The 223,441-nt window shown below is 40.0% G+C and overlaps 8 protein-coding genes and 1 long non-coding RNA gene across 13 annotated transcripts; 4 read left to right on the top strand and 5 right to left on the bottom strand.

Moving 5' to 3' along the window:
• Positions 1-1,443: 1,443 nt before the first annotated feature.
• TRIM65 (tripartite motif containing 65) lies at positions 1,444-19,420 on the bottom strand. The gene is made up of 6 exons (XM_014051584.2): positions 18,929-19,420; positions 16,114-16,209; positions 15,628-15,861; positions 10,255-10,420; positions 8,720-8,803; positions 1,444-2,286 (listed from the first exon to the last, which is right to left on the bottom strand). Exons 1-6 carry the CDS (start codon positions 19,382-19,384, stop codon positions 1,712-1,714), a joined length of 1,611 nt encoding a protein of 536 aa, XP_013907059.2. The 5' UTR covers positions 19,385-19,420; the 3' UTR covers positions 1,444-1,711.
• A 3,543-nt stretch (positions 19,421-22,963) lies between these two features.
• MRPL38 (mitochondrial ribosomal protein L38) lies at positions 22,964-43,008 on the bottom strand. Its single transcript, XM_014051578.2, has 9 exons — positions 42,894-43,008; positions 33,014-33,193; positions 32,343-32,477; positions 32,048-32,256; positions 30,342-30,414; positions 29,068-29,113; positions 26,962-27,120; positions 25,844-25,980; positions 22,964-23,601 (listed from the first exon to the last, which is right to left on the bottom strand). The coding sequence occupies exons 1-9, from the start codon at positions 42,958-42,960 to the stop codon at positions 23,465-23,467; spliced, it is 1,143 nt and encodes a 380-aa protein (XP_013907053.1). The 5' UTR covers positions 42,961-43,008; the 3' UTR covers positions 22,964-23,464.
• Positions 43,009-45,854: 2,846 nt separating this feature from the next.
• On the bottom strand, positions 45,855-96,913 carry FBF1 (Fas binding factor 1). Of its 3 annotated transcripts, none has more exons than XM_087709907.1 (30): positions 96,592-96,913; positions 93,574-93,680; positions 90,307-90,334; positions 85,890-85,931; positions 83,259-83,346; positions 82,874-82,934; positions 82,414-82,464; positions 81,462-81,585; positions 80,210-80,293; positions 78,724-78,840; positions 78,500-78,635; positions 71,407-71,540; positions 69,530-69,629; positions 69,021-69,443; positions 68,366-68,443; positions 67,264-67,361; positions 63,501-63,559; positions 60,288-60,443; positions 58,803-58,903; positions 57,597-57,803; positions 57,269-57,376; positions 56,217-56,356; positions 54,917-55,035; positions 53,727-53,849; positions 52,669-52,854; positions 52,198-52,374; positions 49,358-49,495; positions 47,007-47,145; positions 46,444-46,541; positions 45,855-46,088 (listed from the first exon to the last, which is right to left on the bottom strand). In XM_087709907.1, the coding sequence occupies exons 2-30, from the start codon at positions 93,574-93,576 to the stop codon at positions 46,005-46,007; spliced, it is 3,402 nt and encodes a 1,133-aa protein (XP_087566033.1). In that variant the 5' UTR covers positions 93,577-93,680; positions 96,592-96,913; the 3' UTR covers positions 45,855-46,004. The 3 variants fall into 3 exon arrangements, with proteins under 3 accessions (XP_087566033.1, XP_087566035.1, XP_087566034.1); XM_087709909.1 differs by having other exon boundaries at positions 96,608-96,913; XM_087709908.1 differs by lacking the exon at positions 96,592-96,913 and adding an exon at positions 96,140-96,491.
• LOC148048157 (uncharacterized) lies at positions 53,783-73,271 on the top strand. Its single transcript, XR_015696004.1, has 4 exons — positions 53,783-53,907; positions 57,124-57,222; positions 68,592-68,638; positions 73,088-73,271. It is a non-coding gene; the product is annotated as an uncharacterized LOC148048157 (long non-coding RNA).
• Positions 77,217-78,499, top strand: LOC148048156 (uncharacterized). The gene has a single exon (XM_087709910.1). The coding sequence runs from the start codon at positions 77,449-77,451 to the stop codon at positions 78,331-78,333; it is 885 nt and encodes a 294-aa protein (XP_087566036.1). The 5' UTR covers positions 77,217-77,448; the 3' UTR covers positions 78,334-78,499.
• An 831-nt stretch (positions 96,914-97,744) lies between the features above and the next one.
• On the bottom strand, positions 97,745-125,825 carry ACOX1 (acyl-CoA oxidase 1). Of its 3 annotated transcripts, none has more exons than XM_014070448.2 (14): positions 125,642-125,825; positions 124,325-124,484; positions 117,633-117,793; positions 111,147-111,254; positions 110,534-110,653; positions 109,141-109,256; positions 108,524-108,693; positions 107,316-107,478; positions 105,333-105,523; positions 103,883-104,062; positions 102,552-102,657; positions 102,313-102,456; positions 101,365-101,571; positions 97,745-99,270 (listed from the first exon to the last, which is right to left on the bottom strand). In XM_014070448.2, the coding sequence occupies exons 1-14, from the start codon at positions 125,748-125,750 to the stop codon at positions 99,220-99,222; spliced, it is 1,986 nt and encodes a 661-aa protein (XP_013925923.2). In that variant the 5' UTR covers positions 125,751-125,825; the 3' UTR covers positions 97,745-99,219. The 3 variants fall into 3 exon arrangements, with proteins under 3 accessions (XP_013925923.2, XP_013925922.2, XP_013925924.2); XM_014070447.2 differs by lacking the exon at positions 117,633-117,793 and adding an exon at positions 112,976-113,136 and having other exon boundaries at positions 125,642-125,824; XM_014070449.2 differs by lacking the exon at positions 125,642-125,825 and adding an exon at positions 112,976-113,136 and having other exon boundaries at positions 124,325-124,443.
• Positions 125,826-126,025: 200 nt separating this feature from the next.
• On the top strand, positions 126,026-139,785 carry TEN1 (TEN1 subunit of CST complex). Its single transcript, XM_014070455.2, has 4 exons — positions 126,026-126,156; positions 126,954-127,070; positions 131,758-131,915; positions 136,763-139,785. The coding sequence occupies exons 1-4, from the start codon at positions 126,062-126,064 to the stop codon at positions 136,894-136,896; spliced, it is 504 nt and encodes a 167-aa protein (XP_013925930.1). The 5' UTR covers positions 126,026-126,061; the 3' UTR covers positions 136,897-139,785.
• A 6,074-nt stretch (positions 139,786-145,859) lies between these two features.
• CDK3 (cyclin dependent kinase 3) lies at positions 145,860-158,037 on the top strand. The gene is made up of 7 exons (XM_014059673.2): positions 145,860-146,801; positions 147,952-148,029; positions 148,614-148,734; positions 150,540-150,710; positions 153,372-153,473; positions 155,775-155,978; positions 156,314-158,037. Exons 1-7 carry the CDS (start codon positions 146,674-146,676, stop codon positions 156,431-156,433), a joined length of 924 nt encoding a protein of 307 aa, XP_013915148.2. The 5' UTR covers positions 145,860-146,673; the 3' UTR covers positions 156,434-158,037.
• Positions 158,038-158,750: 713 nt separating this feature from the next.
• EVPL (envoplakin) lies at positions 158,751-206,193 on the bottom strand. The gene is made up of 22 exons (XM_087709906.1): positions 206,001-206,193; positions 194,535-194,637; positions 189,568-189,722; positions 189,292-189,415; positions 188,100-188,225; positions 186,643-186,681; positions 181,259-181,420; positions 180,385-180,492; positions 177,063-177,158; positions 175,819-175,944; positions 174,378-174,524; positions 173,210-173,364; positions 171,160-171,257; positions 170,286-170,467; positions 169,325-169,503; positions 169,003-169,141; positions 166,591-166,784; positions 165,923-166,073; positions 165,139-165,222; positions 164,927-165,037; positions 164,030-164,122; positions 158,751-162,729 (listed from the first exon to the last, which is right to left on the bottom strand). The coding sequence occupies exons 1-22, from the start codon at positions 206,072-206,074 to the stop codon at positions 159,304-159,306; spliced, it is 6,072 nt and encodes a 2,023-aa protein (XP_087566032.1). The 5' UTR covers positions 206,075-206,193; the 3' UTR covers positions 158,751-159,303.
• Positions 206,194-223,441: the final 17,248 nt, after the last annotated feature.

Genomic DNA, 223,441 nt, shown 5'->3' with positions numbered 1-223,441 from the left:
GGCAACATAGTGTAGGTGGAAGGTACCTCTTCTATGCTAATGAATGGAAAGATGGCTTCATTACTTGAGAGGTAGCAAGTAGCAGGAGGCATGATTTAAAGAGTATATCCTGAAAAGTGTTATGATTAAATCAGTGACAGATAACACTTTGGGTCAAAAATTCAGAAAATGTCCAACTTGACTGCTGGTGTGTCACAACACCCACCCATCCCCAATAAAAGAGAAACAATATTTTCATAATTTTATTTTTTTTAAATGCAGACCAATTGTCTCTGATCCCAAGGATTTGCCATATGCCAGAGCATCAGGCAATGCTCTCTTTCTGTTAACAGGTCCCTGCAGCTTATTTGTTACATGAGGCCTTCGTTTTTTGAAGTGACTTCAAAGAATGCTCTTCCATGGTCTCCACAGTCTCCAAAATTGTGCAGGAATGGAATGTACTTTTGAGAATAGTTGGGGAATGTTGGGGAATGCTGGTGTGCATGATCCAAAAGGTCATGGCCTGTCACCTTTGACATGTGTGTCATAGGTTTGTCATCTCTGGATTAGATGGACCCCTATTTGATATTATGGATCCCTAAACTTTACTCTTCTTGAGAAATTATGACCTTGGAAGATTATGAGCATAGTCCAATTCATAGACAGAAAAGGAAAACATAATACAAGAATTTAACAATTAAAAAAAAAAGTTGAAAACTTTCCTAGATCTTTTCCTCAACAACCTCAACAGCCAGATCTGACTCATTTTCAACTTCGATCTTTTTCCAGCTTCTCTTCAGTCCTCTTCCCCCACCCCCAAACCAATGGAAAATATGGTCCTGTTCAGTTCAATTTTCTAAGAGATGTCTTGCTAATGGGCAGTTCTGAGAATCTTTAGATAATATTATTCCAACTTTCCTTTTGAATGAACAGAATAAAAAAGATAATAAACATGACAAGAATCTGTAATGCTAGTTTTAAATATGTTATAATTTTCTCTATAGAAAAATAAGCTTTCTTTCCCTGCGAATTTTCAAACTTGCGAAAACAAAATAAAACCTGCTCTAGATCTATATTTTCTTTTAAACTGCTTTTAAAAAAATAAAACATTAATGCTTGTATTTTTTATAATTGTTTTTAACAAATATTTATTAATATTGATCTTTTAAAAACTGGTTTAATTCTTTTGTAAAATACTCTAGTATAGTCTCTTCTAATAGAAAAAGGGTACAAAAATAAAATTTAAAAGTTGGTTTCCAGAATATGAATTCTTAAGAATTTGTTAGTATCCAGTCATCCATATGAGAAACTATATATGTACTTAACTGTTTCACAGCATACCTTCACAATGAAGTGGCTGCAGAGTGTATGTGAACAGTCCAGGGTAAACATTACTGTGCATTTCCTTTCTGTCCAACTTGATTCTTTTATTGGCTGTGGCAATTTCCCAATTAAAAATTATCCTTTTGTTTACACTATTTCTTTATTGATATTCATTTCTTAATTTTTGTAGTTTTCCAAAAAGCTTTATACAGTCCCAAAAACATGTGCATCAGATTCTGTGCTGCATAAGCATCTAACTGCATCTTTATCTGGAAAGGCAAGGTGGGCTTACAATTCATAGGAGAGCTATAAAAAAACAGAATTGCCGGTACAGCCAAGTAGCCATTTTTTCTCCAATGTTCCAGAGTTATTTGTTTGCTCAGAGTTTTTCCGTAGGGGCAGTCTTTGCCTATACCTGTAAATCAGGTGATCTTTCATCAGTTATAATCTGGCTGGGTGGCCTTTGGCAAAGTGTCACAGCTGTACCTTCGCAAAGCCAGAAAATTGGGACCAGAGGCTCTGTAAAGGTGGTGTGAAAAACATGGAGGCATTTCATATTATTGTCTATGCTGTAAAATGATATCGTTCCTTGATCACAGTCCAATAGAACTGCAATGAATTTGCACAGGGGTTCTTTGATCTTTGTAGACTTGCCATTGTACCAAGCCACGTAGCTGTCCTCTTGGATATGCAGGCCCCAGGAGAGTTTATCCAACCCAATGGTGAACTTCTGATGAGACTGCTTCAATCTGGTGAATGTTTTGCATGCTACGCCAACAATGACAGAATGGTTGGATAACTCTACTTCCCAGTAGTGGCTGCCTTGGCTGAAGTTCTGAGTACACATGACTTGCCATGGCTCAAACCTTTGAGGGTCATTTGGCTTTGGTTTTTGAAAAACTTGATGAGTTGCTTTCTGATTATTATCAAATATCTGCAGATATTTGTTGGCTGTGACTGGATCAAATGTCAAATTCTGCTGATCTATGGGAGTGACAATGATAACATATTAGGAAAAAGCAAAAGAATCTTTAAGATCAGCAATTTACCTCCTCCGTGGAATATTTTCTATTCTGCATATTCATTGAAGCAGGATGATATTATTAAAGTATTAGTGTAATTTAAAAAGTTAGGAGTGGTGTTATTGAACAGATCCTTTTTTGTTATTTATTTTCCAATCTCTAATTTAATGTAATTTTGCTATAATTTTGCTTCTTGTTTGTTAGTGTCACAAGTCAGCATTATTTTTAGAGATGTGGAGTCTTTAACGTGGAGTCTGACAGTATGTATTTATGTCAGATACATAATGAAAAATTACTTTTTTAGGGTTGGAAAATACTAAATCATAGTAGTGTAATAAGTAGGAAAAACAACAACAACAACAACAACAACAAGTTTGATGCCTTCAAGTCAGTCGATTCCTGAATGAGTCCCTGCTGTTTCCTTGGCAACATTTTCAGACGTAATTTGGCCCTTCTACTTCCCTAGGGCTAAGAGAAAGTGATTGGCCCAAGATCACCCAGCTGACTGTGCCTAAGGCAGGAGTAGAACTCAAGAGTCTCCTAGTTTCTATCTTGGCTCCCATGATATAGTTGATGAAAACTATATTCAGGGCCAAGGATTACTACTAGCTGAACAGCTCACAATAGTCTTTTTGAAATATATGCCAAGATAAAAGAGTGCCTGTTCTTACTGGCAATTCAGGAATCCTTTGCTTAGCATTCTGCCTAAGTATGTTTAATGAGATAATTTCCCCCCCCCCCAGAGATACAAACAGAAGCCAAACACAGGAAGTAGATAGATGTGTATATACATCACAGATGATCTTGTATTTATTGTTGTTAGTTACTGAAAACAAACAGCTCTATGAGAAACATCTGTGGTTTTCCACTTTGATTAGTTTTCATCTTTGCCAAAGAAGAGAAATGACTGCATCTATATTTATGGAAAATTAGATGCAACTTATACATTTATGAGACCCAATTAACTGATTCCCCATGTATTAATCTGCATACAAAGTCTGTTTAAAAGCAGGAGCCTTAAAAAAGAAAAAGAGAAAATAACTGATGTCACAATTGTCTCTAGAAATCAGGAGATAGACTGAGAGGCATATAAATTGAGCCTTATCAACCAGATGCACTAGAAACAATCAAGAGTGATGAGTTCGTGCAATCAACAGTCATAAAATAACTTTGGCTGGATGTTCCACAGACGACATCATCGTAGGGCACGCTATTTACTGGGTTATGTAGTGTGTACACACCTCTGCAGTCATGAAGGTACAACTACATGTTTTGTTTTTTTTCCTTATGAGACAGACACTTAATTTTTTTAAAAAAAGGGAATAAATTAACTGTAAAGAAATCTGGAAAGCATGATGCAGCATTGTTCCTTCAAGGCCACTGTGTCCGCTACCTGCACACCAAGAACTTCCCATTCAGTTTCAAAGGATAGGAAGTGACTTATTTTCATCTTTGCAATAAACATCAAGCTCAGAAGCAGCTATATTGAATTAAGTTCCTTGCTGACGTTTTTCTTAGAGCAGTTCTTTGCTTCCTCCAGGGCCAGCTTCACTCCGAGGATGGCAGAAGCTTAGCCACTCAACTTCACCCTGGACCTGAGGGGCTGAACTGTTAAGTTCCAAAGAATCATTTCTGTTTTTCTCCTTGTTAACCCAAAGGTGTAGGGACTGATTGTTCATAATTGCAATCTCTTCTGCTACAGGGGGTCACGGATACTATAAGTAGCCCAAATGGAGGACAAGACTAGGGCCATCCACTGAATGCATTTCCCCCTGTAACAGCAGCCTAAGTATTATTTCTGGCCTAGGGTTTTCCTTAGTAGGCCCAAATGCACCAATCTTAATTTGAGACAGCATTCTTTTCCCTCTATGTTGCCAGGGATTTGTTCAACTAGTAGTGCACAATGGTCTGTTCTATACCAACTAAGTTTGTTAGAGGAAAGTGAAGCAATGGATTTGTTCTTGATTGGGGCAATGGCCAAGGTCTTCCAAGGCTTAACATTGGACACTTGGTAATAACTCTTTTACTCACCAACCTACCTCCTGAATGAGGTGTTCTACAAGACAAGGAATATGACAAGTTGTCACTCACATGTGAACAATGGCCTTGTGAAATAACCCATCTTCCTTAAGACACATCTTTCTTGGTAGTATTTCTCTGAGGGACACGTGAGGGAGGTGAAGGTTTATTTATCTCTTTGTTTTGTTCTCCAGGACACTGGCACTTACCACCAAAATTCAATCAACAGTGAGGAGAGCTATTCCTATATACATAGGATTAAATAGTATATTTTGGATGTTCAGAAGTAGTAAATAAATAGACAGATATATTGTATCTCTTTGAGGCGAGGAGAGGCCAGGCAAAGCGCTCCTCGGCATGAGTGACGTCAAGTTGGCCACGCCCACCCAATCATATGACCAACCAGCTATGCCCACCCAATCACATGACCATGAAGCTATGTTGCCCAGTCACATGACTAACAAGCCACACCCACCAAACAAGCCACGCCCACAGAACTGGTAGTAAAAAATTTTGAAACCCACCCCTGCTGAGATGCCATTTCCACCAAGTCATACTCTGAGCCAGTCAGTCGCTCAATGAAGCACGTTTTTGGATTCATGCATGGATGAGTTCCACATATGGTTCAACTGGCTCATTTCTGATCAGCTACTGAATGGGACAACACCAGAAGAGACTCTGCATGTCTTTTTCAGTCTCTGGATAACATCACCGAGACTCACATTGGTGGAATTTCCATGTGTGTTTATTTAGTTCCTACATTTCTCCCATGTTTACGGAGGTTCTCAGTCACCCATATGATTGTCCCAGAGTTGGTTTTCAAACGGCAACAGGATTTTCTTGCTTTTTACCCCTTGAAAATGTTTTGCTTCTCATCCAAGAAGCTTCTTCAATTCTGACTGAATGGGAGGATTAAAAGAATTTAAATCTTTTTATATCTTGAATGAGAAGCAAATCATTTTCATGGGGAAAAAAAACAAAGTCCAGTTGCCTTTTAAAAAGCAATTTTGGGACAACTCTCCCATAGTTCCTTCTCTTCCCTTAAACCCATTGCCCTAGCCAACAAACCTTCATGTGTGTGGCATTTGGTATTGCATTTATTTCTATAAAATTTGTTAAGATACATTTTTAAAATGCATCTGTAGCTCTTTAAGTTTAAAATGAAGAATTGTTTTGTTGATCAAGGTGTGTGCATGATTCATAAGCAATTTTTTGTTTTGTGCACTAGTGGATACAGTATTACAAATGTAACATGGATAGTAAGGCAGGGGGCAATTTTTTACATTTCCTAAGATGGTGTCCGTCTTCTGTCCTGTCCTGTCAGGATGTCCTCCTATACCACAGAAAATAATTGACTGAAGGGTTTGTGTTTGCTGTGGGAGGTTAACTCAAACAGCATGAAGCGTTATTTAGTATATTTCTAAGGCAAATTTCAGGGAACATTAAGACCAAGACTACAAGATCTGGATTGCAAAACCCTGCATTAACAACTAGATGGCAGCAACATTTTGAAGTTTATTGTGCTTTCTGCTGCCATCTAGTCCTGACTTTTATAGACAAGAAAATTTGTCCTGGACCCTTCTTTTTCCTATGTCCAGAACATTTAAAACTATTACATCTTTCATTTCATCCAAGATCAGGAAAATTAAATTTCCAAATATTGTTTCATCTTCAAAATGGGGGCAACATAAGCTTACAGATTGCAGTTTTTTTTTCATGTCCCTACTAACTGAATTTAAAAACAAAACAAAACATCAGACCCACAAGAATATTGTGATTGAAAAATGCATAAATTAAAGATTAGAGCTTGGATCATAAAATGCCCACTGATAAAAGGGAAGAATTCCTGCCCTGCACTAGTTTTCAGAAACTTGCTTTCAGACAAATGTGGGGCCCTCCAGAAATTTTTAGAGCAAACACTAGTTCTCCATTCTAGGTGGAGGTAGCATCCAGAATGGGTTGACCTCATCTGCTAGCTGATTGGACAGAGTCTGCCAAAGCTGTTGTTTAGACACGCTCTTGTTGCTAGCCTCTTCCAGCTTTTTGACTCAGTCAACTCAGCAGGACGGTCATGTTATCCTTCTCTAGACATTTAGCATTATTTGGATTTATTTGGGCTGCTAATTCATAGTTTACAGAATTCAGTAATTTTTTAAAATTAACCTAACTGCATGGGAGTACCCAACACAGTAAGCCATAAACTGAACATGCTATCTGGGTTTTATACCACATGCTGCACTAACTGGCCAAATATCTCAGAATATTGCATTTTTTTTACAGCTTTTCAGTTCCCTACTGCTATTCTGCAGTTTTTCCTGTTTCTCCTGTCGCCTGTGGTGCTTTCTGAAACACTTGCTGACTCACATCCTCTCTTCATTTCTGAAACATATTTATATGAAACGTGTATCCTAAAAATCTGTATATTGTACAATACTGCATCCAGAGGAATTATGCAATTGGCAATTCACACAAATTTAATTATACTGACTGATAAAAGTAGATAGAGCAAATAGGTTTTCTTCATGTGGAATTTGGGTAACAAACAGTCTCAGTAACATACTGTATTGGGCAACAAGACTCAGCTCTGGTTCTTTCCTTCTTAATAAGTGAAAGATAAAGAGATAAAATTGTGTCCTTTTGATAAAGACGAGGATGTCATTCAGAAATCTGAAACATCCCTTATCAAGCCTAGGAAATTTATCCCAAACATTCATTTCTATCACATTCTTCACTCTGCAGGCCAAATACTTACTGGGAAGTCCCACTGAATTCATCAGAACGTATGAACAGGTAGTCCTTGACATATGATTGGTTGCTTGACAGCCATTAGAAGTTCTGATGAACCCCAAAAATGGTACTATGACCTGGATTTGAAGTTCCTGTGGATGTCCCCACCCATCCATGGTCATGACTGCATTTTGGGCACTCAACAGTGAGCCCACATTTATGGCTGTTTGCAGCTTTCTGCAGTCACCTGACTGCTACGTACATACAATGTTTACTTCCAGTTTCCAGCAAATATGCCCATTACGGACCATTGGTTTGTTGAATGACTGCCACATGACCTGCTTAATGACTGGTACTACTTACAACCATAATTCTGGGCTCAATTATAAGTATAATCTTTATTGTCATTGTACTTAAATACAACGAAATTAGATCAAGGATTGCCTGTATAGGATCCAGATACCAAAGAAATAAGTGATTTTCCATTTTTCAAATTTGGAGAAAAATATCCAACCCTCAAACAGTGTCCATAAGCAGGAAAGTGTTGTTGACAGAGGGAAGAGAGAAACCCACAGATATATGTTTAGTTATACCTGGACTGTTCAGTAAAGTTAGACTCCTAGTCTAGCAATTTTATTTATTTGGTTATTTATATCCCCCTTTATTATTTTTACAAATAACTCAAAGCAGCAAACATGTCCAACACACCCTCATCCTATTTTTCCCACAACAACCATCCTGTGAGGTAGGTTCGGATGAGAGAGAGTAACTGGCCCAAAGTCACCCAGCTGGCTCTCATGGCTAAGGGCTGTGTAGGTTACAAACTCGTACATCCAGAAGGGAGCAGGGAGAGCTGCAAAAGTGTCCATTATGGTACTTGTCCCATCCCTCTTAAGCACCTTTGAACTTTTACCTGGAATTACTATTAAGGCAACAGATCCAGATAATGCTTAGGCAAAAGAGAGTTTACAGGGAAATCTGGCAATTTATTTTACACTCAGGCAAAAAGATATATAGAGCATGCAGAATATATTCAAAGAGTGAAGCCAAGGGAAAACGGAATGGGGAACATAAAAACCCCTGAGGGTTACTAATGGGCACTTGACCTGCTGTTGTGAAAACATTTTTTTTTCCTCCTCTGGGTTACTGTTTGTCATCTCCTATTTTGTGTGGCCTCATTATCACTGAGACAAGCAGCTGTTTGTATTGGGGGAGCAGGTTTTCTGAGATCTTTCTTAGAATTACCAAACACAAGGATCAACATGCTTTACACATACAAAGAAAGGCCTCCTCGCACAAGTAACTTCTTACATCAACAGGGAGCAGCAAATTCAGCCAATGCAGTCCCCATTCTACAACATGGAGTAAATAAGGAGTTTGTTTTTTCTTCTTTTAATGGAGAAGGAGCTGTAACTTGTAGAACTTTGTATTGCTGTCCCACTCTTAGTCTTTGGGGAACTATAAATTTCTTTTAGGATTGCAACTAAAATAGCTGACAAAACAAAATCAGTGGGAGATATCTTTATGTATCTTTATATCTTAGTAAGCTGCATTGAGTAGTCATGTGCAAGCAGGTGGCAATATAAATTTTCTAAATAAAAATAAAATATTAAAGAATGAGACCCCACTTATCAACCCAATTTTCTTACCCTTTAGAAGCTTTGTCCTTAGTTCATTCTCTGAAAGACAAGGTTCAGGCATCCTCTTCACAAATACCTTTGGCTCAAGTCTGACTGCACAATGCAATAGGGAAGAAAAATTCAACAGCAGGAAGAAAGCAAACATCAAAAAATTCCAAATGGTAATAGAATATAGCTATTAAAAATAACAGGAGAGTTTGGTCTTGTAGTTAAGGCACCAGACTAGACATCAGGAGACTGTGAGTTTAAGTGCTACATTAGACATGAAAGCTAGCTGGGTTAGTCATTCTCTTCTTAGCCCATAATATCATGTTCAGGCAACTAGTTGGTCAATTTCTATTGCAACCATTGGAACAATATTGGTTGATTCGGGGGGGGGGGAGTCCCTGGAATGTGGAAACGTGAGGAATTTTTTAAAAAGTTTTGAATGATTAAATAACACTTGTAAAAGTTTTTCAATGCACATACGTGTTTATAGCTTTGAACAAGAACAAACTTGAAATCAACAAAATCCGCAATTTTGGAAGAATCCCATCCTTGATTATATTAATCACTTAGGAAAAAGAACAGAAACGTGACCTATTTCATATGGCAAATGAAAAAGAGGCAATAAATATATGAATATGAAAGTTACTAAACATTTTTTAAAGTGACAAATCTTGGTGAGTTGCTATCTCTACATTTTTTTTGTAAAAAATTGCATTTTTTAAAAATTTCAAAAATTGCTTAGGTGATCTGGACTTTGCAGACTAGTGGGCATCAATTTGAATACTCTTACTATACAAATCAAGTTTCGAGAAGTTAATCAAAACAGTTTTTCTATTATTTTTAACAGCACTGCCTAACACAAAAATTTATATTCAAAATTATTTTTTTCACAGCTGTGGCAGGCAGTTAACATTAGTGCATGTATGTAGCTCTCCTGATGCTTCTTTTGCAGCCTCCTGAACAGACCTAAATGAGCAGAGCTAAAATTCGTATTCTGTTCTTGTGGGGTGAGGACATAAAGGGTTTAGTGTTGAAGTACTCATTTCTCTCTTTTACCAATCCAAACATTTCAAAGTGTCCAATGCTTTCTTTTTCCCGTGAGACTTAAGGGGAAAAATGCTTAAGTCACTGTAAAGCACAGATTCCACTCCTTAAATTCACTCAGCCTCTTTACAAAGGAAACAACTAGAGCCAAAGAAGTTGGCTCTGGCCTTGATGACACAAAGGCCATTACAAAAAGTGTGGCCTCTACCATCAACAAAGCTGCCAATCCCTACTTTGTTGTAATATACTTTTTCATGCACCTGCCAGACATTGGAGGAAAGCCATGTTTGTCTAAGGTAGCACAAAATAAGGAGAAATCTGGTAGCTCCTTTTCCAACTAACAAATTTTATTCAGAGGCATGAACTTTTCTGAGCTGCAACTCACTTCATTGGATGTGGCTAGATTGAGATTTTTAAAAATGTGCAATCAGATTCTTATAGATAGGCCAGGAAATTGACCTGTCAAGTGTGACCCAATTTTCTCATTGCCCATAAAACAGCCTGATAATTACTTTTTCTGCCACCTGCTTGTGGATTCAAAAGATTTGACTGAAGTGCCTCAAAAAGCCTGGAGAATTCGGTGAAGAACTTGGCGACAGTATTTGCATTCTTATCCAAGTCAAGTTGAATGACTGGAGGAACTTCCAGTTTAGTAGGTGGAGAAAGGAGATGTTGCTCCTGCAAAAAAATAGGAAATAATTATTCCACTAGAGCAAAGATGGATAATCTAAAATATCGAAAGAGCACAGTGAAGAACATGCATCAAAGCTACACCATGAAGGTTTACTGAATACCAAAGAAACCAAACTGATTTATAAGAAAGACAAAATAAAGAACAGAAAAGAGTATTACACAGACGGTACATAAAAAACAACAACAACAACTAGCAGTCAAAGCAGAGAAAACAAGACTTGGTAATGGCTAGAGGCAGGAAATTTGAAGAAAAAAAATGAGAGTCTACACAAGATCAAACCTTAAGAACTGTAGGAAGTTAGTACCCACCCCTCTCCTAGAAAAATGAGATATTTTAGGAAATATTAAAAGGGCAGAATATTTCCCCTAAAAGGGAGGCTGTTAGGTAAGCTTCCCATTGGGAGAGTGAGCACGTTCAGTGAAGCGTTGTGAGAGTTGTGTTGGAGAACACACAAACCAGCATACAGAGACACTGCAGTTTAAATAGGCTTTTACTTTCGTGGAAATAGAGGTATCAGAGTCCATCAAACAGTCCAAGTCATACATGGATAAGACAGTCAGTCATCAATGTCTTTCAGTTAAGGGATAATCCAAATAACATAGTCCAGTATCATATAATCAGTCCAGTAATCAAAGTTTGCTAACAGTTGCAAAACTTACAATAGCTCACGAACTCAGATCAGATCAGCCCAGCATCTAATGAACAGAGAGCTAACAGTCGTTCTGGCTCCCTCTTATGGCCGATTGAGGAAAAACAGCAACCAATCACATTTTACAGTATGTTTAAAAAAACAGGTATAGCATTGTTACATGATTTATACATTGCCAATCCAACTGTTAGAATTATATTCCTAACAGAGGCAGGAACTCAGAACTCAGGATCCTAATCCTAACCCTCACACACCTTTGTCAATGGGCCATTAAGACCTGAGCCAGTCTACTCTACATAGCAAAGATCTACCTCCTTCAGGCACAGACATAGTAGGAATTGCCCATAGCCCTCTATCCATCTCACCACATGGTACCTGGGAAGATTACATTATCCAGCAAGGCTCAACCAAGCTTGGGACTCAGGACAGCATACAGAGTTGCCCCTGCATGGCCCCATGTAGTCTGATAACCAATCAGAATACAAGCTCAAATTCAAAAGCCCAGAGAGGGCATAAAATGAGGGCACTCTTGAGCATCTCTTCCCTTTTCCCCCAAGACCTCAAACCATGTGGTCCTGCCCATCATCAATAAACCTTCTTTCCAAGCAACTTCCATGAATTCAGTGTCTTTTTCCACACTTAGAACTGAACCCAGAAGGACATTTCTTCCAACAGAACAAATGCATATGAAACCAGAATTGAGAAGGCAGAACAGACAGCAAATGCCAAATCTGCAAAGACATTGAATAAACCATGGACCACCTGGTTAGCAGCTGCAAGAGGATCTCACAGATTGACTACAAAACACAGCACAAAAATATAGCAACAATGGTGCATTGGAATACCTGCAAAAAATATCATTGCATTTTGCACCTTCCTTCTCCATCCTGCTTAATTTCATTTTAATTCAATTAAAAAATTAAAACCTTTATTTATTGGCTTAATGTTTCATTGTGAATTTTATCCATGTTTGTAAGTTGCCTCTGGCAAGGGGGGCAGCATATAAGTTTAATAAATAAAATAAATTTGCCTGTAAGTAAGAACTGGTGGGGTTATTAAACAGACAAAGTAACAGAAAATGAAGAAGCCCTGTACGTCTCCTTTGGACCATTGCTGGGTTTCAATCATTTTAATCATCTTAAACGTTAAGAACTACTTGCACTACCTGAACTTGCACATTTCTTAACAGCTGCGCAATCTTCCTTTTCTTCTTTTCTTCTTCTTTTCTTTCTTTCTTTCGTATGGGATATGTATGTGGTATGTATGTGATGTATGTTTGATGTTTGTGCCCACTTTATCTTTTATTGTCATTGTATTTTATAATTTTTAACTGACTTGTGGGGACTGGATGAGTGAGTGACTGTGTATGAATGAGGGGACTGGGAGAGCAACCGGGTGCGTCCTCCACTGAGTGCCGCTCTTACTGCATCCGCTGAATCGCGCCCAGCCGCCTTGTTTAGAATAACCCGCTCCCTCTTGAAAGGGAGGGACACGAATGACCCTTTGCAAGGTAGAGCTGAGGAATTTGTTCAGTTTCTAACGGATAAAGTCGCTCGGATTCGGACAGACCTGGACTCCAATTGCACGGTGCCAGCCGAGGTACCAGGGGAAGGTCTTGAGCGGAGTTTATGGAGCGAGTTTCAACTTGTCGCTCCTGAGGAAGTGGACAAGGCCATGGGAGCGGTGAGTGCCTCCACTTGTATACTGGACCTGGGCCCCTCCTGGCTGGTCTCGACCAGCAGGGAGGTGACACGTGGCTGGATCCAGACGATAATTAACACCTCTCTTCGGGAGGGATCCTTTCCACTCCTCCTAAAGGATGAGGTGGTGAGACCCCTCCTGAAGAAACCTTCTCTGGATCCAGCCATCTTGAGTAACTATCGCCCAGTCTCCAACCTCCCCTTTGTTGGGAAGGTTGTTGAGAAAGTGGTGGCCTTTCAACTCCGACGGTCCTTGGATGAAACCGATTAGCTGGATCCCTTTCAGTCCGGTTTCAGGCCTGGCTACAGCACGGAAACTGCTTTGGTCGCGCTGATCGATGATCTCTGGCTAGCCAGGGATAGTGGTCACTCCTCTATCCTGGTGCTTCTTGACCTCTCAGCGGCCTTCGATACCATCAACCATGGTATCCTTCTGCAATGGTTGCAGGAGGTGGGAGTGGGAGGCACCGTCCTTTGGTGGTTCTCCTACCTCTTGGACAGGTCGCAGTCGGTGTTGGTCGGAGGGCAAAGATCGACCCCTAGGCCCCTCAAGTATGGGGTGCCGCAGGGTTCGGTCCTGTCCCCCCTCCTATTTAACATCTACATGAAGCTGCTGGGTGAGATCATACGTCGACATGGGACTAAATACCACCAATATGCGGATGGTACACAGTTGTATCTGTCCGCCCCGTGCCAACTCAGTGAAGCGGTTGAAGTAATGTGCCAGTGCCTGGAGGCTGTCAGGGTCTGGATGGGGGCGAACAAGCTTGCACTCAATCCCGACAAGACCGAGTGGCTATTGATGCTCCCTCCCAAAGATTGGCTACCTACTCCATCTCTCAGGCTGGGGGGTGAAATTATACGCCCCTCAGACAGGGTTCGCAATTTGGGAGTCCTCCTGGACCCACAGCTGACCTTAGAACACCATTTGTTGGCTGTGACCAGGGGGACCTTTGCCCAGGTCCGCCTGGTGCACCAATTGCGACCCTACCTGGACCGGGAGGACCTCCGAATAGTTACTCATGCCCTCGTGACCTCAAGACTGGACTACTGTAACATGCTCTACATGGAGCTGCCCTTGAAGAGTATTCGGAGACTTCAGCTTGTCCAGAACGCAGCCGCACGAGCGATTGTGGGTGCACCTCGGTACACCCACGTTACACCTATCCTCCGCGAGCTGCACTGGCTGCCCATTGGTCTCCGGACACGCTTCAAGGTGCTAGTCGTTACTTTTAAAGCCCTACATGGTATCGGATCTGGGTACTTGAGAGACCGCCTCCTGCCAGTTACCTCCCAAAGACCTATTAGATCCCACAGACTAGGCCTCCTCCGAATTCCATCTGCCGGCCAATGTCGGCTGGCGACCCCTCGGGGGAGGGCCTTCTCTGTGGCTGCTCCGGCCCTCTGGAACGATCTCCCCGTGGAGATCCGGACCCTTACTACCCTTCCGGCCTTCTGCAAAGCGGTTAAGACCTGGCTGTTCCGGCAGGCCTGGGGCTGTTGAACTATCCAGCCCCATTCGAGGTTACGGCTGTTGCAGAATTTTAAATTGTTGTTTTTATTTTATTTTTTGTATCCCCTCCCTTTTTTATTGTGAGCCGCCCTGAGTCTCTTGGGAATAGGGCGGCATACAAGCTCAATAAAACTAAGCAAACTAAACTAAACTAAAGTGCTCTGAGATTTTAGAATTAAGATAAAGACACATTTGTCACACAACACCCCAGTCTTAACAATTGTTGATAAGGAACACAAAGGAATTTGGATAGTGGATATTTAAATACCTGGAGACAGCAGAAGAGAAGAGAAAGATAACAAAATATAAAGGCTGCAAATATAATAACTGTGGCAAAAGAAAGCAAAATAATACTAATAGGAATAGACAATTTGGGGTCAATTCTTAAGCATTTGGAACACCACTGGAACGCTATCAGCACTGACAAATCACATCAGTCAATTGCAAAAGGCAGCTTTACTTAAAACAGCTTACATCCTGTGATGACGCTTATAACATCATTAAACAACAAATCTTCCTATCCCTGATCATTGAGAAGAACTCAATAGATGGACAAAATTGCTAAATCCAATGTAAACATCCATAATATAGTGTAAAAAGAACACACAAGCTGATTATAAACAACAGCATAATGCAATCACCAAAATGATTCACTGAAACATCTGTAAAAGTTATCACTTGCCAGCAATAAAAAAATGTTAGGAGCACATAGTTGAAAAAAATAGTTGGAAATGAGCAGGTTAAAACATTGTGGGACTTCTAAATACAAACTGATAAAAGTCTTGGTGCATAACACATTAGATTTAACTGTGGTTGAAAAGAAGAAATATGTGGATAATTGATGTGGCAATACCAGGGGATAGAAGAATAGAAGGCAAAGAATTGGGGAAGATCACTGAGTTATCATAATCTAAAAATCGAAGTTGAAAGAATATTGCATACCAGCAGGGATGGTCCCAATGGAAAAGGAAGGAAGGAAGGAAGGAAGGAAGGAAGGAAGGAAGGAAGGAAGGAAGGAAGATATCCTAAGAAATGTCCTGAGACCAGAGGGGAAAAAAGGAAATAAATTCACCGATTCATCCTCTAGTAACTACATTCCTATCGTGGCAGCTACTTTTAAGCTATTTGTGCTAGTGCTCATAACATGCTCTCAGCATTCCAAATGCACGTACAGAGTAAAAAACAAACAAAACACCAAACTGGAGGCTTCTGAAGTTTCTGGCTTTTGATACCCTGATCTCAATTGTACATTTTGGCAAGAAATAGTATTAAGCGTTCAATGACAGCAAAGTTCTCCCAATGCACAGAGCTCACATATTTTTTACCCACTTCAAGAAACTCGACATCATCTGCAGAGCTCAGGAGCTCTTCCGCTGTCCTGTTGTATTGTGTGACAGTCTCCAAATGATGCTGTAGGCAGTTCTGGTTCTCCTGCATTTGCTTTAGCCAAGCAGCATGCTCACTTGTAACCATCTCTGACACCTTCTTCTGACATTCTTTTAGGGTTTCCATGAGATGATCAAATTTTTGCAAAATTCCTGATTTGAACTTCGTTGAGAAAACCTGTAGAAAGCCAACATTCAAAGCATCAAGTTATCCTCATGGCAGCTAACGTCTGTCCACTTTTCTTAAGGCATCATATGGCAGGAAAATAAAATGCAGAGGAAAGACAATGGAAGGGATACTGTCTTTTACCCTGTGGACACAAGCTAGTAATGGGGAGGAAATGAACAACCTCTTTACTTATTCAGCAGCTACCATAAGAGCGATTAAAATGTGCACTGGCGAAGCACAAACTATTTCCACAGGACTCACTGTAACGTGGTTCATCTGCTGCTCCAGTTTCTGGATTTCTGCCGCAATTCTTTCCGCCTCTTTTCGTTTTTCTTCCAAGGTTTCCTTGATTGACCCCTGTCAAAGCAGACTTGAAGTTCAAATGTGCAATTGTTTCATGCTTTTCCTTTCCAGCCCTATAGAGAATACTTCACTTGGCATATTCACGTTGGTCTATTCACATTGGAAGAAACATCTAAGGAGACATACCAAAGCACTATTACCCATGTAATCTTTTGCAGAGGTCCCACAGCTCTGGTAATATCACCTTGCTGCCATTTGTGCTGTATTGAAACAAGATGACCAAGATCCTGGAATTGCTATCTGCTATAGAAAGGGCTCAGGAAAAACTTAATGGTATACAGGCCAATTGGGTTCACTCACATTCATACTGAACAATGGTAATAGTTTGGATTTAGCAAGACCTTCAGGCAGGAGTGAAATTCAGCAGGTTCTGTCTGACAGGTTCTGGAGAACTAGTAGCAGAGATTTTGAGTAGTTTGGAGAACCGGCAAATACCACCTCTGGCTGGCCCCGAAGTGGGGTGGGAATGGGGATTTTGCAATATCCTTCCTCTGCCATGCCCACAAAACCGGTAGTTTTGAATTTGAAAATTGAATTTTACCACTGCCTTCAGATCTGGACATACATTCAGGATGATATCCCTTGTGAGAGAGCATCAAAGCAAAATCATTACCATTTCAAATTGTGCATGGTTTGTGGAGCAGACAACAGGCCTCTTCTGGATAGCCTTCCTCAGAGGCCCAAGAGCCCTTTTATTCAGTCTCAGAAAATAACTACTATAAATCTGCACAGTACTATTCCAATTTGCCTTTGGCCTGAGTTGATTATAGGCAATGATCACAGATTTGGCTGTTGTATTATATATTTTTCTTATTCTTATATTTTGATTTTTAATCCTATTTTGGGGTTAGATCACAAGAGTGTCTGGGGGCTAGACTAAATCATCAATACTTTGAAGTAAATACATAAATATAGTAAATATAATTTCATTACATATTGGACCTTTCCTAAGATACTTTAAAGCACATCAGAAAACTATTAACTGTTAAGCTAATTAATTATATTACATTGGGATATAATTGCCTGGTTGCATTTGAGACAAATGTGGCATTAGCAGGGACATCGTTTTCTTTACTATGAGGTCCCAACCTTTACCATAAGTTCCCAATATGGGTGGAAAAGAATGGAAATCAGAAGTGGTATTCAGCGGGTTCTGACCAGTTCTGGCGGAAATTTTGAGTAGTTGGGAGAACTGGTAAATACCACCTCTGACTGGCCCCACCCCCATCTGTTCTCTGCCTCTCGAGTCCCAGCTGATGGGGAGGGAATGGGGATTTTATAGTATCCTTCCCCTGCCACGCCCACCAAGCCACACCATGCTCACAGAACCGGTAGTAAAATTTTTTGAATCCCACCACTGTTGGAAACCGATACCTAAGAAAACCAACACATATTCTTACCACAGTGGGATCTATGGACACATCCCAGTCTACAGATCTTAATTGGAGTTGCAATAGATGACTATAGTAGTTGAAAATCAGAGCAATGCCAACATGCTTTGGTTTATACAGCATATACTGTACATACTATATAGATAGTCCTCGATTTATGTCATATGAGTACATTGCTTAGCAACAGCAATGCTGGCAATCTCTGTTGCCAAATTCCATTGGTTGTTAACCAAGGACCCACCCCAATCCAAGCCATTCAGTGTTTGGTCTTTCCCAGCTCTGATACTGGGTTTTTTCAAGATAAGGGACTGCCTCCCCTTAAACTACCCCATCTATCTATCCTCCCACATCTCTGCCCTTGTGGTTGCTCTTGTGGTTGCAAGGCAGCACAACACTAGAACCAATCAGGCTGCAGTGCTGTGGCTTCCTGCAGCTCATGAGCCACAGTGCAGTGGGAACCTGAGTCCCAGTGCAGCACAAATCCTTTTGCAGCATGAAGCCCAGCTCAAGCCCATGTCACATGGTACACTCCGCTGACCCATTGGCCTTCCCATTATCTTGCTCCTGATGCTGACAAGAATCACACTGGCCGTTCACCACTGCCACGTGAGGCCAAATTCCCCAGTTCTTGGGAGAAAACCACTGTGCTCATTCCCCAGCTGAATTGCAAAAGGGCCAGGCTGGGCACACTTGCTCAGCAGCACAACCAAAAAGATGGTGAAAGTCAGCTAAGGCAGCAGGGGCCATGGAGTACAGGAAGCAAAAAAAGCATGTTGGGTGGGGGGGAAGTTGTTCCCCTGTGGTTGTAAATGTGGGCAAGCTGGCAAGCACCCAATTTTTGATCATGTGACTTTTGGGCACTGTACTTTAGCCACCAGTCATTACGTCCCTTCGTTCTGCGTGCCTTAACATGTATGGTTGCTGAACAAATGATTGTAATTTGAGGACTACCTGTACCAGGGGTGGGTTCCGGCAGTCACTACTGCCAGTTCGCTTGTGGGTGCTTTGCGTGCATGCGCAGTACAATAAAGATTGTTTTGCGCATGCACAGAAACAAAAAACAAGATGGTGGCGCCCATGGTGCTGCCTGGAGAATCGTTTCAGGGGCATGGCAGGCCTGGGTCGCTGCTGCTTCCAGCAACCCAGGCTGCCAAACTACTACTGGCTCAGCCGGACTGCTCTGAACCGGTAGGAACCCACCACTGACCTGTACAGAGAAAACCACAGCCTAGTCCCATTTAGCATTAGACAAGTCTCAGCCTCTCTTAAGGTGAATCCTGTTAACCCACTAGCTACTAGCCTTGACTCTACCACCTGCTTACTTCTTGAGCTTTCCGTCCCTCTTCAAAGAGAGCCCTCTGGTGCTTTTGGCAGCTTCTCACGGTACACACACAGCAGATGCAGCGTTTCTCTGTTACACAGTAAAGCTCCAAGGGCCGGCCATGATTTGGGCATTGCCTTGCCTGAGAACCAGCTGCCTTCTTCATCTCTCCTTCTGAGACACCTGGGCAGACTTCTTCCTGTTTCAGCAGCTCTACCAGGTTTTCAAGCTGGACAGTTTTGCTAAGTTTGGGTCTCTCTGGAAAGCATTTTCGGCATTCAGGGCAACTGCAGGTCTCCTGGCGATTGGGTGCTTGTTCCTCTTTGTCCCAGTGGCTGTTGATGCACTTCTCACAAAAACTGTGTCCACAAGGCACAGTTACAGGGGTGGTAAACCTCTCCAGACAAATGCAGCATATTAATTTCTCTTCCAGCTTCTGTGATCCAGAGGAAGCCATTTCCCCAGTGGAAGCAAAGTAAAGAGAAAGAGAAAATAGCACATACCAAACCTCCAAGGGGAGGTCCTGAATGTAGGAGTGAGCCTTAAAGGGACAGAAGCTATCTGTAGTTTGCACAATACAGCACAGCATTTAAGGTCATCTCAGATCCCCTGATATTAAATGCATTGTCCTTTTTGTAAGTGGGAAAAAACCTCAAAATTTTGGGTTTGAATTTTCTCTCCTTATTTCAAACAATATTTAGACCAGTGCTATCTATTTCAATGTTTAATCAGTTAACTTGAGTTTTATTATTTCCTCTGAAGATGCACCATCTGATGTCACCTACAGCTCCTAAAGGATTGGCTGAGCTCATGAGGCTTCTAAAAGTTGGTAACAAATTGTAATCTTTAATGGTCATAAGAGGAAACACATGGTTGGAGCATAATATTAACTATATTTATTTTAACCAAGCCTAAATGAAACACCAACTCTAGCTATTACCCAGGCCTTCTTATTGCTTTTTATAATATAAGTAACCTTGATCTGAAAATTAAAACAAAGCTATGCTTCCTTTAGAACCAAAGATGGCTTAGGATCAGCATCTTTCAAGGTTTTTTCAAAAGCAAATTGGTGCAAGATGTGTACTCATCTGGGGGGGGGGAGGAAAAAAATCCAGCCTCCTTCTAATTAAACCTCAGTAGGCACTGAGTAGGCACTGAGAATGAGGGACGTGGTGGCTCAGTGTCTAAGGCACTGAGCTTATCAATCAGAAAAGTTGGCAGTTCAGTGTTTGAATCCCTAGTGCCGCTTGTCCCAACTTCTGCCAACCTAGCAGTTCAAAAGCACGTAAAAACGCAAGTAGAAAAATAGGAACCACCTTTGGTGGGCAGGTAACAGTGTTCTGTGCCCCTTCGGCATTTAGTCATGCCGGCCACATGACCACAGACACATCTTTGGACAGCACTGGCTCTTCAGCTTTGAAACGGAGATGAGCACCGCCCCCTAGAGTTGGGAATGACTAGTGCATATGTGCAAGGGGAACCTTTATCTTTAGGCACTGAAGGTTGGCAGACTCAGTGCCTACTGAGCATAAAGGCCACTCTGATGAAGCAGAACATGTAGAGGAGTTGGAAAATGTAGATGCCCATGTTTTGCAGGCATTTGATAGATTATCCTCTTCAGGTTGACACACAAAAACTCTTGTTACATTGCTTGCCTTCCCAGAGAAAAGAGCCAGTGCTTCAAGCTGCAGTCAGGAGGGGCAAAAGGGAACCAAAGCTTAGCCAAGGAAGGTGTTACTAGAGAGAAAACAGAGAGCGCTCAGGAGCCTGGCATTACATTTTGAATGTTTCTCTGGCCGGCTAAATCTCCAAAGAGTCAGATATTGTTTGCCAATTTTGTTCTGCTGAAGAGGAGAATAAACTTTAGAAACATTTCTACGTCTCTGGAGCCATGCCAACATGCTTTGGTTTATACAGCATATTTTGTACATACTATATAAGATAGTCCTTGATTTATCTCATGTGAGTACATTGCTTAGCAACAGCAATGCTGGCAATCTCTGTTGCCAAATTCCATTGGTTGTTAACCAAGGACCCACCCCAATCCAAGCCATTCAGGATCTGGTCTTTCCCAGCTCTTTGAAGATAAGGGACCTTGGTTAAGGTCTATATAGTATGTACAGTATATGCTGTATAAACCAAAGCATGTTGGCATGGCTCTGATTTTCAACTACTATAATCATCTATTGCACTTCCAATTAAGATCTGTAGACTGGGATGTGTCCATAGATCCCACTGGTAAGATCCATAGTGATCATTTGGACTAGTCTCCATGAAGTAAAACAGTAAGTTTGCTGGAGATGTCTGGTTTAAGTCTTTCCTGGAACTGAGCTGACTTCAATGCTACAAATGGTCACTAGAACATATAAAAAAGAGAAAGGAGTAACATAATCAATCTTATTTTGTAAACTACTAGGAGACTAATAAAACTAGTAAGGACTTTTTAAAAAGTATAAATATTTCAATGTAAAATTTTACAAACTCAGGTTGTGTAAATAATGGAATATATCTTCCTCCAAATATTGCCATATATTTTCTTTAAATTGCTGTGTAAAGCTGTTCTTGCTATATGTCTCATCCTTAATTAAATTGTGATGGTATGATTTAAAATAAGTTTCAAACAGCACAAACATTCAGACAAATGTTTGCAGTTATTGGCAATGGCTTTAAATTAAAACAAAACCAAGAGAAGGCTTTACTGTAAACCCATAATGCTAGGCTGGATACGCTCATTTTTGAAGAATGGTTGAATTCTTCAGTGGCTTTATTCTTAATTGCTCCAAAAGAATGTGCTTACATAATCAGGTGCTTGGCAAAAATATAAATCTGAGCCTTGATCTAAGTATTCTAACAGTAAAAATAGTTATGGCTATGAGACCTATTTTAGTATGTAAAAGTGGAACAGATACAAAAATGATAAACAAATGTTTTCAGCATGTTTCAAAAAATTCAACAACTGACATCATTTTTGGATTCCTAGATTTCCCGTATTGACAAATTGATTTCATTGAACATAAAATTGCTTGGTTGGTGATCATGTCTGCTATGGTAAATCTTTCACTTGTCAATCTTTATAGCTAGTGGGACATATCCATTGTACTTCAATGTTTTGAACTTGAGAATGCTATTTATTTATTTACTTATAATTATATGGCTGCCCAACTCACTCTTGGTGACTCCAGGTGGTTACAAAAATAAAAACCCACTATAAAAACAATCCAAAACAATAACTCCCCACCTCGGAAGATTGCCTAAAGAATTACCAATTGTAATGATAGTTGGGCCCTGAGGGACAGTCTAGTATGGTGGTTAAGGCATTGGGCTAGAAACCTGGAGACTGTGAATTTTAGTCCTGTCTTAGGCGCAGTTAGTTAGGCCACCCTCAGCACCAGGAAAAAGGCAATGTGTCAGGCCTGCAGTTATATCCCTTTTAGGATCTTTGGCCTGCCACACTCTCTTATTTCATTATGCTGTTTCATTAGTGTAGTACAGTGGTTCCCAAACTTGGCAACTTTAAGACTTGTGGACTTCAACTCCCAGCTGGAGAATTCTGGGAGTTGAAGTCCACAAGTCTTAAAGTTGCCAAGTTTGGGAACCACTGGTGTAGTAGTTGGGAGGGGGGAATAGAAAGAGTAGAATTGTGGAATGTGTTGTTGTCATTCTTTTCTAGAAGCCAAGGCCATCTTTTGTCTCTGCACCTCTGCACCTGACCGGAACCAGCTGGGTGGAGATGTCAGCTTGGAAGAAGAAGATTGGACCATGTGATGGATTTGTGGGTGTGGGGACAAGATCATGAACTTTCAACTGGGTGGGAATCTTAGGTAACTTCCAGAATTGGGATTCCACAGGTGTGCCAAGATGCCTGACTTATTAAATTGGAACTTTAAGGATCGTTTTGCCTTGGACTCTGATTTAATTCTGCATGATACTTTGAATGCTGACACAATGGTAAACCAATTCTGAAACTCTTCCCAAGGAAACTGCAGCGACTTGTTTATACAGTCATCAGCAGACAAGACTGGCTCAGAGGAAAACATTCCCATACAATCTTATTTGGAGGCTTTAATGCAGGTACATTGGAACTACACTGGAACTACAGCCCACACCTATGCCACTCAGTCCCAGCAACCTATGCCTGCAAAGAATTCCATGTGCTTCTTTCCAGGAAACTGTTTTCAAATATTTTGAAATCATGCTTTTCCTTCTCTTTTAATATGAAAGATAATGCATACTCCAGCTTCTGTAGCAATCGATCACTTTTTGTAACATGTAATGTATTGTCTGATTTTATTCAAATAAAAATATTTTATTCTTCAAGTTTTCTTGATCAAATACTGGAAAAAAATTAGCAACACATCTGAGACCATATACACAAGAGATGGAAACTGGATTTTCTTCCAAGTGGGTGGTAAACTGGATCACTTTCAATGATATTTTATAGACTTCTGTTCTTTTTTACGGGGTGGGTGGGGGGTGGGAGCCAAACACACAAATTACTCTGTTCAGATCTCCTATGGAAATAAGTATGTTCGTCTGCTCAGTAAATGCCATAGGTGGGTTCATCACTGTCCCTGTACCTGTCTAGGTACCTCAGGGGCTGACGGTGTGGATATTTCTTCTGGGGAGGATGATATTTGGGTGGCTGAACAAAGTCAAACACTGGTTCCTTCATGTCTATAAAAGGAAGAGAGAATGTTAGCACTTCTCAACAATTACAACCTCTGACCTTAAGATTCTTATCTCAATGGTTGACCAATTAATGGCTCATTGGTTTTCTATCTTTTAACTGTTATGATCTGCAGTATTTTCACTGTGCCCTGAAAAAGCATATGCTTCCTTCTCTTCTAATAAAGTGCCTCTATGTTTCTTGCAGCGTAGAGGCCGTCCAGGCCAAAAATGGAGTGTGGGGGTGTCTCGTGTGGGCCCCCCCGTGCCCCGTTTTGGCTGGTGGAGTACTGCAGGAGGCGTCTGTCCCGTTTCCCCTCTCCCCCCTGGCCAGTCCATGGAGAACTACAATGCTGATCCGGCCCGCAAAGAAATCCAGTTTGACACCCCTCCTCTAAATAAAACCACTGGGGGCCTGGAAGCTGCACCAACCAACAGTATATGACTTAAAATATTAAGACTATTGAGTAGTACAACACTCAATAGTCTTAGTATTTCAAAAAGCAAAATAGTTTCAAGCTAAAGTTACGGCTGGAACTTTGAAACAGAATAGGAAGAGTATTAAACTTTTCAACTTTGGTGTTGGAGAAGACTCCTAAGTACACTGTGGACAGGCAAAAAAACAAACAAATGGGTTGTCAAAAAATTAATCCAGGGTTCCCACTTGAGCCACAAATGACCAGGTTCAAATTATCCTATTTCAGACACATTATGTGGAGACTTAACACTCTGCAGAAGGTGTTAATGCTGGGAAAGGAGGAAGGAAAAAGAAGAGGAAAACAACCAGCAATAAAATAAACTGTTCAGTTACAGTTGTGATGTTTGCATTATTGGAGGACTTGAAAGACAGATCATCAGGGAGAATATTGATGTGTGTGGTTACTAACCTGATGGCACATAATAAATCAATCATTACTACTAAAAACCTGATGGCACATAATAAATCAATCATTACTACTAAAAACCTGTAATACATACAGGGGGACTTTCTTTATAATTTCATAGGATCTGCCACTGAAATAGCAATAGATATCCCTCAAATTTACCATGCAACTAACAAGGGAATAAAGGGAACTTAATCCAGTGTGATTGCTTAGACTTAAAGGATTTGTCCGTGATGTTTTCTTGCTAGGTGTAAGGACATGATTTACCATTGCCTTTCCAGGGATGTTTCCTTCCAACTTTCTAATCTGATCTACAGGCTCAGAAATTCCCTGGTGATTTTCTGTCCAAATATAAGCCCGTTACGGCCCTGCTTAACATTTGAGCATTGATAGAATGAGTCTCATGCTGAATCTGGAAAGATTTTTACACTGGAGCTCTGTTGTGGTCCAGCAGGAGCCATTGGAGCTGCAAACAGACTCTGTCAGCGAGGGGCCTTATGAGTTGGCTCTGGAAGAGGTGGAGGACCCTAGACAGGGTTCCGACTCCGAGCAGGGCGCAGAGAGGCTGATTGGCCACCAGGAGGCGCCTGAGGCATGGAGCAACGGTGAAAGCCGAAGTGAGTGTGCTCCTGACGTCATGCCTTGGAATAGTGATGAGGAGACAAGGGAGATGGTCCTGGATGCCAGGCAACGATCGACGGAGAGACAGCTACGCAGTTACAAAAGATAATTGGACCCAGGTAGTTGTAATTAGGCTCCTCTCAAGATTGTATTTAAGGAGAGACTCTGGGAGGAGTCTGGTTTGCAGGATTCAACTTCATTCTTAACGCTGGAGAAACTGTTATCTGTCTCTGTCGAAGTCTGAGTTGCTGCCAAGGTTCTTAACTGTTTGTTATGCTTGTGCTTTCAGCCATCGAGATTTATGTTTCCTGCTAATAAAGTGCTGTGGAATTCCAGCTAAGCTTGTCTCGGCATTCGTTACTGGATGGAGGAGGGGGTCAAAACAAGCTCCTAGAAGTCTTAGGAATAAGATGCTCAACGACTCCCCCCAGCACCCCATTAAACATGGCTCCTATTCCATGCATATTTACCACATGCTAAATTATGAGTACATTTGCAAGTTCTCTGCCATACTATTTCAGTGCCAATTACACAAAACAGGCTCTATAAAAGAGTGACAGATCAAGGGATTTTTTTTTGAAGAGGAAGCTTCCAGTTTCTATCAATTTTGGGTTTAAACTACAGCTTCCACCCCACTCCCACCCAATTATATGGGTTTTTTTGGGGGGATAACAAAAGTCCCATTTCCTTTCAACCCTAAATAAAATGCAAAATTGACGATATTTTACATGTGATCCATTACTTACTAAGAAGCTCATAAAAGATGTTTGTAACAGACGTATCCCACTCGCACTGAAAAAACGCCAGTCCTGCTGGTGTCATGTCACTCTGATGCTTCTTGTAGAAGTCAAATGTTTTGAAGGTTCTCATTCTGAGGCTGTGACTGAAGAAATGAAAATACAAATGCAATGGGTTTTTGTTTTGTAATCTCTTCATCTATTACTAGCCCCCTGTTCAAACATCAATTTTTGAACTCTTAAATTGAAAATATAGAAGTGCTATGTGTTGAGCACTGTTTCCCGCCCTAGAAATCATATTTTAAGGAGAGTGAAAGTGAGAAAAAAACAATTCAAAACTGATTTAAATTTTAAACAGGTATAAACATGAGGTTCCTGGAATGAGAGAATTATATCCAATTCTCCTCTAACAGCTTCTTATAAGCAGTTTTATCTTGACTTTGTTCCCTCTGCCTTCCATTGTACATTCATTGTACAGCCATTTAAAAAACAGAGCTTAGTGAGCATCAACACCTGTATCCCACTCTATCTGTGGGCATCACACTGGGAGACCCCAGAGTTACTTAATATAACTACAGGCCATATGCTGATTTCTACCCAAAAAATCAGCCTAAAGTGTTGTGTATACATACTACTGTCCAATAAGAAGGTTTCAACATTTAAAGCCATTTGGCTAGTTGTTCTTGTTTTCAAGTTGTGCTATGTCTGGTTTTTTGTTTTTCTGCTGAACTGAACTGTTTTAAATTCTTAATATTAAATGTCTCTGGAGATTCAGTCATGCAGGTAATGGCTGTCCCAAAGATGCTTTTTCAAGAGGCAATTGGACGTCCTGATTTTTCTTTGAAGACATTTCGTTTCTCATCCAAGAAGCTTCTTCAGCTCTGACTGAATGGCTCTGACACCATCCAGTCAGAGTTGAAGAAGCTTCTTGGATGAGAAGCGAAACATTTTCAAAGAAAAAAACAGAAAGTCCAGTTGCCTCTTGAAAAAGCACCTTTGGTTCTTAATATTTAAAAAAATCTTAAACTGATCAGTTTTCCTTCCTACACCTGTCACCTCCTGAGATAAGATGTAACATTCCAATACAAATTTTCTTTCATCATCATATGGATAACGTGAAGAGTTACCATGGCATTGGCCGCACATCTTCAGTAAAATCAATTGGCTGGTCCTGTTTGAATAGAAGGAAAACATAGCGATGGTATCCTGTTCCTCTGGCTGGAAATGCAGGGAAATAATGGCAGATTTCTTGCCCTGCCTCTATTTGGTTGCCTGGAATGTTTCCCCTGTTGATATAAAACAGGATCCAAACATGTTGGCCTGACATCATTCCCCTGAACAAACAAAGAATTCATTCTACAGCCACCAAAGGATAGAATTACAGTTTATCTCGGGGAAGTTGGAGCTATTCCAATGAGGATAATAATAATAAAGGTTAGCAAGATCCCTTGCAAAACTGTTTTGCTGCTTGGCAAAAGCTGCTAGCAATTTAACTGGGTAGTGTACAGTGCTGGGGAAACTCTGAGCTCAGGGTCTAAAAGATCCCTCAGAGTCTTGGATCCCTCAGGGTCTTTTAAGTTTACTAGGTGGAGTGCTGTTGGATTCCAAGGATCTCATCTCTGTTCTAACCAGTATTACATTATATGGCATGTCTCAGAAATCAATGCAATCCTCAGGGTTCTGTCAACTTCACAAGAATTCCTGATTAGCCAATTCAAAGCTGTAAAGTTTATTGAAGGTCAGACAGCTTTCCGCCAATTTTAAGATGTATGGATTTTAAATTCCCCAGATTCTCAGCTGTGGCCACACAGAGAATTCTAAGACTTGGAAACCTCACATTCAGAAGGCATCCTCTCTGGGGAAGGTTGAGGTTAAGAATTTGGAAGGCCCTTCCAAATTCTTCCTTCTAATATTTTTCTTCCTTTTTTTTTTGCAATACAGACCATCTTGTTAGGGTCTCTAGTTCCATATATTTTCCCCCCCTTTTTGTCTTATGAGGGAAAATAAATCTCTCATATATAATCTTTGGCAGAGTAATACACAGGTTAAAATGGCCTTATATTAGATATAATATTTTTGGATAGATATTAATAGATGAAAGAGCCAACGTGGGATAATAATTAAAGAGCATGACTGGGATAAGGGAGATCCAGATCAGTGGTGGGTTTCAAAACTTTTTAGAACCTCTTCTGTAGAGGTGGCCTGCTTTGTGGGAATGGCTTGCCGGCCATGTGATCAGGTGGGAGTGGCTTGCTGGCCATGTGACTGGGTGGGAGTGGCTTGGCAGTCATGTGGCTAGGTGGGTGTGACCAATTTGTAAAATGTGGTGAAATTCACCTAACAATGCTCTTGCTTAACAACCAAAATGTTGGCTCAGAAACTCTGGCATTTGAAGCACTCAAGTCTTAAAGCTGTCAAGTTACAAGACCCTTGCACCCCTAACCCTTTAGAAAAAAAAACCCAGGGGTGTTCAAACTTGACAGCTTTAAGACTTGTGGACTTCAACTCCCAGAATTCCTCCTCTCACTCTTCATCTTGATGATGTGCGGATGGGTGGGGGGAGGGAGCTGGAACCGGTACTAAAGGGCACTGTAGATTTGTGGAACCTCTTCCATAGAAGAGGTTAGAACTGGCAGGAACCCACCCCTGATCCAGATTCAAGTCCTCATTCATCTATAGAGGAAATTCTTTATGCAAAGGTAATATGACAAACTATTCCATGCATACCATCACAATCTCCTTAGAGGAAAGGTAGAATGCACATGTAAGAAGTATGCATCAAGACTAATATGGGGAGAACCTCTCACCTTCCAGATACTGCTGATTATCAAGGGCACACTTCTAACAGTATATGCTGCTCCATCAACAGAAGCCAATGGAGTCTGCTGATTTGAAGGCCATTGTTGGACTTGCCATAATACTGGTAGATTGTACACTGAACAGTGGAATAGGCTAGACCAGTGTTTCTCAACCTTAGCTTCTTTAGGTTTTGTGGACTTCAACTCCCAGAATTCCCCAGTCACCATGCTAACAGATACATTTTGATTCTATAATAATGGGTGGATTGGGGGAAATTAGCATGATAGTACATTTGGAAACTAAATTTTGAGATTCTGTTCCATATTCCCTTTGAATATGAAAATGATGCCCTCAGTGCAGGAGTTTGGACTAGAAGACCTCCAAGGTACCTTTCAGCTCTATTATTCTGTATTCTATACAGTTCTAATACTCACACCAACCAATGGACATACTCCGAATTGCCATCAGACAGGTGCCCATCTGTACACACAAGATATACAAAACCCCAGTAAATATACAACTTATCTTACAAAATATCTCTTTATTATACTATTTTGGCTGTAGCATATTCAGTTTTTTCTTTTTTACTACAACAGTTCATTTTTCATGCTAGTATAAAAGCTTCACAATGGCTTTTTAAAAAACTGAATGACAAAGGTTGCACAATATTATATAAAGAAACATTTGACAAAATAACTCCCCCCTCCCAGTTCTGATACATCTGTGCCACATATTAATCCTTAGTCATCCATCAGTTTTCTTCCCAGAACCATCACTAGGATAGTGAGATGGCTGATATATAGATTAATTAAATAAATGAATACAGCTATTTACTAAGAGTATTTTAATTTTAATCTATGACTCATGCAGGTTTCCAGATCTGGCAGACAATATTTTAGCAAAAGCCTGCAATGTGCCTGGACAGACAAAGCAGTAAGTGAGTTTGGATAATGGTACAATTTGATCAGCTTTGGGGGGGAAATGCAGCCTTCTTTTATGTTGCTCACAACTTTTACAAGCTTTAAAAAGTCTAGATGGATTTAAAAAAAAACCCATCTAGAACTTGCAAAATCTTCCTTTAAAATGCCCAGTCCCACCTTACAAAAGCAAGAATTATCTAAATTAAATTGAACAACTATCTAGGCCAGGGATCCCCAAACTCTATATCTCATAGTGTTTTGGTCTGTGACCGTAAATAAAGTATTATTATTATTATTCTATATCTCATCAACTCTTCCTCCATTTCAAATTGTTTATCGATTCCAAACATTATATGAAAACAATTTAATGGGTATTTTAATACTACAAACAACCTTTAACATCATCAAACATCCTCTGCCTATCTCAGATCCTTGGGAAGGTCTCAATAGGTGGATAAAAATACCAAATCCTGTCTAAACTGACTATGCAACGAACCATTATGAGAGACAACTCAAGGTTACTCCAGCCATTTATCAACTCATTGAATGGTCCCACTGACTCTGGGGGTCAATATTAACCACTTTGAGGAACCCCGATCTAGGCAGTTTTTCTTAATTATATGATTTCTGGGTTTTTTTTTCCACTCTATAGACTTTTGCAGTTTAAAAGTGTCTGTTTCGGGTGCAGTAACTGGATTTTAATCAGAAGCGCCATCAAAATATGCAATGGAAAATCTGTTAAGAAATTCTATCATGTAAGAAAGTATTCCTAACATAATGGCACTTACCTAGATTAGTGAGCAACAATGTCCAAAGTGTTCCTTCCTCTGCTTCAAATGAAACTTCAGGATGATTAAAAGCCTAAACAGGAAAATATGACAATGAGTATTAAATAGCTATTCCTCACCCCTGCCCCACCATGGTCCTGAATAAAGAATTCCAACTTTAATTGTAAGCAGTCCCGAGTCACTGATGTAGTTGAGTGGTCTTAGTCGAAATAACAATAATTTGTGTTCTTAAACTTGCTCTCTTAGCTGGTCACAACTTTTACATCAGTCAACAGACATCGATATCATTTCTTAATAACTGCAGCATGGAGAATCAAAACTAATATTCTCAAGGGAGTTGGGAGTTAAAAAGGAAGATGCGGTAGAGAAAAGGTTGGGGGTAGGAACTAATTTTTGGAGCCATGGATTGCAAAAGGAAAGGTAGTAACCTCCCACCCTCACTCAAGTGAACAGAAAGTATAGTTCAAAATGTTTGGGGAATTTGGGAGGGGATTATTTTCAATCAGCATATGTACAATAACAATCTTGATGATTTTCACACCCCTTTTCTTCCATTTTAGGTTACAAATAAGAGAAAATAACTGGTCCAAATACAAATTTCCTTACTGCATGAATTTGGGAGATTCTGTGGACAATAAAAAAGGTCATACTGCTGTTATTGATAACAGAAATCTCACCCAAACACCAATAGTATTGCAAAAAGCTATCTAATTCTGTAAGATTATTCCAGACCACACAGAATTTACAAGTAAGGTTGAGTGTCAGTAATTGAAGCACCTCTTGTCATGATTATGTGATAGGTTAAGAATGTCTCATGGTCCCAGACATTTAATAGATGGTGGTAGTTTCTGCTTTACTGGTGCAACTAATAATTTTTTTCTTCACAAAAAACAATTCATTGCTTATTTTTAGCATTTGTCTGCATGTAGTTGAAAACTGCTCTAGGCATTGTACTAGAAAAATAGTACACAGACATTTAATAAGTGGAAGTTAAAGTTATATTCACTTTACAGGTAATCCTCACCGATGCAATTGAGACTGGAAATTGCATTGCTAAGTGACCCAGTCGTAAAATAAAACATCACTGATATCAGTTCCCGTTGTGATCATTAAGCAAATAACCATACATTGTTAAGCACAATGTTATGTTGATCAAATGGTGGGGAAGGTCACAAAAGGTGATCACATGACTGCAGGAAAATGACCATTGTAAATCCATGCTGGTTGCCAAATACCCAAATTGCGATTATGTAATTGTGACAGCCACATCCTCTAGGATCAATCATGGCCCCTTTCTCAGCATTATTGTAACTTTGAACAGCTGCTGAACAAGTGGTCAGTAAGTAAGGATTAGCTGTAGTTAATCTGACAAAGAGAGCACTACAGGTATCTTGGATTATAATTATTCCTATTTACTAGGTGTTACATCGTAGAATTAATTTATAGTGAATCTGATTTCATGCATCTTAACGCTAACAATTGTAACCCTGCAAGGTGGGAATTCCACTGGCAGAGCACTATATTAGTACATAGAGAACATATAACTATTAAAGTGTTTAGAGTAATGACATATTCATCAGGCACAATTTTGTAAAATGTTACAGGAAATTTACTTTAGTGTCTTATACGTAATACATGATCAGCAGACAAACCAAAACCAAAAAAAGGATGTACATTATCTCAAAGCTCCTACTCTTGTATAATACCTCTGTGGGAGTAACCACATTTCCATAATAAACTGGCATAACATAATTCTCATCCTGGTTATATTCCACTTTTAGAAGCACTCTGGGAACAAACATAGCATTATCAAACAAATCCCGGTACAGTCCATGGTGTTCTGCTAATCGTTGCTTGTGATATGGGCCACTGGTTCTTTCCCATTCAGCTTTGACATCATCTAGTGGAATCTGCACTGCAAGCAGAAACAAAATAAGCAAAATGGATGAATGCTTGCGAATGCAAAAGAAATAAATGTTGGGAGAGTGGTTACTAACATACATGTTTTGAGCCAGGATGCCTTTTCCAGTTCTGGATTAGATAAATTTTGTTTCCGAAAAGCCTTTCTCTCTTTATATATATTTTTCCGTGATAGTGGAAGACTGGGCAGACCAATGTCGATCTTTGCCTCTTCATCTAAGATTTAAAAGAAAAGAGATTATGCAAAATAAATCTTGTAGCTTTCTATACAATATACTGATGGACAACCCATAACTATTTGTTTAAATAACATGTGTTAAAGGTGAAAATAACAATTTATTTTCTATCTTAGAATATGTAGAAAGTGCCTGTTGTAGACTTAGAATCTCTGATTTCTAGAACTCTTAAGGTTGCAGAATTTATTACAAGTTAAAGGGAGAAGAAATCAGTGCATTTTTCTAATAAAGATGCCTTGCTTTTTGAACAGAAACAATTGTTCTGTTTCACTTTCAAGATATAATTATAAAAGCCAAATCTTCAACTTTATTTTTATACTTTCCTGTTCACTTTCTCAACAGCATTGTACATTATAATTTTATGTTTATTCAAAAATATGTTCTATCATGGTCAATAAAATGTATAAGTATATAAAATGCATGATGCCTTTGGGAAAAATATTAAACTATTTGATCAAAGCTACTGGAAGGGGAAGAAACTTGGGCTGGGATTTTGTGCCCTTTGATGGTCAATACCTTCCTCTGGAGTGATGAATTTCTTATACGTTCGCCACCAAGGAGTTTTTTTACTTTCTTTTTCTGCTACCTTAAAATAGCGAGTAAAAACACGATATTTTTCCAGTGCTTCCAAATTACTAACATCAATGTCTTCATTAGGCATTGGTCCCAGAGGTACACCCAGTTTGCAGAGGACAGCTAAAACAAAAACATAAAACAAAATAATTTGTATTTATGTAACAAATTATCCAATCGGATCAAAAACACAGTAGGCTAGCTCTTCATTTGGGCTTCTCCTACTCAAATGTAACCATCCCACAATGGACACAGGAGCAAAATGAAGAAAAAAGACTGCAAAAGCAGATCATTATATTAAAATGTACATTTAATTTACATGTTTAAATTGTTAGACCTAAATGCAGTATGGAAAAAGGTGAAAGAATCAAACATTTCATTTCTACATTTATCTGTTAACTGTATGAAATATAATATAGCACCAAAACATACCATCATTTTTTTCTGTCTCTCCATTTGCAAAAGTACAAAAACTATTTCCAAGATGGTTTTTTTTTAAAAAAGTAGTTAGTAACTGTACTCTTCTTCTAAAATGAAAATTAGATATTTCTATTTCTATTTCTTAAATTTATAGGCCGCCCAATCCCGGGGGACTCCGGGAGTCACATAAGTCAAATAAGACATAGCAGATTAAAAGAAACACAACATGCACCCAGTATAAGCGGGGCTGGACCTCAGTCAAGGGGTCAACAGCCCCAGGCCTGCCGGAATAGCAAGGTTTTGATAGCTTTTTGGAAGGCCATGAGAGTGGGTAGGGTCCGGATCTCTGGGGGTAGCTCATTTCATAGGGCCGGAGCGGCAACAGAGAAGGCCCTACTCCGAGACGTCGCCAGCCGACATTGTCCAGCTGATGGCACCTGGAGAAGGCCCATCCTGTGCGATCTTATCGGTCTTAGGGAGGTGTGTGGCAGAAGACGGTCTCGTAGATATCCGGGTCCTAGGCCATGTAGGGCTTTAAAGGTAATAACCAGCACCTTGAATTGTGCTCGGAGACCAATAGGGAGCCAGTGCAACTCGCGGAGGATAGGTGTAGTGTGGGTGGGTGCTCGCACGGCTGCATTCTGGACTAATTGTACTCTCCGAACACTTTTCAGGGGCAGCCCCATGTAGAGCGCATTACAGTAATCCAATATTGAGGTGACGAGGGCGTGAGTGACTGTTCGCAGTGCCTCCCGGTCCAAATAGGGCCGCAACTGGTGCACCAGGCGAACCTGGGCAAAGGCCCTCCTGGTCACAGCCGACAGGTGATGTTCCAACGTCAGCTGCGGATCCAGGAGGACCCCCAAGTTGCGGACCCTCTCTGAGGGGAGCAAATTTTCTCCTCCCAGGCTTAAGGACGGACTAGCTAGACTGTCCTTAGGGGGCAACATCCACAGCCACTCGGTCTTGTCAGGATTGAGTGCAAGTTTGTTCACTACCATCCAGACCCTAACAGCTTCCAGGCACTGGCACATCACTTCCACCGCTACGCTGAGTTGGCACGGAGCGGACAGATACAACTGTGTGACGTCCGCGTACTGGTGGTATTTAATCCCGTGCCGGCGAATGATCTCACCCAGTGGCTTCATGTAGATATTAAATAGGAGGGGGGACAGGACCGACCCCTACGGCACCCCATAATTAAGGGGCCTAGGAGTCGACCTCTGCCCTCCAACCAACGACGACTGCGACCTGTCGGAGAGGTAAGAGGAGAACCACCGTATAATGGTGCCGCCCACTCCCACCACATCCAGCCGTCGCAGAAGGATACCATGGTTGATGGTATCGAAAGCCGCTGAGAGGTCAAGGAGCACTAGGATAGAGGAATGTCCTCTATCCCTGGCCCGCCAGAGATCATTGGTCAGTGCGACCAAAGCGGTTTCGGTGCAGTAACCAGGCCTGAATAGCAGTTAGCAATAGCAGTTAGACTTATATACCGCTTCATAGGGCTTTCAGCCCTCTCTAAGCGGTTTTACAGAGTCAGCATATTGCCCCCAACGACAATCCGGGTCCTCATTTTACCCACCTAAGAAGGATGGAAGGCTGAGTCAAGCCTGAGCCGGTGAGATTTGAACAGCCGAACTGCAGAACTGCAGTCAGCTGAAGTAGCCTGCAGTGCTGCATTTAACCACTGCGCCACCTCGGCTCTCTGAAACCAGACTGAAAAGGGTCTAGATAATCTGCTTCATCCAAGGTCCGTTGGAGTTGGAGGGCCACCACCTTCTCAACAACCTTCCCTAAAAAAGGGAGGTTGGAGACTGGACAATAGTTTTTAAGAATAGGTGGGTCCAGAGAAGGCTTCTTGTGGAGGGGTCTTACCACCGCCTCCTTCAGAGGTTGTGGAAAAGATCCCTCCCGCAAGGAGGGGTAGTTCTCTGGAGCCAGCCTTGTGTTACCTCCCTGCTGGTCGAAACCAGCCAAGAGGGACACAGATCCAGTAAACAGGTGGAGGCACTCATCACTCCCATGGCCTTGTCCACTTCATCAGGGGTGGCAAGCTGAAACTCATTCCAGGAAGTCTGAGCAAGACCCTCCCTCGGCATCTCCACTGGTTCTGTCAAAATGGAGTCAAGGTCTGTCCGAATCTGAGCGATTTTGTCCGACAGAAACTGAGCAAACTCCTCAGCATGTCCCTGTAAGGCATCCCTCATTTCCCCCCCTTTCAGGAGGGAATGGGTTATCCTAAACAGGGCGGCTGGGCGAGATTCTGCGGACGCAATAAGAGCGGAAAAATGTGCACATTTTGCTGCCCGTATCGCCACTAAATAAGTCCTAATAAAGGCTCTTAGTAGTGTTCGGTCGGATTCGGAGTTGCTAGCCCTCCAGCGTCGCTCTAAGCGTCTTTTTTGGCGCTTCATCTCCCGGAGTTCCTCGGTAAACCAAGGTGCCCTCCTGGATCCACTGCCACGGAGAGGCCGCAAAGGCGCAATCCAGTCTAGCGCCTCAGTCGCCGCTGTATTCCAGGCGGCAACCAAGGACTCTGTTGGATTGTGGGCAAGAGAGTCAGGTATCTCCCCAAGCTCCTTCTGAAATCCCAGCGGGTCCATCAGGTGCCTGGGGCGGAACCACTTAATCGGTTCCACCTCCCTGCAGTGGGGGAGTAGCTTCCGAAAATCAAGCCTCAACAGGAAGTAATCTGACCATGACAAGGGCGAGATCTCTATTCCCCTTAACTCAAGATCACGTCTCCACTGCCCCGAGAGAAACACTAGGTCGAGTGTGTGTCGCGAGTCGGACCCTGAATTACCTGGGTCAAGTCCATGGTTGTCATGGAAGCCATGAACTCCTGGGCCCCATCAGATTGTTCGCCTAGGGACGGCAGGTTGAAGTCCCCCAGTACTATCAGTCTGGGGAACTCAACCGCCAACCCGGCTACTGACTCCAGGAGCGCAGGCAGGGCTGTTGTGACGCAGCTGGGAGGTAGGTACGTCAAAAGCAAGCCCACTTGAACCCCTAGGTCCAACTTCAAGAGAGGGGACTCACACCCCACAGTCTCCGGAGCAGGGATCCTGAGAGGAACTAATGATCCTCGGATAATAATTGCCACTCCCCCACCCCTTATCTGATGTCGTGGTTGGTGGAGCACCTGAAACCCTTCCGGGCACATTTCTGAGAGGGGGACTCCTCCCTCATGGCCCAGCCAGGTTTCAGTAATACATGCCAGGTCTGCCCCCTCGTCAAGTATTAAGTCCCGGACGAGGGGAGCTTTATGAATCACAGACCTGGCATTTAGCAGCAACAAGCTGAGACCAGGGCCCTGGCTTCTCTTGCCACCAGGTCCTTGAGTTGAGCTTGCAGGGCCAGAACAAGGGATCGCTGTGATGTAGCGAGCCCTCCTTCCCCGGTAATGGCTACCCTGTAGCTCCCATTATACCTGCCCCTCCCCATCATGACCGGGATGCTCCGGCCCGCCCCCATCCCTGTAGACTCCCCCTCCCATGGCCCCCGCTTTTCCCGGCAGGCCGCATCTATCATTCATACTAGGACGAGAGGTAGGCCTGGGCCCCCTACCACTTCTGCTTATGCACTCAGTGGAGGGGGCACCAGGCTGCGCCCTCGGTCCTCTCATGTATACCCACAGTCACTCTCTCATACATACCCCACTATGGTCAATTAAAAACGTACAAAAATACAATAGCAAAATAATATAAAATTAGTTAAAATTAAGTGGGTTCATTCATCAACAATCACACCATACACACTCCATCCACAGAAAATTGCGCAGATCTTAAAATTCCACTCAAGCGGGTTCATGCAGATATGGAGGTCAGAACCAATGATGATGAAAGGAGGAGAGTTCCTCAGTCCCTCTCCCCTCTTGTAAGTCCGGAAAATGCAAAAGGGGGGCCAAGGGCCCAGAGTCTAAGATGGCTGGAGTGGTTGCAGGGGGGGGGAATAGGCGCCAGTTTGAAACAGATGGCAAGTTCACGGCCTTGTCCCTCCCGCTTCTCGTCGTTGACCCAAAAGAGGCGCTGTCGAAGATGGTCCCCCTGAGGGAGCAGCAGATAGCGCTGGCCGCACTGACCGTAGTGAAGAGTGAACAATGTACCAGGCAGCAGAGAACCAGGCAGCGCGAACGCCCCGCAGCGGCAACAACCAAGTAAAAGAAGGCCGCACCAAGAGAGAAGGAGGGGGGGAGGCCTAGAAGAACTGCGGCAGCAGCAAAGACCAGCTGCCCAGTCCTGGCCCAAATTGCTGCAGCGACTCACCACCCCCTCCTCTTGGACTTAATCTTCGTAAATGTCAACGTCCATAAGGCAGTGACCGTTGCATTGTGAAGGCCAGGGGCAGGACGTCACGGATTACAGCACGCCATTGATTCCGATTTAGGGCGGCTTGTTGGGCATCGGTTATCGAGAAATGGAGTGGTTGAAGATCGTGAGCCACTTGGGATATCCACGTTTTCTTTGGGGCATTTCGTGCGATTTTCCACCCATCCGGTCGCAGCGAGTTAATCGATCGGTAAGGTAATCGGCTATTGTCCATACGGCAAACGTGTCCAAACCATCTAAGTCGTTGTCTTCTTAGGTAAAGTTCGATTATAGTTTGGTTTTTACACAGCTGCAATACCGTTTCGTTTTTCCATTGGTCCCGTAGAGTTATGTGCAGAATGTTGCGCAGGCATCTTAGCTGGAATCGTTCTAATAGGTTCAGGTCGCTTTTAAGTAAAGTCCACGATTCCGAGCCGTACAGTAAGATTGTGCGGATGGAAGCATTAAATATCCTCATCTTGGTTGCAATCGTCACGTCATTTTGGCTCCACAGGCACTTCCTTAAAGAGGCGAATGCGGCTGTAGCATTGCCAATGCGGCTTTTGATGTCATTTGTAGCCACTACACGTTGGCTGTCGATGATCGACCCCAAATATTTAAACGTGTCTACTCTTTCGATAGGGTTGCCTTCGAGGTGCAGTTGAGCTGGTTGAGTGCCGGTGAAAATGAATTTGGTTTTTGCACCATTTATCACCAGGCCGAGTTTGTTAGCATTTGCTTGTAATACATCCAGGGTATTTTGGGCGGTTTGGGCTGTTTCAGCAAAGAAGACGATGTCACCAGCATACACCAAGTCCGTGAGAGACAGCTGAGCCCCGATTTGAACGCCTGGTGTGTCTTTAAAAGTTTGTCTGAGGATCCAATCCATGGTTATATTGAAGAGCATTGGTGAAATAATACAGCCTTGTTTGATGCCGGTAGTTATTGAGAATGGTGGGGACACATTTCCCAGGTATTTTGTCCGGCTCATTCCACCTTTGTAAAAAGCTTTAAGCACGTTGAGTGTAGCATAGGGGATTGATTCAGCTTTAAAGGCGCACCACAACGATGAATGATCTATGCTATCGAAGGCGCATGAAAAATCCACAAATACTAAAAAAGTGTCCTTTTTGTAACGCAGGCGTGATTCGGCTAGTTGTCTCAGGGTAAATATTTGGTCTGTGCAACCTCTTCCTGGTCTGAAACCGGCTTGCTCTTCCCTGCAATTAGTTTCTCTGACTTTCAGTAGTCTGGATCGGATTATAGAGGTTAAGAGCTTGCCGGATGTTGATAGCAAACTTATTCCTCTATAGTTTTTGCAATCGGCTGGGTCTCCCTTTTTGTGGATTGGTACAATAATCGAGTCTTTGAAGTCTTGAGGCACGACTCTTTGGTCCCAGATGGCAGAGTATATACATTTCAATTGTTTTACTATTGGTTCTCCTCCCGCTTTCAAAGCTTCAGCAGGGATATTGTCTACCCTAGATGCCTTCCGGTTCTTAAGTCTTTTAATTGCAGCACGGATTTCCTCCTCTGTCGGAGGGTGGTCGTTAATTGCGCTTGGTAATTGTAAGTCCGCATTCTCCATCAGACGTTGGTCTAGGCTGGTGGGGTGGGGGCGATTCAGTAATTGGCTAAAGTGTTCTTTCCACCTATCCAGTTTACCCATTAGTGATTTTATGGGGTTTCCGAGATGATCTTTGAGGTTTGAGCTCGTTGCTTTAAATTTTCCATTGCAGCTTCGCAGGATGCTGTAGAGTAAGCGTGAGTCGTGGTTTTTGCTGGCCAGTTCCATTTCTTGGGCTTTTGCGTTCCACCAGGCCTCCTTATCCGCCTTAAGCTGCCTTTTAATTTGCCTGTTAAGGTAAAGGTATAGTTTGTGGTCAATGTTCTTTATTTTTGCGCGTTGTTCGACAAGATTTAGGGTATTAGTCGAAATCCAAGGTTTTATTTTCCGTCGTTTTTTTGGGCAGATTTCATTAAGTGAATTAATGATGGAGTTTTTTTTGCTGAGTTTCAGTTTTCGTCAATGTTGTCCGCTAACAGAGGAGAAAATCTGTTCTGTAGCAAAAGTTGGCTTGGCTGTTGGGGTCGGATAAATTTGCGTAGTCGAGGGTAGCTGTGGGCTGAGTAGTATTGGGTGCCTTTAGGTGCAGTCGGAATTTTGCCCTGACCAGATGGTGATCCGATCCGATAGAGGCTCCACGCATTGCTCAAACATCATGAGTAGCGCTCTGGAATCGTTTATGCACTAGGAAATAGTCCAGCATACTTTTGTCTCTGCCATTATTTGAAAACCAAGTGTGCCTGTGATGTGCACACAGGCACACCCCCTCCTCGGGGCGAGGTGCAGACCACCACTCTGACAACGCCCAGCCCAGGTCCAGCAGGCCCAGCACAGGTCAAAAACCTGTCTCCAGCAGCACAACCGAAAGCACAGCCGAAAGGCACTCGCCGCCCGAGCACCGCCACCGTCGCCGCCAGTCACCAAGGAGGTATAAAAGCACAGGAACGCCGTCCAGAGGCCGCCCGAAAGCGACCCCCTCCAGATAATTGCTTCCCTGGCTTGTCAGGTGGTCAATCTCTTGCAGGGACTCCTCTTTTTTAAAATCCGGAACTCAGTCCCGAGAATTTGTTTGTCCTTTGCTCCTCGCAAGTCCGAGCGTTTAGGTCGGGCAGCCATTTTCCCTTTATCTTTATATCTGTATCTACATTTAGTTTATTGGAAATATAGATATACAATGAGTGATCTCAGAATACCTAATTCTAGGTAAAAATAATAATAGACTGTTAACATTAGAGGGCCATGACGTACATTTAGGATGGCACACATTCCTGTGGTACAGGAAAGAGGTAACACATCAATATTTTCAGAGGCACTTTATGACAGGTGTTATTAGAAATATGGAATAAATTCAAGAGGAAAATTTACAGCAAGGTTCTGATTTGGCTATCAACATTAGAAGCGTTAGTGCGCCCAAATCTTATTAATCAGGGAAAACAGCTCACCTATAAAGATATAATAGACAAAAAAGGAGATTAAGATCGAGGTAGGAGCTAAAAGAGTAAAGAGTTAGAATTGGAATGGTGGTCCTATTTTCAAATCCAACCACGTTACTCGAAAGTTATGAAAGAATGGGGCATTAATAGGGAGTTGATAGCAATAGATAAGATCCTTTTGGGGACAAATGATAAATTGATAAAGACTTACAAATTTTTTATTGGAATATAAAATGGAAGAAAAGCAGATTAAGGAGACAATGGTAGCATGGGCGATAAACTTTGGCTACAATATACATCTAGAAAAATGGCAAGAACTATGGGAAAGGAATAGGAAAATAACATTGGCAATACCTTATAAAGAAAACATATATAACATGTTTTATAGGTGGCATCTCCCACCTGCGAGAATAGCCAAAATGTTAAGAAATTTAGCGCAAAATTGTTGGAAATGTGATTATTAATCAGGCATGTACTACCATATGTGGTGGTCGTGCCAAAAAACAAAAAAATATTGGTGGAAAATTCAAAGGTGGCTGATAAGAGATAATCAAAGAGGAAATAGAATTCAAACCAAAACTATTTCTTTGGGGAATCATAAATGATAAACATAACAAAGGGGTAATCTACTTAATAATGCCTATTATTATGGCAGCAAGAATGGTCTTTACCCAAAACTGGAAAAACAGGGAAATTTCACAAGAAAAGGAAGTAATTAGGAAAATTCTGATTTGTGCTGAAATGGATAAATTGATGTGGGAATTGAAGAACAAAGACGAATCAGAATATTATAAGATCGGTATACCATCGCTAAATTTTATCGATGATTGGAACAAAAAAGGAAAGATCCAAAATAAGCAATGACTAAGATTTATAGAATTGAGATTAGAATTATGTATGAAATCATAACAGTGAAAATGTATAAGACAAGAACAAAGCAACATGGATGAAAATACGATATCCTTATATTTGTAAATACTGAATTGACCAACTGTAAAGAAGCATGGTGGTTATATTTAACTTTATATTCTAGTATGTATGGCAAAGACATTGCCAGGATGGTTATACTATGTCCAATGTTTTAATGTCTTAATAAAAAACTTTTAAATAAAAAACACCTAACCATTAAAACAATATATTTTAGCTGCAATCAAAATCAATACAATGTTTATACACATAAAAAGGCACCAATACTACTAGTCACTTTTAATAATCTGTTTTATGTTAGCATCCAAAACAAATACAGAGTTATTAATGGCATAACTACTGTTCTATTCAAACTGGGATCAATCCTTCCTGGGCATTGTTGAGAAACATTTTACAGAATGAAAAAACGATATATCCATAGCCAATCTCTTCATACAAGTTGAGAGCAATGTCTTCATTTCAAAAGTGATTTTGAAGAAATGCCTTGGCCCGCATGCATCCAACACCTTTCTAGCCTTTATTAAAATGACTGCATTAAAAAAATGCTTTACAGATCCACCTTTCAGAGCAAATTTCTTGCACAGAAGCATTAAAAAACCCAACAAATTAACAGCAGAGATGTGCACCACTGGTGCAAGGTTTAAACCACAGCTACCAAAATATTTTCAATCTTGGTGGCCTATTATTGTATGATTGTCCGAGTATCTGCAGTTCAGAGAGCATAAACCTAGCAGAACCTTACAAGTTAAGATGCATACTATGCTTGCAGAAAAACCTAAATCCATCCAACTCTAAATGAAGAGACCACTATTCCTGGGGTGTTTCAACAAAGCCCATAAAGGTGATATCAACATTCCAGACACAGGGATGCACTGGAATATAAGAGCTGAAAAAGCTTCTTGGATGAGAAGCGAAACGTCTTCAAAGAAAAACAAGACAGTCCAGTTGCCTCTTGAAAAAAGCATCTTTTGGGACAACCATGAGAGCTGGATGACTGAGAATCTCCATCTGCGCTGGAATATAATGGAACAAAATTTAACAGGAGGAATGGTCAGAGGTGGACTTCTAAAGTGCAAAATGAACGTGGGGAAGCCAGTTTCAGGAAGCGCTAAAAGATCACCGGGGAAAAATACCCCAATTTTCTCTCCCATTCTAGCATCACTCACCAGTAGTACTAAAACTTCTGCTCTTCCGGAATCCGCGCAGGGCGACGTTTAGAACGGGCGCCGCCATTTTTTGCAGGTTCTTAGGTTCCCTCTCTTGGAAAGGGTCCTTCAGCGCGCTATTGGCGCATAGGAGTGACGTCACACCGAAGTCGTTCCCGGAGTGCCCGCAAAGGTTTTTTTAAAAAAAAATTTAATTCTTTTAATAATTCTTCTAAGCGTCCGCTTCATCTGCCGATTCGTAAAGTCGTATGCTATAACAAGCAGCGTGTTTCTTTTAAAATTAGCTGACTTTCCACTGAGGCTATTGTACAGCAAATGTAGTTAATTAAAATGAGGATTGTCAGTCAAGAGCAAAATGAAAAAATGTATAAACACACACAGAAAACTCCCTGTAATAATTAGTTTTATTGTTTTAGAATTTTCATATGACAACTTTGCTACTTTGTTGGGGAGATAAGGATCACTTTACAGTATAAATTTTACAAATATTATCTAATGAACAAGTCAAGCGGATGCCCTTGGTGGCACTTAACAAAATAGTTAAATATCCATGGTCTTCTTTCATTCTGATCAAATTGTAGGCTCAAGTCTACTGGTTCCCCCCCCCCCCATACCTGCCTTCTTAAGGTAATTCAGCAGGTCTGAAATAAGAATAGTGGAAACTGATCCTTAATTGACATATAGTTAAGGAGTCTATGTATAACCAGGAGCTGGTCTCAAAAGATTTTTTTTGGGGGGGGGGAGACAAAAAAAAAGTGTTTTGGGCACTTGCTCTGATATGCTCTACAGTTCCACAGATAGCACCTGATTCAAAGATCTGTACTTTAGGGATGCAAGCCTTAGCTAGGTGTCCTGGGGCTTTACAGCAGAAACACAAACCAAGGTTGTCTGTTTCTTTGGTGCAGACAGGGATCTCTTTTCCCATTTGCATGGTTCTTCAGTCTTGAGGTCCAAGGAGGACATAATACAGTAGGGGTAAAAAGTGGTAAATTTCCCCCCTTATTTCCCCTCACATCTCAACTCCCACAATTACCCACTGATTGACACATATTAGAACAGTTCTTCCATATCTTGTTTCAATAATTCATCACTCAGTTCATCAGCAAATACTTATTGAAACTGGTTAGAATAAGATCATTCCATCCCATATTTCTGGCATAGAAACTGAACTGAAAATACAACGTAGATTCATGAAGTCAGCCCTGCTTCAGTTTGTGCATCTCTTCATTTGCTATTGCTATACTGATCAGATTGTGAGATGCAGCTCAATCTTTGCATGACATTCTGATAATTATCCAGCAAATTTCAGGAGACTCGGAACAAAGGTTACCCTGGAGTGATCTATAGGAAATTCTGTTGATCTTCCATAAGCAATTCTATCTAGGCTTTTCAGCTTCAGCAAATGCCATGAGTGAAGAAATATCGGTTGGACTGAACTTCTTTTGACTGAAATAAGCAATGTCACAAAAATGCCAATTAAACCATGGCATTGTTCAGAATTATTTGTATATTCATTTATTAATGTAATCGTGTTTGGTGCTCTCTGAGCTTGGTTGTTTTCTTGAAGAAGTTTCATTACCCAAACTAGGTAACATCATCAGTGCTGGTCAAAATGGGTAATGAAACATTTGTAAGAAAACCAAACCAACCAAGCTCAGAGAGCACCAAGGACTTCTCATTTTAACCTTGAGCTACAAATTTTCTTTTATTGGTTGTAACAGTGCTTCAGCAAGTTATTCTTTAGATAAATGGGTGCCCTGAGAATTCCACACCACAATCCAAGACAAAGTTTGATGTTTCTCTGGACGTGTGGGGAAGCTTTGAAAAATGATGTCAGCCCCTCAAGATAGGCCAAGTGAAGAAACAGATATCACAAGGACTATTAGAATTCTATTGTTGTAGGGCAGTGAATCTTTTTGCCTTGGTTTCTAAAAGCATATGTGTGCAACCCCATAATTTAATGCCCCCCTGCCGCATGCCCCCTGCACATGTGCGTGACCCTGCCCTGCACATGGTTTTCTTGGAGGGCGAAAATGGCTTTCCCTGCTTCCCCAAACGCCCTCCAGAGGCTGAAAACAGCCTGTTTTCTGACTTCTGGTGGGCCTGGTAGATCTGTTTTTTGCCCTTCCCAGGCTCTGGGGGCTTTCTAGGAGCCTGGGGAGGGCGAAAAATGGTCCAACACACAAACCAGAAGTTTGGGGACGGACTTCCGGGTTGCTAGTTGGGTCATTTTTCTCCCTCTGGAGGCTTCAGGAGGCTTCGCTGAAGCCTCTGGAGTGCGAAAAACAGTCCAAATGCGAAGAAACAGTTGAAAATCAAGGTCGAAAATCAGCTGGCACATGCGTACTGGAGCTGATAGGGCAACACCTCGCATGCCTCAGAAATGGCCCTGCATTTTCCATCACAGTTGTAAGGTATAACAAGAGAATGTCAAAAGCTTGTGTTTCCCACTACTTTGTCTAATAGTAAAGAGAATCAAGGCAGAGTTATTTACCAGTTCTTTCCAAGTTTCTCTTCTTCTTAGGCTAAATATTTAAATAAACATTCTTGCATTCCTCCTTTACGGTTAAACTCCATAAATCTCTATACTCTGGATTGCCTACTCTACTTGAATCAGCTTTACCTGTTAGATCACGTATGAAGGAAATCCTTGTAGTCTCATGATTCTGGGATAGAAGGGGGACTGAAACTAGGATAAACTGCTTCTCAGCGGTAATTGTAATATTTTGGATGAATCTCGGTGTCTTATGTGAGCTGCTGAAAGGCATCAAATTGTGGCAGGATGTATGCGCAATAAATAAATTAAAATATTACAAGAGACAAAGGTGATGTGAAAATACATTTGGGGATATGCAATATGATCAAAGGCAGATCACTGTTCTGAAGGACCATTCTTCAAAGTCAGCTAATAGGCAAAGAGTTTCAGCAAAACACAAAAGTGTTGATTTGCCAACAGTAGTGTAAGGAAACATTTAAAAATATTTATTTTACAAAATGTAACTTCTTATTTATGTGCTGGATTTCATGTTAACCATTCAAAGTGATGACATCTTTTTTTTATTTGGAGGAAATGTGAATCTTGGCACAGCTATCTTTAGGACTCATCCTCTCTCATGCTGATTGGAAGGAAGTCTTATAGGAAGTTCTCTTCAAGGTTTCTAAAAAGAACTGCTCTTCTTCCAAGAAATCATGATCCTATTATAAAAAAACAAAAACAGAATGAAAATGGCAAAAGAGCTCAAAAGTGAACCAAAAACATGTAACTTTCATGACCAAGTATCAGAATTTCACTATCCTTCCCATTTCCTTAACTTGGTGTTTCATGCAAAGTTTGAATTAAACTGAGCTCTTTTTCAGATAATAATTTTACTTGAAAGAGAGTTAAATAAAATTAGATGAAATTAAAGTTAAATAGAACAGTATTGTTGCGTCACTGGGTTGCATATAAATTTGAAAAAATAAAATAAAAACAGCTGTAAATTATAACCTCAGGACAGATGTTAATGTTCTCAATTCATAGTAGACCAAAAGCTGGACAATGTAATCTTACCCGTTCAGCTGTAATTTTATGCAACACCAATTTGGCACATAAATCTGCTGGATCTGGTCTTGGAAGTCCTTGAGAAGCTCTGATGTTTCCAGGGTTGACTTTAAGTGGAACAGTAATTGGAAGAGGCAAATATGGGAAGAAAAACAAGTTAGATATTGTATATAGTCATCTGTGTCATCCATACAGATACTTGTATAGATCAAAGGGGCTATGGAACAATGAAACAAGTTGTGGAACTCTCTTTTTAGTTTGTTCTTTGATTACTTGTTTAAAAATGTAATGAAGCAACGTTTAACTAAATTTTCCCTATTAGCTTATTGTCAGACACTCCTCTGTATTTTGAGGGTCAGCGTTATGGAGTGCCAGGACCACTTTGTGCGGAAGAAACTGAAATCTGTGCTCCAAGGCCCACTATTTTAAATAATGAATGAATTAGTCCTCTGCCCTTCAGTGAAAATCATTTACATATAAAAGCCCTTGAAAATACATAGAAAGGAATGTTACCCTCTTCCTTTATTTTGGCTATCAAGAATGCCCACCCAAATGGCTGTGCAGGTACTTACAATGCACATTGGAAATTAATTTGTCAGGAGTTCCCGATAACGGCACCTGAGGCATGTTCTGAAATACCAGTGGGTTGCTTGGAAGTTCCATCCGTAGCTGTTCAAGCTGCCTCCTCTGGTGTGACAAACTGAGTCGCTCCTGGACTCATGGCAAAGGAAGAAAAATGTTGTATCATACTCCACCATCTCATGCTAAGCAGCCTATTTTTAAATTTGCTATAATTTCCTAGATTATCAGAACAAACTGATAATTTTCCAATTTAGGAAGAGCTCTGGAACCTGTTTTTGCTTAAGAACAATTTTTTCAGATGTGCAAGCCGTGGTCCATTTTGGAAAGCTGCAGTATGATCAGCATCATCTAGGCTTCTGAAATTTCAAGCCCCTTTTGGTGAGGTTATGATATAGACCAGTGGTCCCCAACCCCCGGTCCGTGGACCGGTGCCGGGCCGTGGAGTACCTGGCACCGGGAGGCGCAGCGGCCAGGGGCCATGCAACGGCCGACTCTTCACTCATGCAGCGCCGTCGCCGGAGGGGGGGAGCTGCGCGGAAGCACAGGAGCAAGTGAGGCGAGGAGGAAGAATCCCCCGCTACTACACCACCCCCTCCCCGAGTCAGCCGTCCCCTCAGTGAACGCCTCTGCCTCTTTCTCCTTTCTCGCCTCAGTCGGCTCGCCTGGAAGCAAGGCGAGGAGGGGGCGGACCATGCGCTGGAAGCGGAGCCCTTGGAGGCCCTGGCGGCTTCTCCGGCGGTCGTTGCTGGCCGCTCTTTTCTTTTTCTCGCTGTCCTCCTCGGCTCAGTCGTCTCCGAGTTGCCCAGGGAGGGGCGGCGCGCCCGGGACGGAGACGGCGCTTCCCCGCCCGGCCTTGGCTTGTGAGAAGGAACGGCGGGAAAGGTAGAGAGAGAGAGAGAGAGAGAGAGAACGTCGGGCAGCCGAGGGCGGGGGGGGGGGTCTTTTGAGGGGAGATCCAAAATTTCGCCAACGGGCATCGGTGAAGCGCGCTCTTTCTCTTCCTCACAAAACACATTTCCTTTCCCCCCACGTGTAGTTATTGGCGATATGGACTCTTGGACTCTTACCCAGCCAGATCAGTATCAAACATTTCCCTGACCTCAGCAGAAGCGAGGTTTTTTCTTCTCCTTTCTCTCCTTAATACTGTATTCTTTTTACATTGCTATCCTCTGGCTTATTTAATTTTGCCCTTGCTCTTTTTATCTTTGACCTTGATTAATTCAGCTGTTTATTCCTTAAAATCTACATACAAAATGGAAGGTGGGATATGATTCAGGTGTTGAATTGGGAAGGTGGATTTAAAACAACCCCACCCCCACCCCTGCGCGCGCTCAGCGGGCCACGGTAAAATTATCAAAGGCTGACTGGTCCGCGGCGATAAAAAGGTTGGGGACCACTGATATAGACTGTGAACCAGAAGTTATTAGAAGCAACAGCTCTTTGCGCTGATGAACTATTCACGTTCTAGGCAGTTTAAGAGGCTGGTATCAACTATTAAAACCCATCATAACTTGAGACTAGGTAGCTATGGTGTCTTCTGTTTGTTATTCATCACTTCTAATTTTGGGAGGAAGCTTTCTGATCTCTCTCGGCTTGTCTATCTAAGCATTCAGAGTTCCACAGAACATTATTATGTGATTTACTCGTAATAGTTCATGTACACATTTTTTTAATAAAAGCTTTTGAAGGTGCTCAACTCCATTCTGATGATAGCAACCTGTATAATCTAGAGACAAATTAATCTGTACAGTAAGAAAAGGATTTTTTTAAAAAAAATAGTGTGCATATGTATCTCTTAAATCTAGGCATGCTGTTGCTTACCTTGATTTCATGCAGGCTGCAATTTTTCAATGAGCTGATCAGTTTTACTGTTATTTTATTAAATCAATTTATAGAGTTATGCAATTAAAGTGCAACACAAATCAAAACAGCATGAACTATTTTCATTCAAAACAGGATTTTCTGATTTTTGTATTCTGAGGCATATATGTCAATATTTGGATATCCCATACTTTCAAACATTGATTTAATGGTATTTGTAATTCTGTTTTTAAGTATTTGGTCATTTAAAGGAAGCCTTAATAAAGGTTTCCCTACTTTAAAAATTGCTTCTTTTAGATGACAAGATAAGTAATAACAGAATTAAAAATAAAAAACAAACATTAATAAACAGTAACAATAGTAGTCCCAAAGGTGCTTTTTCAAGAGGCAACAGGACTTCCTTGTTATTTAAGGGAGGGGGGGTTGTATGTTTAAAATTGTATTTGTATTTGTATGTTTTACTCTTAAAAAAATGTATAACTAATAAAGATTACTTTTTTTTAAAAAAAGAAGAGATTACCTGATGCAAATGTTCCTCCTGCTGTCTGAGCCATTCCATTTGTTGCTGCAGAGTCTGGAGTCTGGCCTGATGTTCAGATTCCACCTTCTTAGCCTTCGCCAGGGCTTTCTCTCCTTCTTCATACTTGTGAGAGGATTGCTTTAGGGCACAAGGAGGAAGAGCCAGGCTTTGATCTGAGCTATAGTCTTAAACCTGTTTTTGCCTTAGGATTTTACCTAATATAATGGCATTCATGCAGCATGCTAAATAATGGATTGTTTGTGGTTTAGTGTGTGCTATATAGCCACACAAGAGTTGCTTAACTGAATATGAACCTGTCCCTTACGTATTAGTCTACAAAACTATCTATATCTATCTATATACAGTATGTAAAAACGTGTGTGTGTGTGTGTGTGTGTGTGTGTTCCAGCATAACTTTGGACCGGCTTGAGCAATTTCAACCAAACTTGGTACACAGATGACTTACCCTCTGGAAACAAATACTGTGGGGGTAAGACACTCCTAAAAACCCTCAGGTTGTGTGTTCTTTTAAGATACAGCCTGTTGTGCCTTAAAATGGCTTCTACTGTGTAGCGCAGTACAGTTGCCATGGTAACAGCTTCACAGTACTCCACAAGGGGGCTCCCTCTGGTAAGGGGGGAAATCCAATATTAGAAACTATGTTTGGTCCGGACATTTCCCCCTCTATATATTCCCAGGCAATGCCAGGTTATCTGTTAGTTATTGTTAAAAATAGAGATGGAACGTAAGAAACCAGCAGCAAGTTGTGACTGCCTTTATATTATAGAGCAGTGATGGCAAACCTTTTTCTTACGGCGTGCCAAAATTGTCCGCACGCACCCACTCAATCTCCCCACCCAACTGCGCATGCACGCACGACATCCCCCCCATTCATGCACGCCCGTCCCCGGCCTCTGGAGGCTTTTCTGAAACCTGGGGAGGGTGAAAACGGCCTCCCCAGGCCTTCCAGAAATGTGAAAAATCAGCTGGCTGGTGCACCGGAGTTTATAGCTGGCATGCCACAAAATATGGCTCCACCTGCTACCTGTGGCACGCCTGCTACAGGTTTGCCATCACGGTTATAGAGCATGTTTTTTCTCTTAATGGTGTGTGATGTGTAGCATATTTATCTTCTAGTGCATATTTTTCATGATGAATGTATTTGTAAAAAAAATCGGCTAATTTGGACTATAACATCTGGTTTAAATGACATCATTTTTGTTCAATAACCCACAGGCTATTAGTGTTAGGTGTCCTTCCTTCACATGCCTGCTTTCAACAAATATCCTAGTTCATTAATTTGAAATTTCCCCACATCTCAAAGGTGTAGTTTAAGGCTTTCTCTTGAGAGGTGATAAAACCTGTAGACGCAGATAGAGCTGGATTTCTCCCTTCCCCTTTCTTAGGAAGCCATATTATGTAATTATGCCGTTTGTGGAAAGCATGGCCTTGATTACATACTTAAGGTTCTCTTATAAAAGGAACCAGGACAGAACAGTTTATTTTTAAATAATTGACTTCCAGCATTACAACCAAGGGTTACTGTGAGGTTTTTCTCTCTTTTCAAAATAGTTAATTGGGGAAAATCAAAAGTGCAAGATAGCATTGCATTTGGAATCAGTAATTTAAAAGCTTATTCCCTAGCTGTCAGGCGTGGAAGCCATCTTTTGCTTTGGGCCTTCAGGCCTGCCACATTTATTGCTGTGGGAAACTGGGAGGGGGGATTATATGGAGCGGGGTAGCTACTGTATAGTCAAAATAACATTCCTTTCTCAGAGAGTCAAGGACATTGTCCAGAATTGTTAGGAATATATTCTAACGGTTGGGTTAGCAATATATAAATCATGTAACAATGCTGTACCTGTTTCTTTAAATCATACTGTAAAATGTGATTGTTTGCTGTTTTCCTCAATCAGCCATAAGAGGGAGCCAGAATGACTGTTAGCTCTGTTTGTTAGATGCTGGACTGATCTGATCTGAGTGTTTTTGGAAGCTGGCTGTTAGAAAGTGCCGTGAATTAAAGGGACAAAGATTGTAGCCCTTTACCTTTGCAAGACTCATGATGGCCCCTTCTCTCTGAGAGTCAATTTGCAGAGCTCGGTAAGTTTTGCAACTGCTAGCAAACTTTGAGTATCGGACTGTTTGTATGATTATGGACTGTTATTTGCATTATCCCTTAACTGAAAGACACTGATGACTGACTGTCTTATCTGTGTATGACTTGAACTGTTTGATGGACTCTGCTACCTCTATTTCCACGAAAGTAAAAGCCTATTTAAACTGCAGTGTCTCTGTATGCTGGTTTGTGTGTTCTCCAACACAACTCTCACAACGCTTCTCTGAACACACTCGCTCTCCCAACGGGGAGCTTACCTAAGAGACATCTTGCCTTACACCTGGAATGGTGTGACTGGGAGGCATCTCCAGTTGAGACAGTGCCTGATTGGATCGTGTGATGGACATGTGAGTGCTGGGTAGGAACTTGAACTTTCTTTTGGGTGGGAAAGACTTGGAAAGCTTCAGGTTTACTCAGATGTGACAATATGACATCTCTAATAAAATGGAACTTTGAGGAACTTCAAGCCTCAGAGTCTTCTTTCATTGGGGGTGTTACTTGGAACCCCGATACTAGCTTTCAAAGGAACATATTACAGATTTTTTAAAAGACTGTTTGCTGGCCAAGGGCTTTTTTGGCCTCTGTGGTACAGTCCAGCCTTCTTTTATCTGATATGTCCGGAAGTGCCAGAATATGCAATTTCCAGAATGTGTAACCTAGCTGTTTTTGAGTCATATCAGCTTTTCTAGCTTGAATAGTGGATGTCGAAAGGCAGTTTCTTTACCTTGCTCATGCTATTGATTTCATCTGCCCTCTGCTTGACATGCAAAGCTGCTGCATTAACTCTTTCTTTCTCCAGTCTCAGCTCCTGTTTCTCTTGCTCTAGAAGCTCTCGATCCCTCACCAGCTGCTCTTCCCTTGATCTCAACTCGCTGGATTTGATCTTCAGGTCTGCTTGTTCCTAAGAGGAAGAGGGGGGGTTGGGGGAATAGCCTTAGAACTTTGCTATTCTATATTTCTGTTTTATACTGAATTTAATCCACTTACATCATAGTTTTTTTTTAAAAAAACACTTGAAAAAAGACCTTTTACGCAATCCTTTGTATTTCCGTTTCCATGTCAATACAAATGATAAATGGTTATAATTGCAATCTAACGACTGCTTCAGTGCCAAAATATTCTTCTGGACTCTGCCCAGATTGTCCAGTAAAAAGACGGTCCAAAAATTAAAGGGACAAAGATTGTAGCCCTTTACCTTTGCAAGACTCATGATGGCCCCTTCTCTCTGAGAGTCAATTTGCAGAGCTCGGTCAACCTCCCGCTCTGAGCGTTCTTTGCTCAGCCTCTGCTGGATGTGCAGCTCTGACCACTCTGCCGCCACTTTACGGCGCTCCTCAGCACATTTCTGCATGACTGCTTTCTGTTCCTCAAGCAAAGAATTCTGGGAACAAGGAACAGGAGAAGGACCGGGAAATCAGCACCACAAAAAGTGAATCAAAGCAAAAAATCATAGACTCATCTGAAGGCTGAAATGGACATTGGAGATCTTCTAGTCCAACCCCCCTTCCCAAAGCAGAAGTCCTTACTCCATCTTGGACAAATCATTGTGCAGTTTTCCCAAGAACTCACAGCGATGGAGCATTACTCCAGGAAGCAAGTTGTTCTATTGACTAATAGTTCCCCTTGTCAGGAAATTTCTCCTCAGTTACAGGTTGGATTTCCCTCTGACTAGCTTTCATCCATTGCTTCTTATCCTGCCTCAGGTACTTTAGAGAATAAATCAAGCCCCTCTTCCCTGTGACAACTCACCCCATAAGGTTGTTATAGATACTTTAAAAAGGCTGCTACAACTTTACTTGGGTTTAATTTAATTTTCCTCATAGTGAAAAAGTTCTTTTTCTCCTTGAAACAGAATATGAATTCTATTTTAAATCGTCTCTGCTTCTATTATAAATTGTCTCTAAAAGCTGGGAATAGCTAAAATATAAATGGAAGTACAAGGAAACACAGATATTGCTCTTGATTTTTTTGAGCTTCTATACAGAATATGTGCAATATGGTTCCAGATGGATGGATTCTAGTATTATAAAGCATTATTTAAAAAATACTGTGGAATTAGTCAGTTTTTCCATATGCTGTAAAAGCAATTTAAAAAATCAGAAAAGCAGTGAGGAAAATACGGGAGAATAAGTGGATGAGGATATCAGATTCCTCCTTTTAGTAAAATTCAGTAAATAGCATATACCCAGTTGCATTTAGTCCTCATTTTACAACATGCTGATTAATCACACAAACAACAGGAACACTTCTAACCTTTGCCCTCTCTAACTCTTCCCTCTCCATAGTTAGTTGCTGGGTCATGACTCTTCTCTGTTCCTCGAGGGAACGCTGCAAAGATTCCACTTTGGCTTGTTCAGTGGTGACCCTCCAACGTTCCTAAGGAAGAACAACACACTCATCAGTTCTCCAAAGGCTTAATCCACCTTCAAGCAAGGTATCTTGTGAAACAAGCAGGAAAGGCAACTATAATTAGGCTAAGCCACCCCAAATCCCAACTGGGATTTCCTTTCGAAGCCCGTCTGTATCGCAGAGGCAGTACTTATCCAAAAGGAAAGTATTTCCTATGTGTCTTAATTAATTGCTAATGGAAACACCATTTAAAACTGCAGGATATACCGATTAAACTCAGCAAGTGCAATTGAGAAAATCTATTTATATGGATGTTAGGAGTCAAAAACAACTTGATGACATGTAGTACTATGTTTTCCTGAAAATAAGACAGGGTCCTATTTTCTTTTGACCCCTGAAATAAGCACTTGGCCTTATTTTTGGGGAGGTCTTATTATTTTTGCGATGCAGGAGGCGGTAACCATGGTCAGTTCATGGCTGCTGCTGTGTTGCAATATTTTCAGGAAGGGCTTATTTTTTTGGGAGGACTTATTTTAGCGCATGTGTTCCAAAGCCCAACTGGGTTTATTATATGGAGAAGTCTTATTTTCAGGGAAATAGAGTAATAATAATAATATAAAACCTTGCCCATTATGTAATACTAAGAAGATAGTTTAGAATAGATTATAAACTCACAAGTGCTTTCCTTACAAATGCTCAGTCTGTCAAATGTAACATTAGCTTGCACATTCTGTGAAGATCTGCAAACCCCACTCTTCCCAATACACCACACTTAGCTGTATGGCATCTGTCATTTTCCTACATTGATTTTCCCAGGAAATATTCAGACTTCCTGATGAGGAAGAGTCAGGGGAAGGACTGGGCCTGCCAGTCCTTAGAAAATTCAATTCACCTAACACCATTCTGACTCTTACCTTGAAGGGACAGTGATTGGATATGGCAATCACTCAATATAGAAGTTCATTAAGATCTCTGTCACAGTAAACATTAAAAAAAAATTTAATGCTAAATCTGAGTAGCTCTAAAGTTGCCTTCAATTCTCACATTGCTGCCATCACCGATACCAACCAGGAGCCAGTTTAGCATGAGCTCACCTGTTCCAGAAGGCGGGTTTGCTCGTTTAGTCTGGCCTCCATCTTAGAAATAACCTCTTGTAGCCGGCCTCGTTCATCTTCCATGTCTCTCTGTTGCCAATTCAAACGGTCTTGCAAAACTTTCAGATTGGGACAAAGAAAGAATTAGCATCTTTTTGTAGCCACCAGGGTGGTAGGCAGAACCTTGGGGGGGGGGGGAGTCAAACTCAAAATCCTCAAATTCTTGAACTAGAGCATCTGCATTGATCGTCAAAAAAGTTATCATGATCATCTATGGAGATAGGATAGAAGAGGCATTTCTAGAGGAGCACTTACCCTCCCCCTCCCCTCCCTAATACTCCTACACTACTCAGACATGTGATCCACTAGGGAAGCAGCAGCACACCCGCCCCGGATGGGGGAACAGAATGGAACATTATTAGAAAGGTGGCCTTATCCCTTCATAGGAAGAATGGCTGATTAAGTGGTGGAAAGATGCTTCAATGTCTGGAATAACTTCATAGCTTAAAAGCAAATCCGACACAGGTTTCAACTCGGACTAGACACCATTCTTAAACTACAATCTAATACATGAATTGGCACCCCATCTAAAATTTGAGTTCGTCTATGCATTGTATCAATATTTCAGTTTTACAAGGCACTTAAATCAGAGTAGATTATTAGTAATATGAACTGTATTTACAGCACCATCTAATTCCATCTGATGCTCCACTTCTTGCTATTTTTGTATCCTAGATTTAAAACTATTTACAATTAAGTAAATGTAGTGACATATTAAAACACAATATCCTGTATGACACTCGAAAATCCATTTATTTATCAACGATACAGATGGTAAGATTCTTTTATGCTTTTTTCACGTTCTCTTTTGTATTGCAATAACAAAGTTAAACACTCAAAGAGCCATTTGGACCCGTTTCCCACAGAAAAGAAAACACCGGGAGCCACAAAGATCCTAACCAGAAGCCCCCTGTTCAATTATGGAGCTGGCCAGAAGTTCAGTTCCCCCACCATAGAGTCTCCTCCTAGCGCGGCATACTTTTTCCTCTACCTGTCACAACCGAAAGTCCTATCAATTGTGGAGACAACTGGAAAACCCTCCCCTTGCCATACAGTCTTCTCCTGGCGCACTGTGCTTCTTCTCCCCCCCCCCGAAGCTCCTCTCAAAATTGTGCCGCTGACCAGTGACAGAGCCACAGCAGAGGAAGGAAAGAGCCACATGTGGCTCCAGAGCCGCAGTTTGCTGACCCCTGCCCTAGAGCAAGTTATCTTCAGGTTCCAATCATCAAAAGGCACATACGCCTAAGCTGCTTATCTCTTTGGTGAGCTCCCATCTCAAGGCCTTGGTGGGTAGTATGGTGAGTGGCCTCCACCTTACTGGCAAGATCATTCAGGTTGCTGGAGAACTTCTCCATTTGATCTATAACGCCATTCAGAGACCTGCAGGAGACAAGCAGAGCATCACATTCCCTAGCCATTTCCATGTTTCTTACTGATTTCTCATAAGAAAAGAATAGAAATCAAAAGCTACATTCAATTAATGTATACATTATTTTGTTCCCTTGGATACAAACCAAAACACTTCTGGGGATCTGGGCTCATACATTATCCTGTTTTTGAGCTGTAGGCTTTTGCAACTTAGTGATTGATCTCAGGGGTGGGATTTAAAATTTTTAGCTACTGGTTCTCTGCCCCGTTACTGGGTGGACATGGCCTACTCAGCCTCCTGCACCATGGCTCCAGAGGATTTTCTCAAGCCTCTGGGAGGGTGAAAAGTGCCTCCCCTGAGCTCTGGAAACAGGTCCATTTCCGGACCTCTGAGAGACCCGTTTTTCACCCTCCCAGAGCCTCTGCACAAGCCCTGCATTTAGCTGGCATCCAAAACGGGCCGAGTAGAGACTCGTGGGAGGGGTGGAGCGGGGTGGGCAAGGCGGGGCCAGCAAGTCCTTTCAACTACCAGTTCCGCAAACCAGATGCAAAATTAGCATCCAGTTCGCCCAAACCAATCCAAACTGGCTAAATCCCACCCCTGATTGATATTCTAGGTTTCTGTATCCAAATTGCCCATATGGTATTTCTGGCCAGCGTTGTCAGAATTATTCATTTGAATCCCTTTTAATACAGCCTTAAAACTCTTGGTATTTTGCTCAGGCTTCTAATATGGACTGCACATGCCCATGAATGGAGTCATCCTTTTTCTTTCATAGGAGCACTGTGAACCAGAGAAGCGAACTGTGGAATTGATTCCACTTGCCAAATGTGCATTGACTACCGGATACAACTATTTATGCCCCTTACAACTGAGTGTAAGTACCAATGCTGTAATTCTTTAGGCTAATGAGCTCCTGCTACCTGGTGTAAGAAGTGGCACTGGTCACTGCATCAATCTCCTGACTCTTCAGTTGTTTCAACCGTTGTAATTGCTCTTCATGATCCTTGCGCATTTCCAGGATGGACATACTGCAAGAGTCAAAAGGGCCATAAACAAACAAACAAACACTGCTTTTCAATTTATTTCAGTGTATACATAAAACTTGGCTAAATACCATGTAGAGATTCAGATTCAGATTTGTCAAACAAAACAAGCTTACATGTTTGACTTATGCTTCTGTAAAGCACACCATAACCGTCCGTTCAAAGCCTAAGAAAATGTCTTTCATCATCGCCCCCACAATGTTACCGCTGAAGCTCCTGTAGGCGATCAATTTCCTTGGCCTTTTCCTGCTCTAGCTCAGTCAGTCGACGCTGATGCTGGGCTAATATCTCCGATTTCGCCTGCTCTGCGCTCTGACAGCGAGAAAGGTATTGGCCAACCAACTCCTGATTTTCTTGTCGGAGACGATCCTCACGCTGACGATACGAGTCCTCAATCACCTTCACACGGTTCCTAGCTCCCCAGTTGGCAGTGTTAGGGAGAGGGAAAGAATGCAACATATTTTTGTGCAGCCGGGGATATTTTCTAATGATCAAGTCTACATTTAAAAGGAGCTGGCATGATTTTGGAGCTGGTTCCATGTTTGAAAACTGTGCTCCTCATGTCAGTTTATACCGGAGGTGGTATTCAGTTTTATAAACTTTCATGTTAGGTTTTCCACTTGCTCCAAAATATTTATGCTTTGTTTGGAAACGACAATGAATTACAGTGAAAAGATATAATTAAAGCATTTCAATAAAGAGCCCTGGTCTTAGGAAATAAGACACAGACAGAATTCCCTAAAATATCCCTGAGAATTTGAAAGCAGGAATCTAAATCAATATAACCTTAGCTCTGAGTAGGATAATACTAAAATTGGGAGTATTTGATAAATATGCATTCTTACTAGAATACAATCTCAACCTCAATCTCAAGGATGGGACCTCTTCTAAATAAAAAAAAAATCTATCTCAATTCTAAATTATGAGAAGATTCTACAAAACTAGCTTTTGTAACAACAGCCCACAAACCCCTGCATGTTACCTCGAAAATAAGACAGGGTCTTATTTTCTTTTGACCCCCGAAATAAGCACTTTGCCTTATTTTTGGGAGGTCTTATTATTTTTGGGGTATAGGGGTTGGCAAGCATGGTCACCTGATGGCTGCTGCTGTGTTGTAATATTTTCAGGGAGGGCTTATTTTTGGAGGAGGGCTTATTTCAGCGCATGCACTGAATCAGAAGCCCGGTTGGGTTTATTATCCAGGGAGGTCTTATTTTCAGGGAAACGGTAGAAACCGCAAGAGTTCCTGCTTATGGGGCTTCCAGTGGTGAGGGGATTAGTATTTATATTTAAGCATTGCCTTCCAGTTCTCCGTGTGGTTCCCACTCCATAATTTTTTCCCTTTGTATATGTAGTACTATAGATACTTAAATAACCTTGAATAACCTCAAGTGGCTTCCCCCATTTCTACCTGTGTGCATTCTCAATAAGTTCCAAATCCTCTTGGTGACGTCGTTGCAGACTTTCCAGCAAGAGTTTCTGCTGGTTCTTCTCCAGTTCAAGTCGCCTTACCTGAAATGATTTTTAATAATTATTTTTAAAGCATGTTTAGGAAGGGAGGGTGGGAGGGAGAGAGGGAAGGAAGGAAAAAGGAAGGAGAGGGAGAAGATCACAATATAAAATAAACATCTCTAATATAACACACTGTATTTTTTGGGCTATAAGACACATCAGAGTATAAGACGCACCATGATTTTGAAGAAGTAATTTTTTTTAAAAAAGGGTTTACACTCTGCAGGTCTACTAAACCCTCTGCACGCCTCGTTTTTTTGCAAAAAAGAAAAAGGGCATGTAGAGGCTTTGGGAGGCTTGTAGAGTGCTCCTGGGGGCTGGGGGGGGGGAGGAAAGCAAGCAAAAATGGCTCAAGTTTTGCTAGTTTTTGATCTCCCCAGCCCCCAGGAGCACTTTGCAAGCCTCCCAAAGCCTCTGCACATTCATTTTTGCAAAGGGGGCGGGGTTTCGGTAGGCCAAAAGTGCTGTATTCAGTGTATAAGACATATCCAGATTTTCACCCTCTTTTTTGGGGGGGAAAGGTGTGTCTTATACTCTGAAAATTATGGTAATCTTGAAAAGAACAGTGAAAAGAAGAGGCGGCAAAACCTGCCCCCTACCTAATCATTCTGAGGGAGGCAAGTAAAATCTCTTCTTGCAGAGAATTGTGAGATAGGTAGATGTGTAGATACTTGAAAAGAGAATAAGTATATAGTTGTGACCATGCATAGCATTATGGTTATGGAGACGTATGTGAGAATGGACATCTGGTTGTAGGAACAATTACAAGAATGTGCTATGTGTACATGAAAGTCCCTGACCTTGCTCTCTATTACTCTAACTATTGGACCAGCTCCTCAATTGTAAGAGTAGCCCTTTTTCAAATAAAATAAAATAAAAATAAAATTCTTGCAAGTCTTTGATATATAAACCAGTGCTTTTGTATTAAAAGAAGACTTCTACCTAACTTTTTATTTCTAAGAAGATCCATTTCTATCTAAATCATATGAAGAAAGATGCAGAAATTGGTTATGTTTACTTAAAAGAAGGACCAGGGGAGACATGATAGCAGCGTTCCAATATCGGAGGGGCTGTCACAAAGAAGAGGGAGTCAAACTATTCTCCAAGGCACCAGAGGGCAAGACAAGAAACAATGGATGGAAATTAATCAAGGAGAGAACCAGCTTAGAACTAAGGATTTTCCGATAGTGAGAACAATTAACCAGTGGAACAACTTGACTCCAGAAGTTGTGGGGTGCTCCAACACTGGAGGATTTTAAAAATAGATTTGACAACCATTAGTCTGAAATGGTATGGGGTTTCCTGCTTGAGTAGGGGGTTGGACTAGAAGACCTCCAAGGTCCCTTCCAACGCTGATATTCTGTTATTTGCACAATGCCCTTACCTGAACCTCAAGCTCAGTGAGGCGAGTCTGGGCGCTCAAAATCTCGGCCTGATAGGTTCCCAGGGTTTCTCGGAACTGCACCTGCACTCCTGCCATTCTTTTTTCATAGTCAGCATCATTAGATGAGCTCAGGAGATGGGGTTCCGAGATCAGAGCCTAAGAAGGAACGAAAAATGTCATAGCTTTAAGTATCCAGCATACTTTTAAAAAGATATACATCCTTCTCTATTCCACTTTATCGATTATCAATTTCATAAAGGTTTCTGGAAAACCAGAAAACCTGTGCAAAGTTTTGTACTCATTTCACTAGTTTTAATAAAGGGAAGTTGGGTGTGGAGTCTTTCCTAAGTATCAAGAGCTATGAAACCATTTTATAAGCAATATAAATAAGTGCTTCAAGACATAAACTGAAGCGCTGTGTAGTGTGTTTTTCTTTCTGCTTCTCTAAGTTTCACAAGCAAAAAAGTGAACATGTCTGCAGCTCCTTAAAACCTAGTGCGCCTTTCTCCAAACCTGAGCTATAGCTACGAAGGGCAGATGTGCAAGCCTGGGAAAAGATGGAGATGCTGGCTTGATGTGAGTGCCTGCCATTCCAAAGCACCTTTCTCCCTGCAAATCCACAGAGCCATAAAACTAGTCAAGGAGTGAATTATACAAGAAAAAAGAAAACAGGAATTCCTTTTCCTGGATGTTTACTTAACCACAATAGGTACAGCTGGGTGAAAAAGTCCTGCACGCTTTATGGTTTATGGCATTTTTTGGATAGGCCATTGATTTTATGATATTTTATGCTAACTGCTATGCAAATATTGTTATATTTAAATAAATATTGGTGGTTTTTAAGTGAAAAGCATAAGCTTTTTGCAATTTGGTGCTGTTTGGATGGGGATTGTGAACTTTCTTGCATGCTTACAATGCATGTTTACAATGACTATGAAAACAGATTACTGATGCATATCCAGTGACATACGTGTTGCAATTACTAAGGCCGATGCTAGTGTTTTGTTAATATTTTTATTGTTTGCAGCCCTGAAAAGGACCGTTTAGGTAACCAAACCAAACCAAACATGGTTACTGATATGAAATTGGCCAGCCCTTATTGCTTATCACCAGGTGGCATCGCTTCGGCATAGACTGTATAAGCCTTTGCACGTGATCTTTGGTGACAATGTGGTGCCAGGCTGCAATAATGGATTCAATCAGCTCCTGCTTGGTCTTCAGATGCTTCTTGCTTATTTCATAACCAATCTTGGCCCACAAGTTCTCAATTGGGTTCAAATCCGGGCTCTGAGCTGGCCAATCCAGGAGTCGAACATGACAAGGAGCGTTGTCATCCTGGAAGTAAAAATCCTGAGCTGAAGGAAGCATGGTCGTTTCCAGGACTTCAACATACTGCTTGGAATTCATGATTCCCTGCACGATTTGTATCGACCAATACCAGAAGCAGCGATACAACCCCAGATCATCACATGCAACAGATGCTTCACAGTTAGATTCAGGCAGTACGGCCTAAATTCTTCTGGCATACTTATTGCACTGATTCCCAGTCAAGTAGAAATTGCTCTCATCACTGAAGGTGACCTTGGCCCACTATTCGTTGGTCCACTTGGCATACTTCTTGGCCCACGCACGTCAACGAGAGCGGTGAGCGTCTGTGATCAAAAGTTTATTTTGATCCCTGCAGCCTTTGAGCCTCTGGCAAGCAGTCTGCGATGCACTGTGGTTGTGCACACTTGTATATCACATGTTTCACCCCAAATTCTTGTAATCTGAGGTGAGGTGAGCTTCCTGTCAGCCATCAAAATGCGTTGCAGAGCCCGATCTTGCCGTTTTGTCGACTTTTTTGGTCTTCCAGAGCGGAGCCTATCATCAACTGAACCAGTTATTTGGTATTTTTCAACCACTCTGCTCATTGTGGTGTGATGGCATTTCACTCTCTTGGCTATTTCTGTACAGGAGTAACCCTCTTCATGAAGCACAATGATGTGATGCCACTGCTCAGTACTGGTGAAAGCAAAGGCCTTCACCCTTGCCCGCAGCCAGAGCTAAATTAAATTTCTCTATGCTTTTCATGCCTATTTATAGTCAGAGTATGACAACATTGATTGGCTCATAGATTTAGCCTCTGTGTATTTTGATTGGTCAGTCAAAGCTCGCTCCTGATTGGCTACTTTCGATACTAACATTCTCAAAAATTCAAGTTGTGTTTGTTTTAGCACATAAACTCACTCAAAATCTTAAAAAGAGTTTGGTTATATTAATAAAAATTATGCATCTCAATCCGACTACAGAAATTTTCATCAAAGTACTAATTTTGCGTGGTTTCTATGAGTGAAAAGTTGATTAAACATGTAAATACAGCTTAAAACTGTAAGCGTGCAGGACTTTTTCACACAGCTGTAGGTTATTATTTGAAATTATTTAAATCAGAATGCTATAGCACAGTGGCTAACCTTTTATGTCACTGCATGCAGACCTGTATGCTGTAAATGGCACACAAAACCATCCTGCCTGGAATCCACGTCCTTGCTGGTCTTTGCGCATGCGGAAGCGCCAAAACCCAGAAGAGCAGTGTTCCATCAGGCATGCGCATGCTGACACACAAAGTTCCAGTTTCTGGTGCATGTGCGTGCCTGACAAACAGCTAGTCGTTGCACATGTGTGCACCAGAAACCCAGAAGTTCGAATGCTGACATGTGAATGCATGATGGAATGCTGCTGTTCCGGGTTTCAGTGCTCCCACGTATGCGAAGACTGGCTGGCTGGCACTCATGTGGGCACGGGAACGCAGAAGAGGAGCCAGTGAGGCCACACATCCCGTGTAGGATGGCCCTGTGTGCCACTTTTGGCACACGTTTCATAGGTTCGCCAATTCAGCTATAGAAGTTCCCTCTGGGCTAGGAAAAAAACAGAGAGCATTTATTTATGTGAATATATGCTTCAACTGATTCTTGTAAGTGGAAGGGAAAGAAACCCATCTATATTATTATTTGGCCTTTTTATGTAGCTACTCCAGAACTCAAGGCACTCTGATCATTGGACAGTGCAATCTTCTGGACAAATGTTTTTTAACATAGGCAAAAAAAAGGAATAAATTCACAAAGTCCAGGAAGCACAAAGACCAGGATGCTACAGATAACCTGAAGAGATATACTAATTTATCATTCCTGCTGATATTCATTATTTAAAATGAGTGCTTTACTCCACACCTACCTGGGAATTAACAGGAACCTTAGCAATTTCTTGATGTCCTTGCCAAAAAGTTGCAGATGCTGAAATCCAAGCCACAAAAAAAATCAGATGTAGTAAGCAATTTAGGTTTCCCATTTCAGAGAAACTGAACTACAGAGAGAAAATATTGCTATTAAGGGTACATAATGCCCACTGTTATTTCTCAGATTTAAGAACTAAGATACTTGTGGACTTCATGCTGTTTCCTGCAATTCCTGCATAGCAATCATTGTGTCTGGTATCCTGCAATTAACTTGCATTTTTGGATTAACATCTAGAAAAGAGGCTGCTTAGACAAGCTAGCTCTTCCTGTTTACTCTTGCAAAGTTGTAAGATAACAGGGAAGAAAGGTGAATTGAAGGTAGCTCTATTAAAAGTGGAGCCAATAGAGCAGCTCTTTGTAATTCCTCCCTGGATAAGGAAAAGATTTGAGATCGCCCACAAGTGCTCCAGATAGTTAGACCTTGCAAGGAGACTGCAAGACTACTCTGAGACAGTTTTAGAGCTCTGGGAGCCGAGGGAATTCAGCCATCAAAAAGACACTGGATTCGCATACTAGTTTTCTAATCACCTTTGGAAATCGCTTTTCAGCTATTTGAAATCTTTGGAACATCAAGTCTGTGAACACTGGGGGAATCTCCTTTAATCCTTAGCAAAACAAGTTTTAAGTACAAGTCTAGGACTGATTTTTTAAAAAAACAAATAGCAAAAGGTTGAATAGAACGTTGTTTTGGGGAAGTTACAAATAGATTAAAAGTCCAGATGGATTTGATTTTGGACTTAATCATAAGAATCCTTCCCATGGAAAAATACTTTTGTTTTGAATTCTTAAAAAAAAACAACCCTAGGGTAAGACACTAGCTGGAACTAAAGGATTTCAATTAAAAGGAAAAGAATGCTTAGTTTGAACTTACCAATACAGAATGAAGTAAAATATCTTAACATTGGATATAATGGATATTTTTGAACAATGGATCCAGAAGTTAATTTTAAGTGTATCTGCCTCTATGAGTAGACTATGTTTAAAAGAAAGACTACAGTTGTTAAGTTAGTAACACGGTTGTTAAGTATATCTGGCCTCCTCATTGACTTTGCTTGTTAGAGGGTCACAAAAGTGATCCCATGATTTCAGAACACTGCAACCATCATAAATAAATGCCAGCTGGCCAAGCATCCAAATTTTGATTATGTGAACAGGGGTTGCTGCAGAGGTGGGTTGCTCCCGATTCAGCCTGGTTTGGGTGAAGCGGTAGTAGCGGCGGCGGGTGGCTCTGCCCACCCGCCCGGACACTTCTGCGCATGTGCAGAAGTGTCGCGCACAGGCGAACTGGTAGTAAACCGGTTAGGAACCCACCACTGGGCTGCTGCAATGGTTGCAAGTGTGAAAAACGGTGATAAGTCACTTTTTTCACTGCTACTGTAACTTTGAAGTCACTTGATGAAAGTTGAGGACTGCATTTGATCAAGATTAAAATAGATATCCTGCTAGTCCTTGATGGACTTCTGTGGACATCAGGACTAAAATGACAAGGCTTTAAAGATTTGATTATAGCTAAGAGATGGGATATGGGAAGAAGAGATCATTTATTTATTTTCTTTACTATAGTTTTATTTTTTTTCTACTTTTCCTTGTGCTTTTTCTTTTTCTACACCTTCTATTTTTTCCCCTTTTATTCTTTTATTTTTGGGGGTATGTATTTGTTTTTTAATCATTTGTTTTTTAATTATATAATTATAATTATAATATTTTAAAAATAAAATTATTATGAAAAGTTGTAAGACAACAAACTTCCTGCTCTAACCTCCATTTTGGTATTTCCCTCTTTTGTCTTAGCTAGGTGCTCCATGCAAAATAGACACTTAACCCTCGTGAATATGTAAGCTGTCCTTGCTGAGCAATTTAGGGAGAGGCAGAAGTTGAAGGGCTAGAAGTCTTGCTGAGTAAAGTAAACACTTTCTGAATTAATTCCATGGAATTTCCTCCTAACTGCTTTGGCTCACCACTGGAGCTATAGAAGAAATTTCTCTGATGCTGTAAACTAGGGGTATCAAACGTGACGCATCATGATTTTCCCCCCTTCGCTAAAACGGGGCTGGGCGTGACCAGCCCGTGACACATGGTCTGTGAGCTGCAGTTTGACACCCTTACTGTAAGCATATGGGTCACGTTAATAAACATTTAAAATTTATAGGCATCCTGGCATCTTTTCCTGTGTACACTGTACACTCTCTTCAATATTCAATCTACAAGTTCTAAATTAGCTGGTATGGAATGGAGAAGAGAACTTAACAGAGAAGTAACAGATGGAAGGAACTAAAAATTACTGTTCTCTTATATTGCAGAGCAGGGGGGTGGACAATCAATATACCAATCATGAACCCTTTCATTTCGTAATTGTGGACCAACTAAGATTGAGCAACCTATGTGGCAGCAAATCAACAATAAAAGATATTTTTTTGGTAAAACCATGCTCTCAAATAAGAGATGCATCAATCCTCCAATGTGCTTAACACATCTATTTTGCTTAAATGCTACACAACAGGTAGCTCTTGACTCACAGCCACAAGTAAGCCCAAAATTTCTGTTGAGACATTTGTTAAGTGATTTTTGCTCAATTCTACAACTTTTCTTGCCACAGTTGTTAAATGAATCATTACAGTTGATAAGTTAGCAACCCAGCTGTTAAGTGAATCTGGCTTCCCCATTGACTTTGCTTGTCAGTAAGTCACAAAAGGGGATCACATGACCTTGGGGCTCAATAACGGTCATACATATGAACCAGTTGCCGAGCTTCTAAATTTTGATCACATGATGCTGCAAAGATCGTGATGCTGAAAACCCCGAAAGGTGCTTTTTTTCAGTGCTGTTGTAACTTTGAATGGTCACTAAAGGAACTGTTTTAAGTTCAGGACTAACTGTAGATCAATACATTTTAAAGAAACTGTAAAATTTGCCCTAATCCCTTCGGCAACATCACTGGATCAGAGCTCCACTTCCTATGGCTCCCAAAAGGCCTAGAGTGTGATTCTTGGCAGTATTAAAAACTCCTCCTTGTCTGTTATCCTGAACTAAGAATGTCTTCCAAAGTCTTTCTAAAAGTAGGAAGAAATGAAGATTCCTGGAAAGGCCAGATGAAGTGCTACAGTGACACACCCTGAATGATGAAGTTGTAGGAGAATGGCAGGAATAGGTCTAAGGTAGATCTAAAGCAGAGATATGTCTTTGATCCAGGAGCCATTATATTATATGAGGCTCTGGTCTAATAAGTGGAAATGGGGGATTAAAAATATGATTTAACTACAAATGTAATCTAGTTCCCCCATGTTTAATCATGTTTCACTTAAATGTACAACTTGTTAGCAACTTTTAGAGAGAATTTGGGGACTAATCTTAAGGTTTTCAGAAGCTATGTAGTGGGGGAGTGGAATAGATTATGCACTTCTTGCCCAAAGGAAACCGATTAGTAACAAAGAAAGAAATGAAGATAAAATCAGGATGTTTGCATCTCATTCTGTAACAGAATCTAACAGTACTCATCCTGTGTTACTTTGGGCAGCCCAAGCTTGAAATGTTCTGCCATAGTTCCCCCTCCCGCCTCAATGAAAATTAAGCAGCTTGCCTTGAAAACAAGCCTGTAGAACAGGCCAACTGATAACATTATTAGATGCCTCGTCTATCAATGATAACTCTGCTATAATGTGAATGTACATTTCTTGGATAGTCCGGCTGGAGCTTGACTCTTACCTCTTGAAGTTGTATCTCCAAAGGGAGTCCCTTTCCTGGAATCAGATGGAAAAGTAGGGGCACTTTGTTCCTGAGACCTTTCCCAAGGAATGAAAGACCTGTAGGAAGCAGAGGAGGGTAAGGTCAAATGAGAGAGGAATCAAATGCAGTTTCTCATTTTGGGAATACGGGCTGTGAAAATAATCCTTTGAAGACAATGAAAATAAGGTAGTCGGCAAAAGGTGGAGTTCCCTAAGATTTTGGTGCCAGAGTTAACTGCCTTTTGGATAGAGGGAAAAGTATCCAGTGGTGGGATTCAGCCAGTTTGCACCACTTCGGGAGAGCACTTTGGTGAACTGGTTGTTGGAAGAAATCATTAGGGCAGAAAACTGGTTGCTACATTATTTGAATCCCACCACTGAAAGTATCCCGACCTTATCCTTCCATCATCAATGCTCCAATAAAAGTGATGGCTAAATAATGACTCTTCTGCCAGATTTAGCCAAACATCTGATAAGAATCTGATCCAGCATTCTGTTTCGTCAGTTAGATCAGTATTTCTCAACCTCAGCAATTTTAAGTTGTGTGTACAGTCAGGTAGTCCTTGACTTACAACAGTTCCTTTAGTGACCATTCAAAGTTACAGCGGCACTGGGAAAAGTGACTTATGACCATTTTCACACTTATGACCGATGCAGTATCCCCATGGTCACATGATTTTCATTCAGAAGCTTGACGACTGACTCACATTTATGACGGTTGCAGTGTCCTGGAGTCATGAGGCCCTGTTTGCGACCTTCTGACAAGCAAAGTCGATGGGAAATCAGATTCACTTAACAACTGGGTTACTAATTTGATCCACTTAACAAATGTGGCAAGAAAAAACGTACAATAGGAGCAAAACTCACTTAACAAATTTCTCACTTGACATAAATGTTGGGCTCCAATGTGGCCGTACATTGAGGATTACTATACTTTAACTCCCAGTGTTCTCTAATGTGAGGGCTCCCTTCTACCAATATGCTGCAGAATTCTGGGAGTTGAAGTCCACATATTTTCAAGTTGCTGAGGTTGAGAAACACCGAATCAGATGCTTTTGAAAAACTATCATGCAAGTTCTTACTCCAATTGTTCCAGTCTGGCAGCTTTATCTGATGTGGCAGCAGATCGATGTTGTTCTTGAGTGGAGATTACCTGTTGGCTGATAAAGAGAAAACATAAATGTGAACTCAAACTTTCATGTGTTAATTAAAGTGAAGATCTGGCTACCTTGAATTGCAGAAATCAGTCTAACACATGTGGAGAGCACCAGGATCTGCACTAAAGAAACTATTTTCTTACTCTTCCAGTATAAGCTACAAGATTTGTCATGAAGGAGGACCACACATCAAACACTGTGAGTTGCTTTTCCTTAAGTACCCACATGGAATATACAACTTGATATATTGTCAATGGAGATTCTTAGTCATCCAGGTCATTATTGTCCCAAAGGTGCTTTTTCAAGAGGCAACTGGATTTTCTTTGAAGATGTTTTGCTTCTCATCCAAGAAGCTTCTTCAGCTCTGGAGAAGACCTGAAGAAACTTCTTGGATGAGAAGCAAAATTTCTTCAAAGAAAAACCAAAAACTCCAGTTGCCTCTTTAAAAAGCACCTTTGGGACAATTGATATATTGAATTTATTTGAGACCATGAAAGTAATTGACAGCTTTTGAGAGAAAATGAGATTTTTCATTTACAGAAATTGTCAAGCAGACAAATGAAAAGTCCTCTACTCTTACCTGGTGGGATGATCCCCATCGGTCTGAACATCTAAGGATCCGGATCTCTTTCTTATTTTCTCCCGTGTTTGAGATATTTTTTGAGACAATACATTATTCAGCCAGCTATCACCATCATCCTCAGCTGGTTCTTTCTTCTGAATGACTTCTTCAGTAACTTGTTTGGTTGTCAAAGGACCCTGGTTGGTGGTAGGAGGAGGAGGATGCTTAGCTTCTGAAGGAAATGGTGGCATATCCAGTGTGGTTCCTCTTGCACTGCTTTTGCTAGGTTCTTTGAGTGGGGATGATGGTAGCAAGTCACTATCTTCATCTTTCAATCCCAGCCAGTCAGCTCCAGTCCTGCGTACAGGACTGTTAGATGCTGAAGGGGAAGGCTTTGATCTCTGTTCTGTTTTCAGGTCACTGAGGTTCTCAGAGGAAAACCTACAAGAGTTTTTGCTAAGTGAAAAGAATTTTAAAGGCAGCCTTATGGGGACCAAAATCAAAAGGTTAACTTGGCCTACTATTACCTGACAGACTGCTGCCTCGACTTCCGTCCCTCTGGAGTTGAGGCTATAGTAGGTTGGTAGGCGCCAAAGGTGAAGTCATCTCCCAGAGCATCTTCCTTATCTGTACAATGGCATTAGGATGGATGGATAGATGGATGGATGGATGGATAGATAGATAGACAGACAGACAGACAGAGATAGATAGAGATCTATAGATCTATCTATATCTATATATTTAAAAACCACTTTCATGCTGTTGTTGTAAATTTTAGAGCCTCCAGACTGAAGCCCAAACATAGGTCAAAACAGAAATAAAATATAATGTGGAGATTGTAGATCCCCCACTGGGATATCAGATTTCAATTCTTAAAGAAGGAAATAAAAAGAAGAGCTTATGGATTTGGGGTAAAATGTCTCAGATTCAATTTTTGGAAGCATTTTCAGGTATGATTAGAGATCTCTAAAATATTAGAGGCCTGATTCTGATTTAAAATTTTTGCATTGAGGGCTTGGAAATCATAAATGCAAAAAGCACTACATTCAAATGAACAAGGGAATCTTAGGCTTTCCAATGATTTTAAAAGGCTAGTTCATGAGGGTAATCTTTCAGATGGAATCAGATTTTCTGCCTTGTCTAATATAGCTGGAGAACACTTAGGCTTTACATTAAGTAAAATCTACTATTAAAGACTTACAAAATAGTGCATCAATTAGGAATTTCACTCATGTCACAAGCATTATAAAGCAGCAGATTACCAGTTTTGTTCAACCTTATCCCTTATAGCAGGGGTCCCCAATCACTAGTCCATGGACACGGACATGGTCCAGTCTGTGGCATGTCAGAAACCAGTCCCGGCAAACAAGCGAAACCCCATCCATGGGATGCAGGCAGCATGCGAAACCATGTTCCCTCCGGTCCCCAGAAAAACCTCTCTCCATGGAACTGGTCCCTGGTCTCAAAAAGTTGGGGGCCACTGCCTTATGGTAATTTTCTCAGTGTATTGAGAGTTCATTACTGGAAGAGACATGGCAACAAGGCCAGCCAATGAAAAGACATGGCAACTGGGTCAGCCAAAGAGGGCTGTTTGGAAACTGAAATTTGCATTTGCTGCGTGAGCAACAAGGATACAGCAGGGAGCCTGGGCGTGGCTTAGCTCAACTGTTCTGTACTAAAGCTCTGAGTCTGTGCTAAGCTCTAAACTAGTCTGCTGCTCTGAACTGAAACTTAAAGACCTCTCCTCTGCTTGTGTTTTGCTTGTATTTACTACCACGTTGGAAATTTTATGTTATATAAATGATATATGTTATATATCATGTGTTATATTACATAAAGAGAATGAACCCTGCTGAATCTGTTACCTATGTGCTTTCTGGATGTGATTGGTGCTGCCAACTCTGACAAATTTGTCGAAGTAGAAATGCATACCCAGAAAATGGATCTTTCAATGACAGCTGTGCAAGTCATAAGCCAAACTAAAACTATAATGGCCTGCCTTGGATATGGAATTGGACTAGAAGACCTCCAACATCCCTTCTAGCCCCACAATTCTATTTTTATTTCAGATCCAGAGAACAATTCATTTTAGAAGTTCTCTAGAAAACCCTCCGAAGGTTGGGAATAAAAACCAAAAAAAAGGAAAAAGGACTAAGCACAGAACTATTTTTCAATCTGAATCAAGGAGAAATTCTTCAATGTTCTTGATAGGGAAAAATAGTTAAATATTTTCTGTACTGTATACAAGCCCCCAGTAAAACATCAAAGAAACACATGAGGTAACAAAATTTTGTTTGAACAACAAACATCCCTTCAGGTTTCTTATGCAGATAACACCACTACAAATATTTCAACAAAAAAGTAAGAGTACTGTTTGTATGATAGAGGTACCTATTATTCTTACCTGTCTGCTTCTGATATTTCTTATCCAGCTTGAACTCTTTCGGTTCCCCTGTGCTTGGTCGCTCTAACAGTTTTTTTGCTGTTCCTAAACCCAGCAACTCATCTTGCCTTGCTCGCGCAGGATGAGATTCTTTTCTTTAATTTAAAAAAAACATTACCAAACTATATTATGAATTAAAGAAACTGAGGATGACAGAAAGAGAATGGCTCTTCTCAGGGTTTCTATGTTGTATCCCAGCTTTTACTTCATGGCTGACAAACAGCAATCTGAAAACTCATGGGTGATTTCTGCTTAATGCTAAGAAACTAGAATACTTGATGAGAGTTTCCAGAAATCCATAAAAGTCTGTCTTGATGCCACTATACCAAGTAAGAGGTTAGATGCAATCTACAGACTACACTGAGAAATTTTATTTCCTCTTAAGTAGGACTGATCAGTGGCATTGTTTGGGATATAGGTAGTGTATGACCTTAATTGGAACTGGCAACTCTGTCACTAAGTGAACCCATTGTTAAGCAGAACATCATCATTGCCCCAACTTAGCAACAACAGTTCTACCAGTCCCAGTGCAATTAAGCAAATCACCAGCAGTCATTGAGACATCATGTGATAACTTGCAACCTCTCGCCGGTTTCCCCATTGATGTTGCTCATCCGAAGCCAGTTGGGAAAGGCATGAATGGTGATCAGGTGACCATAGGATGCTGTGACTATCATAAATGTGTGATGGTTGCCAAAAGTCCAAATGGCAAACAAGTGACTGCAAAGATGCTTGGGATGGTTGTATGTAGAAGAACTAGTTATAAGTTACTTTTTTTCCAGCACTGTTATAACTTTGAATGGTCTCTAAACAATGGTTGTTATAGTGATATAATCAACAATTGGGATTTTTTTAAAAAAAGAGGTTAGTTAATTCTTAATTAATTGGTCCTTCTGTTATGCTACAGAGTGTACAATAAAATCAATGGTGGTAGTATGAATTGGCTCATAGTTCATCCTTCTTCATTCAGCCGACCTTCATATTAATGGAAATGCAGTTGCCAGATTTCCCAGGTTTTTAGAGAAAGATATTTTAATGTGCTCCTACTATGAAACTATTGTAATATTTTGCATATCCAATAATGCCATGATTCCTAGATATTAGTAGCTCATTTTATTTTATTATTTGTCACATTTATATGACCACCCACCTTACACAAAGTGATTTTGGATGGCGTAAGTAGGGTTTTTACAGTGAATCATCTGAATGGTCCTTGGAACTGAGGTTACACGTGTAAGTAAAAACTGCAGCGATCTGCAGAAAATATTTGCCTGTCAGCTATTCTTTGCTTGCAGTATTCGCAGGCATGTTCGAGGACACGGGATGATGAAACAAAGTAATAACCTGCAACATTGTATTCACTTATTTGATAACACTACTTGATTTACTCAGCTATTACAACGTGAAAGTTCTCACGAACACCAATGATGTAAGGACTAACCAATTATTGTGCCTTGGAGACTTGTTAGCCAATAATGATATAACATGTAAAGTAGGTAGAGCCAAAGAAGCTGAAAACACTATAAGAATGATGTTTCATGATTAATAATTTTGCTGTTGATTCTCATGTCAATTCTGGATGCTCAATAAACTTTGGTTGATTTAGCTATCCGTGAGTGGATTACATTTTTTTCATCTCCAGCCTCGGGACCCTAAATGCTACATTTTGGCACCCCGAACAGGGACCCATACTTCGTCCAGGGAAGGACAGATGCGTCGTCAGCCTAAGGGCTTCTCAACCTATCAAGGTTTCTGTAAGTATGGGATCTTCGCTTTCTCAGGAACAAAGGAAGCATGTTAATGAGTTGGGTTATCTTCTTAAGAAGTCTGAGTTATCTGTTTCACAAAAGGCTCTTTTTCGGCTGGTCTGTGAAATTGCTTTAAATTGTCCTTTCTATCCTGTACAAGGCTCTCTGAAGTTGTCAGACTGGGAAAAAGTTGGCAAGGTTTTGCATTCTGAGCTGAGGAAAGATATAGATATTTTGCATGCTTGGCATTTGTGTCGTTATGCTATAGAAATGTTTGGTCAGAAAGAATATTCTGTTTCTTTCTTATCATCCCCTCCCTCTCAACATTCTTCTACTACTGTGATTTTTCCTCCGTTGTCTGAAAAAGAAATTTCGTCTTTTGATCTTAAATCTAAGTCTGAAATAACACCTTCTTCTGCTTCTTCGGACATTGTGTTAAAGCCTCCCCCTCCTCCCCCTCCTCCTATTCCCCCTCCTCTTTCTCTTCCTCCTATTCCCCATCCTTCTGCTAATATTCTTCCAAAGTCTGCTTTTCAGAAAATGGTAGAAAGTTGTAAATAGGATGTTAATATTTCTGGAGAAGAGTTAGCGGAATTGTTGTGTATGTGTCCGATTTAGTATCAACCAGGCCTACAACCAGGTCAGCAGATTGCTGAATGGGAAGGTTTGCCATTTCAGATTTTAAGGGAGTTAAAGAAGGCTATTTCTGATTATGGTATTACTGGAAATTTTACTAGAGGTCTTTTGGAAGGAATTGAGAGTGGTTGTTCTGTGATGCCTCAAAATTGGAGATGGATGTTTCGTGTGATTTTTACTTCTGTGCAGTGTGTTGTTTGGGAAAGTGAATTTTTGTGTTATTCTCATGCAGCTGCTTGGAATTGTTTCAAATGTGGAAAATCAGGTCATTGTCAGAAAGATTGTCGTTCAACACCATTTAGTGGTGGTTGACTACCATAGTACAGAATTTCCTAAGTGCAAAAGTGAAGTTATTAAACAGGATGTGTTTGTTTTAAATTTCCTTTAGAAGTGAAACTGGTTTCTTCTCAATATACTGGTCCTCTTCCTTCTGGTTTGGTTGGCATAATCCTACCATGTTCTTCTGCTCATAAATTGGGATGATTTGTAGTTCCTGGAGTTATTGATTCTGATTACACTGGAGTGATTCTTATGCAAATTTGGGTTAACATTCCACAATTTCTTCCTAAAGGATCTTCTGTAGCACAACTTCTTTTGCTTCCCTATAAGGTATCTAACCCAGGTACTGGAAATCGTGGTGATTCTGGATTTGGTTCAACTCTTACTTCTAGAGGACTCCTGCAGTCTTTTACTTCTCATAGGCCACTTCTTAAATGTGATGTTAATTCCTTGTGGGGCATTGGTGGGTCTACAACTGCTTGGCAAAGCATTCATTCCATAGCCATCACAACTTCTGCTGGTAAGTCTGTATATTTACATCCTTACATTTTAGGTATTCATACTAATATTTGGGGTAGGGATGTATTCAACCAATGGGGCCTTTACAATGTGGTCTTCCTAATCCTAATTTAATCCCACAGTTTTATAAACTATTAGTTGTGGATTTGAAGGATTGTTTTTTCACTATTCCTTTACAGTCACAGGATAAAGAAAAATTTGCTTTCACTGTGCCTGTTTTAAATAATAGTCAACCTACACAACGATTTCATTGGTGTGTCTTACCACAAGGTATGCTCAATTCTCCTACTATTTGTCAATATTTTGTGGATCAAGTTTTACAACTTTTTCGTGATCAATTTCCTTCTTATCTAGTTTACCATTACATGGATGATATTTTAATTGCAGGTTCAGATCTTGATGAAGAACAAGTGCTACAAACATTGACTACCATTGTAGCAGAGGGTTTTTCATAGCTCCTGAAAAAATACAACGTTCTGAACAATATTCATATTTAGGTTTTAAAGTTTTACAATCTTTTTCCATTCCTATCTTACCTGAACTTAAGGTGCAATCTTTGTATACTTTGGTTCAGTGGCAAAAACTTTTAGGTACAATCAATTGGGCTCGTCCATATTTTAAAATTTCTACAGGAGAAATGTTACCTCTTTTCTCTCTATTAAAAGGTTCCAAAAATCCTGGAGATTTAGTTTCACTTACTGTTTTGCAAAAGAAATGTCTCCAGGTTGTTCTAAATAAACTTAAATTGGGATACGTTGATAGAATTGTTTCTATAGCTAAGAAATTATGGTTAGCAATTCTTCCTACTTCACTTTTACCTACTGGTTGTCTTTATTCTATTTTGGATGAAAAAGTGATTCATATTCATGAATGGTTGAATTTGTCCTAGAAATATTTTTCCTTATCAACAGGCTTTAGAAGAATTGATTATGAAAGCATGACGAAGATCTTTGCAATTAATAAGTCATGACCTGGATGGAATAGCTTTCACTCGTACTAAACTTGAACATGAACATTTGATGACTGTTTCTGATTCATATCAAATTGCCTTTTCACACTACCTTGGTGATATTCAATATTCTTTACCTAAAAATCCTAGAATAGTTATTACAAATACATTGAATCTTTCATTTTCTTCTATTTTTACTCGTTCTCCTCTTCCTGAAGTATTAACAATTTTCACAGATGGATCACGCACTCATGGAGTTGTGGTTTGGACGGATGGTAAACAATGGTTTTCTAAATTCACTTCCGTTCAGACATCTGCCCAATGTTCTGAGTTGGCAGCTGTTATTTTGGCTCTGAGATTATTTTCTGATCAGCCTATTAACTTGATTGTTGATACCAAATATGTTTTTCTTGCAATGCAATCTCTTCCTTATGCTTATTGTGCTGTTTCTCTTGACATTAATCTTTTGTCTTTATTTTTATATTTAAAACATGTTTTGGAAGAACGTGTCTTTCCTTTATATGTTGAGCACATTAGGAGCCATTCTCCTTTTCAAAATCCTTTGACAGAAGAAAATAAACGAGCTGAAGTCATGACTCTTTTTTCAGATCCTGTTGCTAGTCATTCATATTTTCATCAAAATGCTAAATCTTTGGCTAAACACTTTTCTGTTCCTTTTCCTATGGGAGTAAATCCTTGAGGAACAAAAGCTAATCAAATTTGGCAAATGGATGTCACACAATTTGCTACCTTTAAACCATACACTTATTTACATGCATCCATTGATACATATTCTCATTTTTTGTGAGTCACTGCTGCTAGACATGAGCGCATTTTTGATGCAATGTCTCATTGTCTTTCTGCTTTTTCTGTAATGGGCTGACCAATTCAATTAAAAATTGATAATGGTTCTGCGTATACTAGCAAGGACTTTAATTCTTTTTGTCAACAATGGAACATTCAATTGATACATGGAATTCCTTACAATTCTCAAGGGCAAGCTATAATTGAGTGAGCTCATCGTACATTCAAAGCTACATTAACTAAATTAGTAAAAACTGAATCAGGTCCCTTCAATTTGAGAAAAATTCAAAATTTGATCTCTACTGCTCTTTACGCATGGAATTACTTAACTTTTCTAGATTCCTTTTCAGATATTCCAGTCAAGTTTCATTTTCAGACGTCCCCAGGTTATAAGTTGATCGTGGTTATAAATTGGACATGGTTACGCTGCAGTTGAAGATTTGCAAACAAAGCAAGCTGTGTGGATTCCAGGCCGGTGTGTTCATCCTTATCATGGAAAAACAAATGAAAGATCCAAGGATGCAACGTCCTCCAATCTTGCCTTGGAATCACATTGAAGATCAACATCAATTGAAAAAATTCTTTTTTCTCATGTGTTGTTTTCTCTTTTTCTTTCCGGTTTCTACTAACTCGGAAAGAACTCTTGCTTTTCCTCTTAGTCCTAATCTTTGGATTCGTCACGCTCAATATATGTTTTTGATTCATGGTTGTAATATAACTTTATATTATGAACCTCCTATGGCTCTTGGTCAAGTTGCTTTTATTCCTAATCTAATTAATTCTTCTACTTTCATTGTTTCGCAACTTCAACATATTTCTTCTTCTTGGTTATTTTCTACTCCTCCTCATGAATTAAATTTAGTTAGATGGAAGTATATTCGCATTAACCAATTTACTAGAGGCTTATGTTTTTGTTGTTATGCTCGTCATAATTGGCTTAATCAATGGTCTGATTACCCAAAAGCTAAACGTATTTTAGATAAAGTAGAGAATTATAGTTATTGTACTCAGAAATATTGGTTATGGGGTACTATTAAAACATCACAAGTTCACAACACCATACCTGGTATGTATCCTGAAAATTTTCCTATTTTTCAAACTGTCTCTTCTAATACTGGAACAGGTGGATCAATCTGTGCTGGATGGCAAATGAAAGATCCTGCAATGTGGTTTTTCTTTGACAAATATGCAACTAATGTACATCCTCAGAACTATCAAAGTGCTGCCATTGGATATTTGTCTTTACCTGTACAAGTGGGTGTTTCTGGAAGTTTATCAACTCGAAAAAGACATGCAGCCTTGGGATCAAAATGTTCTGATGAAGTTATTATTGATATTCAATTTTCTTCATTGTCTACTTTTGGACGTGCATTAGTTGCAGCCATAACTGGAACTATTTCTTTGGGATCATACCCAGGAATATTAGCTCAAGAAAATAGATATTCTGTTTTAGGTCTCACATGCCGATTGGAGAAATCTATTAATGCTACTGCTGCAATTATTAGAGATTTGCAAAATGAAATTGAAGAACTTAATCAAGATTTAATTCAACAACGCTTTGCTATAGACCATTTGCTAGCTTGTCAAAGTGGATTTTGCAGCTTAGTTGGTCAATGTGCTTGTGCTGTGCATTTTCATTCACTTAATAAAACTATTGAAGATGAATTAGCTAATTTACAAGCTTCTATAAAAAATAATGTACATGATGAATTTTCTCCTTATGCTTGGTTAACTAAATGGTTACCTGATATTTCTTGGTTAAAACAATTGTTTTTCTTTGGTGTGAACATAATCGCATTACTTATACTTTGCTGTTGCTGTATGCAATGTGTTCCTTCATTTTTTGCCATGTTTCGCAAGTCTCCTGAACCTACTTTGAATGTGATTCAAATGCATGCTCTTGAAAAATCTTTTTTTTCGTCATTAAAGGAGTACACTAAAACTAACAATTAAAAATGTTCTACAAAACATCTTGAACAGAGACTCCTTATTTTTTCCCAATGCATGCTTTCCTTTTCTGCCTACAAGGCATTTATGGTGGTTAACAATTAAAAAAATATTTAAAGCTCATTAAACAGAGGCAAATTCTAATGAATCTAAGCCTAACCGTCTAGCTTACTCTTCACTCCTCCTGCCAGATTTCACTTCTGCCTTCGAGGTTGCACCAAGCCCCAGAGCCTCCATCAGATCATCTTCATCATCTTCAAACATTAATTCCTCTTGTTTTTGCTCAGGAGCAACAGCATGGCCATGAACTGTAGGTAGAGATGCATGGACAGGTTTCCCACAGTTTGCAGAAGCCAAAGAAGTCTCAAGCAACACAGTTCTAGGACTATATTTTACCTTTCTCATAAGGGGTCCCACTGATTTCTGGAGTAGTTTTGGTGATGGAGGAATGTGTTTTCTTCACTGGGGTTTCTTCATCATCAGACAGAAGGCCAGCCAAAGGATCATCTATATCTAGAAAAAGGACATTGTCAACTCACGAAGCATTCCTGATCTGCTCGCGAGTTGCCATAGGCAGGGGGATGGGGAATCGAACATCGCAGCAGCATTGAGGAACCTGCACTTCAGTCAAAGCAAAGCACATTCCAGCTGGCCACGTCAAGGCCATCTCCATGGAGATCCACAGTGGCCAGAGGGAGGGACTTCTACAACCCACGAAATTGCTTCGTTGGAGAATGTGACTGATAACACACCTTGGGGGGAGGGGGAAACAGGGTCAGAGCCAGGGCACAAATTAAGTGAGGTCAGAGTTGGCTTCATTTGATCCGTGAGGACATGAAGCACTAATAAGTAACTGGATTTCTTTTGAAGCTTGGCTTGAGGCTTATGATTTAATTAGGGCATCAGTCAGAACCTGAATTCTATGAACTTCAAGAGAGCAGTAATTTCAAAACAAGCACAACTGAAGACAAAGAAAAAAACTTCTGTACAATTTTATAGGCCAGAAATTAGGCCCAAATTCAAACCACCTTAAAGGCTAACTCAGCACAACAGTCTTTGGATACTTATACAGTAAGACAATCAACAAGTTTAATGAGGCTACCACAAAGTGATTTTTAGTAAAATATAGGCAGTCCTTGGTTAACATGTGTAATTATGGCAGGGATTTCTTTTGCTAAGCAATGCTGGTGGAAAGTGCGATGTCACATGACCACACTGCTTAGCAACGGGAAACCTGGCACTCCCTATCACCATCAAGTGAGGATCACAGGTTGTTAAGCGAGGACCCCCTTGCAACTTCCTGCCAGCTTTCAACAAGCAAAATCAGAGGGGAAATTGGCAGGAAGTTTTAAATCTTAGGGCCGTGATGGCGAACCTATGGCACGTGTGCCACAGATGGCGTGCAGAGCCCTCTCTGTGGACATGTAAGCTGTCACCACAGCTCAGTTCTGCTGTGCATGCCTCCCACTGTAGGCTGATTTTCAGGTCTCTGCCATGCATGTGTGGGGGGCGGGGCGCACACAGGGGTGTTGTGTAAGCATGCTTGGGGACAAAGTGCACACGGGGGGTCACGTGTGCGTGAGTGGGGGGATGGGGCACATAAGGGGGGTTTACACACACTAGTGGGGGGCATTACTAGTGCGTACATTGCATTATGGGTGTGCATGCACGCTTTTGGCACTCGGCGCCAAAAATGTTAGCCATCACTGTATTAGGGTAATATCTACGGTTTCTGAATTTAATAGATATTAATAGCAAAAAAAGTTCAGAGATGGATTGATTGTTGGTCAGATATAAATATTGCCACATAAAAGTCTGGTGTTTCCAAATTCTCTTTGTGTTCAAAATTAAATTTAAAAATATATTCTAAGCAGATTCTTACCTTCAAGGGAGAACCGCTTTTTCAGTGGTTTGGAAGCAGCAGGAACAGAACCAAGATCCTTACTGACTTCGCTTGCAGAGTCCCCTGAATATAAAGATTGTAGTTTTTTTAAAAAAATAAAATAAAGGCATAGTAGATATTGTCTCCAATGTTCAGGTCTTACATAGCAAGAAGCCCTGAATCAATAGAAATCTTTCTGATTTAAAGAAAAACTGATTTAATTGGAGAGTTGTGACCTGTATAAAGGAACTCTATACCTTCCAGATATTTTATAGTCCCTGTAATTCCAAGCTGCCATGGCCAAGGGAGTCCAACACAAACTTGGCAAGGTAAATCTAAAGAATTCACAATGTTCTGGGAGGTTGTGTTGTGTTGTGAGAGCAATTGTAGTTCTTATCCAGCAGTTCCTTAAACCAGTGATCCCCAACCCCCGAGCTGCGGCCCACTACTAGGCCATGGCCTATTCGGAACTGGGCCTTGGGACAAGCAGGCTAGCACACACGTGTGCACAGTCAGCTTGACTTGCATGAGCAATGGCTGGTGTGCATGACCCTGTGTACGGCCTGGTTACTTCCCTGCTGTGTCCCAAGCCGCATAGGTTGGGGACCTCTGCTTTAAATGAAACGTGCTCCCAGTATCAAGCTGCAACTGCAGAAGCCAGTCACAGCCACACAACCTCAGAAAAAGAGAAAGCTGCTTTATAGATTTGCGGAGAGGTGCTGTGCGAGAGCCCCTGCATGGTCTTATGCATCTTTTTGTTTTATTCCAAAGCACTCCATGGTCGTCACAGGTGCAGCAGCTTTTCTAATGTGAGCCTCTTCTTGATTGTAGCCACGCTTTTCTATTGAAGGCCACCTATTGTGCTGCCAAGCACAGCACAGAAGTGACCTCTAAAGGTCAAATGCCACTTAGAGTAGCAGTCTCCATGGCACTAGTAGCAAACTGATGTTATTCAGTTTTGTCTCATTTACGTATATCCAGATTTTGCCCCAGGAGTTCAGTATAGTGAGCTTTAAGCTTTTCCAATTTCAGTTTCACAATGCTAGCTGGGTTTTATGCATTAGTGTTGAATGAATGAGGGTAAAATGTTTATCATCAATATTGTATCAAGGACAAAGAGATGGAAAAAGAACTACCATTAAAAATGCCTATTTTAATAGTTCAGACTGGAAATAGTGTCCATACATTAACAATTGTATCCCGAGACAGCACAGTCATTTTAAAAACTAATTCAAAAGTCAAGAACACTCACCTCTTTCTAGGTTGGTTGTTATATTAGTTTTTGCTGCCTTTCGTACACCTTTAACAGCCTTCCTAGGAGACTTTGGGCTTGTTTTCTTTATGCCCAAAATATCAGCTTCCATCTCATCCATATCCTGACCAGGGAGGAAACATATATTGATGTTTTGTGTATGCTAGTTCGTGATTACCAATAGCTCACTGAACACATCAGAAATTTGTTAGGGCAGTGATGGCAAACCTTTTTGTAAACGTCTGCCAAAATTGTGCGCACATGTCCCCTCACCCACAATGCAATGCGCCCTCCCCAACTGCACCATGCATGTTGACTCCACCCACGCATGCGTGCATGCCCCCCCCCATGGGGGGAGGGGAATTTTCACCCTCCCCAGGCTCTGGAGGCTTTCCTGAAGGCTGGGGAGGGCGAAAACGGCCTCCCCTGGCCCTCCGGAAGGCCAAAAACCAACTGGCTGGCGTATATATGTATGCTGGAGCTGACGGCTTGCGTGGTGGCAGATATGGCTCCATGTGTCACCTGTGGCACGGATGCCATAGATTCGCCATCACGGTGTTAGGACCTGGATTTTTTTTCTTTAATAAAATGGTCATGGCTTCTTTTTATGAGACCGTTTTGATTACCTCCATCTTTAGCCGCACGTCCTTTGCACCCCTGTTAACTGGCTCAAAAACTTGAGAGAGAGCTAAACTATAAAACATTTCAGCAAACAATAAATAAATAGTGCCTCCTTATTCACAAAACAAGCTATGCAAGAGTTGTGCTCACTATACTAGCAAATCATGGTTTCCTATCCCATCTCACTCCTACCTCCCCTTTGCCCATTATGCTAAACTAAAAACCAACCAACCATTTCTTGATGAGTGCATTCAGCTCTTATGCATCATTTGCAAGATACAGTAAAACTGAGGGGTTTTTTATACACTGCATGATATATCCTTCAGTTTACCTTCAATGTCTCTAGAAGAGCTTCTGGATCCACATCTGAGATATCAGGCTCCTGAGAAATTGAACAAATAAATAATAGATGAGGCTTAAATGGAAAAAATATCTAATAAATACTGCAATAATCATCCAAGACAATAATCTGGGGATACCGAGCAGAATTCATCGCTCATCATTACTAGCTACAATGGAATCCATCCTGCATTTTCCGGCACAGGTTTCCCAGACAAAGAACCTGGACTGTTATAATTTCTCACTGGAGGTGAAATTCAATTTTTTTTACTATCGGTTCTGTGGGTATGGCTTGGTGGGAGTGGCAGGGGAAGGATACTGCAAAATCCCCATTCCCACCCTACTCTGGGGCCAGCCAGAGATGGTATTTGGCAGTTCTCCAAACTACTCAAAATTTCTGCTACTGATTCTCCAGAACCTGTCAGAACCCGCTGATCACGCCTGATTCTCACCTCTGCATCTGCTCCTTCCTCCACAGCCATTTTGCTAAAGAAATCATCATCCAACAGGCCCCTGAAAATACAGAGGAAACAAGTAAGGAGAAGAATGGATCCCGCCGCAAACAGCTACAAGTTTTATCAAAATTCCCTAGATTGCTCAGATATTTTAAATCAAGGAGTAGTTTTCAAATTTCATTTCAATGTAGAAGAACTTTTTTTAAGCAATGCAGCTTAAAGAAAGATCCATCAATATATGCAGTTCACAGCAAGAAATGTTAAAGAGGAGAGGGAAAGAACAGCAATAATAGTAATAGGTTCAAGAGGCTCCATTAGTCGCTCCCACTGCCATTCTGCACTCTGAACATGTTCAATATTAAAATACAATGCCATTACGTACTTTCTGATGGTCTGTGGCATGAATTCTCTGGCTTTTCCATCAGTGCTGCCAAATGAGGTAGGTTTTCCTGAATTAGCAGGAGTATTGTCTTAAAATGAGAGATGAAGATGTAAACATTTCAGTACAGGTTGTATCCTTTGCTCTAAGACAGTGATGGAGAACCTTTTTCGCCTTGGGTGCCAAAATCACATACACTGGCGTGCCCACCCCATAATTTAATGCCTCCTCATGCTGTGACCCACACACACATGCGCACACGGCTTTCTTGGAGCCTGGGGAGAGCAAAAACGACCTCCCCCTGAGGCCAGAAACAGCCCATTTTCCGACTTCTGGTAGGCCCGGTAGGTCCGTTTTTCGCCCTCCTCAGGCTCCAGAGGCTTTTTAGCAGCCTGGGGAGGGTGAAAAAGGGCCCAACATGCAAACCGGAAGTTCGGGAATGGACTTCTGGTTTGCCTATTGGGCCGTTTTCCTCTCTCCGGAGGCAAAAAACGGCCAAAAATCAAGGCCAAAAATCAGCTGAAGCTGACAGCCTTGCGTGCCCTCAGAAATGACTCCACATGCCACCTGTGGCACGCATGCCATAGGTTTGCCATCATGGCTCTAAGAGATGCATTTTAGTCTGCTGGTATGCTCAGCAAAGTAGAGACGGAGTAAACTTACATGATTTAAAAACAGACTCAGTATGGGGAGAACTGGCTCAAGTCGACTTGTACCTATGAAATTTTAGTCAGTGACTTGAGCCAGTTCCTCTTGTATCCCAAACTACCGTATTTTTCGGAGTATAAGTCACACCAAAGTGTAAGACACACCAAGGTTTTGAAGAGGCAAATTTTAAAAAAAGTTTTTGCACTCTGCAAACTTCTCAAAAATGGCCCGCTTTTCGCAAAAATGGGCCCCTTTTCTTTTCCAAAAAAAGGGGCATGAATAGCCCTTGGGAGGCTTGTAGAGTGCTCCTGGTGGGGTGGGGCAAAAATGAGCAGAAAACAGGCCCATTTTTTGTCAAAAAAAGGGCATGGATAGCCTTTAGGAAGCTCAGAGTGCTCAGGGGGGAGGCAAAATTGAGCAAAAAAGGCCCATTTTTTGCTCATTTCTGCCCTCCCCAGCCCCCAGGAACTCTCTAAAAGCCTCCTAAAAGTTATGCATGGCCATTTTGGTGAAGGGGGGCAGAGCTTCGGCAGGCAAAAAATGCTGTTTTCAGTGTATAAGATGCACCCAGATTTTCAGCCTCTTTTTTGAGGGGAAAAAGGTGTATCTTATACTCCAAAAAATACGGTACCTCTCAAGATGAAAAACTGAAGAACATCTAACATGTTAATTAGCAAATGATTGGGCCCCAAAAAGACAAGGAATGAGCTCATGAGTAAGTACTATAGCTATACCTCAACATTGCATGGCTGCTGTTAAATAGGTAATGTACAGTACAAATGTATATTCAGAAACATGTAAACCCTGTGTTTTTTCCTAAAGTAGCACTCAGGATAGCTTACAAAATTAAAGGCAGTAAGCCCATAGAACTACATTAACATAACATATTAAAAACAATGCTAACAACACATAGCTGCAGGAATAAAAAGAACACAATTTGGGTCCCATCATACAAAATGTACTTTTAACCATGGTTTGAACATGTCATAGCCGTCTAATTCATCACAATAAGCCAGAACCAAATAAACCACATTATGATTTTGTCTGTTGGATGAACCTAACCAGTCAAAAACTATGCATATAATGCCACATGCTGATTTAGAATTCATGCATAAATAAAAAGGGGTTTGTGAGAAGTCCTGGGATTATTAAGGCCCTCCCTCCCCTGCTTCTTTCCTTTTCCTGCACAGCCAGGTAGGAAAAAGCAACAGCAACTTATGTTATGTCAATAGATATTTATGGTTATGGGGACTATAGCTTAAATGACCCATTCCATCATTAAATAAGGGTCATCTGAAATTACATATCCCACACATAACAATCCAGAGATAAACCAAGTCCTGGTTTATTCTTGTTCTTGTCTGTAGTAAAATGATGAGAGAAAATGGGAGTGTGTTGTTTTGCAAAATGCTTTTTTCTCCTGATAGAGATAATGTGAAATTTTGGTTTAGCACAAGGCTAGCAAACTGATCATTTTAGGTGTTGTGGTTTCAGTTCTGATTACAAAGCTAAATGTTATAATGCTGTTAAGACAGAGCTCTAGTCCAGGCATTGGACAAAGATAGGGGCTGGATCTATATTTGGGGTCAGAATGTTATGGTGCTTGATTGTGTAATATGGTTTTATTTTGTGTTTTGATAGTTTTAAATATTACTGCAAGCCACCCAGTGTTATAGTGCATGGGGTGGATGGCCATATAAATGTTTTAAATAAATCAATATAACTTCATTGTCATGCTGATTGGAGCTCTATGAAACTAAAATCTCCAAACTAGAGATGGAATTGGATTTTGTACTTCTGGTACAATGTTATTTGTGAAAGCAGCCAAGACTGAGGAAATCATTATCAAAAGGCAGAATCCCTCTGATAAAATCATGATAGAAACGGCATGCTTTTCAGAAGGAGAAAGGGAAGGCATGTGGAGCAGAACATTTGAAAATATTTCTTCATGCACAAGTTCCTGTTATTTTTTTTCTTCCACTTTACCATCATCACCAAGGAGATCTCCAAGGACATCATCAATGGAACCTACAGCAAACCAGACAAAATAATGAGTAGAAAATTCTGGGATAGCCAAAGCAAATTCAAGACCGTATCTTCAAGGAAGATCCCAGGCAGCAGTTGTGAATAACAAAAATAAAGTCAAATCTACATGGACACCACATGGAGAGAATGGAGCCAAATAAAATGACTTATTCTGTAAAATAAAATGTTACAGAATGTTCTGAAAAGATGGTTCCAATTGGATTCAGCAAGGAAGTGCTAAAAAGGGACAACTCACACCCTGGACGGCACTTCTTTACCCTCCTACCATTGGGAAGCAGATATAGAAGCATAGCCAGCTGCACAAACCGGCTGAAGAACAGTTTTTATCTATGGGCTGTCAGATTCCTGAATGCAAAATAACATCATAACTATGTAGTACAATGGATTTGCAGGGCCGGCGCAACATGTAACATATTCACACTGGTGCAATAGGACTGGGTCAGTGGTGAAATTCCAATTTTTTTACTACTGGTTCTGTGGGCGTGGCTTAGTGGGTGTGGTGTGGCTGGTGGGCATGGCTTGGTGGGCATGGCAGGGGAAGGATACTGCAAGACCTCCATTCCCATCTCACTCTGGGGCCAGCCAGAGATGGGGTTCTTCAAACTACTCAACATTTCCACTACTGGTTCTCCAGAGCCTGTCAGAAGCTGCTGGATTTCTCCCCTGGACTGAGTTTTTGTTAATATGATTTATTGGGTTACGGATTTTTTCTCTTCACTGTGAGTTGTATTGTGTTGGGCGGGGGTGCTCCAAGGGAGCTCAACCAATCTCATTGTACATATGTTGTGCGCTGATAAATAAATTATTATTATTATTTGGAAGATGTATCCTAGAGAGCATACATTTTTCAGTGTTCCCAGATCAATGACATGGAGCTCCTGGAAATTTGATGATCAGTTTTCAAACTATCAGAGGATTCAATCAGAAATCTGAAGGTTTTCATGGATGCAATATGACCTAAATATCCTAAAATATGGGTGTCTAACCTTTTGGCTACCCTGAGCACAGTGCGTGAGGAGGAATTCTTTTTGGGTCACATATAAATTATATAACATAGTTGATGTATTTAAATAACAAACTTCTCTAATTTTATATATCGTTATTACTGGTATATTTGGGGGGGGCGCATTACTACCTGTCTAGGGCTACATGTGGCCCATAGGCCACAGGTTGGACATGCCTATCCTAGAGTATAAGCAAAAATGTAATAACATCTTCCTAAGAGAAGAAAGTATAGAAAAGACATCTGAGAATCTCCAAATTTGAGAAATGACCAATCAAAGAAAACATGAAGCAGTTGGACACAACATAAACCTTTTCTCTCAACTTTTCCAGCTAAGAATACTTGGCCCAAGAAAGAAGGAAACCCTACCTATAGCCATGGAACATGGGATCAAATCATTTTCCCTAGCATACCACATCAGTTTAGATCAGCTACCCAATGTACAATGAACTATGAGTGAGTCAGGGAACAGGAGGCTGTCCCTGACATGCATATGCGTAGGGCTGAGGAGGGAGCAGCTTTGGAAAAAGGCTCATAGAAGGAAATAGGAAACAGGTGGCTACTGATTGGCCCGTCCCAGAGAGCTTATATATGGGGCGACGGGAGGGGAATTTTGCAGGAAGCAACAGTTTGCTATTCCAGGTGTAGCGAAAGTTTGCAGAACTCTGTGAGTTCAGGCCTTGTTTCCCTAGAGATCATTTTCTGGGCTTCTAGCCAAGGGGTTGCTTGTCTTCCTCCTTAGTAGTGGCAGACAGCCAAGCCGGCGTCAGTATAAATTAGAGGCTTTGGACAGAAGAGGTCTACATCAAAACAATACCAAATAAACCAAAATATGCTTTAACATTGTTAGGAATATAATTCTAACGGTTGGGTTGGAAATATATAAATTATGTAACAATGTAACCTGTTTCTTTAAATCATACTGTAAAATGTGATTGGTTGCTGTTTTCCTCAATCGGCCATAAGAGGGAGCCAGAATTACTGTTAGCTCTCTGTTTGTTAGATGCTGGGCTGATCTGATCTGAGTGTTTTGGAAGCTGGCTGTTAGAAAGTGCATTGAGCTATTGTAAGTTTTGCAACTGCTAGCAAACTTTGAGTACTGAACTGATTATACGATACTGGACTATGTTATTTGGATTATCCCTTAATTGAAGGATATTGATGACTGACTGTCTTATCCGTGTATGACTTGGACGAAAATAAAAGCCTATTTAAACTGCAGTGTCTCTGTATGCTGGTTTGTGTGTTCTCCAACACAACTCTCACAACGCTTCATTGAACGTACTTGCTCTCCCAAAGGGGAGCTTACCTAACAAACATATTTGACCCAGTTATAATATTGGCTTCATGTTTCTTTTTTAATCAGGGTTTGGAATGGGTTGACCAAAACACAGTTGGGATTCAATCTGATAAGAGTTATGCAAGTTATGACATGGAAGCACTGTCAAATGCCAAACATGCCTCTCGGTGAGCCACTATGTCTGCAGATTCTTTTTCAACTCTCTTGCTTTATGCCACTTATCTAAAATGATATGGTGCCATTCAAATCAAAACTTTAATAACAAAGCATACATAAGATAAAACATTTTCGTTTGTACCTTTCAGTCAGTCTCCACTCTAGGCAAGTGCCTGGAGAAGTCAGTGAAAGTAGCCCTCGACTTAAGACCCCAATTGAACCCAAAATTTATGTTGCTAAGTGAGACAGTTAAATGAGCTTTGACTCATTTAATGACTTTTCGTGCCATAATTGTTAAGTGAATCACCACAATTATTCAGTTAGTAACATAGTTGTTAAATGACTCTGGATTCCCCATTGACTTAGCTTGTCAGAAGGTTGCAAAGGGTGATCACATGACCCCAGGACACCTAGGAGAGTTGCAGGAACCCTCATAAATACCCTGTTTCCCTGAAAATAAGACCTCACCAGATAATAAAGCCAATCAGGCTTTTGAGCTCATGCACTAAAATAAGCCCTCCCTGAAAATATTGCAACACAGCAGCAGCCATGAGTTCACCACGCTCGCCGCCTCCTGCACCTCAAAAATAATAAAACCTTCTCAAAAATAAGGTCAATTGCTTATTTCAGAGGTAAAAAGAAAATAAGACCCTGTCTTATTTTCGGGGAAACACGGTAGTCAGTTGCCAAGCATCTGGATTTTGATCATGTGACCATGGGGCAAGCTGCACCGGATCATAAATGTGAAAAATGGTCTTAGGTCACTTTTTCAGTGCTACTGTAACGTTGAATGGGCACTAAATGAACTGTTGTAAGTCAAGGACTACCTGTATAGTTTCTGTGGCAGCATTTTTGGAAGTGATTTGCCTTTGCCTCCTTGCTATGGCTGACAAAGAGAGACTGGTGGGACTAGAACTCACAGCAGCCTGGTGCTTTAATCTACACCAAACTAGCTCACATGTAATTCCATGAGTCATCAAATCAAAACATGGCAGAATGAGCACTTTGCATAGAGATGAAAATAACAAGAGAGCAATTTGACTGTCCCTAATCCTTCAAAGTCCCTTCTGGAGGTCCTAAATTCCCTTCCAAGCACAACCTGTACAAATTGGTGGCATAATTTTCTGATATTCTGAGGTACAGAACATTGCAGTGCAAGTCCTAAAATTTAGTTTGATTTAGTTCTTTAAAAAAAATCAAAGAAAGCCCAGTTTTCCCCATCTATCTCTGCTCATAAGCATATGGTCCTGCTCAGGGGTGGGTTCCGGCAGATATTACTGCCGGTTTGCTCAGGGATGCGCCCCGCATGCGTGCGTGCTGCACGTGTGTGATGCACGTGCATGCATAGTACAACTAAAATTGCTCTGCGCATGCGCAGAAGCAAAGAATAAGATGGGGGTGCCTATGGCGCCACCGGGAGAACCGGTTTGGGGGCATGGCAGGCCTCGGTCGCTGCCAGTTCCAGTGACCCATGTTGCCAAGCTACTACTGGTCCGGCCAAACCGGTCCAAACCAGTAGGAATCCACCACTGGTCCTGCCCTCTCTGGCTTTCACTTCTCAAAATTTGAGTTTGTGCAGCCTCCCCTATGGATCATTTTTGATCTTCATAATAACTAGAAGAATTTAATTAAATGCATCAATTAAAATACTGCTAAGGAAAAAAAACATTCCATGTTTATTAGTGTATTTGGAAATACAATTCACCAGGATGGTGCTATTTTTGTATTATGTAACTACTATTGAGAAATGCCTGTCTTTCATTCAGTGAACTCAATTGATCTTAATGGGATGCAATCTCTTGAAACTGGCTTCCAATGACATCACACCTTCCATTGGAGCAACCTGTGAAGCTAATACTTAATGGATCACAAGAAAGTAGAAACACAAATGCACTTACTTCTTAAACTTTTCTTAAGTTTTGTTGCCTAAAGAAAAAAATATATAAATATTTGATTAAAAAAATGAAAGCAAAGAGGGCCAATTGTCAAACATGGATTAAATCTGGAAGTTAACAGATACAAGAATGAACAATTATGAACCTTTGGTTCTCTCTCTTATAAACCTTGAACTGACTTATACTTCAAGGTAATTGGTATTTAATCCAAATCAGTTTACCCAAATTAGTTTTTATTTATTCTAGTGTGAATACATTTTACCCTGGGAAAAAGATACAATATATAATTCTGCTTCACTAATGAAAGCATTGCACCCTGGTACTTTTCAAACACATCAGATACTCTTCTGCATAATCCCCAAAGGTCTTGAAATTATTGGACTTCATGGCCAAGGCATCTGGAGGTTGCCCATTTGGACTCTATTTTTTTCTGATATTGTTCTGTTGCTTCCACCTGTTTGTGACCAAATAGACAATCTATATTTTAAAATTTTGCTTAGATTTGTCAGTATTTCTTCCAAGAAATAGGTCCCTCTGTTTCATGGAGACAATCACCACCCTGTAGATTCTTGAACCCAGGAAGATAATGTGTGCTATTGCTTTGGCTAGCTTTTTCAGCAGTTTGCATAGGTCAATTACAAGCAATTGGCAGATTGGTAGGAGTTTTTTTTTAATGCCGAGCAATAGGACAGCTCTCTTTCACTTTTAACAACAGATTTCTTAAGTCTCCCTCAATGATGGACCAAAATGATATTGTTAGCTTGTCTGAAGTTTAGTCTTTCTTCCACCTTCCAACATTTGTTTCTTCTAGCATCTGTGAACAATTTTCATAAGATGAATTCAATCAAATATGGACTTCCACATTCCATCTATTTGTTGTGTCCTAACAGCGGCCGGCTGAAATGTTGGTGGAATCTGACAGCGATGAACACTATGGGACTGCCCTGGAGGCTGAGGAAGACTCTGGGGGGTGTTCGGAGTCAGAGCAGGGACTAGAGAGGCCTGTTGGCCACCAGGTGGCGTCCGAGTCAGGGAGCAGTGAGGAAGAACAGAGGGAGGCCGTCCCTGACATACGCGAGGAGGAGGGAGCAGCTTTGGAAAAAGGGTCACAGAAGGAAATAGGAACAGGTGGCTATTGATTGGCCCCTCCCAGAGAGCTTATAGGTGGGGCGACGGGAGGGGAATTTTGCAGGAAACAACAATTTACTGATCCAGCTGTAGAGAAAGATTGGGAGATTTTCGTGAGTTCAAGCCTTGTTTCATAGAGATAGCTTTTTGGGCTCCCAGCCAAGGGGTTGCTTATCACTTAGTTGTGGCAGACAGCCAAGTCTGCGTCCATATATATTGTAGAGGCTTGGGACAGAACACTATTGTTGTAAAGGTATGTGACAATGACCTTGAGGGATGAGGGGAAGAGATGCTACCTGGGAAATGATAAGATAATTTCTTCTTCTGATCGTTAAGCCCCTGGGGACGCATCCCACTTTTGTCTACTCCTTTTCTAGGCAACATCTCCCCCACTTGCCCCTCAAAGTCATTGTCATGTACCATTACAACTGCTAACAAGATTGCTAACAAAGTACATGATTATCTTGATTCATGTGAACTTCTATGCTACACAAATACGGCAATCCATGCAATGGATAAACAGGAGAATGGCAGCTAGATTCCAAGACATTGCTGAAAAAAAGGCTACTGTGAATTTGATTTCAAAAAAATTAAGAACTGATGCCATCTAAGGGATCAGTTCGCTCATTTATTGAATATATATTTCCAGATTTCATCCTGGACCTGGGTCTTGACTTACTGAACTCTAAGGGCAAAGGGGAATATAGAGGACAGCATGGTTATTAGTTATATTGGTTTAAAAAACTGACAATTTCACTGAAGCATTTGTGAGCCTCAGTTGCTCATGAGTTGGGTTGAGTAAGGATTTGAGTCTGGGTTGTGTAAGGAGTTTATGAGAAGAGAATTGGAATGAAGAAGTGAAGATGCAGGATGAATTCCAAATATTATATCTCTTCATTAGACTCTTTCTGGATACACGAGGTTGCCTCCCTCTTAATGGACAATAAAAGACCCACCAACAATTGCTGAATTTGAAATCTTATCAGTTCTAATAAACATAGTCTAATATGATACAGTGTAATCTAATAAGTGAGGCCTGTGCGCATGCTTGGGGGGAGGGCATTGCACTATGGGTGTGGGCACGTGCACGCTCTCCCCCCACGCTCCCCTCCATGCTTTTGGCATGCCTTGAGAAAAAGATTAGCCATCACTGCCCTAAACAGATATACTTAGAGAGAGGGTTGGAGTTCTTGTTTTCTTGATGGTTAAATTGGCTGAAAGTAGGCCATTTTACTTTACAGGTAGTCCTAACAACAGTAATTTGTACTGGGAATGCTAAGTCATGCAATCACATTACATCATGCTTTATTTCTAAAATGCAATGTGGTTGCTTTGCTAAACATCACAATCATGGCAAGTTCACTGCCATCATTATGTGAGGATCACGTCCATGTGAGAAATTTTGGGCCTACGGGTAGCCTATTTCTCTGAAAATAAGACCTTCCCAGATAATAAGCCCAATCAGGATTTGAGTGTATGCGCTAAAGTAAGCCCACCCCGAAAAAATTGCAACACAGCAGCAGGCACGAGCTGACCACACTCGCAGCCTCCTGCACCTCAAAAATAATAAGATCTCCCTGAAAAATAAGTGCTTATTTTAGGGATCAAAAGATAATAAGACCCTGTCTTATTTTTGGGGGAAACACTGTAGCTGTTACTAGATGGCAAAGACTTGCCACATTGATTTGTATCCTTTCCTGCCAGCTTCCCCATTGACTTTGCTTGTGGAAAGGTCACAAATAATGATCATGTGACTGAAGGACACTGCAGCCAAATCTCATATCACAATCACATGATCATGGAGGTACTGCGAGAGCCAGAACTTTGAGGAGTGATTGTAAGAACCATTTGTTCAGCGCTGTTCAGAGGTGGGTTTCTGCTGATTCGCCCCAAATCGGGCGAACCAGTAGTGGCGGCAGTGGGAGGTTCTGCCCAGCCACCGGACGCTTGTGCACATGTGCAGAAGCATCACGCAAGCACATGAGTGTGCACATGTGCATGAGTGAAACGGTAGTAAAATAAATTGAAATCCACCACTAGTGCTGTTGCAACTCTGAAGTCACTGAAGGAGTAGCTGATAAGCAAGGACAACTTGTAATGCCTATGATCCAACAGAATCAGTTGAACACTGTTCATTCTTACCATCTCATGGTCTCCAATTGCATTGCTGTATCTTTCGCAAGTGATTTTCTCAAGTTTTCTTCATGTAATAGACATGTATCGATCAACGATTTCTCCAGCCTTTCTCACTTACAATGCAAAATAAAAATATAATTTATTAGGATTTTTAAAGAATCCTAGCTGGCATTTATAACCTTACAGCAGCATTTGCATCTTGCAGCAGGCCCTATGTATTTGTTAGACACACTGATTCATTAAACAGCTGACCACATTATAGCCTAGCCCTAGTAAATTGTGAGGTGTCACTGTGGCTGTTTAAACAACCTTCAACATAGTTAACTTAATTAATTCTGACTTTGTGTGAGTCATAAGCTGCCCTAACTGATTAGGTCTGGATAACACAGCAAGCTAAAATATTACTGTTTTTTGCAATTCTGCCTTTGTGCAAACTCAGCTTGTGAGCTTCCCACTATCACTCAATTTCACACAGCTTGTACAAACTTCAATGCTCTCTTCAAATTCCCATCATTTAGTCTAGTCCAACATACCAGAGCTAAGAATGCTTCCTTAGCTAATCTACTACTTTCTAATGGCATGTGACTATCATCAAATCAACAGGTTGCCTCTGATACTTATTACATGCTGATAGTTTGTCACACTTTTTCCTAATTAGTATCTTCCAAGTGTGTGGGACCTACAATCATCTAGCCACTTAGAGGCTCCAGTTTGGGGAATATTAATCTACAGTTATAAACAAAACAGGCCACTGAAATTGAGAGCATAGATACTGTTGATAGAAGTGTGTGGCCTTGTTTCCATTCTCTGTAGGTGGAGTTGGGAGAAGGAAGTTTTCCTAAATATAAGATTCTCTTACACTATTATTACTATTTCATTAAATTTATATGTTGCAGAGCAATTACGTTATGTAAAACTCTTTAATTCAGATACATCTAGAGACGAAAAACTTCAGGAATCTGCTACCAAAATAACTGATCCCAGGGCCTAGGTTACAAAGTCAAGCCATAACAGGGGCAAATCTCATCCTAATTGTTGCCAAGAAATCTACAAGGATGTGTAAAAGAAAACACCAGAAGTTGAATTTTTTTTCAGGACAATTACCTATATCTTAGTGTGTGTGTGTGTGTGTGTGTGTGTGTGTGTGTATGCTGATAAATAAATAAATATAACACAAATATAACAAAGGCAACAGTAAAAATATTGGATTTCTGTCGTGATGGACTCTTGTGACGAGCCGATTGACAGATAATGGAAGCAGTTAGCTTCCTCCCATAATTGGGGCATACCAGGGGTTGTGACTTTAAATATATATATTTTAGTCTCCATATATATATATATATATATATATATATATATATATATATATATATATATATATATATATATATATATATATATATATATATATATATATATATATATATACACACACACACACACACACATTCATACATACATACATACATACATACATACACAGGGGTTGTGACTTTAAATATATATATATTAGTATATATATATATATATATATATATATATATATATATATATATATATATATATATATATATATATATATATATATATATACACACACACACACACACACACACACACACACACACACACACATACATTCATACATACATTCATACATACATTCATACATACATACCAGGGCTGGGTTTCGACCGGTTCGCACCGGTCCCTGCGATCCAGTTGGTCGCCGAACCCGGAAGTAAGTAACTTCCGGGAACGGCGAAGCCGCCCCCCGCGCCCGCGCCCACACACCCGCTCCTTACCCGGTTTTTTCGAATTTCGCACTTTCCACGCATGCGCAGAACGCCTGCGCGATCCTCCAGGAGCAGCTGGAGCATCGCGCAGACGCTAGTACGCATGCGCGCGCCACGTGCGTGCACGTGCCGCGTGCGCGAGGACGCCGCGTGCGTGCGTGAGGACGCCGCCGGCCTCGTTCCAACCGATCCGGTTGGAACGGGGCGAGAAACCCACCCCTGATACATACATACATACATACATACATGCCAAACCAAAGCCCGGGATGTTATATCACAGCCATCTGCTCAGGACATTACATCACAGAACTCAGGAGGTTACAACGCAAAGGCTCAGGATGTTACAAGGCAGCCAATGTCCCAGGATGTTGCAGCACAGGACTCAGGATATCACTACACTAGAGCTCAGGATGTCATCACACAGCCCATTACCCCGGTCGTTACAACACAAAAGACTAATGGGCACACAGTCAGTACCTCAGCCACACAGGATGTTACGAAACAGCCGACTAATCTGCATACATCAACTCTATCAACTAATCAAGATGTAAGAACACAGCCAACCAACCCGCTTACAGCAACAAAGCCAGCACTCCACACACCCCCACCAATATTTATAGAAAAACAGCAGCTCCGTCTTTCTATAAATATACATATGTATATTCTATACATATACATACTTTATATACATATATACAAACAGAACTATATACAGTTCAATGTAACCTTATATACCCAACACCTTAACCAGTGGCTTACTAAACTAATCCAATTACCTGCATTTGCACAAAGCCTTGAAATGTACACAGGATTCACACAATCGCATCCTAACCAACCAACCAACCAACCAACCAACCAACCACACTGCAGATTAGCAGTTTGTGTAACAGGCTGTGTGTTTCGACCTGTTCATGCCGATTAAGTTTGTCCTAATTGCGTCTCAAGATGCCGGAAACCACAATGTGTATCGAATCAAGCCGTTGCGATCCACTTTAATGACGGTTGTAGTTCCGTTGCCTTCCACCTACAGCCTTCGCCGTTACTTACTGGAACACAACTCAGTTACCATAGTAGCCAATGAGCCGCACTCGCTACAGACACTCTCCCAGCACAGAGCTGTATCAATCTTCTAGAGCCTCTGAGATCCCCCCCCCACCCGTTTCCCGCGTTCTGCTTTGAAAAGGGAGAACAGCCTAACTAACACCCGTTTCCCCGGATGACCGCCTACTTATCAAACCACGGACTCGCTTCTTCTTCCCCCACAACCGCTGCAAAGAGTTCTAGGAAATGCCGACTCCCGCCTAACTCGACCCGTGTGCTTGCCGGTACTGACGAAACAGGAAATACCGGGCTTCCCTCCGGGAATGATGCCTGGAACTGGAGGTATCGGGCTGTTGCGTGATGGTGCTTCTGGAGAGGGAAACCGGTTACCCAAATGTTGTGTGTTTGAATTATTCTTGCATAACCCGGATTTCGGCAATTGCTAAACCGTAGGCGAGTTTCATCCTTCTTACCACCTACCGGCGATGCGTTGCTAAATTGCTATTGTACTTAATTGACCGGAGCAAGATCGGGTTTCAGAAGAGCCCGTGAGGACTGGCTGATCCAGAGAAAAAGCTCGCCTTTATTGCGCCTCTCCCCTCCCCCCAAGGAGAGGCGGGAGATGAAGGCGATAGCCAGCTAAACGCTGGCCCTTTACACAGACGATTCTTGGAAATTATTCCGAATGTCATTAGCCCCTTCAAAAGAGAAAGATAAGAGAACACAACCATCGTTTTCTCTCTTACAGCCTCTAATATTGCCCAGTTTGTTGAATTTCCGTAACGCTAAGTGAAGCTGCTGGTGGCACTGCCATCTCGCTGCCTGTGAACATTATGTGTACCCAAGATCCGTTATTTCACCCTCTCACCCTTTTTTCCCCAAACCAGAAAGCCTCAAACTGCTATCTCAGTGGGTCTCAACCTTCCTTTAATACTGTTCCTCAGGTTGTGGTGATCCCCAACCATGAGATTAAAATGTGTGTTTTCCAATGGCCTTAGGCAACCCCTGTGAAAGGGTCGTTCAACCCCCCAAAGGGGGCCCGACCCACAAGTTGAGAACCACTGTGCTATCTCTTGCAACTTCTATAGGATCTCCTTTCATTCACCACCACCCCCAAAAAAATCTTCCACGTAAAAACAAATTTTTTATCATGCCCTCAGTTTGTCCTGTCCCCTCTTCAGGGTTGTTTCTCACAAACCATTTTTCCTGTGACCTTTAGCCTAATGAAAATGACACACCGAAAACTATTAGTAGGAATGAGCAGATGGCTTGGCGAACACTAGGAAAAGTACCTTTTACTATTTGAAAATTGTTAAATACACCACATGTTCTGCACAAGATGTCAAATAGTCTTTTATTGCAGTTTTTCATTTCCAGTCAGCATTGTACACCGAAATCCAGTATATTAAGCACAGCTATATTAGAGATATCAATAGTTAAGACATTATGATTATAAACAGTTTTGTTTCAGTTGTAATTTTTTTTCTTGCTCAAAGTTTGCAGTATACGAGTACCTTTAGCTCTTTAACAAGGGATACATATCTTAAGTTGTCAATTCTCCAATGTTATGAAATTCCTTGGTTTATGATCCAAGTCTTGATTTGTTACTGAAGCTGAATCCAACTGATCTGCTGCAATTCTGTCATGGTAATTTCACACAACAAATGTCTACACAATGTTAAAATGTTAGCCTGCTAACAGTAATGTAAAGCTGTGGTCCTTTAATGTGGCAACGTGTTCTCTGTAGCCTTCTGAGAGCCAGACTGTAGGCTGATGGGTCTATCAGTCTGGACCCTCTTCTCATCTATGATTATAAGGGGCAAAGTCCATGTTCCACTGTTTTTAAAAAAAATTCGAGTGTTTCAGGAAAAAAAGTATGATTAAAACCAGGCATAGAAATCTTAAATAATCTTTATAGTTTGTGTGGAGCAAAGATTTTCCTTCCCCAGGGACTTTGCAAGTTGGAAATGATGATATTGTCGCTATGGAATAGGACTCCTGACATTTTCCCATTCAATTTTCCTGAACACCCAGAGGACAAGGCAACACTTTTAAAAAAGAAAAAAAAGTGGCTTGAGAGAGATCTTGCCTGTGTGCTAAGGACAGTTTTATGGGAAATGTAATATAGAACGCTTGCATGCCATTTGGAATGCAAAAAGTGAAATTGTACACAAGTGTTAAGAATGACACTTGCTAGGACAGATTGCACCCATAAGGCAAAGAATCATCCATTCCTGGAACACCAAACAGTTCTATACATACACACATAATGTTTGTGTCCTGAAGTCCACTTCCTGACAAGGGTGTGAAAATCTTACAGCAGTACATTAAGTGCAGGAGGGCTTTGACAACAACTGCCTCTTTAGGTGGCATTAATGCTTAAAAAATGTGCAAGACAATTTTTAAAGGGGTTTCCGGAGAAGTTGATTCTATTCAATAACTGCTTTCTAGAACTACTTAGTAGTGAAAAATCTGCTATAGATAACACAGCTTCTGCAGATGCTTAAAAGGCTCACAGACTGACCCTTTTACACCAATCTATAAAGCTTTTCTGACTCATTAAAAAGGATAGTTTCTGAACATAATTAAAATTGCATTTTTATCACTGAGTTTCCTTGCTCTAATTCATTCAATATTATTTTTTTTTAAAGAAAACTACAATTACTATCCTTGCTCTAATTCATTCAGTATTATTTTTTTTAAAAAAAGAAGACTATTACTATCCTATGGCTATTTGGATTTGCCAAGTGCTTGTTTGTAGGGCAAATTATATTATTTCAAGAAACTAAAGTACGTTCAAAACCAAACAAAATTATCACAGTTTAGCCTGCAATGGCTTCAGGTGTTTGTGGAAAGATTCATGGACCTAGAGGACAGAAAAAAAGAGGACATTAATTTTAAGAACATACCACATCTCGCTTCTTACTAGGACAATACATTTCCCAATAATCACACACTGGACTGTTGCTTTAATGATTTCAGCTATATAAGTGGAATTGTCATTAAGAATAACACCATATATAGTGGACAATAATAACATCAAATCAATTTCTATTAAGAGAGTAAGAAAAATGTCCAGCATTCTCTAGTATTTTGGCAGAAAATAAGCTGTTTTCATCATTAGCAAAAAACATAGCAATTTTATTGACATTATTGGACGATCAGTTTATGAAGTTGTAGATCAGTATAACCATATGTTCTCTAACTGTTCTTTGCCATTATTTTCAATATGGCAGTCCTGGCTTCTGTAAACTAATTCCCCATTAGATCTAAATAAGTTACAACAAGAATTTATCCTAAGGAAAGAGCACAGAATTATAATATATATATCTGTTACTTCACAAAATAATAGTTTGTGAATCTGCAGATGATCATTCGTGTACATCTGCGGTTCATAAACTATGTTTGTGAACTGATTTTTAAATCTGCATTTTAAAAATATTAATCACTTTTTATTTTATTGAAAGTCAAGATAATCCTTGATTTAAGACAGCAATTGAGATTGAAATTTCTGGCATGAAGCAATACAACTACATTGTTTAGTGATGGCGAATTCCTATAGTCCTGTTATTGTGGTTAACCAAACTTCATTGGTTGTTAGGCAAGGCAATTGCCTCCTAGTTTCCCACAGCCAAGTCTGTGGGGAAACCAGCAAGAAATTTCAAGTCCCAGATGGCTTACAAGCAACCTGATAGACAGGTAAGTGGATGCTGCTGGGTGGAAGAGAGTGTGAGGGATGGGGGACTAGGCTTGGAGAGGATTCATGAAGGGTATGAATGTCAGGGCACAGGTGTTGCAGCTCAGAGAAGGTGTATAGGAGCAGCCCGTGTGGAGACAGAGAAGCTGAAGGAGATTATATGAGTGGTCAGACTTACCCCAGTGACTTGCAACCTTCCCTGCTGGTTTCCCCATTGACTTTCTGAGGATGCTGCCAGGGAAGGTTGACAATCATGTGGCCACGGGAGTCCATGCAACTTGGGAGTCCTCCTGGACCCACAGCTGACCTTTGATCACCACCTGTCGGCTGTGACCAGGGGGGCATTTGCCCAGGTTCGCCTGGTGCACCAGTTGCGACCCTACCTGAACCGGGAGGCTCTCACAACGGTCACTCGTGCCCTTGTGACCTCAAGGCTGGAATACTGCAACGTGCTCTACATGGGGCTGCCCTTGAAGAGCATCCGGCGACTTCAGCTAGTCCAGAATGCGGCCGCGTGAGCGATTGTGGGTGCACCTCGGTTCACCCACATAACACCTATCCTCCGCGAGCTGTGCTGGCTACCTGTTGATCTCCGGGTGCGCTTCAAGGTGCTACTTACCACCCATAAAGCCCTTCATGGTAGTGGATCTGGGTACTTGAGAGACCGCCTCCTGCCAATCACCTCCTCGCGACCAATTAGATCACACAGATTAGGCCTTCTCCGAATTCCATCTGCCAGTCAGTGTCGACTGGCGACTACGCGGAGGAGAGCCTTCTCGGTAGTAGCTCCGACCCTTTGGAACGATCTCCCCATGGAGATCCGTACCCTCACCACCCTCCAGACCTTCCGCACAGCCCTTAAGATCTGGCTATCCTGTCAGGCCTGGGGTTAGATTGTAATCCGTCCCCTCCCGAATGATGAATGTTGTGTTCTATTTTTAATTATGTATTGTTTTATGTCTCACTGTTTGTATTCCCCTCCCCATGAATTGTAAGCCGCCCTGAGTCCCCCCAGGGAAAAGGGCGGCCTATAAATAAACTTTTCAATTCAATTCAATTCAATATTGCAACTGGTTGTGAGTGCAAGCTGATTGCCAAGGGGGTTCTTGGATGGCTGGAATTCTAAGGATCAGCCAATACCACCATTCATTCAGCACCTTTGTAACAACAGACAGTAGCTGGCCGAATGATCATAGATTGAGGGCTTCCTGTATGTGTTATGAGCCTTTGGTATCTGGTTGGCAAAAGCAATTATGTACTTACCTGTGTTTTATTTAGTGGTGACTTCTTTGACCACTCAAACATATTTTCATATATGTTACCATCATACCGGCCAAGCACAGATCCAAGCACAGAATCAGAGAAATCAAAGGAATCCACCAGAGCTACTGCATTAGGACGGATAAGGGCCAAGAGTTCTTTTATATGCATGTTCACTTGAATTAGCTGGGACTCTGTCAAAATGCCTCCCTGAAGCAAAAAAGAATAGTTCATAACAATCAGAGCTCTACACCTCTAAGTGCTTATCAATCACTACAGGGAGAATTAATACAAAAGCTGCTCTTTTAGATCTGTAAACAAATCTGACCTGAACTTTAATTCTAAATAAGCAATTAAGATTGCAAATGAGTATTGCCTGTATTTTTTTTTAAATGGCATTGCTTTTCTTAAGAATAAAATTACTGTTATCATAGTTAATGTTCATCAATTCCAATGTTCATCTACCAAACTTTTTAAGTCCTTGGTATGATCTCACAAAAAATACTTTCCTGCCCCCAATTTTAAGATGATCCAGATTTAGCAAAGCATCACTGATACCACTGTGAGATCTTTGGCAGCTATCCTGTGAGCTTTGGTAAGAAATGGCAAGAATTCAACCGTTTACAGTTTTTATACCATTTTCATTTAATTTTGGACTGCTGAAAATGTCATTTCAGCACAATATTTTCAATTTAGACATTGTAATTCCCAAGGGCAAAATACTGCTGAGATGTTTATTTACATTACAACTGCTTTGTATGGCAAATATGTACTCCAAATCCAACGAGGCTATCTTTGTTTTATCCATGATAATCTAACCTTGCCTTTGTTATCAAATTATATCATCATACTATTGCTCACTTTTTCCCTCCAGATCTGATTAATTTATATCTCAACTAGATACTCTGTCTAACAGAACCATTCAGCTCTAAGTAGAAATTATTTACCCACCTGTAGAAACTCTCCAGAGTTCTTTATAATCCCACATAGAGCATACAGTAAACATAAATTGTTAAGGACAGCATGGACAGCTGGGTCACCAATTTCTGAAAGCTTCGCTGTAAACAGTTTGACCACCACATAGTGACAGTGTGCCTGAAAAAATAAGAAGATAGATTGACGTGACTTCAGGTGTTGTAAAATCCAATAAATATCCAAGAGTATCTATCGTATTCTGAGGTGCTACTGACCTCAGATGCTCGTACTAGATCAATGGAAGTCCGGTTCCAAGCATCTTCTTTGCTTTTCCGACGGTTCAGTTCAGCCTGTAAATTTTTTGCTGCAAAGTCAACCATCCTGTATCATAGAAAAACACGCGCACAATTTATTATACTTGGAATTGAGGCCATAAATAACACTCAGCTAGTGACATCTGAACATTGATATGGCACTGATAAATAGTCATAGCTTCAAATGTCTAGATTGATAAAGCCAAGGATTTAAAATCCAAAATCAATTCAGCTTTTACTCCTAGTGAACTTTGGCCTTTATTCGTAGTCTGTAAAATGAACAGTAATGATTCCATTCAAAGCTGTGAATGTAGATTTTGCCCCATATTTTCAAATATGGAATGTCTCATTCTTATGGCCTAAATACTATTTTAATATTGCTCTCAGTTGATCATAATGAATGAAACAGTAACATTATAGCCTCGACATTTTACTTTTGCATACTTAATATGCACTAGCCATTTCTATAATAAACTTATCCCATCAGCAAAATCCAAAGTCAAAGGCTGATATAATGTTAACATAATTTATGTTACAACTTGATTGAACATAATAATACTTTCCCCCGTTGGAATTTTAGCTATATCTCAGTTCACTGTAGGGAAGCCATTGCATTTGACCTTGATCAAAAGTGACCACAGTATATATATAACTGTCCAGAAGCAGTTTTAGTACCATTGCTCTGAAACAAAGCAGGAATGCTGGAATCTATTAAATAGCACTGCCCCCCTTCTTAGAAGACCATGAAAAAGAGATTTGATTTTCTGGCTCAGTAGTAGTGTTTTTAAACAAATTTTCAGAGGTACTATCCCTTGATCAATTTTTGAAATAACCGATCTTCCAAATCATGCTATTCTAAACAAATCTTTCTTTACAGTATGTCATCTCCTGCGGGGCCCATTGCAAACTGTTCCATAAAAGATTAATTACTGAGCAGTCTGACATTTCATTCATATTTATGACTAATTGCCTTCTGCCCTGACCTCCTCTCAACCTGCAATGTTCTGAGAGGTTCTGCCCTAGCAATATATAGTTGTTACACCCCAATACATCTTTCTGGTAGTTGTCAATCGGTAGCTTGCATTCATCAGGTAAACCTGGGTCCATTATTTGAACCATGTAAGGCCATGTTAGTAGCAACTGCCCAATCCTATCCAGATCAAATCAGCCAGATATGAAATTGTTAGAATGAAGTAGCCAAGGGAGCAGCTTGGTTAATAAAAATGAGAGAGACAAGATGACCAGTCCAAATGGCCAGCTGAGAAATTTCATAACCTTTTATATTGACCTACCTTGAAGCTCTCAATTTATATGCCTCCACCAAACTGGAAGGATTGTTGATTTGCAGAGTTGCGGGTCGAGCAGCCACATGCTGAGGCTGAATATGCTGTCCTGATAGGTCATTCAGGTAAGACATGATGCCACTAACTAATTGTCCAGAACTAACTTGGGCATAACTTTTGACAAGGAATCTAAATGCAAAACAAAATTATTTCATGTCATATGATGGATCATCATCATAATTTATCAGCAGTTGCACTATAATTTCCAAAAAATGCTTATGGGATAAAATTGCGAAGGTAAAAAAGATGTCAATAATTAAAGTAACTTGTGTCAGTTTAGACTATAAAACCTAGACAGGGTCAAAAGCTGCACTTAACCAAAATATTTCATACCTTGATTGATTTATGTGCTATCCAAGCTGTATCAATTCTTAGTGACCACATATATAGTCCTAAATGTCTCTTTTCACATCTTCCAATGATGCATGTGTTGCCACTATAACCAAGCCCATCTACTTTGCTGCTGGTCACTCTTTTCTCTTTTCTTCCACCTAGAATTAGAACCTCATCTAGAGAGCTAGGACTTCATATAATGTGTCTGAAGTAGGATAATTTGAGCCTGATAATTTGTGTCTCAAATGAGAACTCTGGGTTGAGTTTTTCAGTTATCCGCTTATTTTCTTGGCTGTCCATGGTGTTCTCAGTAAGCTTCTTCAACACCTTCTTCAAGTTTAAAAATGTCTATTTTCCTATCCTGCTTCAAAGCAAAAGTTAACTTACACTTCCATAGGGAGTCACAGGGAACACTATTGCTTGCACAACTCTGATCTTTGTAGATATAGACAACCACGACATCTGAATATCTTTTCCAAGGCTTTAAAGTCTGCTCTACCATGTGCTAATCTGGGGCATATTTCTTGATTGCTTGTTCCTTTCCTGTTGATGTCTATGGAGATTCTCAGTCATCCAGGTTATGGTTGTCCCAAAAATGCTTTTTCCAAGAGGCAACTGGACTTTCTGATTTTTCTTTGAAGAGATTTTGCTTCTCATCCAAGAAGCTTTTTCAGCTCTTGGATAACTGAAGAAGCTTCGGGGATGAGAAGCAAAATGTCTTTAAAGAAAAACCAGAAAGTCCAGTTGCCTCTTGAAAAAGCATCTTTGGGCTTACTGCTGGTGGTTGACCCTAAAAGACAGAAGCTATGTACCATTTTGATACCTTGATTATTATTCTGAGAATGGTTGTTCTACCTGTTGTCGTTAGTTTTCTTCTTTCATTTAATTGTACTCCCTTTTTTTCCACCATGTTCCTTGACTTTTATTAGTAGACCTTGCATATCTTTGCATTTTGGGCTATTCAAATAGTATCTTCAGCATAGGCTCAAGTTATTATGTTTCTTCCTTCTTGCTTTTTGAGTCCATGCAAAATGTCACACAACTAACAATACGTGGTATGACTCACCGGGCAGTTTGCAACATCATCACAGTGTTCTCTCCTTCATAAGTGCAAGCAGGAGTGAAGTTGACGTAAATATCAGGCAAACCACTGCAGCGGGAGTAGCCATGTCCCCCACATGCCATCCGACATTCCTCAATGCCAGCATTGGCACTCCAGGAACTGAAAGCCTTAAGACCTGCAGACAGTGCGTGCAACTGAGAAAGTAATTAAGAACAAAACAATTATTTCTTTCAGCTTTGTCCTGTCACTAAATTCTATCTTCCTGAATTTTTGATTGGGGGGGGGGGTAGAAGAGTGACGAGATTAAGAAGGTAATCCAGATTATCTCCAAGATCAAAATTCTTCCTAGAGATTTTAAAACTCCAAGAGGGGACATTCTGTCAAGACATAAAACATATGTTCCATCTGGATATTTTATAAAACATTAAACCAGCATAGCAAACTATAAGAATTCATCCCATAATCTGTCATGTCCACTTTTTGATTTACACCAGTGTTACATTTATTAAATCATTTCCATAGCTGCTGAACTCGGTTCACCGACAAATGCATGCCCGACAAAAGCGCGCCGAGAAAACCGTGCCGAGAAAACCGCAAGGTCAAAATTACGCCCACAGAAGCACGCCGACAAATGCGAGCCGATGAAAGCGCGCCAACAAACAACGCAAAAACAATGTAATAACCCTAACCCTAAATCCAACCCTTACCTTTTGTGGGCACGGTTTTGTGGGAGCGCTTTCGACGTCACGGTTTTCTCACCACGGTTTTGTCAGTGCGCTTTTGTCGGGCGTGCATTTGACGGGTCACGGCCGAACTCAGACCTCATGACTCTGAGCTTTGTATGTACATCTATACATGTAACACGCACGAAGGACTAAGGCTTACAAAAATTTGCAGGAGAAATTTTCAGGAACAAGTCCAAATCAGAATTTAGGTTTCAATATCAAGCTTTTGTAAATAATAATAATTTAAATGACTGACATACCAGAAGTGGAACTCAAATCATTTTTAATGGTTTGATTTGTTGGTCTAAATAGCAATAGCAGTTAGGCTTATATACCGCTTCATAGGGCTTTCAGCCCTCTCTAAGCAGTTTACAGAGTCAGCATATTGCCCCCAACAACAGTCTGGGTCCTCATTTTACCCACCTCGGAAGGATGGAAGGCTGAGTCAACCCTGAGCCGGTGAGATTTGAACCGCTGAGCTGCTGATCTAGCAGTCAGCCTGCAGTGCTGCATTTAACCACTGCGCCACCTCGGCTCTAGTGGTCTAGTGGTCCTCATCCCAGTAGTGAGTTTATCTCTCTCATTCATTCTCATTACAAGAACATTCCACAAAGGTGAAATAGAATTACAATTCTTTGTTGGCCAAGTGTGATTGAACACACAAGGAATTTGTCTCTAGTGCATAAGCTTTCAGTGTACTTACAACAATAGTGATAGATCATTATCAAAGTCATTGTAAAAATACATTTATCATAAAACATTAGATACAACACTTAGTGATAATAGTTATGGATACTAAACAAGCAATCAACATAAATCATACTAGGAGGGTACTAGCAGTGGCGGGCGGCTCTGCCCACCTGCCCGGACACTTCCACACATGCGACGAAGCGTTGTGAGTGCGCCTGAACCAGTAGTAAAAAAATTGGCAACCCACCTCTGACTAGAATACTAAGTAAACAATATAAATTGTAAAAAACAACAAAATTATGTGAGCATTTCACCGAGGCTGCCATTGGCGCCATCTTGAATTCAATTTAGCTGAGGAAGACAAAGGGATTTAAACTGAGACAGTATCAATCGTGCCTAAGAATGTATCTGTGATATTCATAGTCCTCCAATCTTTTTTTTTCCTGATTCTGTTCCCTCCCAGGAATTTTCTTGGGAAAATTCAAGATAATTTTCCATTATCTTGAAAGAACAAACTAAACCGTATATGTTAATAGTAAAATTTAGTGTTTTGTACGATCACGAGCCCCACCTCTGGCAGTTCACTCAAGTCTCCATCCTGGATATTCCCAGTGATGCGATGATATGTATCTGTCATATACGAACCAACAAAGTGGAAAGCATATGCTGTTGCTAGGAGAGGAAAGAGTTTGTACTGCTGAGTCTGATAATCCAAAATCTGAGGTTCTGGTTCCCTGTAACAATGCAAATAAAAAAGAGAACTAAACCACTATAATGCTATGATTTAATTCCATAGTAATGGAAAAAAACCAAAGACTTACACTGTCCTAATGGTATATTCTGATAACATATACATTTAAAGTATAAACATACTTATTTGTAAAAGTGATCTTGGCTTGGTCCAATATGTGGCCAATAAAACTATTTATTTTTTTCCCAAAATACAAAAGAGTAACTAGCAAAATACAGGCAAGGTCCAAAAGCGAGAGGGAAGGAAAAAATGGAAATAGTGAAATAGTTTAGGATATTAATTTAACGACAATTGCAAACAAATGGCTACAGTTCCTGACTCATTGTAGCTTATACTGTGGTTGCCATGCAGCTATTTTACCATCTCCTGGCTCCTTTTATATCATCACAAATTTGCAGATTCCCCAGTAACAATGATTCCCAATATAGGGCTAGTCCTGACAACAGCTGTGATTCAACTGCTTGTAGCCAAAATATTTTTTTTAAAGGGTGTGCTTGTTAGGGGGAGGGGAAGAGAAATTTGTTTTTTTTTTTCTTTTTACAAAGTAACTATTTCTCTGACTCACAAAATCCACATTGGATGTTAAAATTGATTAGCATAATTTACCAGAAAATTCTGTTTGTTAGATGTTCAAGTAAGTCAGGCCAAGAACTAGAAGATATACTAGGATTTAGGATAGTAGAACCTTGGAGGTCTGACAGGGTTTTTTCCCTCCTTCCTATTATACCAAAGAGAGTTAAGGGAAGACAAGTTTGTTTCTTATACTTAGTGGTTTTCCTCAAGCTCATGTTTTGCAAATAGATCCTGCACATCTTCTCCAAGGTCATCGCTGGGCTTTTCTACACTGTTCTTGTCAACTGCATTTCCCAAGAATACTTGTCTTGAAAGTCAAACCTTTGGTTTTTTTAAAGAGGTCACACACATTTTTTCATGGACAAAAGTGTTATGGGCAAGGTAGCGGGAGGGGGGTGTCAATTGTTATGGCATTACGAAAACTGACCTTAGAGATATTAATACAGGCTTCTTACCCAGGCTTTAACTCAGACTGATGTCTCACAGCACTATAGCGGATGGCAATTGTACAAGCTCTGGCTAAACTGCGAGCAGCATCTCCAACGATAATTGAACGGATGAATACCATGGTCCCATAAGTCAGCTTAGCATTGAGAGGCTTCACATATGTGCCATCTGGTTCAACCTAGCAGAATAAAATAGTGAAAGTAGAAAGAGTTTGTCCACCAAGTAATGGTTTGTAAGATTATAAAAATCAACAATGTGCTGTGTCACTGAATCCACTAAAAATTTCTTGTTAGGATCCTAGTCAAAAATATTTTAGAAGTAATTCCTATTCATTGGTGTTATAAATGAATGTTTTGGACATCACTGACATGAAGTAACAGGTAAATAATGTAAAATTAATAGGCTTGCATAAATCCATTTTGCTAATTGTCTCTTGCTTGGCACATGTTGTGAAGCCAATGTCATCATTCCCATTCTAACACAAACTTGGGGATTGCTTTTGACTATCAGATGATCAATTACCTCCTGAGAATTTGAAACACTGACTTTGGGTAGTTTCTCTTGCAAGCTGTCTGAACAGCTGGCGTAGATAAATAGCAGAAACAAAACAAGACCCGCTGTTTACCTTGGCATGCTTCATTAGCATATTTTCCCGAGGGATACGGAAGTTGTCCATTTTTAAGTAGCCATTATCCATGTCATCATAACCAAATTTTGGGCCAATGTCACCAATGGTGATGCCTGCAAACAGAATAAGCCAAATAAATTTATTTGGTTCTTAATATTCTTAATACAAAATTGAATTGGTGGGGGGATGTTCATAAAGTATCATTTTTCCAGCATTAGTTCAAAGTGCTGAATGGTGGAAGTACCTATGATGCCAATTCCAAAACTATGTCCTGGCTGTGATTTTCAGTTAGGAGTGAGTTTTCAAACTCTATCCATTCATCAATGTGGAGGAAGATTTCCCTACTGAGTTGGCTATGGGTTCTTACCTAACCCTACCTAATTCACTGAGATTCAAAGTTCTTGACATCAAATGTGAAAAGGAGATACAACTTTATTTTATCATTACAGCATGGGCTAAGACACACAGTTTTAGGGAATTTTAATATTACTTGAACTTTACATGAATTATGACAAATTAAATCTAATGGATAAGGATTATTGTTGTAAAAATGGATTATGTTCAGCAACATTTCCCCCTTTTCAAAATCGCACCATGGTAGTTTAAGGTTCCATATTCTTTACAAACTATTCTTGTACTGCTAATAACATGCTTTAAGGAAAACTTTTTATTGCTCTTTGAAAAAGTCTCTATCTAGTTTGGTAACCTCCGCTAATTATAAGTCAGGGCTTTTAAAGAATTTTAATATGTACAATTGTAATCATTTAAACTATAAAAACAAATTATCCTTGGTATGCTACAATATGGAACTGAAAAACTACAGCACTGTATGTATATTTTGCTTTCTTATGAACATTGCTTCCTTTATATCATCTACTTGAGGACTGCAAGTACTTCCTTATGTTCAATTTTTCCCAACACGATGTAGCCTTTGAAGATTTGTGGTGCCAAATGTTTCACATTGGACATCATATATTGTTTCAGTATGGAGTTTGTGATTCATTTATATGGCAGCTAATTTGGCAACATAAATATCTGCAAATATGCTAAATATTCACTTGAGCAGACTTTCTCCACCTTTTTTTACCCAGGAAGAAACCTTGAAATAATTTTCAGATTTCAAGGAACCCCTGTATAAAAATGGCAAAAACCATGAAAACTTCAAAATGCTGTTCACTTCTAACCTACACAATGTGTAATGATTACGACAATAGCAAAGCACCAAGCCAGCAGCTGAATCATGATGTGTGAAAATTCTCACAACTGAAAGCACAGTTTAAAAAAAAAACATTGTTGGTTTTAAAACGCAATCTCTCAAGGAATCCCTACCAGTCTCTCACACAACCTTAGTTGAGAAAGGGTAGTAACATAGTAGTGATGGACTTAATACCTGGTAGTGGTTCATGGGTTCCCAACTGACGTAGAGGCACAATAAAAGCATGTAACCCATGACATTTGTTTTGGGTATAAAGCTGAGCCAAAACAATGGCATAGTTTGATGTCTTGCCCACTGCAAGAAGGGGGAGAAAAGACAACTTAGTAGGTAGAAATTTATTTGTACAGTCCAATAAGCATTTTATGTACATGTTGATCTCAAAAATAATAATACAGACATCTACATGTTGTAGATTTTATGATGTAAAACCACTTCCTTTTACTCCCAAGCTGAAATGAAATAGAAGGAATAAAGAATATGCAGAATTATTAAATGAGGAATATGTAAAATTAGTGAAACAGAAACATTTAATTTTGTCTGAGGTCTATACTATATTAAGCTAATAAAACCAATGTTAATTTTATTATGTTGATTATACGGTTTAGCCCTAAAACAGAAACCAGAGTTTTTACTCATACTTACTACAGTACAGAATAGTCAAAAATATTATGCAGCCAAAGTTATGTTTCAAAACATATCAATAGTTAATGGTCTCCACACTTAGAAAGTCTAAAGGAAAAAAACAACAGCTCTTCCTTTAGCTTTAATTGTGTAATAATACACTTACATCCACCTGGCCACCACTTAATAGAAGTCACAGTTGGGCTATTAAGGATGAATTCCTGGGTAGCAGGATCATAGGTGGCAGTAGTTTCCAGGCCTCGGAGATGGGTTCCTGTAGGCAGGTAGCAAATTTTATGTCAACAGTTGCATAGCTCAACACAAACATACATAATTAGATTTATTTCAACAAACTTCATTAGCAATGTAAAGCCAAGCAGTGCAAATGGGAAAACTGCCTGCAAATGCACATTTACATAATGTTAACAGCAAAAACATTACCAGAAAAGCATGCATGAAACAGTGGATGCACACCTTCTATTAATTGCCCTATTAATGTAAGAATGCTGTCAAATTGCTATACAATTATGCACGTCATTTGTCTTGATTATTTATCTTTATGTGCAAATATACTGTATATTTTAGATATCTGACAAAGCAAATAAGAGAGTCCCATGATGATTCTTTTCCAAAAAAGCTTTAGGGTAAAAATGGCTTTTTCTCGAAATCCAAATATTGTCCTGCAGAAAAATCTTCAGAACCAGGTTAAAATGTTCAACATTTGCTTCTGTAATGTTTTTCAATCCCAGATCTTCATGTTTACTTTCTTCCTCCTGTAGCAGCTATCAATATCCCGATTGCTGTTCGACATTCAGAATTTTCAAACAGAGCAGTAAAATCCAACACAGGCGATAATATTGACTTGTGTGTGTATATATATAAAATAAAATAAAAATTTCACTATAAGTTTGAAGTAGATTCTTGTTTTCTTTTAAAATCATCTTGCATTCATATAGGTAGACTTGTCTTATAAATTTGGAGAACATGATAGCACTTGATTTTTGGAGCGAATGACATTTCAGCCCTTTCTTCAGAACATGAACCAGTCCTGGAGCAAGGTGGAAATCTCCCCAGGGCTTCTTTCTCTTGATTGTAGCGTAACTTATGTATGTATGAATGAATGAATGAATGAATGAATGAATGAATGAATGAATGAATGAATGAATGTATATATGTACGTACAAGTATGGTTCTATGATAATAGTTAGATTTAGACATGAACATTGGATGTCTACCACATTCATCTTCAATTTCTCCTTTTCATAAAGCTGACAAAACAGTTTACATCAGAGGCATATCAGAAGGCGCAGGAAAGTCTACAGAAGAGAAATTATTCCAAGTGGCCCTGCAAAAGGTATTATTTTATTTAAATATAATAAAAATGACCATTTGAGAAGCAAGATGTTTCCCATAAAATTTATGAGTGTATATAAGTTAAGGATTGAATTAATCTGGGCCAGTAGGAAAGCTGAAATAGTTTTAAAAAGCAGAAGGTATATAACTTCTCTTGCTCAGGAGCATTGGCTAATTGTTATTCTTCAAGTTTACTTTCTTTCTAAAGTGCAAAAAAACCCCATTTTTGTGTAATTAGAATGTTGTTTTATGTATGCCATCCATAAGGTATTCAGACATCAAGGGAAATGTGCTTTGACTCTTTGGCAATACATTTTTTTAAAACAAATAAGCTGTCTAAACCTCTGCCTCTATGTCCATCTGAACACCTTCTTTTTCTTAAGAGGAGAAGCATGGGCACCAGAAACCAGAAGACCAGGTGGCCTGTGCATACCGGAAACCAGAAAATCATCTTCCCAGCCTGTGCATGCGACGGGAAGGGCGGCTGCTCTTCCACTTTCCAGCACACGCGCTTGCACTCTCTTGTTTTGCACTCAAGTGATGAAAAGGTTCGTCAACACTGACCCAGGCTATCAAGAAACAGAGCTGGTACTTTTTCAAAAGCTAGTCTACCCTGTGAAATAAGACTTGGAAGTACTGTACCATGTCCCATCTCTGTCTGGGCATATGTGCCAATGATCTCCAAGTTCCAAGCAGGCATGAAGAAGCGATTCTGCTGTTCTATGGTTGCCTGGGTTAGTAGTGTGGGAAGGAACATGCCCAGGTGGATATCCAAAGGCTCAGGCCGTCCTTGATGAAGGTAGCTGTAAAGAAATGCCAGGGAAGGGAATGTGAAGGGATGTTATAGGTGGAAGCAGGGGAGATTAGAGGTGCAGATTGGAGAGGGAACACAAAAATAATGTGATAAATCAGAATGAAGCAAGAATATTTATCAAAGCACCATTCTTTCCTCAGAGTTACAGAACCTTACATCAACCCAAAAGATAGAGGATTCTCTGTTTGATCACAAAAGGAGGAGTGGTTTCAGGTGATTAATAAAAGGCAATATTATTCTAGAAATTCTAGAATGTCTTTGTGTTTCCTAGAAACACATTGAAAATAAGCAGAGAATATTAGCTTCTGTACATAAATTGGAAAAGGAACAAATCAGTTAACAATGTTCCACAAAGAAATCAAAGCAATTAAACTTTATCCAATTCAAATTTGGGAGAGGAGAGAAATTACTCCAAAGCTTTTATTCAATGCCAGTCTACACTACAATTATCCTCTTTCTTGTGTTGCTTCAATCTGTAGTTGTAAATGATTTTTCAAAGGTTCTTCTGAGAAGAAAAGAACGGTACTCTGAATCAGCAATTAAAGCTAGTAAGCCTGTTCATAGCTTTGTACCAAAATTCAAGTGGTAATGCTTGTGAGGTGCAGTTGTTAAATTCATGGGTGCTTTGATTCAAAACAACGAAAGATATTTCAAGAGGTATCAATAGTCCTGATTTAACCTAACAAGCCAGACTATATATGCATCATTCTCCAAGGACTGATTGCAGAAAGCACATTTGGAAACCAGAGCCATTTTCTTTTCATCCAGGCACATTTTTAGCTTTGTTGCAATGCAGCATACTATTCAAGCACTTTTGTTAAATTTGGGATGACAGGAAAAAAAAAAGAATGTTTTCAAAGGAACAGCACACTACTACACATCTTGATGTAGAAGCATTAGCTAAATGAGATAAAAGGCCATATACAGAACTTTCTTGATAGGTGTTTCTGTTCTACTTCATCCCGTATTAGATAATTTTCTGCCAATTGATATCCATTGAGCTAATTGGTTCAACAAATACTTATGAATACAAGTCCTATTTCCTGCCAATCAAATTAAAAGACCTGGGAACCAATGCTTTCATTCTTTTCAGATGCGTTTAGGTGAAACATATCTAAAACATGTGGATTCCAATATAAAAATGGCCAGGATAATAATAAATGAATTTCCCCCACAAACATATACTATAATGAAGGAAGTGAGCCAAGATTGTCTCCTCTCTTTTATTTCAGTTAACATTAAAACAGTTGGCAAAGAAAATACAGCAAGAAAATAAGATTCCAAAAAGTAAATTATCCAGTCACGATTCCACTCTAAATGAAAAGAAAAACTCCTTAATGGTGCATGTTCATAGGAAGGCATTTTAACATAATATTTATAGCAGAATGTTATTACAGTCAGCTCATCTGTCCAAAGGCATTATTAGATCAAATTATCAGTATACCATGTTTCAATATACCATATGCAAATCATACAGGACCATACCAGCTAGACAGTTGGTAGCAATTCATTTTAGTTTATTTGTGTTATTGTCGAGGAAGAAGAGGCAGAGCCTGGGGGTGTAGTCAAGAGGAGACTCAACCTAAAAAATTGTTATGTGTCCACAAATGTTCCAAATCCAATTTTCCTTGAATTCTGATGACTCCTATCTAGTGCCAATTTAGTTGCCTCGATTTTTGTATATAGATTTGATACAATACATCTTCTAAACTGGACCTTAACATTTGGTCCTGATTCTTTGTGTCTGACGGCCACCATCATACTTGTTTGTGTCTTGTTCAATACATAAGCATGTAGCTTATAGTTTCCAATGTGTGAAATTGCCTTTAGTCTGCATGTGAGCTGCTCTGCATATAGTTTCAGTACAAACTTATTTGTTGCTGCCTAACCATAGAGAAAACATCAGCCTGGCAAGTCTACCTAGGATCGAACTGACAGCCTCCTGATTGTGAGATGAGAGGTTGTTGTGGCCAAACAGCGGCCGCCTGAGCTGTTGGTGGAATCTGACTGTGATGAACATTATGCGACTGCCCTGGAGGCTGAGGAAGAGTCTGCGTGGTGTTTGGAGTCAGAGCAGGGACTAGAGAGTCATTGGCAGCACCTACCCCTGGTCCTACAATGGCTCTGTGAGAATCGCTTATATGCGAAACTGGAGAAGTGCCAGTTTTGGCAGTCCACCATTGAGTTCCTGGGGCATCGTATCTCTCCTGAAGGCATTGCGATGGAGCCAGGCAAGATTGAGTCTTTGCGTAGTTGGAACCTCCTCAGCGAGTGAAGGATGTCCAGCGACTTCTCAGGTTTGCCAACTATTATTGGACCTTTATCCCCGGCTTTGCTTCTCTGACTGTGCCCCTCACTCGGCTCCTTCAGAAGAAAGTTCTGTTTCACTGGAGTGCCCCTGAGCAACAAGTGTTCCAGGCCTTGAAGCAGGCCTTCATGAAAGAGCCCATCTTGAAGCATACTGACCCCCACCGTCTGTTTGTAGTGGAGGCAGATGCATCAGATATCACTGTTGGAGCGGTATTACTTCAGGCTCACGCCTCCGGCGGTACCCTCTTCCCTTGCACTTATTATTTGCAGAAACTCAATTCTTCCAAGTGCAATTATACCATTTGGGAGGAGTTACTAGCCAATGAGGTGGCGTTTGAGGCCTGGAGGCATCATTTAGAGGGGGCCAGACATCAAATTGAAGTTCGGACGGACCATAGAAATTTGGAATTTTTGAAGACCGCATGAAAATTGAACCAGTGCCAGATGCGGTGGTCCCTCTTCTTTGCACAGTTCAATTTCCGTGTGACATACATCCCCAGTGTGCACAACCAAAGAGCAGATGCACTCTCGCGGAAACCTGACTATTTTTGTACCAAAGACCAGATTCTACCCTGGACAGTTTTGCCTGTAGAGTCCTTCTCCGCAGTTCAGGAGCCTGTGAACTTACGGCCTCAGATATGGGAAGCGCAGCGGCATGACGATTGGGTGGAACAACGGAAGGCAGAGGTGGGGCCTGCTTCCCCATGGACATTCACCAATGAACTCTTGCGGTACCAAAACAGATTCTATGTGCCAGTGGGGCTACTTCGGGGACTTATTTTATCCCAGTGACATGATAATCCTGTGGCGGAGCACTTTGGCCTCTTCAAGACCTTGAACCTGGTTTCCCATACCTTCTGGTGGCCCCGATTACGACATGGCATACAATCTTATGCCACGTCTTGTGTATGGTGTCGGCAGGCCAAGTCAATGATGGGAGCCCCCCCCCCCCCAGGGCTGCTTCAGCCATTGCCGACATCGAAGAGACCCTGGGGGGGCATTTCTATGGACGTCTTGACGAATCTGCCTCCGTCTTCTAGATTTACCACGGTGTTTGTAGTGGTAGACATGCTGATGAAGATGGCACATTTTATCCCGTGTCGGGGATTACCAACAGCCACCATCCGCATGTTTATTCAACATGTTTTCAGTCTGCACAGCCTACCTGACAGGGTCGTCTTGGACAGAGGAACGCAATTTACAGCCCAGTTTTGGAAAGGCTGATGAAAGCCTTGGATGTAAAAATCTGCTAATCCTTGGCACACCATCCAGAAACCGACAGAGGGACGGAGAAAGTGATCGGGAACTTGGAGCAGTACCTGTGCTGTTTTGTGAATCAGCAGCAAAATGATTGGGCGGACTACCTGGCAGTGGCGGAGTTTGTGTTCAATAACTCATAGCACACATCCACGCAGACGACGCCCTTCTTGGCCAATGTAGGATATCATCCTCGGTTCTTTCCCCTCACACCCATCAACTCACCAGTCCCCGCAGCTAAGGCCTTTCTGTTGGAACTACAGGCAGTCCATCAAGTGCAGCGACAATATCTGGATAAAGCCAAGGAGGACTATAAGAGAGTCACAGACAGGTCTCGCGTGCAATGCTGGTGTTGACTGTGGGGGATCGAGTGTGGCTGTCCACTAGATACCTTCTGTCAGACCGGCCGGCCAAGAAGTTAGACCACCGTTACCTTGGCCCGTTTCCTGTTGAAGCAGTCATGAATCCGGTCGCCTATCTCCTGACATTGCCACGTTTGATGCGAATCCATCCGGTCTTTCATCGATCTCTCCTTGTTCCTGAACAGCTGGTTTGTTCTCCTTGCCAGCCAGATCATCCCCAGCCAGAACCTTGTGATGATGAGGAGCCGCCCGAGTATGAAGTTGCCAGTATCCGGGATTCCCGATGGCTGAAAGGACGGTTCCAATACCTGATTGAATGGAAGGGCTATGGGCATGATATACAAAAGTCCAAGGCAGAGAACGTAAAACCCACAAATAGCTTTCATATTGACTTTGAACCTGTAACACCCAAATAGTAGATAACCCTCTAACAGCTCTAATCAACACATTAAATTTGATCCAGGATTGCCTGCTTTCTCTTTATTCTCTAAACCCACTGCCAGGCAGATTTGAATAATACTATATTGGAATACCCATATTGCTGAAAAGAACTAACCGTGCCCCAATTCCGTCTGAGCATAAGTGCCGATTATCTGGAAGCGGGAGGCCAGGGGCAGCCACTTCTTTTTCTGAGCATCTGTGCATTGGCTCTGTAAGGTGGGCAGAAACATGCCGAAGTGCACATCAGTGAGTGCAACGTGTTTGCCCATGCATATTCTGGGGGAGAGAGAGATAGCAGATCAGGTCACATCCATTATTCCAAGGGCCAATGACCTTTACTCCAATTGTAAATAGGCATGTAGGCAGATGTTGTTTCCTTTAACTCTTTCGGTTTCGGCGATGTTAGAAATGATGCTAAGATAGCTTCACATCCATGTACTTTTTTCGGTACTGCCTCAGCCCTCTTCCCAACCTAATCTACCACCCTGAGATTTCCTGACAATCTTTTATTCAATCCTGATCAGAATTCCTTAAAACAGTGTTTAAGCTGTTTCTGTTACTCCCAGTAAGCTAAACCTATGAACAGCCATAATATTTAAATACTTCCAATGACCTCAATTATATACAAAACAAAGCCATTCACCACAGTTGACCTACATAGTGGGTCAAAATAAAGTATATGCTGCAACATGATGCAGCCATTGTTATGCAAATTTCAGCTAAGTTTTGTCAACTGAGTAATTCTGAGCAAGGAAAAAAAAGGGTGTTTAAGTAATCAGGAATACAGATAAGTCATGTAGCTACACCTCATTGTGTGCCAACTATGGGCATCTTGATTAAGGAGCAGAATATATTCATTGGTATTAATTTTCCCCTGAGATTAGTTTCTGGGATTTCAAAACAACACTGCCTTTACATAAATAAATTGGTTTCTCCAGGCCTTGATGAGTCAGAAAAGGGAGACGCCCCAAAACAGATAAATGAGACCTGAGAATCCTTGGTAAGTAGGGAAGACTCAGCAGGAGGGCAAGATTGCCCATAGTGGGGAATGGGCACATTTCAACAGGTTGTTGTAGATTTCATATATCACGACAAATAGCAGTCATGGAATCATTGCTCTATGAATCTTTTTGACACAGTGCCCAAACCGGAAGGCGTGCACGCATACGTGTGCGCATACGTGCACCAGAAACCCAATGACCAGCTGGCCTGCATGAATGCGTGCCTTAGAAATCTGACAACCAGCTGGCTGAGCTGGGGCGACGGCACACACAGAGTCCTCTCTGTGTGCCATCTCTTGCATGTATGCCATAGGTTCGCCATCGGGGCTCTATGTTGTATAATAAAGCTTGGGTAGTTAGGTTTGTTCAGGAGTTACATGCAGTTGTGTAAGTGGTTTCTAAATCCTTGGTGAAAGAGGCATGGAATCCATGATTAAGGTGTCAAATTAAATTCTGGATTTAATCAGAGGAACATTATATTCAAGTGATGGGCGGAAAGTATATCAACCGTGTTTTTTAACAGCAACAATACATTTGCACATGCATGTACATGTTTAGAGTGGTGACCTAAAAAAATAGGAGTGTCAACTTGGATATCTTCCATAATAACAGCTAACTCAATGCAAATCCCATAGTGTTCAAGCCACTCCCCATTTAAAAAAAATGATTTGGTGCAAATCTATTATGTTTAACCTCCCTGAGGAAATAGAAGTTTACCACTATATTTTTCAAGATTATTGTTTTCCTGTTTATTACATATATGGAAATTATATTCAATCCACCTTGATTAGAATGGTTGGAACTTGCATCATCTTTTGTACCTTTGATGAGGGTACGAAATAGATAAAGGGGAACATTCTTCACATATTGGCCCTGTGTCTGTTTCTCACCTGTGTTTAAGAGCCAGGAAACATCCTATTTTTCTCTTTCTTGTCTTTCTCTCTCTCTAAGAAATGGCTTAATTAAAGGTGAGGCTTTCCTATTCAATATATATTTCAATATATTTCTTGATAAATTGTAATTAATATTAATTAGCATTTGTTGATTATAGGCTAAGCTGTATTAAGCTGCATCTAAGGCCATTTTGAGAACAGGTAGTCCTCGACTTTGAACAGTTCATTTAGTGACCATTCAAAAGTATAACAGCACTGGAAAAAGTGACGTGACCATTTTGCACACTTATAACATTTCCAGAATCCCTGTGGTCCTGTAATCAAAATTCAGACAATTGGCAACTGACTCATATTTATGACAGTTGTGGTGTCTTGAGGTCACCTGATCGCCTTTTGCAACCTTCTGACAAGGGAAGTCAATGGGGAAGCCAGATTCTCTTAACAAATGTGTTACTAACTTTAAAACTGCAGTGATTCACTTAGCAACTTTGGCAAGAAAGATCATAAAATGGGGCAGAATTCACTTAACAACTCTCTCACTTGGCAACAGAAATTTTGGGCTCAATTGTGATTATATGTCAAGGATTACCTGTACTTTTTGGAATGGGTTGTATTACCAGTTAATCAGTTTTCTTGTAGTGCTTTGTATATGCTCCAAAGCACATCCTTTAACAAAAACCCTGCTTAAATTCAAATATCCAATAAGGGCATTACCATAAGGGTGTGGGTACTTTTCAACAGTTTCAAGATCAAAGGGGTTAACAGCACCGCATGACATCAAATTCACATTTGACAATTAGACTAGTTATCAGAATAATTATCAGCATTTCAATTATTCTGCTGAGCACTTCTTGGCATTCAGTACTGAGGTTTTTGTGAAAGGAATCAAGAGGTCTTGCAGGCAATTAAAACCACTGTTACGATTTTGTAAAACCGGGGAATTGTTGTGGTCCACTGGTGGCCTGCGGAGCTGGCAGCAGAGTCAGACAGTGAGGAGGTTGGGAAGGAACGTGGGCCAGTCCTGGAGTCTGGGGAAGGCTTGGAGATGATTGGCCCCTCCCATAAGACATAAAAGAGGAGCAAACGGATGTCAGCCTTTGCAGGAAGCAATTTTGTTCATTCTGGTCGGTTTAAACTCTAAAGCTCCGTTTGACTCTTTGCTCCATTTGGCCTTGCAAAACTAATTGCCAATTAGGTCTCTGGAAGTGTTTCAAGGGAGATAAAGGTGGGTGCTTATCAGCATTGCCCTGAAAGACTGGCAGACTTCTGTTGAACTCTTCACAAACTGTTTGTGACTCATTATGGGCTGTGAATGAACATAATTCACAGCCGTTTAAATAAAAAGTGTTTTTGGGACTAAGAGTGTGATTTTTACTGTCTCAGGAAGCTTAGATCAGAACAGGAACTTTTCTTTCCATCTGTTGTTCCTTTAAATCTTTCTAAGATGAATTTTCATTGCAAGAAAGGGTGTTCAAGAACACATAAGTTTGTTATGAATAAATTTCTTTCTTTTCTTGCTTATTCTGATTGAACACTGCTGTCTTAGATTTTTTTTAAATCAAGTCACCCACTCAGTTACAACACTTTGTACAAAAACCAGCACGGTGGTTTAGCTCTGTGGGAACAACTGGAAGATCTTGTGATGCAATAAGCCAAAATCTTTTTTTTTTTGCCTCATGTGTATCAACAGATGGCTGTAGCAATGAAGTTTTTCAAAGTCATTTACCAGCCAACCACTTTATCTTGGTGTGAAAGGGCACAGGTACATAATCTTCTGAAAAGCTTTTGACACATTTCCTAAAGCAGTGAAGCTCAAGAGGTGACCTAGCCAAACAGCCTTTGTACAGAGTTTAAAAAAATAGATTTGCTCTATGCTGTGCTGCAACACTGGAGCCATCCAATTAGTAATTCTCTTAATAGCACTTCGGATCACAAAACCTGTTAGATTAGCTATACACACCATCACATTGCGTGGGTGGGTTTGTGTATATGTGTACTTATACGCCAGTGTTTCTCAATCTTATCAGCTTTAAGATATATGAGCTTCTGCAGAAAAGCTGGGGGATTCTGAGAGTTGAAACCCATCTTAAAGATGTTGAGGCGAGTACCACTGTTATAGGCAGAATCACCTGGTTTTACTTACAGAGATTTTTCCTTAAAAGCACAATAATTACCACTTAGCTGGATCTAATCCAATTTGCGGTTGCCAACAGTACAGTGGCAGAAGAGCCCATAGTCACTTTCTGACATAGTTTGCCTCTTATTTTTTCCTATCAGTATTTGTTATTAAGGCATGCCAGTGTAAAATATGGAAGAAACTATCAATGTAAAGTAACACTCCTACTCCTGGGACGTGGGACAATTAACAGCTAAATGGCAAATAATCCCTTTTTAAAACATACATTATTTTGTTAAGTTTCTCTATAAGACATGGGTGTCAAACTCGCAGCATCACAGTGCTGTCATGTGATGTATTGTGACTTCCCCCCGCCCAACAGGGGTAGCCAGTGTGTGACGCATCTGGCCCACGGGCCTTAAGTTTGACACACACACCCCCGTTATAAGATAAAAATACAGGGGGGAAAAACAAAAATTAAAAAACTAAGACAGAAAGAAATGCAAAGAGAGAGAAAAAAGTGGTGATTTTCTACTTTTTTCAATGCAGTAAATACAAAAAAAGTATTTTGCTTTACATTTCACATTTCAAGCCATTTCTACCATAACAAAATTATTGTAATCCTCAAAACCTAAATCCTGAGCCTATACCACAAATTTTCAGGGACATACTCTGCATGAAAAAATAGCAACAAGATATGTCTATTCAGTAAGTTTTTTCTTTACCCTATCATGTGGTAGGTATTCATATTCCACTTGTCTTGTTTTATTTTCAATGCGAGCCTGTTTATTATGCCATTTTTATCCACAAACAACAAAAGGAATAGCCTTTCACTTCTTCTACTAATTCGCTTCAACCTTACATTGAGAAAACAGTAGGAGAATGTAGGGTAAACCTAAATGTGAAATTAAGAAATAGGAGTGGAAGTCTAGATCAGAAAGATACAAATGCTAAAAGAATTGAGCTCGCTAAATGCCACACTCAGATTTGCTGCCATTAAAAAAAAAAGACAGCTGTGCCAGCAACAGAATTTGCTCAATAGACAAGATAAACAGAGCACTTTTTTGTCTGGCTCATTTCCCATTTTTCTATGTATAAATTCACAAGGCCGCTTTGGAATATAACAGTACCACTAATTCAATTAAAGTAAATTAATGATTAAAAGCTGATTAAAAGAAATATGGTTTTGTTATTTTTCTTTAAATCAGGAAAGTGGGAACCAAACACTACAGTAACATCCATTAGCCTGAGAACCATACAGAAGAAAGTTCTACCCCTACCTCCAGCAGACAGGATATCCTCTATGAGCAGGTTATATTCAACAGGGCCTCTCCTACTAATCTAAATAACCAGGTGGATTCCTAGTGGATAAGGGAGCTCCCTCCAGATAAGGAAATCATTTAAGGCTTTAAAGATCAATATCAGGATATAAATTGTGCCCGGTAGGCAATTCACAATCAGTGCAGGTCTTTCTGTAGAATAATTTGATCCCCATGCTTTGCACTGGTCAGCAAGCTCACATTTTATGAGAACCCCTGTAGGCCCAAAATGGAACGATTTAATCCTTTGGAACAGTACCACTTGCTACAAGCATCAGTGATTGCTCCTTTATATCAAAAGAACGGTTGCTTTTGGAAACTGTAGGTTGTTGCATCAAAGAACTGAGTTATGATTGTCATGCAACATAATAGCAAATCTATCCTTCATAAAAAGATTATAAACAGAGAAAAATTCGATATGCTGCCCAACTTTCCATCCTTGTTATAAATGGTAGCAAGCTCTCACCACCGAAACCACCCTTAAAACTGTTTCTGCCCCCCCGACAATAAATGGAAGTCACGTGATCGATCTCCTTTTGCAACTTTCTGACAAGAAAAGTAAATGGGGAAGCTAGATTTTCACTTAACAACCATGTTATTAAATTAACTGCATTAATTCAATTAACAACTATGGCAAGAAAGGCCATAAAATGGGGCAAAACTCACTTAACAACTGTCTTGCTTAGTAACATTAATTTTGTGCTTGATTGTGTTCATAATTCAAGGACTACCTGTAAATTAGTCCCAGAAAAATACACATAGGCTTCTATTATCTGGGGATAGATCTGTTCAACCTAGCCAATGTAAGTTTATTATATCCAGTAAGATTTGAAGGAAGTGCTCCACCCACTGAGAAATGTTTATCCTTGAACATGATTAGATGCAATCCAATGACCTGTTCCAAACAATTATTAAACCAAGGACTCAAAGATCAGCAATTAGGGTCAGAACTGGATGAATAGCTTCCAACATTATCTTTGCTATCAAGTTCATTCTACCAGTTACTTCTACTGGTCTCTACCAGAGCAGAATGGAAAATCAAGGAGCTTAAAGTAGCAAGACTATTTCAACATTGGAAGTTTTCTGTGATGCAATATTAAAGGGTAGAAAAACAAAAGCGACAGAGGAGAAAACAAAATAAAGAACTGTTATTAATGTGAATGTATCACTGTCCTGAGCTGACATGAAGTACTTTAAAAGAAAGCAACATTATCTTGCCTGGTTAAAATGTAACGATGCTCCCAGCCTTCCTGAATGCTACAGTACATATATCTAATTTCCGCTGCTACAATAAAAGGAACTGGGTTGCATAGGCTTTCCAGAAAACTATGTTTAGGGAAGCGTTGCTAATTGAAGACTTCTAATGAGTATATTTAAAAGTCCCATGTAGGAGTCTTTTGAAATTAAGCATGACCCTTCCTTATATTTATAGGACAACTCTTATGCTTTTTAAAGTACCCAATAATGAGCACAAATACCTTTTAAACCAGTAGATCTCTTCAGGGTCTGCAATCCCATATTCTCTTAATTTCAGCACCATAAGAGCACTCTTTTTGATAGCTACTTCATAGCGTTCACTGCGGGAGAGAAAATTTACATCTTCGTGGTGGAAGCTGGGATCATTTGCAATAATAGCTTCTATATGGGAAGAAGAGATATTCATTGTTCAGAGTTTTCTTCAAAAAGATATAAGACCATATCCTGCTAAATAAGATCATGTTTCTTATTTAAACAAATCTGTTAGACAGAACAGATGCAGCTGTCATTCTGGTAACCACTTTTATAATTTAATACCAATCATAATTAACATAAAGCTGCATTCATAAAATCTAGAAAAGTACAACCAACACAAATGAGTTACTGTCCTATCCTTGGGGGGAAATGTTATTTGATATGGATTTCAAGCATGTCATAGTTTCCCACAGGTTAGATGATACAGGTTAATTAATTGAATACAAGAAAGGAAAATTTGACAGCAGGATGCAACAGTTACTTTATTCTTAAAAGCCATCTCTTTTCATAGCATCTTTCAGCTGTGGAATTTCCCTGTGTTGTGTTACCCTGAAGCAGTTCTTTAGGTCTCCCATTTTAAAGGTTAGGAGAATGAAGTATATTGTCTGAAAGATTTATGGTTGAAATCTGACCTGAGTGTGAAGCCTATAGCCAGCAACATCTACTTGGTGTCCTAGTTAGATCAATCCTTTAAGGCAGTGGGTCTCAACCTTCTTAATGCCGTGACTCCTTTAATACAGTTCCTCGTGTTGTGGTGACCCCCAACAATAAAATTATTTTATGTTTTCCGTATTTTTTTTCAAAAATATGTTTTCCAATGGTCTTAGGTGACCCCTGTGAAAGGGTCGTTCGACCCCCAAAGGGGTCTTGACCCACAGGTTGAGAACCGCTGCTTTAAGGCATCAGATAGGCATCAAGTAAATTAGGCTTTAGGCATCCCAAAACATCTTGTGTAACTTGACAGAAACATGCTTTTTTTGGGGTGGGGAGGCTACCTGGGTGGGAATGCCTCTTTTCTAAAATGCATCCTGAGACACCGCTTGCGAGCATCGTCCAAAATTTGGGGGGAAAGAAGGCGTTCCCATTCAAAGCGGTCCTTGTCCAGATGCAAACGGGCACTTTTAATCGATAAAACGCCGGTAAAGTTCTCGAAGGGCAACGGATCCGCCTTTGCAGCCCTCGTCTCTACTTGGGGCAGGCAGCGGAAAGACGCCCCCCACTCCACCCCCGGTACAAGGGGCGGCTTTCTCTGCATCCCATCCCAATATCCCGCCCGCTCTCACCAATTTTCTTGCGGCGCAAGGTCCGGTCGGCGCCCCCGTCCAAGAGGTTAGTCAGCAGCTCCACCTTGAAGGAAGCCGCCTCTCGCTCTTTCCGCAGATCCGCGTTCATCTTCGCGGCCGGGGAAATCCTCCGCCACCAGCCCGTGAAACAACCGCCGAGCGACTCCTCTTCGGAAAAGCTTCCGGACCAGGAGAAAGGTAGCCTTCGCCCCGTCCCGCCCCGTGACGACTCGTAGGCCCAATAGGAAGCCGTTTAGCACCCGCGTGACTCCGCGGAGGCGTTTTTTTATCTGGCATCTGCGGAGCTTCCAGGAGGGGAGGGGAGGGGTCCCCTCGAACTAGGAAGGTTTTTCCATTCATTGCTAGGAGGAAACGGAGGAGGCGGGAGGAGCGGAGGGTGGGGAGGAGAGAGAGACGCTGATGGTTTTATGCCAATGCTTAATTTGCACCATCGATCCACCGGGCGCCCTTGTGAAAATTCTGGTTCCTGGAATTGCACCCTGTTTTCCATCCAGGTATCTGTTTGCGTACAGTCCGAACTATTGGTTGCCACCCAAAAGTTTCGCTCTGCATCACGTTGTGTAATCTGCCTGGTTATTGACAGAAAAAAATATATCTGTGGGAAGAGTTTTTGTAACTTTCGAGAGTGTAAACAAAAGATTAACTCGAGGGAACTAAAGTTAAGCTCCCCCCCCCCATGGGTTTATTTATTTTATTTGTATCCTGCCTTTGTTCGTTTTACAAATAACTCAAGGAGCTGAACATATCTAACACACCTTCCTTCTCATCCTCCTATTTCCCCAACAACAACAACCCTGTGAGGTGGGTTGGGCTGAGAGACAGTGACTGACCCAAAGTCACCCAGCTGGCTTTCATGGTTAAAGCTAGATTTGAACTCTTGATCTCCTGCTTTATAGCCTGGTGCCATAACTGTTAGACCAAACTGGTTCTTAAAGTTAAGAGTGCTGTTAGGTTTCAGACTGGCTGTTATTTGAATCTATGGCAGATCAAGCAGGATTCTCTTTTCTTAATCAGCCAAACTTGGAAAGAGAACAGGGAAAAAAGAAAAGTCCAGGGAAAAAAGAAAACTGGGAGTCAGAGAAAAGCAAAAATAATGGGACCAGCAGCTTCAGAAAAGTAACAGAAAGTCTATAGTGGTTGATTAGGGTTATTAAATTATAGTTTCTGATTAAACATATGTTTTAGTAAGGAAGATGCTCTAAAAAGCTGCTTAGTTTTATAACAGGATAAATATTGAGAGCAGAAAAAGATCTCTGAAAATAGAAAGTTCTTTCATCTTGTTTGACAACAGGATCTGCTTTTGCAAGCCATTCTACACAATGCTTCCAGATGCTGGAACATATCACTTTCCTTGGGAAATAAACTCTACTTCAGTACCGGAAGGGAAAGCCCTGAGAACATATGGCAGGTAAATGTACGTCTATTTTTCTTTAATTGGTCAATACAGTAGCTGCTTATTTTCTCTATAATTGCAACATCTGTCTGGACTCTCTGTAATTACTATTGGAGACAATGTCACTGGTCTGATTTCCTGCCATCATTGGGAAATGGCTGTTTTGTATTTCCTTTGATTTATTAGATAACTTGTGCTAGAGAGTCCAAATCAAAGATGATCAGCTATCTAGCAGTGTCAGTAAGATGGCACCCAAAGATTAGCTGCTGAGAGAATACCTGAGGCAGCAGCAGATGTGGGAGGAAGATCAAGCAGAAGAAGTGACATGGCAAGACATGATTCTCTGTGAGATGTACCATCAACAGATAGCTGAGGTAGCAGACATTGGGAAATCCTACCAGTTGCTGAAAAAGGTTGGACTAGAAGACAGCACTGAGGCATTGACTGTAGCAGCACAAGAACAAGCACTAAGGACCAGCTCCATGGAAGCAGAGATCTACCACACTAGGCAGGATCCAAGGTCCAGGCTATGCAGAGAGGCAACAGAAATAGTCCAACACATGGCAGGGTATAAGATGCAGGCAGGAGCAGCATACACTGAACGGCACAACAGCATACACTAAACGCCACCACCAAGTAGCTGGCACTGCATATAAGAACATCTGTACAAAATATGGGTCAGATTCTCCTAGGTCTAGATGGGAGATCTCACAAAAGGTTATAGAGAATAAGAAAGCTAAGATCCTATGGGACTTCCATATCCAGATAGACAGGCAGTACTGGCCAATCAACCAGAGCAGAGGTGGATTCCTATCGGTTCTATCCGGTTCTCCCGAACTGGTAGTGGTGCCTTCAAACAGAGAGCGAACTGGTTCCCTGTTTTTATTAAAAGAGGGCCCACCCGCCCCTGGTTTATACTTACCTGTATTCAAGCTTCCAAAGCCCAGCTGATCTGAGGTGGTAGCTTGAATTGCTGCTCTTCAGCTGTTTTCCCTTTTTTTCTGATTAATTTTAGTTTAATTGCGCAAAGCGCACACTCAGCAAACCAGTAATAAACCGGTTAGGAACCCACCACTGAACCAGACATTGTGGTAATAGAAAAAGGACCAGAAGGCAGTAGTGGTGATAGACATAGAAGTGCCAGGAAGAAGGAGTTTGCGAAACTGGAGAAGTGCCAGGGCCTGAAGGGGGAACTGAAAAATAAAGCGGTCCCAGTGATAGTAGGAATACTCAGGATTGTGACTTTTGGGGAGTGGCTCCAACAAATCCCAGGAATGGTGTCAGAGCTGTCTGTCCAGAAAAGTGCAGTGCTAGGAAAAGGTGAGCAGAACCCTCAAATGCCCAGACCTCTCTGGTAGAGGACCTGAGATTGAGGAAGACACAGACCACTCATAAGAAGTGAATTTTTATACAGGCAGTCCTCAACTTACTTATTGCCTGTTCCTTTTTTGACCGGAGATTGAAGATTTGATTCGAAAGAAAAGAAATAAAGACCATTTAAGAGAAGGGCATTCTTTGTAATGGCCAAAATATTAGACCAGTGTTTCCTTAACATAGGGTTAATGAATATACAATACTCAGCTGGGTTTGTATTTTGCATGTTCCATGAGTCTCAAAGAGTCAGACATGACTTAGCGACTGAACAACAACAAAAATTATTATTGCATTTAGACTTACTTTGAAAGTATTTTGTTTCAAATTTAGACCAATAACTTGCCTTCAGTTTAGACCAGGGGTGTCAAACTCAAGGCCTGAGGACTGAATCCGGCCTGAGGGCTACTTAGATCTGGCCCACTGGAAATATCAAAGCATCAGCCTGCTATACCTCTGCCAGCTGAAAACAGGCTGGCACGCAGCCCTTTTCGGCTTCCAAGGCCTCCTCCAGCATTCTGCCAGCCAAAAATGGACTGCAGGTTGGTTGGGGGGTGGTGGTGGTGGCCTTGCACAATATAATGAGTGGTTATATGGTAAGCACTGTTCCCTCTAAGGTGCGCGCCTGCGCGGCCGCGCACATGGCTGCAATTCCCCGCGCAGTAGTTTCTAATTGCCGCGCAGAGGCACGTGGGGCAGGTATCTGGACACGAACTACAGAGCGATCGCAATCAAAACCTCCTCCAGCTAAACCTTTTCTACTGCAGTACATTGCCGCCCGACTTCAGGATTCTCTAATCAGTGTAGGTTGAAAAGAAAAATGGGAAAGGGATCTTAAAGATTTAAAACTCTGGAGCAGTTTTCACGGGGAATTAGAAGAGTCAGAAAGCCCTGCTGCCTGGAGTTTTGCTCCCCCCTCCCTCTCAGACCTGCCTGCAAGATCGGCTAATTTGCTATTGCCTGGGCTGGCCGGTTACATTTAGCAACAATGTAGCTCTTTTGAGCCTCCCTCCTCAGCCCCGCCCGACTTCAGGATTCTCTGTGATTCTGTGTAGATTCTGTAAAGAAAAAAGGAAGGAGGAGGCAGGAGGGAGGGGGATCTTAAAGATTTAAAACTCTGGAGCAGTTTTCACGGGGAATTAGAAGAGTCAGAAAGCCCTGCTGCCTGGAGTTTTGCTCCCCCCTCCCTCTCAGACCTGCCTGCAAGATCGGCTAATTTGCTATTGCCTGGGCTGGCTCATTTAGCAACAATGTAGCTCTTTTGAGTTCTTTTTCTCCCTCCTCGCTTCTCGGGGCTCCACCAATGGGGGAGCAAAGCCCAGCGCCAGGCTTTGGGCTAACATAGGGGTCTGCAAAGTTGGCTGTTTTAAGACTGGTGGACTTCAACTCTCAAAATTCTGGAAGTTGAAGTCCACCACCAGTCTTAAAAGAGCCAACTTTGCAGAATGCAGATCCCTTGGCTAACATGATTGATGCCCTCGGAGTTGGAAAGAGGCGAGAGAGAGCCCGGTCACATGAGTCATCATGACACGACATCAGCTTTGTGACCACATTGCTGAGTAATAAAAATTCCAGTCCCACGTTGTAACGAAGGAGTACCTATATTTGATAACTCATTGGGATTTTCAAAGTCATTGAGAATATTTTTGCTTTTAATCTAATTAAACCCTATCTGTCAGTTTAAAATAGTGACTTCCATAGAGCAAACTAAAATCACTACTTTATAAACAAAAGGAAGGTGTTTTTTTCTCTTATTTGGTTATGGTAGAGCCATTTTAACAATCTATATTTGCAAGTAGTATGCAGTTTTGCAGTAGTAGTAGGTTACTGAAACCCTCTGTACAGAAAGGAGCAAATTCCCACAAATTTTTAAACAATCAACAAGCATTGTTGAACATGAGGCAATAAATCCTTGAGTTTACAAATTAACGATGGAAGAAAACTCTTAGATGTGAATGAGACTTTAATTATGGTGATTTTAATAATTTTACTCATTTAAAATAGCAAATTGCATATAATACATTCACAGAAGCATACAGTGTATAGACAACTTTTGCAATTGAATGTTAACTCATTAAAATGAAGTATATCAAGTGAAATTCATTAAAATGAAGTATATCAAACATTTACTATTTTAATATTACTGGTATTAAGTGCCATTTATATATTCATTTCAAAGCTCTTTTTTATTTAATCCAAAATGAATTTGAAAAGATAATTGTAATAATTGATAAACCCTAACCCTATAGGTACATCATCAGTCAGTGCTGATGTCAAAACGTAAAGCTGGAGTAAATGTTGTTATGAAGAAAAAGTGCAGCTGGAAGTTTAAACTAGAATGGTCTTGGGTGACATCTGTGAAAAAAATTCAGGTGCTCAGGCATGAAAATGTGCCGCTCAAACACTATACTTTTCCGGCCACACTGAAAAAAAATTAGAGGGAACATTGATGGTAAGATGTATCACCTTTTGAATGGTATCACCAACCCTTGGCATTTACTGTATTCCCTAAAGATATTCATTATTCTTCGTTGCTCCAGTGAGTTGTGAGAAGGCAGAAGATGCACTCAAAACCCCCAAGAAAGGCTGAGTTAGAAGGACTAACTGAAGCCATAAGGAGGTGTAAAAAAAAGTAAAAATGAATTTACTAGAGAAATGCCTTACCACTCTCCCCATGAAGTTTTATTACTTCTCTTAAGGAAAGGAATCTGAGAGTGTTTTACAGTTGAACAATATTTGAGAGTGGAAGGTAGCAGTTACTATTCCAAACACAAAACCATCTTTAGAATTTTTAAAAGATTAGTTAGAAAATCCAGCTAAGCATTCCTTTCATCTTCACCCGAAAATATCTCAAAACAGCTCTGTGAGTCAAAGGGTAATGAGTGTAGGCTACAACTCAAAAATAATGGGAGTCCCTGACTTACAAGCATTCGTTTAATGTCTGTTCATGCCCACCATGGCCACATCCATCCCCCACCACACCTATCCTCAGCCACGCCACACCACTACCCCCCCCCCCGGTCCTCCAAGGACAAACACAACCCCTGATGCATCCCTCAATGAAATCAAGTTTGACACCTCTAGATTTTAAACTATTTTTTCTAAATATTATGTATATTGTTTTACATATTCTATTTCTGTCACACTGTTATGCTTGCCTAAATAAAATAAAACATGGCTAAAACATATTTTTAAATACTGTATTATTTGATATGAATTAATATTTCTTCTCCTATCTCATGATATATACATATTTTAGTATTATGGGTATTCTGGAAATGAATGTGTGTATCTTAACTATTCACAGCGTCTGAATCTTTCTGTCTTTCAGGCTTCACTCTTATGATATGGCCATTTCACAAGCCATCTTAACAGCTCAGCATGCATCTGATCAGCACTGTATTCCAGTTTGCACAAAGTTTGTAGAACCCTTTCAGGCCCAGCTTGGGTCTTTGTATATTGTCCTGGGGGAAACTGAATTAAAGGATGGTAAGGATATCTATGACTTTTAATTCTATGGGACCAAAAAGTCTCTCTATAAATACGAACAAGTAGAACCATTCTTTAGGACTCAGCAAAAAAAATAGGCCAATTTATACTTACAGGTAGCTAAATGTAAATGCTACTATCATAGGTGCTTTATAATAGAGAAAAAAGATGCAGAGTGGCCATGTTGGGATAATCCCAAAATTACTAGGCTTCTGAATTATGTCACCAAATCTTACCTGGGTTGAATTGGAGTCTGTTTCTCCCCATCCAGGGCTTGGAAGTCTCTAGACATGAAAGCCAAACTTCCACTATATTGCTGTTTGGCCCCGTATATAACGGTATCTATCAGCTATAGTTGAACAAAGATATTTTTAACATTTATATATTACTGTGTTTTACTAAGCTAGGTCACATGTAGTCCATGTATGATGGACTATCCATACGCTAAACACCATAAATAAATAAGCAAACAAACAAACTAGGTATCATAACTGTACTGATGATACCTCACCCTGAACCAACAAGGTGGCTTCGTTCATAGGTTAAACTTTTTTTTCCCGGGGTAAGCATTGAGTTTGAGGACATCCCATCCTGGAGTGCCTGAGGGTTGGACTTCTTCTTCATAACCACCAATTACAATCCCTTGTTTAGGAAGGGGTAGAACTACCATAGTACAATGTCCTCCATTCCCAAAATTTGCAGGTAATCCAGAATAACTGTAGTTGACCATGTTGAAAGCAGTGAAGTGTTCTGGAAAGACAAAGGTGGTTGCATTTCCTTCATTCATGTTCCAGCCCAGGTCATCCCTGACAGTGACCAGTATGATTTTTGTCTTGTGTCCAGGCGTAAAGATCATTCTGACATTTTCTTAATGAAAAATGGTACATGTAGGCAAGTAAGGAACCATCACTGCAACAGTTAAATGTCAGCGTTCCTACTAGGACATCTTTTCTTTATTCACAAAGGGGTGGAGGTAGGGGAATGATTGAGGTAGGGGTAGATAGCTACCTTGGAAGAATTAGCTCAGAAGAATTTTGAAAGATTAGGCTAAACAAAGCTTGGGCTTCATCACACTATCATTTCAAATTGATTCTTTTTAATCCAAGAAACATGAGCAGCAAAGATTTCAATATTTTTCTGTGGAATTTGCAGTAGTGCTACTGCACTAAATACCATATTTTTCGGACTATAAGACACACTGGAGTATAAGGCACACCAAGATTTTAAAAAGGTAAATTAAAAAAAAGTTTTTGGATTCTGCAGGCCTCCCAAACCCTCTGCACACCTCAATTTTTGTGAAAAATGGGGCATGCAGAGCATTTGAGAGGCCTGCAAAGTGCTCCTGGGGGCCGAGGAGGGGCAAAAACGAGCAAAAAACAGCCCATTTTTTGAAAAAAACAACAACAACCCAGAAGCACTTTGCAGGCCTTCCAAACCCTCTGCACGTACATATTTTCAAAGAGGGTGGGGTTTTGGGAGGCAAAAAATGCTGTATTCAGTGTATAAAGAGGCAACCAGATTTTCACCCTCCTTTTTGGGGGGGAACCGGTGCATCTTATACTCCAAAAATATGGTACTACAGAGAGGAATTGTTGAGTAACAGAGTTCTGCTTTGGAGGCCCCAGGGGCAAGGCATTTTTTCATATGTTAATGGTTGAGTAGCAAAGTTCTCCTTCTGAGCCTCAGGGGCAGGACACATCTTCATATATTAATAGTGGAAGTGCATTCATGACTTGCAACCCGCACAGATTATAGCTGCCAGGTATTTCATGCATTGATCTGCTGGTGAGCTGTTGGTGTGAAAATTCTCCTTTCTTCCTGGGGGATTATCTCAAGTGTTTCATTACCTTTAACAGTGTCACTCAGTAGGCAATGTTTAGACAAAGCACCTGATTTTTTTCTTTATTTCTCCTACTTGTTTCTTTCTGTTCTGACTGGGATTTGAGAACTTTGCTTCTTTTGTAGACCTGCTTTTGAAAACTCAGGTGGGAAATGTGAGAAGAAAAAGGTGGGGAAGGTTAAATATCTTACCTGTCCTGTGAAGGATTTGTTCCATGTCATTTGCTTTTTTAAATAATAATTTTATTAAATTGCTATAATAAAAACCTAATAAAACTAAAAAAGGGGAGGAATAGAAAGAAAGAAAAAGAAAAATAAGAATAAAGAAAAAGAAAAGGAAAATATACAAAGGGCTTTTCCTTCATCACAAAAAGCATAAACAATTTTAGACATTTACTTTTTTTAAAAATATAGCAAATTATCTCTTCTTCCCATATCTACAAATAAATCCTTAAAGCCGTGTCATTTCAATATAGATGTCAGCAAAAGTCCATTAATACAGAGATATTACATCTATTTGATCTTGATCAAATATACTAATTTTATATTCTTTCCTTCTACATATGTAAATCAATCTTGATCTGTAATCCCTTCAAATAGTGCCCTAGAATAGGAGTCCCCAACCCCTGGTCCATGGATTGGCACCAATGTGTGGCATGCCAGAAACAGAGCCACGCAAACAAGCAAGCCCCCATCTGCAGGATGCAGGCAACATGCAAAGCCACGTCCCCTCTTGTCCACAGAAAAACCTCTCCACAGAACCAATCCTTAGTGCCCAGAAGGTTGGGGGCCACTATCTAAAAACTTGATTTCTTTTTTTCTTTTTCTTCACACCAAATTCTTCAAAGGTTTAATAAGTCCCTTTTGTAAATCCAATATAAGGAAACTATCCAAGTCACTGTCCTGAATTGTTATTTGTATAGTGCCGGGATGGTGAACCTATGGTACGCATGCCACAGGTGGCACGCAGAGCCATTTGTCAGTGCACGCAAGGCATTGCCCTGTCAGCTGGCCAGCACGCTTTATAGGAGTCTGGGGAGGGTGAAAAGAGCCTCCCTCCCCCAGAGATGCTCTGGAGGCTTCAGGAGCTTTCCTGAAGCCTCCGGAGGGCAAAAGCGGCCCTGTTGGCCAACCGGAAGTTCGGGAACAAACTTCCAGTTTGCTCGTAGGGTCGGTTTAAGCCCTCTGGAGGCTTCAGGGACCTCTGAAGCCTCCGGAGGACTAAGAATGGCCCTACGAGCAAACTGGAAGTCACTTCCAGTTTGCTCATAGGATTTCTTTTGCCTCCTAAAGCCTCCTGAAGGTCCCTGAAGCCTCCGGAGGGCCTCCAGGGGTGTGTGGGTAGGGGAGGTTCCTATAAAGCCTCTTGAGCCTGAGGAGGGTGAAAAAAGCATGCAAAAATGGGGGGAGCACCTCTCATGCGTGCATACACACTGGGGGTGTCGCGCATTGCATTATGGATGCAGCCTGCCCGCACACAACCCCCCTGTGCTCCCCCCTTATGGCACGTGAGCCAAAAAAGGTTTGCCATCGTTGTATAGCCCTTTAATTATTAAGACATCAGCCAATTTCTTTTACATGTCCAGTGTAACATTGTGTTCCATTTCATTCTTGTAGGTTGCCACTTTTAAAATCCAGCTTTAAATCAGTCTCAGTCTTGTCAGACACAACTTCCTTTTCGATGATATGTTTTAAACACAGTCTATCTATTCAGGCAGACTCTGTCCTTCAGTATGTCTTGCAGTCTCCTCAAGAGGAGCAAATGTTTTGACTACTTGTGAATGAAAAGTCATTGCTTTTCAGATTTCTCGTGACACTGAATATCTGCTCAAATGTTAAATCAGAAATATCTTTTATGAGTGTAAAATTGATTTATTGTAGCTTAGAACATGTAATACAAGCATATTTGTCATTTCCAGTTCTCTTTGCGTATACTGTTTGTTCTAGTGGGGTAAGGCCTTCCACTTTATACACATTGTTAGTTAAATTTCTTCTGTAAATATTTGCTTGGAAGCAGAAAGAATTGCATATATTCCTGAATATATATATATATATATATATATATATGTGTGTGTGTGTGTGTGTGTGTGTGTGTGTGTGTGTGTGTGTGTGTGTGTGTGTGTGTGTGTGTGTGTGTATAGTATAAATTGTAAAAATCTAATAGATACCTTTCACCCTGGCTTCGCTGATAACGGATAAGAGCCTGTGGCCTAATGGCTAAGATGTCTGCCTAGTATGTAATATAGTCCAGGTTCAAATCCCAGTAAGGGTATGGCTAGCTGATGAGAGCTAAATAGCTTGAAATAGATCTATACTAGTCTCCCTTTATTTATTTATCAGCACAAATAAAAAACATTATATATATATATATATATATATATATATATATATATATATATATATATATATATATATATATATATATATATATATATACACACACACACACACACACACATTGTGTTGCGACTTTAAATATATACATATACACATATACATATTCAGATTCCCAAAGAGGAGTAAAGAACAGAGAAAACATAAAATGACTGATGTATATACCATAGATTTAGATCTCTTTGAATCTACATTCCACTTTAAAATTTTATTCCTCACTAATTCTGTTTTTACTCTGGAATTCTCTATCATCTGCATTTTATAAAGTAGCAGTTGTTAAGCTCCCTCTGAAGACTGGTCTCTTCATCTAGGTCTTGTACATATGAATTTTCTCTCCCACCATCTTTTTTAAAAACTACCTAGTGCTTTCAATTTATTGGATCTAATTGCATATTTTTCATTTTGTAAAACACTTAGAGATGGTATTTAGAAGAAGCTGTATAAAATATATATTACAAAATAAAGTGGTATGTATACTGAAGTAACAAAGAGTGGAACTGCCACATTGTATGATTTGGGTAAACACTTTGTTTTAATTGCATTATTAACTATGAAATTGTTTTAAGAGATCCTTGAATTCAAATGGTGATTTATTTATTCATTTTTAATTGCAGGTGAGATGATTATAAAGGCTCGAGTATTTACATGTGTAGAAGGAATAAATCTTCAGTTATTGGAAAAAGCCATAGGGGAACAAAGAAAGTATTTCCAGGAGAGAAGGAAAGATCATGAAGGAAGCATATGTTAGTCTATGCTTCAGCCAGCATTTATTTTCGAACACAAAATTTGTTCTGTATATGATCACTCATCTCTTGCCTTTATTCCTGGTGTTGTAGATTATATTGCTTTCTGAATACTTATTTAAAATTGGTTTGATGCAATGCTTTAGACTCAGAACTGGTCTTTATATTAGATTGTGAATCTTATACTTAATTCTGTTTAGAAACCCATATAAACAATAGAACATGCAAAGGGCTAATATAAATCTTTATTTTGAAGATGATTTTGGGAAATCACAGAAGCTTGATCATTAAGTTGTTTGGAAGCAAATAAGTTTTTAATATGCTAAAGAAACCAACAGTTGGTGGCTGGCTAGGGGCATGGTTTTTCATTTTAATTTTATTGATAGAAAAAAGTATTTTCACTGGCTTAGAATGTCCCCATTTCCTTATATACAACTTCCTTGTTTTCCTGACAGTTGTTGAACATCTTAATCTTCCATTTCAGAATATATCAGAATTGTAAAATAATGCAGCTTTTAATTTGAGCCTGAAATAAAACAACATGCTGGTTCTAGAAAGTAATAAAAGGAACTTTTCCTTTATTTTTCAATTTATATTATAGAATCCTACTAAGATATGTCTTGTTGCCTGTATTTATATTTATGTGACACTGTAGATGTGATCATTAGGCTTTAGGTAGATTGTATCAATGTGCTAATGACATCCATCTTAATAATTTTCATCAGGACCATCATGAAGCTATATGTGTTTGCAGCTAGAAAAATAAGTTGAATAATATCCAATTTGTTGGCCAGATGTGGTTCCTAGATCTTGAAATCAGTGATATGGGTCCTGTATATGAGCTGGGCATTGATCATAAGAGAGCAGACCCATGGTATGAGGGGTCTTGTTTCTATCTTACAGAGCCCTACAGAGTTATTGAATACCTTTCCCCAGCTGCAGCTGATTTTTCAGTTATGTTTATCTCTGGACAGAGGTAATTTCTCCATAATAACTCATGCTCTAATTAAGTCCAAAATAGAATTTTATATGTGTGCTTTATGAAGCTGCCCTTAAGAATGGCTAGGGGACTGGTTTGACAAGACTGTATAATATCAGATTTGTTAGAAAGCAGCACTGCTCTCCTCTTGGCTAAATACACAATTCTCACTATTCTAGTTACCTATCACCATAGGATGGTTAAAAGAATTACTACTCAACATCTACATCTGATTTTTAGTAATACATTGTAGAAATGCATAGTTTATCAACATTTAAGAAATTAACAGATGCCTGTTAGTACCTGGACTTCATCAAGGCTTTTTCCTATTCATTTTTTTATCTTAAAGTTGAAACTACCTTATATTGTTAATGTGTGTATGCTTACTTTTCTGTTAATTAGTTTGATGTGATTAAATAAAATATGGAAAAAGAACTGTTACTTTAACTAGTGCTGCTTATGTTGAATGGGTCAACAGTTGAGATTTGCCATTGTGGGATATAAAGCAGTTGATATATATGGTCTGTAAATTTGTTTGTTGAAATCATTCATATACTGAAATTTAGCGCTAGCTACTTCCTTGCCTGAAAGGCCACCTACAATTTCAAAAACGATCTTGATTTGGAGGTATATGCTTGCTTTTCTTACCTGGTATGCCATTTTATATTTTCAAAATAATTTTTTTTCCTAACTGAAAAAAAACCTGTTAGGGCATAGAAACATGCTGGGTGAAATGTATTAATCAAAGTAGGCCTGCCTCCTACAGCAGGCCTACTTTGATTTATAATTCTCTCTTCACAGGAATGGTTGTTTCCTTTTTCTTTTGTAGTTTGTACAGCTAAAGGGCAAAAACAAAAAAACAAAATCAGGAGAACTAGATCCAACTAGAACTCTGGAGAGGCAAGGATACAATCTCTGTTTTTGTCTCTGAGAAATTTACAGTATACATTGAGAAAATAAAGGGAAATGCTTAATTACTTATATTGCAAGCAACATAAAGCTCACCCTGTACTTTGTTTGTCTGATGACTTTCTATATTCTGCTTCAGAAGAGGCCTCACCAGCCTAGCTTAGAGTCAATATTTACTTTACGTCTCCCTCTGGTGGTGCCGAAAGAGGGTGAGTTTTGATCCTTTGGGAAGTTTGTGGTTCAGCAAGAAGGAATGGAGGCCAATGGGAGGTTAGATCAGCAGGTGAGAGGCCTCTTGAGGAGAGCTGGGGATAAATAACCAGTTTTGGCAAGGGTGATTCATAAAAGCACATGGTACGCATATGTATGACTGGTTGGTCAGTAGCTAACATTCTAGTTTGGGTTCGAAGTTTGGCCTGAGGCCTTCTCCGATTAGTAAAAAGATGTGTCCCTTTCAAAAAATATTACATTCCAGAGAATCTTGTAAGGGTAATTCTTGGAGCACTAACTCTTTATTATTTGTGTCAGAGAGCATTGTGGGAGTTGTAGCTCTGAACCACTGAAGAGAGAAATTGATTGAGCTCAGGAGTTCTTCCTAAGAGGAAGGGCCTCTTGAAAGCTTTCAAAGAGGCTTGGAAATAGTAGATTTCCCTGGAGATTTCTCCTCAAAACAACCATCATCATATCTTTTGGCCATGAGGTCCCTCCCTTTGGGATTAAGAGGTTTTTTTTGTCTTGGTTGCAAATCAGCCTTGTGGGGGTGGGGCAGTTTTGCAACCCAAGGAACAAGTGGCATGTGGTTTTACAGAATTAAAGAATTTGAATATTAATAGAGGTTAGGTTAGGTTTATTTAGCTTGTATGCCGCCCTACTCCCGAGAGACTCAGGGCGGCTAACAATAAGAAGGGAAGGGGGTACAAAAATAAAAACAACAATTAAAAATTCAGCAACAGTCATAACATCGGATGGGGCTGGATAATTCAACAGCCCCAGGCCTGCTGGAACAGCCAGGTCTTAGTTGCTTTGCGGGGGCCGGAAGAGTAGTAAGGGTCCGGATCTCAACGTGGAGATCGTTCCATAGGGCTGGAGCAGCCACAGAGAAGGCCCTCCCCCGGGGAGTCGCCAGTCGACATTGGCCGGCAGATGGAATCCGGAGGAGGCCTAGTCTGTGGGATCTAATAGGTCTTTGGGAGGTGACTGGCAGGAGGCGGTCTCTCAGGTAACCAGGTCCGATACCATGTAGGGCTTTAAAAGTAACGACTAGCACATTGAAGCATGTCCGGAGACCAATGGGAAGCCAGTGTAGCTCGCGGAGGATAGGTGTAACGTGGGTGTACCGAGGTGCACCCACAATCGCTCGCGCGGCTGCATTCTGGACTAGCTGAAGTCATCGAACACTCTTCAAGGGCAGCCCCATGTAGAGCTCATTACAGTAATCCAGTCTTGAGGTGATGAGGGCGTGAGTGACTATCCGAAGGGCCTCCCGGTCCAGATAGGGTCGCAATTGGTGCACCAGGCAAACCTGGGCAAAGGCCCCCCTGGTCACAGCCGACAGATGATGTTCTAGAGTCAGCTGCGGATTCAGGAGGACTCCCAAATTGCGAGCCCTCTCTGAGGGGCGTATAATTTCACCCCCCAGGCTGAGAGATGGGATAGCTGGACCATCCTTGGGAGGGAGCATCAATAGCCACTCGGTCTTGTTGGGATTGAGCGCAAGCTTGTTCATTCCCATCCAGACCCTGACAGCCTCCAGGCACTGGCACATCACTTCTACCACTTCACTGAGTTGGCACGGGGCAGACAGATACAGCTATGTATCGTCCGCATATTGATGATATTTAATCCCGTGTCGGCATATGATCTCACCCAGCGGTAGATCACCCATGTAGATGTTAAATAGGAGGGGGGACAGGACCGAACCCTGCGGCACCCCGTAATTGAGTGGCTTAGGGGTCGATCTCTGCCCTCCGACCAACACCGACTGCGACCTGTCCGAGAGGTAGGTGGAGAACCACCGAAAAACGATGCCTCCCACTCCCACCTCCCGCAACCGTCGCAGAAGGATACCATGGTCGATGGTATTGAAGGCCGCTGAGAGGTCAAGAAGCACAAGGATAGAGAAGTGACCCCTATCCCTGGCTCGCCAGAGATCATCGATCAGCGTGACCAAAGCAGTTTCCGTGCTGTAACCAGGCCTGAAACCGGACTGAAAGGAAAGGAGGTTTGGGCAAAGGGCTGCTGAGCATAAATAGAGCAACTATTAGTTAGCAAGTATAGGTAATCCTTGACAATACCACAATTGAGCACCAAATTTCCGTTGCTAAGCAAGATAGTTGTAAAGTGAGCTTTACTGCATTTTATGACCTTTTGTTAACCACAGTGGTTAAGTAAATCACGGCAGTTCTTAAGTTAGTTTGTTAAGTGAATCTGGCTTCCCCATTGATTTTGTTTGTCAGAAGGTCGCAAAAAGTGATAACGTGACTCCGGGACACTGTAACAGTCATAATACGTACCATTTGTCAAGTGTTCAAATTTTGACCATTTAAAAAATCATTTTAGTGTTTTTATAGCACAGTATGAAAGGAAGACGGGAGAGACACAGCACTTACAGTGAAATAACTTTATATATGGCAACTCTAGAATTCTAGTACATGTTACACACTATTATTTTTGGAATTCCGTGAGAATGCAATTCCTTTCTCTAGTGTATTTCATTATCTTCATGTGAGCTTATTATAAAACCCAGCTATCTAGGCAAGCATTCTCAACTTGGTCCAAATCGCTTTTCTGAATATCATATATTTATTAGTTTATCATAATATAAAATACAGAAATGTGAAAAGAAATGAAAAAAATGGGAAAATAGGAGAGGAAAAGGGGAAGAGGAAAAAGTATAGGGAAAGGGGAAAATAAAAATAAAAGCATTAATTTCCATCTCTTTGGCACAGTAAAATAAGATAATAATGCACAGCCTCAACTTTTACTTTTGTGTGATAATATATACAAGCCATTTCTATAACAACAGAATTATAATCAGCAAAATCCAAAGTCAACCTTTCATTTTTTCAACCTCAATCACAAAGTCCAAAAGTCAAATAGAAACAAAATTAAATATTCTTTTCTTCAATCAAAGGAGGCAATCTAGCCATCTCTGTTAACTTTATCAACTTTTGCAGCAATTTGTCCATTGTGGGAATCAAAATATCCTACGATTTTTGTACATAGGATATTTTTACTGCTCTCAGCATATATAACATCAAATTTTGATCATGTGACTATAAGAATACTGCAACATCCGTAAGTGTGAAAAACAGTCATAAGTCACTGTTTTCAGTGCCTGTCAGCATCACTTCATTCAGTAATCAGGAAAGAAAACCACTGGACTCCATTTGTATTGAAATCAAGTGTACTTTTACTAATTATAAATGAACAGTTGCAAAGCTAAGCTGAGTCTGGTTAATTAGGCGCGAAAGCTAATAATATAATGTATAATTCATTCCCCTCCCCTTGGCATCCCCGTGCACAGTCCAATCATATTTCCCCCAAATGTCAGGTGTGAGATAACTTCGAAAGGCATCACCAGGATGGAATGCTGGACCGTTGGCCTTGGTGGGAAACACCCCTCTCCACATGCGTAATAAGGTGGTCAGTTCAGCGTCTAGAAACTTCCTCCAGCACAGTAATGATTCCCCTCCCAAATACCATGCCCCCCCCTCCACGTTTCAATGGCAGCCGAAGCAGTAGCAAAGCAGAGGCTGACATCTGGCCCTCCTCCAGAAAAGGGTGGTCAGACCTGCAGAAACGAGAAAGCACAAACAGACGAACAACAAGACATGAAAGGGGAAAAGGGGAGAGGAAGAGAGAGAGAAGAGAGAGAAAAATTTTAGGAGAATGGCCAAATCAGGGCTTGTCAGGATAAGTAGAATAGAACTTGCAGAGTAATATGTAATATGTATATGTATATGTATATGTATATGTATATGTATATGTATATGTATATGTATATGTATATGTATATGTATATGTATATGTATATGTATATGTATAAAATAATAAATTACAACTAAAATCTATAATAAAATCCAGTGTCAATTTATACATGGTCTGACTATACAATAGTTGCAATTCTTAAACTGTGTGGCCCATTGTAGGTTCAATGCTAAAAGGGAAGTGACTAAGCAGTGCAAAGGGTTTGCCACAATTGTTATATAACCGTCATAAAATGAATGGTTTATAGGTCGAGAACTATATGTACATAATAAATTCTAATCTCTTTTAAAGAAAGTTCAGCAGAGCATTTGGAGCAAGCTGAAGTCATAGTTCATTTAACAGGTACCTAGAAAGTCAATTTTAAACTTTTAGCTTTTTTATAATCAATTTGTAAAGCATCACCTTATGCTCCTTTAGTTCCTTGTTGCTCAATTATAATTGCACCCTATTTTCTCTGTTCAAGATCTTGCCCATGGAATGCTATTGGACATGTCCATGCATGCTTGCCCTAACTTTGAAAACCTATAATAAGTTTCAGAGACTGGTGTAGTCTGTGTCTTCATAACTGAGTAGAAAAAATAAATCTCATCTTGCCTCTGAAGGGCAAGTGAGAGGGGAGAGGAAAATATAAATAGGATGAAATTAGAAGTTGCTTCTTACAGATTTTTCTCCAACACCTTCCAGTTCATATGTAGGATCTGTAGGAAGGTGTTTTACTCTCCTACTGGTGATGTCATAATGTGTTTTCTACCATGTTTCAGGGGATTACTCCCCAGCCTCTTCTTATCTAGATATGCTGGATGAGAGTTCCCCAGCCAGCCAACAGTGGGAAATCTTTAGGGAATTCAGGAGCAACAGCTCAGCAATGTTCCATCTAATTTTTTTTCAGTGTGAGCGGAAAAGTATAGTGTTTGAGCTGCACAGTTTCATGCCTGAGCACCTAAGAGAGCAACAGTTTGAACTGCTGTCACGTCTGCTGGACATTTGCGCAACATTCCAAGAGTCAAGCGCCGATTGCTAGCAAGGTTTCAGCCTGATGAATGCCAGGCATGAAAAGTGCCACTCAAACACTATACTTTTCCGCTCACCCTGAAAAAAAAGGCTCTCTGCTCAGCTTTTAGATTGTTAGACTGGCTAGAGAGAGACATGGCACCAACAGCCGGGGTCCTGGCATTTTGCAGGCAACCTGTCCTCTCACATTCCTTTGGAATGCAACCCATCACATTTGAATTAGATTTTGCCAATTATCCTATTAAAAGATAATGCTATTATTCTAAAATATGACTAACTCAATATTAAAAACTGTAAATATTTAATGCTGATAAATAATAGCAGTAATTGTTATTTAGTATGATTAAAATCAGTATTGATATATCAATATAATATCTATCAAAATTGCAATAAACACTAAAATAACAATACAAATATATAATGTGGAATATAAATGTAATAAATATAATATATAAATGCAACATAAATGTAATAAAATAATTTATCATGAAACTCTCCCCCTTTAAAGTAGTAAGATCAATTAAATAGTCTAGCAAGTTTGGACAATATGCTATATGTTATGTTACTTAAGAATATATATACCTCAGAATCAGATACAACATCCACATCATTTCCAACTGAGTCAATAAAATCATATGCCATGCCAAAACTATTTTAAATAAAGATATGAAATTAATCAAGTATTGCATTTATTTTTCAAAATGAATGTACATTTTTTTATTATTTAAGTTTTGTACCCTATCTTTTCTAACTAACGTTAACTTTAAAAAGATGTTACATCAGACTACAATACAAGTAATTAAATGAAGACTAAAATAAGTGTTTTGGCATATTGAGCTTTTTATATTTCTTTCTTATATTGCTTCCTTAGTTGAGAACTTGCTCCTCAGCTTACTTATGCATTAACTGTTTGTTGCTTTTATGGTTTATTCATTCACTGCTCCGTCTTCAGTTTTTTTCACAGGGGGCAGGGCTTCCTTCCTTCCTTCCTTCCTTCCTTCCTTCCTTCCTTCCTTCCTTCCTTCCTTCCTTCCTTCCCTCCACTCCTTTGGCCACCAATTTTGATCCAATTCGCAATTCGTATACTTTTTCTACCACCATCTCATCAAGTGGAATCACACACACACACACACACACACACACACACACACACACACAAACACACACACGTGTTCTTTGGGGGGGTTGTTGAATTACTCCGCCTCACAGCAAAGACGCGGCGCAAAGTCGGCGCAGCATGTGTTCGGCCCCCGCTTACGCCGAATCAAATCCACGGCCGGCGGGACCAGGGGGTTGCATTGCAAAGCTGCCAGTCCTCTTGCTTCTTCTCCTTCTTTGCCGGTGAAGCCGGCAAAGCTCCCGCTGGCGCCCCCACCCATGGCAGCGGCGGTGGTGCCTCCCCCTCCGCTCAGAGCACCTCAGCTGGGGTCTGGGTTATCCCTGCTGCCGCCTCCACCTCCGCCGCTTTCCTACTAGCTCCCGCGGCCTCAAAAGCACGGCAGAGGAGGAAGGGGGAGGGATAACGCGGGGGTCAGCTCAGGTGCTCCGCGTGGAGGGAGAGGCACCACTGCCACGGGCGGCTCATCAAAACATGTCTGGGGAGGTCCTTTGCGGGCGGCCAGTTCTAGCCGCCTGCAAAGGACTTCCCCACATTTGCTTTGGTAGAAATCTCTGCACGGCAGTTAGAAACTGCTGCGCGGGGGTTTCTTTCCACGTGCGCGGCCGCGCAGCCGTGCACCTTAGAGGGAACAGTGCAGCTCAGATGCTACGTTCTTACCTAAAAGGATGGGCAACTGCATAGACAAACTCATGAGTGACTCTTTTATAATAAAGACCATGTTTCTTCCCACATATTAGTGGAACATTGGTTCTTCACTGGCAGATTGAGAGGGAATGAATACTGTAAACCTAAGAACCCTTATGGTTTGGGAGAAGCTAGATGATGAAATTCATCAGATTTGCTTATACAAATATTGTCTTTCAATCTTGCTTATTTTATTAGAATGAGTCCTAACTATTCTTGGAGACTTTGAAGCCAGTTTAGTATATCCATTAGGTGGCCCATCTAGTGATAGCCCAATCAATTACTGTAGGTAGAGTAAGGAAGCCACTATGGAACAGTAAATTGTTAATTTTATTTTTATTGTCAGGGAAGTTGGATTTTCTGTCTTTATATGTTATTTATATAAGTTAGCTTAGCTAACAGATTCATGTGGATAGGGAGTGAGGGAAAAATGGAAGGACATATGTTGTGCTAAATATTTTTCATTATATAGAATTGCAATATTTTGTTCCTGCAGCTGGATTGATTACCATACATTTATTTATTAGATTTTTATCCTGCCTTTATTAAAGTAATTCAATGTGGGTAGTTCTTGTTCACTTTTTGTCCATCAATAGTATTAGAATTTCATTTCTGAAAAGTTTTTGCCCTTCATGGATATTATCATTTATTATGATCATGATGTGAGTACATAAATTGGCAGAGATAATAGTCAATAATCATTCATTAACCTTAAACCATTTGTGAGGGTGGAAGGAATGCAAGACAGCCAAAATAAATGTACATAATTGGTGCATGAAACTGGCAGGCCAAAAAAAAATGGCTGGACAAAAAAGAAACAGGAGTTCAAATGACGCAATAAATGTTGCAAAAACAAAACATTGTAGAAACCAGCTTTACTAACAGAAGCTAAAATGTAAGAAAAAAGATGGTAGTCTATTCTAAAGATGTTAAGATTGGTCTTTAAATAACATTTCTGCAAATTTATATAGTTGGTTTTGTAAAAGATAAAAAATAATGGCATGTAATATTGAGATGTATAAAAATGGTAAGTTGAATTATTGCTAAACTTGTGAGTAAATTTTGTAGCATCAAGTCAGAAAGCAAAAAATGGACACATTCCAAGATGTATTCCAGAAAGTAGAGAAGATTGGGGAGGGCACCTATGGAGTCGTGTATAAAGCAAGAAACAAGCAAACAGGCCAGTTAGTTGCTCTGAAGAAGATCCGACTTGATTCGTAAGTACTGAAGCTAAACCCTGAACCCTTCATTCGCAAGGTTACTCCTAAATGTGCTAGTCAAAAATTGGTTTTCAAATAACATTTTGGAATACAAACTATACGAAAAAGTGTTGGTGTTTCTTGAAACATGTTTGGGGTGAGGGAAATGTGGATTGCTAAAAACTCTTATGGAATATCTTGGTTAGAATTTGTTCATAGTGATAATATGGCTTCCCTAACAGATTCCAGAGCAAGTATATTTTAATTTCTAACAAGATAAAGCATATCTGTATCTCTAACAATATAATAGCAAGCACCTCACGAGCGTAAACGATGATGAATTTAGTCTCAAACAGGATGTATGAATATAGTTGTTTGCATTTCACAATTTTTCTAAGTGGCAACTCTGCATGTTCACTTTTCCCTTTGAGACACAACTGGGCCAGATAGAGAAATTGTATCAGAAACCTGGAGCATCTCAATCTATTTATCTTCTACCTTTCGCTAGAAAGGTCCCCAAATATCCTATCCAGGAACTGGACATGTTAGGATTCATTTATTTTCAGTAAGGAACTGTATTATATTCCTTTATATGTCAGATTCATAGCAGTGGAATAAATAGGGTACCTATTTAGGAGGAACAGTCTTTCAGGATTATATCAGATAATGAACAAATAGTCTCTATCAGGATGTGCACAGTAATGCCAAATGTTAAACCTGAAAAATGTTTTTCATTCATGGCATTATTTCTACAAAAGTATGGCTGCTTCAATCAAAGGAACAATAATTGACAATTGATAATCTGACCAAAAGAATTCTTCATACTTCAAAAGCTTCTGAAGTGTACTGAATTAAATTCTATCTGGCAGACTTCTTCTCTTGCTTTGTGTTCTAAGCCCCTCGATAACAACTCTGTGCATTCCCAGAACTAATCGACTACTTGCTAAGTCCCCTGTTTTTAAACCTATGGGGTGATTATTCATCTTGACAGGTGGGAATTTGTAGATTGAAAGTCATTATAGCTTTAATCCATAGATGGAATTCATGATTGATCATGTGACAATGCTCATAAGCAATTCATAGAAGATGAGGATGATGAACTATCCTGCCCAAAACATTCCTTAGAAAGATTAGGATTGCTTCATCATAAAATATCTTTCCTCCGCAGGGAGACAGAAGGAGTACCTAGTACAGCAATCAGAGAAATCTCACTGTTAAAAGAACTGAAACACCCAAATATAGTGAGGTAAGAAAAGCTACTGGCCTTTATTTCTGCTAGGATATATTCTATGAATATCAAATATTTTCACAGATAGCAATTCCAATATTGAATTTATTCACATATAAAAATAGACCCTAACCTAACCCTTAGATGTTTAACTCAATTATTTGTGTATTGCGATGTTATCCCCTGCCTCCAAAGAAGCTTGCACAATTATTTTCCTTTTAGCTTGCACAATTTTCCTTTGTTGTTATTTATTTGTGTTTGTTTGTTTGTTTGTTTGTTTATTTATTTATTTATTTATTTATTTATTTATTTATTTATTTATTTATTTATTTGTTCAATTTCTATAGCTGTCCATCTCAAAAAAGTGAGTCTGGGTGGCAAACAATCATAACATCAATTACAAAAACTCTTGAGAGGTGAGAGAATTGGCCCTGGTCACCCAGTTAGTTTCCTGTAAAGATTTCAGATTGGATTTTTCCTAATCTTAAGGCATTGTAATCACTCTATTACACTGATTTCCCATGCTTATTGAAGAGCTTGCAGTTATTATGCTTACAGATTTTATCTAAATACTCAAGTCACTGAATTTAATTTTTTTCCAGGCTCCTTGATGTAGTGCATAATCAGAAGAAGCTATACTTAGTCTTTGAATATTTGAATCAAGATCTTAAAAAGTACATGGACTCATCTCGTACAGGAGAGCTTCCTCTAAACTTAATCAAGGTAGCAAGTAGCTCAAATACCCTCCCTCACAGGCCCCAATCTGGAGAACTATCCTTTATCTGTCTCTGGCAATTAGCTAACACACTTTCAAACTACTTTCAACATCCTTTGCAACATGGATGTTCAACGTACAACTCATCTGAACCAACAATCTCCTCTCTGGCCCACTGCAGTTAACAGTACTTTCTGTCTGCTTGCAGAAAAAATAACTGTCACATTCCCTGCCAGCTATACAATTAGAATTAGATGTCTTGGAAGCTGCAGAAAAGGATGGTTCAGCTAAGGGAGAGAAAAAAGAAGATGTGGGGGGGGGGCGGTGATTGTATATATCCGTATATATGTGTATATGGTTGTAGGATCTGAAATGTGCATTGAGTCCAGGGAGGCAGGAAAGTGTTAAAAAAAGACAGACTGGCTCACCCCCCATCTCCCTGGGGTATCAGTGGGAGGAAGGGAAACCACAAGTGGACTTGCAAGATTCCATTACCATACCCCGGCTCAATAAAATATAGTTCTAGTATACCTATGGATTTATTTTTCTGATTTGGTTTACCTCATAGGGCTGATTATGTGCCCCTGGTTGTTTATGGTTCCTAATTAACTAGCTGGTATCCCATGTGATTTTTGTGGTCAAAAAGGTTCCCAGTTCTTTTTACCCGGAATGTTGCAAAATCTTTGACATCTACTTTATTCTTCTTGCCTCTGGCTCCTGATAGAAAACCTAGTTTTGACAGCAGTTATGAAGTTACAATGGGAAGAATGAAATACTTAATCTTTATTCTCCCTGCTGAGATTGCACTTCCAATTGCATCTTCTTTCAAATCTACACGGATTTCCCAACCCATTTTTAACTGTGAAGGAAACAAAAGATTTCAGGAAATGATCTGGCATTGCAAAAGTAGCAGCTGTGCAAAAGCATTAAACTGCTTTACCTCATACGGTTTTTTTAAAATACAAAATGTTATCCAGAAGCTGTTATTTAAGAGGAAAGGGCCCTAGAATGTTGATATGTGTATAATATTTGAAAAGCCTATATAACATTGTCTTCATTCAAATTATATGTAATTCTCAGTGTGGAATAATATATCTGAAACCAGAGTTAAGTAAATGCTGCTTCTTGATATAAGAGCACTAGGTGAAAAATCAGGTGATGGTGAGTTCTAGTCCTGCCTAAAGTCAGATTCATGATCTTGGGCCATCACAGAGAGAGGAAAAGTTTTAATCCAGTCCCTTCTCCCAGAATTACAGTGCCCAAGTACATCATGCTTCTTCAGACCACCCAAATTGTTTTTTAAAAAGGAATTCTCCAGGGCTAAAAAAGCTGCTAATCTGGAATCTCTTTATTTTGTTTGCCAATTAACGTGAAGTCATCCAGTTAGCAAAAAATGTAGACAATAATCACATGGCAGCTGAGATATATATTCTAGTCTAACCCTTTGCTATCACTTAGTAGCTGTCACTATTTTGGAAGCCCATATATGGTAGCAGAATTTTGAGATACAACATAGGAGCCATGGTGGTGCAGTGATTAAAATGCAGTACATTCTGCAAGCTAATTCTGCCGACTGCCAGCAGTTCGATCCTCACTGGCTCAAGGTTGATTCAGCCTTCTATCCACCCAAGGTCGGCAAAATGAGGACCCAGATTGTTGAGGGCAATATGATCACTCTGTAAACCGCGTAGAGAGGATTATAAAGCACTATGAAGCTATATATAAGTCTAAGTGCTATTGCTATTTTGCCTAGGAAATGATGTGTCAACCTTACAGTTTCTTCATATGTGCTCTCTGAACTTTTTCTTTCTAGAGCTATCTTTACCAACTGTTACAAGGTGTAAGCTTCTGTCATTCTCACAGAGTTATCCACAGAGACCTGAAGCCACAGAATTTGCTCATAAACGAAATGGGAGCCATCAAACTAGCTGATTTTGGTCTAGCTAGAGCTTTTGGAGTCCCTCTACGTACTTACACACATGAGGTAATGTCTGTCTCTCAGCTATGTAGGTTGCTGGGTCAGCCCCTGAAAAGAAATCACACAGAGATAAGTGTGCATGCGAGAAAGAGGGAGCTAGGTTGTAGCCCCTTCTAAAAATAAAAAAATATTAAGTGTAGCCCGAAGAAATTCTTGAAATTTACCATAAAATTTTCATTTTTATTATGATAAAATAAGGGAATTTATTAAACACACAGGAAATACTGGTAAATCATTTAGGGTCGTGACAGTTTCAGAGACCTGGGAGAATACAGACCTGGGGAGAGATCTGTTTAAAAGAGTTAGGCTCTTCTGCTGCTCAAAGCAGACTGATGCTAGAAGATGTTTATAGGGGCCATAAAAGAAAGGGTGACCCCCTGCCAGTATAGAAAGGGCAGTAATCTCATTCCATAAGGATCACCAGACTGCAGCAGATAGAATGGTTGTTGCAGTATGTTAAGAGTCTACCCAGAGTAAATCTGTCGCTTGCTTATAGAGAAAAAAACCTAAGGGGATTTTAAACTATTAAGTTATATGAAAAGAAACTGTACTATGATGTGTCAAACTACCCTGTTTCCCCAAAAATAAGACAGGGTCTTATTTTCTTTTGATCCCCGAAATAAGCACTTGGCCTTATTTTCTGGGAGGTCTTGTTATTTTTAAGGTGCAGGAGGCAGCAAGTATGGTCACTTCATGGCTGCTGCTGTGTTGCAATAGTTTCAAGGAGGTCTTACATTTGGGGGGAGGACTTAGTTTAGCACACACACTCAAAAGCCCAATTGGGTTTATTATCTGGGGAGGACTTATTTTCAGGGAAACAGTGTAGTTGAGATTTTAGATCAAGATTCATATAAATGAGATAGGAAAAGCATATAGAACATTGCTTGTGGAATGTTTTCTAATCCCTTACTGCAGTTCTATTCTGGATCGCATAACTGAGGAGAAAGTGTGTGTGTGTGTGTGTGTGCATGTGCACGCGCTTGTGTGTTTATGTGTGTATTTGTGTGTTAAATGGAGTGGTTCCACCACAAAAGCGCGGAGGACAAAATCGCGCTCGACGAAAGTGCGCATTTGACGTCATCATAGCGCGACGAAAACATCGCGCTGTGATCGAAAAATGTAAAAAAAAAGCGAAAACCTTACCCTAACCCCCCCAAACCTAACCCTAAACCTAACCCTTAACCTAACCCTAAATCTAACCCTAAACCTAACCGTTAACGTAACGCTAAACCTAACGCTAATCCTTAACCTAACGCTAAAAGTAACCCTAACGCTCTAACCCTAACCCTAACCCTTAACCTAACCCTAACCCTAACCCTAACCCTAACCCTAACCCTTACCTTTATGTGAATCGGCTTGCTTTAATTTTAATTTTATTTCAATTTTTAATTTTTTTCATCGCGCTGTGATGACGTCACATGCACGCTTTCGTCGAGCGCGATTTTGTCCTCCGCGGATTTGATGGGTCACGAAATGGAGTAGTCGGCAGCATTGAAGGACTGGATCTTTTTTAATGCAGCTTCCGGTCAGATTCTACTGATTTTTCAGTTTGGGGGCTTCCCTTGCATTAAATATGCATCCATTCTAGTCTATTTTCAGAGTTATCCTGAAGATAGATCTTGAGCCATTTTGTGGAATATCTTCTGAATATTCAGTCGGGTTGGAAAGAATAAAAAGTGATTCCCTTTGAATCATTATGGCCGATATTCTCAACCAATTGCCTTATGTTATCTTGATATAAAGAGGCAAGGATCCTTTCAGGGAGCAGAGCAGACAAGTTTATTTTGCAAATGGAGGAGGGTAAATGTAAATTTTGTAAAACAGCCAATCTCCTCCAGTCTAGAATTGGAAGGTGTTAAATTAGAAAAAGCATTTATGTTTTTTTAAATTCTCTATGTAGCCTCCAACACTTTCATATGAACTGGAATGTGAACTTTCTTGGACTTTTGTTTCAAAAAAATGCATATATTGATCTATTGATTTCATAGAAATATTTGTTAAAGTCACCTAACATGGTTGATTTGGGATTTAGATTTTTTTTTCTTTTTTTCTTTTGAGACAATTCCTCTACCAGATCTTTGGCTTATGTTTTTGTCCATCTCCCACATGATATTGCTTTTTGTCCAACTGTGAGGTCATTGCTTTCCAGTAAAGGGGGAAACTAGAAGAGAGAGAATATCAAGGGATAGGAAATTTGTTTGATATAACATAATAGAGGACGTTGAATTCCAGCACGTTGTATTAAAGTGACTTGTAGTAAGTCACTTTAATACAGAGGTGATTATAGAGCCGAGGAATATAGAGCCGAGGTGGCGCAGTGGTTAAATGCAGCACTGCAGGCTACTTCAGCTGACTGCAGTTCGGCGGTTCAAATCTCACCGGCTCAAGGTTGACTCAGCCTTCCATCCTTCCGAGGTGGGTAAAATGAGGACCCGGATTGTTGTTGGGGGCAATATGCTGACTCTGTAAACCGCTTAGAGAGGGCTGAAAGCCCTATGAAGCGGTATATAAGTCTAACTGCTATTGCTATTGCTATTGCTAAATGACTTGGAATTTCTAGTAAATGAATTAAAAAATGTTCAGTGTGCTTTGGATTTATGGTTCAATAATAAATGTTTCTAATTAAATCTGAGAAGGCATATATTAAACAAATTTGATTCCTTTTAGGTGGTAACCTTATGGTATCGGGCTCCTGAAATTTTACTGGGTTGTAAATATTACTCAACAGCTGTGGATATATGGAGCATTGGCTGTATCTTTGCAGAAATGGTAACATTCTTCATATTTTTCTGTTTCAAAGAAATATCATAATCACAATATTATTTGATGAAAAGTGCATGTGCAAAAAAGAGCTTTGTGAGTGCCCATGTATTTTTTAAAATTCCCTTTTCTTCATCACTACACATTCTAAAAGATATCATTAAATCTATCTTGTTTCTCTTCCTATAGTTTCTTATTGTTAGAACCCTAATTTGAGGTTGGACTGTTTTCTTCTGGGAGTTGCAGAGGCCATGTCTGTTGATGTCATGGTATTACTGAAGAATTTCTTTTTTTTAGTTGGAGGAGTTAAAAAAGCAAACACTATGTGTTAAGCCTCACAGAACAATATAAGGATGGTCTCAGGATGATAATAAGACTGCAAGTATCCTGTGGGTTGTCTTTGTCTATCTTAGACAGATAATTAGTTTTAGCAGTTGTAACTACAAAAGGAAGTGTGAGGAAATTCAGCAATGGCAATAACAATAGCACTTAGACTTATACACTGCTCCCTAATGTTTTACAGCACTCCCTGACGGTTTACAATGTCGATATATTGCCCCCAACAATCTGGGTCCTCATTTTACCTACTTGGGAAAGATGGAAGGCTGAGTCAAACTTGATCCCAGTCAGGCATGAACTTCTGGCTGTGGGCAGAGTTTGCCTGCAATACTGCATTCTAACCACTGTAGCACCATAACTCCTAAATCCTTATGTTTCAATATTATTTACCAAAATGCCATTCAAAGCTTACACTTAAGTTTATGTCATTAGTCTTAAGTCTCAGCATCTAACTAAATTTCCTCAAGCTTCATACACATTGTTTCCCTTTGCTTTTTGCCTACTTATACTGTTTATTGGTTTATAAGACTGGAGTACAGTATAAAAACAACCACTGGAGGTTGCTAGTGTCTAAGAGAATAAACATGATTTTACAATACTAATTTAAATGTGTATAAAGTCCTTCTCCGGGTATCTTTTGCAGTACGGAATTTTGAAACAGCAAGAGTTATAAATGTAGTTTATACTTAAAAACAAGTTTTGAAAGATGAATTTAAATCTAATGTCTAAAGTTCTCTCTATAAGAGATCAGTTAGATCTCTAGCCAAAAGAGTGCTGCTCTTTCCCAGGTAGCTAGAATCAGGAAAATGGCAGAAGGAGGACCAGGAGTAGAAGTAGTTATTAGAATGACTCATCTCCTGCTAAAGATCAGTGGCAAATTGCATAATTTTTGCTCAGCAAATTGTCTGAATTTCTCCCAAACTGAAATTTAGAAAATCCCTCCGTTTTTTCAGTAGGTGCATTTGCAAAAATATCTGAGAGGAGCTTTGTAACTGAAGGTCAGTTTTAAGAAGTCTAAACAAACCCACTGAAATTCTTCAAAGGTTTTCTGATCCTTTTGCCACTGTTCCTCTATTATATTGATAAATTGACGTGAATTGTGAAAGTGCAATTGTATCACGTGGGCCCTTTCCCCAATAGCTCTAACAGTAGCTGCGTGTTGCCATGGTGGATGGATTTTGGAGGGGGAAATTAATTCTTAGTGGAAGCAGGATTAGATAACTAGCTCCAAAGTACTGAATTCTATGCAGGCACTGAAAGAATAATGCCTAACCTGAGTCCAGGGCATGTAAGGCAAAAGAGCTCATAAGGAGACTGCTCATAAGGTCTACAAAACTACTTCAGTTCACAGGAAGTATTAACTTTGTTCTGGTTTGTAATAAATTAGAAACTGCTTCAGAAACTGATAAGCTGACTTCCCCAAAAAGAGACACTGAAAAAGCATTGGGAGCTGAACTCAAAGTGATGCAAAACACTGAGATCTAAAAGCTTACAAAATCTCAGTATAATTCAATTTCATATATTAATGTTATACATGTCCCAATGAATAGGATATGTGTTGGATTAATATATTCCTCTTCTTCTTAAAACATAGAATCCTAAAGTACTTTTAATATTTTATCATTCGTAATTTTTTGGGTCTTTCTAGAGAACATCTATCTGTGGTGTCAGAAAGTTGTTACCAATTTGATGGAACATAATCAATTTTTGGTGGTGGAGGGAGCAGAGGAGAAACAGAGAATTGCAACTTGATAATTAAGAATTTTATACATATTCTGTAAACTGTGTACTGGAAGAGTTGTCGAGGTCTGTTGTTCTTTTCCCATTCATACTTGGTAGGCTATTTGATAGGTCTGTTCTGATATATCAGGCTTTTTTTTTAAATAATGGAAACATTTTATTTGGAAAGAGTAATGTTACCCAGAATGAAGATCATATCTAGGTGAACTAATCTTCTTCTCCTTGGCCCAGGTGACAAGAAAAGCCTTGTTTCCTGGAGACTCTGAAATTGACCAATTATTCCGGATTTTCCGTACACTTGGTACTCCAACTGAATCAGTGTGGCCAGGAGTCACAAATCTTCCTGACTATAAAGGAAATTTCCCCAAATGGCCAAGGAAAGATATGAAGGTGATCATTCCAAACTTGGATCAAGATGGACGAGACTTATTGCTGGTGAGTAGAAGACTTGTAAAGTGTTTGTGGTTGCTTTTTTAATACTTATGACGAGTAGTGGAAAGTGTCCACTACAAAAATTGGAATGTGCCCAATATATCCCAAATTGGTATGAACGAGAATGTATGAGACAGCTTGCTAAATCAAGCCAAAGGCCCATTTAGTCAAGCATTCATTAGCAGGGCAGAAGTAGACTAGCTTAAATATCTCCTATTTTTTTTTTTTTTTTAAGAGGACTGTAAAGAGTTATTTCAGGGTTACTTGAATTAACACTGAAGGGTTGGCTATAAATGGGCAGGATTTAAGACTGATATTTCTCTCTTTCTAAATTACAGCAACTATTAATGTATGATCCCAACAAGCGAATCTCAGCCAAAGCTGCTTTGAACCATCAGTATTTCTGGCAAGCTCCACGGGATGCTAAACAGTGTGTGGTAGAACAGTATGGGCCATGAGATTAAGAAGTTCTGGTTAATGCTTTGCTGGAATTAGCTACTGGATCGTCACGTTCTAAACAATTTAGCAAAGGAGCAGCTGTAACCATCATTAAAAAATGTTCTTGGCCTTTTGCCCAGTTTAATATTCATGCAAACATTTTGACAATTGTAAATGGTACAGATCCTTGTAAGGACTAACAGTTCCTTCTTTAATAGAGGTGAAAAAGTTTAATACTTTTAGTATATGAAAAGGAGTAATATGACTTGCTATCTGAGAAGTAGAAAGAGAAAAAAAGTTTAATTAATCCAGTTTCTGTAATATATTATTCACTCTGCTGCAGTTCAAGTACTAGCATTACAAGATATGGTTATTATTATTTAGATTAGGCTAGCACATTGTACAGAAGCCTAGGCACTGATGTTGGTTTTTCTTTTTTTATATGAACTCATACTTTCACAACACTACTGAAAACTAACCATGCCAAAAAAAGTGTGAGTGCGTTTGTGTGTGGAGGAACTAGATATTACAGAGACACACAGAAATATGTTATACTTGAGTTTCTTTCTATGTATATCCATCATAAAAAACAAGAACTTTGTATATTTACATGTGATGGCGAACCTTTTTTGCCTCGGGTGCCAAAAGCACATGCTTGCTATCGCACATGCTTGTGTGCCCCCCCATAATCTAATGCCCCCCGCCATGCCTCCCGTGCATGTGAGTGTGACCCCCCTCACTGCCCCGCACATGTGCACACGGCTTTCTTGGAGCCTGGGGAGGGCGAAAATGGCCTCCCCCCCCCCCAAGAGGCCCTCAGTGTCAGGGTTCCAAATAGCATCCAAAAGATGGCTGCAGGCCTGACATTTAGGAGGCTTCAGGAGGCTTCCCTGAAGCCTCCAGAGGGCAAAAAACCAGCCCGACATGCAACCCGAACTTCTGATTTGTGCAGTGGGCAGCTTTTCGGCATCCAGAGGCATCAGGGGAGAAGCTTCCAGAGGCGAAAAATGACAAAAATCAGCTGGCCAGCACTCGCATGTGCGCTGGAGCTGACAGATTAACGTCTTGCATGCCCTCAGAAATAGTTCCGCATGCCATCTGTGGCACATGTGCCACAGGTTCGCCATCACGGATCTAGACTATTAAAAAATTAAGAGGCTTCTTTAGCTGCCATTTGGGTTTTCAGAAACAGTTTCTAATTAAATAAAAATATCAAAATCTTATAATCAATATTCCAAGACCTGAATTAGATAGTGTGGGACATCAAATAAATTAATAAAGAAATACTTGACAAATTCTATTTGTTGATCTTAGCCAAATGTACTGGTTGAAAGTGGAGACCTTGAAATCTCTAGATTCTGAAGGAACCTTGACAATACACAGATGAAAAGAGGGAAACCTTACACTGATTCAAGTTTCTTTTTGTGGTCCCTTGTGCTCACTGAAAATGTACTCTAGAGAGCAAAATAAGAAATTACAGTATACAAAGAAAATCTGGAAGAAGTCAGTGAGAAGTCCTTGTTCCATTATGCAAATACTGTATTTTTTTTATTTTGAATTTGTAGAAAGGCAACCTAGCATCCAATAGTTGTTATTTTCTATGGATTTATTTTTAAAATGGCTGTTAATACTTAAGAAATTTTATCATTAATTGTTGCTGTTAATATTCCTGTTTGCATAAATAAAACATGCATCAGTAACTTTTGCATTAATGAGTTTTGAGTGTCGTAAAACCGTCAAAAATAGAATTTGAAGACAATTATAATCAATATCCCTATTTTAAATGTGAACTACTATATACCATAACAAAGCAGTGGAAACTTCATAGCACACTGTACCTAGTTATCATTTTAAAACTAGGTTCTAGCCCTGTTGCCCAGTACCTAGCCATGTCTAGCTAATCTCAAAGGGCTAAGTAGAGTCAGAATTAGTTAGTACTTAAGATGGGAAACCACTATGAAATACTGACCTATAGACTACAGACTGCAAAGATAAAAAGTCTTAAAAGAAACATACATACATATGTGTGTATGTATATACGGAATGTCTTGTGTGTGTTCTATAGTGACATATTTTCTATTAATTTGATTTGCTTTTTATTACAGTTTTGTCTTACACTTAGAAAGTGCATTCTCTGACCGTGTGTTTCCATGTAATGTTTCATGCTGTTACTTTTTGAGTTCTATATTGTTATGGTTACATCAGAATAGAGAATCTGTGGTTCTGCAGATGTTGCTGAATTCTAGTTCCCAACTCGGGACTCTGGAACATGTGAAGCATTATATACATCAGGGGAAAACGGATTGTTAGTGGTTTAAAAAAATAACAGGATAGCAGTCAGTATTTTAACTTTTATTGCATCCATGATCTTTAAACTCCAACTATTGTGACATGCATCCCTTTAGACTTTACAGGAAGGAGCTATTTCCCAAGCATTTTGAAGTTTTTTTCTATTTCAAAAAACCCTTATTCCCTATAATAGATACTATATTGACTATTAGCTGCAGTTCGGCAGTTCAAATCTCACCGGCTCAGAGTTGACTCAGCCTTCCATCCTTCCGAGGTGGGTAAAATGAGGACCCAGACTGTGGGGGCAATATGCTGACTCTGTAAACCGCTTAGAGAGGGCTGAAAGCCCTATGAAGCGGTATATAAGTCTAACTGCTATTGCTATATTCACTCCCATATTAGATCCCTTCTACTTTTGGAAATGCTTCTGTATGAAGTGCTGCTAACTTGGTATAATGAAATAAGTCCAGCTATCTAATATAATACACAGCTATCTATAATTGCCAGGCACTTTGTTCATCTGAACATGACAGGGCGTGAATTCTCTTGTGGATGAAAAGCATTTCAGACTTTTTACAAATTTAAAATTATACTGTCTTGCTTAGTGCCTGAATCGGGGCAGAGCAGCTGAATGGATTGTGGACTGATATCCTTCGGAGGTAGCTGGGAAGAGGAGGAGCCCACTTAAAGGATCTTTCTGGCAACGAGCCATGGCCTCCTTATAATGGATCTTCTCTTTGGTGATAGGATCAACAAGATCTTTTTCATAACTTGATTCATCTTGTAGTAATGTGGCCAGGTCACTACTGATCAGGCCTGTCTGGATAGCTTCTGATATTGGGATGCGTCCTGTTTTCTTAGGATCTATTAGTCCTCCAGTGAGGTGTTGGACTTGTAAATAAGGAAAGGCGTTGTCTTGAGTTATCCATCCTTTCTGAACTGCCTCTCCTACAGCCAGTCTTCTTTTGGTGACAGGATCTTCAATCCCTGTGAAAGCCTTTTGAGCGTTCAACAACCTCTGTGTGTAAGTATTATCGATCAGTCCTTTATCAAGGGCTTTGTGGACAGAGTAGCGATCTCTTGAGATCAGGTCAACAATGCCTCCAGTAGCAGCTTGTGCCTCTAAAAGCTTTTGGGCTGTCATTGGATCCACCAATTTCTTGCTAAGTGCCGACTTAATGTTGTACTTGTTGTCGTAGGTTGTGTCATATACTCCAGCAATAGGAAAAGTATCGTCACAGAAAGCCATTGGTGGACCAGAAGAGAAGAAGCTTTGCCTCTGTTGAAAAACAGGAGATGAAATTGGAGACTTGGAAATAATTGAACCTAAAGAAAGGCATGTATTCTGCTTAGTTTCCCCTGCCACAAGTAGAGCAAACTCAGAGATAGGGATTTTGCCTTCCTTGTAAAGTTGGTATTCTTCTTTTGTAATCCTTTTGAACCGCAGAGCATCATCAATGGAGTACTGTTTTCCACTCTTTTTGTCAAGAAGAACAGAAACATCCCCTTTGGATCCCAGGGTTGTAATTTCCTCCCAATCACATTCTAGTTCTTGCAAATGGATATACTGACACCTATCTATCATGCCTCTCTTATAAGCCTCGTAGGGTGACATATCTTTACCAGTCTCTGGATCCAGAATAGATATCTTGGTAGAGAGATTTGTCTCTCTCATCTGAGTCTCATTGTTCAGTTCTTCTCTGTTGATTCTGGATTGGAGTTCCCGGATAGTCCTCTCTTTTTCATAAATGTTGTCCTTCTCCATAAGTATATCAGATTCCAGACGAGAAACCTCCTGGCCAAATTGGATCTTCTTTTGCCTGTCACTTTCAGTCCTTTCGCTCAAAAGCTTAGTCTGTTCTCTAAGGAAAAGGGCCTTTTGTTGCTTCTGTTTTTCTAGTTCCCTTAATTCATCTTCAAGACTAGCTTTTTCTTGCATTGTCACATTTTGAGTTTTCTGGAGGTCAGCTTCTTCTCTAGCCCATGTGCATTTCATGCCTTCTGCTCTCTCAATCTTCTCTTTCAGGTGTCTGATACTTTCTTCTGCATTTTGCCGAGCAGTTCGCTCTTTGCTTAGCAGATCCCAAAGACGTGTTCGCTCATTTTCAAGCACTCTATCTTTTTCTACTCTGATTACTTCCTTATATATTGTCTTTTCCTGGGACTTTGTCTTTTGTAGAACATCAATCTGGGCTTGAAGGTTCTTGCATTCCCTCTGGAGGGTCAATACTTGACCTTTCTCATTACCTAGTTCAGTTCGCAAATTGGTACTTGATTGCTCAAGAACTGGATCTTTCTCTACCTTAATTACTTCCTCCATGATTATTTTTTCTTGAACTGGAACTGGGCTTTCTTCAATCTCTTTTATCCGCAGGGTGATCTGCCGCATCTCCTTTTCCAGAGCAAGCCTCTTGTTTCTGTCATCTTGGATGTTTAGCAGTTTTTCTTGGTCTTCCACTGTTGCCCGAAGCAATTGGACCTCATGATCCATCCTTCGACGGTTGCTTGTTTGTTCATCTAAACTCTTGCTCAGCCTCTTATGCTCCTCCCTAAGCTTCACATCTTTCTGAGTAACAACTACCTCCTGTACCACCACTTTTTCCTCAGGCTTCCTTCTCTCCAGAAGTATGTACTTATTTTGTAGGTCATAGAGGGCATCTTCAGTTGCTCTTCTCTTTTGTAATATGTTGCGTACTTCTTGGCGAAGACATTCAGCCTCTTTTTCTAATAGAGGGTCATTCTCATATCGGACAACCTCCTTCGTAACAACCTTGGTTTCAACTTTGGCTCTTTCTCTTTTCCACTCATCTCTTTCTCCTTCTAACCTGATTAGCTGTTCTTGGAATCGACCGTTTGCATTGACAAGATCATTTAGCTGTTCTTTCAACCGGTCTATTTCTCTCAATATCTCTGGGCTCTTTTCTGTTTTCACCACCTCTTGGATGACTTCTTTAAACTCCACAGAAGGTGCTTGGGATCTAAGAACTTTCAGTTCAGTTAAGGCTATTTCTACCTCCTGATCAACTCTTTTTCTTTTCCTTGAAATTTCTTGGAGTTCTCGCTTCAAACGTGCAATCTCTTCCTCTGTTTCTGGGTCTAGGTGAAAAATCTCATTGACTCTTTCTTTTATCTCCACTCTAGGCTTGGACTTCTCCATAGTGCTATATTTGCTCTGCAGTTGTGTCAGTTCACTTGACAATAACACGTTCTTGTTCCTCTCTTCATCAATAAGCTTTTGAAGAGTGGAAGATTCTTTTAGGAGCTCCGGATCTTGCTCCACTTGTTTTATTTCTCTCACGACAACTTTGGGTTCAGTTGCTTCAATCAGCTTCTCAAGATCCTCAATTTTGCTTTTCATTTTCCCTATTGTATCCATTGCAGACTTCTTCTTGAAACTATCTTCATCAATTTGCATTTGCAGTGATCTGATTGCCTTTAGCATTTCTGGATCCTTCTCTAACTTCACCACCTCTTTTACTACTATTTTCTCTCGGATGTTTGACTGCTTTTGCTCCAAGAGGTACAACTCTTTCCTGAGCTGTTCAATTTCAGAAGAAGAAGTTGAATGATCACGTAGATACCTGATTTCTTCTTGGAGTCTTGCTGCTTGGGCATTTAGGTTTGGATCTTTCTCTGTTCTAGTAACTTCTTTTGTAAGTAGCTGGCTTTTCACAACCCTTCTACCTTTTTCCATTTCAAGGAATATATTATTCACTTTCTCAATATCTGTCTGTAAATCTGTTCTTTTCTGCTTTTCATTCTCAATGTGATTAGAGATTTTAGCAAGTTCACTCTCCAGAACTGGATCTCTATAATAATCAATCACTTCTTTCTCCTCAATTCTTTCAATGGGCCGTTGGGTTTTCAGAGTCAGAAGTTTATTTCTCTGCTCCTCCAGTTCTTGTTGCACATTGGCTTTCCTGCTCTGTTCCTCTTTAAGCTGAGACTTCAGGATTTCAGATTCATCTATGTTTTTGGACTGCTGGGTTTGTTCATACTTTACCCGCACTGTATCACTTACTTCTTTCTGCAGAAAGAAAGGGCGGGAGGGGGAGGGGGAATGGACAAAAAGTAAGTATTGTTGATTCTTAATACTATAAAATTTACTTCCAGTCCTAAACTTCTATATGACTGGCTCCTTGGAGTATATGCCAACATTTAATGAACCTACAAGTGAGATTAAACTGGGATTAAGAATCAAATCTTAATTGAGCCATGAACTCACTAAACCCTTCTAGGGATTTTTTTTTAAAAAAACCTACTTGGAATCCTTCAGATTATTCACTGGATTCTGTATTTAGCATACAGTAATTATTCAGTAACAGTATGCCTAAGAATATATAGGGACAGATACTTAAGTATTAAGAAAACAAATGAAACGTATTAAGAATATTATATTTTCTGAGATAAAGTCTGCATCATGTATACACCTTTTTGTGTCCATGACAGGGGAAGTTTTTGCAATAGGAAGCAAGCAAAATAAAACACTCTTAAGTATTAGGCTTCCAGTCAAGGAAAAGACAGCCGGAAAAAAATCAGAGGAATAAAGATGTCTCTTGTATTCCCCACCTGTTTCTAATGGTCAATAAGATTTTAAAAATGCAATTTTAGAAGTTTTAACATTCTTCAGAAGCTCCAATATGCCTTAGGTAAATCATTGTCTCAACCTTTCTTCCCTTTCCTATAACATAGGCCTATCAATACTGGCTTAATGACTGAAAGTATTAATATAAAGCATTTTGAACTGAAAAAGTACTGCCTAAATATTATTCACAATTTTATTTCAACATTCTTGGGTAATGACAAAAATACGCCACCAATGGTAAATATGAATTGTTATACTAAAGAACCAGAAATGGGATGAAACCCTGAAAGTTATGGATTTTATTTCATTGAAAAAAACCCAGTCCTCACAGATTTTTGGCTTTTTAAACGCACTTACTATAATGTAGAATTGAAATTTGCCTCCATATTTTAAATCACTTTTTTAAAAGTGCAGTTTTGCTTTCTGAAGTTATTTGAAAATAGTCACAATTTTCAAATTGGATCAAATATTTAAAAAACAAAATTGTGGTGAATGAGATATGGGATATTATTATTAATATTGCAATTGTGATTAGGAATTCAAAGACATAAAATATAAACATTGCTGTCATCTTTCGGTAAAGCATGTTAAGAAATTATAGTTCCTGTATCATTTACATATAGAGAGGCAAAAGCAAGTCAAAATAACCATCTTACTTGCTATAATCCTGAAGAAAAAAGAAACGAAGGAGATGCTCTAATATTTAAGCATTATCCAAATAATCTTAAATGATTAGGCATACCTTATTCATAATTTTCTTGGCAAATTCCAACCAGCAGATTTGTTGTTTATTTTCAGCAGCAGTCTCTGCATAGAGTTTTGTCATATCATTTTCCTAAAGCCAATCAACATAAAATATTATTCAAATACGGTATTTTCTCTATCAAGATAACTACTAGCACCCAGTAAACTACAATATTTGTTTTTTAAATATTAATACTAGATCACAATGTTGAACAAATAACTTTCTGTGGTTAGCAAAATGCTATTAAATCTGGAGAAAATGATATTTAATCTGGAGATAAACATTTCTTACTTATTTTGAAACACCAGAAATACAACTCTTTACATGTCTATTCAGAAGTAAATTTCAATATGTTCAAAGGGATTTATGCCAGGTAACAAATATGACAAAATATATTTAGGCTGCAATCAATCTTTGATATCTTGGCCTTCCTGCTATTTGCTGGGAGTATGTTAGATGCGGTTTGTGTGAATGTCAGAAAAATGTGCAGAAGATTTTCAGCAACAGAAGAAATTCAAAATCATTAACAGCTAATTCTAAGAATCTGTAACTCCCTTAGCCACCAAGTTTCCCTAATAGACTTTAATTATACGAGTTTTGAATACTTCCCACATTAGTTCGTAAAACATTTTTCTTTTTTCAAATAGCATATTATAGAATTATTATAAATTAATTTTATGATAATTCTGTAATTTTAATAAAAATAAAAATTACTATATTTTAAATTGCCAGGTATTAGATTGAATGTTCCTAATTGTTTATGGTTTTTCAAAATTGTTGTGCCTTATCAGGGCTTGTGCTTCTTCGATACTATGAAAACTGCTTCCTGAGTAGCAATTTAGGAAGCGTGTATGTTTTTATAAGTAAATCCAGGCTTTGGGCTTAGTCACTTACCTGAGCCTGAATGCTCTCTTGGAGTGGAGTCACCCGGAGACGCTTGGCAGATGAGGCAGTCAGAGTAGGATCCAGAGACGATCGATATTTTCCCGCCTGAAGTTCATAATCCTGTTTTTTTTTAAAAAAAAAAACCAACCAGTCATATAATTGGAGGACGATAGGTAGGTTTGCTAATTGGAAATGGAAACTGTAGAATCATGAAAACGTACATTGAGAATAGACTGCACATTCCGGGACAAGTTGATCACTGAATTTTTATCCGACTCTTTACTCTGGATTTCATCTGCCAGCCTCTATAGGAGAAGTAGAGACAGGCAGTTAGGATACGTTCCTGTACAATGTTAGATGAATAATTAGATTTTTGCCTATCTTTCAAGCACTAATTCTATGATTATTGCTTTATAAGCAATATACCACATTTTTCAGACTATAAGATGCACCGGTGTATAAGGCGCACCAAGATTTCAAAGAGGTAAGTAAGAAAAAAAAGTTTTTGCCTTCCCTCAGCCCCCAGCAGCACTCTGCAGGCTTCAGCAGGGTTGCGGCAAGGCAAAAACAGGTGCATTTTTGCCTTACCCCAGTCCTGCTGAAGCCTGCAGAGGGCTGCTGGGGGTTGAAAGAAGGCAAAAAACTCTCCATTTTTGTGAAAAACAGGCCGTTTTTCACAAAAATGGGATGTAGGGGCGGCGCTTCGGGAGGCCAAAAATGGCTGTATTTGGTCTATAAGATGCACCAACATTTCCACGCTCTTTTAGGAGGGGAAAAGGTGCATCTTATACTCCGAAAAATACGCTATATTGTAACAGTCCTGCGCTTGTGAATTTTTCAGACATTAGGCATTGCTGTTTACTGTTGCAGTCACTGAGTAAAGAACAAGCAGGTGTGAATGTTACATGCAGGCATATCTCTCTGTCGTCAGTTCCTGCGTGAAAGATGCCTAGTGGAAATGTGCCTTCTATCCTTTTGTTTGAGCATAGGGCAGTGCTCTCATACCTTCTGGGCCTCGAGCTTGTAGTTAATTTGGCTCGGTCCATCTGTGGTCTTGACCTTGTGCTTCGGGAGATTGTTGAGCCAGAATATCAGATTCTCATTGGCATTTTGGAACTGCTGGTAAATGAGGCTGGTATCCCAAAGTGTCTTCTCCCTGCACAGCAAGATGGCTGAGATTAAGTAGCAAACTTCTTTGGATGACTCCAAGAAAAGAACTTACGAAGAATAAAGTCCAGAAATAGTCAGAGAAGTAAAGATGGGAGACTCATCAACTAAGCCTTGACAATACATGGAGAAAGGCTTTATAAACACATTGTTTTTTTTAAAATAATTAGTTGACATTTTTATGTCAATTCCCCTATTGGGGGGAATCTCTTGACAGAATAACAGAATTGGAAGGAACCTTCCAATGCCCGAAATCATGCCATGCAAAAAAGCAAAGCCCCATCCATGGGATGCAGGCAGTACACCAAACCACGCCCCCTCCGGTCCACAGAAAAGCCTTTCTCCATGGAACCGGTCCCTGGTGCCCAAAAGGTTGGGGGCCACTATTCTGGAAAATCTAATCGCATGTTTGATCTTTAGATATGTTGCATCACAAAAGCGAATTATGAAATGGTGACTATTCATATTAATCATTTCCACCACTAGAGTTCAGGACGGTTTCTCACCGTTGATCCAGCTGGTCAGCTACAATATGATACCGATCATTAATGAGCTGGACTTCCTTTTTCTGCCTGGGCAGATCTGGACAGTATTCTTGAAAATTGTTCTGCACAGCACTGCAGCTGTGCTCAGCATCTTTAAGGCTTCGGTTTAACTTGAGCAAGCAGTTCTCCTGTTTCACCAAATCACGTTTCAGTTTCTTAAAAAAGGGAAAAGATACACTTGTCATGGAAACCTACAAATGGCATAAATGCATATTTGTGCAACTGTTTCCTCAAATCATCTGATCTTCGAAAGTGTCATCTGCTTTCACCTTCAATCGGTTTATTAGTAGAAAGAGAGCATAGACAAATAACTGGATTTTAAGAAAAGAACAGCGGAAAATTCAGATGCAGGGGAAGAAACGGCATAGAAAAATGGCTAAGGCAGAGGGAAGAATTAAGAAATGAAATAGGGAAGAGACTCTGTGGGAGAAAATAATAATTTTCCTTGTTTTATAATTAGGATGCTGGAACCAAATACCTCGCCTCAGGAATAACGTGGGTTTTTTTTTTTTTGAGCCAAGGACATATTTGGAATATTGATAGCACATCATTGCATGTTCTCATTAAATGACTGTCAAGTGGGGGAGAGGGAAGAGAGCTTGTCTTTCATAAATGATGGTAGTTATGCTGCTCATAAAACAGTCATTTATCGGAAGATGATTGGTGACACTGTTTCTTCCTTCTCCCCTCTAAATGGGTTTCTGTTTGTGAAGGCAACTTATTTTTTTCGGAACTGTACTGCACACTGCAGCCAGAAATACCTTTGGGATTTTCCTGGGCGCCAAATGTACATCTGTAAATAAAAAATGTTATGGCACAGTTCTTTATAGTATCCCCATTTCCCAATTCTACTCTTTTTATATATTATGAATGTAATTAAATCTCTTTTTTTAAAAAAAAGAGATGTATGAAGAAGATTGCAGGGCATCCCTGGAAATGTCTCTAAGCACAGTGCCTCTGCCTGTGTCTGGTTTCTCCTATTGGCAAATCAAGAAATTATTGTAAAGTAGGTACTGGTGAGTTAATACAAGATGCTTGCATCTACTTCTGTTCATCATTTGGCTGTATTGTTTAAATTATTAAATGGGACTAATTGTTTTAAATCAAGAAATCTTTCCCACAAGAGCCTTAGTGCAAAGAAACTCAACTTTTAATAATTCATGAATGTATCTGACATACATATTATGGCAAAAGGGCACAATTTGAGGGTTAAGTGAGCTCTAAACATAAATACAGAATTTTAATTTTGAACATAACTAAAGAAGAAAATGATTAATAATAAGTCTGGGCAATAATAACATTAACTACGTTTTATTCATTGATGAATGGGGAGCCATATAAATTGAACAAAACTATTTCTTTTTTTTCTCAATTACATAAGTTGTTTTACTATCAGAAACATGGTAAATCCACTTTCTATTTTTTTAATTAACAAACATGTAAAATACACAAACACAAAACTTAGACGTATACCACATTTACATAATACAATACAAACAGGAGCTTCCTGTTCTTTCTAATAGCAATTATCAATCGATACCACTCACCTTATATTATTTCCCCTTCTATTGTATTTCATTTGGATTTCACCATTCTTAACCATCTTATTTTTCTCATAACTATTATTTTTGAGTTTTGTTATATTCCTTCATTGATTCTTGTTTCTTTCCTCCATCCACCTATACAATTTATCCCATATCTGGTAGAATTCTGATTCTTCTTTTCCTTGGATTTCTTTAGTTAGTTTGTCCATTTCAGCACAATCCATAACCTTTCTTATTATTTCATCTTCGCTTGGAGTTAATTTGTTTTTCCATTTCTGGACAAAGGCAATCCTTGCCACCGGAATTATATGTAGTATTAAATACTGAATTTCTTTTTTGTATTTCACAGACATTATTCCTAATAAAAAAAACTTCAGGTTTCCATTTTATTTTAACCCCTGTTATTGCTTCCAGCCAATTTTTGATCCTTTTCCAAAAGGTTTTGTACTGGTTTTCCTTGTATGCAACTGATAGTGTCATTTTTAAGTTTGTTCCCCAAAATTTTTGCCATTTGTCTAATTCAATATTATAGCCAAAGTTCTGCGCCCATTTTATCATTTGAACAAGACTATTTCTATTCCATCTTTCCTCCATGATCTTAAGATGGCATATCTAATATGTCCTTCTCCATAATTTTATTGTATACCACCCAGAGCCTCTCTCTATTGGAGATGGTGGTTGAAAAATATGAAAAACAAACAAGTAAACAAACAAATAAGTTTATCTTAATGATTTGATCTTTATTTGTGCTTTTAGTTGATCAACTCTATTCTGTTAGTGTAAGGGTTGAGATTGGATAGTTGGATGGATGAGCATTATCACATCTTACCTGAAGTTCATTAGCACGATCTTGTAATGCATTAGGTGAAGCTGGAATTGTACCATCATGAGATAGCTTGGTCTCAATGGTGCTGATGATCCTGTCCATGCTTTCTATCTCAGTTTCCAAGTTTATACTTGCTTTGGCTCTGAGGAGTGGGAGACAATTTCACTCTTAAGACTGTTTTTGTCAGTAGCACAATAAAACAAAAAGTTCTTCCCCTACATCTTTCAACTTGTAATACTTAAATAATTTACAGAAACATTTTGAAGAACACTGTTTCTTTACCGCTAAAGATTCTTGGCCAAAAGATAATATGGAAGTTACTTACTTTTCATCATATAACCTGGATAGTACTTTAACATCATTGTATTTATTCTTGATGTTGTTGAGCATCACAGGAATTTGAGAGGCAGTGGTACCAGCAGGCTTTTTTGAAAGATAGGTCTCACATGCTTTCTGAGTAGCTTCTTTTTCTGTTCCTATAATCTGAATTATCTTATTTGTTCCCTAATAAAAATGAAGATTTAAAAAACAAACAAACAATCAGTTCAATTGAATGGATTGCAATGATTATGTGTATGGCAAGGTGATAGAATTGAGGGGATGATGTGCACCAATCTTGTCTTATCCTATAATATTTATCCTAGATGCCTCCATATTTTGTTTTGTCTGAAACCTGGAACAATAAGTATATTCTGGATTCTGGATGGTAGCTGATCCAAAATAATCCAACAGACCATTCCATAATGCAGTAGTTTATTCTCAAATCAACACAAAACAAAATGTATTCTCTGTTTTGTGTGTCTCTCTAGAACTGGGTAATTTATGCTGATTTATGTATTTCTTTTATACTTCTTTTGACTTTTCCAATTTAGTGGAATTAGGCTCTTGTTCACATTCAAGACACTTTAAGGCAAATATTTCCTATAAAATAATATTTACAGATTCTGATGAACAGTATAGCTAGTCACGCATTTGATTACAGCATTGAAAAATAGAAAAAGACAAGAAAAGATCCCTTCTACAAAATAGTAGGTGAGTTGATAGAATGTGAATCTAATCTTAATCAAACAACTAAAAATATTGGATTATAAGGCCTCTCTCTGTCCTTTATTACTCAATCATCTCAGTGAGCATTAATTCTTGCTTGTTTTTACACCAGCAGTAAATGCACTCCATTCTTTTTTGACATGTGCGGTATATAAATATTTTAGTTTTGAATAGTATCTAGCCAAATATGAGAGTATGAGCTATATGAGAGTAAGCAGTCAAACTCCTTCAATACTTGCCTCCTGATGTTTGATCCGTTGAGTAACATCTTCTATAGGGTCACTGTGATTTAGCGGAGACCTTGTGCGGTTAAAAATGTCCATCTTAATTTGCCCCAAATCACTATCAATTTTATTCAGTTTATGGAGCAAATGGTCAGCTTCAGAGTCATCCTGAACTGGAGTGAAGTTTCTGGTTGTGGCTAGAAACACAAATAACATTGGCATTCCTATGGCATGGTCCAAATTAAATAAAATGTTCACATTGAACAGAATTTCTCATTCACGTACATATTAATCCATCAGGTTGCCCTCTCCCCTCCTTGGAAGAGCTTTATAGCTCCCACTCCATCTCATCCTGGGCATCCCCCCCTTTTTTTGAACTATTACCATCTGGCAGACGGTACAGGTCAATAAAAAGAAGAACAAATAGGCTGAAAACCAGCTTTTATCCCAGAGCAGTAACTATATTGAATTCTACTGTATAGTGTAATATTGATGGAGTATCAGGGGGTCCAATTCAATTGTATAGAATGTGAAGAATGTGTGTTTTTGTTTTATTTTTATAGTTTTCTTATGTATGATGTACACTGAAGATGGCATTTAATTTTGTTGTATGAGGTGCAATGACAATAAAGTAAACTAAATAACTGCTGTGTCTAAACTCTCTTATGTTCACCTCCAGTTTAAAAAATATTCCTTCCATGAGAGGTCTGAGATTCTGAATTTTGGCTCCAGTAGTGACCTTATAAGAAGCATATCATCACACGGTCTTAAAGTCTTTAGGGCTGAAGGTTGCAGTCACAGGTTGAAGTCTTTGGGGCAACACCCGAGTACTTTAGCATTCTTATTACACAATGATATATTCCTATCAAAAACCAGTTCTGATACTGACCTTGATGGCTGGGTTTCACTGATTCCTTGTTGCTGCTTCTTAGGGTGGTCTGGATGGAAGCTCTCTTCTGTTTTATTGTGTTCAGCTCACCTTCTAGCCTAAGCACAACAAAGGGATCAAGAGTGTACATAGCACAGAGAATTCCTACAGTACTTATGTATAGTAGATACTTGCTAGAAAAACTACACAATCTAATTATAGATTAATTTAGAATTAACTGAATCTATTTTCATCCCATGAATGAAGTATATGAATTAGATCCATAATTGGAAGTACAACATCTGAGCATACTATTTATGACACAGGCTATTTATATGTTGATGAACATTGTAACAAATGCTTTTTTATATATTCTTCCCATACGATTCCAGAAGCATTTATAAACCAACAATATTTTTTCTTACTTTGCCAAATTACACTAGCGCTTATTTTAATGTGAGCATAAAGTGCACAATACTCTTTATCGTGTCCTTGTGACATTACTTTTACTCAGTACAGGTAGTCCTCAACTTGCAACCACATTTGGGATTGGAACCTCCATTGCTAAGCCATGGGGCTTTATGACCTTTGTTGCTGTGGCCATTAAGCAAATCACTGCAGTAAGTAAGAGAATCTGGTTTCCCTTGCTGACTTTGTTTCTTGAAAACCCCTTAGGAAAGTTGTAAACGGCAATCATAGGACCCTAGGATACTGCAACAGTCATAAATACATGCCAGTTGCCAAGTGCCTGAATTTTGATCATGAAACCCTGAGAATGCTGCAACAGTTGTAAATGCAAGGGTTGATTGTAAATTACTCCCCACCCACCCCTACCAGTGTGTTGCAATAAATCAACCAACCAACCAAGATTCTCAGTTACCCAGGTCACGGTTGTCCCAAAGGTGCTTCTTGGATGAGAAGCGAAATGTCTTCAAATAAAAACCAAAAAGTCCAGTTGCCTCTTGAAAAAAAATACCTTCGGGAGTATATAGTAATCTTGAACAGTCATTAAATGAATGATTATAACTTAAGAACTACCTATATTGTGGTGTTTTTTTTTGCCACCTAGCTGCTTTTATTCCTCAGGGTCTTTTGGGGAGATTATGATTTCCATCTGTTTTTGAGTAAAGTATATCAAATTCCCGATTACAGGGAATATTGCAGGGTTGACTGGTGGGAATGGTTGCAGGTATAGAGGTCAGAGCCTGCCAGATTATCTGCCTTGGTAGCCATACTTTATTGACTATTAATCCTTTGACAGGATGGGAGGAAGCAGAGATTGAGATGCCTCCTCTTCCTTCTGTGTTTGCTAAATTGTGCACTATCAAGATGATTGGACAGATCACCCATCTCATCTTAATCCTTACTACAGTAGTCAGTTTTACAATGCTTAGCTTTATTATCTAGTATTATGATACTATCTTTTTTTTGCCTTCTGACATGCCACCTAACGTTAGACATGAAACGATTAATGGAAAAAGGAATAATTGAAGTGAATTTTCAAAAGGAAATAGTAAAAGCAACCTAGACATTTTATATATATATATATATACCCTTCACTTTCTTCTCTACCTTTTTTACCATCAGCAACTAATTGCTACTTGAATATTTTTATAGTTGTGTGCTTAGAAAACAGAAGAGAGAAAAATACAGGGTTTTTTTAATTAAAAAAAATATACACATGCAAAATGCCCGAGGTTATATTTCAAGATGCATATTATTACTGAGTTAAACAAAATGCTGTGGTGGGAATATTCCCATCACAGAATATTCACTTCCATCTCCAATTTTTGTTTTTGTTTTAATCCCAATCTTCCATCCTATATCCAAGGTAAAATCCCAAATGAATATTTAATATCTGCATTCACCAGCAGTGTTTGGTTCTGTTGGATATCTTTTATTTTATTTATTTTTTTAATTAGAGTGAGCAGAAAAAAGATGCAGGAAAGAAGCTTCTTTATATGGCTCATAAAAAGCATTGGAAGATTATCCTGAAAGATGGAATTATAATAATAACAGCAATACTAGCTATATATTTGCAGGAAAAAGAGCAAAGGAGGTTTATACTAACCTATTAACTCTGTCTATGGCCTCTAAGTCTGGAGGCGGAATGGAGAAACAAACAGCAGGTGCTATCTTACTCTCTTCTTTGGCATTCTGCACCTCCCAGTTTTCCTGGTTGTTATTATTCTTCAAAGTATACTTTTCACCTCTTTCAAGCTGGACCTAGAAGAACGAAGGTAGCGGGTGGGGGGAGGATTTTGGTGTGTGATGGATTTCAACTTTTGCAGCAGTACAAATGCAACTTTTTTCAGAGCATTGTTCTCTTGACCACAGGAATGGTGTGTCTGTGTGCGTGTGCTGTTTATGTGTTCTTAGAAGACAAGTATTTTGTGCTTTTATACCTGTTTGCTGTTGTAGAATACTACTGTATAACTGTATTGTTATATTATGAGATATTTCAGGATCTAGAGCAGTGGTCCCGAACCTTTTGGACACAGGGACTGATTCTATGGAGAGAGGTTTTTCGACAGACTGGATGGGGTGTGATTTTGCATGCTGCCTGCATCCTGTGGATTGGTCTTTGCTTGTTTGTGTGGCCCAGTTTCTAGCATGCACCCGTCCACGGACAGCCAGGGCCTAGGGACCCCTGACCTAGAGGAGTCTATCTCAGTGCAAGAAATCAAAGTTCTATGGCAGGGGTGGCAAACTTGGGTCGTCACGGCAGCACCAAGTGATGTATCGTGGCTTTTTCCTCTTTCGCTAAACCAGGTGTGGGTGTGGCCAGCGTGTGACACATCTGGCCTGCGGGCCGCGAGTTTGACAGCCCTGTTCTAAGGTCTTCCAAGTTTCCATGTTCTTCTATATAACAAACCTGAGATTAATTAGCTAATGAGGATTTAAGCGTTTGTTCTACAAAACACACACACACTACAAGAAAATCACAGGGTTGGTTTTGTAACCCATTGGATAACTTTACCAGTGTATGGAAAATATAAAATGAATGACATTACTGTATTAGAGATAAATATTTTGCAGAGGGACAGGTCATTATGCTGTGATTTCACACCATACTGTATCCTTTTTAGAGTACTTCACAACTCCTTCCCCTTCTGTTCTTGAGAAGCACCACCACCGAAGTGACATAATAAGAATTTAAAAACACAGTAAGATACATATTAGCAAAGCAGAATTGCAGATGGAACAATTTCTATCACCCATTATGAAATGCTCCATACCTCACCCAAATCCCAATCACAAATGGCATCTATTATAATTGGTTGGGAACACTGGATTCTTCGCAGTTTCAAAGGACTAATCTCTTTACTCCTTCGTTTTAGTTCTGCTATGGACTTTTCCGCTTGTTTCACAGTCTTCTCATCATTCTAAAAAAGAAAGAAGAGTGGAGAATTAGAGCTGGTATGTATCTGAGAAAAATTATACAGCTAGCCGAGGTGGCGCAGTGGTTAGGGTGCAGTACTGCAGGTCACTTCAGTTGACTGTTATCTGCAGTTCAGCGGTTCTAATCTCACCAGCTCAAGGTTGACTCAGCCTTCCATCCTTCTGAGGTGGGTGAAATAAGGACCCAGACTGTGGGAGCAATATGCTGACTATGTAAACTGCTTAGAGAGGGCTGAAAGCCTTATGAAGCGGTATATAAGTCTATTGCTATTGCTATTTCTCCAGTAATGGGAAAATACTTTTTTAAAAAAATCAAAAGATGACTGCCACCATGAAAAATCCCTGCTGTGAGGTTTAGCCATGGAAGATAATTCAACAGCCGTAGTTTATATATAGGGTGGGTGGGGGGAAACACTTTTACAGACCATGCCATTTATTCTGCAAGTCTTGAGCAGGAGATTGGACTAGAAGACCCCCAAGATCCCTTCAGCACTTTCAGTTCATGTTCTATGAAGGGCTGACTTAATGGCCAGTGAATACGAGTTTGGTTTGGTGAAACACCAGTTATATTATCTTTGGTATATGTTGAAGCAATAAAAGGACCAATCCTGATGTTGAGAATATGTATGGGTTAATTACTTAAAGCATATTTCCATATTCAAAAGAATGCATGGGAGATACATACTATTCCTATTTCTATCTTATACGTGGTTGTGAAGACACGGAGGGCCTATCATACTTTATGTATAATTTTGTATCACAGTAGAGTGGTTAGCATTGGGCAAACCAGTTCAAGTGAAAGTGCTCTTCCATTCCATTCCATACGAGACTGGACAGTCACTTATCTGAAATGGTATAGGTTCTCCTGCCTGGGCAGGGGGCTGGACTAGAAGACCTCCAATGTCTCTTCCAGCTCTATTTCTATTTCTGTTTCTGTTTCTATTGTTATTTCTATTTCTATTTCTATTATTTCTATTTCTATTCTATTTCAATTGCCTTTTTAGCAGCAATAGCACATTGCTGGCTCATGCTTAACTTATTACTTTGGGTTGCAAATCCAGCTGTAACAACTCAACAGGGTACAGTTTTTCTTGCTGCCACCTTTGGGTCTGTTTTGTTAATAATTCTTGGTCCTGCAGAGTTGCACTTAGCTGAACTTAGATGAAGCCATAAATAATAAACAAGTTTGGTCGCCATAGTAGTTTAGCAAAATCATTATTTATTTTAGGTTATTAAGACGAGAGCTTGATATCTTTCAGTTTTCCCTTGGGTTCTCACCTCCAGATGGCACATTAAGTTAGACACCACTCCCGGATTGTCTTTATTGAACTTGCTGTATTTGTTATTAAGATCATTGTTCAGCTTACTTAAAAAGAGCTTCATATCATCAACATCATCATAGAACTATAAAGAGAGAAGAAAAAATACAGAAAAACAGATTGATCAAGAAATACTTCTTTAGTCATGAAAACTGGTTCATCTTGCAGGGATAGGGACATTTTGTCTCATTATAGCAAACCAATCATCTCCAGGATATCAGATCCCTGCTGAAATTATCTAATTTTACTTACATTGTGTAACTACATGTCTGATATTTATACCATTAAATCAATCCTAGCAATTCCAAGAATCCAATGTTGCATGTTTGTTATTTTCTATATAAAGTTCATTTTGGTTTTAAATGAGTTACACAAACACAAGTCAATTGGAGTTTAGAATTTAAACTGGGATGAATTGAGAAAGAAAAAAGGAAGAGTGAAACATTTTGATTTTTTTTATCGGGACATCTCAGTACCATTCTTTGGCATGCTCTTCTGGAGAGGTTATCTGGGGCGATTACTTTAGATGACCAGGGGGAAATGATGGAAAGTGTATGGTGACTTCTTCAGCAAACCCTTCACAAAGTTTCCTGCCAGATCTGATGCAAAATGTTGGCATTATACCAAAAGTGGCTTGGAACAGTAGTATCGACTGAGCAAACATCAGCGGCTCTACTAAGTAGCATATTTCAGAGTTCTGTCCCAGGCTTTTCAGTACATTTATAAATGACATAAATAAGTGGTTGGAAAACATGACAGTATTTGCAGATGACACAAAGAAGAAATAGCAAATATATTATAGGAAAATATTGATATTTATGAGGATCTTGACAAGCTTGAGTAGTAAGTAGAAAACAGAAAAGTGTGAATTTCAACATGACCTCCTTTTGGGTGGAAACAATAGCATTATATGATGGAGGATACCACATTGGGCAGTAATTGATACAAAAATAATCTGGGTATCTGGGTGGATCACAAGCTGAACATGACTCAGCAGTGTGATTCAGCTGTAAAAAAGAAAATTCAAAATAATGAACACGTCAAGCTCAAGAGCGGTTATAATACTCCTCTCTATTGTATTAGTCAGAGTCAGACCATATATAGAATACTGTGTTCATTTGTGGACACTGGATTTGAGAAAAGATTGACAAATCAAAAAATAAGCTACGTTCTATTTTCTTCTTTTGCATCAAGTCCATTTACCTTTCTATAATTCTCTATGCTCTTTAGATGGTGCTCCTGACAAATACACAAGTTGAGAAAATTTTGCCATTCATTCTTCAGGGCTTCCTGATGGGCCTGCAGTAATAAATGATAAACAGATAGATGGATAGATAGAACAGACAGACAGATAAATAAATAAGCATAATGCTCACATCTGTTGCTTTTTAATTTAATTTCTTCTCCAAAGACTAACAGCAACAGATTACCATGGCTGATCAAATATAAAATAAATCTATCAAATTTCATCTCAAATTTGGCTATATTGTATAATCTTTATTGTACTTAAATACAATGAAATATCAAGGCAATATTCAAAGTATCTATCTTGGAGCACACTTCATTTTGTTGTCTGCACAGAATATACCCTTGGCAGTGGTGGGTTTCCAATTTTTTTTTACTACCAGTTTCCTTGTGCGCTTGCTTGCTTGCACAACACTTCTGCACATGCGCAGAAGCGCCCAGGCAGGTGGACGGAGCCTCCCAGTGCCTCCAATACCAGTTCACCTGATCCGGGGCGAACTGGGAGCAACCCACCTCTGACTCTTGGGTATCGATATAAACATTTTCTTCTGGATAGACGGTGACATGCATAGAGAATCAGCAAAGCTCTTGGGCCATAAATTGCACAGCAGTCAAAAGTATGGTATTTTCCAAGACTCTGTTTACACAATATACTTTCAAAAATTCTTATGAGATTTCCTGTTTTACTGAGATAGTTAAAATTGCTGTGAAATCTTATTTTCTTAAGCATAGTTTGCCCCTTGAAGCACAGATTGCTTATTTGGAACAATATTCAGTCTAGTGGTTAAGGCACCAGGCTAGAAACAGGAGACTGTGAGTTCTAGTCCTGCTTTAGCCATGAAAGCCAACTAGGTGACCTTGGGACAGTAACCCTCAGACCAACTCACAGGGTTGTTAATGGGGAAGGAAGGTGTGATGAATATGTTTGTTGCCTTGAGTTATTTGTAAAAATTATAAAGGCAGTTCATAAATAAATGAATAAAAATAAAAGTAAGGGGAGCCCATCGTAACAAATCTCAATGCTCACTTGTAATTACAGTGATAAGACTTAATCAATTTTTTTTGCATTTGTTCTCTTCATATTATGGTAAGTTTTGATCAGTTTAATACCAATACTGCACCTATTCTGCTAATTATAGCTTAGTTTTCCAGTAACAGGAAATATTGTGCAAATAATCTATTTGAATCTGAATTTGCATTAATTTGTATACTTGGAACTATGAATACTGTAAAGACAATTATTTTAAAATTATTATTCCTGACTTGTTCAACAGTGTACTGTGTCATTAATAAAGTGTGCCTTTAACCTTATTTCTACATGAGATAGTATGTACTTTCAATTTCATCAGTCGTAGTTGTATTAATTGTAAATCAGACCTACAGTCCACAGGTATTCAGGGAAAATATGTTATATCACATTATCTGATATATAGTGTATACCAATGGCTGCTACAATAAATAGATATTAATGTAAACTAATATAGATTTTAGGCAAATTCATTCATTTATTACAGTGGTGGGATTCAAATTTTTTTTTTTTTACTAACAGTTCTGTGGGCGTGGCTTAGTGGATGTGGCATAGCTTGGTGGGCATGGCAGGGGAAGGACACTGTAAAATCTCCATTCCCTCCCCATTCCAGGGGAAGGTTACTGCAAAATCCCCATTTCCTTCTGATCAGATGCGACTTGGGAGGCAGAGAAAAGATGGGGGCGGGACCAGTCAGAGGTGGTATTTACTGATTCTCTGAACTACTCAAAATTTCTGCTACCAGTTCTCCAGGACTGGTCAGAACCTCCTGAATACCACCTCTGATTTATTGTCTAATCAAGTTGGAATATTGTTATTTGGACATTTAATTACTTAACTCGCCTTTCTAGTTTTCTGAAAGCAAATCTTCTAGAAAAGAATGAGGATAATGTTTCAATCTAGAAATATATTGAGACATTCAATTTTAAAAGTGACTCCTATAATTAAGCATTTCTTAAATTTCTTAATTTAATTCTAGAAAGAAGTTTTATGTTTGCTAAACCCTTTTCTGTACGAACATTTAAGGCAGGGGTTTCAAACTCACAGCCCGTCATGCACTGGCCATGCCCACCCACATTTTAGCAAAGGAGGGAAAGTTGTGATACATCACATAATGACGTGTCGTCATGAGTTTGACACCCCTGATTTAAGGCATTCCTAAATTGTCTCCGATATGCCAAAATATTTAACAGGTGTTTCTGGAAGCTCTATAGTTACCTGTGCATTCGTTAATACTTCAGCATTAGAAACAATTGCAGATAACATTTAGACACCTCTGGTCAAATTGTAGGTTTCAGTTCCTAAATGAACAGAGGGTGAAGCCACTCCTATATGGAGCTAAATTAATGTTTTGTATCATGGCAAGTGTTCCTCCCAGTTATCCTGGTTTCTTCTATGTATTTCCTTGTAGACCTACCTTTTCCAGCTCAGAAATATTTTTGGTTCTTCTTGCATGTAATATATATTTGATATCTCCCCATAGATTTTCAATGACATTCAAATCTGGAGTTAGAAGAGGCCACTCCAAAATCCTTTATCTTCCTTTCTGAAAATTGTTTGATTTGGAAGATTTTTTTCATATCATTGCCTTGCTGAAATACCTAAGATCTTTTCAAGCTTCAGTTTCTATACTGATTGTACAGAGGCAATAGGGGAACATCCTGTCTTCCAGACAATGGATTCTCGACTATTAGTAAAAGAAAGTTATTCAGCTACTCCATTTTTTCCTACTTGACAAAATTTGTCTGAAAAGAATAACAATGGAACTACTAATGAAAAAGCCAGGAGGTTCACAAAAAGGATGGAAAAATTATTTGGATGTCTCATAAACAGTGAAATCCCCTAATTATACCCTCGTTCAGAAGCATCTTTTTCTCTGATGCCAGGCAGCACCCATTCCCTCAGGGCCAGGTGAGAGAAAAAGAGGAAAGTCCCTATCATTGGCTCTGTTGAGAGGCCAGTAATTTGTGGCTCCTCTTTGCCTTTGATCTTTTCCTAAACCAGTTGCTCATTGGGAGATGTTTGAAATTAAGAACAGGTGGCAACATTTGTTTTCCTTTTGCTATTAAGTTTTGGCTCCAATCTAATTTTGTTAGTCTGAAGACAGGAACTTACCTTTGTTCTTGTTTTTCTTTCTTTTTTTAAAAAAAAAAACCTTTGTTAGTTCCTTAGAAGAATAGGGCAAATATTCTTCAGATAATCAAACTAATGAAAAGAGTCTGGTCCTTTTGATGTCCGAAATTTGATATTTACCTGAATTGGGGTCACTGCTGGATGCTTCAGTTCAATCATCCGTTCTCCATCATCCTGAAGCATATTCACATACTCTTCCTGGTTAAGAAGCTCATTGTTTCTGAACTCCTGAAGAGAAGGAAGAAAGAGTCAATACAGTATAAGTGGCCACAATGAATGAGCTGAATGATGTAAATGATACATATGCCACAAATAGACTAGTGGGAAAAGGCAATTTACTTCTTTGGAAGCCACCACAACCCTGCAAGAGCACTATTAGGTTATTTACAAAATGCAAGTATAGGGGATCTTCATGGTGGCAATTGGGATAGGAATTTCAATCACTAAGCAATGCGGTTAAAAAGCATGATGTCAAAGGATGACACTGCCCAGTGATGGCAGTGATGGCCATTCCTGGTTACCACTGAGCAGTGAATCATCACAAGTTGTTAAACAAGGACTTCACATGACCATGACTTCCAACTTTCTGCCAGATTCTTTGTTGACTTTGCGTATAGGAAACTGGCCCAGAACATTGCAAATCACAAACACGTGACTGATGATGTTGCAACAGTCAGAAATCTGGGCCACTTGTTGAACACCTGGATTGCAATCATGTGAATGCGGGGGGCATTGCAACAGCTGGAGCTACAAGCATCACTTATTCAACACCATCACAAGTTTGAATGGACCCTGAAAGAATGGACATTGACCTCTACATTTAACAATGAGTAGATTTTGTTGAAATCAGTATGGCTGGAGGAGATTTTTGCCTGGGTTTTCCTACAAAAGTGTATGTAGTACTGTATATGGGCAGAGATGTGACATGGGGAACCTCATGAATCAAGAATTCCCACACCTACAGATATAGTTTGACATCCAACTTTTCATTTACCTCATACTCACGCCGGACTGACTGGGGCTCAATCATTTGATCACTCCAGTCCTGCTTCAAGATCTTCTGCTGTTGCTCTGAGAGATACGCCAGCTCTTTCATGCAGCCTTGGAGGTGGGTGTAGAGGCTATTCAAACTCTGGCCTCGCCAGATAGAGGCTTTCTGTCAGATTGAGGGTGCAAAAATTATTGTTATTTCATTTAATTGTTGTCCAGTTGTCAAGAACCAAATATTGTAATGACAAGTCCTAGCATTCTCAAGCATTACAACCCTTGGTATTATGGTCCGAGGTTTCCAGGAATGGGTAGTCCAATAAAATTGGAGAACACCATTTTGGGAAAGGGTGCTGAAGGTTTTTATAATTCCCATCTAATTTAATGTCAGAATCCTTATTGAGAATGCAAGAACAATTGCCATTGAGTTGTTAATATTTAATTAGATTTCTATCCTGCTTTTCAAGCAGAAGCTAAAGATGGCAAACATAATACTTCTTCCTCTTATTTTCCACACAACCACCTGCTTCTATAGCTGAGACTCAGTGAGTCTCCCTATTCCTTGTCCAACATTGTGCCCGCACTGCACCATGCTGACTCTTACAATTCTCTCTCAGGATCTCTTATGCTTCTAGTCCAACAACTCTCTCCAGCATCATGCTTGAGCTACCTCATCATCTTCTGCAGAAGCTGACTGCTTGGTGGGGGCAGGAGAGTATGGTTGGCCTGTTCCCAGTAAGTCATGTCTATGGTTTGAATGGATGAAACCCCAAAACGTTGAGTCGTATGTGTAGGGAAGGAAAACACTCAACAGTGTTGATAGTCTTATTTAGCTTTTGTTCTTGTAAAGAGTCCTCAAATCAGAAGTGGGCAATATTGTATAGAATAGAATAGAATAGAATAGAATAGAATAGAATAGAATAGAATAGAACAGAACAGAATAGAATAGAATAACAGAGTGGAAGAGACCTTGGATGTCTTCTAGTCCAACCCCCTTCTTAGGCAGGAAACCCCACAGCACTTCAGACAAATGGTTATCCAACATTTTCTTAAAGACTTCCAGTGTTGGAGCATTCACAACTTCTGGAGGCAAGTTGTTCCATTGATTATTGTTCTAACTGTCAAGAAATTTCTCCTTAGTTCTAAGTTGATTCTCTCCTTGATTAGTTTCCACCCATTGCTTCTTGATCAATCCTCAAGTGCTTTGGAAAATAGCTTGACTCTCTCTTCTTTGTGGCAGCCCCTGAGATATTGGAATACTGCTATCATGTCTCCCTTAGTCCTTCTTTTCATTAAGGACTAGGGGAGACAAGATAGCAGTGTTCCAATATCTCAGGGGCTGCCACAAAGAAGAGGGAGTCAAGCTATTCGCCAAAGCACCTTACACAACACCAATATGCCATTATAACACAACACCAATATGCTTCTAGGTACTTCGGTTAGTGTCCCCCAAATCTTCTCTCCTATCCCAATTGTACAAAATTAAAGAAAAAGCTGGAAACAGCAAAGCACAATCCCAGCCTCTCATATCATATTTGTTTGCAGGAAATTCTTTGGATTAAAGTCCCAATGAAATAGAAGAGGGCACCTATGAGTTTAATTCATATTCCATTAAATGGGGGTATTGTTAAGGTGACCAGACGTCCCGCATTTGGCGGGACAAGCATGCTTCTTCATAATTTTTCCAGTGTCCCGGGCCGTTGTCAAAAGAGCCCGCTTTAATTTTGGTGCCTTCTTTGATCGCTCGCTCCCCCACCCATCCGCTGCCGCTCGCATGGGCGGGGTAGTGTATCGAGTGAACGAGCAGATGGGCGGGGAGCGAGTGAGCCGCTCATTCGTTTCCCCGCCCATCCACTGCCGCTGGGCGGGGTAGTGTAGCAAGTGAGCGGGCGGATGGGTGGGGGAGCGGCTCACCTTTCCAGCCCCACTTCCACCTGGACAAGCCATGGGAAAGCCTCCGCCTCTCCGAAAAGAGCCACCTGTGTGTGTGTGGCCCTCGGCGGGGTCTGGAAGCAGAGCCTTTTCCCAAAGCATCCCTCGCACACTTCGGGGGCCGGCAGGCAAGGCGAGCGCAGCAGCCGGAGACTCCCCCGCGGGACCACTGTTCCCTCTAAGGCAAGAAAACACCGCACCGCACTTTTCAACTCCCGCGCAGCCGCAGTGATTTGTTTTGATGAGCACGGGGCGACTGGACTGACGGTAAGCCCCCGCCACCACCGGACTAACTGCTGCTGCCTCCTCCTCCTCTAACAGCACCACCGGATTTGCGGCCTGGCGCTGCAGCTGAGGTGAAACTGGCAAAGCTCCCGCCATGCTTTTGAGGAGCCTTGAGGCCACGGGAGCCAGTAGGAAGGCGGCGGAGGGGCAGGAGCAGGAAAAAAAGGCCCGATGGCTCCTCAAAAGCACGGCAGTGGAGGAGGGGGCAGGGCAGGGGTAACGCGGTGCCCAGCTCAGGTGCTCCGAGCAGAGGGGGAGCCGCCCCCTCTGCCAGCGCTGGGCAGCAAAGCTTAACATCTCAGCACTGAGATGCCCAGCCCTGGCAGAGGGGGCGGCTCCCCCTCTGCTCAGAGCACCTGAGCTGGGCACCGCGTTACCCCTGCCCTGCCTACTCAGACCAGCTGAGCCTCCCTGGACGTCGCAGCAGCAGCAGCCCCAAGTGCGCCGATCTCGGCGTTTTTCGCATCGGGGTGTGCTGCAAGAAGAGGGAGTGAGTGAAGACCTTTTCTAGCTGGCGCAAATGGGGCGGGCTGCAAGAGGGAGGGAGTGAGTCTGGATTGCTGCAAAGCAAGTCTTGGGAAGTCCTTTGCGCTGGCTAGAAATGGTTGAGCGCTGAGATGTTAAGCTTTGCTGCCCAGCACTGGCAGAGGGGGTGGCTCCCCCTCTGCTCAGAGCACCTGAGCTGGGCACCACGTTACCCCTGCCCTGCCCCCTCCTCCTCCTCCGTGCTTTTGAGGAACCATCGGGCCTTTTTTCCTGCTCCCGCACCTCCGCCGTCTTCCTACTGGCTCCCGTGGCCTCAAGCAACATGGCGTTTCCCCGGAGCGCTCGGGCTTCTTCTCTGGGCAGAGTTGGAGCCTCTCCTCCTCCTCCCAGTGGAGGGGCGCCCTAAAAAAAAAGGAGCCAAGGCGTTCCAGAGATGTGAAGGGAAGCTCCGGGCGAGAAAGCGGCTTTCAAAGCTCTGTCGAGCCCCGCTTGTGGATTTGATTATTATTTGCTCGGGGATCCGGATCTGGGCCACCTGTTCCTCCGGGGGCAGCCCGAGCCTTTGAGCGGCGAGCGGAGCTTTCTCCCGAAACGGCGCTGCTGCTCCCCTTTGGCACTTCGCTCTGGGAGAAAAATGGAGCGCGACAGACTTTCCAGCACGGATCAGAAGCTGATCCGGGAGAGCTGGCAGAAAGTGAGCAACAGCCCCCTGGAGCACGGCGATGTCCTGTTCACCAGGTAGGGCAAGATAGGTTGCCAGACCGGAGGGCGCAGGTGAGAACTCTTGAACGAGAGAGAGAGGGGTGGGGTGGGGTTGTGGTCGCCTGGTCAAGTTTGAGGCTGGGCGTTTTAAACATTGGAAGTAGCCCACCATCTTCAGCTAACTTAATTCAAAGCTCCCTCCGCCAGGAATGTACCCTTGTGGATTGACCAGCCGCTGACTTGGGGCTAAAGCCTTGGTTTCCTTCCCATTTCCCTTCTTTAACCTAACCCCTCCCTCCCCCACCTCTAAATGCCTTTTCAGGGCATCTTCTCCCTGCTCAGTGCCAATCCGGACTCCCTCCCTCTTGCAGCCTGCCTCATTTGCTAGAAAGGTCTTCACTCACTCACTCTTTTTGCAGCACGCCCCGATGCGAAAAACGCCGATCTCGGTATTTTTTGCATTGGGGCTGCTGCTGCTGCGACGTCCAGGGAGGCTCAGCTGGTTTGAGTAACATGAGGGATCGCCCTCATGTTACTAGTCTTCCTGGATGGGCTCTTTTGTTCAGCCTGTAATTAAGGTTCTTCGTTATGTCTTAGTCTTAGGAGATCACCTGGTTAAAAAGAAGGAAGAGGCTCCCCTGGTCCGGAGCCCATCTGCATGTTGGGAGGGAGGGAGGGAGAGACACACAGAAAGACAGACAGAGACACAGAGAGACACACACGCACAGAGTGAGTGATTAAGTGAGTGACTCAGTGACAGAAGAAGGGAGGGGAGAGAGATTGAGAGATTGAGAGATAGAGAGGGAGGGAGGGAGGGAGACAGAGACACACACAGAGTGAGTGATTAAGTGAGTTAGTGAGAGACAGACACACAAACACACACACACACATATACACACAGAGTGACAGAAAGAGAGGAACGGAGGGGAGAGAGATAGAGAGAGAGAGGGAGGGAGGGAGACAGAGACACACATAGAGTGATTAAGTGAGTGAGTGAGAGACAGACAGACACACACATACATATATACACACAGAGTGACAGAGAGAGAGAGGAAGGGAGGGGAGAGAGATAGAGAGAGAGAGAGGGAGAAAGACAGAGAGAGACACACAGGGTGAGTGATTGAGTGAGTGAATGAGAGACAGACAGACACACACACACATACACACAGAGTGCCAGAGAGAGAGGAAGGGAGGGGAGAGAGATAGAGAGAGAGGGAGGGAGAGAGCTTTCAATTTGTAGGGATGTAACCTGGCTGTTTTTGCCTGCTCTCAAAAAGATGAGCAGGGTTGAACCTGGCTAATAATTGGAGGGGAACCCACCTGGGAATCTCAGCACTGTATATTTAATAGGAAAATATTAAAAATTGTCCAAAAGCAACAATGACAATTTCCATACTACTGCTAAGAAAATTACGACACATCAATAAAATTATAGGAGCTGAGTTTAACTCAAGAGAAACTTTTCTAAAGGTAGACAGTTATATAACAATTCCACAATTCTGAAAGAACAAGCTTGTTCTATATGAAATTTAATGCTACAGCAGAATGAAGTAACACTGAAGATAAGTGCAGGTAGTTCTCAATGCATGACCACAATTGAGCCCAAAATTTATGTTGTTAAGTGAGAAATTTATTAAGTTTTGCCCCATTTTACCATTTTTCTTGCCACATTTGTTAAGTGAAAAAAAAATTTTTTTAATCACAACCCCCCCCCCCCGGTCAAAGGTGTCCCTCTTTACCAATCTGAAAATCTGGTCACCTTAGGTATTGTAAAGGGTCATAGCCACTATGGCAGCCATTTTGTATATAGGTATGTCTATCATGGCACTTAGTTTGGGAAGGTGTCATCGTCACATTCTCTCAAAACCAAATGACTCCTATCTTTAATAGCCAGATTTTCTGATCACAGTTTACATGAATCTGATTTAGCATTTTAATAATATTTTTTAAAAAGTTATAGCCTACAATAATGAATAAAATTCTTACCAACAAATCCTTGTATTGAATCTTTAAATCTCCAGCTTCCTGTTTGGAGCAAATGAGAACAATTTTATTTTTAAAAGGGACAATACTAATGGTTTATCATAATATGTTAAAAAGATATGTCATATTGCATGTAAAATTACAATTTTATACTATAATATTTGGATTTAATATGATCTTTTGCTTTAAATTTTTTCCCATGAACAAACTGTCCCCTTCACAATGTAGTCAATATTTTAATCAATATTTACTATTTAAATATTGAAGGAATTGAATTGTTAAGTAAAAAAAAACAAATTTGGATTTGCTTGCCAGTACTATGAATAGATATTTCATTTTTTACAGGTAATTATGGCTCAGTCTGTAAACTGTTATTGTCTGATAACTCACTGACAGCAGAAGTATAGGTATTGTTGAAGAACCTTTAATTACAACAATTATAATGGAAAATTTTAGTACTGGACTTCCAGTATGCTGACATTATACAAACCTTTTCAACCATGTTCTGCAAATTTTATTTATTTATTTTGTTAAACAAATTTATATGGCTGTCCAGCTTGCACACAAGTGACTCCCAGCAGCTTACAACATTAAAACATTAATCATTTGAAATTTCCCTATTTTTCTTATCTTGCAGCTTCAAAATGAATTGCTAGATAAGAAGAAAAAGTAGTCATTCCCATTCAAACGCTGATGGTTTGAGTTTGAATTGAATTTCAAAGAGCATGGGCAAAGGTGAAGACTTTTAAAGCTGTAGGCTACAACATCTGAAGGGCATCAGATTGTCTGCCTCTTTTCTCTTCACAAATTCAGTGCTCTCATATGTGTTGGATTATAGTTCAAAATGGACAATTACTGGGTTAGCTAGCGGTGATGGGACTTGTGGTCCATTAGAACTTGGTTTTGTGTTTTTCTTCTTCACCATCACTGTTAATACAACCACAATCACGTAACACAAAAATGCTTATAATAAATACTGTCAGTTTTCCCATCATATTACTGGGATACAATAATCATATCTCTACATGCAGAATAAAGTTCCAAGTCTGTTGTCTTAGACTTCTGATATTTTCATATATTTTTCTTCTCAAGTGTAGTTCTGCCTCCTAGAGTACAATAATATAATATTATAATATTCGTGGTCTGGTTTACTTTTCAAGAGAAATACTGTACCTGTACTTACCCTTAAAGGATAGCAAATGAAGACTTGTGAATTTCACAAAAATAGGAATTTCATACAAACTATTAATTCTAGAAGCCTCCACTGGAATACTAAAATTCACTGGGAGTTAAGAACAGGTCTTGTGAATGTGTAATGGTTCATTTTTCAAGGTGTGTGATTTCCAAGTTAGATATTATTTAAAATGATCAGATTATTCTTCACTCTCCAACCACACAGCATTGGGAAGACATCTACTATAATTCATCTCTACAGTGAAGAGACTGACCATATGCCTTACCAGACTCTGAAGATTTTTGATCTGCAGGCCATATGCTTCTATCTCCTTCTGAAGAATGTTGTGTTCTGCAATTTGTTTTTCCAGCTCAGGCATTGTAGGTCCATATTGCCCTCCACTGATTTGTTTCTGAAACAAACCCACCAGTAAGTCATCATACTGTATATATTTAGAATTATTCAACTGCAAGAAAAAAACTATTTCATGCTGTTCCTAATACTTGTGACTGCTGCTAGCACTTAAACCAAATGATCCTGAAACATTAGCAAGTGGAACTCAAAACCAGAAAAAGGTGCAGGAAAAGTGGTTATGGGAAGAAGTGACACAGGCAAAGACTGATGAGATCATTTTGAAAGGTTTTGAAGTTGTCTCACCAAAAAGCTTCTCTTATTGATAAACCCGTACCTTGCAGAACATCTTTGGGTTTCAGGCATTACTGCTCAATGATTACTAGATTTTATTATACGGAGGTTTCACTATAGGAAAGCAATTAAAAACAAGCATATTCTTACTGTACTTTAAAAAAAAACTTTGCTTGTTGAGAAATTGCATTTAACAACATTACACAGTCCCTATTTCTGTAGTTAATTCAGTGATAGTAAGACAAATGGGTTGAAATATACCGGTAGTTGCTAGGTTGCATTACCAGTCAAGCTGCATGTTCTTGATAATATTTCCTGATCACCTAGTCTGGCACGGATTATTAAACCAGGGTTATTTTTATTTTGCTTAGTAGTAGTTTTTCAGTACAAGAACAACTTGTTTTACCCATTGAGCTAAACCGGTTTGCATAACTGTGGTTCATTCATAAGCTACAGTTGGCTGTGTTTATATAACGTAGTAAGTTAAGATGGAACTAACCACAATAATATGTAAACCTGGACAGTATGACTTGGTCCACCTTAAAGATTTATCTGACAAAGCAAAGTCCCTGGTTTCATCATGAATTTGGATAAAAGGTTACTGTATTTCTAGGGCAAATTGGTGCCATTGTCAAAGCCATGCATGCCCTGATAAGCATTGGTTGAGGTAATTTTTATTATGCCAGTATCATCTTTGCCTTGCAAGGATAAAAAAAAAAACATTTGTTCTTCTGCTGTGATCTCCAAGTAAAGCTGGAATTCATGTTCAACCTTATTAATTTTATTGATCAAGAATCAAATGAAATGCCACATACCCAAGCAGCAACTCTTACCTGTTTTTGTTCTAGAATTTTTGCCCAGTCCACTTTGGAACCAACTTCAGAAAGTGTAAATTTTTCATAGAGCTCTCGATACTCTGCACATTGATGTGTCATTCGGATATGGAGCTGCTTGATACTTTTGGAGGGGAGAAGAAAGGGAATTTCTTCATTAGAAAATGGGTTTCTTCAAGGAAGAATTGCCCAAAGTTGATCTGAAGTTTGTCATGTACGTGTGTCTCCATTCACTTACTGTTTCTCAAGAGGGCTGGAATATAAATCATTACTTACTCTTTTTCAATTTCAAAGGCTTGAGGATGTTTCAGATGCTTGACTTTGTCTACGTCTATAAAAAGGTCTTTTAAAAGTGTCTCCGCGTCTTTCAAGTTTTTACCATTTATCTGCTGGAATTCCAAAGGCTTGTTCTGGTGACGATTAATAGCATCCTACAAGAAAAGCATAAAATACATATGCCTCATTCCCAGCAGAGAGGACAGAGAGGAAGTTGCATTTGTAAATCTAGAAGGCAATGTTTTAGGCTGTAAGTATGTAATTATTGATCCTGATATCAATTCCACAAATGCAAGTTTTATCTTATAGTTTATCGTGTCAGCTTTGATCATATAGTATACAATTCGTTTATAGAATTTATCACATTGAATAAACATCTTAGATTAAAAGAAAAAGAACTTTGGCTGAACACTGAATTAGATATTTGTTGTTTTAATTTGGCAAGCCATGTTTCATATATTCTGAGTTCCCTGATAGTAGACAGGAGAGTACCTAGAACTTCTTATGAATGGTTATCCTCTATCAAACATGGAAGGAGAGGCTCAGATAAAACTAGATTAGCAACTGAGGTACACTACACCAAGTAAATTGTCGTCAAGAAACATAATTACTGTCCCCTCACTCTAAGATAAAAAAATAAAAATAATTTTCATGAGTCAGTCATAGTCTTCTTGGTTCCAAGCTCAGAGTTATCATATAATCAAACATAGGTAAAGGTAAAGGTTCCCTCTCTTTTGCTCTGTATGCATACACAAATAGGCACCTAGCCCCACTTCCCTCACCCCAGTATATCAAAAACCAGGCCCCATGGTTTAAAATATCAGACACAGTTAAAACATATGTTTTAAAGAAGCATTATACTTGTTATATCTCCAATAAAGTGCTGTTTTTGACAGTTCTTTTCTATACAAATGTAATGGAATCCAAAATATTCAAAATATTATTTTTGTTGCATAATTTGTAATTTGAGATCCATTGACACATTTGTTATAGAAGACACTCTCCCATTATCTGTACACTATAGGAAACTCTAGCTCTTTAGTCCATTCCCAGAATCCTTCATCAAGAAGCAAAGCTGTGTTCAAGTGATTTTTGGGGGGAGGATCTTGGTCTCTCATGGAACCACATCAAGTTCTCATGTAGTAGCATTCCATATATGAATAGTATGTGATTGGTCAGTAGGATTCTGAAGAACATATTCTGAAAAACCCTGGTTTTCCCTGATTTAGAAGATCTCTGATTCATTCTTTCTGACATATATTTCATTCACAATTAACTTCAACCTTCACTTTCATACATGTATTCACCAATTCTTCTCCACAAGATTAGACCACCTCCATTCAGATCTGTTAAAGTGGTTTAGTGGTTTAGTGGTTTATTAGCATTTGTAGGCCGCCCTTTTCCCTGAGGGGACTCAGGGCGGCTCACACAAAACCGGGAAGGGGGGGAATACAAACATTAAGATAACAACATATAGTAAAATAATAACCAACATACATTCATCATTCGGGCGGGGTAACTATCCTATCCCCAGGCCTGACGGGCGAGCCAGTTCTTCAAGGCTATGCGGAAGGCTTGGACGGTGGAGAGGGTACGAATCTCCACGGGGAGCTCGTTCCAAAGGGTCGGGGCTACTGCTGAGAAGGCCCTCCTCCTTGTAGTTGCCAGCCGACACTGGCTGGCCGATGGAATGCGGAGGAGGCCTAGTCTATGGGATCTTATAGGTCGCAGGGAAGTAATTGGCAGAAGGCGGTCTCTCAAGTATCCAGATCCACTGCCATGTAGGGCTTTATGGGTGATTAATAACACCTTGAAGCGCATCCGGAGATCGACAGGTAGCCAGCGCAGCTCGCGGAGGATAGGTGTTATGCGGGTGAATCGAGGTGCACCCGCAATCACTCGCGCGGCCGCGTTCTGCACTAGCTGAAGTCGCCGAATGCTCCTCAAGGGCAGCCCCATGTAGAGCACATTGCAGTATTCCAGCCTAGAGGTCACAAGGGCCCGAGTGACTGTTGTGAGAGCCTCCCGATTCAGGTAGGGTCGCAACTGGCGCACCAGGCGAACCTGGGCGAATGCCCCCCTGGTCACAGCCGTTAAGTGGTGGTCGAATGACAGCTGTGGATCCAGGAGGACTCCCAAGTTGCGAACCCTCTCTGAGGGGTATAAAATTTGACCCCCCAGCCTGAGTGTTGGAATATTAGCCAAATCTTTGGGAGGAAAACACAACAGCCACTCGGTCTTTTCTGGGTTGAGCACAAGCTTGTTAACCCTCATCCAGTCCATGACTGCCTCAAGGCCCCGGCTCATCACGTCTACCGCTTCATTGATTTGGCACGGGGCGGACAGATACAATTGAGTATCGTCCGCATATTGATGGTATCTAATCCCGTGCCTGCGGATGATCTCTCCCAGCGGTTTCATGTAGATGTTGAATAGTAGGGGGGATAAGACCGAGCCCTGCGGCACCCCATAATTTAGGGGCCTAGGGGACGATCTCTGCCCCCCCACTAACACCGACTGCGACCTGTCCGAGAGGTAGGAGGAGAACCACCGTAGCACGGTGCCTCCCACTCCCACCTCCCACAGTCGTCGCAGAAGGATACCATGGTCGATGGTATCGAAAGCCGCTGAGAGGTCAAGGAGGACCAGGATGGAGGAATGTCCTTCATCTCTGGCTCTCCAAAGATCATCGATCAATGCGACCAAAGCGGTTTCTGTGCTGTAACCGGGTCTGAAGCCTGACTGGAAGGGGTCTAGATAGTTTGCTTCCTCCAAGGACCGTTGGAGCTGGAAGGCCACCACCTTCTCAACAACCTTCCCCAAGAAGGGAAGGTTGGAGACCGGGCGATAGTTATTAAGAACAGCTGGATCCAAGGATGGTTTCTTCAGGAGGGGTCTCACCACCGCCACTTTCAGTGTGGCGGGGAAGTTCCCCTCCCGAAGGGAGGCGGTTACAACCGCCTGGATCCAGCCTCGTGTCACCTCACTGCAGTTAGTAACCAGCCATGAGGGACACGGATCCAGAACACAGGTGGAGGAACTTACAGCTCTCATGGCCTTGTCCACATCCCCGGGGGTAACGTCCTGAAACTCAACCCAGAGCTGTTCTACTTGGTTCCCCTGTGCCTCGGCTGGAACTGCAGGTGTGGAGTCCAAGTCCAACCGAAACCGAGCAATTTTGTCCGCTAAGAATTGGGCATATTCTTCAGCTCTGCCCTGCAAGGGTTCCCCCGCCTCCCTTTTGTTCAATAGGGAGCGGGTTATCCTAAACAGGGCGGCTGGACGGGACTCAGCGGATGCAACCAGGGTGGCTATGTGCGATCTTTTTGCTGCCCTAAGTGCTCTGGTGTATTCCCTGGTGCAGGTGGTTACCATTGCTCGGTTCGTTTCGGACTTATCGGACCTCCAACGGTGCTCTAGGCATCTCCTCCGGCGCTTCATCTCCCGGAGCTCCTCGGTGAACCAAGGGGGTCTCCGGGATCCGCCGCCTCGGAGGAGCCGCAGTGGCGCAATCCGGTCGAGGGCCTCCGACGCTGCCGAGTGCCACACAGCAGCCAGAGTCTCTACCGGACTGTGGGCGAAAGTGTCAGGAATAACCCCAAGCTCTGTCTGGAACCTTGACGGCTCCATAAGACGCCTGGGGCGGAACCACCTGGTCGGTTCCTCCTCCCTACAGTGGGGGTTTGGCCTCCGGAAGTCGAGCCTCAGTAGGCAATGGTCTGACCACGACAGGGGTATGATGTCGCTCCCCCTCAGACCAAGATCACAAATCCACTGCTCCGAGAGAAATACAAGGTCAAGCATGTGTCCCGCTGAGTGGGTTGGGCCTCGAATTACTTGGGTCAAGCCCATGGCTGTCATGGAGGCCATGAACTCCTGCGCCCCATCAGAGTTTTCACCGAGCGACGGCAAATTAAAGTCCCCCAGGACCATCAACCTAGGGAACTCAACTGCCAGCTCGGCTACCGACTCGAGGAGCGAGGGGAGGGCTGCTGCAACGCTGTTGGGAGGCAGGTACGTTAGCAGCAAACCCACTTGACCCTTGAGGTCCAACTTTAACAGCAAAGACTCACACCCGACAATCTCCGGAGCAGGTTTCCACATAGTTTTTAAAAAGCACAATATATATATTTTTCTTTCTTTAACATCACTCATTAATTGAGTCCACTGAAGAGAGGCAGCTAATTAATTCAAATAAATAAAAATGAAATAACATTTGTGCTTTATCTAATATTTAAAAAGAATTAAAGAAGTTTCAAAGAGGAGACCTCTTGAATTTTTAATGGAGATATCTGAAGGGCCATTTTGTTGCAAGAAACTATTTCATGAGTTCAATCCACTTTTAAATTTTTTTTTAAAAAATTGTACATCCAGACAACTCTGATTTTCTGTAATCTTGCCATGTTGAAATAAAGAACATAGATTTATTTTATGTACTAGTTGATAACCTGGCGTTACCCAGGTATTTATTTATAGGGGAGAAATGTCTGGACCAAATGTAATTTCTAATGTTGGATTGTCTCCCTTACTAGATGGAGCCCACTTATGGAGTACTGTGAAACTGTTACCATAGAAACTCCACTGCGCTGTACAGTAGAAGCCATTGTAAGGCACAACAAGCTGTATCTTAACAGAACACACACCCTGATGTGTATTAGGGGTGGCTTACCCCCACAGTATTTGTTTCCTGAGAGTAAGTCATATGTGTACCAAGTTTGGTTCAAATTGCTCAAGGCGTTCCACAGTTATTCTGGAACATACACACAGAAAGCCATTTAGAAAGAAAGAAAGAAAGAAAGAAAGAAAGAAAGAAAGAAAGAAAGAAAGAAAGAAAGAAAGAAAGAAAGAAAGAAAGATAGATTTGCCCAACCAGCAAATGAGATTTTACTATTCTATTTGGAGCTTTCTCCAATAAACTTTAGAGTCAAACATATAGCATGATTTTTGTATTCAAGTTCCAATTTTACCTTCTTAAGTTTGGACTGTGTTTCAAGGATGTCCTTTTCCACCTGGTCAGCATTTTTTTGCATGCGAGAGATGAGCACCGCTAGATCATTGTTGCTTGATGATCTGCAAATAAGGATATAGAAATCAGGTAGCTTAAAGATTCAGGGTTTTTTTGCTCAGAATTTCATACTGAAGCCACATTCTTTTGGATAATTATTTTGCTCAGTATATGATAGAATTAGAACTCAAACTGGAACATTAGCCTCAATAATAAATTCCTTTAAAAATCTCCAGAATCAATAATTACATAGCAGTGAAGTATATATATATTCACTCTGACCTACTTGATAATACAGATAATCCTTGACTTACAACAATTTGTTTGGTAACCATTCAAAGTTGCAACTGAGAAAAGTGACTTATGACCATTTTTCATACTTATAACCATTGCAGCATCCCCATGCTCATTGATCAAAATTTGTGTACTTGGCAACTGGCTCATATTTATGACAGTTGCAGTGTCTCAGAGCCATGGAGTGGTGGGATTCAGCCAGTTCGCACTTATTCTGGAGAACTGGTTGTTAACTTTCTAAGCATTTGGGAGAACTGGTTATTGGAAGAAATCTCATTTTGTTTTTTTCCACTTTACAATGCTAATCCTGTAAGGAAGGCAGGAAGGAAACATTCTGGTGTTGTATCTAGCCTAATCTTTATTGCCCTGCTTACAGAAACTGCCTCTCCAGTTAAGCCTTATTACATTCTAACCCTAACCCTAAAACATATGAAGAATGGTTGCAGGAACTGGGTATGTCTAATCTAATGAAAAGAAGGACTAGGGGTGACATGATAGCAGTGTTCCAATATCTCAGGGGCTGCCACAAAGAAGAGGGAGTCAAACTATTCTCCAAGGCACCTGAGGGTAGAACAAGAAGCAATGGGTGGAAACTAATCAAGGAGAGAAGCAACTTAGAACTGAGGAGAAATTTCCTGACAGTTAGAACAATTCATCAGGGGAACAGCTTGCCTCCTGAAGTTGTGAATGCCCCAACACTGGAAGTCTTTAAGAAGATGCTGGATAGCCATTTGTCTGAAACGGTATAGGGTTTCCTGCCTAGGCAGGGGGTTGGACTAGAAGACCTCCAAGGTCCCTTCCAACTCTGCTATTGTATTATATTGTATATGATAAAGGGAGACATGAAGGTTGATCAGAGGCAACTAAGGATGCCTATTAGAGAAAAGACCCATTAATGCAATAGAGCATTAATTAAGATTCTTAGGGAGCAATATACTCAGAAATTATTCACAAGATTGTCTGATATTATAAAAACAGATTTAACAAATGCTATAGAAGAGCAGATTTTATTGGATAAAACTGAGATTGGATCCAGGGGTGGTATTAACTTACTTTCCCTACCGGTTCACAAATGTGAGCGTGAGCGTCATCATGTGATATATCATGACTTTTTCCCCTTCGCTAAACTGGGTGTGGGTGTGGCCAGTGCATGACACATCTGCAAGTTTTACAGCCCTGATATACACAAACAAACTCAAAAACTCTGGACTCACTGACAGTTAAATCCCATATTTTAATTATTACTTCATTTTTCCATCAAATTTTAACACTTACCAAATACCAGACGCACATAGTAAAACCTCTCAACTACTATAAGATAAAACAAAGCCACTTTATATCAACTAATAAATGTTAATATCAATATTAGTGATGCCCATTGTCACCTTCAATTGTAAGATATCATACACCAGATGTGTTTAAACTATTTGGGAACCAGGCATTCTACAAAAGCTTCATGTAACCATGTGAAAAGAACAGCCTCTAGGTTGCAGAGACATTAATTGCAACATAAAGAACATAATAATAAAATGGGAAGCAAAGCAAAACTGGACAGTTACAATAATACAACTGAAGCTCTATGAGGCACATAAAAAAATAGGTGGAGCTTTGATCGTACTGCCATCTTGGTGTTTTTTTTGTCCACACTCTGTGAAAATCCTTAATAAGAATTATACACTTTACAGAAGGAATCTTAACTCTTCCTACACTGGAGCATTTTTCTTTAATTTGCTGTGCAACATCCAGATTGGCCTTTAAGTCAACGGAGACTTGACGTCATCTGGAAGCACCCTCTCCTCACAATAGGTACCAGCCTTTCTAAGTAGACCAGAAAACAATCAAAAGCTTTCAGTACATCGGGGTTGTATGTCTTAAAACACATCCTATCATTTCAACGAGACAAAATCAAATTTTGTCATAAATCGTTAAAACTCAAAACCTTTAAGAGATTCACAAAAGAGTTTCATGACATTAGAACAAAAGTGCTGACTGGTCTTTCAAATTAAAATCCAATTTAAGCCTTCTCATTTGTTAACCATACATCACTAGAGCAGTAGCAAATCCTAGAATAAATTAATATTGTGGAATGAAAAGTGTGTGCTGATCCTCCAACGAAAGGAGGGATATTGATACATAATCATTACGTGAAAATAATATGGTTGGCAATATGTAGGGAAATGAACCAGCCCTTCCAGAAAAATTGGTTGATATTGCAACAAAATGTTGTTTAATTAATTTTATTCCATCTAGATGATGTTCTTCAAAGGAAGCTTTTATGTTTCAGGAACATCATATTTTCATAGGCTCATAAACAGGCCCATACATGAATAAGCAATGTCATTCTTTCTCGGGTAGTCTCTCTCTTTTCTTTTTCTTTTACTCTTCTCAGAACACTCTCAAAAAGCCCCAAACAATTTGAGCTACATGTACCATAGGAGCAGATTTGGTAAGTTCTTGCTACCTGACCTTGTTTCTAGATGATGAAAGCAGGAGTAAAATATAGCAGGTTCTGACAGGTTCTGGACAACCGGTAGCGGAAATTTTGAGTACTTCGGAGAACCAGCAAATGCCACCTCTGGCTGGCCCCAGAGTGGGGTGGGAATGAAGGTTTTGCCATGCAAACCAAGCCACGCCCACGGAACCAACCAGTAGTAAAAAAAAATGAATTTCATCACTGGATGAAAGGATGATGGGATTATTTCTGGTATTGCAGTTCTGAGAGCGCAGTCAAGGAAAATAAACATACTCTAAACCAGTGTTTTCTCAATCTTGGCAAGTTTAAGATGGGTGGATTTTCCCAAGCTGGTTGAGGAATTCTGGTAGTTGAAGTCCACCCACCTTAAACTTGCCAAGATTGAGAAACACTGCTCTAAACTATGATTCCATACTGTGATTATGCCAACTCAGGACTGCAAGTTTGGACAGCATATTAAGCCAAACCTTGGTATGCTTTAGCATATCATACAAATATAGCTATAATGTTGGAAGATTTTTTGGGGGAGGTATGAGAGGCCAACTTCTATTTGATATCAAATTCAGGTGCAGAATGCACCAATAGCATTGCTGAAAAATAATTTCCCAGCCATTGTTCACATGTGTCAGGCAAAAGAGAACACACCTCCTAAAGCAGTTTTTTTCCCCTGTGGAAAAGGATTAACATTCAAAACTTTCTCCTACTGTTTAACTTGAAATTTGGCACCCTATAATTATCGCCAACTGGTTCCAGTTCCACCCTTTGGAGTTCCAGAGCATAAAGGTTGCCCCTGCTTCTGCATTACTGCAATTTCTTGTATCTAATGTCAACTTGTTAGCACTTAAATAACAACAGGAACACTGTAGCTGGAAAATAAATTATACACCTGTAGAATGATTTCTTTTCCCCCACCCCACTCCTCAGAGGTCATTGGCCCCCGCAGCCTGGAAATAGAAACTAGTTTGTCATTCTTTTTTGTCAATTGCACAATCTGCTTGTCTCCTGCTCAGCCTCATAGCCTTCCCCTCCCAGGAATGAGGAGGAGACATGGTAGTAAATACCTGAGCACCACCCAGTACTCAGTGTTATTTCCTGCCAAACTAGAAGGAATATGAGTTATTCTACATTGCTTCTCAGGCATGTTGAGACAAACCTATCAATGTATTTACTTTCATGAAATCCCTTTCTATAGAAACCAACCAAGGGAAAGTCACAGTTTCAAGATGATTGTTCACATTCTGTTGTTCATGGCATGGGGTGTAAGAAACCATAATACGGTGACTCAGGGTGTTATGTTGACCCTTTTTTTTTTATAAAAGAAACCCATACAGGAATTAGAGGGGAGAGAACAATGAAACCTTTCTTGTTCTCTGGACTTTGGCCTGTCCCCCATCAGCAAAAGTTCTCTCTAAATTGATAGGATTGAAAAGTTCTATGTGCTTCTTTTAAGATGGCCAGGCAGGACAACGATAGTGTGTAGCATTTAGTAACATGCTATTACTGACTCACTTATTTTGGCTAGTCTACCTGTTTTTACAAGTTACTGGATTTAACTGGCAATAGTTGATGAGTCTAGGATGCTACCCATCATCCAAATGTTTCTGCAATGTTTCTGAGCAAATTGCATGCCGTATCAGATTCTCTAGGACACTGTGGGAAATTCAAATGCTAGAGGGAGAGGCCTCATACTTACATCTGTCCTCATGAATTGATTGAAGAAAAGATGCGGTATGACTTGAATACACTCCTTACGTATGAGTCTTTGGTACAGGATCTAACAACTATCACTTGTCTAGAAGCCCAACTACTCATAAGGATAACTGATCATCCCCTTCTTATTGCTGGCTTATATTTCAAAATGTTCTAAATAGTTGATGAGGCAGGTCTCTCTTTTGCATGATTTATGCTAAGTCTTCCTCTCATTTAAATAATTCTTCCTGTCTATTTACATCAAATGTTTTTAATCTATCAAAATATGCTAGCTGCTTCCTCAACTCCATGATTTTGCTACCATTTAACCCATGCACAAGTTCTCTGGAGATACATTTTTCTGGTTTTGGGAGTTCCCAAATGGAAATCAAATTACAAAATGAGGTTTAATGAAAAGAAAGACTAGGAGTAATGTGATAGCAGTGTTCCAATATTTGAGGGTTTGCCACAAAGACCACCTATTCTCCAAAGCATTTAAGGCAGGACAAGAAGCAAATGGATGGAAACTAATCAAGGAGAGAAGTAACCTAGAATAAGGAGAAATTTCCTGATAGTTAAAATAATCTATCAGTGGAATGGCCTGCCTTTAGAAATTGTGAATGCTCCATCACTGAAGATTTCCAAAGAGATTGGACAACCATGTTTTATATTTCCTTACCCAGGTAAAATAACTGCAGCCAGCCAGTATCAGTCCCAGCCTATGTCAGATTATCTACAATCTTCTGTTTTCTTCCAAATTAATAATTGTTTTCAGCCAATACGATACAAAGGCTTCCATGCCAACTATTGTTTTTTGTATTGTTTTGTCCTCTCCCAAAAAGTTTTGTCCTCTCTTTAAATGTTAGGCTTGAAGAAAAGTGTCCTGTTCATAGATGTCAACTAGCTGACAACTATTATGAGTGGTTTGAAATACCCTGCCCCAAGCCAATCACATATCTCCAATTGCAAAGCTGTGGTACATTCTGCAAAATCATAAATATGATGCTTTCTTTAACAGCCTAAAAATGAAATATTTTTCAACCTCTGATTCTGCTATGGTTGAACACATATTATTCTAGATATATGGACAGACTATCCACTGTGGTCCCTGACACCCAGCTCATGTTTCTCCTGCCAAGTGCAGACACTTACCTGAAAGATTTGTAGCAAAAAAATGCAGTTTGTCAATAACTTCAATTACCACAAACCAAAAAGCCATGTTTAGATTCTCCACTTCTGCCTCCAAACAATTTATCTGTTCCATCTCCCACGTAACTGACTACCTTACTGAATGGCTTTGCAAGGCAATAGAGCAACACATTGAAGACAGATTCATGGACTGTGCATATGGAGGAGATGCTCAAAACTTTTTTTTTGCCTCTTTATAAATCTTAGGTTCCTTTGTGCTACTTATGAATTCACAGAATTCTAGAAACAGGGCCAGGGAGTGAAACTGTAAACTGCAGCATGTTTGAACAGAGGAACTGAATGCTGATTAGTTGACATCTCAGGCTGGGCTGCCATTCTCTACACTCAACTACTGAATGAAAGCTGAGCTGGGGGTGGGTGGAGGTGGTTTGAGGGTGGTAATAGTGTAAAACACTATAGAAATAAAGCATATTGAGGATGTTTTATTCATCAGACTGCATATGGAGGAGCGTAATAAGTTTCCTAAGACAAATCTGATCTCAGGACCATAAAGACTGGAACTCAGAAAACATGATATAACGTAATTGCTTGACATGGCTTATTACATATGGTGTATCTATATGTAAATTCAAAGCCAAAATGTTATTTCAGAGCATGCAAAGGGCAAAACCTTAAAGCGGCAGGGTCCCCTGAAATTCATCCTTGACCTATGGAGGACCTTCATCCTGGGAAAAGATGTCTTTAGATTAAGGAGAGGCTAAGAGATGCTAGATGCAGCCCACTGTATGCTCCTTTTTTGTCTTTGGACCACTGGGATGTGCTCTATCTGGGGCTGCCTTTCAACACAACTCAAGCTATAGCTAGAATACAGCAGCATGGATAGTTATGGATATCCCCCCTCCATGGAATACCACTACTATACAAGCAGCACTAGTTGCCAATGGGCCTCCAATTCAAGGTGTTGGTTCTCACTTATAAAGTTCTTCAGGTCTCCTATTTATTCTTGCCTGTCCAAAAAGACCTGATTGAGTTGACCTTCTCCAGGTTCCATCATTCAAGTACAGTTCTATCTTGTTGGGCAAGCCAATGTGCCTCCTCTGCCACTATTCAGAACAGTATTTCCCCCGGATGGCTTTGACCCTGCCTGCCTTTTAAAAAGCCTTGAAGATCCAGCTCATCCTTCAGGCACTGAATCAGAAACCCAGTTTAATTGTTTGAATGCCTAAACTGCCCTCGCATGAAATGTTTTTAGTTTCATTTTTTATCTTATTAGCTGCCTCGGCTCTTTTGTTCATCACCCTGAGTTGCATGACAAGCAGGCAGGCATAATAAATAAAAATAGTGGATACATTCAGAGCACTGCCCAGCCATGCTACATAGACTGCAAAACAAGAATAACATGGATAGATTTATATTAAATTACAATGGATTCGGAAGCTACAAAAGTTATTTGAATCAAAAGCAAAATCTGGAAAACTAGATGAAACATCATAATCTTGGATCCAAAATCTAAACCAGACTTTCCCAAGGCTAAAGCCCACTGAATGTATTGGGAATTTGTTCACATTTGTGGGGAGTTTGGGGAAGGCAATCCCAGTTAGTCTAAACTGGTGTTTCTCAACTTCAGCAACTTTAAAATGCATGGATGTCAAATCCCAGAATTCCCCAGCCAGCATGCTGGGAGTTGAAGTCCACACATCTTATTGTTGCTGAGGTTGAGAAACACGGGTCTACTCCACCCATGTTATTTGCCTTTTGTTTTGGTGAAGAAAAACCAATTGACAACACAAAAGAACAAATAACAGATTTAGAATACACAAACTCAGCTTAATATAAAGCCATATGTAACTAACTACCCTGTTTCCCTGAAAATAAGCCCTCCCCAAAAATAAGCCCTCCCCCAAATAAGCCTTCCCTCAAAATATTGCAACACAGCAGCCGCCATGAGGTGACCACACTTGCCACCTCCTGTACCTCAAAAATAATAAGACCTCCCCGAAAATAAGGCCAAGTGCTTATTTTGGGGGGTCAAAAGAAAATAAGACCCTGTCTTATTTTGGGGAAAACATGGTATAGACTTTCTAGATGTAAAGTAGGAAGAATATATTGTCAGGTTAATATACGGTAGATATTCTGCATTTTCAGAGGTGTTACTTTACACCGTAGCATTTCACAATTCTACACCTTTCTGGAATCCGGGTTGTCTTTACTGAAATTACCACAGAAAACTATCAAAACAAAGCCACATTGCTGATCTTTATCAGAAAGCCCACAGCCCAGGGACAGCCCATAAAGGAAACTAGATAAACTTTATTATTGCTGTTCTTGAGGACTGACCATTGTATTTTGGTTTAGAATAGAATAGGCTTTACATGTTTTTAAAAAACGGAATCTGACTATTTAGCATCATTAGTAAAAGTATTCCTTGCAGGCTAAAATCCTGGACAGCTTCTTCTTAATTGACTCAGCTTTTGCAATAAAATAAATAATGATTTAAAAGTCACAATTGTTGCATTCGCATTGTGCACTAAGCAGAACCAAGTATGGTTAACATGATTGGGGAATACAGCCATAGTGTCCGTAAGTACAAGACAGCTTCCTCCAGCAATATGGTAGAACTGTCTTGTAATGAAAGCATTCACCACGGAGTTATTGTGCACATTGAAGCACACACCCTTGCCCATATGCATGCATCAGCCAGGGTTGCAAACCAAATTCTTTTCATTGTTGATTACAAACATATATACTGCAAATCAGTGGAATTCTTGAAACATTTCTAGTTCAAATGGATCTGGGTTTTATAACATCACCATGGATTTTTTTATCCCCTGCATATTTTCTCCTGAGAAGTCAATAGTACCATGTTAATGCCCTATAGGACTAATTCTCAGATAAGTATATATAAGACTACTGCATAAGGAGCATGCAATGAAATAGTCCTGCATAATTTACACTCAAGAATTCTCATAGCTGAGAGACTTTTAGTTTTGAAGTATATCTATTTTAGCTACATACTTCATATTGCATTATTTATTGCATAAATGAGGTGAAATCTAGAAAAGTAAAGAAACAATATTACACCTTCAATTTGCTTCAAGACAAGCTACTTGATTAGCTTCAAGAAAGTTACCTAAACAAACAATCTTCATAATGCTCTGGATAAACTACCAAAAAATGCAGCTGATGCTATACCAAAAAATCAAGCAATTTAATTGTAAAATTTGAGAAGTACAGTAAGAACTTGCAACCAAGATTGTTTTTGAGTTCTGCTACCTTTGGCTAAAACCTAATGAATTCTATCTCTTTTCAGTTGTCATTTGAATAGAAGGCTTTTCACTAGCCCACAGTATTCTTAGGCTCAAAAATATATTCGCAAATCCATGGTTAGGCAGTATAATAAAAAGGCAACATAGATGCTGGTGATGAATGGAAAGACTGCAGTAAAAATTTTCGTTTTTAACCAAGGTATTTCCACCATTTTCTCTTGCTCCTCCCAAACTTCAGAAGAAAACAAGTAAAATTCAGATGGATGAGAAAATTTAAAAAGGACAAAAATCTGAGGAATGAACTCCTAATATAGGCATTGAGGATTGAACATTCAGTTGGTTGGGAGAAGAGATCAAAAACTGGAGCGGAGGGACCAAGGAATGGAATCTCCTGGAAGATTGCATGGGTGATGGAACTGAGCAACACTCTAATCATCACAATATTTTGTTGCTAGTCTAAGATGTTCATAATAATAGGGAAATCATTTTTGTAAGTGCTGCTCCTTATGTTGTGTCAAAATGATTCCAGCTTTCAACAAGATGGAGGGATCGAAAAATTCAGGGGAGGGAATACATTTTGAAAAAGGTAAAGTAGTTAAGAAAGAAAATGGACAAGAGCACCACCACTAAAAAAAAAAACCTGAAGCTACCATAGCACAGAGAATTTATATCTGTAATAATTGGTATCTGAGAATTGATATCTGTGATGGATACAGTATTTTGCAGCTGTATCCACCATATAAGTAATCAACACCATACATCACATCTTTTCATGAGTACAGCTCCACCTGAGATTTCAGCAGACAAGCCTTTTAACAGTAACAACTTTTTCCTTCTCAAAAAGAAAACAGAACTCAGGAAATTGACTGGACCCATTCCTCTCAACATTTCAGAAAATAAAGCAAAACCAGATTTTTACATTAAACTTCACCTGTTACAGGATTTAACCTATTGCTGAATCACTTCCTGGCTGTTGGCTGTTTCCTTTGCAATTCCCATATTTTCTTTTGCTTTCAAAATATGAGAATTAATCATTCTAATGGTAATTATAATATACTTTATCAACTGTGTGTAGCATATATAAAATGGCAGGCTGGATATTGCACAGCCTCAAATACACCATCTATCTAAATATAGTAGCAGTAGGCACAAAGTGCAATGTTACTTATGCATTTATCTAAGATCAAAGGTTATTAAATTTGTCAGATTTTACTTTTTATTAGACTTGAAACATTATGAAATTTTCTTCTGGAGACTAATTAAGTTTCTGATAAAGTTGCTGCCTTTCACCAGACCAGGGACAAAATGGAGAGAACAATTGGATAGAGAACAAAATAATTAATCAACCTCCAACTATTGACTATCTTGAGTGACTTTGACTCATTCATTCTCTCTTGGACCAGCCAACATCACAAGGGGGTTGTTGGGGGTGGAAGAAATTAGAAGAGTTGAGTCCTCAAAGAAAAGTGAGAAATTAACAAATTAATACCCCTCTGATAATATATTTCCCCTACTTTTTCAGCTACTTATTCTGTTAGTATCATGCAAAAAAGAATTACATGCTTCGATACCAGCAAAAACACAATACCACATTCCATGGATAACTCCCAATATGATTTTTGGAATATGAGATTCTTAGTCTTTACAGTGTACAAAAAAAGGTAGCCAAATCTAGCTGATGATCAAAAGAGAGTACCTGACAGATGGATTATATTTCCAAAGTGCATGTCTACTAGAAAATATTGATAGGAATTAAACGAATGCAAAACAGTAAAGAGGGTGCATGTGTTTGAAATGCCAAATCCATGCTGTTTATATACAAATCCTTTAAAAAAAATCTGATTATTAAACAAATATAATCAATATAATTTCAAACAGCAAGGAGTGTGGAAACCTATTTAAAATAGAACTAGTGTTATGTCCATTGTACGTATTTTCTTCCACTACATGGGATAATCATTGTTGCATAATGTCTCTTTTAAGATTTCCTTGCTTTAGAGATCTTGACAAGTTTTTCTATGGGAAAAAGAAAAAAAGCTATAAGTTTTTTCCAGTCTTACAGCCTCTCAGGTTGTAAACTAAAGTCCTAAAATTCCCATCCAGCATGGATACTGGGTTGGGAAAAGCTGATGCGGGATAATATGAGAGAAAGAGAATTTGCGTTCAACTTTGGCATATTTGCGCAAGGGACAAAAACAGATTTTAGTTTTCAGGTATCTTGTTAGGCAAATAATACTTTCACTTGTTCCTTGCAATTTATTTAAGCAACTAAGAAGTTGCTTCTTAATTTAATAAAAGACTGCTTTTATTAAACAGGAAAAATGATTTTCCTTAGCATCTTGCTGAATACCTTACCTTACTCTTTGTAAATAAATCCCACTGTATTCAGTGGAGTTATGCCCCACAAGTAGACAGAAGACTGGATTTTTAGCCTTTACATTATTTAAGTTTTTTAAAAGGATATATGTAGGAAATTGTTCTCCCTTTAGATTTACTTTATTAACACCAGCTCTTATTCAATTCTGCGAAAAGAAAGTTGGCAGAATCAGCAACTTACTTGAACTGCTTGGTTGGGGACCCTTTGGTCGGGGTGCTCCCGCTTGGAGAGCCTTTGGCCACCCCTTTGAACATCTCGGTGTTATCCTGGGAAACTCCCTGTTGCTGATATCAGGAAGGGTCTTGATGGGAGGTGTGAGGGTGCTGTAGCTGCTTCTACCTCTGCTCCTTTTGCGATGATCTGACAGGAAAGGTTCAGAAGGTGTGCACATTGTTAAAAGCGGAATTTGGAAAGCTCCTCCCCAAAGTGCAGGTGATCAACAGCAGTGGTGAAAACTTGCTTTTTTTAAAAAAAAGAGGGACTAGAAAAACCAGTTTAGGACTGAATGAGTAAAAGCCAGAGGGAGAGTGGGAGTCTCCACCCTGGTACTCAGAAGAATGCACCTCTGTACAAGCCAAAACTTTCCCAGCTATGTTCACACAGTTATCAACAGCCATTTCATGCAATACCTTTCTTTGCCTGCAAAGGCTAATCTGGTTCTAAATCATGTTTGTCTATAGTAAAGAATGAAGTGCAACTCTATTCATAGCTAAAACACAGAATAGATAACTTGTTTACAAAATGTGTTGTCCAAGCTATATATTCATGTTGAGAGAGAGATTCTACATTATTATATACTTGCCTATCTAAGTATTCCATAAAGCAGGCTTAATTAAGAAAAGTATCAAGAACCCATGCCTTGGAAATGACTTAAAATAAATCTGTTTGCTTCAATATCTGCCACATTGGAAGCCTAGGGTGGTAGTGAAAAATTATATTTTAGTTATACCCAATAGGAATACTTCTTTGACATTTTGTTAGACCATCTTAAAGTGACTGCCATGTTGTGTGTGTGTGTATGTGTTTGTGTGCGCATATGCGTATGCATTTGCATATGCATATGCATATGTGTGTGTGTGTTTGTGTGTATCTCTTTGCTATCTATTGATGGTCATTCATATTTCTGCAGCTTTGAGTTGGTAGTTCTAGGCATTACCAATCACAAGTCATGATAAATTAGCAAAAGAGGCTTCCCATTGGCTCTGGCTTCCTTGTCATCCCTCAAGTATTTTATGTAACCAACCACATTTTTATACACTAAAAAAAAATATTATGGTGCCCCTAAAGAACCCAGAAGCATTTTTGGAAATGACAATGTTGAGTTTGGATTTCAGTTTTGCAGCATTCCAACTTCCCATTAATGACCTTTAAACATACAAAATATTTGAAAAGCCAGGTGAGACACAGCTCCTGGCAAGTCCTAAGGTATTGCAACATGCATATGGTGCTTACAAATGTGACAAGAATTTCAGAAATGAAATTCCTCACTAAACCAATTGAATTCCGTGTGTTATGAACAGCATTTATTTGGTTTCAATCTAAAATGGGCAGAGTATATACGTAGTTTGTATAGACTAATATCACACACACACACACACACACACACACACGCCATATATTATACTCTAACAAAAAGCTCAGCACAAGGAAACAATGTGGAAACAAATGGAAATTGAGGTCTACAGACAATGTGGCCCCAGCTGCAATATTAGGAAGTCTCTAAACAAAATTTATTCCTGACTTGCACCCTTTAGGCATGTCCTCTGCCTGCATTCTCCTGACATGCCATACAACATCTCTGATTAATCTTTCCCAAACTCAAGTCTGCCAAAGAGGTTGACTTCCACCATTCATTGCCTAGATTACTACATCATCAACCAAATATGCCCTGAGATTTCTAATGGAGCAGCAGGCAAAAAGCATTGATGCCTTGATTTCTCTCACTATTTATCCCTTTTTCATTGATCTTCTGTAACAGAAAAGAGCTTGCCCAATTATAAACAAACAAAAATTTTCTGCACCAGTCAAATTCCTGCCTTCACCCAGACACAAAAGTCACTTGATGAATCAACTTAATTTGCCTTGCAGGGATGTTGTGTGGATAAAGGAAAGTAATAGAGAATAAAACAAACACATTGATTAGCATTATAACATTACATTATTTATTATTATGGTATCAAGTCTATCCCCTTGGTACCACACATCTAGTTTATATTTATTGTTTCTGTTGCCAGTCTTCCAAATATATGCATTTGGAAGACTACCGTATTTAGAATATTCTCTGAGGCCGAGCATTCATTTGTGGACCTTTCTGTGCTATCTGATGAAAAGCTACAGAATGCACAGCCACAACCCACAGCACAACTGTATGATGAGTTGGCGACTTGCAGCCTTCTTCACAGATTGCTAGAACTAATGATTCAGTGATATTGAATTCACTCTAAAGATGTGAGATTTGAAGTGGCTTCTCTCTAAAGTACCCCAACCACACACAAACACACAGAGGGAAAGGGGGAGAGAGAGAGAGAGAGAGAGAGAGAAAACATCCTGTGATACTTTCATATGAATAGATAGATCCAATAATGACCTACTTTTTGGTTTCAACAGATTTAACATTCCTCTTTACAAATATGTAGGCAAATTGCATTAGCTATTTCTTTCCGCCTTCCTTTAGAGTGGAGCAAGTTGAGTCAAAATTGGCATTAGTGGTTTGCTAAGCCCCTTTTGGCTTGGAGATCAATGCCATCTGATACAACTGATATGGGTGTGCAGGAAGAATGCAACTCATTTTACATCTGAATTCAAGACATGCCAAGAATCTGACTGGTAAGAAAAGTCTTGCCAGAACTAATATCAGAGCATGACACTCCTTCACAGGCAAAATAAACATAGAACTCAAATGGTTTTTGTGTGTGGTTTGTGTCATTTTCTGGGACACAACCAGAGAGGAATTTGGAATTGAAGTTGAAGAAGTGAGACATACAGGTGTTGATCTAGGTGGCAGAATCTAAAGATATCCATGGGGTTTTTAATTAGATCTTTTTTGTACTGCTTGGGGAAACAAATCAGAGCATTTTGTTGAATGCTGGATATGAATGCAAAAAATGCTTCTCACATGTGTTCAGGATTCAGGGTGTTTCTAGCAGGGATTCTTACAGCGTTTCTGCTAGAATAGCCATACCTAAATTGCAGAAAATCTGGGAGACTCTGAGGTACAGCAAAGACTTAGCATTTTCTGTACAATTTAATGTTACCTGGAACTTTGCAGATCACAAATGGCAATCCTGCTCATTTCAAACATGTTGTATTAATGTGTCTCTTTAAGATATGATGTAATATAATTCTCCAACTAGATGCCTTTTAGAGATTAGGGCCTCCACCATTGAGATCGTATTTGTTGTGTTACAGAAGGATGAGATACACATACAGTATTATATGATAAGCATTTATGTCTCAGGATTTTTTACAAAAATGAATGTGTTGGAAACAAAGAGGTGCAAAATCCTATATTCTGTATTTTGCATTTCTCTTTCCCATCTGATCTGGCCACAGCTTGAGACCAGAGGAAGGGTACCAGATGCATTAGTGGTTCAATGATATTAAATGTTCCCAAATATTTCTTTTGTTATTATTCCAATTTTCTCATCACCAGAGAACAGAAGAAAGCACAAAATAGGAAGTGAGTCATATCCTGATCTGATAATATTTCTGGACATCAAAACCAATTTTAAACATGCTGGTTTAAAAGAAAAACAGCCAGTAGCGGTTGCTAGGTAGATATATGAAATGAAAATGAAGAACTCTTTAGTTTTTCTTGCAACATTTCCTACATGGACATCAGGGGTGGGTTTCTCGCCCTGTTCCAACCGGTTCGGTTGGAACGGGGCCGGCGGTGTCCTCGTGCACGCGCGCGGCACACGCATGCGTACTAGCGTCTGTGCAATGCTCCAGCTGCTCCTGGAGGATCGCGCAGGCGCTGTATGCGTCCTGCGCATGCGTGGAAGCGCAGAACTCGTCAAAACCAGATAAGAAGCGCGGGCGGGCGAGTGGGCCAGTCGCCGTTCCCGGAAGTTACTTACTTCCGGGTTCGCCGACCAACCGGTTCGCAGGGACCGCCACGAGCCGGTTGAAACCCACCCCTGATGGACATACACGGCATCTTCTGACTTGAGTATTCAATAGTTCCTACTCTAGAAAGTCTGCACCAGCTTTTGTCAGAAGAAACAACAGATCCAGTGAAAAATCACCTTATAACATTAAACGCCTAACATTTGTTTCATAGAAGTGATCATTAAATAGGCCTATTACTAATGTGAAGATTAGGTTATGAAGAAGTAGATAATGAGAAAGGGAACTCATTGCATCTCATTGTATCACACTGGTTCAATTTGTCAGCTAAATTTAAATTTGCTATTGTATTTTATGAACTGATAGTTAGCACCCACCCTCTCCAATGCCAGGGCCACAATCCACTTTGAACATGGCTGCCTGCTCCCACCTGCTTCTGAAGCAGCTACTTTCATAGTTATAGAAGCCGGCCTTAACAGTTATTCAACTTTTTTAAAAAATAGGGTAGTAATGTGTGCTTCTAAAAAAAGCACCCAAGAGCATAGAATCATAGGGCTGGAAGGGGCCTTAGTGGTCTTCTAATTCAACACCCTGTCCAAGGCCAGAGACCTTATTGCATCTGGGAGAAAGTCTGTCCATAAATGCTACGATGCTTGTGACCAGTGGTGAAATTCAAATTTTTTTACTACCGGTTCTGTGGGCGTGGCTTTGTCGGCGTGGCAGGGGAGGGTACTGCAAAATCTCCATTCCCACCCCATTCTGGGGCCAGTCAGAGGTGCTATTTGCCAGTTGTTTGAACTACTCAAAATTTCCACTACCAGTTCTACAGAAACTGTCAGAACCTGCTGAATTTCACTCCTGCTTATGACCCACTCACTTTTTATTCAAGGATGTTGGAACTTTGGTGCATTAGAGTGGGGTCAATCTAAGTTCAGTCCTGCACCCCTTCTTCCTCATAATGTTTTCTTTCCTCCCTTGTTTTTATTTATTACATTTCTCGCCTAAGTGAATGTACACATTTATAGGCTGCCCAATTCAGAGCTGCATATCCATTATAGACTAGTTCAAACACAAACAAACAATAGAAGGCAATAAACAGGGCACTAAATATTACCTAGATAATGTCTATTTTCTAAGGTAACCAGACGTCCCGATTTCAGTGGGATGGTCACACTTTATAACAATTTGTCCCTTGTCCTGGGCCGTTTTAAAAAAGTCCCGATTTTCTGGCTTCATGTTGAAAGCCCAGTGATTTGCTTAAGAAATCCTAACCGGGGCAAGACAAAAGACACCCTGTCTAACCTCTCTCTCTCTGTCTCAGTACTTTCATTGAAGATATTAAAACTTTAAAGCAAGAAAACGGACCCCCCACACCTCTTTTACTCACTTTTATAAGAAAAAATGACCAATAGAGCTCCAGGAAATGCTTGGCTAGAGGGGCCGCCAGTGTTACTTCCTGGATTTTCTGGAGGGGAGGGGCACGAAGGTTGGAGGTCGGCTCGTGTGGAAGAAAAAATGGTGGCAAAAGTTTCTTTGAAAAATATTTCCCTGACTAATTTCACCATTATAATTTGATCAGTTCTTCGTATTAACACCTACATCATTCTGGATTGACTTGTGCCTGCTGGTAAGTGAGCTGGTTTTTTTTCTTTTATTTTTTTAAATGTATTTTAAAATAATATTTTATTTATTGTGCATAGGATTTTTTTAAATAGCTTTATTATGTGTGGATTCTTTTTTTAAATTGTCTTAGACTATTTAAAAAAAGATTCTATCCAAAATACAAAATACCAGCTGCAGTTATTCACTTATTTATGATGGTTTCAGTGTCCTGGGGTCATTTTAATTGCCTTTTGACAAAGTCAAATGGGGAAGCCAGATTCACTTATGTTACTAATTTATCAGCTGCAGTTATTCACTTAAGAACTGTGGCAAGAAAGGTGGTATAGTGACCAAAGTTAAAATGGCATTGAAAAAAGTGACTGATTACCATTTTTCACACTTAGTGACCATTTTCACACTTAGCGACCGTTGCAGCATCCTCATGGTCACGTGATCAAAATGTTGATGTTTGGCAAGAGTTACAATTTATATTTGTAAATTGTAGTTATCTTGAAATAAAAAAATTACAATACTATTTTTGCGTTATATGAAAATTTTTGTTGCTCCGTATAAAAATTTTAATCAACCCCCCCCGCCCCGCCCCGGTCAAAGGTGTCCCTCTTTACCAATCTGAAAATCTGGTCACTTTACTATTTTCCCCTCTCCTTCCCAAGCCATGGGGAAGTCTTTCACATGGAGATAGTTAACGTATGACTGTCCCACAACAAACACCTCAAATTTAGTAAGATTCCTGCTTAGTTCCACCTCCCAACTCGGAGTCCCCATCCTTGAAGCCAAGGCACCATAGCATGTTGCCGCCATTTTCCTGTCATTTCTGACTACACTGGAGGCGGGGGGGGGGGATAGGGGAGTTTTCTACTTTCCCCTCATGGTAACAGGTGGTTTCCTTTTCCATACCATAAAAAGCAAATGCATCAATGGCGATCAGGAGAGGAAACCAGTTAGCTATTGTTTTTGTGCTCCAGCTATTGGCTAGCTGGAAGGAGAACAATCTGGATTGAAGGAAAGTAGGAGTGCAGCAAGGATGGTAGTGAGAACACTCGCATGATAGTGCAATAACAGTGCTGTGGGTTTGTGGGCATAGAAGTCAGAATGGGCATTTCTAAGAATTCACCAGTCACACAATATACTTCACAACAGCTTTTTCCAATCCAACACCTGCAGGCATGTTGAGACTGTGGCTCCCAGAAATCCTTTCCAGCTGATATTTGCAAGCCCAACATATCTACAGTGTGCCTGCTTAGGGACGAGGATCTGTCTGAGAGGATCTTTTCAAAGGCAAGAAAAATGACCTAATGGTGGAATTTGGGCAAGTAGTCTAACTGGAAGGACTGCAATGTCAGTGAGTTTCCATGCATACTAGGCAGAAATCATTCTATATTGTACTCGTTGAGCAGGATCTGGCAAAAATAACAGAGGGTGTTGCAAATAAACCCTTTAGGTGCCACTGAATGCAACAAAATGTTGTGCAGAACAAAAGAAGACAGAAGGCTTCGGGGTAAAGGAATAGAAATGATGTTTCCAGTAGCACTTGCATTTGATGGTTATAATTATAAACCTTTTGCAAAATTGTTCAAAATCTCACAAAGGAATAAAAGCCTATGGCTTTTACAAAAACAGCAGTTTATTATGTTCTGGGCATAATATATATGATGCCTTGCCTTAAGAGTTCTTGGTTCTATGTAGGCTATTTCTGGTAGGTATATCTACAAATGAACATTGGAAGGTTTTGAAAGGAAGCCATTAAAAGTAAGTGTAATCAACATCATTGATTATCAACATCATTATTGAAACAGCTATTGCAAAAGAGAAGGTTTATGAGGAAATATTGCAATGTCCTGAGATTTTTTTCCTTTGGAAAAAGGGCAAATCTAAATGTGTAATTGTATAAATTTTTACTTTTTTATTTTTACTTGTATTAAATGTTTTGTGGCATGAAAGAATTGGATAGAAAGTGGTTTATAGCCTTTGTTTAGTGGGATATCTCTGCCTACCTAAATTTGTTGCATTCTAAATGTCTTCACAAATCCAATCAATGCATTTTGAAAACAGTAGATTTGCATATTTAGTGGGAAATCCCACCTATGAGGAACAAAAGAAAAGAGATAAAGCAAGACCGCTTTGTTAGGACCTTGCTTATGGGAAGGTCTCTCTTACTGGGTTAAATGAAAGAAAGAAATGAATCCAATAACCCAGTGTTGGTGGGCCTTTTCGGCACTGAGTGCTAAAATGGGAGCGCACATATGTGTGCTGGAAACCAGAAGAGCAGCCACCCAGTGTGCATGCGCGTGCCGGGAAGATGATCTTCTGGTTTCTGGTGCATGCATGCACACTGGCCAGCTGATCTTCACACATACATGCATGCCATAAACGGGAAGACTAGGTGGGCGGTGCGCATGCGCGTGCTGGAAACCGGAAGATCATCTTCCCAGCATGCGCATGTTCACTGAAGGGCTGCTCTTCTGGTTTCTGGCATTCCTGTGTGCATGAAGATCAGCTGGCCAGTGCGCCAGAACCTAGAAGAGCATCGGGCAACAGCTCGCGTGTCCGGAGACATGGCTCTGTGTGCCACTTCCGGCACGCATGCCATAGGTTCGCCATCATGGCAATAACCCATGATAGCTTAACCAAGCTTTTCTGGGCTCACTGATAATCTTAACAATTAACATCAACCTGTAGGAAACATTTATTATTTATGTATATCCTGGATTTATTATTTTTACAAATAGCTCATTGGTTTAGAGCAGGAGTGTCAAACCTGCATTGTCACAAAGGCATCATGTGACGTATCAGGACTTTTTCCTCCTTCGCTAAACTGGGCATGGGCGTGGCCAGTGTGTCACACATCTGGCCCACGGGACGCAAGTTTGACAGCCCTGATTTAGAATACCAGGAAAAGATGATAACTTCGCATGCAATTCTGTTGAAACCTGCCACAGTTTTGTAAAATGAAGGTATACCTTGCAGCTTATATGACTAGCAAGAGCTACAATAGTTCTACCAGTAGGAAGGGGGAGATGGCTGCTTTAAGTGGTAGATGGTTCTCATGAGCTGTTTCTCCTAAATTCTCCAGCTACTCTGTGTTTCCTGAATGTACATGCAGACAGCCATCTACTTACTTTCTATTGGCTTGGACTATCTGTTTTCTGTATGGTACTGTTGCTATATTCTTTCTGTTTCCTTTGTTTTCTTACTTTTGCTATTATTTTTATTCTGGTCTGCAGCTAAAATAGAGAATTGATTCATTGATCAACTGGCATGATTACATGATGACATGGACGGACAACGTTATAGTTACCATAATTCCCTCTGTCTACTATAGATCTGAAGTTTTGATACAATGAGTGTTTGATGTTGGGGAGCTCTGGAAAGTAGAATTGAAATGATAAAGCAAAACATTGACTGAATTTATACTTTAAGGTAAGCCATGGTTTGTTTTAAGATGAAACAGACACGCTAGGGAATTGTGACCTAAGTGACAACTGACCTAGTTCATACATACTGTAATTCTTGTTTTGCCTCATGGGTTTCAAAGTACAGTGGCCTAGGTTATATATTACACTGAACAATGATCAGACTACATTATAGAATAGATTAGGATTGCTTAAGTATACCTCCCTTATTCAATAATTATCTCCATCCGGTTTAAATATTCGGTAGAGAGTTGGAACAAGTTACAGATGTGCAATTTTGTGCACATTGGGTCCTAGTTAAATTGACTTTTGCCAACCTAGTGCCTTGCAACTACAGTGACACAGCTAACTTGTTTGGAAAATATTGGTAGTCCTCAACTTACAACAGTTCATTTACTGACTTTTGGAAGTTATAAGAGCATTGAAAAAAATGACTTATGAACATTTTTTACACACACATTGCAGAATCCCCATGGTTATATCATCAAAATTCAGATGCTTGGCAACTGACATGTGGGAATAATTGCAGAGAAATGCTCCCACAGGATGTGCCATAGTGTACAAGAAACAATGAAAGCGCATGGGAATGTGGAAAACAGGATAAATGACTCATAAAAGTAACTGGCCACAGGCAAGCTCTGGCCCTAAGTGATAACATTGTATGCTAATGAGTGTAATAAGAATAAAAGGGGGTTTCAGAGTCTGTTCTGAGCTCTCATCCCGAGACATCTTGCCTGCATGTCTTATTCCTCATGAGAGAACATCACACTGACATATTTATGATGGTTCCAGTGTCCTGGGGTCATGTGATCACCTATTGTTACCCTTTGACCAGCAAAATCAAGGGGAAGCCAGATGCACTTAACAACTGTGTTACTAATTTCACATGTGCAATGAGTCATTTAACAACTGGGGCAAGAGAGGTGATAAAATGGGCCAAAACTTATAATCTGCCTTAGCAATAGAAATTTTGAGCTCAATTATGGTTGTAAGTTGAGGACTACTTGAATGGACTAGTTCCAACAAAATCTGCATTCTGAAAGAATGTTTTCGGGAATAAAAAGTTTTATTGATTTGAATGAAAAGCTGTTCTATCAATTTTTTATATTTTTATAATGGGCAGAAGCATAATAATAGTCAAACTAAGATGATTTGGGCATTTTAGGCCATTTTCAAAAGGTAAAAGCTTATGAAAAATAAAAGCAGATTTGGATATTGCTGCCTATAACATACACTATACATTTATACAAATTTTAGATCAAGCAAATTCTGTATTTGCTTTCACGAAATATTTGGTATGATTCAGAAAGAGAAAGATGCCCATCAGCAAAAGCATCACTAAATTCTACACGAATTGACCATCAAAAATTTAAAAATATTCAGAACTAATTTTATGTGATTGGATAAGCATATGTTGTATGTTTCCATCAAAGTATTAAGAAATTCTGGATTTAAAGGAAGGTACAGTCATACAAAATTCTGAATTGAGAGACACTTTTCCCACTAATCTTGAATGCTCAGAAGGCATGGCCAGCATACCTCTATCATACCTCTGCTTCACAGGTGGGTTCCAGCAATCACTACTGCTGGTTTGCTCGTGGGTGCGCTACGCGTGCCCTTAATGCGTGCTACACGAGCATGCACAGAGCAATTAAAATTGCTCTGTGCATGTGCAGAATCAAAAAACAATGGGAGAACCAGTTCGGGAGTGTGGCAGACTGGTATTGCTGCCAGTTCCAGCAACCCAGGCCTCCAAACTACTATCAGTTTGGCCAATCCGATCCGAACCTGTAGGAACCCACCACTGATCTGCTTATTTCACTGCAGTATAAGGAAATCTGTAACGTTTCTACATTTGTAATACTTAAAACAGGATTTAGTCATAAAAAAAATTCCTAATGCATTTCTTCAGTTTTTATATCAGCCTTTCAAAATTTAAATTACAAAAATCTGTTCCTTTGGAGGAAGGGCTGTATGTGGAATCCATGTAGTTTTATATAAAAATCCCCACATATTAATAAGCAGTTTCTCCTAATATGCAATTAGGAACAGTTTCCCTTAGGATGATAATGTGCTATAATATGGTTTTCTGGAGTACGAATTTTGTTTAATAGGGAGGTAGGCAGCTTGAAATTCCCAAAAGCAATTGGAGTAGGTCTCAGTAGTTTTCTAAAAGATACCACTGAATTGCAGTTTTCAGTGTGATTAAAGAAGACAAAAGTATGAAATGCATGGAGCACAATCTTTGAACCACATTCAGTTTCTTCCAGGTATACCAGTAGTGGGTTCCTACGGGTTTGGACCAGTTCAGCCGAACCGGTAGTAACTTGGTGGCCTGCGTTACTGGAACCAGCAGCGACCCAGGCCTGCCATATCCACAAACCGGTTTTCCCAGCGGCGCCATAGGTGCCATCTTCTACAATTTTTGTTGTACTGTGCATGCGCACACATCCCTGAACAAACCGGCAGTGGTGGCTGCCGGAACCCACCACTGAGGTATACATAGTCCCTGTGTTTATTGTTCACTGTAAACATTATAAACCTGCCCAGATCTTATTTAATCGGAGAGCTTCTAAATCACAGAAATAAGTGAAAATCAATTACAACAAAGTCAATATCAATTGAAATGAAATTGTACAATATTAAAAACATTCAAGTTAGCAGTTTTATGGTCCAAGATGTTTTATAAAGGGGATTAAACCAGAATATGCAGGCTTTGGGCCATTTGGGGCGATAAAGGAGGGAGACTCTAACAATCTACCATCAATTCCTTGCTTTCCCACAGAACAAATTGAAGATGATTAAAATTTACTGGGTTTACCTTAAATCTCTCTCTCATTATCAGAATTATTACATTTTGGAAGATAGAATTCAAATCTTTATTTATTTTTTTGCATGTCTCTTTCTATATTATTTAATGACATTGAAATTCATATTGCAATCATTATTAGATGCAAATCCCCCTTGCCAGCTTTGTCAAACAGAAATAGTTAACTTATAAACTGAGACCTTTTATTAATGCCTGCTTCCTCCTTTCATTTTTCTTCATCCAGGGTTGTGCTACCATCCCGCACGTAGAAATAATTGGATTTCTCTGACTAATTTATGTAGAAAATATGTGAAAAGGTTTTTATGCTCAGTCAGAAAACATGGATTATTTAGATAACTATTTAACACATTCTGGGGGTGGTGGGGGAGATACACAGGGTCAGAATCCTTAATTTAACAATTGAAGTGTGGGGAGAAGGAATACCTCATAAGCTCATTTCTTGTTCTCAGTACAAAACAATGAATGAAGCTAGAATTCTGACGATGTTCTGCCAAATCCTAAAATCCAAATCAAAGTTGCTATGTTGGCTGTCTCTCTGGCTAACAGTGATGCTGGCTTGAGCTTTTCTGTACATTTTGCACATTTCTGTTTCCTTATTAACACTTCAGTAAAGAGTGAAGATTGTGTTATAATAGTGGTGTACATTTTACTGATGAGAGCATAAGATTCGTGAATGATGATGCCTTTTCAGTTTCACAAAAAAATGCGGGGGGGGGGGGGAATCCCTTATTTAAAAAAAAGTAAAAGAAATTATGCAGTCTCGTTCTTAACCAGGTATGGCAACAAGTAGAATATTATCATATAGGAAATCTATTGTAGTTTCTATACTAGCATAAAATGAGAGGCAATTTTCCTACAAAAGATTATGCCATGGCATAATGTAATGCTATTCACATATTTATGTATCTCTCTCCTACTACGCTATTTAAAAGGAACCAGAATGGCAATATTAGTACCATTCGCCTAGGTAATGAATAAAAACTAGGATGTCCGTGTTTATATTCTGCAAAAGGAGACCAGTTTTATTTTTGATTATTGTAAAAAACAATCATTTACCAATAAACAAGCTGGTGAGCTTGCGCCACACCTCTTCCACCAGTCCACCAAAATGGTCTCTATCAATTCATTATTGGTTTCTTTTTCCTACCTAGGAAGAACTATTTCTAAACCTATTTCTAAGTTCTCAGCTACAGACATTAAACAGAATGCTAACAGAAGCTATGTGGATCCTACAACAGTTATTGGAGATAAACATAAGATACTGGACGTTGGCACTTAACTTTAAAAGACATTAGATCCTTGTGTATTTATTTTTGATCTCAACAAATAACCATGAACACAAATGTCTGCTATGGCAGTGAATCTGGTGAAGGCCATGTGAGGTTCTGCTTGGCTGACTGTCCCTATGGATGCCACATGAAGAGCTGGGCAACATCTGGTGAGGCAGAAGCTGTGAAGGCCTCATTGAAGCAAATCTGTTCAATCTGATGGTGCTACCTAGTTTGGGTAATGAAACATCTGTGAGAAAACAACCAACCTCCGAGAGCACCAAGGACCCCTCATTTCAATCCCGAGCTCCAAATATTCTCCTTTATTGTTCAATCACCTTCAGAAGAACAGCAGGAGAAGGCTGCTCAGAGGAGAGTTCGCCATAAAGGCTACTACAGTATACAAAAGGCGCGCGCGCACACACACACACACACACACACTGCCACCACCCAAAAATGAGAAAATTAATTCACAGGGTTTTTGGAGGGATAAGAAGTGACAATTGATCCACAAAGATAGCAGGGAGAAGAACCATTGATTACAACAAACCCTTTCCAGCTCTCTGTCTTTGAGCTATATGAGTGTGACAGAACAGAAACAAAAAGAAAGGAGCTGAAACTTACCAACACCCTTTAACAATGCGGATGCTAAATACCCAAATTAGGATTTCCATTTCCTTCCATCAAAATCAAGCCTGTTTACAGCCCAATCATGCATTTTATATTATTCAGAAATCAGGTTATCCGTGTTCGTCATTGCTTGTTCTCGTGTACATTAATCTAAGATTCAACTTTATCATGACACTTTGGTGACATATTAACATGATTTATGATTTGTTTTCCTCAGTTTCACCCTCCTAGCTCTACCCTTTGAGTAAGGTCTTTAATGCCTAGTGATTTACCCTCTCTAAAACAACAAAGAGAAGGCACTGTCATGCGTAGACACAGGGGAAAAAATACAGGTACATGTTGGATGTGAGCCACATATTTTTCTTCCATGCTAATGCCTCAGAACCAAAGTGAACAGGCCCAGCTTCTATACCTCCATGGGCGAGCCCAGGCAAGGCTTTCAAGGTGCACTGAGTAAGAACTAGTATGGTGAAGTCATCGAGAGGCTTGGTTGAGATCATGTTTACACCTCCACTGGGTTCTTGTTTCTTTTTTTCTCACCAGAAAGTTTTTGCCTGCTAATCAATTTCACACACAAATTGATTTTTGCCCACTTATTTCATTTGCCTCATACCTTTATTCCCATTAAACGGGTTAGGTTTAGAGCAGGAGCATTCAATCAATGGTTGACAGTTTGATTTATTTAATTTTTATCCCGCCTTTCTTCCTTTATAAGTAACTCACAGTGGCAACCATCAGTAATATGCCTTCCTCCTTCTATTTTCCCCAAAGCAACCGCCCTGTGAGGTGAGTTGGGCTGAGGAAAAGTGACTACTTCTGTGAACCTATGTCCCTCTGGCTTAATCACCAGAGATATATTTATTTATTTATTTGGCATCCCACCTTTATTATTTTTATTAAAAAAAACTCGTTATATCAAATACACCTTCTTCTCTTATTTTCTCCACAACAACAACCCTTTGAGGTAGGTTGGGCTGAGAGTGAGTGACTGGCCCTAAGTCACCCAGCTGACTTTTATGCCTAAGGTGGCATAAGGACCTGAATTCACAGTCTCCTGCTTTCTAGTATGATGCCTTAACCACTAGACCAAACTGGACCAATCAATTATGTATGTAGGGGCACAAATGTTCTGAACATGAATATTTAAAATTAATGGTAGGCAAAAAGAAGGAACAAAAGCTCTCCACTGGTCTGAGTAACTTTTGCCCCCTTGCAGCCTCTCATCCTAGTCTATCTTATGAGGATTTGTGGTAGAGGTGAAATGGAAGGCGTCCCATCTGTATGCCACTTCCAGTCCCTAGGGGAAAGGCAGAACATAATTGTAATAAAAATAAAACAAACCATCATATTACACGCATTTAATTCTAGGGAAGGTTTGGGCTTATTGCGTTGTATATATTGGCGTTTTGTGCTTTTCCATAACATCTGCTTTCCTGACTTTATTACTTGAAAAAATAATTAAGGAAGATGGTTGCATTCTATAATTAGAGCTGTAATCCTCTGTTGACCCAAGTGGCACAGGGCTTTTCCCCAGGTGGGGTGGGGTGGGGTGAGGTGTGGTGGGGTGGAGTGGCAGAATTTCCCTCATGACATTTTTACACAAGAACAAATGTCAAATATGAAAAAAAAACACACACACAGAAGGGAGAACAGAAAGTGTCTGTGTGTATAGGCGGGTGAGGAAGATCTGTTAGAAAAATGGGATTCCTCTTGAGTGGCAATAATCAGATGTGGAAGCTGCCATTGGAATATCTGAACACTTTTCCTTCCTCTCTCCCTTTCTGTTCTCCCTTCTGTTATTTTTACAGATTTCACATTTGTTCTTGTGTAAAATGAATTCAGGCCCTACATATATGATAATGACTTAACAGATCTTCCTCATTCATCCATACACACAGGCACATTTTCCACTTTAATTTGGGCCTGCAGTAAATTAATAATAACACAAGTTCCCTGGAATGCAGATTCCCACAAAAATGGCATCTGAGCTTTATAAACGTGCCTGCCAAAGTGTCATTTTTAGTTCCACTGAAGAGGCAAATTAATTAATTAGGTATCAATGAATTGTATATCATTACTTTTAATTCAATTTCAAAAATCAAGGGGAAAAAAAGGTTTTGTCCTGGCCTCTCCTTCCTTTTTGCTGTGAAACTTCAGGAACCTTTCATGAGCAGTGAGGCTGAAAGGGAGAGAGAAGTCTGAAAGGAAATTAGATTAAAAAGGAACACCATTAATTCATTTATTGAATGTACCATATAAACTCAAATCAACTCTTTATTGGGTTGAAATATAGAGTCAATTCACCAAGTAGGCAGGGCTAAGAAAGGGTACGTGGAGGGTTAAATTGAATTGTTAGCACTGTGGAAATATTCAACTGCCAACAAACCTAACTTTGAGACATGGAATAAGGACAGAAAACCATCTAACTCTTTAGCCCAGGCAGCAAAATATTTTGGGCTAGTCTTATTATACAAAGTACTGTATATGTATCCCTCTGACACTTCTAAATGGAAATTCAGAGAGTTGAGATTCTCTCTATATTAGTTGGCCATCTAGGAAAAGCTAATATAAGGAGCACAGAAGGTATTCAGAACCTTAACTATTGTGGACATGTATTGGTTTGCTATTAATGGTAACTTACTGATTGACAGATACATTATTATTCTAGTATATTCTAGTTATTCAAGAGGGAATAAATTATTATTTTTCTCTAACCTAGATCCTAACGTAATACTAGGATCTGTCACATCAAATAAAAGACAAGTACAGGTAGCTAGTAGACAATTATCCCTAAGCTGCCCTCAGAAATGTAAGAGAAAGCTGATGTATCCTTTTAATTGTGTAGGAAGCATCATGTTAGCTAATCCAAACTACCGTAGATAACCAACACCAAACTGGATGAGACATTGCAATGCATCCAGCTGAATACTGTGGGTATAATTTGGTATGAAACGCCATCTGAGAAGACCAAAACAGCTCTAACTTAGCAAAGCTATATATAAATCGGGCTAAGGGCTAATTATTTATCTTCCCTTTTATCTCAATATTGTTTACAGTAAAAAAAAACATAATAAAATGTAAGGCTCTAATTATAACAACACAGCAAACAGGATTTCCAACTTTGACTTTGATTGTGATATATCAGTTCTGACTACGAGGAGATGATTCTATTGCAATTATATCCTAAAATGTAGCCCGCTGAATTTCTGCATTCCAGCTACTTGATGTTTTGTTACATTTAATTTCTCCTTTCTGCAAGCAGAAGGCAAAATGTTCTAGAATGGCATTTATTGTATTTTTCGTGCCATGTTATTGTTGTCTGTCCCTCCCTCCCTCTTATCCCTCCCTGCCTCCCTCTCTCTCTTGTCAGATAGACAACTGTGAAATTTATGAGCAGATGACAAAGATGATAGTATTCTCAGTAGATGGATGCTTCAGTTCCAACTTTTTGATCCCAGAAAAATTAAGGAAGAAATTGGGTAGGATGTGTTTTCTAGTTGTAGAAATCTAGAATAACTAGATTTGCTGATGTTCTCGACTCTATCTCTGGTTAAGGCATAAGGAAAATTTTAATGGCAAAATTTGATTTTTTAAAATATTAAAACTTTAAAAAAACAAGTTTGATACAGCATGTACTCCTACAAAAGAATTTGAATATGTTTTCACTTGGATTGGATTGGATAGGATTTTCAACACCCCAAGACTTAACACATGAACATTATGGTAATGTGTTTTGTTTCATTTTGGCCTAATGAATGGTACAAACAAAGCCATTACTGTTTCTAAATT

The sequence above is a fragment of the Thamnophis sirtalis genome, unplaced genomic scaffold (genome assembly GCF_051295495.1).
Source record: "Thamnophis sirtalis isolate CommonGarterSnake01/CBP01778 unplaced genomic scaffold, rThaSir2_p1.2 scaffold_3, whole genome shotgun sequence".
Classification (NCBI taxonomy): Eukaryota; Metazoa; Chordata; class Lepidosauria; order Squamata; family Natricidae; genus Thamnophis; species Thamnophis sirtalis.
This window is presented reverse-complemented; position numbering and strand designations above follow the sequence as displayed.

What these genes read in the sequence shown, in the direction of transcription:
- TRIM65 (XM_014051584.2), bottom strand. Translation starts at nt 19,384, where the DNA reads ATGGCTTCCTCTGGATCACAGAAGCTGGAAGAGAAATTAATATGCTGC. An exon ending in AGGGACGGAAAGCTCAAGAA is followed by an intron (nt 16,210 to 18,928) that starts GTAAGCAGGTGG and finishes CTGCTTTGACAG; the next exon opens with GGGTCAATCAAGGAAACCTT. An exon ending in ACAAGCAGGTGGCAGAAAAA is followed by an intron (nt 8,804 to 10,254) that starts GTAATTATCAGG and finishes TGCATTGTGCAG; the next exon opens with TCAGACTTGAGCCAAAGGTA.
- MRPL38 (XM_014051578.2), bottom strand. Translation starts at nt 42,960, where the DNA reads ATGGCGGCGCCCGTTCTAAACGTCGCCCTGCGCGGATTCCGGAAGAGC. An exon ending in ATTCATCACTCCAGAGGAAG is followed by an intron (nt 32,478 to 33,013) that starts GTATTGACCATC and finishes TTTAAATCTTAG; the next exon opens with ATGAAGAGGCAAAGATCGAC. An exon ending in CATCTTTTATGAGCTTCTTA is followed by an intron (nt 23,602 to 25,843) that starts GTAAGTAATGGA and finishes TTCCTTTTATAG; the next exon opens with ACATGAAGGAACCAGTGTTT.
- LOC148048156 (XM_087709910.1), top strand. Translation starts at nt 77,449, where the DNA reads ATGTATCCTGAAAATTTTCCTATTTTTCAAACTGTCTCTTCTAATACT.
- FBF1 (XM_087709907.1), bottom strand. An exon ending in CTTATTGAGAATGCACACAG is followed by an intron (nt 57,804 to 58,802) that starts GTAGAAATGGGG and finishes CTGGGGAGCTAG; the next exon opens with GAACCGTGTGAAGGTGATTG. An exon ending in ATTAATTTCCAATGTGCATT is followed by an intron (nt 46,542 to 47,006) that starts GTAAGTACCTGC and finishes TTCCACTTAAAG; the next exon opens with TCAACCCTGGAAACATCAGA.
- ACOX1 (XM_014070448.2), bottom strand. Translation starts at nt 125,750, where the DNA reads ATGAACGCGGATCTGCGGAAAGAGCGAGAGGCGGCTTCCTTCAAGGTG. An exon ending in TAAGTGGTGGCCAGGTGGAT is followed by an intron (nt 110,654 to 111,146) that starts GTAAGTGTATTA and finishes CCCTTCTTGCAG; the next exon opens with TGGGCAAGACATCAAACTAT. An exon ending in ATGATGTTGCAAACTGCCCG is followed by an intron (nt 104,063 to 105,332) that starts GTGAGTCATACC and finishes TTTTGCATTTAG; the next exon opens with ATTCCTTGTCAAAAGTTATG.
- TEN1 (XM_014070455.2), top strand. Translation starts at nt 126,062, where the DNA reads ATGGTTTTATGCCAATGCTTAATTTGCACCATCGATCCACCGGGCGCC. An exon ending in GCACCCTGTTTTCCATCCAG is followed by an intron (nt 126,157 to 126,953) that starts GTATCTGTTTGC and finishes GTTTGACAACAG; the next exon opens with GATCTGCTTTTGCAAGCCAT. An exon ending in GCCCTGAGAACATATGGCAG is followed by an intron (nt 127,071 to 131,757) that starts GTAAATGTACGT and finishes TCTGTCTTTCAG; the next exon opens with GCTTCACTCTTATGATATGG.
- CDK3 (XM_014059673.2), top strand. Translation starts at nt 146,674, where the DNA reads ATGGACACATTCCAAGATGTATTCCAGAAAGTAGAGAAGATTGGGGAG. An exon ending in TTCCTCTAAACTTAATCAAG is followed by an intron (nt 148,735 to 150,539) that starts GTAGCAAGTAGC and finishes TTTTCTTTCTAG; the next exon opens with AGCTATCTTTACCAACTGTT. An exon ending in GCTGTATCTTTGCAGAAATG is followed by an intron (nt 153,474 to 155,774) that starts GTAACATTCTTC and finishes TCCTTGGCCCAG; the next exon opens with GTGACAAGAAAAGCCTTGTT.
- EVPL (XM_087709906.1), bottom strand. Translation starts at nt 206,074, where the DNA reads ATGTTCAAAGGGGTGGCCAAAGGCTCTCCAAGCGGGAGCACCCCGACC. An exon ending in ACTTAATGTGCCATCTGGAG is followed by an intron (nt 174,525 to 175,818) that starts GTGAGAACCCAA and finishes TTTCTTTTTTAG; the next exon opens with AATGATGAGAAGACTGTGAA. An exon ending in ATCGTGCTAATGAACTTCAG is followed by an intron (nt 166,785 to 169,002) that starts GTAAGATGTGAT and finishes CCCTTTTTTAAG; the next exon opens with AAACTGAAACGTGATTTGGT.